Here is a 288,358-nt window from a genome sequence, read left to right on the forward strand (position 1 = left end):
CTTATATTATAAGTTTTCTATTAAGACAACACCTTTATAAGGTAGTTGCATGCACGTAGGACCCAAACAATGGATGACTTAATGAATTTTGAACAAACATGCATGGCAAAGATTGATGACATGGATTCCCTCGGGAAAACCAACAATGGACACGAGGTGACATGATGACACATGAAAATTCGAGATTAGAGGCACAAGATGGTGACACATGGTAGATCAAATAGTGGTTGCCATGTTGCCAAAGGAAAGATATAAGGAAAATAACCATGTCAAAATGGTGACTAGTGATGTCAGTAGTGATGAGGCACCTGTGGACCAACCAGAGGATGACACATGGTAGTGAGTTGGACATGTCAAAAATTGACATGTGGTAGAGGTTTTAGATGTGACATGCAAATCAAGGCACTAACATGGACTAAAGTGACACGTCACATGGTCACTATGTCGTGATGATGTCAAAAATTGCTGACTGGGATAGTGACATAGCAATTGATGATGTGGCAATGACATGGCTTCATGACATGGTAGAGTAGGTAACCGATAAGGTGGTGACACATGGTGCCAAGGTGGTAGGTGTCAGATGACTCTACATGAATTAACCAATCCACTGATGTCATGTGTCAGAAGGTTGGTCAGCCAAGTTTGACTAGGATGAAAAATGTAGGGAAATTTTCAAAAATGCAAAATTTAATATTTTATTATATTTTTCTCCAAAAATCATGTGTAGGTAAATTTTAAATAAAATTTGATTTAATTCAATAGTTCAAACTTAATAAAACATTAAATATGTGCAAGTGAAGTGCACTCTGAAGCCATAACTAATTTTCAAAAAAAGATTCTAGGAGTTTTTGATAAGAACATATAGGAGTATTATATATCACCAGAACTAGGAGAAGATGAAATTTGCATTTCTGGAGTTTTTTTTTGCACATGAGGCAACTAGTTAGAGTTATGTGAGGATTTGTCTCAGATGTCCAATTTTCATTTTCATTTAGTTGGGGCAATCTAGATTTGATTCCCAGTGAAATGGTAAACTAAGTGAATGTAAAAGGTAGTAAAATATACTTATGGGCGAGTTTTGTCACCTCCAAATAAATTTAAAAAAGGTATCATCTACATTTCATGATGCATTTCAGATATTTTAGCAGCAGAACGATTTTCATCTTTGAGGAAGAGATATTTCAGGTTGTTACAAAACAATGATGAAAACCAAATTAGATTTCATGGGTAGAAAGATGAAAGAGGTTTTACAATTGAAAAAGGATGGAGATTCAAGTGGATACATGTTGTTTCTAGATCAAATCTAGGATTCCATTCTTCTTCTATATCTTTCTCTTTCTTATCCATTGTAAGGGTTAGCAATTTTCAGTGTGAGACCACATTGTTGGTATTGTTGGATCTAGAACTATGATTCCACCAAATTATTCAACATAATTCTCTTGTATGAATAGTAGTAGGTAAGATAATATAGCTAGTTGTGATCTACTTTGTGGTTTTATGAATTGTTTTACATGCATTTGAATGTATAGTTTAAAAGAAATGAATGCAAATAAGGAGGAATCTCTTAGTTTCATTTTGATTCTCATATCTTATCTCTATAATTGGCAATCTTATGTGGTTTAGGGACAAAGAACTAAGACCCATTAGCATCCCATTAATGTTATATGTCTCATATGTTTTTTTGTTGGAACAAAGGGCCAAGTAAATGCTTGATGTATTTGATAGGGTTGCTTGTTAGTTTGAGAAGGATATTTCATAAGAATAAGTTCTTTATGAACACCAATATCTAATTCACAAAGTGATAATACATATAGGATATCGTGATGTATGGAATATGTCATTGGTATCACAGATGTATGTGTTTAATTTGTAGAATTTCCCAATACATAAGGCACTGATCAACTATAGGATTAATTTTTTCTTACTACTACATATTTGGGGTTTTTTTGAAATCAACATCATTAATCAAATATATTTCCCTTTAATGTTGAAGAACTAAAAAGGATGCCCTCACTTAGCTTATCAATTTCTTTTGTCATATTACTAGCTATTTCATGTCTGAGATCTTTGTATAAGTGTTAGAATATTAGGGTTTTTATCTACTTTACCAAGATTCAAGTGTATGTTTTAGCACTGGTACCATATAAATGAATCTGAGGTACACCTACCTAGGTTTTGTAGAGCTTGAAGTAGAAGAAGGGTTTAGCCTTATAGTTGGCCTAGTGTTTAAAAGGGTATGTTGAAGATGGGAAGTAGTTGCCCCTAGATGTATCTTGTTTTCATCGACGTAATTTGAAACCATGTTTTTTCAAAACTCCAATAGAATCAAAGGAAGTGTGAGTGCAATGAAAACATCTAGAGAAGACATTGATGAAAAAATAGTTGTAAGCAAGGTACTTAGAACTCTTTTTCCTATTTATGGTATTAGAGTGTCTACTATTCAAGATACGAGATGTGATCCTAATAATAAAATATCTTTAGATGTTCTAGTTGAAATATTGATAGCTTTTGAGTTGGATAACTATGATAACTATGTTCTTAGTTCCAAAAATATTGAGTTTGCATTTGAAGCCAAACTCTCACTCAAAGAAAAGAGAAAGAAATCAAAGGCCAATCAATTAGGAAGTGAAGAAGAAATAAAAGAAATTTTTGATAGTGATCTTGAAATTGTTGAAGCCCTACTTTCAAAGAAATACTCCAAGGTTAGAGGAACGTACAAAGGCAAGATTCCTCTAATATGCTTTTCTGTGAAGAAGATGGTCATATTGTTGCTAGGTGTCTAGATAGAGAAAAAAAGGATAAGAAGAAAAGTAATAAGTACAAAGGCAAGAAGGAATTAAAAAACTACAGGAACTGCAAGTACAAAGGTAAGAAATCTTGTTTTATGGTTAAATATTTTGATAACAGTGAAGATGAAATGGTATATATTGCTGTAAAAGATGAATTTGAAGATGAAAGAGATAAGATGGAACTTATCTCTCATGTTAGCAAAAATGATACATGGATTATTGATAGTGGTTGCTCACATCATATGACTAGAGATAAAATAAATTTTGAGCACATGGAATACTATGATGGTGGTAGTATGAGATTTGCAAATAATGGACCTTGTAACATAAAAGGAAGGGTCATATCTCATTAACAAATGAACTTATATGTGATAATACTTATTGGGTTAAAGGACTAAAGCATAATCTATTGAGTGTGGCATAGTTGAATAACATTGCATTCAAGGTAGAATTCATAAATGGAAAGGCCAAACTAATTGATGGTAAAGGAAATTTGGTTGGATCTGGATAGCAAACAAAAGGTAACCTATTTTATCTTGATCTCAGTGAAATTTCATGTTTTATTACTCAAGTAAAAGAAAGTTGGTTATGACACAAAATATTATGTCATGTAAACTTTGATAATCTGGTTAAGATAGCAAACAAACAAGAGTAAGAGGTATCCCTAGTTTGAAGAAACCTGATATGGGTCTATGAAAAAATTGCCAAATTGGTAAGATGCGAAAGACTAGTTTAAAAAGAAAAAAATATTATTTTGAAGAAATCTTAAAGCTTGTGCATGCAAAATTATGTTGACCTATTAGAATAGAAAGTTATAGTGGAATTTTTTTTTTGCATTCTTTTTGTTGATGATTATTCTAGAATTATGACTATAATTTATCTAAAAGAAAAATCAAAAGCTTTTAAAAAATTTAAGTGGTATATGGCAAGAGTAAAGAAAGAAACTAGAAAGAAGTTAAAATTTTAAAGATCAAACAAAGGTGGTGAATTCACCTCCAATGAATTCAATGAATTCTACATTGAAAAATGAATTAAAAGACAAGTATAAGCCCCTGGTACACCAGAAAAGAATCTTATAGCTGAAAGAAGAAATAGATCCATCATAGATTGTGTAAGAACATTGATGATAGAAAAGAATGTTGCAATCAATTACTTTAAAGAAGCTATCAACTCTGGAGTTCATACCTTGAATAGAGTACAACTGAAGAAAGACTAAAATCAAACTCCTTATGAACTATGGTATGGCTACAAACCTAATGTAAGTTACTTGAAAGTATTTGGTAGCAAATGTTATATCTTGAAAGAATGTAGAAAAGGAAAATTTGATGTCAAAGGTGATGAAGGCATATTTTTAGGATACTCCTACAGAAGTAAGGCATACAAATTTTTGAATTTGTCTACTCATACAATAATTAAGAGTGCACATGTGAGAATTGATGAGTTCATAGAAAAGAGTGAAGATGAAAGTAACAAAGAGCCAAAAGATTACAAAAGACTTGTTTACTATGGACCTGATACCCTGCCGAATCTATCTGGTAGATAGGAGGCTTCACCTCCCAAGTCCCCAAAATCTCCAACAGCTATCAAGTTGTAGATAATGCAAACCAAATGATAGTCTGAAGGACTCGAGTTGCAGTTAGAAGCTACCAAGCTACTTCAAGAGAAAACTGAGTCTGATGGACTCGAGTCACAAATAATGTGACCTGAGCTTAACACTAAAGTTCATAATGAAAATAGTAAATCCAAAGAAACTATGTTAGCAAGGTATGTTGGAGAAGGCATCATCCACTTGATCAGATCATTAGAGACAAATCAAATAGAATAATGACTAGAGGAAAATTAAAAAGTACATGTTTACTTGTTGAATTTGAACCTAGAAATGTTAAAGATGCATTGGATAATGAATGCTATATTAAAGCAGAGAATGAAGAAATAGAACAGATAGAGAAGAATAAAACCTGGACTCTTGTTCCTAGACCCAGGATAAAGATGTAATTGGTACAAAGTGGGTGTTCAGAAACAAGCTAAATAAAGATGGAAAAGTATCTAGAAACAAAGCAAGGTTGGTATGTAAATGATATTCTCAAGAAGAAGGTATGATTATGGTGAAACCTTTTCTCTTGTTGCAAGATTAGAAGGTGTTAGAAATTTACTAGCATATGCAACTTTTAAAGGATTTAATGTTTATCAAATGGATGTAAAATCTGCATGAACTTGAATGAAATTCTTGATCAGGAAGTCTACATTGAGCAGCCAGAAAGTTTTCTAGATCCTAGCAAAAGGGACATGGTCTAAAAATTACACAAGGCATTTTATAGTCTTAAGTAAGCTCCCAAAGATTGGTATGAAAGACTTCATAACTACTTCATACAGATTAGTTTTTAAAGAACAAATGATAATAGTAGTCTATATATCAAAGAAGGACCAGACAAGAAGATTGTGTTAGTAGAAACATTTGTTGATGACACTTTATTCACAAGAAATACTGACTTGTGCAAGGGATTTTTAGAAGAAATGAGTAAGGCATTTGAGATGTCTATGTTTGGAGAGATACAATTCTTTATTGGACTATAGATTCAGCTGAAGAAAGATGGTATCTACATTACTGAAACTAAATATATCAAAGAGATACTAAAGAAATTTGGAATGGAAGACTCAAGACTAGTTGGAACCCCTATGTCTATTGGACATAAGCTTCCCAAAAATGATGATTCCAAAGAGGTATATTAGACCACATACAGATCAATGATTGGAAAATTGTAGTATGTAGTGCATACAAGGCATGATATTGCATTAGCAGTTAGTATGGTGGCAAGATTCTCAATAAATTAAAAAGAAAATCATTTGATGGCAGTCAAAAGAATCATGAGATATTTAGAAGGTACTGAAGAATATGGTTTATGGTACAAAATAGGAGAAAATTTGGACTTAAAAGTATTTATAGATGCTAATTGGGTAGGAAGTATTAATGATAGAAAAAGTACTAGTAGATGCATTCTTTCTTGGTAAAAGACTAGTGTAATAGACAAGCAAGAAACACAATTGTATCTCTCAATCCACAACAGAGGTAGAATATGTGGTACTAGCAGTTAATTTTTCTAACATTATTTGGTTCAAACAACCAATGGTAGGTATGAACATAGAGATCAAGGATTTAGTAGTCATGTACTATGATAACACCAGTGTAATCAATATATCAAAGAATCTAGTGATGCATACCAAAAAAAAGCACATTACTATAAAATATCATTTCTTAAGAGAATTGGTGCAAGATAAAGAAATAAGATTGGAATATGTAATTACAAAAGAACAAATTGTAGACATATTCACCAAGCTATTACCTAAGGATGTATTTCTATATCAACCAGAGCATGTTGAAGATCAATTAGTTGATGTAGAATTGGTAAGAAAATATTGCAAATGAATAAGTACTTAAGGTACATTGACTTTCATTGGGGAATTTTTTTTGGCATGAGATGTCAAAGAGGGAGAAGAATACTATCATATCTCATAGAAATTTCTTTGAAAGAAGGATAAGTGTGTTTTCATAGAAAGAATTGTCAAAGAAGGAGAAATTGAAAGTAGACATAATTCATATTGACAGAGGGAGTTCTCATGGATGAGAATATGAATGAAACTAAGGATATGTTCCTTATTCTGGCTCCAAAATTTCATTCTACTATGACATGTTGTGTTGCCATCAATGCCAAAGAGGGAGATTGTTGAATTTTTTTATTAAATTATGTATTGTCTTTGATATTACATAAAATGTCATATTATTATTTGTCAGTATATGCCAAGCTTACTTGGGCACTGAAGACAGTTTTCTATAACTACCAAGAAATCTAGAGTTTTCCTAGCTTAGAAGGTAGTGTCTACCATGTTCACTTGGGTGTCAAAGGAAAGCCTACAGAAGATCAATGTTAACTGAGCTTACTTGGTTAATGAAAGAAGCATTGGATGGAACTAGTGTTAATTAAGCTCACTCAGTTACTAAAGGAACCTTGCAAGTATGCAGTGTTGACCAAGTTTCACTTGGTTAACATAGGAAAATTGTTTCTGAGTTAGCTTCTACTGAGAAGGGTAGGCTAGCGAAGGATTTTCTTATTTTGGCATATTAAGTTCAATTGATTTATCTCATGGTTCTAGCTAACTGAGAAGATGAATATTAATTATTCTAAGTTATTTTTGAGCTAACTTGACAATATGAAAGAAAGAAAGAAAAGGTCAAATTGAGAATTAGAGTGTGAGAGAGTATGCAAATACATTGAAGATTTGATGATGATTAGAGGAAGTGAATTAGAAGGATAAGAAGAATATCCTTGTGGAGCTAAAAAGATATATTCAATAAAAAAGGATCAAGTATACAAGCCAAAATTGAGATCTATAATCGACAATTTAGTTACATTAGAAATCAAGTCATCTCATTGTTACTCTCTAACCATTGGAGCAGTAATCTAAATCTGTTAACAAAATTGGCTTAATATTTATTTGTAAATCCTCTAACAAGGTGGTAGTTATATTGAATTGTCTAAAGACCTCTAACAAGGCCACTCCTAACATGGTGATTAAATCCTCTAATAGGGTCACACCTAACAGTGTGTTTTGTAACCTTTAATAGGGTTGGCTCCTAAAAGGGCTCAGTTGAAAAGAGTGAAAAAAGCAACTAGTTGCAATTGGTGTTTTTCCCAAATTAGGTTTTCACATTAATCTTGGTGTCAAATGTGTTCATGCTATTTCATTTTTATGCTTGCAACTAAGTTAAAGTAATAAGTAGTTATAGATAACATCTTAAGATTTGCATGTTAAGTAATTATCAAGCATTCTTAGTGTTTACCAGGTTACAACATCTTTGTGTGTTTTCCGAGCATTAGCAGAGTTTAGTTTTTATAGTTTATTGTTTTGTTCTAACATCTAAGGGATTTGGGATTTATTTTCGTAGTAATTGATTTACCCCTCTCCTCTCAGTTACTCCACTTATATTTCTAACAACAACATGGTCATGTTGAAGGGGGCCACAAATTTGAATGATTGGTGAATGTGGATTTCAAATTGGAGGAATATGGAGGTGTGAATATCCAAGCTAAGGATAACACTCCCATGCAAGAAGATGATAATGTGCTAGAGGACATTATTGAAGAAGATAGTATTGGCACAACTGACAAAGATGCTCATGATGATAGTACTAATGCATTTGATAATGATGATGAAGATGGTATTGATATACTTATACTTGATAAGGCACATGAGCCCCTATACCAAGGCTCCCAAATAACTCTTTTCTCTACTATAATGTTGGTGAACTTGAAGGTTATGAATGATTTATCCAATGTAGCAATGTCACATATGCCAAGGTATGCCATTTTTGTCAACTTTAGTGTTAGTATATCATTATTATTCATTATATTAAAAATTCATATTTGTTATTGTAGGTTGATAGATGAGTTTTTATTACCACCATCAAACATTTTTCCTTATTTGTACCAAGAATTATCTACCATTATGAATCAAATAGGAATGAAGTATCAGACAATACATGCATGTCCCAATGATCACATTCTATATCATAAACAACATGAATTTACAATAGAGTTCCTTCACTATCATATTAGTAGATATAAGTCAGAAAAAATAACAAAAAAGGTGCCTGACAGGGTTCTTCAGTACATTACCATTATTCCATGTCTTGAACAATTATTTAGGTGCACTAGCTTGGCACAATTTATGGATTACCATGCACAAAAGAGAAGTCAATATGACATTGTGTGAATGCATATAGATGGTTATGCATTTAAAGACATAGAAAAAACATGGCCACACTTTAAAGAAGAATGTCATAATCTCAAGCTTTCATTGGCAGCAGACAGTGTCAATTCATTTGGAGATATGAGATCTGTTAAATAAGTGTGGCCTATTTTTGTTATTAACAATAACATATCTTTTTGGATGTCCATAAAGAGGGAACACATAATGTTGTCAATGATTGTACTAGGTATTTTTTTATTTAATAGTTATCTAAATTAATTTATAAATAGTGCATGAAAATGGGCATAATAATATGTAACACTTTTATTCATTCAATTACTAGGTAAGTACCAAGTTAAAGATATGAATATGTATATTGAGCCCCTTATTGATGAATTGTTGAAGTTATGGAATGGGGTCACTATGTATGACATATCTAGACCAATACTATGTAGGCAGTATGTTATATTGTTAAGGTCATATATTTTAGGTTTGTTATAGTTCTTATACATCATTTTTGCATACTTAAGTTGCACATGATAATTGTATATGATCCAATTGTAAATGATCTTTTAGGTATTTAGACAAAGGGAAAATTTGCATGTCCAGTTTTTCGTCTAAAGATGAAATCTCGTCATTCAAGAAGTTTAGGAAAGCAAGTGTTCGATGAGTTTAGGTACTTTATCCATAATAATCATAAGTATTGAATTAATTTAAAACGTCTTATTAATGGAAAATAAGAAACAACATCAAAGCCATGGAGAATGACACCTCATCTATGGAAGTTAGAATATGATCGATGAAATCAATGATGTAACGTCTAGTTTATGGTTCAAAGTTTGAAATTTATATTTTTATATTGTCTTTTATTTAGTAATGATGTAATTGATGCTCATGAAGGTCATCAAGGCATCAATGACCAACTTCCTAGAAGAATAAAAAATTATCCTACTCAATTTAGTAGGTTACCATACTAAAAGGATCTCCTAATCATGCAATTGTTTGATGCTATGCACATTGGAAAGAAAGTAACAAAGGCACTATAGAATATATTAGATGGAAGGTGCGATAGAGAAAAAATTGTCAATATTTGTAATGACATTCATGAATCCAATCATGCACTGAAAGATTTTATTGAATCAAATAGCAATGTAGACTGCATAAAATAAGTGGTCTTCCTTGGTTATTTACAGTGTAACAAAGTGATGCATTAAAAGAAGTCATAAAAAGATAAATTTCCCACAAGATTTGCTACAAACATAAGTAGTCGTGTATTAAAGAAAGATGATTTTGGGCCACGGTTAAAAACACATGATTGGAATATCTTTGTCAATCTAAGTCATGTTCTCTATTTACAATATATTTGTAAAATTACATGTACTAGCTATTGTATTATTTTATAATATATTGAAAAGATAAATTTTTAATGATTTTAGTATGCCCAAACACTATCCCTCCCACACTAGTTTAACAATATTATTAAAAAAATTTATACATGATCTTGGAAAATACACGAGGTTAGAAGTGTTATTTCTTAGATTTTTTGTACATATATTATATTTATGACTTTCTTTATTTTATATATATCTATAGTATAATTTTATCTAAAATCTTATATATATGTTCTTGTGTGTTGAATATCTTTTAAATGGTTATCATATAAAGAAATTGATAAAAAGATATAAAATATTGGAAGAGAAAAAATCTACATCTCACGTGTGAAATAAAAATTTTTCTACCTTCAACTATTTTTAGTGCTCAAGAATACTACCTCATATATCAAGTTGAGGAGATTGAATTGTGTGAACCGATATAAACTAGGTCAATGTGGATGGTTGAGAGGAACTTGAAATTTATGAATGGCTTGGTTCAACAAAGATCATGTCTTGAGGGTTTTATGGTTGAGGGATATATGGTATACTAGACCATGGTGTACAATAGTGAATATCTTCCAAAGTTTGCAACAAATATCCATGTAGATTGTATGTGGGATCCCAACTCTATTAACAAATTCTAAGGGGACTACCTGATGGGAAAAAGTAGATTAAGGAGAGATAGAGGTAATTATAAGATGGTATTGTAGTTAATTAATTCTTATTTGTAATCAATATAAGTTGTTTCTAATTGGTTTAATTATTTTCTTTATAGTTCGTTGTGAGTGAGATGCACTACATTTGTATATTGCAAATAATCTTGATTGGATGACAATATGGATTCAATAGTCTTAAGAAAATGGCCACTCATTAACATGGGATGGTGTTTCATTTTTGGTTAAAGAACCTCATCGTAATAGAGATCCCAATGTTATGTCAATGGTACTTGATCTAGCATATGGCTCAAGAGATATAAAGGTATGTAGAGGATTACTAATCATGACCTATAAGTTTAATATTAGCTCATAGATTGATGCAAATAATCTTGACATGTTTGAATAATTGTAGATCACACATCACAAAGCTATGTACTACCATGGTCATAAATTTCACATAAAATATTTAGACAAAATGAGGAAAACTTGTGATTATGGGATAATTTTAGTCTTCGAGGTCACCAATATTTTGTCTAGAAATGACATACATCCTCAACAATCTAAAAATTAATACAATGAAATTTTGTATGATATACCTGAGTGTGAATTTAATTCATTTAAATTAGTTATATTTATCATTAGATATTATAGGCTACGACTGTATCAAAATGATCTTGATAGGACTTGTTGGAAATATATATGACAAACTAAGTTACTGAGAGGGGAGGGGTGAATAAGTAACTAAAAAAAATTAGTCCTTAATTACCAACCAATCCTTCATGTGTATTTTGATCTAATTGCATGCATGAATAACATAAAGCATTAAAACATTCACAACACTTTTGACACACAATATGGTGACATAGAAACCTTCCAAATAGAAAGTAAAACTAGGGTAGGGATGATACCCACAAGCTTTAGTACTATAGTATAAAATCTGCCTATTAAGACTTACAATGATCACTTTTGATTATCTTCTCTATTAGGAGCAATAAGGACTGCTAGGTGTACCTTGCAAAAGGATTTACAAACATACACTAAAGTATGCACTCAGTAAAGAGATTTACTAAAGACTGTTAAGTCTACCTCATGAAAAGATTTAACTAATCCACCTATTAGGATGAAATAGTGGCTGATCTCTGATCTGCAACTTGGTTTGCTAAATGAGATTCATTTGAACGTAATGATCACCTTCCTATGTGTTAGTACCCGATATGATCATAGTTTTAAAACTTTCAATTTCAGATGTTGAATCTCTTTGAACCACTTCAAATTGAAGTTTGAAGTAGTTCAGAGTAGTTCAAAATGGTTTAGTGGTTCAAATGATCCATCCTACAAGTTCAATACAAGTGAAGTTCAGACTCTGGGTTCAAAATGCAGATTTGTTAATTCAAAAAAGTTCAAAGTCCAACAACAATCCATGATTCAAGATTGAGGGACAAGATTTAGATTCAATGTCTTCAAGATTGATGATCCAGTGCAGAGGTTTAGAGAGTTTAGGTTCAGATTTCATAGGAAGCTTCGTCAAATTTGTTAAGATCAGTTTGGGCATATTGATTCAAATCTCAGTATTTGAAGATACATATATATGTCTTCAGGATATCAGTCATAAATGGTTAAGTTTGCTAGAATAGGTTCAATGATCCTATGAGCTTGTTGATTAAATAGGGCTTATTCTATGTTTAGCAAAGTTCATGTGATGTGATAGGTTCAAGATGGCTCAAAATAGTTCAAAGCAGATTGTCTTGCAGGTTCATGGTCTATTATGAGAAGTTCACATGTTCAGTACAATGGTCTAGGTTTAGTGTTTCATTCCAGTCTAGAGATGTAGTTCATCAATTCATGAATTCAAAAGCCTAGTTCAAAAAGTTCAAGGATGGGACTGCTGAGGCAAAGTTCAAAAGTTCAGTGTTCAATTTCAAAGATGGCACTCTATTTACATTTTTGAAGTCATTTTTCATCAAGTCTAGACCATGGAGATATGAATAATGTTTCCAGGTGACTGTTTGGTGGGACATCAATTCAGTTATGTACATCTATGTAACCAAGCACCATATCAATCCACCATGATGTTGAACCCCAAGGCATAAATGCATCCAAGTTCTTTGATACATCACATCTTAATATACCTATCAGGTCTTCTTCACAAAGTGCCAGCTCAAAGATACCTATAATGCAAAAAAAAAAAAGCAAAGGCTTTGGCATTCTTGAAACAAGAACATGGGCTCATGATGGTGTAGTCAGCTTGAAATTAGATATGAGTTGAGAAAATATATAAGACAACCACCCAAGGGCAAATACATAATGTGGATTTCATGGTACCATGAATTATGAGGCATATGTTTTCATTGGAAAACCTGTGGTGTATTTGCAAACATGAAAACATGTTCAAAAGAATTGATAAATGTTTGAAGGTGAATTCTATACAATGGGAATCTGCCAGCCTTCATGCCTCTATTGGAAGTTGATTCTTCATATACCTGAGCATACTCTGTGTTGTCATAAAAACAAATAAATGGTAGAAAACTATTCAATAGAATGTGCAATAGAGAATATGTCTACAAGCATTAATAAAGAAAATTTTTGGTGCTCTCAAGATAGCAAGCTTGAAACACCATGCAAGAATACAACCTGCAAACACGGATTCTATGATCAGAAAAAAAAAGTAGTTATATTTTAGAGTTCATAACTTCCAACCAAACCATTGGATCTATCTAAATTTTGGATATTTCTTGGAAAACCTAGTTCTCTTAATCTTCACCAAAGATTTTTGTCAGATTCACTATGGATCAAAATTTATGGGTTCCTGTTTACACCTCTATCGGTTCAGCAATAGCAGTTACAGAATCTAGACAACCAAATTGGGCCTTAGTGCATGGGGCACAACTTCTAATTGGACTATTGGATTTGTCTTAATTTTTGATATGTTTTTAAGAGGCAAGTTATGCATGATCTTATTGAAGTGATTCTCAAAATTATTCCTATTTAATGAGTTACAGCCGACTGAGTAGGGTTCTGTCAAAACTGTCAATGATAGTTACAAAATCATGACAGAACATCATCACCAGCAAATGCCACCTATCAACATGAGTATATCATAGGGGCCATGAATTTGAAAAGATATAAAACTAAATATTATATCCATCCTATATAAAAAGGAAATTTAATGCAAAGGTGAAAAGTGTTTAATGGTGAATTAAATATTGCATACATCACAGGTGAAAATAGCAAAGGGATAAGAGAGGACTTCTACCCGAGAGTAATTGGTTCTTAATTAAATCATACAAACTCAATAATGATAAAGATGCATATCATGGTTTCCAAAAAAATAAAATATGAAATGAAATAGAGAGGAAATAAATGAGAAGTCATGAAAATCTTTCAAGAATCAATTATGAAAATTGAACAGTCACCGACATCAGAGAAGATAAATATACAATATCAAGTGAATTAGGGGGTTCCATTCTTCCTTCTTTAAGACTACAAACTATGTGCTCCAGGAGGGGAGGGGATTTTGAAAAATTGTTTCATTTCCTTGAGAGACTGTGAGAGGCAAAGCATGGGCATATTTTCCTTTTTAGAACTGTGTGTCTAAGATGGAGATAAAATTTTGGTGATTGATGTAATATTGTAGAAAAAGTTTTTGTTTTCTTTGAATAATGGTTAGATTGTAATGTGTAAAATAATTTTTGTGGTCTTTAATAGTCAAGGAAGGGAGACTCAAGGTTAAACACATTAAACTTTGGTTATAATGTATTTTTCCTTCCACTGATTATGAACTTTGAGTCATTTTTAGTTTTCTCTGAAAATTATTGTCTGATATCATTATTTCTTTATTACATTATTATTTCAAAATATCCTTCAAAGCTCTGATTTTAACTCCCTCAAGAAGATGGAAGACATGGTTTCATTTTCATTACACAATGTAGTGTTTAGCAAATGAACTTTGTGTCATCTGTTGTTCTTTACTTTCTTTTATGCAGTAGTATAGGTTTTCACATCTACATTGTATTTATGGGTTGATGTTTGATATCCTTTCATGCTTTTAGGTTAAAAGTATCCACATTTGATTCATTGAATATCTTATACGAGGAGTTGTACCTGATAAAATTCAGAGGAAGGCTGTCAATCCCACGATAACCTATCCAATTGTTGGTGATAGTTTTTCCTTTCATTTGGGCATTCAGGGTTAGATTTGCATGTATTTCTTGAAAAGAAAATCTATTCACTAATAGATTTTTAGTGACTCTACTAGGGAACAAAGTGAAGATTTAAGTGCCTAACGATTGATTCCTCAATTTTGTGATTATTTGCATGTGCAAGAGATTGATGACTCTACATTTTAAACCCATTGAATCTTTGATTGTGGAGTTTTAGTTTGTGTTATGGTGGCAGTTGCAATGTAGCCATGGGGGGCTCAGATCAGACCATTTGCCCTAGCCCATTATTCAACCTTACCTAAAAGGTCATGGGAATACCTTTCCAAGTTTCATGGAGACAAAACACAAGATGTAGCTGATCATATTAAGGAATTTACTATTGCATGTGAGATTCTTGGCATAGAGGAAGAAGATGTGTTTGTCAGATTTTTTGTTCAAAGCCTTATGGGAAAAGCAATGAAATGGTTTCAGCATTTGCAAGATGGATGTATTACAACTTGGGATGATCTTGAGGAGAGATTCCTTGTGAGATTTCAGCCCACAATTAATTCCCATCAATTATTGGAAAATCTTTTTTAGATTCAAATGAAAGAAGAAGAATCTATAAGGGAGTTCATTGATAGATTTAATCAGACTGTTGGTAAAATTCATCTAGCCCACCAACCAAATGAAAGCAATTAGGTATGCTTCTTTATTTCTGCTATGAATGTTGAAGTTAAGTTTTTGTTACAATGCCTTGGAGTAAGAAATTTAGTAGATGTGCAAAAGGAAGCAATCAGGTTATATGACAGCTTGATTCTGAGTGGTTTGAAATCTGTGAGAGCTCCACCAACAAAAGAATACCTTTGTGAATAGCAATGAAAAATTGATGAAGAAGCTACAAAAAAGAAGCACATTCTAGAAGAAGCCAAACCTACTCCCAATGTTTCTCATTTTCAAAATTCGACAGTTTTTAATGATGGAGACTTTAAAGAACCCTTGTTGGTTGAAGATGGTGCTTTAAAGATGTTAGGATTCTGCTATGCACATATTGAAAATGACGAGGAGGAGCAAAGCAATGCTAAAGAGCTTGTAAATTCAGGTAACAAGGTTTTACCACAATCTTTCTTCAGCCCAAAGGCTAGATCTCTCAAATCCATAGGTACGGAATGTTATCTAGTTTCAAATGGTCCAGATGATCAAGATTTTCATAATGGTATTTAGAAGTTTAGTCTCACTAAAAAAATGAATATTGATGATTCTTTGCATTCTGAAAATTGTAATTAACAAGTTAAAGAATTTGTCATATGTGATAATGAAGCCATACCATATTCTCCTTTTGGAACTTGTGCTGATAGTGAGGTGACATAGGCTAATGAGGACTTATCTTACTCCAAAAGTTCTTTTTACAATGAGAATGTTGAGATGAAATAAAAAGATAACCATGAATATGAGATGTCACAGTCAGAAGATAGACTAACTATTAGAGAAGATGGCCTTGCTAGAAAAAATTCAGAATGTAGAAATGGGTCTGAACACCAAGACAATTTGATGAATGAAGAAGTGATATATTTGAAGGTTGATCCTATGTTGAAGGAGGCATCATTATGGCTGCAAGCTAGCCATGATCATGTACAAGAATCAAATCTTCATGACAACACTTCTGGGCATCATACACCATCTCTTGGTGAGCCTTCTTTATTTCATTCTTTTCAGTTTGAAGTGAGATCTAAACCTGTGCATGTTGAGGATCATTGCTTAAGTGAAGGAGAGTACTATGATGAATTGTGGCTGTTTAGAAAAGAATGTTGGATCAAGATATGCATTCATGTTGTCAGTCTGAAGTTTGGCACTGAAAGACTTGTCACCAAGTGATGGTTTGGAACTATTTTATTGAGGTACACTTTGCTGATTCGAAAAGGCTCCTATTTCTCTCAATCGGTAAATGGATTTGCATAGCTTCTTCTTTCTTCTATTTCTCTTAGTATGTTCTCTTCCTACCTTTATAAATATATTGTAAATGAGTTTTTGGTGTGCATAGTGGTAGCTAAAATAACATGCAGGCCTTGTGCTTGCTGGTAGTTTAGTTGCTGTCTGTCAGTTTTGTTTTGTTGGTTTTTCCCTACTCTCTCCACCCTCTCTACATGTAGTTCTCAATCTTATTTTATTTTTGAATCTATTTTCCCAATGGTTAAAGCACTCATCTTTGCTAGAGATTGCTGGAGTTCTCTAATTTTGCATCAAAAATCAGTCTCGTAGTTAGAGCTCCTGTTAGTACCCGATATGGTCACAGTTTTAAAACATTCAATTTTAGATGGTGAACCTCTTTGAACTTCAAACTGAAGTTTGAAGTAGTTCAAAGAAGTTTAGAATGGTTTAGTGGTTCAAATGATCCATCCTGCAGGTTCAATACAAGTGAAGTTCAGATTTTGGGTTTGAAATGAAGATTCATTAATTCAGAAAAGTTCAAAGCCCAACACCAATCCATGATTCAAGATTAAGGGACGAGATTTACATTCAATGTCTTCAAGATCAATGATCCAATGTAGAGGTATAGAGAGTTTAGGTTAAGATTTCATAGGAAGCTTTGTCAAATTTGTGAAGATCAATTTGGGCATATCAATTCAAATCTCAATATTTGAAGATGCATATATATGTCTTCGGGATATTAGTCATAAATGGTTCAGTTTGCTAGAATAGGTTCAATGATCTTATGAGCTTGTTGATTCAATAGGGCTTGTTCTATGTTCAGGTAAGTTCATGTGATGTGATAGGTTCAAGATGGCTCAAAACATTTTGAAGCAGATTGTCTTGCAGGTTCATGGTCTATTCTAAGAAGTTCACATGTTCAGTACAATGGTCTAGGTTTGGTGTTTCATTCCAGTCCAGAGATGTAGTTTGTCAATTCATGAATTCAAAATCCTATTTCAAAAAATTCAAGGATGTGACTGTTGAGGCAAAGTTCAAAAGTTCAATATTCAATTCAAAGATGGCACTCTATTTTCATTTTTGAAGTCATTTTTCATCAAATCTAGACCATGGAGATATGAATAATGTTTCCAGGTGACTATTTGGTGGCACATCAATTTAGTTATGTACATCTATGTAACCAAGCACCATATTAATCCACCATGATGTTGAACCCCAAGGCATAAATGCATCCAAGTTCTTTGATACATCACATCTTAATATACCTATCAGGTCTTCTTCACAAAGTGCCAACTCAAAGATACCTACAATGCAAAAAAATAAGAAGAAGCAAAGGATGAGGCATTCTTGAAACAAGAACATGGGCTCGTGATGGTGTAGTTAGCTTGAAATTAGATATGAGTTGAGCAGATATATAAGACAACCACCCAAGGCCAAATGCATAATGTGGATTTCATGGTACGATGAATTATGATGCATATGTTTTCATTGGCAAGCCTGTGGTGTATTTGCAAACATTAAAACATGTTCAAAAAAATTAATAAATATTTGAATTTGAATTCTATATAATGGGGATCTTCCAGCCTTCATGCCTTTATTGAAAGTTGATTCTTCATATACCCGAGCATACTCTGTATTGTCATATAAGCAAATAAATGGTAGAAAACTATTCGATAGAATGTGCAATAGAGCATATGTCTGCAAGCATTAATAAAGGCAAGTTTTGGTGCTCCCACGACAGCAAAATTGAAACACCATGCAAGAATACAACCTGTAAACATGGATTCTATGATGACAAAAAAAGCATTTTGTCAGGTTCACTGTGGATCAAAAGTTATGGGTTCCTGTTTGCACCTCTATCGGCTCAGCAACAACAGTTATAGAATCTAGACAACGAAATTGGGCCTTAGTGCATGGGGCACAACTTCTAATTGGACCATTGGATTTGGCTCAATTTTGGATATGTTGTTAAGAGCCAAGTTATGCATGATTTGACTGAAGCAATTCTCAAAATTATTCCTAGTTAATGAGTTACAACTGACTAAGTAGGGTGTTGTCAAAACTGTCAATGATAGTTACAAAATCATGACAGAACATCATCACCAAGAAATGCCACCTGTCAACATGAGTATATCATAGGGGCCATGAATTTTCAAAGATATAAAACTAAATATTATATCCATCCTATATAAAAAGGAAATGTAATGCAAAGGTGAAAAGTTTTTAATAGTGAATTAAATATTACATACATCATAGGTGGAAATATAAAAGTGATAAGAGAGGACTTCTACCTGAGAGTAATTGGTTCTTAATTAAATCATACAAAATTAATAATGATAAAGATGCATATCATTATTTCCAAAAAGAAGAAAATATGAAATGAAATAGAGAGGAAATAAATGAGAAGTCATGAAAATCTTTCAAGAATCAGTTACAAAAATTGAACAGTCACTGACATCAGAGAAGATAAATATACAGTAGTAAGTGAATTAGGGGGTTCCATTCTTCATTCTTTCAGACTACAGACTATGTGCTCTAGGAGGTGAGGGGATTTTGCAAAATTGTTTCATTTTCTTGAGAGACTGTGAGAGGTAGAGCATGGGCATATTTTATTTTTCAGAACTGTGTGTTTGAGATGGAGATAAAATTTTGGTGATTGATGTAATATTGCAAAAAAAGTTTCTATTTTTCTTTGAATAATGGTTAGATTGTAATGTGTAAAAGAGTCTTTGTGGTCTTTTATAGTCAGGTAAGGGAGACTGGAGGTTAAACATATTAAAATTTGGTTATAATGTATTTTTCCTTCCACTAATTATGATCTTTGAGTCATTGTCAGTTTTCTCTAAAAATTATAGTCTGATATCATTATTTCTTTATTATGTTATCATTTCAAAATATCCTTCAAAGCTCTAATTTTAACTCTGTCAATAAGATGGAAGACATGGTTTCATTTTCATTACACAATGCAATGTTCAACAAATGAACTTTGTGTCATCTATTATTCTTTACTTTCTTTTATGCAGTAGTATAGGTTTTTGCATCTACATTGTATTTACAAGTAGATGTTTGATATCCTTTCATGCTTTCTGGTTAAAAGCATCCACATTTGATTCATTGAATATCTTATACAGGGAGCTATACTCAATAAAATTTAGAGGAAGGTTGTCAATCCCACAATAACTTATCCAACTGTTGGTGATAGTTTGTCCTTTCACTTGGGCATTCAGGGTTAGATTTGCATGCATTTCTTCAAAGGACAATTTGTTCACTAATACATATATATATATATATACATATATATATATATATATAGATATATATACATATATATAGATATATATACAATATACTTTACATCTTTTCACATCTTCTTATCTACTATATACATTTTTCTCCCCTTTTATGTATACTACATCTTATATTATATCTTCTCTCCTTTATAATATACATCTTCTTCCCCTTTTTGACATTAATACCAAAATGTGACAAGAAATCTGAATGTGTCTTTAGAATTAGTTCCATTGTCTTGTCCCAATTTTCTTGCAACACCTTGCATGCATGCAATGCAACTTGAACTTCTATTGAAATTTTTATAATGTGATCTGTAATTGAGAAGTTGTTATCATGGATGAGCATTCTATCATGTGCAATATGTTTTTGTAATGCATCCATGTTCAAGAGAATCATGCGCTGAATGATTACTAGTGTAGCTCTTATTTTGGCCTCTTCTCTTAGCAATTTTGCCTCCATATCAGTTAAGAATTTGATATTTGTGTAGTGGGCAAAGCTATAGCCTAGGTCAAGTTGCAACTATTTTGAACTTGCCTTCACATCTTCATCAATCTTTGAAATTTTATCTTTAATTTCCTTGGTGAAAATTGAAGTATGAAAAAGTTTACTAAATAATGAAGTCACATTGTTGCAAGAGATCTCCAATGAACCTAGGATAGTAGACAAGTCTACTTGATGGATTGCAATCTTTTGAGCAATAAGTTCCAAAACCATGTTCTCAAATTTCTTCTTAGCTTTCTACAACAACTTCTCTTGTCCATTCAAATATTCATTGAATTTTTGGACTACCTCTACCAATTGAGCCAAAATTAGTTGAGAAGTGTTAAGCTCTATGTTGAGTGCTTCTGCTAGAATATTCTTTGCATCTTCAAGCACTTGAAATTCCTTATTTCTTTAATCTCTAAGCCTCTACTACTTATCTTTCTTCTGAAGTAGCTCTCCAAATATATGCATTTGATTAGGATTCAGATTGGAAATGTGCCATTTTGGAATATCAATCTCCTCATCAAGATTAATTTCTTCTTCCTTCTCTTTGCCTTTACTTAAAAAAATTGTACTCAATTGAGGCTTGGTCTCAACTATCCTTTCACTTATTATTTGCATGCTGGGAATGGAATCAATGGTAGAAATAGTAGGACTGGCTGAAAAAGTAGATAATACACTTATTAATGGAATACCTAGTGCAACCAACACTAATGAAGGAGGAAGTGTTTCCTGCTTGGTAGATGAAGTGCTCATCATTTATCTCAATGAAGTAGTGAACTGAGTAGGTGCAAAAATTGATTGAGTTCTTGTACTTACAATGTTTGTCACAATCACTTCTATAGTAGCTTTCTCTAGGCTTGATGTCTTTGATGCTTCACTTGATGAATGAGGAAGTGAGGCTATGACCACTATTGCAATCCTTTTTGGGTCTATCTCCTAAATACTCTGAACATTAGGTAAAACTTCCTCAGTAGCTTCTTGTTCCTATTCCTATTCATCATCATCTACATTTTCATAATGTGTTACTTCTTCATTATCAATTTCCTCATCTTTTTCATGTTCACCATCATCTTCATCCATATTATTGACATTAACAAAAAAATCACTTTGTCTATGAAGATCATAAATCTTCTTCCATGCATTGGTGGCATTCCTTACCACATGTTCAATGCCATTCATCAATATAAGACAAGTGTTGAATCTTAAGGTAACTTTTTCTTCATTTCTCTTTAGAGATTCTTTTATCTCCTTGTCATTCAAGCTTGGAATTAGTTTCCTCAGGGTCTATTCATATATGTCTTTAGAAATTTTAATAGCATTCACCCATCTTTGCTTAACCTTATTTATTAAATCACTCAGAATCTGCAAAGCAAGCTGGTCTAGGGAATACTTTCATTTACCCATCTTAGACATAATCATGTCTTCTATTTTCTTTTTCTCCTATACATTCCTAGTCTCATATTTTAGTTATTTGAATTTTTTTATGTCTACTCTTGACTCTATTTCTTTCAAACTAAAGGTCGATGGTGGCCTTTTAAAGATCACATCTCCTCCTTCTTCAAGTTTCTTCCCAGATGTCCTCCTTGTGAACACTGCAGTAGATGGTTTGATAGGTTTGGTTATGATAACCTTACCTTTCTTCTTTAAAGGTTCTTCTTCTTGTTTTTACTTCTCTTCATCTTTTGTTTCATCTTCCTCAATATCATTACCTTTGACTTCAGTCAACAAGAGAGTGGTGCTAGTTTTCAATTTTGCAATTCTCTTCTTCCCTTTGTTGACTGCTTAAGGGAGTTTTATTTCAAATTATTTTCTAGCCTTTGCTTCATCATAGGAGCCACAATATGCATCTTTTGGGTCAATAGGCTCATTAATCAATGCTTCAATAATGTCCTTGGTTTCATCTATGTTAAACTCATAGCCTAGAGGCTTAACCCACACAATTCTTGATATTACTGCTTGTATATATACTTTATTACTATTAACCATGAAAAAAAATCATCTTTGTAATCATCAATGAGTTTCTTTAGGATCCTAAATCTATTATTCATCTTATCCTTAAATGAATCAAAGAACTTATCCATAATGCTCACATAGTTTTCTCCCATTTTAGCTATATATTCATTAATCTGATAAAGAATAGGTACATACTTCCTCCATACAACTTTACCTTTAGATGGGAAGAACTTTTTCACATATACATATAGACAAGTTAAGAGTGAATTAAAATTACAAGGATTGTTCTTTGAAGTTCTTATACTCTCTATATTCTTGTTGAATTGATTTAGCATCAACTCATCAAGGTCAAGTGATAGGTTATTCTTGCCCACTTTGTATGCAAGATCCATTGCTTTGCATGATAAATTGTTGATTTTTCTCAAGTTGTATATTTTGTGTGTGATGACATGTATCCCAAACTTTAGTTCCATATTTGTAACATAGCTGATTTTTATTCCTCTTCCATCCCACTCAACAAGGGTTTTCTTCTCTAGTTAGACTTGACTTAGGGTTTTAGTTATTTTGGATTTTACCAGCATAGGAAGACCAATAATCCTATGGATCATCTTCTTTGTTATCAAAATAGGTTGTTCCAACCACAATTGACCATTATGCACACGATTGAGAATGAATATTATCCATTTGATCTAAAAATATTGAGGCATATGTAGAATGTGAGTTAAACCCTTCACTTCAAGATATTGATGCTCGAGTTTTGACACACCATTCACACATAATTCTTTCAACAACTCATCCATTTCCAATGTTCCAATATCTTGAATAGTACAACATAAATGTGAGTTAATATCATTAATCAACAATACCTTTGGTGGAATTTGAGATTGAGCTCCACTTGGATCTAAGGTTTCTATGACATTTGAACTCAGCTTGAAGTCTGGTGCCTTTCATTCAATGCCTTGAACCAACATATCAGATCCTTTGTTTGATTTGGTGCTATTGGATTCCATTTTGATTAGTAAGGTTTGAGAGAACATAGAAATCTTTAATAGTAATTTGCATAGATCACTCGAATGCACTAAGAATTTTCTATAGAAATAGCTCTAAAAAATTCACAATGAGAAATGACTTTGATTTTGCCCTTTTTATCGAATTTTTCCTTTTGATCACCATAAATGCCTTGAACAATTTTTCACTCAAATGAAAGACTGTCATCCACTTCACTTGTATTAAGTGCTCGATAGAGTCATCCATGACTCAATTTCCACATAACAATTTTAGTAACTCTCAACCTTGCTTGATAGGGTCTTGCAACCCAACCTCACTTGGTAAGGTCTGCATCCTAAAATTATTTGGTAATGATTGGCATCTTCTTGATTTCTTAGCAATTCCTTTGAATCTTGAATGCTGATATGGATCTTTCATTCTATTAACTAGAATTGATGTGAGATGGCTTCTTCAAAATCCTAGTTCCAATACTCCTTGTGAGAGATCAAGTAGAAATACTTGAGTCACCCAATTCTTGAGTGACATGTTCATCATTTCTCAAACTTGCATTCTCAGAAGATGTTGGAATTCATTGCTATCTCATCTACTTTCTGATGTTATCAACTTTTTCCTTCTTTCCATCTTTAATTCTTCTAGTATTCATACAATTTTTGGAAATATGACCAAGTTGTGTACAAGTAAAGAATCTTTTGGTGGTGTCTCTTGTCCTCATGTGATGTTTTACACAATTCATTCCAATCTATCCAAACTCTCCATAGTAATGACATCTGCACCAAGTGTTATAGTACCAACCAAATATAGCTTTTATGATTTGTTTTGTTGGATTCAATATCTTAGTTTTGCATTCTGAAGATTTGTGCCCATGCTTCTTGCATTTGTGACGATGCTGAACACATTTGTAACATTTTCTAGTGAATTCAGCTTTCCCATTGCTCCAACTTTTGTTTGATGTATGACCTATCTTACCACAATGATTGCAAGTAGGTATTTGATTCTTTTGAGCTCCTTTCTTAGATTATTCACCTTCTTCTATATATCTAATTCTTTCTTTTCCTTTTTTATTTGTAATGGCTTTTCTCATTTAATTGATTTATGTCTACTTGAGATTTCATCATCCTCTCAATGGTTTTCTTTTTAGTGTTTATAATAGTCTATAACCTTTTATTTTATGATCTTAGATTCATGATTTCTTTATTTTCATTGGTGAGTTGATCAATGAAGTTTTCTTGCTGAAGAGATAGATGCTAAATTTCATTGTTCTTTCCTTCTATCTCTTGTCTTATCTTATTTTTCTCTTCTATGACTTCACACAATCTTACAGACTGAATTTCTTGTTCTTTTTTCAACTTCCTTGCTTCTACTTGAAGTGTACCATTCTTTTCTAATAGTTCTTTGATTGCTTCATTAGCTTCATCTAAATTTCTTTTTGAATGAATGTCTTCAATTCTTCTTCATTTGTACTACAAGATCTTTTCTTCTTTTCAAAGATTGAGAGAGTTTCTCATTTTCTTTCTTGATTTGTCCAATAGCCAATTCCAAATTTAACTTCTCATTGTCATTAGCCTTGTCAATTTTGAATAACTCTATAGCCTTTGATCTTTGCTCAAGCTGTTAAACTTTTCTCTAAGAACCACAATGCTCTAATACCAATTTTTGAAAATATGCATGATAGGATAAGTTACTGAGAGGGGAGGGGTACTAAATTAGTAACTAAGAAAAATTAATCCTTAATTACCAATTAATCCTTCATGTGTATTCTGATCTAATGGCATGCATGAATAACAAAAAACATTAAAACATTCACACCACTTTTGACACACAATATGGTGACGCGAAAACCTTCCAAATAGAAAGTAAAACTAGGGTGTGGATGATACTCATAAGCTTTATTATTGCATTATAAAGTTGGCCTATTAAGGATTACAATGATAACTTTTGATGATCTTCCATATTAGGAGAAATAAGAACCAATAGGTCCACCTTGAAAAAGGATTTACAAACATACACTAAAGTTTACACTCAATAAACAGATTTACTAAATACTATTAAGTCTACCTTGTGAAAGGATTTAACTAATCCACCTATTAGGATGAAATAGTGGTTGTTCTCTGAGTTGCAACTTGGTTTGCTAAATGAGATTCTTTTGAACATAATGATCATCTTCCTATGATAGATAATCTTTGTTGCTCCTTATGCTAATGTAGCATTGTACATTATAGTTCTGCTCTACTCTACTTTTTACGTTACTTCCATTCTATATATTGGATGTGATACAATACATTACATATATACCAATCCAATTTACAAATCAAGAATGTCGGCTACAATACAAGTTTACACAAAATACAAAAAGTCAGCCCAACTGTAGGAACTTGAGTTCTAAAGACTAGCTCAGTGAGGTTTTGATACTCGACATCCACAATCAATGGTTAGCATCATCATGCATTTAGTAGGCATAGAAGCTTGGTCCATACTAATCACTTCCAAGTAGTCTGAACTTAGTTTGCATTGGTGACTAAGTGAATACTACAAAATTGACATATAAAAATTGAATTCCTTGATTCATACTACATAGCTTGGTAAATTCTATCACTAAGAGCTTGATATAAACTAAATCACTTGGTTAATACTGAGTGGCTTTTTCAACACTAGATTCACATGATTGTAACTGTGATCTTGATAAGCACTACATAACTCAATTTTCACTAAGGAAATCAGTAAATCTTATGAAGCTCAATTTACACTACTGATCACTATCATGGTAGAAACTGCTTGACATAGATTGAATATTGTTCGTTGAACTCGGTAGCAATTGTAGAATTTGGTAGATTCTGAAATGCTTGGTTAACTCTATTAACTATACAAAACACTTGATAGATACTTACAATTTGAATAAGTGTGTGTCACTAATAGAAAACCTGAATGTAATGTCAATAATGACTATTATTGAACATGATAGTGGATTTACAATGATTAATACAAGGTCATTTGAGCTAGTTGGAGATGAGCCCTATGTTCTTCCAAGCCAATGTGAGGAAGTGTTTTAGTTTGGAATTCCACATAAACTATGTTGGTCATTTTTTTTTAGACATGATTGAAGAGGAAGGCCGATAAAGTATAATGTGATGGAAGAAGAAGAAGCTAAATAATCAGAAGACAAAGTAAATGATGATCATAGAAGACTATCAAACAATGATGAAGAAGAAGAAGAAGCTGATTTTGGTGATGTTGATCATGATCATGTTGATAAAGATAGTGCTGATCAAAGGTGATAATGGTCATGGTAATGGTGATGAAGATGATGATGATGGAGATGAAGATTGTGGTGGTGGTGATGATGATCAAAGTGACAAGTATGATGATGGTGATGATGATGATGACATGGATGATGATAATGATCAATGACATGATTAATGAAATGTCTACCGACTTATGATCAATGTCAAGTATGATGGGGTCATGATTTATTTATTATTATTTTTTGACTTTTATGTTTTTATAATTAAGCTATTATGTGTTGAAGTCTACTATCATGGAGTATATACAATGATATTTGCATAACTACCTCACATAAAGTAGAGGTAAGGAATTAAAAAATATACAATGATCTCAATGAATGCATCATATGGTTTTTTTCTTCTATGTAATTGGTAGTATATTGATGGAAGGCCAAAAGCAAGAGGGAGTATTGTAGGATTTATAAATAGTTCTCGACCTATATCAAGTAATAAATGACTAAATTGTATATTTGAGGCATGTGAGGGAAATTGTGTTTTTGTATGTGTGATAAAATCAATAAGTGTAGGGGAAGAGCTTCTGATAGATTACAATTTGAATCATGTAGATACAAAAAAATTCCCTATCATGGGATTGGTAAGTATACTATTTAAACCAATTGCCTCTAATTGATATTGAATCCAATATACAATCTATTGTTTTATTAATAATTTTTTTTGGTAAGCCTATTACTTTCATTTTGTTAATGATTGCTACTAATATTTTTCATAAGGCAACATGGATACACCACAATGCACAGGCGGGGATGTACCAACTCACACACCTTCTTCAACAAAGGTATGCCTTAATTATTATAATTGTACAAATTATATAGAAACAAATGTCATATTATTATATTCTTTTCTTTATGGCTTTGGAGTTATTTGGATAGAATTTTACTGATATTGATGTCACAACTCGATACTTATTGATAGGGAAAAGTGAAAATGACAACAGATCAAATATGATCTGAAACATAGGCATCATTTCTAGATGACATAGCGTGTAGTGCTAACCCTATATTCATGGCCCAGAAACTCATACAAAAATATAGTGCTGAAATTTTTAACATTATCCTCAAGAGAAACATAATCAAGGAGACAGAGGCACTAAAAGAAGAATTGATACTTAGACTCAATTCTTTGAAGGTAAGCAGTAATTAATCTTAAGCAATAATAGAAGTTCAATAGATGTTTATAGTTTATAGTGTCTTATGGATCATGATCTAAAATATTATGTTTTCTTCTACAATATTTTGTGACACTTGAGAGACCATGTGGTCAATATGGTGAGGGTTGTATCACACAACCTTCATGTAAGTAATACTTTATCTTTACAACATTATTAAAAATTATAGTATTATTACACCAGTTAGTTTATTTAAGGAAGATCTAGTTATGACTGAGTGCTATTCCATACTTGGGTCTCTATTTGAACTAGTTTAGGTTGTGCTTGATAATGAAAGGTGAGAGTGTTATGACCATCGAATTAAACTAAGAAGTAATTTACTATTAACAGATCCATTTGTAAGTTGTAGATCATATCAAGTATAATATTAATAGTTTGAAATGTAGCTTCACATTCTAGGATCAAAATTTACAATTGAATGTGGCTTTTATGTGATACATGATTCTATATTAGAAATACCCCATAACACATGGGTCCCTGGATCAAAACTTGGCTATGATACTTGATTGTTATCAATAGAGGATTTCATAATTCTATTATACTTTTTAATGTTTTCTTTATCCTATTTTTCTAGAAAAACCCATATTGATGCCCAAGCTATATTTTTCCATGTGGTCCTGGTTATTTGCTTAAAATTATTTGTTGCACTTAAAGAAACTCCATTCTCAACAAAATTTTAGACAATAGCTAACATAATCAAGTTAAAAGATGTTTAATTACTTAGCAAACATATGTACCCTTTTATATCATTAAAAGATGTTTAATTACTTAGCACTTCCTTACTGCTCGTTAAAGAATTTGAAGGGGCATCTGTTGTGTTCTATATGGTTGCACCTAATTCATCCATTAATAGTTATAATCTTCCTTATGGTTTGTAATGTCCCATATTAGATTAATTATTATTTGGTAATAATTATCTTGAAAAAATCAACTTTAAGAGATTTCCTTCTATTGATTATTATATAATGATGAATGGTAACTTCTAAACATTGAAGTTTGATAAGTTAAATAATAATATTATACAAGGGGCAATGTACATGGGTTTGATTTTGTAGTTAGATATATGCCAACTTGATATATATATTTAATCTATATTGTAAGAATTTTCCTTGGGAAAAATTCACCCAAGAACTAAGAACTCAAACACAAGCACAACTAAAGACCAAAAAAGAGTATGATCAGAATAATAATGTATTCATTCAATATGCCTTAAGAGTACACTAGGAGTGCCTGTATATAAAGGCTTTTGAGAAGCATCTCAAATGCCTTGGAATCAGCTACATGATAAGTCATACAACCAGGCACATGTCAACTAGATATGGGTTATCCTCCATTAATCATGAAAGTAAGTGCGATGATGAGAGGATAAGCCTACAAGGGTGTAACATGAAAATCAATTTTGTAGACAACATGTACTAAAAGAAGAGCACGAATAACTGTGTTTTCTACATGACAACTTAGTGAATGATGCAAACTCCAGTGTTGTAGATACCATGTGCTGAAATAGAGTTGTGTACTTCTATGTTGTCAACATGACAACTCAAAAAAGGTGTGCAAACTCCTATGTGTCTCACAAAATAAAATAATAAAATAATGCATTAACCTAAGTAAACTTAAGTAAGTGTAAATAGTAAATAAGTATTTACACTAACACCCCCCCTTAAGTGCAACTTAGGGGAATGCACCTAAGCTTACAAAAACTAGGATTAAGTGTAAGATGGGTCCTGGCTACTAGGCCATGTTAGGTACCCATGTACATAATGAAATGAAAATCTCTATAAAGCATTGAAAGAGGGAAAAAAATCATGGGAAAAAACCTCCCCCCAAAAGATAGATGAATAGGGATGCATGGATGGATGGATTAATCAAGACCCTCCCATTACAACATACATCCAGTATATACAATAGTGAAGAATGAGAAGAACAAGACCTCATAAGAGGAAAAAGTCCTCCCCCCCCCCCCAATAAGAAAGAAGAGGAAGAGAGACAAGGTAGTCCCCCCCCCCCCCCCCCCCCCAAATGAAGAATGCCTATCAATGAAATCTGCTCCAAGAGTGCAGAATGATGTTCCTTTCCTTTGGAAGAAACAATGGAAAAGGTATAATCTTGAAGATCTATTGTGGCCCTAAAACCTGCTCAAGTATCCCTATGTTGATGTTGATGGTCACTCCTTCCAACTGTGCCGAAAATAATGGATGTAGATCTGGAAAGGATGTCTAGTGAACCTGTTCTAGAGAACCATTTGTCCCCTCAACTGGTAAAGAGACCTCTGACAACTATTGTTCATAAGGATCCACAATCATGCCAACCTGTAAAGATTGATCATGTAGAGAATGGACATGAGGGTAAGAGTGAGCCCTCACAACAACTATAGAAGGATCATCTTCATCAAAGAGAATATGTAAGTCCTCAAGGTTGTCTCCCAAATCTATAGTGTGTGACTCCACAAACAAACCTTGAATGTCTACCATGTAGTCATCAACTAAAGATGGAATTGGAAGACAACATGTACCTTGCTATGTTGGACCTTTCACTATGGAAATGTATGCATGTGGATTGGATTAATGATGTGACCTCTCACTACAACTATTGATAGAACCCCATGTGTTTGAATCTATTGAAGTACTATCACTGGTGTCATTATTACTTTCCATAGTATATGAAGTGCAGAGAAGATTAGAGGATAAGCTGTGTGAACTTTCCTCAAAGTGAACATCCTTGTCCACAAAAATCTCATGAGTCTTTAGATCCATAAGTCTATATGCCTTCATATTTTCTTCATATCTGATGAAAATACAAGGCATAGGTGTTGGTGGCTTGCATCTCCTGGAAGATAGGTTATCCCATGTTGGACAATTGAAGACTTTGAAGCTACTCACGACTGGTTTTCAACCACACCATGCCTAAAAAGGGCTCTTCTCATCTAAGGCATTATGAGGAGACTTGTTAAGTATGTGAGTGGCACTACTAATAGCTTCAACTTCTAATGTAGGATCAAGAGACTTGGCTCTTATCATGCAACTTGCCATGGATTTGAGAGTCCTAATCCTCAATGCTGCAACATGTGTCTTGTGTGGAGTGAATGCTGGTGGATTATGAAGATTAATTCCCTCATGTTTGCAAAAGTACCTAATTCTTCTATCCACATATATGTTCTCATTGTCCACCTATAGAACCTTGATGGCTTTCCTTAATTTTTGTTCAACATGAGTCTTAAAGGCTTGAAGCTTATGAACCACTTCATTCTTGTGATGAAGGAAGTAGACCCAAGTGAATTGTGAAAAGTTATCAACAAATGTGAGGATGTAGTAGCCTTGGCTAACTGATGCCACTACAAACGGACCTACTAAAACCATGTGAACCAAGAAGAGAACAACTAGTGCTCTTAAAGACTTTCCTTTATCACACTTCTCCTCGAGATGCATATCCAACAAATGTGATGAACACTTAGCCTTAGAAAAGTTTATTTTAGGTAGACCTTTGACCATGTGTTTTGAGTAAAGTTTCTGAAGAGAGTAGAATGCAAGATTGCCAAACCACTCATGCCATAGTTTGGTTTGTGAATGTGAGTGAGTTTACAAGTCTTGAGAAGGTGACTTAGGCACAAAGTGGGAGAAGGAATAAATCCTCTTGTCATCAATGAATTTCCCCACTATAACCAATGAATCATCTCTAAGACTACATACCATCACTGAATTTGGAAGGAACTCAATTTTATAACCATCTCCAAGGTGAGTGATTTAGTAGACTGAGAGGAGATTAGACCTAAGATTTGGAATGTAGAGAACATCATTGAATTATCCATTTTCCATTTCCACATGTCCTTTCCCTTCAACTTTCATTTTAGTATCATCTCTCATGAAGATGTGTGGTACCTATGACTACTTCAATGAAGAAAAGTCTCCCTTTGAAGAACCCATATGGTAGGAGGCACCTAAGTCAAGTATCCATTCTCAAGAAGAACTTGTATTTTCCATAAGTTCTTGCCCTTTTCCCTTTGAATAGGTTGGAGTTGAATCCTTGGAAGTACTTGGCACTTGAATTTTGTTCTTTCTGAGTAGATTTTCTAACTCATTGATTCTTTTAGTTTTGCAATGATGGTTGTCATGATTTGGATTTTTGTAGTATACACAAAAAAGTTTTTACTTCTTTTCATTACTTCCCTTCTTGTTGGGAGAAGAATTGCCTTACTGTGAGGAGGATTTTTGTGTCTCATATTGTGATTTCTGCTTCCACTGCTTCTTTTTGTTGTTGCTAGAATTTTTCCCTCCTTGACTTGATTGGTGCTCATCACTAGCCACCAAGGCTTTGGTCTTTGATTTCATAAGAAGTTCTAAATCCATCAAGTGAGTTTGTTCAACAATCAACATCTTTGTAAATGCATCAAACGTAGGCTTCTGGTAAGCAGTTCCTATGGTCAACTTGTGAGTATTAAAACTCAAAAAAAATGAAGCATACTCTGAAGGTAGCCTCTTCAGGATGTGATGAATCAACTTTTCATCCGTCATGGGATTTCTAAAATCTTTAAGTAGTGCCCTATACTCATTGGCTTTAATGATGTAATCTTGAATTGTGCCAAAGTTCTTTGGATCTAAGAGAAGTAGATCATCCTCAATCTAAAATCCCTTTTCTTCATCCACCCTACCATATAATGATTCAATTTTATCCCAAGCTGGTTTGGATTCTATATAACTGGCAATGTGAATGAAGAGATCTCTATGTACACAACTCCTGATAATTTCTAAAGCCTATTGGTCTTATTTTTCCCATTCAATGAGTTCTTTAGCATTAGTAGGTTTGGTAAATGTACCATCAACATAAAGATTGTAACCTTTTTCCATTAATCTACTCCGTGAAATATCTTTCCATGTAGAATAATTGCATGAAGTTAGAGGTGGACATTTAGATGAACCCATGATGCAGAAAATGAAAAGAGCACAAAAGAGAGACACAAGATTATAGTACACCCCCCCCCATTTCACTCAATCAAAAGACCCCCCCAAAAATATTCTTTTGGCATTTTATAAGTAGTGCATGTACAATGGGCCACTTGTCAAAGTGAACAAAGTGGACTTTTTGATTTTTCTTTTACAACTACCTTTTGAGGCCCAAATCTTTCAATAAGTACTATAGCTCAAATGTACAACAATTCTAAAAAGTAATCAAAACTTTGCACTGTAGAAAAAACCCTGGTTCTGAAAGTGAGATTTTTGTCCACACAACCCTAGAATTTGAGTAAGTAGGTATAGTCATAAAAAATGCAATTTTTAAAAAATCCTTGCACCAAAACTAGAAAAGAACATCACCACTGAAAAGTTTAGGGAATTCTACCCAATTTCAAAAAAATTGCACCTAAATTGGGGTTTGGATGATCAAGTTATGGCTTACAAAGTCAGGTTGCCAAATCAAAATTACATCTGAAGAGGGGTCTAGAAGGAAAACTGCTATCTTAAAATTGATGGTCAAACAACTATCACAGTAGTTGAAAAATGACTAGGAATGATAGTCAGACAGTCATCAGATTTAACCTAGTGAAATGCTAACATCAATGAAAACATGGTTGCTTGGATGATGTGGTAGTATAGACTTCTGACATGGCATGAGGCATGGTCGTATAGGCCATAAAAAACTTTACAGAAATCACATATGGGTTTGCTAACATTTCCACCTATAGGGTAGCTAACATGTCATTGATGTAGATAGGACCTGAGTAGTTGTCTGTCCATGTGTGCACCTACGTAGAAGTCTTAGTGTTGAAACATGTGGTAGTCATACTGAAAGCAACTTACATCACATGGCGTAGTCTGCATGGGATGGGAAAATATAAAAGTGTCATGTGGTGTAGAGCATGTGGGTGGGCCTTCATGCAAACATATCGAGCAACAACAAGAGATTGAAAATTTAGCACTAGGTTTTTGAATTTTCTATCGCTAGAACTTAGTTGAGCTAGTCACCTGACAGAATGCATGTGCCAAAGTCGAATGTATTATTCAGGTTGAGAGTTATGAATGTTGTTGTTGGATGAGCTATTTGGCAAGGCTGGGATATTTTGGAGCATTTGATTTTTCTTTATTTACTACCAAATTTTTCTTTGTATATTCACCAGAGTGTTTGTGGTCAATCCCACTTGTAATGTGGGTAAACACCTAAAAGTGTTTAAAATGAAACCCACCACAATGTTGGACAAAGCGAGTAGTGTGTTGGAAGGTTGGTCTAGTTGAATACTCACTAGAGCTTAGAGTTGATCACTGATTTCTATATGCAACTGTAGCTGGAATATATGCCCACGAAAATAGAATATTCTCCTATGCAGAGCCAGGATCTAACAACCCAGTTCAAAAAAAATTTCTCTACTATTGCAACTGGGCAATTTTTTTTTGAAAAAAGGTATCTGAAAATACAGAGAAATTAAAAGATCAAAATTAGAAAAATATAGATCTAAAATATCATATCCACATTTCAAATCGGGGCCTCTAAGTGTTGATTTGAAATTTTTTTTTGCCTCATGGTCAACTTTGGGCTAAGGTAGCTGAATTTATAGTCGATCTTCACTAAATCAACATTTTGAATGCAATGGTGAGGTCAGATCTGGCTCTAGACACTCCCAATTTCTACAATACTCTAGGTTCAGGTTGAGGTGTTGAAGCAAAAATGAACTTGAATGACTATGTGATGAGAAAATTTCCCTACTCTAATACCATGTAACAATTTTCCTTAGTGAAAAATTCACCCAAGAACTAAGAACTCAAACACAAGCACAATTGTAGACCAGAAAGGAGTATGATCAGAATAACAATGTATTCATTCAATATGCTTTAAGAGTACACTACGAGTGCCTATATATAAAGCCCTTTGAGATGCATCTAGAATGCCTCAGAATCAACTACATGATAAGTCATACAACCAGACACATGTCCACAAGATATGTGTTATCCTCCATTAAGCATGAAAGTAAGTGTGATGATGAGAGGATAAGCCAACAATAGTGTAACACACAAATCAGTGTTATAGACAACATGTGCTAAAATAGAGTTGTGTACTTCTATGTTCTCAACGTGAAAACTCAAAAAAGGTGTGAAAAATCCTAAGTGTCTCACAAAATAAAATAATAAAATAATGCATTAACCTAAGTAAACTTAAGTGTAAATAGTAAATATGTATTTACACTAACACATATATTCAACATTACTAAAAATTACAATATTATTAAACTGTCTCTTTAATTAATACTTTCTCATATTCCTATGAGAAAAAAGAATGTAGCATTTGTACACATTGTGAAACAAGATGAGCAATAATAGAAGATTGTGGCCCTACTAGTGCAACATTCTTTTCATCAACATTATAACACTTAACTTTTATTTTTAGATGCTTCTAGTTAGTATCCCATTTGATCCTTATGCAATGCAAATGTCTTTGCTAACAATGTATTCCTTAGCTCATGATGAAGTGCAGACGTTTCCTTTAGTCATTGCTTCACTATTGTTGAGTGTATTATTGGCAATAAGGAGCTTGCAAACATCTTCGATTATGCCAAGTACAACTGGTTAAACCTTGTTTTGCTATATTTTGTAATGTGCTAATCATGCATTATTTTTCTGTTAGGTGGTGTTGGTTCCCAAATTGACAAACTAGGTTTCCTATGGAATGATGATCCAATTATGGGAATTCCTAGTAGTAATTTGCCAACTAACAAGTCCCACCCAAATAGGATGTGAACCTTTGCAATTCTGGCTTTCCAAGATTGAGGTTGGTAGGCCTATAACTCACACCCTTGGGGATTTGAGAAGATAACTTGTGGGATCATGGGTGTTGATAAAAGATAAATGAAAAATGGAAAAGGTTTAAGTAAAATTTTTGTAAATGTATAAGAATACATGTATGTGTTTTGTCTATCTTTGTCACTTAAATGTATGTCCTTTTTGTAATCAACATGAAGATTCAAATGAATACATATGACCAGTTTCTTAATCAATTGATTCTTTATCAAATTTATATCAATCCTTCATAATGCTTATGTAACCCTCCAAGAAAAAATAATAAATTGCTTTAAGATAAATTTCTATCACTTTAATGAAGTATGAATTTCTTAAAATGCTTAAGAAAACTTCAATGTCAAATCTTATTGATTTCAACTCTCCTTAAGAGGCAAATATGACAATGATGTAGATTAACCAATTAACACAACACTACTATTCTTCAAATATTGAAATTATTTATTGCATACATTCAATTTGACTATTAATTAAAGAAAACTTTTAAGTTTTGATCAGAGGAAACAAAATGAAAGATATAGAATCAATATCACCAAAAGATAAAACAAGCATTTAAGCCTTTATATTAGATTCAAAATGCTTCATCACATTGTTACATATGTTGTTGCTACATACACTTGAAAAAATATAGAGTGAACAAAAAGAATCAACTTCCTTTGATATAAAATGTAAAATTTTCTCTCATATGATATCCTATTCTAAATCCAACCCTTGTAATTATAGGCATTAAATTGGTTACACTATGAAAGGGCATGTTCCTTTGTTTACAAATATATAACTCCATGCTCTGTCACTAATTCCTCCATCAATCTGAAAGAAATGTTGAATTCTTGAAAATACACAGTATGATCTCTGATTAGTTTCTTAGCCTCATTTATATCTTCATCCTCTTAGAGGGTATCACTTTCTTTAACCAATTTCTTATATATCTCATTATTTCAAGGCTAGAGGTTTAGACACATTATAAGCATCCTAGACCTGACCTAATTCATAAAACAATTTCTTGAAATGATTTATAATGATTGTATAAGAGACGTTCCTTTTGATCATTTAGATATCTTTCAAATTAACATTTTCCTCTCACAATCTCTTCGATTCAAACTTTAGGGCATCATCAGATGATTGTAGCCTTGGTTGGATCTGAGGCTTTCCTATTTTCAACAAATCTTTGTACATAGCTTTCCAATTATCTCTTTCAAAAGTAGCCTTCTTAAAACTTACTTGATTGAATAATGCAAGATCCACTTGCATGCCTGCAACTTTGTTTGGGTCGTTGACACCAACTTTTAATGTCATTAAATGACCAAATTCATAATCAACATTGATTATTTTTGGCGTCTTATATGGTGGATATAAATCCTAAAACAACATATATTTTTCATCCCCAACAAATCATGATCCAATAATAACATCTTTAACTCCTTGCACATCCAACTTCATATCCTGCTTGCTTGAATTGATCAAACTATCAAAAATATATGATGCACTTAAGTCCCAATGAGGTGGAACCATTACCCCTACCTCATTCAAAAATTTTCTCCCTCTTTTCGAATTCATATTTTCAACCTCTCTCTTAATATCTAATTTTAGATTTGACATTAATTCCTACTCATTCTCAGGAGAGATATTAGGGATACTCTGCCTCAATAGTCTACCTTAGTACAACTATAAATTCTTTGGATTTGATGAAAGCGTCATCATTCAAAAAAAAATCTAGACTCTAAAATTCTCTTATCCTTCTTGGCATATATCGTCTCTAGGATTTGCACATTATTTTCTATAGGCTAAAGTACCAGCATTTCTATAGTTCTAGAAACCTGAACAAGGGAATCTAGAACTCTTTGAATTTCTTCTCTAAATTCCTCCTTGGCTTTATTACCTTGTTCTTCCATTTCCCTTTCTTGTTCCTCAATCTTTTGTTGTACTTCAATGAATTCCATGTTTTTGAAACTTTCTTCATACTCATTTCCATGGTCAATGTAATCACCCAACTTTTTAAATTTTCTATAGATATGAATGTATCCTTCTAGATCATAGGGACTCTAGGAATCCATAATATACATATGATACTCATTTTTTAGTTTTTCTTCTATGTTATCATATGACTTGGTTGAAAAAATAGTAAAATATCCAAATGATAAGGTCTCAGGAAGGAAAGACTTTTTTCTCTGCTTACCTCTAAAATGCTACTTGCTAGACTCTAACATCTACTTAACAATATCCAAATAAGAAATTTCATCAAGAACTGATGTAGGTAATCTATATGGTCTCCCTTCAAATCCAAGCACTCTTACAGAAGTGAAATAGACATAAGCATACCAATCTCCCCAATTATTCTCAATCTTCTCACCTAGCCCATTGTCCTTAGTTCTTAAGAATCTTTTGATGTTAGGGTTGATTGAAGGGAAAGAGTGGGGTCCAAACAATGCATACAAAGGTTGCAAAAAATGATATTCAAATGCTAAATAACAAGAGGAACTAAACCTATAATCCCATACTAACATCCATATTTGAACTGGTTTCATATCCCCATTGGACTATCTTAAATTCAATATTAAACCCTCACCCCATAATCCTTTCATTTGTCCAAAATACAAAATCATATGCATAAATAATAAATAGTGCTTAAAGGTAGGGTATTATACATTATTAAAATTAACAAAGGTAGTATGAATATTATCAATAACATACTCTACATAATCATAGGGTATTGGCTCTAGCATCTACACATTTGATACTAACACCATAGGACCAACCTATTAGAAACAATAGTCCACTAAGATAACTGAGAGGGGGGGTGGGGGGTGGGGTGAGTTAGTTATCTAATAATTAAAACATTTATATTCTTTAAAAAAACTTAACCATTCAACAAAAGTAAAAAACAACCATAATAAGATAAACATAGACAATTACATCAGATATGTTAACTAGGGAAATCCCCGATGGGAATGATGCCCACAAGATGATATACTAATATAAATATTCCTTATTAGAGGATGGAAATTGTTAGTAGTATATTACTACATTTAGTACATAGATTCTTTGTTAGGTTACTTTCAATCCCTGTTAGCAGATTCCATCCATGTTAGGAGTTGTGCCATCACTATTAGGAGTTGTAGTGTAATGTATGCAACAAGAGCCCATTTCCCAAACATGCAATTTCAACTACATTATGTTCTTCTTTCCTTCATTCTTTCAACCTAACCAAACATTTTCAAACCTTGTAGACCAGGTCATGAACCTTAGATCTAGATATCAAACCTCAGATCACTCAATGAAAGCTCAATAATGAAGTTTCCTTCACTTCCACTCTACTATTCTCAACTTTTCATTTTTCTCTTGTGCTGCTTACAAATATCATCCTCATCCACACACATTCATATCATGATAATGAAAAATGTCCCTCATTTATACTAAGCCAATAAAAAAATTTCCTGAGTCAGCTGTTAGACCTTCTCAATTAATCATTATAGGACCACATCTAGAACACGTTACACTTAGCGATGACATTAATCTTCCACCTTGCAACTTGAACATCTTTTTGCACACACAATATTATGACAAGTGACTTAGCCACAACATCACCAACATGTCTTCTACACATCGTCAACCTCAATTTTTAGAATAACAATTATGCTAAGAGATATAACTAGTTTACCAGAACATGCCTTTGTAAACTCTATCTTAGAGCAAGCATCACCGACACTTTCATAACTTCTTCCAAACTTATCATTTCTTCTTCTGATATTAATTGAATTTACCACTTATTCAAACTTATCTCCCATAACCTTAGATAGTTAAAATACTCAACTAGCTATTTGTACCAACTTTATCTTTCTACTATTCTTCTGTCAGATACCATAGAAAAATGCTACGTTGACATCAATGATAAACTCAGTCATGAATGTAACATATCTACTATACTCCCCCATAGGAATATCATTACCATTCATCTCTCAACAATCTTCTTGTTTGGCATTGATGGCAACATAGATGAAAAACATCTAGTTCCAAGAATACTAACAAAAAGACTGTTCATCTTTCTTTTCAAATCCTTTTCATCAATCATTCTCCCCCATTGATATACCTCAATGCACTTTCCACCAAACTATCATTCCATGCTATACTTCTTCCAAATGTCATGCCAAAATTCTCCCAACTGTCATGCTGTAGATTTGTAAACATGTTTTTCATGTCGAACTTCTCCTCTATTGACATGAATGTCAAAGGTTTCAGCAACCAATTTTACTACATCAAACTCTGTAACAATTGATTCTTACTTAGGTCAAGTGTCAAAGGACACTGTTCAAAAGAAACATCCAAAAAGATTCTTAGATGACTTTGTCTATCACAGATACTCCCCCATATAGGAAGCATCAATATTCAGTCCAAACAACAATGGTGCTCTATTACACTGGACTGATGCATTCTTGCATCTTCTACTTTCATGTAGGAAGGGGCATAACCCCTAGCATACCTCACAAATACTCAACAGTCTCTTTGAGAAGAGGCTTAGTGAATATATCTGCAATCTGCTCTTTTATGCTCACATACTCCAATCTAATTTCCTTATCTACAACTTTCTCTCTCAACATGTGATACTTAATTGAAATGTGCTTAGTTTTCAAATGTAACATTGGATTCTTAGATATATTTACCATGCTTGAGCATCTCCTTTATTCAAAAAACTTGATTACAATTGTTTGATGTTGCAACATATTTTTCTCCCACTATACTATGTGATGTACAATATTGCTTCTTTCTTAACCAAGAAACCAATCTTCCTCCAAGAAAGAAGGCTCCACCACTGGTGCTCTTTTTTTCATCCATACTACCTTCCCAATCAACATTAGTAAAAGCACTTAGAGTAAAGTCATTAGATCTATCATACCACAATCTAAACTTAGATGCTCCCTTCAAATATCTAAATATTCTTTTAACTATTTCATAATGTGCTTCTTTAGGATTACCTTCAAATCTTGCAAAAATTTCAATTGCATTTTCTATATTCGGCCTTATGTGAGTCAGATATTGCAATCCTCCAATTATAGATCTATACTTCTACTTAATAGTAGGTGTCTCATCCTTTGTAGATAACTTGTGTCTAGTTACCATAGGTGTTCCAATGGGTTTACATGCTACCAAACCAAACCTTTTCATTAAATCCTTCAAGTATTTAGTCTAAGAAATAAAGATTCCTTCTTTATTCTGTATAATCTATAATCCTAGAAAATATTTCATTTCTCCTGTCTTGCTCATTTCACATTCTTTCTTTGTCTCTTCTAAAAACTTCTAAATTTCCTCATCATTTCCTCCAAATGTGATATCATCAACAAATATTACTAAAATCGTCAAACCATCATCAATTTCTTTCCAATATAGATTATTATTTGCCATACCTTTGCCATGTCCAAGGTTTGCCAAATGCTTGTTTGACCTTGCATACGGGGTTCAGGGTGCTTGCTTCAAGTCATACAACTCTCTCTTCAATCTACATACTATTCCCTTGTCATCTATTAAAGGACATCCTTTAGGCTATTGAATGTATACCTTTTCTTCAAGTTCTCCATTCAGAAATGCTGACTTGACATCCATCTGATATACTTTGAATTTCTTTTGTGTTGTATATGCTAAGAATAATCTTACTACTTCTATTCTAGGCACTGGAGCATAGGTCTCATCATAGTCTATTCCTTCTTGCTATGAGTAACCTTTACATACCAATGTTGCCTTGTTCCTTACAACTTCACCTTGCTCATTCATCTTGTTTCTGAATGCCCATTTAGTTCCTATCACATTCTTGTTTGCTAGACTGGGGACCAATTCCCATGTCTCATTCTTTACTATGTGATCCAATCCCTCTTTCATTGTTTGTTTCCAATAATCATCTTTACATGCTTCATCTACATTCTTAGGTTCAACTTGAGATATCAAGCATAGTTCTTCATTGACTCTACTTCTTTTCATCACACCTTTATCTTTACTTTCGATGATCTACTTAGATGGGTGATTCTTTATTATATTCTTTCTCGAAGTAGGAGTTTCTATCTCAACTCTTAGCTCTACTGAAGGTTTTCATCTTTGTTGCTACCTTGTCTCTCCTTCATTCTACAAACCATGGTTAGTCTCAAGAAATACTTCATCATTCCTTGGCTTAGTAACAATATCATCATCTAAATTGTAATCAACTATTCTCTTTTGTATCCTAAATTTCTCATCAATTCTCACATTTGTACTTTCCATAATAGTCTTAGTTCTTAGATTATAGCATCTATAAGTCTTTCTTTTCAATGAATAACCAAGAAACATACATTCATCACTTGTAGCATCAAACTTACCAATACCATCATGTAATTTGATATAGCACTTACTCCCAAAAATTATGAAATACTTAACTGTAGGTGAGTGGCCAAATCATAGTTCATAAGGGGTCTTGTTTGTGTCTTTCCTAACTTGTACTCTATTCATGGTGTAGACTGTTGTATTCCAAGCTTCTCTCCAAAATATTTTGGATGCATCATTCTCAGCTAACATAGCTCTTGTAGCTTCTATAACTAACTCATTCTTTCTCTTTGCAATGCCATTTTGTTTAGGGGTTCTCAGAGATGATAACTATTTTTTGATTCCATTTTCTTCACAAAATATGTTAAACTCATTTGAAGTAAATTATCCTCCTCTATCTAATCTCAAACATTTAATCTTCATACCTGATTCATTCTCAAGTCTATTCTTGAATACCTTAAACTTATCAAATGCCTTAGATTTCTCTTTAAGAAATGCAACCCACATCACTCTAGAAAAGTGATCAACTAGAATCATAAAATATCTTTCACCATAGAATCCTTTGGTTTTTGTAGGACTATTGAGATTTATGTGTACAATCTCCAACTTTGATGTAGTAAACTTCTTGAAGGGAAAAGAAGTTCTATTATGCTTTGCCAACACACACTCCTTGCAAATTATGTTAGTAGACTTTACAATCTTAGGAAAATCTTTAACAACAAACATACTACTAGTCTTCACAATAGTGTCAAAGTTTATATGACAAAATCTCTTATGCCACAACCAACTGTCATCTACCTTAGCAATGAAAATGTCATTTCTATATTATTCAACTAATATACATTACCTCTAAATTTGGTTCCTATTATAATTATCTTTCTATTGTTGTCTCTAATCATGCATGTCTTTTCTATGAACTAAAATTGATAACCTTTATCTACTAGTTATCCAACACTCAAAAGATTGTGTTTTAAACCATCAACAAAATATACATCCTCAGTGCTAGTTTTAGCATCAAGAGTTATAGATCGAATACCTTTAACTTGGCATGCTACATTATTTCCAACTTTGATAATACCTCCATCATGAATTTTGAAATCAACAAACTTGTTCATGTCACCAGTCATATGATGTGAACAACCACTATGAATTATCGAATTAGATTTCTTTTCAACCTATGACACCAAATTTGTTTTCTCTAGACTTTCTTCTTTAATTGCCGCAAATCAAATTTCATCACCACTAGCACTTATTGCTTGTTCATCATAATCATTTTCTTCGTACGCATATAAACACTCTCTATTTCTTCTAGGTTTGTATTTTCCTTTATACCTTTTCTCTCTTTTAGGACATTTAGAAGCATAATGACAATATTCATCACAAGTCCAACATTTAAAGATTTTCTTACCATCTTTTTCTCCTCTTACCAAAAGTGCTACTCCTTTAATCTTTGTGTCCTCCTCAGATCTGCCACTACTAGTAAAATCTCCTCTATCACTTGTGCTCCTTCATAAACTAGGTCATATGTCAAAGGCACTAAAAGCTATCTTTGTTCTGGTCAATTCTCCAAACTATCTAAGTTCATTCTCTACTACTTCAAGTCTTTTAAGCAATGTCTCCTTTGTGAAATATTTGGTGCAAGATATCAACAATTGTATCATTTGAACTTCTAACTTAAATGGTGATGTTAAGGTTTTCAATATCTTCCATATAACCTCATCCTCTTCTTTGGTTGCTCCTTGAGATCTAATACCTGTAATAATTTTTGATATTCTATCTACCTATGTTCTTATAGAATCATCTTACATAATCTTAGCTTCTTGAAATGCACAAATTGAATTTTGTAACCTTAACTTTTTAGAATGTTCATCACCTTCAAAATTAGTGTCCAAAGCTTTCCAAATCAAATGTGAAGTAGCATGTGATTTTACCTAATTGTATTCAATTTCAAAAAGTGCAGTTAATAATGCTTCTCTAGCTCTCATGTCACACATAAAAAGATCTCTTTCATCCTTGGTACAATTTTCCAAATCCTTTTTAGAAATCATTGTCTTCCATGATTTTGTCAAGATCCAATATCCCATACCCATACACAATAAATGCGTCTTAATCTTTTCCTTCCAACTGTCATAATTTGTTGCATCAAACTTCAAACTATCTTTCTTGAACATTTATCTTATTTAAAAAAACTTAACCCTTCAACCAAAGTAAACATAGACCATAATATGATGCACATAGACAATTACACCAAATATTTTAACTAGGGAAACTCTTGATCAGAGGGAAAACTTCAGTGAGAATGATGCCCACAAGATGATGTACTAATATAAATAATTGTTGTTAGAAGATGGACCCTGTTATGAGTCTATTACAACATTTCATACATAGAGTCTCTATTAGGAGACTTTGAATCCCTATTAGGAGATTGCAACCCTATTAGGAGACTTTGAATCCCTATTAGGACATTGCAACCCTATTAGGAGATGTAGAATAATGTATGTAAGAAGAGCCCACTACCAAACATGCAATTTCAACAACAAGAAAAGCTCACTGCTCAAACATGTTATTTACTATTATGTTATTCTTTTCTTTGTTTTATCAACCAAAAAAAAAACTATTAGACCTTGTAGACCAAGTCATGAACCTTAGATCCAAATATCAAACTTCAGATCACTCAGTAAAACCTTGATAATGAAGTTTCCTTCACTTCCACTCTACTCTGCTTAACTTCGCATTCCACTCTTGTGCTACTTACAAATATCATCCTCATCCATACACTTCAATATCATGATAAAGGAAAATTTCCCTCCTTTATACCAAGTCCATAGAAAAATTTCTTAAGTAAACTATTAAACCTTCTCAATTAATCATTATAGGACCACATGTAGAACACATTATACTTAGCGATAACATTAATCTTCTACCTTACAACATGAACATCTCTATGTAAATGCAATATTATGATGAGTGAACTTAGCCATGCCATCACCAACATGTCTTCTACACATTCTTAACCTCGATTCTCAGAATAAAAATTATGCTAAGGGATATAACAAGTTTACTAGAACATGCCTCTATAAACTCTATCTTAGAATAGACATCAAAAAAACTTATATAACTTCTTCTAGACTTATTATTTGTTCTTTTGATGTTAGCTACATATACAAGACACCTAGATGTATCTCCCATAACCTTGGATAGTTAGAATAATCAACTAGCTATCTGTATCTGTTGGATACAATTGTTCAATTGTGTGTTATCTTTGATGTTACACAAATGTCATATCAGTCATTAGATAGAGTCTATCAAGCTCAGTTGGTTAGAAAGGCAAAAGATAGAGTTTACCAAGCTTAGATGGTTAGCAAGGAAAAAGATAGAGTCTACTGAGCTCAAATAGTTAGCAAGGCAAAAGACAGAGTCTATCAAGCTCAGAAAATTAGCAAGGCAAAGAAGATTTATAGTGTCTACCGAGCCGATAGTTGTTACTGAGATTTCAAGATTAAACAAAGAAATTCAGTTGTTACTGAGCTCACTCGGTTATCAAATAGAAATATGGCAGAAATAGTTCTTACCAAGCTCTCATGGAGAGCGAAGGAATTTAGTTCTTATCCTGTAAACTCAGCAACCAAATGATTTTGCAGATGTTGCAATGTTAACCGAGTCAAGACAGTTAACTTAGGAAATTATTTCTAGAAGTATTATTTACTGAGTAGGGTTGGCCAATGAAGGATTTCATTAATTTATGAAATATCATTTATTTGTTCAAAGTAATATTTGTAGCCGACTGATGTATGGTTTATTGGTAAATGTAACATATGAATGAGCTAGCTTGATAATTTGAATGGTATAAATAAAAGGTCAAGTTGTGAATTCTAAGTGTGAGAGGTGGATTTAATGTGATATGAAGACTGATTATTGTGAAGGCAAATTTTGAAGAATGATCAGAGATCATTGAGGAGCAGCAAAGCTATATTTGATCAAGGAGGATCTAATGATGCAAAACAGAGACCTATAATCAGAAAATTTAGTTGTATCTTATTTAGGTCAATTCATTGTTTCTTTCTAACCATTCTAGTAGTGATTTCAAATCTCTTAATAGAGTTGGTTTAACAGCCATTTTGTAAAACCTCTAACAAGGTCACAGTTCAGTTGAATTATTCTAAAGACCTCTAGCAAGGCCACTCCTAACAGGGTGATTAAATCCTCTAATAGGGTCACACCTAATAGTGTATATTTTAACCTTTAATAGGGTTGGCTCCTAATAGGGCTCACTTTAGAAGAGTGAAAAATTGGTAACTAGTTACTTGGTGGTTTTTCCCCTATTGGGTTTTCACGTTAAATCTGGTGCCTCTTGTGTTCATTTTATTTAACCTTTGCATGCATATTAATAATTATGAATGCTAGATGATTAGTAACTAGTTAATCTATCAAGTTACAAAAATATTACAGTGTTTACTGAGTATCAACAATAGATAGGTATTTAAGACATCTAAGGGATCTATGGATTTATTTTTGTGGTAATTGATTCACACCCCCTCTCAATTACTCCATCTATAATTACAACAATTGGTATCAGAGCTTTTGGTTCTTTTAGGAAAATATTTCAAGGATCTAAGCCAAAGATCAAGATGTCTTACAAGAGGAAAATTCCAAGACTTAACAGGGACAACTTCTCAGCATGGCAAAGATTGATGAAACTTCATCTGGATTCTATTGGTGATTCAGGATTGAAGTATCTTGATGAAACATATGAAGAACCTGTTGGCACACTATCTATCAATGATATTGCTGAAAAGAAGACACACAACAACATGATGATAGATATAGCATCTGCTCTAAGTTATGAAGAATTTGATGATATCAAAGATTGCAAAACTCTCTTTGAAATGTGGAACAAGCTGAAAGAGATCTATGGAGGAGATGATAATGTAAGAAGAGCCAAAGAAAAAAGTTTGAGAGGACAATTTGATCAAATGAAGATGAGGATGAAAACATTGCAAAATATGTTGAAAGAGTTAAAGCATCTGGAGGAGATATCAGGGAGGAGATAGTTATAAGTAATGTTCTTAGAACTCTACTTCCTATCTATGCAATCAGAGTCTCTACAATTCAAGAAAGAAGGTGTGAAGCAAATCATAAGATAAATTTGGAGGCCATAGTTGAAATATTGACTACATTTGAGCTAGACAACTATGATAATTATGTTCCAGCTGCCAAGAACATTGAATCAGCATTTGAAGCCAAGCTTTCACTCAAAGAAAAAGGGAAGAAGACAAAGGATCCACAATTAGATAGTGATGAAGAATCAAAACAAAGTTCAAACAGTGATCTTGAGGTAGTTGAAGCTTTACTAGCAAGGAAATATTCAAGAGGGAAAGGGAAATACAAAGGTAAGGTTCCTCTAATCTATTTTTCTTGTGAAGAAATTGGACATATTGCTGCTAGGTGCCCAAATAAGAAAAACAAAGATGAGAAGAAAGGTCACAAGAGCAATGGCAAGAGAGACTTCAAATCATTCAAGGATAAAGGTAAGAAAACATGTTTCATGGCTAAAGATTCTAATGATTCTGATGATGAAAAAGAAGATGAAATTGTCTACATTGCTATGAAAGATGAATCTAATAATGATGAAGAAATGGAACTTATTTCTCATTTGAGTAGAAATGATACATGGATTATAGATAGTGGTTTTTCTCATCACATGACTAGTGATAAAACTAAGTTTGAGCATTTTGAAGACTATGATGGTGGAAATGTAAGATTTCATAACAATGAACCTTGTTCTATAAAAGGAAAAGGAAGAATCTCTCTGACCAAGGGACTTGTATGTGATAATGCATATTGGGTAGAAGGACTAAAGTACAATCTGTTGAGTGTGGTACAACTGATTAATAATGGATTCAAAGTGGAATTTATGCATGGAATAGAAAGACTATTGGATGGAAAAGGTAAGCTCATTGGATAAGGCACTCAAACAAAAGGTATCTTATTTTATCTTGAACTTGGTGAATGTTCATTTTTTATTGCTCAAGCTATAGAAAGTTGGTTATGGCATAGGAGATTATGTCATGTAAACTTTGACAACTTAATAAAAATTAGTAAATTCAGGAAAGTAAGAGGCATTCCTAACATAAAGAAACCTAAGGTTGGTCTATGCAAGAATTGTCAAATTGGTAAAATGGGAAAGACTAGCTTTAAAAGCAAGAACATCATACTAAAGAAATTTTAGAAATTGTGCATACTAATTTGTGTGGACCTATTGGCATTGAAAGTCATACTAGTGGAAAAAAATTCATTCTTTTTGTTGATGATTATTCAAGAATGATGATTGTCATGTACCTAAGAGAGAAATTAGAAGCATTTGAAAAGTTCAAATGGTATTTGGCCAAAGTAGAAAAGGAAATAGAAAAAAGATTGAAATGCTTAAGGTCTGACAGAGGTGGTGAATTCATTTCACATGAGTTCAATATCTTTTTCATTGAAAGGGGAATCAAAAGATAAGTTTTAGCACCTAGAACTCCTGAACAAAGTGGAATAGCAGAAAGAAGGAATATATCTATTATGGATTGTGCAAGAACCTTAATGATTGAGGAAAAAATTTCTATTGAATACTAGAAGTAAGTTGTCAGCACTGCAGTTCATACCTTGAACTGAGTACAATTGAAAAAAGATTCATTCAAAACCCCCTATGAGTTATGGTATGGCTACAAACGCAATGTAAGTTACCTAAAAGTATTTGGAAGCAAATGTTACATTCTGAAAGAATCTAGAAAAGGTAAATTTGATGTAAAAGGTGATGAAGGAATATTTTTGGGATACTCTTGAAAAAGTAAAGCATACATATGTTTGAATTTATCTACTCACAAAGTCATAGAAAATGCACATGTGAAAGTTGATGAGTTTTTAGAAAGAACTAAAGAAGAAAGCAAAAGGGAACCTGAAGACTACATGAGATTTGTTTACATTGAACCTGATACAATGCCAAATACATCTATCAATCAAAAATCTTCAACTCCCAAATCTTCATTAACTGAGTCACAAGAAGTCCAAACTGAGTCAGTACCTACTGAGTTTCAAGAACCGAGTTGCAAATAGAAGCTATCGAGTTAGCATCTACTGAGCCTAAGCAACTAGAATCAGAACCAAAAGTTGAAGCACAAAAGGTTAACAAAGCAAGTCACCTAAAAGGCAAGGAGCTTATGTTAGCCAAGTATGTCAAGAAACATCATGCACCAGATCAAATCATTGGAGGTAAATCAGAAGGAATAATGACAAGAAGTAAGTTGAAAAGCACTTGTTTACTTATTAATTTTTAACCTAGAAATGTCAAAGATGCACTAGACAATGAAAGCTGGATTGAAGCTATGAATGAAGAGATAGAATAGATAGAGAAAAAAAAAACATGGACTCTTGTACCTAGACCCAAAGATAAGAATGTGATTGGAACTAAGTGGGTATTCAAAAACAACCTAAAGAGAGATGGTAAGGTATTAAGGAATAAAGCTAGACTAGTATGCAAAGGATACTCTCAAGAAGAAGGTGTAGATTATGGATAAATTTTTGCTCTTGTTGCAAGATTGGAAGGTGTCAAAATGTTGCTTTCATATGCTGCATACAAAGGATTCAAAGTTTATCAAATGGATGTCAAATTAACATTTCTCAATGGCATATTGGATGAAGAGGTTTACATTGGACAACCTAAAGGTTTTGTTGATCTAGACAAGAAGGACATGGTCTAAAAATTGCATAAAGCATTGTATGGACTTAAGCAAGCACCTAGAGAATGCTATGAAAGACTACATAACTATATTATTCAGATTGGTTTTCAAAGAACTAATGACAATAGTAGTTTGTACATAAAGGAAGGACTAAATAATATGATTGTTTTGGCAGAAATATTTGTAGATGATACTTTGTTCATAGGAAATGATGATCTTTGCAAAGAATTTTTTGAACAAATGAACAACGCATTTGAAATGTCAATGTTTGGAAAAATCAAATTCTTTGTTGATCTTCAAATTCATTAGAGTAAGAATGGTATCTACATTACTCAATCTAAATACATCAAGGAGATACTGAAAAAGTTTGGTATGGAAGACTGCAAACTAGTTGGAACTCCTATGTGTACTGGATTGAAACTTACTAAGGATGATGAATCAAAGGAAGTGGATCAGACATTGTATAGATCTATGATTGAAAAGTTGTAATATGTAGTGCACACAAAACTAGATATTGCTCTTGTAGTAGGAATTGTAGCAAGATTCTCAAAAAAACCAAAAGAAAATCATATGATGGAAATCAAAAGGATCATGAGATACTTAAAAGGAATTGAAGATTATGGATTATGGTATAAACTTGGAGGAAATATAGATTTAAAAGTGTTCACTGATGCAGATTGGGCAGGGAATGTTGATGATAGAAAGAGCACAAGTGGAGGAGCTTTATTTCTTGGAAAAAGGTTGGTTTTTTGGACAAGTAAAAAGCATAATTTTACATCCCAATCCATAGTAGAGGCTGAATATGTTGCAGCAGTAGTAAACTACTCAAACATTGTGTGGTTCAAACAATTATTGGAAGGTATGAAGCAAGAAATCAAAGAACCTGTTGTTATGTTTTGTGACAACACAAGTGCAATTAACATATCCAAGAATCCAATGATGCATTCAAAGACTAAGCATATTGCCATAAAGTATCACTTTGTTAGAGAATTGGTACAAGAAAAGGAAATTAGATTGGAATATGTCCATACAAAGGAACAAATTGCTGACATATTCACAAAGCCTTTACCTAAGGATGCATTCTTGTATTTTAATGGTAAGTTAAGGGTCACTCCCTTATCTGAAGCTCACTAAAATACAATTTTAGTGATGCATCAACACAAACAAAATTGAAGATCTATCAGTTGATGCAAGAAACCAATAAAGACATTGCATATGAATTAGTACATTAGGTACAATGCTATTCAGTTGATTTGTGTTGTCTTTGGCATGTGTTGTCAAAGAGGGAGAGTATACTATCATATCTTTCTAAAATTCACAAAATAATAAGAGTTTGTGAAAGAGGGAGAGATTATTATGAAAGAAGGAGTTTGTTGTATTTAAGGAAGATAGTGAAGTACAAACCTACTTTCAAATTTCACTTTGCTATGACATGTGCTCCCATCAATGCCAAAGAGGGAGATTTTTGGATACAATTGTTCAATTGTGTGTTGTCTTTGATTTTACACAAATGTCATATTAGTCATCAAATAGAGTCTACCAAGCTCAGTTGGTTAGCAAGGTAAAAGATAGAGTCTACTGAGCTTAGATGGTCAGCAAGGCAAAAGACAGAGTCTACCAAGCTCAGATGGTCAACAAGGAAAAAGATAGAGTCTACTGAGCTCAGAAGGTTAGCAAAGAAGATTTAAAGTGCCTCCCAAGAAGACAGTTGTTACCGAGCTTTCAAAGGTTAAACAAAAAAATTCAATTGTTACTGAGCTCACTCGGTCATCAAAGGGAAATATGGCAAAAATAGTTCTTACTGAGATCTCATGGACAATAAAGGAATTTAGTTCTTACCGAGTAAACTCAGGAACCAAAGGATTTTGTAGATGTTGCAATGTTAACCGATTCCAGACGGTTAACTTAGGAAATTATTTTTGGAAGTTGTATTTAGCAAGTAGGGTCGGCCAATGAAGGATTTCATTGATTTATGAAATATCATTTATTTGTTCAAAGTAATATTTGTAGCCGACTGATGTATGGTTTATTGGTAAATGTAACATGTGAATGAGCCAACTTGATAATCTAAATGGTATAAATAAAAGGTCAAGTTGAAAATTCTAAGTGTGAGAGGTGGATTTATTGTGATATGAAGACTGATTATTGTGAAGGAAAATTTTGAAGAATGATCAAAGATCATTAAGGAGCAGCAAAGCTATATTTGATCAAGGAGGATCTAATGATGTAGAACAGAGACCTATAATCAAAAAATTTGGTTGTATCTTATTCAAGTCAATTCATTATTTCTTTCTAACCATTGTAGCAGTGATTTCAAATCTCTTAATAGAGTTAGTTTAACAACCATTTTGTAAATCCTCTAACAAGGTGACAATTTAGTTGAATTGTTCTAAAGACCTCTAGCAAGGCCACTCCTAATAGGGTGATTAAATCATTGAACAGGGACACACCTAATAGTGTGTATTGTAACCTTTAACAGGGTTGGCTCCTAACAGGGCTCACTTCAGAAGAGAGAAAAATTGGTAACTAGTTACTTGGTAGTTTTTCCCATATTGGGTTTCCACGTTAAATCTGGTGTCTCTTGTGTTCATTTTATTTAACCTTTGCATGCATATTAATAATTATGAATGCTAGATGACCAGTAACTAGTTAATCTACTGAGTTACAAAAATCTTACAATGTTTACCAAGTATCAATAGTAAATAGGTATTTAAGACATCTAAGGGATCTATGGATTTATTTTTGTGGTAACTGATTCACCCCCCCTCTCAGTTATTCCATTTATAATTCCAATAGTATCAACTTGATCTTACCACTATTCTTTTTTAAATACCACAAAAAACTATTATTATGACATCAATCATGAAAAACTCAATCATGAATGTAACATATCATCATAGTAACATATCTACAATACTCCCTCATAGGAATATCATCAACATTCATCTTTCAACACCACCTCGATCAAATCAAGTGCTTCCATTCCCCCTACTTGCTCACATCATTGATAAGTCATATCTAAGTATGTCTTAAAAAATTTGACATTGAAATGAGGCCCATCTTTTGATGTCAAAGGCTCCTTTTCTATCTTATGCAACATCAACTTCCACTACATGTATCATCTATCTGATTGTCCATATTCATTTTTCAATTTAGTTCAAGACAATTTCTTTGTCAGGCCATCAGTGAGACAAAATACTTCATTCAAGGATTCAATAGATACTTCCATAAAAAATTTCCCCATCCTTATTGTATATACATCTATCCTTAGCATTATATTTTCTCATAATGACCTTAAGGAGCTCCACATTCAAGAATACATTTTCCACTGTCAATTTTCCCAAATTTTATCTGCCAAGGATGATAAATGGGTGCCTTATGGTTTCTTCTCACATAATTATATAGAAATAGCTCATAGACTCTAGTCCAAGTCCAAAAATTTCCAACCTCATTGTACTTGTCTTTCACCTTGTCTAGAGATGTAAATTTACTTCTTTTGGTTTTGGGGTCTGCAAATTCCATTTTTTTAATGAGATCCTCATTCAATTTTCATGGCAGCATCTAATCATTGGCTTTCTACTTTTTTTCATCCTTAACCTTTTTAACATTTTGTACTTTCCTTTTTCGAATAGAACTAGAGCTCTCCATGACTATTCCTAATACTTTTATGAATACAAATCTTCTGCAAAGATTGAACACAAATTTAAAATTTAATGGCTTGCTTATGAGAATTTTTGACCATAACATTGTAATGATTACCCTTTTATTACAAAATAGGTTGCATTTGTGTATTTACTTTCCACACAAATCAAAACATAAATCTATTTTTGATCATTATAGTAGATTAACTAGTTGTCAAAGGTCATCTTGTGCACTCATTTCTACATCTAATAAAATATATTCAAATAGTCATCATTATAGCCATTAGTGATATGAACATATGAGTCTCTTGATCACCATAATCAAATTCCTCCAATAGAGAACTATTGTAAACTCTGTGCCCATCGCTATAATAACAATGATAAAACCATCACTCATCGTTACAATGTAAAACCCTCGATTGTGATCCTAGATACAATTTTTCTCTATTAAGTATGGTGATTGTAAATCTCTATTTTGGATTTTGGCAAAAGGAATCACTATAACATATGTTTATATTTTGTAGCTCATTTTTTATCATTATATCTCCATTACACCAAGTGTGATTAGTGATCATACTTACTTTATCAACACAACATACAACGATAACTACTTAATAATATAGTCTTTCATCACCATACCCTTTAGTGATCACAAAAACCCTTATTGCTGATCGCCAAAGCCTTTTTTCAATTTCTCAATTAGTGATGATTTCTATAAAATATAGTGATAACTTTACTTTATCACTAGTTTCTATGTCTAAAAGCTTATTTTCTCAATTAGTAATGATCACCACAAGCTATAATGATAACTTCATCTCATCACTAATCACCCGAGGATTTAGCAATATCCAAACCTTTATTGCTGATTGCCAAAATATTTTTTACTCTCACAACTTAGTGATTGATTATAATCGCTATAATATATGGCAACTTCCAAAGACTTATCACTCATTGACGTATCAAACTAGCATCTTCTCTACTCAGTGATCAAATGCATCACTATAAAGTATAGTGATAACTCTATCAATCATCGCCATGTCTTCTTTGAACCTTCTCCACTCTATGATGAACCAATCACTATTTCCTATAGTGATACCATGCTAGACTTTAAATCATTGAAACTCAATTGCTAAAATGTATCCCAAAATCTAATTTATTATCACTGTAGCTATAGAGATAAGCTTAAAAATAATAATATCTCCAAGAATTAAAATGGAATCACAAGCTTGATTTATCAATGCATAATGCCACATGATGAGAGAACCCTAGAAGCAACAAGTTCCTTAGTTTTGAGCAATAAATAGCTAGTTTTTGTCAAAACACAAATAGATGCATTAAGTTATTCTTTATTTTATTCATAAAACCTTTTAGAACATACAATATATAATTAATGAAAGCAAGAAAGAAGGTGAAAAAATATTTGCAAAATATTGGATTCCACCAAGTGGATTTTATTATCATGGACATATTTTGTGCACTAATAGATAGGCCTTCAATTGGTAGAATAGTAGAGAACAATACTATTGAAGTTGAACCATTTGTTGGAGTAGTCCCTGTGACTAGTACTGGTTCATTTGTAGTGACATTGTTTTTGAACAAGAAAACTATGTTTTCATTAAAATTACAAAAGCTTCCAGGTGCTTTAAAATTGTTATTATTTACAATTTAATTTTAGTTTACTTACATATAAATCATTTTGGACTAATAATCCCATGATTTTTTGTAGTAAATGATGTATTCTTTGATCATCTTTTTGATATAACATTGAATCTATTTGGACCCACCATATGTAAAAGGTATGTAGTTTCATATCATTGCTACAATATTTTTCTTTTCTTCCATTTATTGTACTATATTAAAGTTATTGATCTAACAATTTTGTTTTTGAAAAAAGGTGGAATGAATAGGGGCCTAAATTAAAAAATTAGCTCATTACATCTTTTGAGGACCTTTTTAGGAAAAAAACATTTTTGACACTACCCTACTTCTCAAAAGAGCATCCAAACATATAAAGACTATGAGAGATCAATATAGAAGGGGTCTAAAGGATAACCAAAATTATGACTATCCTCCTATGATTCCACTAATGGAGTGGAATCAAATAATAGAAGATTCAAAAGAGATAAGGATATGTGATAAAGGAAATGAACTAGAAAAGGGCAAAAAAATGTATGTCATGATAGTATTAAGTAGAATGTAATCATGCACTAATTAGTGATATTTGTAAATATATAATCTAACATGTTTCAAACTTTTCATAGACTAGAAGACACATCAAAGGCTACAAAAATGAGACTACAAAAGGTTGGCTAACACAAACTTGGCTCTAGTGGCTATATGAATCTTTAGTCTCAACTTGTAAGTAGCAACAATGGAGTTTCATATACTTTTTTTTTAATATGATGTAAAAAAATTTGTTTAACAAATCATACATGAAAAACTTACAATATTAAGCAAAAAGTATAGGGCATAGAATTCAATGTAGAGCCCACAGATGAAGGTAAAAAATTTGCCTTGAAGGAAAGCTATAAATTTGTAGTTGCACACCTACACCAAGAATTTGAAAGCCATACCCAAGAATCTGGTGCACCAAATGAAACATAGGTAAATTGGTCAAATGAAAAGTAAATGAAATTGAATAGTTTATAAAAAAAAATAAAAAAAATGGTGTTAGTTTCCAACATAAATTGATTGCATAACAATGTGCATAACATTTCAATGTAGCCTTCATATCCTATCACAGAACCTACATGTGATGAAGGCGATGATTTGAATCATAGTGGTGGATGTATTAATTTTCTATTGGAAATTAATTACACAATTATGAATACAATTTAACATCTTCAATTTCCATTTGACTTGTTTTTTGAATATTTTTGAGCATGTTGAACATCATGGTGGAGTGGAGCATGTTCCAAGTGTTTAGCATGTTGACGGGGTGGCAGATCAAAATGTTATTGTACATGATGTGGCATTTTTAGGTAAGAAAAAATGCATAGCATATTCTACTAGTTAAGTGAATACTTGTAACAATTAGAAAAAGAAAAAGAGTATGCAAATTTAACTCATTTACTTATTATTACAATAGAGCCCCCTTTAGTGCAACAGCCTCCTACTCCTCAAAATAGGAAGAGGGATCATAATTTGACATTACACGTGCCACAAGAGGAGGATAATGAGGAAGATATTTATGCTCCTATGAGCCCTTGCCTTAAGAAAGCCAAGAAAACAAAAAGAAAAAATGATTTTTAAAAAATGCTATTTGATAAACCTTGTTTAATAAATTTTGTTAGATAGTGAAAGAATGTTGTTTTAAGTAATTATCTATGAATGTTGCATATTAATGTTGATTTTTATGTCATGTTAATGAATATTGTTTTGTGTTAATGAATTCTTGATTAGTATTGCATACTAATGAATTTTATATCATATTAATCAATGTTATATGATTGTATTTATTGAATGTTATAGTTCATAAATGGATGAATGAATGAATGAAGTATGTAATTAGATGATAATGGGGATTTTAGATTGATGGGTGGGGGGTGGTTGGGGTGAGGCTAGATGAGATTCCACCTTCACATGGTTGGCCTAGTTAAGTAGAGAATATTAAAGTATTCTTGAAACCAAGTAAAGCTCAAACTAATATACCAAGGATATCTTCATAACCAACTAATAGTTTCTTTTCTTTGAGATAGAGTTACTTGTCCATTCCTTTATCAATCACTACTCTTTTAGGATCCTCAATTTCCTAATATATCCTTTATTTTGCTTCAAAAATATTACCCAAGTGATTCTTGTTCCAAAGTAGCAATTTATTCTTCATCATGTTTAGGTCAGTTACCAAGAAATATAATCTTGATCCTAATACCTCTACTTCCTTCAATTATTTTTCTATTGTATTCATTATATTTTCATCCCTCAATAAAGATTGGATGGTGTTCTATTGTATACATTAGGTTTTATTCAATAGGAAAGTCTACATGGTGCATATTTTTAAGCCCAACAACATGACTCTCTAAGCCACTATTGCCCCATCTAGCTATTTTTATCTTTGGCTCAAGTATATTATACTCATTAAGACATGTGGAACACTAATACCTTATTGAAAAAGTTTATATATTTCATGTTCGTAGCTTATCTATTTCTTTTAAATAGTCACATTAATTATATTATTTATCTTTGAAGGTTCCAAGGCATCATAAGAACAAGCTTATGGTGTTGCATATTTATGTCTTGAATTAGCATCATCAAGTTTCTTAGTGCAATATCCAAATTTGTTGAAAGAAATAGCACCTATGATTTTTCCTTATATTCAAATTCTTCTGAAGGTTTTTAAGATTAATTTTTCCTAAATGCATAGCTATATGCTATCATCACATTGCCTACATTATGATATTTTTCTTGTTGTCTCTAAACATGGTATTATATTAGTATGTTCATTTTATCATTTTTTATCTTATGAAGATCTCTTTACCACTACTTTTAATAGATTAAATATTATAGACATGAAAATTAAACTTAAAGGCTCTACAAATTGTTACGAGAATATCATGGCCATTTTTTAATCATATTTCCAATACCTTGGATCTAACCAGAGGTGCTCATAGTAAGGTGTGCATTAGATGTTAGGTGTACATCAAAATTTCCTTAATGTTTTGAGACTTGAATTTGTACAAAAAATTATAACATGTAATTCCATATCTATTTTGGTGTTATTACTGCCAATTATCTTAGTATCTACTTATAATTGGAAGTCTATACATTAATAAAGATATGCAAACGAATGCATATTTCTTATTAGACTTAATTAGAATGAATACCAAAACTCATATCTTTTGGGCCAATGTAACATAGAAAATTTCCCAAAAATGTCCTTTGACTTTGATATCTTCATGAATTGATGGCTCATTAAGGGATTCCCTATCACCACCATTGTGAAGGAATAGAAAGTAATTTCATCCCTATCTTTGAAGATGCTTACAATAATGCATGGGCATTGAAATTATAAAAAATAGCATCCTCACACTTAAGGATGAGTGAAGATGATGATTTTGACCCTAATGACAATAGTCAACCAAGGTAGATACAAGATTTAACTAAAGTAAGCCATATAATCTTTTTCACCTTTTGAATTTCTCCTAATATTATGGCTAAATATCCTTATCTTTCAAAACATTGAAGTTAGGAACACATTTTCACTTTGCAACATGTAAGGCATCAAGGAAGGGTGGTATGATGGTGGAAGTATAACTTTTGTTGTTATTCTTGTAACTTTTATTAAAAGTAAGATTTCATTCTATATATTGTAGCTTTTTCTTTTGTTGGAAGTATTTGGAATGTTCTCTATTCATCTGTATGCTTGCTACTTTTCATATGTAAAAAATCTTTCTCAGAAAATCAAGATCTTGTGAATTGATTTAGAAGTCAAAATTGAGATCTTGAATTTTATATAGGGTGAAGAAAATTTTTTGTTACCTAAAGTTATATTTATGCTTTAATAGAGTTTTCTTTTCTAACATTATCTCCAATTACTTTATGTTATGTGGAAAACCATTTTCAAGAACTAGTATTCACATGAGAATTTCTTTTTTTGAGCATTGTGCTATATTTTGCAAACTATTATATGCCTTGTCTTTTTTGTTTGCAGAAATTGGTGACTACCGACAATCTCTATAGTTCCAAGACCTAAATGAAGAAAAAAGGAACATTCACCTATAGGTATATATTATGTTGCTATTTTCAACAATCTTGTATTTCACCAATAGACAAGTTTTTTTTTCTATCTTTTTCTTCTATTGTCAATTGCTTTGATTTGATAGTGTTTTGCATTACATGTTCAGGTTATCCAAGGGGGGAGAAGTTTTAAAGTTTACATTTTTTATCTTCTTGTTGGTAATGTTCTACCTTCAAATATGGTGATCAAGTATATATGTAAATTGCCTAACATTATAATCCTATACATTCTTTTATTAGTCTATTTCAAAAATGAATTATTGCTTTCTTAAACATTTATCATTTCTTTTCGGGTCCCTACAAATGGCATTCTAATTGAAGGGCATTCCTTGTCAATTGATGAGTCCAACATGACTAGGGGGGAAAAAATTGTATGCAAATCTTTCTTATGTTGTGTCAATGACATTTTTTTGAGGTGATAGATATCTTGTAAGTTTTTGATCGAAATTGTTGGGATATTGTCACCTGCTTAACTCCCTATTTTGGTAGCAGGTTCACAAAGATTTAAAAAAATTGATTTTTGATGTCTGGACGTAACATGGAAAATGGCTATGGAGTAATACTGGTAAGTATTTATCTTAAAGAAATAGTGTTTTGCTTTCTGATTGTGTTTAATATAATAAAATACTTTACTATCTTATCATAGGTTACTGGAGTAGGATTAAATATTGAGTGAGGTATTTTAATGGTGAGTATATTAGAGGATAATGAGGAAGAAACTCTACTACAATTTTTGTCCTAAACCCTTCCTAACTTATCAAATTATCCATTATGTCTATGTTTTATTTCTTTAGGTACTTTACCGGACATACATAAGATACTATAGGAACTAGCAAGTTTAAGGTAAGCAAGACCAAGTTTGCAGATGTAATGAATGTGGTTGTTGAAATATTTTTAATTGTGGTGAGGTAACATTTTGTAATTTCAAAATAACTTTGTCATTTTATATTTGAATGGATAAATCTTTATATAACAAAAAAAAATGATACTTTACAAAATTGTGAAAAACTTAATTACTTCTTTTCCCCTAATCTGGTGGAATTACAATAGGAAAGGTAAACTTTTGAGAGTGGGGGTGGGGGTGGTGGGCGGGGGCGGGGGGGGGGGGGGGGTTGGTGGGGTGGTGGTGGTGGGTGAATTTTCAGTTTAAACTTGGACCCATAAAACTTTCACCATACATCCATCTTATGTATTCAATGTGTAAACTAAAATGACATACGAAGCACGTACATATAAAGTATGCAAGCATGTAAACATTCACACACACATACAACACCAGATATGATTACCTAGAAGCCCTCCAATAGGGTATTTTTTAGTGGGTAATATTCGATAATTGGCTAATAATTTAGTTCTTAAAAATATTTAAAATTGCCACATTTTTATTAAATTTAGTTATAAAAATATTTAAATAGTTAAAGATTTGCCAATTAATAATATAAATTATTTTTATTTTTCAAAATAATGTAAGATTCGTCAATATTTTTATATATCTTTTTCAAGGGGGTTTCTTAAAGTTTGCCTTGCCCTCAAAGTGAGAAGGTAAAAGTGGGGTGGGGATGACACCCACAAATATTCACTGCTGCAGTAATAAAGTGTATCCAATGAAGGTTACAATGTTTTGATCATGAGACATGATCTACCTTATGAAAGGTCTGCCTAGTTAAAGGATTACAAAGACTGTTAGGTCTCACCTTGTTAGAGGATTTCAACACCCTGTTAGAAGTGTGCCTTGCTAAAGGACTTTAGCTTACAACTAAGTAAGCACCCTATTAAAGGACATCAATACAACCCATTAGGACTACTCTATTAAAATATTTTTACTAAAATCACTTGTTAAAATGTCTTAGCTTTGATCTTGTGGTTAGCACTTGATTGCTTGATAATAGATCACCTCTGAACACTTGTCTTCTTGATCTTTCTTGATCAGATGTCTCTTTGTTGTATCCTTTTCCTTTCCTCTATTCTGCTATAACTAATTTTGCAATGTTGTCTCACTTCATAACTCCTTAGCCACCATGAATGCTTTGTTTGCACATGTAAACTACTATCTTCTCTCCTTCAACATTCATAGGAACTTTAGGGTTTGTCCTCCTCAAGAAGACTTAGGTGAGTGAGGGTTAGGTACGAATCTATGGCTGAGATCCATCCATTTTTCTGCTTAATCCTTCCCATTTTTTGATTGGCTACATGCAATTGCATAGGGAACCCAACTTAAGATGTTTCCTTATCTCCAAAATATCATAATTCATCCTTAAGTCAAGTCAAAAATGGTTTACATAGTTGTTTGTGCCATTACAAACAAATATGTAAAATCTATCTTACTCGACATCTAAAATCTTTGATGCTTGGCATGCAATAGTATTTCTACTAGGATTCGACATCTATATCACTTGGCATCCACTATTCACTTGGCTCTTGAATCACTTGGCATAAACTATTTTCTTGACACTTGAGTAACTTAGCACATGAGTGGCTCGACACTCACTGTGAACTTGGCATGGTCTAATATACTTGTTCGACATGAACTAAGTAAATAGCTTAAGTGTGTTGAAACTCATTTGTCAAAGCCAATCTAAGATAAAAAAATCTCCCCCTTTGACATGAGTGTCAAAAACACTTGAGTATTCATTAATACCCTTAATCTCATGAGCATAACATATCTCTAACTCGGCTTATATAAAAACCTTCAAAATTTCAAAATTTTGCAATAACTTGAATACCTCAAAATCTAATAACTCCCCCCGAATTGATATGTCTATTCTATATCAAAAAAATTGTACTCCTACTGACTACATATGCCTCAACTGATACTATTTGACTTCATACTCTATTTTGTGCTTGCTTTGCCTTAGCTTGATCTAACTTTATCTGTCTTTTTCTTACTCACCTTATATCTCCCCAAAATTCTTATTCTCCCCCAAAATATTTCTTCTCCCCCTTTTGTTTGATTCTAATTTCTTATTCTCCCTCCTTTTGACACTTATGAGAATGGGCTATACACTCATAGTGTGTTTATCCAGAAAAGACTTATGGACATCTAAGATTATCTTGAGAGTTGCATCCTCATTCTCACATGCTACGTACAGTGACTTTATTTGGAGAGCTAGCTTAGCACCAAGGTGGACTAGACCATCTAAGGTAGAAAGATTTGGGTCTTTCTTCATTAGGTTTTCAACATAGCCTAGTTCCTTGTGCAACATTTTCATATGGGGGGTGAGGGTGGCCTGGATGTTAATAAGTTTGGCCCTGATGTTGGCCTCATTTGTTGAAAATGCAGCTAAATGACTCTAGGTTTGAAGCAATGACCTGAAATGCTTCTCACTTCGAGCTAGATTCATATGAAACTTTGTACCTGATGTTTGATGTGGCTCTCCAGGTTCAAAATGTGACTTCTAGTTTCTTGGATGAAGAGTGATGGATTGCACAATTTAGTATTCAATGAGAATATTGTTGGAATTACAAGTGGGAAAGGAGTAAACTTCTATGGGGGGGTGGGGGGGGGGGGGGGTCCGTGAATCAGGAGTTTAAATTTGGACCCATAAAAATTTCACCATTTATTAGCTACATTCAATATATAAACTAAAATAACATGTAAAGTAAATGCATCTAAAACATATAATTAATCAAACATACACACTTGACACAAGATATGATTACCCAGAAACCCTCCAAATGAGAAGGTAAAACTAGGGTGGGGATGACACTCACAAATCTTCACTACTATAGTTGTAAAGTGTAGCTAATTAAGGTTACAATGGTTTGACCATGAATCATGATCTACCCTGTTAAAGGCTTACAAAGACTATTAAGTCCCACCTTGTTAGAGGATTTCAATACCCTGTTAGAAGTGTGCCTTGTTAAAGTACTTTAGACCATTCACTTGGAATGCCACCCTATTAAAGGATTTGGTAGAGCCTATTAGGACAACTCTGCCTAGGAGATTTAACTAAAATCACCTATCAAAATGTCTTAGCATATATCTTGTTGTTGACAGTTGCTTACCTGATAAAAAATCACCTCTTTCCAATCTTTGATTAATCCTTGATGATCTAAAGTATCCATGTTGTAGCCTCTATCCTCTATTCTTCACTTAACTAATTCTGCAATTTATTCTTACTGCTAAGTCTCATTGAATGCTCTACAAACTATCTTGTGTACTTCTTCAATTCAATTATTCACCCTTTGTAATGCTCTCAACTCTCTTAAAATTTTTAGGGCTTCATCCTCCTTAAGAATAATGGGGTGGCTTAGGGTTAGCTATTAATCTATGACTAAGATTCATCCATTTTGGCACTTAAACCTTCCCATTTTTGAATGGCTACATGTAATTTGCATAGGGAATATGTGTATAGATTTTTCCTTATCTCTGAAAGATCGTAATCTATTCTTAGGTTGGCTAAAAAATGGTTTACGTAGTTGTTTGTGACATAACAAAAAAAATGTCCAATCTGTGTTACTTGGCATATGTAGTCTCCGATGCTCAGCATACATTGTTCTGACTCTGAACCTGAACTACTTGGCATCTACTATTTACTTGACACTTGAATCAATCGACATGGTCTATCTACTCAGCACTTGAGTGACTTGGCACTTATTACAACTCGACATGGTCTTATATTTACATTTTGTACTCAACATGCATTACTAGTTTGACATGAACTAAGTAAATGACATAAGGGTGTTGACACTTACTTGTCAAAACCAATCTGAGATCAATAATTTTCCCCTTTGACATGAGTTTCAAAAACACTTGAATATACATAATAAATCTAATCTTCTCAAGTATAACATATCCATGACTCAGCTTATATACAAAACTTCAAAATTCAAAAATTTAACAATAACCTATCTACCTCAAAATGTATAACTCCCCCTAAGTTAATATATCTATTTTGTATCCAAAATCTTTTCTCCATTCTGAGTACATTTGTCTTTGCTAACTTATACTCTTTGACATTAATGCATTTATACTCTTTATGCTCTTTATGCTACTCTATTTTTATCTCTGCATTTTTTTGCTCTCTCTTTTTTTTGTCTCCCCCTTTGTCCATAATTTTCTATTTGTATCTATCCCCCTTGCTTGCTTACTCCCCATTTCTTCTTGCTTACTTACTCCCCCTTTTTGACACTTATGTCAAATGGGCTAAAAACTTATAGTGCATTTGTTCAAAAAAGATATATTGAATTCAATTATTATTTTAAGAGTTGCATCCCAATTATCACATATAACATCCAATGACTTGACTTGGATATCAAGCTTAGCTAAAAAGTGTATTAGGTTGTCTAGTGTAGAAATATTGGGATCTTTCTTTAGTAGATTTTCTACATAACCTAGTTCTTTACGGATTATTTTCATGTGTGGGGTGAGGGAGGCCTGAATATTTGTCAATTTGGCTCGTATGTTACCCTCTTTTGTTATTAACATAGCTAATTGACTTGGTGATTGAAGCAATGTATGGAAATGATTCTAACTCTTAGTTGGTTTCTTAGGTAGCTGTGTATTTGATTCTTTGTTTGGTCTCTTGGGTGAAGAGTTTGGGATCACATGATTTGATGTACAATGAGAATATATTCTCAAGTACCTTCTTCACATCCTCAACCTTGGTTGCCGATGCAATTTGAGTTAGTGCTATGTCACCAGATATCTTTTCATTTACTTTCCCTTGAAACTTTCTTTTAGACCATTCTAAGCGTTTAGCATTTGTATCTAGGTCTTCATTATTAACCCTTTCCACAATTTTTGATAGTTGTTCTAGTAGTTGTTTGGTTTCTTTAGGAGGTGGCAAGCTGAATCTATCCAAAAAGATGTCTTTAATTTCTTGGAGAGATTGCTTCTTCCTATTTGAATGTATGTAAAAAGATGTCTTTAAGAGATTGCTTGTTGCAAAATGCCTATTTGTTCTAGTGTCATTGTTGCATAGTCAAATTTAGGAATCACTATTCTTCATCTAGAGTTACATCTCCATAGTGAATTACTTTTTCAAACTTAGAAGAGCTTGAGCCTGGCACTGAGATTTGTAGGGGTATAGCTTTTGTGCTCAGCTTTTGAAGAGATTTAGTAGGTGAAGAGCCAAATGTTCATAAAGTTACCAATGCTTTGATGGCCTCTTGTTCCTTTACCTTTGGTAATTACTCTTGCTCTTTTGGGTTATCTTGATCTATGGAAATGACTTGTCTTGGACCTTGTGTTTGTGCTTCAGGTACAAATGAATCTATCTTTCCTATTTTCTCTATTTTTGTCTCTTTTTCTTCTTTGGTAGTCTACCTCTGCTCAACTATGTCTACTGTAACACTTATGTCAACCTTGATAGATGTGTCTATTTGATGGGGACACAACCCAAACACAGAATGGACACAACAAGAAAAGGGGAATTGTATTAACTATGAAAATAAGCTAGTACATTTAGTACAGAGAAAATAGACTTCAAAACATGCCCTAAGGGCTTACAATAGCACAAAATTGGAGATAATTTCTCCTTTTGGTACCTCCTCTCAATTTCCACTCCGAACTGCTTTTTACAATGCCAAAAATGTCCTTAAATAGACCCCGGAGGGTTAAGGACTAGGAGTACATTCTAGAAAGTGCTAGTAGGCATCCACCAACCAAGTAGAAGGCTCCAAAAGCCATGTTAAAATTTGGTGCAAATCTAGAAAAATCCAAAAGTGGTAACCGAACTTCTGAGAGGCATAACTTTTGAACCGTAGCTCCGATTGACAAACCGTTTACATTTTTGAAAAGATCTTGAAGTGCTCTATAGCCCTATGGACCAGCTTCACTTGTCCCCCATTTTTTGGCCCTTTTTGAGGTCATTTAATGCCGCTAACCTGACTTTGAAGCATTCTTAGGAGGTCTCCAAACATTGAAAAACTACGATAACTTTCAAACCGTAGGGCCTTTTGACCTGATTCTTTTTTTGGAATGCTCTAAATTGCAATTACATTCATCTGGCTAATTTACACCTCCTAGTTCACCCAAATGATGGCTCAATTACATACTCCTATTTTTTTGGCATTTACACGTATCCCAAGGTGTTCAAATACTCTATCCTAGAACACTGATAGTGGAACTGTCAGAGTTGGAACCTTTATTTGACCCAAATGGGTATCCAGAAATGAAAACACATGAAATAAAAACTAAGTCCAAGTACATTTTTTTTTTGGGTGACACAGGATTGCCCTTATACCTATGGATGCTCCTGCATCACTATTATTGTTTGAATCAAAGTTTGATCACTAGTAATTTAAGGGATGACATAAGGTGGTTCTTGTGGATTCACCTTATCCCTTGTGACTTCAGTTACTACCTTTTGAAGTTCTTCTACATTGATCAAAATAGGATTTGCACATAGTTGTGCTTGCAGTGTAGATTGATCTAGAATCTTTTTCAAATCTTCTACAGTCAGTGGATTGATTTTCTGAGATGATGCATTAGGAACACCCTTGACAATGATAGTTTCTATAGTTTTCCTAATGTCATGAGGAGGACTAGCACTTGGCATTTGTGTGTCTTGCATACTTTGTTCTTCTTTCTATTGTTCAACTATTGGCATGTCAGTATCCATCTTCTCAGTGTCCTCCTCAACTATATTTATTTCTTCCTTTATATTTTCTTTATCATCATTTTTACCCTAGAAGGGGTCCTTCTCTCCTTTTTTTATAGTAGTTAATCAATAGATTAATTTCCACATTTCAGTGGATTTCTTGACAACATCTTCAATGTTATTTTGGAGAATGTTGAAGGCTCTATACTTTGGTGTGAACCTTCCTCCATATTTCTTGTTTGCCTTAGCAATTTTCCCTTTTTTCATTTCTGGCATTACTTGGGCCAAAGTAGTTTCCCTTATTTTCTTTTCCAAATTTAAACAATAATGCCATTTTTTCTCAACCAAATCATATAATTTCTTGGGTATTGAGTTAGAAAATTATAATGGCATAGTCTTAATTTAGACATCATTGCATATAGGGCTTCTACTACTAACTTTTTCTACTCTTTTCCCAAATCATCAAAATTTACATGTTTAAAGGCTAGATAGATATGCATTGTTTCTGACATTTTCACCTATATTTTCAAGATCAGATTGTGGTTTGTGACTTACCACTTTAAATTTACTTGTATCTTCTAATTTAGTTCTCTCTTCATCTTAGTCAGGTTATGCAATATATTTTCATCCTTATTTCTTTTGCTATTGGCCTCCTCATTTTTTATACTTGGTTTCTCCTTGGCCTTTTGTGTGGTAGCTCATGTGCTTACTCTAATGATAGGTGTTGTTGGCTTCATTGGGCTTGGTTTAGAAACTTTCTTTTCTTTAGCCACAAGTTGTGCCTTGGCCTTTCTCTTCTTTGGTTTGGCATGTGTTGGTGCTTCCTTGGCTTCTTCTTCCTCAACACTCTTTGTTTCCTCTTCTTATTTATCCTCACCCATGCCATGGGTTAATGCAAGAGGTTCTTGGGTTTGTTCTTGTTCTTCCTCTTCATCCTCTTCATCTCCTTCCTCTTCTTCCTCTTCGACATCTTTACCAAATTTAGCCTTAAGTTTCTTCACTAGTTTGTCCTTCTTCTTCAATGTAGAGGCTATCTTCAATTCCATTTCTACCTTTGACTTCATTACATCATGGTTTCCAAAGATTTTTTCCTTTTTATCAACTTCCTCTGCTAGAATTGCAATGATGGCTATTGAGGCTTCATCAACATCAATCTCATAACCTAAGGGTTTTAGCCATCTTACCCTAGGTGTGGTAGCCTGCACATATGTGTAATCAATGTCTACAAGAAAACATATATCATTGTAATATTGTTCAACCAAAGAAACATGTATCCTCATCTTTTGCTTCATAGACTTCTTAAAGTCTTCAAAGTAACTTGTCATGATAGATTCAAAATTTTCTCCCATCTACTCAATGTTCTCATTTATCTGAATAGCAATTGACCTATTTGTCTTCCATTGTACAGTGCCAAAAGATGGGAATGTATTTTGTACATAGAAAAATATGAAAACTGGAATTGATCCAAATTTACACTATGCACTCTTAGTCTTCCTTACTACTCCAAGGTTTTCCATCAATTGTCGTAGTTGAAGCTCATCTATATTGTAAGTATGATCTTTCTTCACAATTTTTTATTCAACATCTACTACAATACAAGGTACACTATTCAATCTGCTAGATCGATAGAATTTATGAGATTACCCTAACATCAAAGTTTAGTAGTAGATTATTGATAGTGTCAATTATCATTCCTCATATGTTCCACTTTGCTCATGTATTCTTTTATATTTCTTCTTTGGAGTCGCACCTCGTAGTCTTGGGCTGATCTAGGGTTTGGTAGCTAGTCACCCTATTAATTATTCTTTTTTATATCTTAATCAATCTTACTTCTAGCCATAGGGATCCATCATGTATTTGGCTCAATACTATTCTTATCCATTCTATCTTGAATATGCTAGGAAATTCTAGTGCATGTGTCAAACACTTCCTTTCAACAATTTTAAATTCTTCTTTCAAGATGAAGTATTCACATAATCTATCATAGGCTTCCCTTATTTTCATGTTACCTATTCCTCCTATCTTATAGTTGTAATGTTTTCTGACATCTTGAATCATAATGACATTTGGGGGAATCATGGACAACACACCTAAGGATATTGTTTGTAAGCTACATCTTGAATTGCTTTGAAATTAGGTTGTTTCACCTTGTTACTAACTAATTGTACATTCAAGACCTCTTTCCCTTCTACATTTCTTGAGCTAGACACCATTGTGACAAACTAGGGTTTTTATAAATGCAAACTATGTAGCTCAGCTTATGATAAGTAACTTTAAAAATCCAAAGAACTGCAGTGAAATCATCACTGAGATTTTTTTAGTCACTTTGAACAAATTTCTAAATTGCTTAATGTTTTATTTGCTCTTGCTCGAATTTCAAATGATGAGAAATGAGTGCAAAATGACCATATACCCTTCCAAAACCCTTGCAATTAATTCTTAGTGCTTGTACAGTTGTTAACTCAGCATTAACTTGATTTCAAAATCATTCAATATCCATTGATATTACTATCATTTGGTAGCTACTACAAACTTGGTATCAACTAGCTAATTTGGTAGCTTGGCATTAACTAACATTCCACTTGACATCTATTGAAAACTTTTCATGCTTAGTAACAACATAAAAAATTAAAATTTAATCTTGAATTTTCAACAACATCTTGCATCTTCATTCATGCTAATGTAGTCCTTTCAAAACTAAAGCTCCTTTGGAACTAATGTATGATATAATACTTTAAATATCAATCCCACATACCACTTGTTTTCTTAGTTTGACAAGGTGTGACTATCTAACCCATTGGGTGAAGTGATCCCTTCTCCATTTGATGTAATACAACCATCTTTCTTCTTCCATGTCTTATTCATCTCATTCTTGATGTGTTCATCATCTATCTTGCCTTGCCTTTATCAAATTCACAACCTAGTGCCTTTGACCTAGTTGGACAATGCTTACTAATATGACCAGTCTTCAAATAACTACAGCATGTGGTTTGACTCAACCACCTTTTGTAGTTACCATTGAAGTGAGTCCTAATACAATTCTTAGGAATATGTCCATATTCTTGACAATAGTGGCAACTATATCTTGTATTGTAATCCCAATCATAAGAGTTTCCATAGCTTCTTACATTTTTTGGCTTGTTTGATGACTACATGGAATTGGATCTCCATTCAAAAGCTCTATGTCCATACTTCTAATATTTGTAGCCATGTCCTTTACATTTTGGTGTATGCATGGTTCTGGTTTTGCATTCATGTGCCTGATGACCTTTTTTATTGCACTTATGATAGTGAACCATGTTCTTAGGCTTGACATTATGATCTATATTGTTGCTCCTACACACATTAGTAGTATTTCCTTTATTTCCAAAAAAGCCACAAGTAGGTTAAGAGTTCTTACAAGTAGGTTAAGAGTTCTTACCTTTGATGTTCCTTTCTTCAATAACCTTTGATGATTATCCTTCTTCAGTGCTTATGTAGCCCAGTCTTGATCTATCTTTGTTAGATCTAGGGGATCTTAGTAATTACTCAAAGTATTTGATGGTTTCATTTGGCTTTTTGAAACTTTCAAAAATTTCCTTTTCTCTTTTTAGGTCATTCTATAGTTGTTCATTTTATAACTTCAATGTAGTTATCTCAATGTCCTTGACATTCAAGTCATGATGAGCATTCATCATTTGGCTCAAGGTATCCAATTACATCTTTGAGATCCTAGTTAGCTCTATTGACTTCTCTTCTAGTCTATTTGTCATAATTCTTTTGTCTTCTTCAATCATGGCTTTGTCTTCCATGGCTTTCTTCTTTTGTTTAGTCACCTCACATAGCATTATAGCTTGTGATTCTTGCTCCAACTTGAGATTTATGATTTCTTCATCTTGTCCTCTATTCTTTTCCATTAGCTCTGCAACTGTTACAAATAATTCAATTGAGTTACCATCTACAAATAGGTTTGTGGTGTCAATCTCTTTATATTGTGTGTCACTTTCTACTATAGCAATCTCTTTCCTTCTCTTCAAGGAAGTCTTTAAAGAATCTCTAGCTTCATTCAGTTGATGTAGTATAAGATGTATTTCAATCTCATGGTTCTTAATAGTCTTTTCCAATTTGTCGACTTCCATTTCAAGATTTTTCCTCTAAGCTACAAAGCTTCTCCTTTTGAGAACTTGGCTCTGATACCAATTTTTGGAATTACAAGTGAGAAAGGAGTAAACTTCTGAGAAGGGGGGTGGGGGGTGGGGTGAATCAGGAGTTTAAACTTGGACCCATAAAAATTTCACCATTCATTAGCTGCATTCAATATATAAGCTGAAATAAAATGTAAAGTAAATGCATCTAAAACATTTAAGTAATCAAACACACACACTTGACACTAGATATGATTACCCAGAAACCCTCCAGATGAGAAGGTAAAACTAGGGTGGGGATGAAAACCACAAATATTCATTACTGTAGTTGTAAAGTGTAGCCAATTAAGGTTACAATGGTTTGACCATGAATCATGATTTGCCCTATAAAAGGGCTGCCCTGTTAAAGGCTTACAAAGATTGTTAAGTCCCACCTTGTTAGAGGATTTCAACACCCTATTAGAAGTTTACCTTGTTAAAGGACTTTAGGTCATTCACTTGGAATGCCACACTGTTAAAGTATTTGGTAGAGTCTATTAGGACTACTCTACTTAGGAGATTTAACTAAAATCACGTGTCAAAATGTCTTAGCATAGATCTTGTGGTTGGCACTTCCTTGCTTGATAATAGACCACCTCTATCTAATCTTTGATTAATCTTTCATGATCTAATGTATCAATGATGTATCCTCTATCCTCTATTCTTCACTTGAATGATTCTACAATTTACTCTTACTGCCAAGTCACCTTGAATGCTCTACAAATTGTCTTGTTTTCTTTTTCAATTTGATCATTCACCCCTTTGCAATGCTCTCAACTCTCATAAAAATTTTAGGGCTTCATCCTCCTTAAGAAGACTAAGGTGTTTTAGGGTTATGTATGAATCTACAACTGAGATTCATCCATTTTTCTGCTTAAACCTTTCCATTTTTTGATTGCCTACATGTAATTTTCATAGGGAATCTACATATAGATTTGTCCTTATCTTTAAAAGATCATAATCTATTCTTAAGTTGGTTGAAAAATGGCTTACATAGTTTTTTGTGCCATAACAAACAAATATGTCCAATATGTGTTACTTGGCATATGTACTCTTTCATGCTTGGCATACACTATTCTAACTCAGCACTTGAACTACTCAACATCTACTATTTACTCAGCACTTGAATCACTTAGCATGGTCTATTTTCTTGGCACTTGAGTGACTCATCACATGAGTGAGTTGACACTTATTGCAACTTGACAAGGTCTTATATTTACATGTTGTACTCAACATGCATTACTAGTTCAGCATGAACTAAGTAAATGACTTAAGTATGTTGACACTCACTTGTCAAAACCAATCTAAGATCAACAAATATGTTCTCAAGTACCTTCTTCACATCCTCAACCTTAGTTTTCAATGCAAATTTTGTCAGTGCTATATCATATGATATCTTTTCATTGACTTTGGTTTGAAACTTCTTTTTTGACCATTCTAACAATTTAGCATTAGTATCTAAATCTTCATTACTGACCTTCTCCATTATGTCTATCAGCAATTCCATTAGTGGCTTGGTCTCATCAAGAGTTGGTAGAATAAATTCATCTAAAAAGATGTCTATAATATCTTGTAGTGCCTTCTTCTACCTATACTCCCTTTTAAGAATTTCTCGATGCTTTTCCTTGCTAGGGCTTATTGGAGTATGCTCCTCTATTCTATAGTCATGGTGTCATAGTCAAACTTGGGAAAAATGATTTCTTCATCAAGGCTCACATCTCCATACTAAATTACTTCCTCTACCTTTGATGAACTCAGGCTTGACACTAAGATCTAAAGTGATGTAGCATTTATGCTCGGCTTTTGAAGAGTTGTAGTGGAAGGAGTGCTAGATGTTGGTAAGCTTACTAGGGCTTAGATTAAAACTTTCTCCTTCACCTTAGGTGTTAGCTTTTTCTCTTCAAGCTTTCCCTATTCTTCCATAATGACCTAACTTGCACCTTGATCTTGTGTTGTAGGTGCAGATGACTCTATCTGACTTGTTTCTTGTTGTTCTATAGTAGTAACTTGTGTTTTCGCTATGCTCTTCTCTACTATATCAATTTGTCAATTGTATCAACTTTGACAGATGTATCATTTGTTATTTGGACCAAAGGTTGCACATTAGTGACTAGAGGGATGACAGAAGGTGGTTCTTATCGATTCACCTTTTCCTTTTCAGTATTAGTCATTATCTTCTGTAATTCATCCACACTGACCAATATAGGGTTATCAAAAAAAATTTCCTGTAATATGGACTGGTCTAGGATCTTGTTGAGATCTTCCTTAGTAAGGGGATTGATGTTCTATGTTGTGACATTAGAAACATCCTTCATAGTGATTGTTTTAGTATCCATACTTGTGACATGTGGAGGATTGGCACTCGACAATTTTGTGTCTTGCACACTCTATTCCTCATGCTTCTTTGGATCAATTGTTTGCTTATCATCTTTTTGCATTTCGATTTCTCCCTCAACAATGTCATCATTTTTATCATATTCTTCATCATCCTTCACTTTAATGGGTTCTTACTCACCTTCCTTTGTTGTCATTAACCCATAAGTAAGCTTCAACATCTGAGTGGTCTTCTTAACTACATCTTCAATATTATTTTGTAAAATGTTGAAGGCTCTATATTTAGGTGAAAATATAACTACATATTTATTTATAGCCTTACCAATCCATGCCTTTATTAGTTTAGGCATCACTTGTGCAAGTGAGGTTTCTCTAATTAGTCTCTCCAAGTTCAGACAATAGTGCCATTTCATCTCAACTTTGTCATATAAATTCTTTGGCATAGAGTTGGAAAGTTCTAGTGGAGTAGTCATATATTTTTTGATGATGGCATATATGGCTTCCTCTACTTTATATTTCTCCACTTTACCTAGATTATCAATTTCTATATGTGTAAATCCTAATAAGTCTGCACTATTCTTAACATTTTCACATAAATTTGACTCACCACCTTAAATTGGCTATTGTCATCTAACTTTGTTTTCTCTTCATTAGACTTGGCTTGTACCACATACTTCCTTCTTGGCTTTTTTTGTAATTGACCTCCTTGTTATACTAGTTTAGTCTTTTCTTTGGCATTTTGAGCTATTGTACACATACTAGCTCTTGTAGTAGGTGTAATTTTCTTAGCCCTTGCCACAGGTTGTGCCTTGGCTTTCCTCTTCTTTGTATCAGTGGGTGTAGGTGCTTCCTCAACTTCTTCTTCCTTGATAACTTTAGCTACTTCAGTCTCCTCCTCTTTTGGATAATCTTCACCCATACCTTGAGTTAATGCAAGTGGTGCTTGTGCTTGAATATCTTCTTCCTCTTCTTCCTCCTACTCAACACCCTCTCCAAACTTAGCTTTTAGTTTCTTCACTAGCCTGTCCTTCTTGATAACTAAAGAAATCTTTAGTTCCATTATAATTTTGGACTTTTCCAATTCCTAATTCCCAAATGTCTTAGAATTTTTATCCACCTCTTCTAAAAGTAAAATTGTTATAGCTACAGAGGCTTCATCCACATTTATTCCATAGCCTAAGGGTCTCAACTATCTCATCCTTAGTGTAGCAGCTTGTACAAAAGTATAGTTAGCATCCATAGAAATAAAATATCATCACAGTGTTTCTCAACTAGTAATACTAGTATTCTCAACATCATCTTCATTGACTACTTGAAGTCTTCAAAATAGCTTGTCATTAAAGAATCAAAATTCTCACATAATTGCTCAATAAATTCACCAATCTATACTACTACTGATCAATTGGTTTTCCATCCCATAGTGCTAAATGAAGGGAATGTGTTTTGAACATAAAATAATATGCATATCAAAATAGAAGAAAATTTACATTGTGCACTCTTTCTCTTTTTGATTGCTTGAAGGTTCTCCATCAGTTGTTGAAGTTGTAGCTTTGCTAGATCATATGTGTGATCTTTCTTAACAATTTTATATCCCACATCCACAGTTATACAAGGAACACTATTTAATCTACTAGATTGGTAGAACTTGTGTGATATAACCCTTACAACAAAGTCTATCAAAGGATTAGTGATTGTGTCAATTGTCATGCCTCTCTTGTTCCATACAACTCTAGTATTTTTCTTAATCACGTCCTTTGAATCACTTCTTAGTGTCTTAGGCCAATCTAGGGTTGGGTAACTAGTAACCCTATTTATTATTCTCTTAGTAATTTTGATAGGTCCATTGTCCATCCATAATGAACCATCATGAATTAGGGTAAGCACTATCCTTATCCATTATATTTCAAACACATTTGTAAAATCTAGGGCTCATGTCAACCATTTCCTCTCTAAAAATTTGAATTCTTCCTTCAAAATTCCATTATCATAGAGTCTTCCATATGCCTCCCTAATCTCCATATCCCCAATGCTACCAATTTTATAGTTGTAAAATTTTCTTACATCTTGCACCATTAAAACATTCGGTGGTATCATGGACAATGAACCATAAGGGTCTTCCCTCTAAGAAATGTCAAGAATAACATTGAAAATGGGTTCCTTGACCTCATTACTCACCAATTAAACATTCAAAAATTCCTTTCCTGCTACATTCTTTGAACTAGAAGCCATTCTGTGAAACTAGGGTTTACAATTTTTTTTAACTATGTAGCTCAAATCTTGATAAATTCCTTATGAAATCTGATGAACTAGGTTGAAGTTGCTACTAGAATCTTCTGCAACTACTTTGAATGGATTTCTAGATCACCTTCTACTCTACTTTCTCTTTCTCAAATTTGAAATGATGTGAAATGAGCTAAAATTGATCAAATACCCTTTGAATATCTTGCAATAAATGTTGAGTGCTTACATAGTTGTAAGCTTAGCATCAATCAATTTTAGGCTCACTCAACATCCATTTCTATTCAACTTACTTTGCAACCACTATGAGGTCAGCATCAACTAGCTAGTCTATTTGCTCAACATGTTCTAGCATTTCACTCAGCACACATCGGAAATATCTCATGCTCGGTTGTAACATGAAAAATTTAAACATTTCTCTTGAATTCCTAACAACATATTACATCTTTTTTCATTCTAATATAATATTTTCAGTATTAAATTCTTTTGGAACTGATATATGATATAGCCTTTAATTATCAGTCCCACATACCTCTTGATTGCCTAGTTTGATGAGCTATGATCACTTGACCCATTGGGTGAAGTGATCCCTTCTCCATTTGATGTGTTGCAATCATCTTTCTTCTTCCATATCTTGTTCATTTCATTTTTGACATTTTCAACATCTACCTTGACTTTGCCTTTATCAAATTCACAACTTGGTGCCTTTGACATTGTTGGAAAATACCTACTGATGTGAGGAGTCTTCAAATAGCTAAAACATGTGGCTTAACTCAACCACCTCTTGTAGTCACCTTTGAAGTGTGTCCTAATACAATTCTTAGGAACATGTCCATATTCTTGACAATAATGATAGTTATACCTTTTATTATAATCCCAATTATAAGAGATTTCATTGTTCCTTACCCTTTTTTTCCCATTTGATGACCACATGGATATGGATCTACATTCAAAAGATCTATGTCCATAATTTTGACAATTGTAGCAATATCCTTCATATCCTTATGTATGCATGGTCTTGGTTCTGCATTCATGTGCCTAATGATCTTTCTTATTGCACTTATGGTAGTGAACCATGCTGTTGTGCTTAACATTCTAATTTACATTCTTACTACTACACACATTGGCAGTATGTCCTTTCTTACCACAATTATGACAAGTAGGTTTGGAGTTCTTACCTTTGTTGTTCCTTTCTTTAGCACTTTTGGATGACTTTCCTTTAGTGCTTGTGTATCCCAGTCCTGATGTGTCATTATTAGATCTAGGGGATCTTAATAATTGCTCAAAGTATTTGATGGCTTCACTTGGTTTATTGAAACTTTCAGCAAATTCCTTTTCTCTCCTTAGGTTATTTTTTAGCTTTCTATTTTGTGATTTCAATGTAGTTATCTCAATGTCCTTCACATTCAATTCATAATTGGCATTCATCATTGGCTTAGAGTATCCAGTTGCATGTTAGAAACCTTGGTTAGTTCTATTGAATTCTCTTCTTGTCTATTGGCCTAAATTCTTCTATCTTCTTCAACCATTGCTTTATCTTCCATGTCTTTGTTCTTCTATTCAGTCACCTCACATAGTAGTATAGCTTGTGATTCTTGCTCTAACTTGAGATTTCTGATTTCCTTAGCTTGGGCTCTATTCTTTTCCATTAGATCTACAAATACTGCATTAAATTCATTTGAGTCTCCAGCTACAAATACCTTAGTAGTGTTTATGTCTCTATATTTTGTCTCATTCTCTACAATACCCATTTCCTTCCTTCTCTTCAATTAATTTAGAATGAGATATATTTCAACCTCCTAGTTCTCAATAGTCTTTCCCAACTTGTAGACTTCCATTTCCAAGATCATTCCTCAAATATACAAGGCTTCTTTTTTAGAGAACAAAGCTCTGATACCAATTATTAGAATTAAAATAGGAAAGGTAAACTTCTAAGAGGGTGGGTGAATTAGTAGTTTAAACTTGGACCCATAAAAATTTCACCATACATCCATCTCATGTATTCAATATGTAAATTGAAATAACATGTAAAGCATGTACATATAAAGTATGTAAGAAATTAAACATTCACACACACATATGACACTAGATATGATTACCCATAAATCCTCCGAGTAAGAAGGTAAAACTGGGGTGGAGATGACACTCATAAATCTTCACTACTATAGTAATCAAGTGTATCCAATGATGGTTACAATGTTTTGATCATGAGACAAAGACTTTTAGGTCTCACCTTGTTAGAGGATTTCAACACCCTATTAGAAGTGTGCCTTGCTAAAGGACTTTAACTTACAACTAAGTAAGCACCCTATTAAAATATTTCAATAAAACATATTAGGACAACTCTATTAAGATATTTTGATTGAAATCACCTATTAAAATGTCTCATATTTGATCTTACAGTGAGCACTTGATTTCTTGATAATAGATCACCTCTAAACACTTATCTTCTTGATCCTTCTTGATCAGATGTCTCTTTGTTGTATCCTTTTCCTTTCCTCTATTCTACTCTAACTGATTCTACAATGTTTTCTTACTTCATAATTTCCTAGCAACAATGAATTCTCTATTTGCGCATGCAAGCTACTCTCTTCACTCCCTCAACATTCATAGAAAGTTTAGTGTTTTTCCTCCTTAAGAAGACTTAGGTGACTAAGGGTTAGATTAAGATTCATCCATTTTTCCCCTTAATCCTTCCCATTTTTTGATTGGCTACATGTAATTGCATAGGGAATCCAACTTAGGATTTGTCATTATCTCCAAAATATCATAATTCATCCTTAAGTCAGCTAAAAAATGGTTTACATAGTTGTTTGTGCCATTACAAAAAAAAATGTCAAATTTGTCTTACTCAGCATCTGAAGTCTCTAATACTCAACATGCACTAATCTTTCTGCTATGACTTGACATCTATGTCACTCAATATCCACTATTCACTTGGATCCTGAATCACTCAGCATACACTTTCTATTCAACACTTGAGTGACTCAGCACATGAGTGGCTTGGCACTCACTATGAACTTGGCATGATCTAATATACATGTTATGCTTGGCATGTACTACTTGTTCGACATGAACTAAGTAAATAAATTAAGTGTGTTGATGTCAAAACCAATCTAAGATCAACATAATCATATTTTTTTGATGTATTCTTTTCCCCTAAACATTTAAAACTCATATTCTAATCCTTTTTCAAGACTACTTTGGGTTGTAGAGTCCTAGAGATTAGTGGATGATAGAATTGCTTCTTTGGGCAAGGGCTAATTAGGCCTAGTTAAAGGGTTAGGAGGTGAAGGAAGTACTCACCTATTAGGTCATGAAAGCCTAAGAATGATATCAACTTAGTAACTTTGAAAAGGGTATTTGAAAGGGTAAAAACCTTGATAGGTTGTTTGGGGGATTTGGGAGAGAATTGTTGATATCACAGATGGACCACATACCTTTGAATCATCATTCCTAATGACTACTTGCTCCAAATTAGCACCATCACTTCTCCTCAAACAAGTGTATCCTTTCTCATTGTCTTCATGTTCCTTACACCTTATGAAATATCTTCTTCTCATCAACCATGTCATTGACATTCCCCATGCCATCTTATCATCCTATAGTGAACTCATAAAAATGTATTTCCCATTCTTCTTAGTAACATAAGTATTTTCTCTACCATCATAGAAGACCTTAACATCAACTTGCCATACTCTACTCAAGATTACATTATATTCAATCAAGGACATAACATAACATGGAACAATATCACAATATGAACCAATACTGAAAGAAATATATGCTTGTTCTTTGACATCAATCCACTAATCATTCTTTATTCCATATACTTTATCAGGTGTACTAGTTGTTATGTTTTCTTTATTCAACTTACCAAGCATTTCATCTAAAAAAATATTAGTAATAGAACCACTAGAAATAACAACCTTGCATACCTTACCCCTACATTTGCATTGTGTCTTGAATATGGATGACATTTGAATGCACCTTGCATCCATATTTTCTTCCATGATGACCACTATACCAGTTATCAAATCTCCTTGCAATTAGCAACCTCTAAACTCACCTTCAATTTAATCTATACATATACATATATAGAAAATAATTTTCAGATGACTAGATAAACTTTGTATCTAAATAATGTAGGGAGCCATGACTGGGTTTGTTGGATTCACAAACAATGATCTTGTAAGCCTTGTAAAGAAAGTTGCAATGTTGAGTCCTATTTCTTATCTAGATCATGTTACCTCTCCCCTATCAAGAACTACAACAACAATCAACCTTGATTAGGTACTTATTTCTAATTTTTTGTTAACTACATTTCTAAATTTTAATTCATATGTATACTAACTTTCTTTAATGCTCACCATTTTTGTTGATAGGTATACTTGGCTCTAGGCATCTACAAATAGAATACATCAAAATAAGTTGTGGAATCATCTATTGCATATCAATACAAATTTATGAATACAATACAATACAAATTTATGAATATTATTATTGCATTTTAAATTCTTTCTTTTACGCTGATTTAGTCATTCTTTATATCACACTTTGGATTTTCCATTTATTTTAGGGGATGTAGTGGCTAGGGATTTGAGGCTATGGATCTATATATTCTTCCAAGATTTCAAAAGAGGTTGGTCTTTAATAACTAGTGAACATATAATAAGTTTTGATATATATTTCTAAATATTAAATATATGAATTAATAGTATCCATTTGAAGAACACATACACTAGGAAGGTGTTGGAGAGATAGTATTGAATTTATACATCACATGGATGGACAATAGTAGTGTAGTACAAGAAATATTCTTTCAAGATTTTGTGTTGCTAATTATATTGTAGTTCTCATAGACATAATGCTTGTTAAATTAGGATTTGTCCCTCCTATTTAGGTATCACAAACATATAGGCTATGTATCCTTAATTTAGATATCATGAACATCTAGGATGCACATTTACAATTCAATAACTCATGAATAAGGTTATTATGTCAGCAGGATACACAAATTTGAATGATAAGAGAGAAAAAAACACTTCTTCCAATGCTTGTTAATCATTTCCATTAATTAGGAATTTTTATTTCTTTTGTCTTGTAGACTACATATGTGTAAGCTTATGATTGTTGTCAACATCTTTTGGTTAGAAGTTAAGCTTATGTGCACTACTTCATAGGTTGGGGAGCTAATACATCAGAGATAAAGGGAGGAGTGATTGGAAGTTATTGAGAAAAGGTATCTGGTGTAATGGGTTGTCTTTTTTTGTTCTTTGTAAAAGAAATCATTTGGAAAATACTTTTTTTCTACATAACTTGTTTTTGATGTATGGTTGTAGTACTACTGAAGAGCCACCTTAAGTTAGCAATCATTGATAGTATCTTAATCTGAGATAGCTACATTTACTTGGTTATTAGAAAAGGTTTTAATATTTAGTAAAACCAATGGAAGATGAGAGATGGACTTATTTTTTAGTCTATATGATACTTTTATAAAGATAATTACATAGAATTGATTATGGACTACGTCATTACAAGAATAAATATTTCATTATTATCTATAACCGTGTCTTGGTCTGAAACTTTCCACTTTATATAAGGATTAATATCATGTCATAGTATATTGTGTAAGAAAAGTTGTACAATGTGAGAATCTTGACTGCCAGAGATACAGAGGATGATAGATAAATTAAATTCAAAATATAATTCTTTTTCAATTATCTTCCAATACTAAAGATGCTTAGATGTCTAAAAATTCCCAAGGTAGAATTTGTATTGGTGTGATTATAAAAGTGTTGTAACCCAATGTACTTTTAGTAGCATTCACAAAACAAATTATAGGTTTAAGATGGAGCTAACAATGACATGGCCTCTTATTGTGGTAGGAGTTACTACAATTGTGGAAGTCAAAGGAGATTATTTCCAAGGTGATTGAGGAGTATTTTGTGTATCATGGGTGTGTTAATATTGGGGATTATATTCCATGGTTGAAGTGGCTTGATTTGCAAGGGTATGAGAGGGAAATGATCAAGGTAAAATCACATTTGGACTTGTTTATGCAGATAATATTGTAAAAGCACATGAATATTCTTATTAGTAGACCTCTATGGTGGGTAGATCATTTTATGAATATGATATCAAGTATGTTGGGTAAAACTCTCTATTTTGTGTGTGGATTCAATCATGTTTGTTCTAGTTTATCTTTTACATATTCTACTCATTCATTGTCCAATCTTAATTCTAAATATGTATCAATGGTATTCATAGAAAGTTCATTTTTGAGTATGTTGATTTTTTTTTGAATTCTCTATTTTCCATAGCCACCTTCACACTTGCTTCCATACAAAGAATAGTAGAGGGCTTCAAGGGATTATTTATCTATATTCAACTACTCACTACACATAGTCAAAGCTTCCATAGAAAAGTAAGTACAAGTTGCTTGTGGCATCTGGTAAAAATGTTTTTGATAGTTGTGGCCTTTTTTATGCTCTTTCACATTAATAGTTGTTGGTGTTGTGGAGACCATGAAAGAGATTCCCTTTTTCATTTCAAGGCATCTATTCCTGATGCTTCCCATGAAATATTGAAATCATGGCATGGCTTCAACAGTTGTGAGTGGAATGGATTCCAATGCCATCCTCACACACACGGTGTTAATCACCTCAATCTCTATAGTTTGAAGGATGCTCTTCACGATGGTATGCCTCCATCTAATAAAACTGGGGATGTTCCTTCACCATTGTTCAATCTGGAGCACTCGAAGCACCTCAGTTTCATCTTCAATGACTTCTCTAGAGTTCTCATCCCTATTAGATTGCCCAAGCTTAGGAGATTGTGGTACTTGGACTCAACACAAGCTAGGTTTAGTGGGGATGTTCTTGCAAACATGGGGAACATCTCTACTTTGTAGTACTTGCACCTCTCTAGGCTTGGGTTGAGATTGGTGGACATGCAAACCTAGAGGGTAAACATGAGAGATTTAAGGGATGTTATCTTGATAGAAGTGGACATGTCAATAGTGGAAAGAAAAAAGTTGGATGAAAATGTTATTTTTTTCATTGAAATGTTGATCAAATCTATTGAGCATTAAAATATCGATGCACATATTGGTAAAAAAATGTGCTACTTATCACTAGAACATTAGTGAATGGGTCAAATTTTTGACCAAACTTAGTGTAATTTTAGACAAACCCATTCACTAATGTTCTAGTGATAAGTAGCATATTTTTTTACCAACATGCCTATCAATATTTTGATTCGCAATAGAGTTGGTTGACATTTCAATTTTAAAAAAATAGCAACAAAACTATTGGTTGGAAATTTGACCAATATGAGTAAAAAACTTGACCATTTTTTGTCATAAAAGAGTCAAAATGTACTAGCGGATCTATGATGTTTGATTTGGATGGGGTTGGATTTCTAAAGCATGACCTAAAGATGATGGATCTATAAAATTCCTAAGTAGGATAATGATCTATATGAGACCTAAATCTATGATATATGCCTAATATATGATATGATAAGTGCAAAGTGTGTGTGGAAGAAGATCCTTATCAAAATGGGTATAGTTAGTATAAGTTGATAAGGCTTTGATTAAATCCACATTGTAGGGTTGAGTTCTAAATTTTGTGATCCCACTTAGTTTGTAAGAAATTTCAACACCTTCTTTCTCAATTTGACCTAGCTTGGTGAGTCTCAGATTAGGTGTATGCTTTTTGTATTCTACTTCTATCTCTCTATAAGTTGCAGTTTGTAGAAGCTTGACCTTTTTGAGCTTGACCTTTTTGAACTTGGTTTTGGGTTGGTCTAACATAAGGTATTCTTAATATGTTTATTATAGCCACGGGTTAAGGTAGTAACTATGGTAAGTATACCTTTTAATTTAGGTTGGACAACATGGATCTTTTGGATAGCAAAAATGGGTCTAAGTAGGTAAGGAATAGTATTTTCCAAAGGATTCATTTGAGGATATGGGATGGGATAAACTAGGGCTTAGGGTTGTTGCAAATACACTTGCTAACAACTATTTTGAGATGGTAAAGACAAGTTTCTTTTGATAATAAATAGTGACTTTTTATTTAATGGTGGTGTAACAACTTTCACTTTTTTGGGAGAGGTGAAGTAAAACCAACTAGATTTTGGGGTTGTTGTGAATAGACTTGCTAACAACTCCTTTTGAAATAAAAAGGATAAGAATTTTCCGATAACTGGATATGATGGATTTAGAGAAAAAAATCTCTCAAAGGACAAAGAAAATTTGAGAGAGATAGACACATGATCTCTTTAGAAAAAGTATTTTATAGTAACCATAAATGTGCATGTTCTACAAATGTTTTTCACTAGGTCACTTGCACAAACAAGATAATTCAAGAACACTTTTTATCTATAAGGTTAATTTGGTTTCAATGTATAACTCATTAGACCTACCAGGTGAATCTCATTTTGGTGTTTTTTGGATCGAGTGTGATATTTCCCTCTAATTGAAGAGGTGAGTCGATACAAGATTTGATTAAGAAACTTACACATCAATGAACCTTGAAGGTATGACAAATAGAAGCTCCCCTTCTATAGGGACAATGACTCTTGGAGATGAAACCCAAGTAGCCTTATGCCTTTACTAGGGAAAGCACATATGTCAGGTAACTTTAAAGAATCCTTCTACTCTTGCACCATGAGTCATACACCAAGGATAAAAGAGTAGCTACTAAATTGGTTCATAATTAAGTTTGTGGAGTTAGCTACTGAGTTGTTAAATATGTGATCCACTTAAGAATATATTCCAAACATGCTAAAATTATGGGAAAGTTTTCCCACCTTAGGCTACCACCAGAAACACACTAGCTAAACTTTCCTAATGGAGAAAGAAGGTTTATCCTTCCTCTCATTTATATACTAGCAAAATTATTTACTAGTTTGAGCCTCTATCCAAAGGGGACACACTTACTAGAGGATGATGGACTTGCTAGAAGCATTCCTAGGTTGTTGTAGATGATCTTGCTAACAAATTTTGGTACATGTGTCACATATTTAAATGGTCTTAGTTTGCAGGAAATAGAGAAGTTGAAGATGTGCTAAAAGGCACAATCTCAAAACACACAAAGCACTTAGTTCATTCTATTTTGAAGCCTTAGATGTATTCTATCTATTGATCACTTGAAGACACTCATGATTAACATAAAAGGTTCATTTCCAATGTACAATGATGGTCAATATATTGAATCGAGTCAATACAATAAATTGATTGAGGAAACCTTTGACAAAGATGAGAATAAGAGAGATTTTTCTTTAAGGCATTCGAGATTGTGTGAATTTCATTTAAGCCCAAAAATTTGAAGTATTTTATCCACAATATTTATTAATACCTAAAATGAAAATTTTATCACATTTATTCATTTTAATACTTGGCATTTAAGAGTTTGTTTTCAACTACTTAACCATGGATTCCATGAAAAGAATGTTAATTTTTTCTTAAGGCATTCAAAATCTTGGCTACTAATTTAATAGTTTTTAAAATAACCAAGAAACCAGACCAATAAATCTAAGGTTAGCAAAGTCCTATCATGGATGCACTTGACTATAATCTTGGGCCAACTATAAGGTTAATTCCTTCTTCTTGTTTAGGCTTTATTAGACCTAGCTGGGTAGACCTCAAATTCTTTATATGGTACCAGTGTAAAGGCATATAACTAAATCTAGAAAATAGATAAAATACCCTAATCTTCTATGTTTATGCAAGCATTCATGGGTGAAATAGCTAATAACCAAGCACATGAATCTTATAAACCAAGTTAGGGAAAACTCTTTTAATTCTTAAACATAAATGGAAAGATATTTAATTGATAATTTGAATCTCAACATAACCCAAGTATGCAACATTAGAGAACATGCAATCTCTAAGTTGACTAGTCCCTTATCCATTGGGCATCAACTGAACCTTAACGTACAGATGGATATCCTAATATACTCATATATTTAGACATTTGATTGATCTATCTAGCTTGCAAATATATATCAATCTTCATAAAAAATCTTATACTTATTGTGAAATCCTCCTAGTTTAACCTGCAACACTATCAATATAAACAAGCACTTACTTGGATCTTTGTTCCAATAGAAAACTTACCTTGGCATACAATCTTAAGGGATTGCAATTGAGTTTAAGTTCTTAGTTCTTAAACACAAAACATTGCAAATAATAGGAGAAGGAGATGAGAATCAGAATGAAACTAAGGAAAATGAAACTCTTGCATTAATCTCATTGAAACCAATACATCATCTACATGTTAACTCTCAAGAAATACACAATGAATGATTATATAACATGGAATGCTTCAAAATAAATACCATATATTGTTCATAATAGAAGAACACTGAGAAAAAGGGTATCACAACTCTCAGAAAATTCTCCAACTTTGGAACCTATCTGGTCTCACAATCCTTAGAAAATCTCCAAAAATTTGAAAACCTTACAAAGAGAAGAAAAGGAAGATATATAAAAGAGAAGATATTTTAGGGACTGGAGGCTAAATTTGACATGTGTCCCACTGAAAATGTTTGTGATCTGAAGCTGTTGAAACTAAACTTCCTTCAATTGCCTACAATTATAACCATAAATGATGCAAAAAAAATTGATATATCTCATTAAAACAATTAGAAAAATATCCTATGGAGAAAATATCAAGTACATCATAGAAACTGCTAGAGCTTCAAAATCTAATTTAGCTGGTCACATCTGCTTTTACTGTGAAGTTCATATGTTCTACTAGAAAAAAACATAATTGCTTCTAACTACCCTCAAAACATTCAATTCATCCCTCAAGTTGCTGATAATGTCATGCATGATGAAATTCTGGCTACATCTGATCTCAACTATATCTGAAAACATCAATTCAACTCTTTTCACTAAGAAGTCCCCAAAATTACAAATTTTCCTATAGCCACTTCTAGCAAACACTTGCACAAAATCTGATCTTGGAAATGAAAAGTGCATTTATTTTCGATTCCATCAGTATATTATACTACCTATTTTTGATTAAAATCATGCCCCTGAGACCAATTGAAAATTTGGCTCCCAGACTGTGAATAGTCATTAAAATGAAAAAATTAAAATGTTTATATAATTGAACTATATGAAACATTTAAATAATATAAAACCTTAAAATTCATGCATTGATATTCTTGGACTTTATTTTTAAATCATTTTTCTTTTCCCTCCAATCTAGCATTGCCACATGTCCACCCTCTATTTGAAACATTTTATTGTTTTAGACTCTGAATCATAATATCATAGCTCTTGAAATTATCTTCCTCGACCATATGACAATTAAAATTTTCTATCTCTGATCATCTGGATTTCATGGCATCGTATATCAAAGTTTTTACGCCCATGACCTTATGAATTATGTAAGATCGTCAACTTCTTAAATCTAGCTCTCAATATTATGATCCATTGTAACATTGGGTCTCTTTTAAAGATGTCTCATGATACTATGCTAGGCCCATTTTGTAGCATCGCCATTCTCCAAATTAACTCCTTTGATTTCCCGACTAGGCTCGTAATCTACCACATGGAACTCATTTTGGCGTTTCACTTGGTCAAAACCTCTTGACTTCAACATGTTATGGTGCCCATCCACATGAGCCTATGTTGGTCATAAAGCGTGTGTCCTAAGACACTACAACTTGACTTAGTTGAGCCTTTAAAATAGTCTAATAGCTAAATCCAAATCAATGTGGAATAATCATCCTTGTAGGTTCTTAACACTTGTTGCCATGGGATTCCTTATTTGCTATGACTTTCCTCCTTTGATGTCATCCTCTGCACGTTTTACTCCGAGTAGTGGGCCTATATCGTCCATGCTCCTTGCTAGCGATGAGAGCTCCAACATGTTGAATGCATGGAGATGGGAGCCTCTACTAAGCCATGATCTTCTTCTAATGCATGTGGAGTGTTCAATTTATTCCTTCTTTCCTTTGACACCATGGAGATTTCTAATGGATACCAATGGATTGATCATTTGTGTATTGCTTGGATGCTCTACTTCACTGAGTGTTATGGTGATCTTCCCCTTGTAACATGAGGCTCCAATATGAAAGAATCAAAGCCATTCCTTATAGGTTACACATTTTCAGAATGGAAATTGATGCCTTTCAAAAGTATGCAACATCTTGCATGATGGTATCATATAACCTTGTCTTCTTTTGCACTGATTGTTGTATGTTCCCTCTTAATATTGTTCTTCTTAGGCATCAAAACACTCTTTATGACTATATTTTCAATTTTAGTGATTGACCTTGATTATTTGGTAAGGAAGAACAAAACCTCATGTAGCATGAACATGTGCATCATGGCTGAACCAATTAGAGAAGAGTGTTGAGCTAGAAGTGTAGATGGGAAATGGAAAAACTTCATCTTTTCCTCTTGTTGATGTTCTAAAAGTCTCTTTTAAGGCATCTAAAGACACTAATTTATTTTCATAAGGAGTTAAGAAACATTAGTTCAAACACCACATTTTGCATTATAAGTTTCCCCTTTCAAAACTTTCAATTTGCACATATTTTCCTCAATCTGACACAATCAGTCGGCCCCAAAGTGGGCCCAGCTAAAAAAAATTCATTTTTGAACAACTGATTCTATAAATTGATCCATCGATCATCTCAAACTATTTGAGATACAAATTTGATCACAAATTCAGCACTGAAAACTTATTTTAATCATTTCCACACCATTGTGAAAACTGTGTTAGGAGGCCTATTGCCTAGCTTTAAAAATTGATTTAAACATCTGACCAAGCTCCAAAACATTGGATATCTTATCTCTCTAACATATTCAACAAGCCTACCAAATCTCATCCCATAACGACATCAAGGTCAAAAGATATCAACCTCCAAAGTTGCTTACTTAAATTCACCTACAAATAAACATGTCAGAATACTAGAAAATGCATTTGGAATTGACTTTGAAAATTGGGCAAATGGGCACTTGAAGGCTCGAGAACTGGGGAATTAGTTCATTGTCATGAGGAGAATGTAATTCTATAATTTGGGCTCATGAAAAATCATGGGATGCATTTGGCAAGTGCACAAAGTGGGCTACTGGGATTTGCAGGACTAGAAACATCAGCAAAAAAGTACTTTTTGCAAATGGAATGACCTTGGGAAAGTGTGCAGACAGATTTGTCAAGGCTTACAAATTGGTACACTTGAAGCATTTTCAAATTAGAACATAGGGGTACAATCCATTTGATCTAGGCAATCATAGATTCATAGTTATAACATCCTAAACTTGGAACATAGGTTCTTTGATATGCATACTAAACATCCTCAAAGTTTTGAGTCATGAATCTTAACTAGGTAAAAGATATTCAAAGGCAAATTGGGCCCTCTGTCATTGTTTGACACTTGGGCATAATTGTAAAATATGACACTAGCTCAAAATGAGACTTTCCTGAATGGCTCAAAATGTTAGTTTATCACCATAGAATGCATGTGCAGGCTAAATGCAAGTTATTAGAAACATAAAACACCTCTTAGACCATAATACAATAGTCAGGTACATATGCATAAAAAGCATTCATAGGGGCTCAGAAAAATTCAAAATTTAGAATAAGCACTCAAAATGAGAATGCAATTTTGAGTGCCATCAATGTCTCTTTCTAGGGATGCATGCACCTTATGAGCATGGAAAGAAATCAAATCTCTAGCTGAAGAAGACCACTACAAAAATTTCTCCAAAAAAATACTAAAAACAAGGAAACTATTCAAACTATACAAGATGGTGACCCCAGTCCATCAGAAAGTTTTCAAAGCTTCCTACCTCTCTCATATACCTAAATTTCATTAACATCTTCTTGAGGTAAATTGAAACTTTGATTATCCATTGTTTTACCCAACACATCAACACTTTTATTCACTTTGTTAGGCAAAACAAAACTATCACCATCACTTTCATAGTGCATATAAAAACTTAATTACTTTCTTCATCTTGCTCACTATGAAATTGCATATCATCATGATCATAACTACTAATATTAAACTAAAACTGATCATCACTAACTAACTCATGGATACCTTCAACCGAAAACAAAAAAGTTTTGTATTCTACTTCATTCAATGAGTTACATGAATCAATTTGCAACTCACCTTGTGTATCTGGGTATGAAGGGTGTGTAAAATCTAATTCCTATCTATTTGTAATTATTTTACTCAGAAAATCAGATTCACAACTTGCTAAAAACTCTTCACAATGAAACAAATGATCAATCACCAAATCTGAAAAACTATTCAGAAAATGTTGATCCAAAATATGTTGATTACAATATTTGTCTTCATCTAACATACTGTTAGAGGGAATCTTAGACTTTGTAAACTTACCATCAATCTGATCAATACAACACTTGTCATTATAAAACAGAAACTCATAATCAACAATATTATTTTTACTATTTGTTTCATCTAAAGTATCAAAACATATTGTGGTACAATCACTAGCATGAGAAAACATTGAGATAGTAGTAGACTTCCCTTGCATGTATCAAGTCATCATGTGCACATACATCTGAGGTATTATTATATGAACCTCCAAAATTTGATAAAGATCTTTTAAATTTTGTATCCTTTTCCACATCAAACATTGGGGAACTGACTTGACTAAATGAAGAAAAACCATTAGGGAAAATATGGACATCCTTAGAAGTACTTACATATTTCTCAAACTCACAAGACAACAAATCTGAAATCTCATCATGGCTCAAGAAGACTTCCTCATAAATCTTCTCCTGGCTGTGATTATTATCCGAATGACATGAAGAACTTACAACAGTAGCAACATTAGTAAACCAATCTAAAATATCATAATCATTATAATACTCATTTTCATCATAACAATCAACATCTCTATTGCTGTTACAAACTTCCTCAATCCCATATTCATTGTCACAAGACTCATTTTCAATTTCATATCCATCTTCTTTATGTTGGTTGCAATCTCCTAATTCATTAAAACTTGAATCCATCTCTTCACATTCAGAGGACAGATTATCATTATTTACATTTTCATTACATTCATGATCACCATGACTTTTGGCACATGTATTATCATCATTAGGAGACATAATATGAACAATATCATTATCAGTTTCCATCTCCCTGATGAATCTCTCAGCGTGTAAAAGCTCTTGTAACTTTATAGGTGTTGGCCAATTAATTGAATTAGGTGTTATAATATCTAGGAAAGCACTAGGTAGGGAAGATTCCTCTAGTCTAGAATGCAAAGGCATCATACTAATTATTGATTTAAACTTCATATAAACTTGTTGAAAATTTAGACCTTAAGGACTTCCCATTTTCCCCTTGACAATATTGACAATCATATTATGGATTTTCTTATTCAACATAACAATATTACTAGCCACAGTTTTCAAACTATCAAAAAATTACAAACTAACCTCAGACCTGATGTCTGAATCCATCTTAAAATTTCACCACTTTCTCTAGTACTAAAAATCACTAAATAGAGATACTACTTTTCAAGCATTCGACTTTCATGAAAATGAAACTCATGAAAAGTAAAATACCTTCAGTGCTGATGTAAACTTTCCTCTGCTAATTTTGGCACTAGTGCTGACATGAACTTCCTCACACCATATATGAAACTATTATAGAGCCACCACCTTCTATAAAATAACAAAATAAATCATATCTATGATTCACTTTCAAACATTCAAATTTTTATAACAATAGAAACAACAACACTTAACCTTAATAAAGGAAAACACCTTTTCAAAGAAACTATCAAGAGCTTCAAATCTGCCCATACAACTTAAAGTCCTCCAACTTTTAAACATGAAATCAACTAGGATATACTAGTACAGAGATATAGTCACCACTCATAAATGAGAAATATAAAACAAGATTTATTACTTGAAAAAATCTAAACTAGACTTTCAATGGTAGGAGAAATACAGATCATCAAACCACTCTTATAGATTTACAATCTTGAAAACAAAGAACAAACTATGCTTGTTCATTCTTGACTCTGACAATACAACACTTTGAAAACACTTCCAAGCTGAATTGACTGATGATGGAATCACTACTGACAATACAATCTTTCTTCAACCTTCAAAGCTACTACTATCCTGGATAAAACATCAATGTGAGGCATGAAACTTTAGCATGAACTTGCTACTAATAAAAAACTTTACACATGCCTTTCTTGTAATTGTATTGAAATACCTTCAGATTGCAATACTCCCCAATAGAGTCACCATTTTGTTGGAGACTCAAATGGGAAAAACAAGGCCAAAATACAGTACTAAAATATATAAATTTACACTAGAGATTCTTGTCCTCTTAACAGTGAATCACTTCATAGATTCCCCAGTAGAGTACCCATTTTGTTGGCTCCTAATTTAATAGTTTTGAAAATAACCAAGAAACCAGACCAATACATCTAAGATTAGCAAATTCCTATCATGGACACTTGATTGTAGTCTTGGGCCAACTATAAGTTTAATTCCTTCTTCTTCTTCGGGCTTTGATACACCTAGGCCGGGTAAACCTCAAATTCTTTATATGGTACCAATGTAAAGGCATATAACTAAATATGGAAAACAGATAAAATCTCTTAATCTTCTATGTTTATGAAAGCATTCATGGGTGAAATAGCTAATAATAGAGAACATGAATCTAATAAACCAAGTGAGGGAAAAATCTTTTAATTCTTAAACATCAAGGGAAAGATATTCAATTGATAATTTGGAACTCAGCATAACCCACGTATGCAACATCAGAGGACATACAATCTCTAGGCTGACTAGTCCATTATCCATTAGGCATCAACTAAACCTTAACATACAGATGAATATCATAATATACTCATATATTCAAACATCTGATCCATCTATCTAGCTTGCAAATAGATATCAATCTTCATAAAAAGACTCATACTTATTGTGAAGTCCTCCTGGTGTAACCTACAACCCTATCAATGTAAACAAGCACTTACTTGGATCTTTATTCCAACAAAAAATTTATCATGACATACAATCTTAAGGGATTGCAATTGAGTTTAAGCTCTTAGTTCTTAAACACAAAACATTACAAATAACAGGAGAAGGAGATGAGAAATAGAATAAAACTAAGGAAAATGAAACTCTTGCATTAATCTCATTGAAACCAATACATCATCTACATATTAACACTCAAGAAATACACAATGAATGACTTTATAACATGAAATGCTTCAAAATAAATACAATATGTTGTTCATAATAGAAGAATACTAAGAAAAAGGGTATCACAACTCTCAAGAAGTTCTCCAACTCTGGAACCTATCTGGTCTCACAATCCTTAGAAAATCTCCAATAAATTGGAACCCTTACAAAGAGCATAAAAGGAAGATATATAGAAGAGAAGATATTTTAGGGTTTGGAGGCTGAATTTGACATGTGTCCCACTAAAAATTTCTTCAATATTAAGTTGCTGAAACTAAACTTCCTTCTACTACCTAAAATTATAACAAAAAATGATGCAAAAAAATCTGATATTTCTTGTTAAAACAATTAGCAAAATATCCTACGAAGAAAATATTAGGTACATCATAGAAAGTGTTGAAGCTTCAAAATCTAATTTAGCTGGTCACATCTGCTTTTGCCATGAGTTCATCTGTTCTGCTAGCAAAAAACGTAATTGCTTTCAACTAACCTCAAAACATTCAATTCATCCCTCAAGTTGTTGATAAATTCATACATGATGAAATTCTAGCTACATCTGAAATCATCAATTCAACACTTTTCACTGAGAAGTCCCAAAAATTACAAATCCACCTATAACTGCTTCTAGCAAACACCTGCACAAAATTTGATCCTGGAAATGAAAAGTTTGTTTCTTGTCAATTCTATCGGTATATTATACTACCTATTTCTGATAAAAAATCATGCCCCTAAGACCAATTGAAAATCTGGCTCTCGGACTATGAATAGTCATTAAAATGATAAAATTAAAAGTTTTATATAGTTGAACTATATGATACATTTAAATCATTTAAAACCTTAAAATTTATGTGTTGATAATCTTGGACTTTATTTTTAAATCATTTCCCTTTTCCCTCCAATCCCACATCACCACATGTCCACCCTCTATTTGAAACATTTTAATTTTTTAGCCTCCAAATCATAATATCATAGCTCTTGAAATTTTCCATCTCTAGTCATTCAGATTTTGTGAACTTACAAATTTTGTAAGATTGTGGGCTTCCTAAATTTGGCTCTCGATCTTATGATCCATTGTAACATTGGGTCTCTTTTAAAGATGCCTCATGACCCTATGCTAGGCCCATTTCATAGCATCAGCATTCTCCAAATTAACTCCAATTTCCTAACTGGGCTCACAATCTGCCACTTAGCACTCATTTTGGCATTTCACTTCGTCAAAACCTCTTCACTTCAACATGTTACGATGCCCATCCACATGAGCCTATGCTAGTCATCAAGTGTGTGTCCTAAGACACTATAGCTTTTCTCATTTGGGCCTTTAAAATATTCTAATAGGTAAATCCCAATCAATGTGGGATAATCATCCTTGTAGGTTCCTAACACCTTCTACCATGGGATTCCTTATTTTCTATGACCTTCCTCCTTTGATGTCATCCTTTGCATGTTTTACTCCCTGTCATGGGCCTCTATCGTCCATGCTCCTTACTAGCCATGAGAGCTTGAACATGCCAAATGCTTGGAGATGGGAGCCTCTACTAAGCCATGATCTTCTTCTAATTCATGTGGGGTGTTCAATTTCTTCCTTCTTTCCTTTGACACCATGGAGACTTCTAATGGATGCCAATAGATTGATCATTTGTGTATTGCTTGGATGCTCTGCTTCACTGGGTGTTATGGTGATCTTCCCCCATAACATGAGGCTCTAGTATGAAAGAATCAAAGCCATCCCTTATAGGTTACACATTTTCAAAATGGAAACCGATGCCTTTCAAAAGTATGCAGCATCTTGCACAATGGAATCATATAATCTTGTCTTCTTTTGCATGGATTGTTGTATATTTCCTCTTAATATTGTTCTTCTTAGGCATCAAAACACACTTTATGATTGTATCTACAATTTCAATGATTGACCTTGATTATTTGGTAAGGAAGAACAAAACCTCCTGTAGCATGAACATGTGCATCATGGTTGAACCAATGAGAGAAGAGCGCTTAGCTAGAAGTGTAGATGGAAAATGAAAAAACTTCATCTTATCCTCTTGCTAATGTTCTAAATGTCTCTCATAAGGCATTTAAAGACACTAATTTTTTTTGATAAGGAGTTAAGAAATATTAGTTCAAGCACCACATTTTGCACTATAACTTCCCCCTTTCAAAACTTTCAATTTGCACATATTTTCCTCAATCTAATGGAATTAGTCGGGCTCCAAAGTGGGTTCGGCTAAAAACATTTTCATTTTCAAACAACTAATTCTTTAAACTAATCCATCAATCATCTCAAACTATCTAAGATACAAATTTGATCACAAATTCACCACTCAAAACATATTTTAATTATTTTTGCACCACTGTGAAAACTATGTCAAGAGGCCTATTGCGTAGCTTTAAAAATTGATTTAAACATTTAACCAAGCTTCAAAACTCTACATATCTTGTCTCTCTAACATATTCAATTGGCCTACCAAATATCATCACATAAAGACATCAAGGTCAAAAGATATCGATCTCCAAATTCGCTTACTTAAATTCACTTGCGAATAAACATGTCAGAAAATTGGAAAATGTGTTTTGGAATTGGCTTTGAAAATTGAGCAAATGGGCATTTGAGGGCTTGAGAACTGGGGAATTAGTTCATTTTCATGAGGATAATTTAATTATATGATTTAGGCTCATGATGAATAATGGATCGCATTTGGCAAGTCCACAAAGTGGGCTACTAGGATTTGTAGGACTGGGAACATCAGTAGAAAAGTGGATTTTGCAAATGGAATGTCTCTAGGTAAGTGTATAGATAGATTCATCAAGGTTTACAAACTGGCACACTTGAAGTATTTTTAGAGTAGAACATAGGGGTACAATCCATTTGATCTAGGCAATCATGGATTCATAGTTATAACATCCTAAATAGGGCTATGGATCAATATGCATTTCTAATTACTAGTGACACTATAAATTGTAAATGGAATCACATTTGAAAACTGATCAAACAAGTTCATCAGAAGCTCAAATCTAGAGCATAGAAATTCTCTGACCCCTAGAATATGATGCAAAAGGAAATTTATTATTTGGTTCAACTAGTTGAAAGTTCTAACTTGTCAAATATTGCTACATGGAATTATGAACAATATACAGATTTATAATAGAGGTAACTGACCAACTTTGAGACATTCAAAACCTAGTCAAAATATGTCAATATGACTTGAAGCTTGGAACATAGGTTCTTTGTTATGCATAGTAAATATCGTCAAAGTGGTGAGTCATGAATCTTAACCAAGTAAAAGATATTCAAAGGCAAACTGGACCCTCTTTCACTATTTAACACTTGGGCAGAATTGTAAAATATGACACAAGCTCAAAACAAGACTTTGTAGAATGGCTTGGAATGTCAATTTATCATCATAGAATGCATATGTAGGCTAAATGCAAGGTGTTAGAAACATAAAACACCTCTTATACCATAATATGATAGATAGGTACATATACATAAAAAGCATTCACAGGGGCTCAAAATTATTCAAAATTCAAAATAAGCACTTAAAACAAGAATGCAACTTTGAGTGCCATTACAAGATTTTATGTTTTAATTATTTAACAATTCATTCAAAAAAACATCTTAAATTATCCTTAAGGCATTCAAGATTTTATTTTTGCAACTAAGACTAAGTAAACCTACAAAAATAATTAAAAAGTTAGAGTTCCAAAAATGCACCTGTAAGCTATCCCCTTCTTAGAGTCAAAACATAAATTTCTTAATGAAAACTAGAAAACTTGTGGGAGTTGACTTACAATCCCACATTGTGGGAATGCAGTCAAACAATGCAAGATAGTGGTAAAGAAATTGGTGAAGAAAAAAGAAAAAGTGGGTTGCAGTAAAAATAATTATAATGCAAACCTATGATAGAGTGATCCCACAGGGATGGAAGGTGTTCTCACTAACAATTTTATCTATGGGTTTGAAAGTGAACTTTAGAAACTGCCTTTCTAGGTTGGCTATTTTTGGCCAAGTGATCTCGCAGGTTCTTCCAGTGAACCCATTAGCAATATCAAGTATTCTCACCAGAAGATTGAAGAGCAGGAATGAAGGGAAAGGTTTTTACTACCATGTGGTAGATAGGAGTTAGGATAAACAAAATCCTAGCATTTGCAGTCCCACAAGGTTTTTCCCACAAACTTGTAGCCATGACTTTTACACAAATTATGTGTTTTGAAGTTGAGCTAATGGAAAATTGGTGATATGGTTGGGAGTACATTTCCTAGATTGAGACTTATGCACTTATAAAAAAGCATTAAAGAACCTAACACACACATGAAAAAGAAAAACATGTTAGTTTGGGTAATTCGATAAATAAGTGCAAATATGATCGATAGTGACTTGAATGTGAGCTCCCACTAAAAGTATAATAAAAAGATCAAATACAATCTAACATTCACAACTAAATAACAAGTAGTATGTATGATAAGACAAAATGAGATACTACAGAGGAAGGTATACCAAGAATGGTAAGCTACTTGAGTGTAACCTATGATAACTTTATGTGTCTAGTGATGAGGGATGTAGGCTCAGATCTGCTCAAGCTTCAAGTGGTATATTGGTGATCAAGTGTGGATATGGATGAAAGATTCAAAAATGATGGTGTGTGGATTTTGACATGCTAAGGATGTAAATGACTATATTGTGGTGGTTAATGGGGCATTATAATTTTGCATTAAAAGTTGATGATTTGTGAGAGGGGAAGGGCCTAATTTATAAGTTAAGGGGTAGTGAGATGGAGGGTCAAGATGCAAGCATGAGATATTGGTTAGGAAGGGTTAGCATGCAAGGAGGGAGAAGCACATGGATTGTGCTTCTTCAAAGCTCTAGCCTTGTGGCAAGTGTCACAAGGGGATTGGATGGTTAAAGTGGAGGGTCAAAGGGACTTATGAGGGAGGAGTGTGGAAGAAGGATATGAGAGTCATTTAAGGCTCATTATGGCATGTAAGAGCCATTAATACTCTTGGATATGAATGTAAGAGTGTAAGGGAAGAATTTTGACTTTGGCTTGGGTTAGAAATCCTTAACTCTTACTTAAAATTGTGCACATGTTTAGGAGGGGGATTAGGGTTGGCTTAGGAGGGAATAAGAGGTAAGTGGCTTAACATTGATGTGATGGAATAGTTAGTTGGCTAAGTGAGGTTGGTATGGGTGAATGGGTTGGTTTGGGGTTTTTTGATTGGTTTATTAAATGTTTTATTTGATAAATGTGGATGTGGGACTAGATTAAATAGATTTTTGCATTTATTTAGTTTACTAGAGGAATGGGGATTTAATTGATAAATTCATTTTGGGTTATCATTTGATTTTATAAATTGGACTATAGTCAATTAAATTAATTAATTAACTAGGGGATGACAATAAATTAATTAAATATAAATAATTTAATCAATAATGCCCTAGAAGATGAATAAATAAGATTACTTAGTGGTGTAATCAAATTTAGGTGTCTACACATGCATCAACCTTTAACATCATTCTCAAGTCTAAAGTCCAACCCTAATTTGCATTTTGCATACCTTAGAATCATCTTCATACCCCTTAGACAAAATCCAAAATGTCATTCACATTTTCTTTTGTGCATCATCCCCTTAGGTCATTTACATCTTGCATATCATAACCCTAGGTCATTTATCACTTCATTAGGTTGCACAATATGCCTAAACCCTTAAAATCAAAAAAAACATTCATGTCTTGCATACCCACTTCCAAATTATCGAGTTTTGGACTATTTGATCAACTGCATACCTTCTAGTTACCAAGTGCACACCTAGGGTGCACTTGGTACTTGTAGGACTAGAAAATGGGTTAGAACCTAGCATACTATGAGAAACCACAACAACTCAATAAACATACACTAAAACCTTCTAATCTACCATGAAAACGAATTGAAATAAAGAAGCAAACATAATCAAAACTCCCTCTTCAATTGTAGTTCTCGTGTCCTTCTTTCTTCTCCATTTGATGTAGGTCCAATTTCCTATAATGTCTATATAATTGAAATAAAATGAGTTTGATATGATAATTCTATTGGGAATACTAAAGTGTGGCTTGAGCATAATGGGTTCTAAGAGATGTTCTAAAGATATGGCTCTTAAGGATCAAAAATGGGTGCAAGATGGCTCAATTTATAGCCAAATTGTAAGAGGATAGAATTGAATGAGAGGATGGCCACTCATGACTTTGAATGTGCAACTTGGTATGATATTCCTTAGAGTATCTATGAAAACCATGACACATGATGCCAAATGTAGGATTCTATGATGCATGAAAGTCAATATGGCTAAAGTTAGAGGAGAATCTATGATGTGCATATGACACCTCAAACCACTTGTACCCAAGAATCTATGACAATGAAGACTTATTATAGACATATGCAATGAATAAAATATATCAAATATGACATATTTTAGCCAAGTGTAGGGGGAATATCTATGATGCATCATGTCCATATGTCAAGAATAGGTGGAATATTTGAATTAAAAATTCATATATCCACATAAATAGGAATTAGTGAAATGGAAATTAGGAGTGGAAAATAGGACTTGGAAAATTTGATAATTCCCATAGTTTGCAAAGATGAATCAATCAATTAATAAATATCAATTAATTGAGAATGTTGGTTAGTAGGAACAATAATTAGTAAAGTAGGATAAATATGATTGGAATGCCATAGGATTAGATTTTATGGGTTATCTAATCCTATATGATAAATTAGTAAATGATTGGCTAATTTGATGAAATAAATGATGATGATAGCCTTGGATGAAATGTAATGATTATGCAAATCAACTAGGAATATGGTGGGTAGATGAAATCCATGATCAAATTGAATGACTGATTAGGACTAATAACATGGCAAGGATACATGACATGGGTTAAGAACTTGTGACATTTAACAAACATCATAAATGTTGTAGGATTGAATGTTGATGGATAGGGTTGATCATAATAACATCAGTAGACACTATCAATGTTATTAAATTGATTAGATAATGCCATGATCCGACAGTGAGGGACTCAATAATGTAAATGATAAGATGATAAAAATGATAGATTTGTCATAGAATTGAGGGACACAACAATACTAAGGTCAGATTTGATGAGTTTGATAATATTTGATAGGTTTCCAATGTAGTGAGGGACACAAAAATGCCTACGGTTTGATAGATGATCATTGCTTTGACATATTTGATATGTTTCAGGTTGATTATGGTTGATTTAGGATGGTTTTGGGTTGAGCTGGGAAATTGGGATAATTCTAAGCTAGTTTAGGATTATTCCAATGATGTTGAAATGGTTTTCGATTGATTCTGGAAATTTTGGATAAAAAGGGAACCAATTTCGAAGTGATTTGCAATTAATTTGAAAGGGGATATGAATAATGAAGGATATTGTTGAAATATGTTCAAATTATAATCAAGTTGGCCAAAAGATTAGAATTAGTGAAATGATAAAATGGGACAAGTTAGTATGAAAATGTGATTAAACCATAGAGACAAACCATTTTTGAGCATCTACATTTTTTTCCTCTTTGATACAATGTGATTTAGAGCATTGTATTAAAGGCTAGTAATGAAAAAGTCGTAAAAGCATGCACCACTAGGGGTGATATCTATGGGTTCCCACTCAAGAAATTGACAAAATAATGAAAATGATAGGTCAATTTTTTGAGAATGAAGAGATGGATCCATAGCAACTAACAAATAAAAAATTAAACCTAAAATGCAAAAGTTATGGGGTCTAGAGTGCAAAATAGGGGTCAATCGAGGCCTTAGGAGCAGTTTTCGGCTTCCAACTACACCAAGTTCACCCAAAAAGAACCTAAGTGTTCATATGGAGCACTTTGTCATGAAAAGTGCACCCTAAGATGATCAAGTGTGCCTTAGGATGACCAAGTGCACCCTATGGACAATTTGGAAGCCCAAGTTCACCCTAGGATGCTCCAATGGCCAAAATTAGTCCGAGTAGACTTGGAATGGACCAAAAAATTGTGTGCATTCCAAAAAGTATATAAAGAGGTTAAAAAAATGGGTAAATCTATGAAAATTAGTCAAATTTTGCAAACTTTGGTCAAATCTAGGCCAAACTTTGTAGATAGTAAATAGGTAGTTAGGTGGAGGGTTAAAAACAATACAAATGAACTTGGAATGACCAAAAATTTGGTGTGTATGTTCAACACCCTAGAAAGATGTCAAACATTAGTAAACCTAGTAAAAAATGGCCAAATTTTGTCAAAAATGGTCAAACCTAGGACAAATTTAGGCCAAACTTGGTAGAAAGGTACAAAAGGTTGACATATAGTGTATGATTATGCAAAAATGTAGGAATGGAGGTTGAAGATGATTTTGGTGTATCAAAGTACATGACTATGGTGGTGGTGAATGAGATGGATGTTATAAGATAGAGGAGATAAGACAAGGACCAATTAGTATGAGGTGAGGAAATTTTTCTTTCATAAAGTGCACTATATGTGAAAGGAGCTTTATTTTGACATGACAATGGAATACAACACATCATGGCATAAATGACTAGAGAAAAAATTAAAAAAAATTGTGCAAACAAGCATGACACAGATAGAAATGAGCTCGTCCTTGATGAGGCATATATACATGCCCCAAACTCATAAAGGTACATTGAGCAGATAGAAAAAAAAGATGACCATCAACCATCCTCACCACTCTCATAGATCAATTGATATCATTGAGTGGCATAGGAACATGATCGAAGAAAGATAGAGAAAGAATAAATCACTCACTAATCAGTGTGAGCCAACAACTATTCTCATCCATTATTACATGCTTTTTCTTTTTTAGCATTTTTGGTTTTGTGTTAAACTTGTGATGTAATATGTTTGATTGTCAGTTTGGGTGATATGATCATAGTGACAAGTTGGATTTATTGTTGGTTCACATTGCTTAGATGGTAGATCAAAGTGTGATTGTCATTGTAGTGCAATGTTTTGAGTTTCAGTCTATGAAGGTGCAAGTGTTTAAGCAAAATGGGTGATTATCCATAGTGAGTATTTAAAAGTTTTATTGCAAATTTTTAGTGGGTTTTGTGATTTTTAAGGAGTTTGAGGATATTTTATGTCTTTGCATTGCTCATTTATTTAGGACATTTTATTATTTTTAGGGTTTATTGCAAGACATTTTATGATTTTTATGGATTTTTTAAAGAAATTTTATAATTTTTATGGATTTTTTTAGGACATTTTATGATTTTTTATTAGTTTGTTTAGAACATTTTATGATTTTTAAGGATTTGCTTAGGATGTTTTATGATTTTGAGGTTCTTTCCAGGATCATATTTGAATTTTTTGATGACATTTTTAGGATCATATATGAATTTTTTGGATTTTTTTCAAAACCATAAAGGGTTCACAAGTGTTAGGTCCAATCCAATGTGTGATAAGTCCAATGGATAACATGTGCTTAGGGACATGCCCCTAGTTGAATTTCAAACTTCCCCACTGTGTAGGTAATATGCTCCAAGAAAAGACACAACCTATGTACAAAGGCCAAAGATAGAGTATGCATAGACTGATGATGCTTGGGTAGGATAACAATATATATTAACTAGTTTATGGGACATGATCAAGGACTAGGCATGTCTTACAATATGAAGGATGGGATTAATGAATGAAAAAAGGGGGAGAGACTAGATGGAATCTTGATAGATGGAGGAGTGGCAACTAATTACAGATGGCACCTTTTTGCTAGGTTTTTACCATGGTACTTTCCCTAAGTGCCTATTTGCTAGGTTTTCACTATTAGATGAAATTTTTGTCTTGAATTAAATTTTTGTTCCAATATGCTTGTTTGCTGGGTTTTCATCAAGGCATCCATTTTTTTCATGTCTTCTAATTTATTTTTGTTTCTTTTTCTAGGACTTTTTGCCATCTTTTTCTTTTTTTTTCAAGAATTTTAGATGGAATCATGAATGTTACTGTTGAATGCTAGACATGAATCTATTGTCAATGTTGCTAGCTAATAACCTCTAGATCCATGAGTGACCATAACTATGTAAGATTTGTTCCAAGTTTGTAGCTAAACTCAAACCATTAGAATAGCCTCAGGACATACTATCATGTACTGTATGCAAGATAATATCTACCTCTTTTTAATGAAGGCAGCTGAGGATAAATGGGTCAATAGATTCTTTGTATAGGATGTCATTGATGATTACATATTCAAAGGATTGTTGGATAGAGGTTTGATTTTGGGTGTTGGATAGGTTAGGTAGCATGATTTGATTATAAGTAGCTAGATATAAGGAAGGACTAGGAGGATTGAGACCAACAAATTCCCACATGAAGGTTGATCAAGAGAGGTCAAAAAGACTTTGTGGCATGTTGAAAATTAGAAAACCTCTATTCATGGCATCAACTTGTTCATTTTTTATCCTTGGGAGATGCTTAGCTTTCTCTTTTTCACAGTCTAATGGCACATTTCAATTTTCACCAAGAGACCTATGCTTGTTATTTTTTCCTTTGTTTCTTGTTTTGTAACTGGAAGATGGAGTTGACTCCCCAAAACATGCCAATGTCTTCAATTTAGGAGGATCCATCAATTGTAATTCCTTCATAGAGTTGTAAGATATTTATAAGAGCATCATCTTTATCAAATTGATCAAAGATCAGTGGTCCATGCTGGTCCCAATCCAACAATTTAGGATAACTTGAAGGGATGTCATCATTAGTATTGAATGTGCTCTAGTTGAAGATATGTGTGTGTGTGTGTGTGTGTGTGTGTGTGTATCAAATTCAATGGTATTATTTAGATCATGATTAGAATTTGAAGGACTTGGCTCCCATAATGTATCAATCTAAGGTGTATGATTGGTTTGAGCAATGGGTGGAGTTATAGTAAGATATTTAGTCTCCATAGGTAGGCTATTAGGGTCAACAAAGATATGGTAAAGTACAAAAGGACTATCAAGATTATTGGTTTTAGGTTGAGAATCATCAATTTTCATTGTTCAAAACATTCATAGTCTTACACAAGGGGGCCTTAGTACTAGGAGGACCTAATCATAATGGTTTGAATTTGAGCCACAAACTAGCAGGTCATCCTTTTGTAGTGATAGGTTAAATTATTCCTTTTTTTTGAGATCCAAGATTACTACATCCATCATAGCCTTGTTTCTACATGATAGTAAACCTAGGTCAATACTTGTTATGAGATATCAAAGTGGGTTCTTGTTCTACCTTTTCTTTCTCAATATAGACATATGTATTCTCATAGACATGTTCTTCATGTTGGCCACCTCTACTAATGAAATTCATAGAAGTGGAATTTTTTGTACTGATCTTAGGCTATTGTTCTTGCAATAGTTGTGATTTACCATAAGATTCGAGAGAAAATGGTAAATCCCTAGTCTAGAATACTTGAGACATAAAGTATTCTCCAGACCCTTTATCTTCAATCCTCATCTTTTCCTTGGTCCTACTAAGGAGTATATTAGGATCCACATATTTAGAGGAAATTATTAGTTGTGCTTCATTATTTTTTGGGACTTTGTATGCAGTAGCATCTCTCAAATTATCCCAAAACTAGAAAGGATCTAGATCACCAAGGATGATAACCTCCACATTGTTATAGGTGAACTTCAAACACTGATAATATGTAGAAGACACTTCTTTCATGGCATGGATCCAAGGATGTTCTAGTATCATGTTGCAATTCAATTCAATATCTAGGACCTAGAATAATGTATTCTTAGTAGTCATCCAAAATCTTATAGGTAATATGATAACACCTTTGGAGAAGCATTTACCATCATCATAGACATTTATTGTAATTTTGAGAGATGGATCCACATATTCTTCATAGTAACCTAGACCCTTGACAAATTTAAGGGTATTGATTTTCAGTCCTACTCCTCCATCTATCAGGACATATCTAACCTTGACATTATGGATAAAGACTTTGGGTTTAAGGGGGTCATTGTGGCTAGGTATGACTTTAGGAACATCCCAAGGTGAAAAGGTGATATGACGTGATGTGAATAGGTTCTCAACCATGTCTTGGAACTCTACAACATCAATATTATCTAGTACAATGGACTCTTTAAAAGCTTGGTCAAGGATCTTATAATGCTAGGGTGATGCACAGAACAAATCTAGGATGGATATTTGTGCAAGGGTTTTTCCAAGATGGTATACAAGGTTGTAATCTAAATAAGTTGGATCAATAGGTCTACCAACAACCATGGGTCTAGTAGAGGTTATAGGTTTAACTAGAGCCATAGGTCTATTTGGGGCTCCAAGTAAGGTAATCTGAGCATGGCATGTGGTGACAACACAATGAGGTTCTTCATATTTTAAGGTGAATGTGGATATGCTAGAGTCAAAATCATTAAAATAATTGATGATGTAGTCATATCCAATGCGTGTGTAATTCATATTAGCTTGTGAGCTTGAGTTTTAACTAGAGGCTTTCCCTTTGTCACAATTACCCAAAGGATCTCAGATAATAGTATGATAAAAATTGGATGCTAGTACTAATGGATTGACATTAATTACACCATCATTTATAAGGTCTTGGATTTCATGTTTAACTTGGAAACATGAAGTGGTCTTGTGTCCTTTGGTGTGATCGTAATCATAGAATTTTTTGTTGTCCCACCAAAGGGGTTTAGCTAATGGTTCATCTTTGACCGAAGGCAATGGCAGGAAGGTATTTCTCATTAATTATTGAAGTGTAGTCTTGAGTGGTATCATTAGGGGTTTAAATTTTCTATCTTTATTTCTTGAGCATCTTCATCGCCTTTATTGTGTCAAGGCCTCAATTTTCTATTGTTGAGATGGTATTTGGTTAAGAGTTCGTGAGTTGCAGCATTTTCACCTTTAAGATTCTTTTGAGGTTGTGCCATGTTGATCATTCATGCATCTACAATACCATCATTGGTTACATTCTTATTCTTGGAGAAAAACTTTTCCTTATGATTAAATGAGTTTGCATTGGTGTTTTCCTTGTTTGTTTTGTGGATGCCCTTATAGATGAGGGCATCTTCAATGCTATCCCCCTTTTTCATTAATTTAGAAATGGTAGTCATAAGTTTGATCTCAAGTTCATCCATTAGATCAAGTACTAGGGTTCAATGCATAGATTAACTTGTTTTTCTTCAAGAATATTCAACAAGCATTGACTAACAAGGTTTCTCCAACATAAAAGTAATGTTATGAATGGTTCTCCCATCTTTTGTTTCATTGAGCATAGATCAAACAATGTCACCTCATTTGTTATGTTGAAGGAAAAGTGGGATATGAATTTGTTTACTAGTTCTGACCAAGCTTTCATATTACTAGGTTTTTTAGAGTACCATTCAAGTGTGGGAGTACCGAGAGAATGAGGGAATAGTCTCATAAGATATGTGGGCTCATCATTGAGTTTAGTACAAGAGGAACATAATTTTCTAATGTGGTAAATTGGGTTTCCTTTTCCTCAATATTTTTCAAATCTTGGTGCCTCAAAATGTTTTGGGAATGGAGGAATATACAAACTTTTGTAAAAGGGATTAGGACGTAAATCCCTTTTTGTGTATAAGACTTATTTCTTTTGGAATCCCAATGCAAAAAATTGTTTGGCTAATTTTTTGAATTTTTGTAGTAAATCCTCATTAGGGTGTTGAGTGTTAAGCCTTTCTTTGATTTTTTTATGGCTATGAGTAGATTGTTTTCTATAGCAAGAACTACAACTACTCGGTTCTAAAATTTTTGTATCTAAAGACATGAATGATGTGTCACTAGGAGGTGGAGGTATGTTGACACCTTGAAGATAGAAAGGTCCTTGTGGTACTTGTTTTAGTACTTGTTGTGGTAAATTGGGTATTGATTATGATTGTTGTACCATAGGTTTTTGTCATGTCATTTTTTGTGCATGTTGTTGTGCCATTTGTTGTAGTTGTTGTTGAGATACCTCTATTGGTTGAATGTGAGGTAATGTATGTGACTATTGTTGTGGAGGTATCTATTGAGTTTTTTGTGGCACATGTTGTTATTACAAAAAATATTATTGATAGACATTTTATTTCTCCAGGCATCTTTGATATTCCAACTATTATTGTAGTTTCTCTTGTTGTTTAGCAAACATGTCTTGTTGTTTTTAGAATTGTTTCTAGTACATTGCATATCAATCTAGAGGATTTAGACTAGGTTATGTGCTAGGGATGTTAGATCCCTACACCACTTGAGGTTGTTGTTGTTATTGTGGATGTTAATATGTTGTATACATGTTAAGTGGATCTTTTTGTGCATTAGCAATGTTGGGTCCTTGCCCAACTTGATGTTCTTTTTGTCTTAGAAGTTTATTATGTCCTTTAGAGGTGAATATCATGTTAGGGTCTTTGTTTTGATACTTTTGGGTGTTTGATGTTTCACCTTGAGACATCATATTGATATGGAAATTGTCTAGATTCCTTTGGAGAATGGGTGAAATGTCAATAAGACTCTTCCTTTGTGTATCAATAGGGGTTTTAATAATAAGTGTTGATGTTTTAGGTAGTGTACTCATAGGGGGATCCATTGTATTTGATGTCATAATAGTTGGTAGAGTTAGAAGGAAGGGTAAACTTTGTTGATTTCCTTCCAAAGGAGGTACATTTGGCATCCCTATGGTGAAATTCCCCTTAGGAATTTCTTGTTGTTGCATTATTTGGTTGAGGTCAATTCTTAACACCCTTATCAAGTATTTCAAAAGAGTCTTGTTGCCATTGATTGATGGAGGTTTGTCAAAAAAGGGGTTGATATTAATGTATTCAAAAGTTCTTTAGAGAATCTTTATGGTTGATTCTTGGTGAGATCTCATAGGTGTTATCTTTTTGTTTGAAAATTCCAAAGGTTGTTTCCCCTTGTGCAAGTCTAAATTAATCATAGGTTGTATGTTTTCAAATGTTGGGTTGTCTTGATATTTAGACTTAGGTCCTACCAAATTTGGATTAAATTTGATAATTTTTTGGGTTGCCAAGGGTTTAAATTTCTTTCAAAAAGTCTTGTCTTGACAATCCCTAGCCATTTATTTGTTAGTGATGCCATAGCCTATGTCAAAATTGTTACTTAGGTGTAAAGTACCTTGTTGTGTCTTTGAAGGGTTGAAGGTACTTGTGCTAGATTTTTTGAATTCAAATGAGTGGGTTTCTTCATCCTCTGGTGTTGTAGGTACACTTCCACATCTACGTGGTATAGGTACAAATATGGGTTCAAAATTAGGGCTCTATTAAACCATTCCATGTGTAGGAGAAGTGTTAAGAGGAAAATTCAATGTAGACATGTTGTTGGTTAGTTGTCTTATGTCTTGAGAGTAGTTGTTTGGTGGATACATGCTTAGTGGGTCTATGAGTGAGGGTTGTGAAGCTTCAGTTTGGTTTGTGTCAAATGTTTATGGTGGATTATTGGTTTTCCTTTTTCTTGGATGCACTCTAGGTTATGTTTGTACTTTGGAAAACAAGGGTTGATACAACTCTTCTAGTTAGTGAAATGCTGGGGTCCTTGAAAGTGCTGGCATGATATCTAAAGATGTTGATAAAATAGGGAAACCCTAAATGGACTCTCTGCCTCCCATGTGCACACCTAAAATACTAAATGTGCTCTGACTATAGCAAGTGCACCCTTGGTGCACTTGGGGCACAAAAAGTATGTAGTTGGTAACTAGAAGGTATGCAGTTGGTAACTCTAAAGTATGTAGTTAGTAACTAGAAGATATGCACTTGGTAACCAAAATGTATGTAGTTGGTAACTAGAAGGTATGTAGTTGGTAACCAAAAGGTATTTTGTTGGTAAGATAGCCAAAACTTGATAATTTGGAAGTGGACATGCAAGATTTTTTTTTTTGTATTTTTAAGGGGTTAGGTGTGTTATGCAACCTATCGAAGTAAAAAATGTCCTAGATTTATGATATGAAAGGTTTAAATGGCCTAAATTAATGATACACAAATGAAAATGTGAATGACAATTTGGATTTTGAATAAGGGGTATGAAGATGATTCTAAGGTATGCAAAATGCAGATTAGGGTTGGACTTTAGACTTGGGAATTATGTTAAAGTATGATGTATGCAATGTGGATAATGCAAAGGGGGTATATTAAGGTTGATAATGACATTTAGAATATGCAAGATGGGATATGGGATCAAGAAAAATTGGTGGCTTTGACAAATGATTTGGAAAAATTGATTGTTGGAAAAGTTGATTGGATTTGATATTGGAAGAGATGTTAGGGTTTTGGATAACACAAGATGGAGTGATTATGCAACTAAGGTTAATCATAATGACATTTTGGGAGACTCAAGATATGATAATGCTATGACAAGGGATTTTATTCAAGGTTTTGAACTTAGGAGAAATATTTGGAAAGTATTAATCTAAGAGTTTAACCTCTTGAAGATGGACTTTGGATCTTGACCAAAAGAGATAAAAATTGAAAAGACCAAGTTGATAAAATGACAAGGTCAAATCCATCAAGACATAGGTAGAGTTTGACCCTATAAAATGCCAAAAAAAATGATAAAAAGACTATGGTTAAGATCCATCATCCATCAACATTAGGAGATGCTCTAGGAATCATACTTTGTTCTAATTTTTCACTAAGCTCAAAGGAAGTTTTGGGTTCAAAATGACATTCATGGGGGGATCAAAATGAGGGTTGTGTGGATTAGATATTCAAGATGCAAGGATCCTAGGATGTAAAATAATGTTTAGAGTTCAAAATGATGTTATGGGTTATGATCAGAATGAGGACCTATATAGGTATTGAGAGGTGATTCTAGGGTCCCAAAATGTAGGCTAGAGGTCCAAAATATTTATTCTAGCCACCAAGTGTGATATGAAAACACCAAGTGTGCTATGAGAGTACCAATTGTAATTAGGGTGTAGTTGGGGCTGGTTTGAGCACAATTGGTAGTTTCATAGCACAGTTGGGAAGCTAGGTTCAAAGTTTATTGATCCTAAACTAGGTGATTGTCAAACTTTTATACCAGAGAGGTACATTTAGAATCCCTATGGTGAAAGTCCCCTTATGCACTTCTTGTTGCATTATTTTGTTGAGGTCAATTCTTAATGTCCTTTTGGGGTACTTTGGAAGAGTCTTGTTTCCATTGATTGATGGAGGTTCGTCAAACAAGGGGTTGATATTAATGTGTTTGAAAGTACTTTAGAGAATCTTAATGGTTGATTCTTGGTGAGATCTCATAGGTGTTATCTTTGTATTTGAAATTTCTAATGGGTGTTTCCCCTTATCCAAGTCTAAATTAATCATAGGTTGCATGTTTTCAAATGTTAGATTTTCATGATATTTAGACTTGGGTCCTTCTAAATTTGGATTAAATTTGACGATTTCTTGGGCTGCCAAGATTTTAAAGTTCTTTTGAAAAGTCTTTTCTTGGCAAGCCCTAGCCATTTATTTATTAGTGATGTCATAGTTTGTGTTAGAATCATCACTTAGGTGTAAAGTACCTTATTGTATGTTCAAAGGGTTGAATGTACTGGTTAGGTTTGCTAAATTTGAATGAGTGGGTTTCTTTATCCTCTGGTGTTGTAGGTACACTTCCACATCTAGGTGGTATAGGTATGAATATGGGTTCAAAATCAAGGCTACATTGAACCATTTTGTGTGTAGGGGAAATTTTTTGAGAGAACTTCATTATAGATGTGTTGTTGAGGGTTGGTTAAATCATTTCTTGATGGTTAGGGTTTGGTGGATACATGCTAAATGGGTACATAAGAAAAGGTTGTGAGGCTTCAGCTTGATCTGTGTCAAGTGTTTGCTAAGGTTTTTTAGTCTTCTTTATCCTTGGATGAGCTTTAGGTTGTGTTTATACTTTGAAAAACAAGGGTTGATATAATTCTTTTGGTCTATGAAATACTTGTGTCCTTTTGAGTGTTGGCATGATACCTAAAGATTAAAATGCAATGGGAAAATATTGAACAAATTATGTGTCTCCCTAATGCACACATAAACTAACAACTATGATCTAACAGTACCAAGTGTAGACTAGGAGTGTGCGCTTGGTATCCAGAAGGGTACAATCGGTAAAAAGGTGTTTGGGTGACAAATATGCAAAGAATGGATGATCAAAATTTTTTTGAGTGTTTTCTAAGGTTAGGGATGTAGTGCAAGCTATGAGAATGCAATTTAGGGTCCTAGAACCTAAGATGAACTTCTTAATTAACAAGTACACTCTAAAACTACCAACTACACTTTAAAACTTCCAACTATGCACCTGAGGTGTACATTTGGTAAAATAGGGGTGCAGTTGGTAAAATAGGTCAAATCTTGATAATTTGGAAGTGTGTATGTAAGATATGGATTTATTATTTTTTTTAAGGGGTTAGGCATGTTATGCAACTTAAAGAAGTGCAAAATACCCTAGCACTATGATATGCAAGATGTAAATGATCTAAGGGAATGATGCACAAATGCAAATGTGAATGACATTTTAGATTTTGACTAAGGGGTATGAGGATGATTCTAAGATATACAAAATGTAGATTAGGGTTGGACTTTAGACTTGGGAATGATGTTAAAGGTTGATGTATGCAATGTGGATAATGCAAAGGAAGGTATGTTAATGTTGATAATGGCATTTAGGATATGCAAGATGGGGATATGGGATCAAGAAAAATAGCTAGTTTTGACAAATGATTTGGGCAAATTGATCGTTGGAAAAGTTGATTGGATTTTGATATTGGAAGAGATGCTAGGGTTTTGGACAATTCAAGAGGGAGTGATTATGCAACTAGGGTGAAGTGAAATGATATTCAGGGAGACTTAGGATATGGTAATGCCATGAAAAGGGTGTATGCAAGGTTTTGAACTTAGGAGATTAATCTAAGAGTTTAACCTTCTAAAGATGGACTTTGGATCTTGACCAAAAGAGATAAAAATTGAAAAGATAAATTTGATAAAAATAAAAAGGTCAAAACTACCAATACATAGGTAGATATTGACCCAAGAAAATGATAAAAAGACTATGGTCAAGATCCATCATCCATCAACATTAGGAGCTACTCTAGGAATCATACTTTGTTTTGATTTTTGACTAAGTTCAATAGAGGTTTTAGGTTCAAAATTTGGTTTAGGGAGGATCAAAATAAGGGTCATGTAGATTAGATATGCAAGATGCAATGACGGTAGGATGAAATATGATGTTTAGGGTGTGAAATGTGTTAGAATATATAATCCACCAATATAAATGAGAGGGGAGGGGGGTGAATACATTATCTAACTAATATTAGAAATTTCAACCTTATTAAAATTTAACCATAAGGGAAATATAATCATAAATGTCAACAATATACTCATGCACGATAACACTAGATATGTAGGGAAAACCTCAGTGGATATGGTACCCACAAAATGATGTACTAATATAGATATTTTTTATTAGAGGATGGACCCTATTAGGATTCTATAACAACATTCAATACATAATAGTCCCTGTTAAGAGACTTTGAATCCTTGTTACGAGATTCCAACCATCTTAGGAGTTGTGCCAACCTTATTAGGAGTTGTGGAAGACAACTAGACCTAGTGCCCAAATAGCTTCAAGGGAAAGATCAATGAACCCACTATGCAAATGATCCATGTATTAAACCTTGTGAAATAATAGAAATGAATTGAACTTCCTTCCTCTTTCTCTGTCCTATCAACCAAACTTTTGCTCCTTCTAATCTTGTAACTAGATCACAAAAATCACATCCAATAATCCCTTGGATTGCATACTCACATTTAGTGAACACTTTTCTCCTTTGGCACTTCACACTCAATACAATACTTGATACACTTTTAAAAACAAGGAAAACATCTTTCCTTTATACCATATCTTCAAAATAATTCCTTGAGGCTTTTCAAATTAATTATAATAAGATAATTAATTAATTTATAATTATAATAGAATTTTTAGCTCATAGTCTATACAACTTGTCATAGGTATGACACTAGGGTTTGTGCATCTATTGACATCACCATCTAACTATCCTATATCACTAGATGACTATGCATCTTCTTATTACATCTCAAATGCAAGATATAATACAAACATCAAGAATTGCTTTCCAAGAACTCTATCTCTATACTACTCTTAGTAAATAAAGTATATCTTCCATACGTCTTTGAGTTAGACTTTGTGCATTGAACCTTATTATTATGACAAAGTATAGAATATGTTCTTACCTACACATCACTAGAAAATCAAAACATTGCTTGTACAACTAAGATCTCATTCTATAACTCTATAAATCTTCATAGACTTGCTGCTATGTTGAAATTACTGACAAACACAATGATGAATGCAACATATCAATACTCTCCAATGCTTAGGATACTCCCCCAAATTATTATCATCAACATTCATGCTAACAATACCCCCCTTTGGAATTGATAGAAACATAGATGAAAAATATCTAAGTTCCATGAATACCAAATTAGTACTCTACTACTACTATTGTTGTTCTCATCTTCTTAAATCCTCTTCATCAATCAAATCTGAAATCCTCTAGAATACTATTTTCTTCTTCTTCTTATTCACAATTAGAAATAGTTGTTCACAGTAAAAAAAACTTTCCATACATCATTATTCCTCATGCTACATATCTACCCCCTAGAGATATTCTTCCTTCTCTTACATGAATCTTTCTAAATCTCCCCAATCTTCTCGCCATACATACTTAGGAGATGTTTTCTTCTCCTCTATTTCTTAGGAGTTCTTCTCCCCCATTTCTTAGGAAATGTTTTTCATGCATATTATCCCCCATTGACATCAATGTCAAAGGCTTCAATATGTTAAATTCCTCGTCTAACACCTCAACTAGCTTAATTGTCCAAAGACACTATTTAAGACTAAATACCAAGAGTCCTCAATGATTCATCTCATCACAAATACTCCCCTATATAGGAAGCATCAACAATTAGTCTAGTTTAATAATAATTCTCTAAACCACTAGACTGATGCACTTACTGCATCATCTACTCTATAGTAGGTAGGGGCATAACCCCAAGCATAGCTCTCAAGTACTCAAATGTATCTTTAGGTAAAAGCTTTGTAAATATTTTTGCAATATAATCATTAATACTCACATATTCCAATCTAATCTCCTAATCTACTACAGTCTCTCCCAACACATGATACTTAATAGATATATGCTTAGTTTTAGAATGCAATATAGGATTCTTAAACATACTTACTATACTTGTGTTATCATAATATGTGACAATAGGTTCTACAAACTCAATTCTAATATCCTTCAACATCTATTTCATCCACATAACTTGATTACAATTTTTTTTTGTTGCAACATAATTTACCTCGAGTGTACTATGGGAAATACAATCTTGTTTCTTGCTCAGCCAAGAAACCAATCTTCCTCCAAGAAAAATGCTCCATCACTAGAGCTTTTTATATCATTCATACCACCTGCCCAATTCACATTAGTTTATGCACATAGAGTGAAATCACTCAATCTATCATACCAAATTCAATAGCTAGATGTTCATTTCAAATATCTAAATATCCTCTTTACTACTACATAATGATACTCATTAGGAATAGATTGAAATCTAGCTACAATCCCAACTATATTATCTATATCTAGTTTGGTGTGAGTTAGATACTCCAAACCTCCAATCATGGATTTGTACTTCTTCTGCTCAACTGTAGGTGTCTCATCCTTGCTAGATAACTTTTGACCAATTAGCATAGGTGTATCAATAGGTTTACAACTTTTAAATCTAAATCTCTTCAACAAGTTTTTCAAGTACTTAGCTTGTGAAAGGAAAATACCATCACTATTCTACACAATCTGCAATCCTAGAAAAACTTCATTTCTCCTATCATGGTCATCTCAAATTTAGTCTTGGTTTTTTCAACAAACTTATCACTTGCTTCATCATTTCCTCCAAATATGATGTCATCAAAAAATATTACTATTATTATTAAACCATTCTCAATTTCTTATGAATACAAGTTACTACATGTCATACCTTTAGCAAATCCAAGTTTTGTCAAATAATTGCCCAACCTTGCATACCGGGTTCTAGGTGCTTGCTTCAAACCATATAGAGTTTTCATAATAGTTAATAGAGCTAGCTCTTGTTGAGCTATCATTTTGTATGATGCTTAATTACAAAAATCCTTTCAAACTCCTCTCTTGAAAAGATGATCTAGGAAAAACTCCAAGGTTCCAAGTGATCTTGCGACCTACTAGAATTTTCTCAGTTGAAGATAAATGTTTTTGTTCATAAAGAGGTCTTTTCTGATTAGAACCAATTTTGGATAAGATGATCAATCTTCTTGCTATTTCAAAATTAACCACAAAAAGCAATATTTTTTGGTATTTTCTATTTTTAAATGAATGCAATCTAATGATGCAACTATATGAATTCATAATTTAACTAAGGGTTATCAAAGAAAATAACAAAGATAAGTTAATGAGAGCTGAAATTAAATAGCATACAAGGGAAATTCCTAATGGACATAAACCATGATAACAACATGTCTATGAGTTAAATCATTAAAAAGATTAGGTAGGAAACCAATAAAAGTAGGAGCAACACTTCCTCAAATGCATTGATGTAATCTTCAATGGAAACTTAATAAAACTCAAAGATTTTTCACTTCTTATCAAATTGCAAGGTGACAGAAAGTGTGCTTATGTGAAATGAGAAGCTATGTAGCAACAATAGGGTTATATTCTCTCTAACTTAGTATGTCAGTGGAATTTGTCAACATGTGGCAAACACCATAACTAAAATATCACACAATCAAATCAACACAACAAAACTATTGCCTCCATTATTATCATGAACATAAATCTACAAAAATAACACACTCTAACAAGAATAACTATAGTCAATGAAAGAACCAAAAGCATATATTATTGCATCAAAATAATAGCCTGGAATACATATTACATTCCTAAATTTATAAGAAATCATCTCCTCAATTTTTCTTGAGAGTGAGAGATCTCTGTATGCAAACATATGCTTCTAAACTAATAAAAAAATCTATTTATGTACAAACTGACTCTTTAAATGGTGCTAAGTAAGACTACACCCTTGTTTATATCAATTAATGGGTGCATGAGACTTTACATGTCTTAAAACAAAACAGAAGTAGTAGATAAGAAGAAGGAAGTTGTAAGAGGATCTAGGAGTCACTAGAAGCTCTAAAAATGGAAGTTTGGCCTTCTTTGAATGTTTCTAGGAGTTAAACTAACATCAAAATTTGTTTTTAGTGCATGGAAAGCTCTAAATTTGGAACTAGTAGTTAGCTGTCAGTGCAGCTATGAATTCTTCAAAATTTCTAGCCCACCTTTGGAATAGCGCACCTGTAAAGTAGTGTACCTAAGAAGTAGGTTAAAAAAACTCCAAAATTTTCCCCCAAGTGTCAAAACTAAGTTTCTAGCTTATGGTTTTCCTTCCCCTTTATACTAGAGCAATGTTTGGGTGTTTTCTCTTGAATTTATCTATAATCTTCATCACTTGAGAAGCTTCCCATAAATCTAATGCCTCATATCTATGCCTAACCATTTATTGATAATTATTGATATACATTCAAGTTTCCACAAAATTTTCAAGTCTACCATTAAGTCTCAATAATACCTCTTCATTCTTGAATGCTTGGCTAATATCTTCATCAAATGAAGCATCCTTGAAAGTTCTTTAGAATTTTTCAACTACTTCTTGTACTAACTTGATCTTTGTCTTGGACTCATCTTCAAAAATCTTGAGGAAATAACATCATAATACATTCCTTCATCCAAAATTTTCTCTTGAGGCTAGCCTTTTAATTTTTGAATATCTTCATGAAGTTCTTCCATGACCTTATTATCTGGCATCTATCTTCTTGATCCAATCCTTAAGCTTATCAATCTAATCTATTAAATACACTTCCCTGAGTTTATGATGCCTTTGAACTTTTATTGTTTAGAGTACTCAAAGGTCTTTTCCCTAGGAATGTACCTCATCCATATGCTCAAAATCTTGGTCTACTATAGATATTAGTTTCTCTGCACTAGAATGAACATTATGCAACAAGTTCAAATTAGCCTGTATTATATCTACACCCTTTTTCTCAAAATTGTCATGCCATTACTAACATGCTCCAAAAAATGAATCAACTTGAGCACTCCTCTTATCTTTGCTTTCTAGTTCCACAATGAGAGTAGCCTCTAGGAGGTTTTAATCCAATGGACCTACAATTCCATGTAGATATCATCTTAGTAGCCTATTTTCTTTGTGCAACTTTATTAATTGATACTCATTATCATTAAAATGTATGAACAGATCCTTGATGCCTGTAGTGATCATTACTTTGTTTGTATCTACTATTGGCTTTTCTAATAGGACTTCTTTAATCTAATAATACTTAGGAGTCAATATTTAGTCTCACCATATGGAGGAAGAATGACTATATGAGAAAGTAGATCTTGATCTCTATTCTTCATTAAGAATGTCAATTTTTGCACATCACCCATAGGTGTCTCAAGCCTCTTGATGGATTCTACTAGTGTATCCATACTCTCCTCTTTATTTAGGTTCAACTATCACTTTTATCAAACCATAACTTTCATCTTCAACTAGGCTGGTGTAGTGCTCATAGGAGACAAGTATTTGGTTGAAGAAGAAGTTTTCCTATAGGCCCTTTTCCCTTATCACTCCTTTATGGAGTCTTCTCCTTCTATGAGAGATCTAAATTTGGTGTCCTTACATTTTCTCTATCCAAAGTCCTAGCCTTTGTATCCTAAGAATTTTTTTGAAGTTCTTTAGGTATCTACCCTTCCCCAAATACTTCATCACTTGGTCTTTGCTTAGGCTCTTGTTCACATATCTCTTCTTGAGTGACAAGAGGAAGAGGAGTGGCTAATCCTTTGTCCAAATATGAGAAATCCTAAAAAGGTGGTGGTGAGGTACCCAGAGATTCTTGTGGTAGAGAAGAATTTGATTCCAATCCTCTCCTAAAGGTTAGTTCATGTGTGTATCTCATATTTTATCACCCACCATTTCAGTCCCTACTAGCATGAAGTTGAAATCAAATATTTTGAAGATATTTGTTCCTTGCCCCTCTTGCTCATCTATCCATTATTGTAGCTCATCCTCTAAAGTTGTAACATCAATAGGTTGCTTGGGAATAGATGGTAGCATGATGGTAGAGGTCCTCCTTCTCTCTCCCAAGAAAGTCATTGCCAAGTGTGTCCTTTGACTCAATGGGATATTGTCTTCTTCATCTCTTCATTGTCTTCCTCTTCTTCAAGGATTGTTTTCAAGACTAGAGGGATAGGTATGACCTATCTTTGTATCTTCTACATCCTAGTCCTTCTTATAGTAGGTCCAACTCTAGCTTTCTTAGTAGGTAAAGGAGAGGCTTGGTCCTTTTTTGTAGGTGGGGATACCTCATATACTTCTTGTTCTGGGGCTTGTTCCTATTCTAGTGGAGGCACTTGTGGAATATCTTAAGTTTGAGCTACCTCTTCATTTTGAGGCTCTTGGATTTTAGGTGGTCGAGCTACCTCTTAGGCTTGAGTCTCCTCTTTTTGTTGAGGTTCTTCCACTTTAGGTTCAACTTTCTTTGGAGAAGCTCTTTTCCTCTTATTCTTCCCTTTTTTTCCCCTAAAGTAAGCAACTTCCCTATCATGCACATATACCATTTCTAGCATGACTAGAGATTATGTAGCAAAAGTTGGTACTATTATTTTTGCACCTTTACCCTTAGCTGGGCATGTTGTGGCCTAGAAGATTATAAACTGAGGAACCAGATATAGCTTAAAGGGCTTCTTGATCTAGTCCTTTATCAATTGGATTATATGTCTTTCCCTATGATTGATATCTACATTCTCTTCCCTATCAATCTTTTCTTTCATGATTGGCCTATCAAATATCTTGTCACAATTGTATAAGGGATCCAAGACCTCTTGAGTATCTTGTTGGATAGCCCTAAGTGGGACCTTTATCTTTAAAGTGCTACCCACTAGATATAGAGTCATCCCACAATAATCCCTAATTTGGATATAATAGTCATCTATCACATTCATCCAATGATCTTCAATTGCATCCTCGTGAATGAATTATTTTCTTTCCAAAAGTTGAACTCTACAAATATTATCAAAAAATAGATGAGGAGAGTTGTAATCTACCAAGGGATATTGATCCTATTCCACACCATAGGTCATGATATCCTATTTGCACTCCACTTCAAATGGACCTATAGTGATGTGCCATACCGAAATCTTCTTACATTGTTTCCTCACTCTGTCATATGTAGATGTAAAGAGTTGTCTTTTAATCTCTAGTAAAATGAGGCTATCTAATGGATATATTAGGAGTTTCTTTGGATTCATCATCATGCTCATTGCCCTTAGGTAGGTGAATGTCTTGAACTAGATGCAATAGGCACTAATCTCCATAATTCTTACTACTACCTCTACATATATCCTCTTAGTATAATCACCCTCAATGAACTAGATGATTGCAAAAATGAAAGAATTTAATTGAATATTCTATATTCTTTGCTCTAATCTGAGAGATTCTTCTTTACTAGTTGGGGATATACCATACAAGGCCAAGCATTAGCATCTTGCATGTTTCCCTTCTTATACAATCTTGGATAGTTAGTTTTCCTTGTCGCTAGTAAATAGACCAAGTATGATGTCATGTAAACTTAGGGTCAACTTTGACTCCTACCAGTTGTTCATCTAAGTTCTCACTTAGTATTGTGGGCCAATCAATGGGCATTTTAGCTATTCTAATTCTCTCAATGAAATGAAACATCTAAATATTCAGGTGCCCAGTTGTTGGTAAACCTATAACCCTACTCAAAAGCATAATGAAGTATCTGATGTCATCCTTCATGTATCCTCTAGTCATATGTACCTTTCTTTCTCTTCTTCCCACTAGTGTTATCTCAATCAAAAATGATGATTGAATGATCTCTTTTCCTTCCTTTTCATGTTCTCTATACCATCTTTTGGCTTGATAATAAATAATACTCACATATTGAAGAGCCCTTGGAAGATGGAAGACTTTCTTAATGTCCTTCAATCTTAAGTCCAAGACAATCTCCACTATTATACTCTTCACAACTCTTTCTTCTAACACATAATTCTCTACCAAGGCCATGAAAAGCTCTAAAGATTGTATTGATGTAGGATTCAAGACCACATTAACCAATCCTAATTTGATAAGTATTGAGATCATTAGGGACCTCTCCTTAGGTTTATTAAAAAGTACTAGGAATGCATTCCAATCTATATGTCCCAACCTAGTATCTCTAATCTCTGAATGTGCATCCTAGAAGCATGATTTCTTATGTTCCCCTTGAAACATGAAAACAACTAGTTTTGGAGCCATCTTCTCTACAAGTGAGGATGAAAAGGAAGCCATTTTATTTGCACAAAAGATACACACATTATTCTAGAGGGGTGAAAATTAAACCCTAACAAAACCCTAATTTCTAAACAAAATTGGACCCAGAACCCCAAAATACTCGCAAACTAGTCAAATCCCTCTTTTGACTTAGTTTACATAGTTTATCACACCTACACACCTGAATAGGTGCACTAGGTGTGCTAAATGACTCAAAATAGTCATTTGCATGCAATTGCACACCTATGTAGGTGTGCAACCAAATAGTGTACACACCTAGATAGGGTGCGCACATGCCCATGTGCACTACTATATACATTATATTTGTGATGGGGATCGCTGAAAGCTTTGTGTTGTTAAGGGTGCACACTTGCACACCTTAATGGGGTGCTCATTTGTGCACCCTTATGTTTAGGCTGAAGGGTAAGAAATGGTGCATATATGTACACCATTATAGGCTCTTTAGTTAGGTTTTAATAAAATGTATGCACCTACGCACCTTGGATAGGTATGTAGGTGCACACCTTTCTCTTAGGAGTTAGGCATTTTAAAGTTTTTTTAAAATGGAAAATAAAGGTGCAGACCGACACACCTAGGATAGGTGTACAACTGTGCACCTTTCTTATGTTTTAACCATGCTTTGTGTATAGGTGAATTAATTTTAGTTCACCTCTATAGGTGTGGAGGTGTGCTTGTGAATGGTCTGTGGAGAAAAGTGAAGAAGGGGATGTTACAAGCTAGAGTTGCTGTTGCAACAAAAGATAAACCTATTAATGCTTGATACAACCACTAGACTTATAGAACCAGGAGGAAATTAAGCCATGTCATGAATCCAAAAGGGGAAGGCTAGTGGTTAGTACAATAAGGGAGGCATGGTCCTAGGTATTTACAGACTCGAGACTATGTACACCTTTATGGATGTGTGCATCTATGCAGGTGTGCTAGTGGACACCTCCAAAGGGTGCGCATGGGCACTTGCACATCTAGCACACTTGCATACCCACTATAGGTGCATATGTGTGCTAGGTGCTCTAGAGCACATCTTAACCTTTTAACTATCTTTCTAGTCCAAATCACTCAAATTTGACAACCAGGTTTTTTAGGCAAGGTACCAAGTAAGACCTAGACTCTAAGTAGAGTCCCAAAAATAACTCAAACCCTAGACTATGGGTCTAGGAAAGTAAAAGGTTTACTAGGGGTTCCCTATTTCTAGGAGAAATAGGCAATGCATTGTGAAACCACAACAAATCTTCTTTTACTTCCTCTTCCTTAACCATTTCAAGCTTATTATCTTCATCAGAAAGTGAATTCTTACTAGACTTTCTTTCTCTCATAGGACATCTTGAAAAAAAGTGACCAAGCTCTTTACATGTCCAACAGATGAAATTTTTCATACCTATTGGCTCTCCTTTCATGAGTAGATAAATTCCTTCTTGGATCTTGATGTTTTCTTTAGATAGGGATTTTCTTGAGCTTCTATTCTTGTGCATGCAACAAAAGCATTCTGGATCAAGAAACTTAATGTTCATATCATTACTCATATTTGATAACTTGCCATGAATCTCCATCTTTTGGGTGATGAAATTTTTGCTATCTAAATTTGGACTATCTCTTCTTGCCATGATCTCCCAAAGTTGATAAGCTTATTCTTTGAGGAACTGAGGCTCTGATACCAATTGTTAGAATGTATAGTCCACCAATATAACTAAGCATAGTGGGGAGGGGTGTGAATCAGTTATCCAACTAGTATTAAAATTATCAACCTTATTAAACTTTAACCATAAGAGAAATATAATAAAAAACTACAAAAAGATACTCATGCACAATAACATTAGATATTTTAACTAGGGAAACCCTTGATTAGAGGGGAAATCCCAATGGGGATGGTACCCACAAGATGATGTACTAATATAGAGATTCCTTGTTAGAGGATGGACCCTGTTAGGAGTCTATAACAACATTCAGTACATAATAGTCCCTATTAAGAGACTTTGAATCCCTACTAAGAGGTTCTAACCCTATTAGGAGTTGTCGAAGATAGTTGGACCCACTACCCAAACAACTTCAAGGGAAAGATCAATGAACCCACTATCCAAATTATCTCTATATTATTCCTTGCAAAATAATAGAAATAAATTGCACTTCCTTCCTCTTTCTCTATCTAGTCAACTATACTTTCACTTCTAATCTTGTAACCAAAGTACAAAACTCACATCCAATAATCCCTTGGATCACTTACTCACATTTAGTAGACACTCTGCTTCTTTTCAAAATTTTAACTCAATATAAAACTTGATAAAATTTTAGAAACTACGAAAACATCTTTCCTTTATACCATATCTTCAAAATAACTCCTTGAGTCAGCCTTGAGGCTTTACCAATTAATTATAATTAAGATAATTAATTAATTTACAATTACAATTTCACTGTCAGCTTATAGTCTATAGAACTTCTCACATGTGTGACACTAGAGCTTGTGCATCCACTGCCATTACCATCTAATTGTCCTATGTCACTAGCTGACTATGCATCTTCTTATTACATCTTAGATGAAAGATATAATACAAACATTAGAAATTTCTTTCCAAGCACTCTATGTCTATACTACTCTTAGTAAATCAAGCATATCTTTTGTACATCTTCAAATTAGACTCTGTACATTGAACCTTAACATTAAGATATAGTATACAACATGTCCTTAGTAACACATCAACATAAAATCAAAATATTGTTCATACAACTGAGATCTTAGTCTATTACTCTAGCAATCTTCACATACTTACTACTATGGTGACATCAATGACAAACACAGTCATGAATGCAATATGTCAACTCTCTAATTCTTAGGATACTCCCCCAAATTAGTATCAGTAGCATTCATGCAAACAAAATGATGTTCTAGGTTATGTTTAGAATGAGGACCTATACAAGCTTTTGGAGGCAGTTCTAGGGTCCCAAAATGTGGTTTGGGAGTTCAAAATGATTATTCTAGACACCAAGTGCACTATGACAAAAAAAAGTACACTATGATAGTACCAACTACACTAGGGTGGAGTTAGGGCCAGTTTGAGAACAATTATGAAGCTAGGTTAAAATTTTGTTGATCCTAGACTAGGTGATGGTTAGATTGTTAAACTAGAGAGCTAGTTGGTTGGAGATGATGTTATGATCAGATTGGAGATTTAAAATGAAAGTTATGACTTGAGGAATGAAGCCTAATATGTGCAAACTAGGGTTAGGATATGCAGAATGATGTTCAAGACAAGATCAACATGGGGGACCTATCCAAGCACCTAGACAAAATCCTAGATTCCCAAAATGATATCTAGAAGTCCAAATATGCCATTCTACCAACCAAGTGCACACAGAAAGAGCCAACTACACTCATGGCATAGTTGGGTCAAAATTGAGTGCAATTTTTAGGTTCAAAGCATAATTGGTAAAGTTGGCTGAAACTAGAGTAATTTTGGGCTTGGTGACTTCCAGATTATTATTCCAGAGAGCTAGATGATAAGGGAAAATGTTATGATCATAATGAAGATAAAACATGAAATTTAGAACATGAGAAATCATGGATAAGATGTGAAAAATGAAAGACAGGGCATGCAAAAATACAAGTTGGGGGATTCAAGATGAAGATTAAGGGCTAAAACATAAAGACTAGGCGATGCAAAATAAAGCCTATAGATGAAAGTATCAAGCTCAAAGAATGATAAATGCAATGGTGTGCTAAGAAAGGATGAAGCCTAAATCATGCCAAAGACTCCTAAGGTTAATAGTGTCCAGGGTTTCAAAGTTTCAAGTGTTCGACAAAAGGTTTCCAAATATTTTGGCAATGCCATAATGTTTTGACAATTTTTGATAGTATCCAAGGTTCAAGGTGTTTTTGTTATGAGTTTTTAGATTTGATATTATCTTGATTAATGTTATTCACACACACAATACACAATAAACAAGAATAGTTGTCATTAAACTTAAAATACACATCACAATCTATGCTTTAACATTGTATCCACTGAATTTCCACTTGAACTAAAGTTCATCCATGCTTATCCAAAGCAAAGTATTGGAATATTTATAATAACTAAGATGGGAGGGGGTAAATAAGTTATTCAAGGTCCAAATGTATAAATAAAACCTTTTAGTACATCAACTTATACTTATGAATGCATTGATCATTCAAGATCTTAAACATTTTCATATTACTATCTTAGGTAAAAATAACTTTGTAGAAATGTAAACATGCAATACTAGAAAATCAATCACACATTTTGACACAAGGATTTTATGTGGAAACCCAATTTGGGAAAAAATTCCAATAATATGCTATCAAGTTTTACTCTTTTAAAGTGAGCCATATGAGGAGCCAAATGTGTTAAAGGTTACAATGGACCCTATTAAATGTGACTTAGTTAAAGGATTTCAATCACCTTGTTAGGATTGAGCCTTGTTAGAGGAATTTAGAATATTCCATTAGAATGTCACCTTGTTAAAGGATTTTCTAGTGACTTCTAGGTCAACCTTAGTCCAAAGGATTTTTTGAGAATGATACAATTGTTAGCGAGTAACAATAGGACTTGATCTGATAATAAAACAACTCACTTGTAGATTATAGATCACACATTTAGTCTTCCATTCTACTTGGCATTCATCCTCTTCATCTGTAACAAATCATTCACCCTTCAAAAATTCATCTTCTTAAGATGCCAATTGCAAACTCTTTCATTCAAGAACCATATGAAGAAACACCCTAGACTTCTTTTCTTTCTTAGGTTCTCACACACGACTTTAATTTCTTCTGGCCTATTATCTCCTTATATAGAGAATTTAGATCTTTTGCTACTTAACCACAATCATCCATTTTACGATTAGGTTAGATTCATTGAATCTTCCTATCTTTCCATTTTATTCCCTCTAGAAACTTCCTTTACATTCCTCTTTGAATTCTTCTCAAAATGGTTTATCTTGAATTTTGTGCCACCAACTTATCATAGTTATGTTCCATACACCTCACACAATTCAAGAAATCAACTTCATCAATTTAGATTCATCAAATCTTTGATCTAACTCATTTTACCATCACTCATCAATAACAAGTTGTTTTCTCATAAAACACTATTTGTTGAAGTTGATGAAAGATCAACACCACAGCTCCCAAGAATCATCTGCATGAAAACATGTGTCACAAAAGAGAGAAACAAAAATTTATCGAGGTTGGAATTGCCAAATCCATAGATGAGACATTCTTGACGGGAAAAAAGAGAAATTTCTATTATCAATAGTGAATTAATAAATTACAAAGGGATCAATCCTTTAAAAAAGGAGATCAAAACCCTAACAAGTAAAACCTAGGTTACATGATAATAATTAATAAAATAATTAATTATTAAATGCCCAAAGTTTAGCTTTAGTAAACCATATCTAAAAAATGACTTAGTAATTAAATCAATATGATTTAATTAATAATAAAATTGTTTATTACTCTAACACCCCCATTAAGATAAACTTAGGGAGTAGCTAAAAACCTAGAAACTACTACAGAAAGTAAATGTGGGTCTCAGTAACAAAACTTGATGAGGTATCCAAGCACAACCAAATCTCTGAAAAGAGGAGAAATAGAGAAAACCACATGGGAAAAACCCTACCCCAAAAAGAGATGGAAAGAATGTCCTAGAAGATAGGACCAAAAGGATTATCATGTAGAACACCATTGAAGCATGAAGTTGCAAACACTGCCAAACTACTAATCTGAAGAACCTCCATAGTATAGAACATGATCAGGTAAAGAAAACCAAGTCTAAAGAGCTAAAAAATAAAAAATGGAAGGTATCTTCATGGCTACTGAAAATAGGAATGAAAGAATATCTATATGGTAACTGATCCATCTCACCAAAATGTATAGGTATAAATCTCTAACACATAGGATCAAATACTAAATACATAGCTCACTCCATCACACCAAGAAAGAAATACAAACAACATAACCCCCCAATAATACTAATAGGTTATACATGAACATTGAAAATGAATGGAATATCTCCTCCAGAAAGAAGAACCAGGAATATCGAGAGTGTAAAAGAAGTACAAACACCTATAATGGCATGTGTCATTGACACATCATGAGGCTAATTTCATGGAAGGAACACTCACTTCACAAAGGAAGATGGTGAATATGGCCAACATGAAATCCTCCAAGTCACTTTATAATGTAGTGATACAAAAAACACAAAGATGTACAAGATTCCAAAATGCAATGGAGTGGCACTTTATCTTAGTGCGTTTGCAAATATACTACAAAAGGATGTCAATAAAGATCAAGATAGACATAAGGGTGATAAAAGAGATAATAAAACCCATGAAAAATCATCTGAAACAACAAATTTGACCTCCAAACTTGAAACAACCAAGATATCCATCAGAATGCAAAAAAGAAAAAACCTGAATGGGATGTGCCTAGAGCAGAATCTGGGAAATAGAATGTCTCAAGATATGTCTCCTAGAGTACAAAATAGAACTTCTAAGTTTGATTGCATAAACTAAAAACCAAACAACATCAAAAATCTAAAAAAACTACACCATTGGAACGGGCTCAGAACTAGCTTTTTGGTAATAATTTGTTTGCAAAAAATGGAATCTAGATGAGAAAGTTATAGCCAAAAAAACATAAGTAGGTACAAAAAATGCTAGAAAGGAAAAGAAAACATAATTACTACCTCAGGATATGTGCCAAATGTCTCAAAAAATGTGCATACCAGTACCATAACTTACCTGTGGAAGTGTGCCAATTTGTACTAAAATTGTCATGACTTGCATGCCAAAAGTTTCATTCCATGTACCAAAAATCTCAATTTGTGTGCCAAAAACATCAATTTGTGCACTAAAAAATCTCTGTGTGCAAAAAAACTCAATTTTTGTGCCAAAAAATATTGATGTGTGTGCCATAAATTAGAAAATTACTGACTTAGGATACATGCCAAATTTGTGGTCAATATTATTTTGACTTAGATTCCAGTTGTGTCCGAATTGGACAAATTTTATATGAAAATGGGGGTTTTTGGATGCTCTAAGCTCAATGATGATGTCCATTTGGGGTCAAAGTGCACCAAAAATAATCAATCCCCTAGACTCAATACAAAATCCTTTGAAAAGCCATAGATCTCAAAACCAATGCCAAATCTCTCAAGAACAAAATAGGGGCATGAAGATCTAGAGCTCTGATACCATGTTGAAGTTGATGAAAGATCAACCCTATAGTTCCCAAGAATCACTTGCATGCAAACATCTAATATAGAAGAGAGAAGCAAAAGATTATGGAGGTTGGAATTACAAAATCCATATATGAGACATTCTTGATGAGAAAAAAGAGAAATTTTTATTATAAAAAGTGAATAAATGAACTACAAAGAGATCAATGCTTATAAAAGGAGATAAAAACCCTAACAAGTAAAACCTAGGTTGCATGATAATAATTGATAAAAGAATTAATTATTATATGCCCAAAATTTAGCTTAAGTAAACTAGATCTAAAAAGTGACTTGGTAATTAAATCAATATGATTTAATCAATACGATAATACTTTATTACTCAAAAACTATATTTTGATGCTTAGTGAACACTAGGTTGCTTGGCATACACTAAGTCTTTACTAGTGCTCATCACATACTAAACTTTCTTCACTTGACACCAACTAGATTTCTCTTTGCTCAGCACATACTAAAGTTATTGCTTGACTTCAACTAATTTTTTGCTCAGCCTGTATTGACTTTCTTGGCTTGCACTATTTGCTTGGTTTCTAGTGCTCCTTATATACACCAGATAACTCAAATTTTCTCTAGGTTATCTTCTTATCCTTTCTTTTCAAATAATCTTCATCAATCAAACAAATGATAACATTCAAACCAAAATGAGCAATTGTCTCACCAATGAGTAGTAGGTTGATGTCAATGAAAAAACAATGATCATTCCATGATAGGTTTCATCAATCTTCTTGACTTCACCAATCTCCTTTCAACAATATCCCTCTTTGTCATTGATGGAAAACTAATACCAACAATAATTAAAAAAAAAAAATAAATACCTTTCATTGAAATCTCTCTCTCTCTCTCTCTCTATCAATATGTGTGCCTTCTTTTGTATATTTTGATCTCAGATTTCTCCCTCATCTGGTCTTGTCCCTCTTTGACAATCTTTCTCCTTCCTTCTCTAATTTGATCTCCCTCATTCTAAATATCTCCCTCTTTGACAACAATGCCAAAGACTTGTCAACTTTACATGAAAAGATAATCAATTTAGATTTTCCCTCTGTTACCTTACATGTTACTATAAATCCATTTTAGCTCTTTCTTTACTTTAAGCAGATCCTAAAGTAAGATCCACTGCATCAATTTTTAAAATATGCTATTCAACTTAATTGATGTACAGTAGTTTTCTTACTTATTAAGTAGCTTTGGATATGGGTATCACCTCTAGTTTACCTCTAAGATATTCATGTGCATCCTTAGGTAAAGCCCCTATGAATATATTAGCTATTTGTTCTTTTGAATTCACATATTCCATTCTCACTTCTTTATCTTGGACCAACTCTCTCAAGTAATGATACTTGATTGCAATGTGATTTATCTTTGTATGCATTATAGGGTTCTTAGGTATGTTTATAACACTTGTATTATCATAGTAGAGTACCATAGTTTAGTGATTTCTTCCTTCATTCCTTTGAGTAACTATTTAATCCATCCCTCATATGTGCAATTCACTACAATAACTATATATTCAACTTCAATAGTAGATTGTGAAATACAATTTTGTTTCTTACTAGTCCAAGTAACCAATCTTTTTCCTAAGAAAAATGCGCCACTACTTGTAATTTTTTTGTCATCAATGTTTCTAGCCCAATCATAATCTATATAGGCTCTTAATTCAAACTTGCCATTTTTCATATAGTATAGACCATAGTCTTCTATTCCTTTCAAGTATCTTATATTCCTTTTGACAACCATTAAATGATTCTCCTTAGGATTTATATAAAATCTTGCAACAATCTCAACAACTAGTGCAATGTTAGGTCTACTATGAACTACATATTACAATTTTCCAATCATAGACCTATACAATGTCTAATTTACTTCAATAAAATCATCAGTTTTGGATAGTTTGTGTCCTATCACAATAGGAGTACTAAGTGGTTTTGAATCTTCCATGTCAAAAAAATTCATGATTTCCTTCACATGCTTGGATTGAGTGATATAAATAACATAATTCATCTGATATTCTTGCAATCCAACAAAGAACATTATTTCTCCAAACATAGACATCTCAAAATCTTTCATCATTTCATTTATAAATGTCTTACAAAATTCATTTTGTCCCCCAAATATGATATCATTAAAAAATACTTCAGCTAGTAAGATTGCTTTACCTCCTTTTGTCTTCAAGTACAAATTATTATTGTCACCAATCTTCATGAGATAATTATGTAATCTCTCATACCATGCTTTAGGAGCTTGCTTCAAACCATATAAAGCTTTGTGTAATCTACACACCATGTTCTTATTGTTTGGATCAATAAATCCTTCAAGTTGTTCTATGCAAACCTCCTCTTTTAGTATATCATTCAGAAATGTTGACTTAAGATTCATTTGATAGACTTTAAAACCTTGGTAAGTAGAGTAAGAAAGTAGAGTTCTTACTCCTTCCAATCTTAAAACTGGGGAAAATGTCTCTCCATAGTCAATTCCCTCTTCTTGTGTATAACCTTTGCAAACTAATCTTGCCTTATTCCTTGTAACTTCACCATTCTCATCGAGTTTGATTCTATACACCCATTTGGTTACAATAACATTCTTGTTCTTAGATCTAGATGCTAGTCTCCATATTTGTTTCGTTACAATCTAATCAATTTCTTCTTTCATAGCTTGATTCTATTCTTTATTCTCTAATGCATCCTTTACTTACTTAGGCTCATCCATGATTAACAAACACATGTCATTTCTCAACCTATTCCTTGTCATTGGTCTATCTTCTTTTGTTAGAAATAGATAAATGTGAGGAGACGGTGGGAGTTGAATTAGTATTTGGATAAATTTTGCCCACAACTAAATATTGTTAGTTACTTTATAACTTGCATATGAAAGTAAACCAATAATGCTAAATAGTAAATATAACCATGTACAAAGAGAACTCATGACACCATTTTTTGTTAACTAGGGAAACCTTGACTAAGGTAAAACCCTGATGGGGATGGTACCTAAAAGATGATTCGCTAAACAAAATAATATTGTTAAAGATATTGACCCTATTACAAGTCTATGAAATACATAGAGTATCTTGAGTCCTTGTTAGAGGACTAGGCCCTATTAAAAGCCTCAACCCTATTAGGAGTTGCTTCAACCCTCTCAGGAGTTGGTAGATTAAATACAATCTATGTAAGAAGAGTCCACTACCATAACATGCAATTATACAATTAAGTTCTTCATAAGAATAGGTATATATACAATATTGTCTTACTACTATATCTCACACTTTCTCTAATCATACATCAAATTTAGCATCACAAAAGGCTCACATATCATATAAGCTTTCTTCACAATAGTTCACATCACTCGTGCACTATGCCCATTATCTACACAACATAAGATATTTACTTATATCTCACAAATTCATAAAAATCTTCTTAGTCAGCGTTCATATCTTCATATTCTTGAATTAATATAAAACTAACTTAGGGAAAACATCTAGGATGTTAGCCCATTATGACTTAGTAATTATTTTGTCACAAAAATAATTCCTTAAGTCATACAATCCAATTCTTTGATATGCTTTGTTCTATTCTATTAAATACTAGAACTTGTAAATCAACTATAACTTGCACCTTACTATTTGTATAGGTCTATGCATTGACATACATCATCACCACATTTTTATCTATTGATCCTCAACTATGCATGAGCTAACTCAAAGTGTGCCACGCGTACACATCACATCTATCTCTCTACTACTACAAATTGTCTAACTCTTAGACAATTTTCTAACTCTAAATGCATAAATGAAATATTGAATATATGTTTCCATAAATGACAACACTCTAGACATCTAACTGACCATATTTCCAATAATCTCTAGCTTTGGAACTGATGGAAACATTTGGGAAAATATGCTAAGTCCAAAAATGATGTCATATAAAAATGAATAAAAAAATTAACTACACAAAAATTGCCTTTAAAACAGAAAGTATTTTATTCATGTTTTGATAGATCATTACATTCCTTATTAGTCCTTACAATGGTATATAGGTGTACTTCCCCTTACATATACATATACAGTTTTCCTTACATATAATTCTCCCCCATTGACATCAATGGTAAAGTTGTCAAAAAATGTATAGAAAACCTGTGTAGCCTTACACTAACCAGCTTGTAATCCTATAAAAAAACTCTGCAAAACCATGTTTGAGTCATTCCAAATCTTTCTTTTGATTCTCCTTGATTGTGTCAGATATATCGATGAGTGCACAAAGTGCATAGGATGCCACTTCAATCACACTCAAGTTAGTATAGGAAAATTTATCATAGGAGGCCTTAGTTGGAAGACACTCCTCCAATTGTCTTTACAAAATGTTGAGTTTGGGTGACAAAATTTCTCTAAGAGTAGAGAGCTTTATGATTACCTATCCCTTTTTAGCTTCAATGCCTCTGATAACATTGTGAATAATCTCCATTTTTGTTCCAATATCTACAATTTTCACCTTAGATTGTTGTAATCTAGTAGTGAGTGTATGAAGCTCGCTTATTCAATCCTTGATCTTATTCTCAAAATTTGATAGGTAATTATATAATAGTGCACACTATCCATACAAATTCTTACTTCATCAATGTTCTTCATCAATTCATTCTTGCATACATTTTATATCATTTCTCACATTAGTGCATATTGTATCAAACAACAATGCATCATGTTTGGCTTGTGCTCATACTAAAGTAATTTTAGACAAGGTTGTGAATTCTTCATCAAAAGATTTCATGAACTCTTTTTCCTTAGCTTGCAAGGCTGGATTTATAACAGTTGTGTGAACTATCCTTTGCATCCTATCCAAGGCTTTTTTTAGAGTTCTCTCTAAAACCCTAACCAACTTGTTAATCTCAGAAAGTTTTCTCAAGGAGCTCATCAATCCTTTCTGATCATCATCATCATCATCAGATAATATTTTCAATAGCTTGACTATTGATGATGGGCTAGCTATATGTTGCAATAGTTGTGACTGCCATGCTAAAACTCTACCTTCCAAGATTTTTTTCCATATGTTTTAGATTAGACAACAATTTTTGATTCTTTCATTACAAATTTCCTTCTCTGCTTTAACTCAGAATTTTCTTCTTCTTTCTTCCTTTCCTCTTCCTCTTGCTTCTTATTTCTTTCCTCTTTTTCCTTCTTTATTTCTTCTTCTTGCTTCTTCCCTTCTTTTTCTTTCAACTTCTCTTCTTCTCTTTATTTCTTCCTTTTCTCTTCTTCTAACCTTTTCTTTTCCTCATTCCTTTTTCTTTCTTCTTCTTCATCCTCTTCATTAGAACTGGTATATGTAGTAATATTTTTGACAATGGGTGTTCCTTATGTTGCAAAAGGGTTCTCTTTAGTATCCACTATTATGTGTGTACTATCCACTTGCATGGATTTAGTAGCCATAACTATGTGAGGAGGTGAGTGTTGTTGTGTCTCCTCAACATCTTGTTCATCATCAGATGGTGTACTAGCTTCTACATACCAATACAATAAATATTCTACAAATGTCATAGTATATAATAACTATTGGTATTTGACCTTCTAACATTTTGTTACCAACTTCATAGCACATTCATTACTTTCCCAACTTGTCATGCCTTGGAACTACTTGTTTGCACTCAACTCTAAAGACTACATTCTTAGTCTTCTTCAACTTTGCAATGTTTTCTAACAATTGAGTTCTAATTATCTCACATAGGTTTACCTTCCTTCTCTCTACAACCATAACATATGTTGTGTAATAATTTGGTATAGCTCTAATACCATGTAAGAATATGCTTAAGGAAAGAATGAAATTCCAAGATCTAGAAGCTCAAGAGATAGCACAAGAGAAACAAGCTATGAACAAATTAGAATAGATTAATTAGATAATTGGATGAATACTTCATAGAAGTACCTTGTATATAAAAGCAACGGATATGACTAAGAATTAGCAAAGAGATAAGCATACCAACTAAGCACATGTCCACCAAGAGTGGATTATCCTCTATTGTGCAACAATGAGAGGATAAGAATGTAAATGTGTATCTCATAAAGAGATGTAGTAGACAACATGTGCTCAATTGGAGTGCAAACTACTATGTTGTCAACATGACAACTCATATGAATATGAAAACTCCTCGGTGTCTACATGAAAACTAATATGAAAATGCATTATCCTAACTAAACTTAAGTCAAGTGTAAATAGTAAATACTAATTTACATCAACACCCCCCCTTAAGTGCAACTTAGGAGAATGTACTTAAGCTCACAGAAATTAGATAATAATGCAAGATGGGTCTTAGCTACTAGGCCATGTTAGGTACCCATGCAAAATATGCAAGTGCAAAAGATATGCAATGTAATCTCTCATAAAGTGGAGAAAGGGGGAAAACCACATGGGGAGAACCACCCTCCAAAAAGAGAGATAAGTAAAATAAAAGAAAATGAGAGAGAAGAAGACCTCATGTGAGGAAAAAATCACCCCCATAAGAGAGAAGATGAGGAGGATAGACCAAGTAACCCCCCTTTAATGTAGAATGTAAACCAATGGTAGATACTCTAGGCTCAATGTAGAAACACCTCCATGAGTGTAGAACAACATTCCTACCCTTAGGAAGAAATAGAACCAAATGTGTATCAATGAAGCCTCTCCCATCTATAGGAAGAAACCTCAAAATGTATGAAATCTCTAAAACCTACACAAGTGTCCCCATGTCAATAATGAAAGGTGCCTCCTCCAAATCATGTGTGTAGACACCTAAATCTGATTACACCACTTCGGTAATCCTATTTAGCTATCTCTAAAGGCATCATTAATTAAATTCTTATTTAATTAATCCTTTGCCATCCCCTAGCTGATTAATTTAATTAAATCATCTATAGTCCTAATTGATAAATCAAATAACCCACTATTTATCAATTAATCCTATTCTCCTATCTAATTTCAAAACCCTCATTTATTAAATAAATCTATTTGATAAATAAAGCCCTCAAATCTAACAGCCCTTAAAGTATCCTAAATCCTCCATCTAGCCTAATCCACCCCATTCACCCATACTAACTAAGCTTAGCCACTAACTCACCCACCCTCATGAATGCCATCCACTTGCACATCTCTAACATCCCTAATCTAATCCTAACCCAAGCCTAACCCATCCCCTAATCATTTTCACAATCCTAAATGAGATTAAGACTTTCCTAAACCAAACCAAAGTCTCCCCTCAAAATATCCCAACCACCAAGCCATAAGTGCTCTTACAAAGCCATGAATGACTCTTACAAGCTCATTCATTGCTCTTACAAGCACTTATGAGGGCCATTTAAAGCCTTGAGCCTCCTTTGTTGACTCATCCATGCCCTTTCCTCCACCCACTCTCCTTATGACATGTGGCACTCTCTGATTGGTGCTAAACAAGCACAATCCATGTGATCCCCTTTGAGTGCATCCTAGCCCTCCCTCACCATCTTTCCATCCTTGCATCCTACCCATCCATCCCTCAAGCCCTTAGCCTATAAATTGGATCCCCTCCCAAGCCATTTTATCACAATCCTTAAGCTAAAGTTACCATGTCAATTTGAGAAGCCAAGTTCATACCATTTTCACATAATCATACCAAAAATCCCAAATCCATCTCTATTGAAGCATTTTGAAGCTCTAGCATACATCCCAAATCCATATCAAAGGACACATCTACTAATCAAGTGGTCATCCTCATTGAGAGAGCCTATCCATGGCTCATATTCTCATTTGAGGACCTCACTTTGTCTCATCTAAAGTTTATACTAGCTTTGTTAGTTAATTATTTTGTTTTTAAATAGATTAGTGTTTCTTGCTAACTAATTAGTGTACACATTCTGGCATGCCCAGTGGGACGCCACAAGGGTCATTTTTAATCTTCATTTATGCTAGTTTTACATGCTTATTTCTCATTTTCATGTTTTGATTAACCATGCAAAGCTAAAATTAATGGCAATATCTTTTGTTTGTGTTACCTTTTGATTTTACTTGCAGGACCTCAGTTTTCACCCAGCAAACGATCAAAAACACAAATTTTTTTGCATCCCCATGACCACAGAAATGTGATCCTATGACGTGGGAACATTGCTATTCTTCGATGAGAATGCGAACCCGCGATTGCAAATTCACACTTCATCAACACACAGCCTCTTCATCCCTGTCGGCAAATCCTCTAGCGGGAACACACCTTAGAAATAGTGGGATCTTCATTCCCTCCTTACCATTTCCTATCTTAAACTTCTCGGGACTGTAATAATTTTTTTTGTCAGCGGGATCGTCATTCCTGCTTGCAAGAATGTTGTAAGGGCATAAACTTGTGGGATTTCTCTATCAAACAAAGATCTCAGGTTTTTGGCTCGCAACTTTAATTCTTTTTAACAATCTTTCCTGTCATTCCCATGATCCAGATTCATGGCGAGATTCTTTGCAAATTGGAAAAATGAACTTGTATGTCTAAAAACCCCACAAACCAAACATTCATTTTGGTGCATTAAAAAGAAAAAAAAAATCTCTCTTTTGCATGCAACTTAGGCAAGTTTGATTTTTGAACACTTACTAAATTGGTTATGTTAAAAAAATCAACAAGAGTCAAATTGAGTAGTTTTTCATTGGACTCACCCTCTTTAATCACCCATCATTCTAACCATTGGTTTCAATATCAGTGCCATATAGGGGGATGGGTCTCCCTAAGAGAGTGTTAAGTGTTCCACGATCAAATTCTACTTAATTAGTTGTTGAGGGTTTGTCTTAACTTATAAGATTCCTTGAATGTCCAAAAATTTAGATTAAATTGATCACACTTCAAGTTTGGGCTTTAAAACTGAACAAGAATCAATTGACGTGGAGGGCCTTCGGGCACGCGCTTGAAATCGAACTTTACCCACATATTTATTTTGGGCTTAAAACAAAATCATACTCAATCTTGAATGCCTTAAAGAAAAATCAATTTATACTTGATGTGGACGACCTCTGGGCATGTGAGTTTACTTTTTGATTGACCCTAAATCTTCTTGGTGTATTCATTCTTTGATCACTTCTCTTTTATTGGCACATTTCAAGTTCGAATTGAACCTTTGCATATTAAACCACAAGTGTTTTCAAAATTTTAGATCAAAAAACTTAAGCGTTAGTTGGAAAAGAACTCTATCTTTTAGCCCAAGATCATCCAAGTCTTCTCTCCCCTTGTTGTCTTTCGAGGCCATCTTGGGTGCATAAGATTAGGATCCAAAATATTTTTTAATTTTTAGGAGGCCTACTTGGGTATTTTATCACCCCTTTGGATGACCTCAACTCCAACATTCTGATGGAGTATAAAAATCGGGAGGTGAATCCAAAGAAACCTCTCTTGGGATCAAGATTTTGTCACTCGGGCTAAGTCTCAAGGAACTTTATACCCTGGAGAAGTGAAAGAGGAGAAGTGGGTTACCGCTCCTCTTGGCTATGTGACATCTTTTTGGTTTCATCTATGGATTTGGGCCTTACATACCTTGCGTATATCAAGGACTACCCAGATAAACCAACTGTCAGCTTTGTAGCCAACCATCTAGGATGTTCATGTGCTTGAAGTGATTGCTCGAAACATTTGTAAAAACATACACACTCCTTGGAACAAGTATCACATTATGGGAATCAAAACTTCTATCTGGTTGTTCTTATATATTGTTTGATCATTTACTTGTTGAATGAATGTTTGCCAAACTTAATCAATCCTAGCATAGGGCATACTTAGCATAGTCACTTCCTCCAAAGAACCCCACGGTTGTGATTCTTAATCCTTGGAAATATCTCATGTCAAGCCATCCTAAGACTAAGTTTAAGAAGGCTAAGCTTCCTCAAATACCAGCCTATAAGGAAATTGAAGCAGAACATAAGAAGCATAGCCCCAACCCTAGGATTGCTAAATTGGATCAAAGTAGCATTGCAAACTGAATGAGACTACAAAATTCAAAACCTAACCCTTCGACATGGTGTTAATACAAGCCTTATCAACAACTCTACTATTACTCATTCTGATTAGGTCCTTCCTTTTTTTTGCACACACTTACACACTCATAAGTTTAATCTCTCATCTAGGAATTGCACTATCCCATTCAAGCATTTGAAGTTAGACCATCTCCTTTCATCTTAGGTTGTTGAAAAAGAATCCTCCACCTACATTTGTTAAAACCTTAGCATTATTTCCTCACTCACATAGAAAAATCTTTACATCATATCTCTCATTATCTTGAGTATCCTTGAAACACAACACTTTGCTAGGAATAGGTTGCTTTTGGTGTTCCACATCACCTTGAGCCAAAGGTTAGGGTCACACCTTTTGCATCACCATCACATTTCCCACATTCATATTTTAGGAACACACAAGCTTCTTGCACTTAGCACCATATCCTTTAAGCACCCTTAGTATCATCCCTCACTGCATTTAGGAGAAGCATCCTTTCATGCCACCCACCACGCATTTTGGTAGGCACACACAAAAAAAAGACATGGATCCTAGTCATAGTGGCAACACATCTCGAGGTTATCCATACTCTGTGGTATCCATGACACCATCAGACCCACCACCACAAATCCCAGAAGAACTAGGATCATCCATAGATATTGAGGCTTTCATGAACCAACTTGGTCATGCTACTATTGTAAATGCCATCATAGATCGCAACAAGGAAACCATCATGGCAAATTTCTTATGGGACAATGTTTGTGTCTTTGAGTTTGGACTTCCACCACCTATCAACATAGCAGATCCTACTCACCCATTGTTTGGATGGCAACCACCTCAAGTAGAACCAGCGGACCCAAATATCCCCTCGACCAAGGTGACAGTTCCCATTCCACAGAACACTCATTCCACTCTCACTCAACCATTAGTGCATACTACATCTCAACCAACCTCAAGTATACCATTTACATCTGCTTCCACCACCCATTTTTCCACTCCACCAAATCCTCCATTTGCATCTAACATCACTACCTTTTTTTTTCCACCCCATATTGCATCTAGTCCATTTGCTACTCAAATACCACCATTAGGGTCCAATACCTCATCCTCCATCCCACCAAACATCACTATCAACCCCTTTGTAACTAGCCAAAGCTCTTCAATCACTTTTCCTTTGGGACCTTGGAATTTTGCTATGACATAGGCACCTATCATTAGTCTTCCCCCTAGCACTGCAGTTACATTCACACCTTTGACACTATCATCCACCACTTCACATAGCTATTGACTCCCACCCCTCACCAACTGTTTCTCCATGCCACCTCTAGGAAATAGCCCAAATCCACCACCACTATACTTCTCTACAGTAAACACTTTGCCGCAAATTAACTACCTTGCACCTACTCTAAATCAGTCCTACTTTCAAGTAGGTGTGCAACCCACATATATTGTGCATGGTATATATTCCTAGAGCATAGCATAGGAATCATCTACATTACCACCATTCCTGCCACAATCTTCAAATCAATAGTATGCCCAAGCACCCACATAGAACCACCTCATAGGGTAGCGACCTCATAGTTATCTACCACACCTACCTCAGCAGATGCAACATTATGCACAACCCACATCCCAAAAAACCATAGCATCCACTTCACCGGCTATGCAAACCATTTTTCCACAGACCCCATATGGTCATCAGAGTTCTCCATATCACACGTCAGGCTTTGGCATGTATCCTACACTAGGGGCAACTAGATTAGGGGCACCTGCTCTTCCACTTGTAAAATTTGAATGGGAAGAGATGAAAGATGCTCTCAAAGCCCTCAAGGATGGGACAGACACCAAAACTTTCAAATTTGAAAATGATTGCCCATACACTTTTGATAGGACTATCACATTGACTCCATTTTCTAAACATTTTGAGACCCCCGAGTTTGAAAAATTTAGGGGGAAGAGTGATCTAGTCACTCATGTTAAGGAATTATATATGCATTTTTAGGAGGTGGCTTATAATGATGTGTTCCTCATGCGGCTCTTTCCCAAGAGCCTACCAGGACCAACCTTGGAATGGTTTTGTCGCATCCCTCAAGGTACTATTAAAACTTTTGCAAAACTTTCTAAGGCCTTTGTTGCTCAATATACCCATCTCGTTGAGATTGAATTATCTATAGTGGACCTTGACCACACTAAAAAAAAGGGAGGATAAAGTCTCACAGAGTACTTACAACACTGGCAGATCCTCACAACAAGGATCTCTTGCACCATCCCTGAGTGCCATCTTGTCAAGATGTTCATAAACAACGCACACCCTAGCCTTGCTCATCATATGGTTATGAACTTTTTCCAAGCATACAAGGACATGAAAGAAAAAGGAATGGGCCTCAATCAAGGCCTCATTAAGGATGGTGTCATTAGATTGTATAAAGAAAATACCTAGGACCGTGGGTCAAGCAATGACAAAACTTGATATTGGAACACAAACAAGAATACAGTAACAGATGGTGCCACTGAAACTTGATACGTCCATATTGTTGGGGTGGCTACCAATGTTCCCACCACATTTTACCAAAAACAAACTTATCAACAAAAACCTCCTGCGTATCACCAGCCACCCGTGCAAACTCATCAACAAATAGAAGTTCCTCATAATCAAACTAATGCTATGACATTGTCGGTAGGTCGCAAGCCCCATGTTTAGAGGCAACCACAAACATACACCCCATTGGGGGAACCTCTTGATACAATTTTTGAAAAATTGGATCCCCTCCCAAGCCATTTGATCACAATCCTTAAGCTAAAGTTACCACGTCAGTTTGAGAAGCCAAGTTCATACCATTTTCACATATCCACACCAAAAATCCCAAATCCACCTCCATTGAAGCATTTTGAAGCTTGAGCATACATCCCAAATCCATATCAAATGACACATCTACTAATCAAGTGGTCATCCTCATTGAGAGAGCCTATCCATGGCTCATATTCTCATTTGAGGACCTCACTTCGTCTCATCTAAATTTTATACTAGCTTTGTTAGTTAATGCTTTTGTTTTTAAATAGATTAGTGTTTCTTGCTAACATATTAGTGTATACAATGTGTACTATGCCACTTTGCTGAAAAAGACAAATCAGGCTCAACTAAGGATGAATGTAGAACATGTATCAAAGATTCAAGTGTCTCCTTTAAAGAGAAAGTGATCTCCTCCAAATATTGTATCAAAGGATCTACCATCATGTCAACCTTGAAAGACCAATGAAGTAGAGAATGAAGGTAAGGGTTAGAGTGTTCCCTTGCAACAACTGAAGAACAATCATCTTCACTAAAGAGAATATGAATGTCATCAATAGTGTCTCCCAAATCTACAATGTAGGACTCCACAAACAAATTGGAAATGTCTATCAAGTAGTTGCCCCATTAAACTAAGTCTGGAACACAATGAATATCTTGCTACATTGAATCACTTGAATCCATGGCTATCTGAATACAACTATCATCAGGAACAATAGTAGATGGAATATCAATAGGAGGAGAAGAAATGGATGGCTCAAGAACTTGATCACATGTGAGAACACCCAAGTTCAAGTAGCCAAAGTTCTCCTCAAAATCTGAACCAACACTAGAAGTGTGATCAAAATTTGTTGAAGAATCTATTGAGAAATCGCTATCATCATCATGAGAAAAATTTGAGAAGTAGTATAGCATAGATTCATGATCAACCACCCCTATAGCAATGATCTTTATAGTCTCCAAGTCTTTGATGAAAATTTAATCAGGTGTTAATTCTACAGTCCTTCCTCTATCTCCATCAGTGAGCTGATAGATGGAAAGAACATTATGACTTAGGTGAGGTACACACAAAACATCTTTGAAGTATCCCTCCCCCTTATCAATAGTTCATTTCCCAGTTAAATTCATGTAAGTATGATTTCCTATGAAAATAGGTGGAGTATGACAAGGATCAAATGATGAAAACACAGAATATGAAGATGACATATGATGAGAAGCCCCTGAATCTTGACTTGAAGTAGCTACTAAGGTTAGACATTTTCTCATGTGATCCTTTTATTTATCAAAATCTAAATGTGAAGAAGAGGGTGAAGTAGTCATTCTTGAAGGTAGACTAATTTGATTCACCTTAAGAAGATTCTTGAGTTCATCAATTTCCTTCTTGTAGGAATGAGGTTCTTCATGTCCATTCTTCTTGCAATATGCACAAGTAAAAACTCCTTCTTTGATGATTTACCCTTATTGTTGGATTTTTCTTGTGGTGAGGAGGTTGAGTGTTCTTTCTCTTGTTATGAATTATTTTGCCATGATTTTTTCCTCTTGTTACACCCTTTTCCTTGATTCCCTTTATTACCCACCAATGCTTTGGACTTTGAAGACTTGAGAATCCCCATGCTCATCAAATTTGATTGTTCTATCATGAACATCTCTATGAAGGAATCAAATGAAGGCATGGTTTAGGAAGAACCTAAGGTTAACTTATGAGTGTTGAAACTCAAAACAAATGATGCATACTATGGAGGAAGTTTTCTCATCAAATTATAAATCAATTTTTCATCCTCTATGGTAATTCCACAATCCTTAAACATTTACCTTAGCTCATGTACCTTGGATATATAGTCTTGAATTCTATCAAACTCCTTTGGATCTAATGAAATGAGATTTTTATCAAGTTAAAAACCCCTAGCTTTGTCCACTTTTGCATACAAGCTAGAAAACTTATCCCATGCTTCCTTTACTATTTTACAATTATCAATATGGAAGATAAGATCTTCATGTACATACTTTCTCAAAGTACCAATAGAAACCTTATTATTATGATTCCATTCATTTAGTTTATCAGGATTAGATGGTGCAATTATGGTTCCATCAACATAATCAATTAAACCTTTTTCCATCATTTTACTCCATGTTCTAATTTTTCATGTAGCATAATTATGTGAAGTTAAAAGTGAAAACCTAAGAGAACCCATGATGCAAAATGAAAGAAGACAAGAGAAAGAGAAGTGAAAACACTCAAGACACACCCTCAAAAACACTCAATCAAGAAACCACCCCCCCCACCCCCCCCCCCCCCCCCCCCCGCTACAAAAAAGAAGAAGATGATTTTGGAACTTTATATTTAGTGTGTGTACAATTTCCACTTGTCAAAATGAACCAAAGTGTACTTCTAATTTTGATGGTTACAACAAAAAATATTAAGCTATATTGGACTCAACAAGATAAGACACAATACCTCTCAAGGATCTAATTAATTACAAGTTCCAATAGGCTAGAAATGACAAAATGTTGAAAATACTATGTCTACTCAGAATTACTCCAAACTGATACCAAATATGGAAAGTAGAAAAAAAATCATGCACTTCCAAAAAAAATGGCACTTAAATATGTGTCGAAATTAGTCTGAACTAATCCTTTGAAGTTGCAAAAATTGGGATTTTTGATTTTCAAAAACAATTAGAAATAGAGATTGCAAAAAACTTGTAGCAATGTGTAGATCATGAAATTCTACCCCAAAAAAAAAAAAATTATTCAAAGAAAGGAGTCTGTATGAGGGAGATATGGTTGTTTGAAAGTCAACTCTATAATTATTTTTCTTAAATCGTCATCGTCACACCTCCAAAAATCAAATGACTCTAGATTTCATTCTAGATGTCCAATTTTGATGAAACAAAAGTCAATTTAGGGGTTTTTTGACCTCCTGAATGTGATGCCAAGATCTGATTTGTATGGGAAAACTTCAATCTTGACCTACAAAAAATATCTCTCTAATGGCTATGTAATGAAACTCCTATGGCTCTAATACCATGTAAGAATTTGGTATAACTCTCATACCATATAATAATATGCCTAAGGCAAGAATGAAATGTCAAGATCTAGAAGCTCAAGAGATAGCACAAGAGAGATAAGTTGTGATCAAATGAGAATGGATTAATTAGATAATTGGATGAATACATCATAGAAGTGCCTTGTATACAAAGGCAATTGATATCATTAGGAGTCAGCAAAGAGATAAGCTTACCAACTAAGCACATGTCCACCAATAGTAGATTATCCTTCATTATGAATGAATGTACATGCAATAATGAGAGGATAAAAATGTAAAAGTATATCTCATAAAGAGATGCAGTAGACAACATGTGCTCAATTGGAATGCAAACTACTATGTTGTCAACATGGCAGCTAATATGAATATGCAAACTCCTAGGTCTCTATATGACAACTAATATGAATATGCAGTATCCTAAGTAAACTTAAGTAAAGTGTAAATAGTAAATACTTATTTACACCAATAGGTTATGTGCAGGATCATGGTGTCCCAAAAAGTGGTGATCTAAAAAATTTGTAGTTTTGAAATATATCAAACCATTTCAAAAACTATTCCAACTTTTTTCCCACCCACCCTAATTCTAAATGAAAATAATTAATATCTTTATAAGGTCTACTATATCTTTTGATGCCAAACCTATATGGTCAACTTTAAAAGCATCCTAAAAATGTGCTTTTGGCCTATTTTTATGTGGTTTTTATTTCAAACATGTAGCTAGCGACTTTTTTTTCACCAAAATTTGATGAAATGAAAAGGGTTTCTTAAGAATGTTCTTATCTTTCCATAAATGTAAGATTTGTCAAATTATGAGTTTAGTAATTAATTATTACTTATTTTATAATGGAGTTACATATAAAGTGTTGATTGACACACTACTTGAAAAACAACTATAACTTTCAAATGGTACAACATTTTTAAAATCCAAAAATGCATCACATTCTATGTTTCTTCTACTGTAAGGAAAAAAAATTGAAAATTTTAATTTTGTAGAGTTGTGAATTAGTTAAGGTGGTTAGAAACGAGAAATTTTTTATTCCAAAAATAGTAAAGTCAAAAATTAATTATTTATTATTTATTTATAATAAAAATACCCAAAAATATATGTCACATCTAGGCATGAGTCTACTACTTATATCTAGAATATTATTAAAAAATATTATCATTTGATTTTGATTCAGGTGGTCAGACATACATCTACTTCTTATTTTTGTTTTGAAATATTTGTAATATTGCATTAAAATTCAAAATTTTGACCAATCAATTTTTATTTTTTTGAGATAAGTCCTAGTAGTTTAGAAACTAGATTTAATTTGCTAGAGATTCTTTTCTCTCAACTTTTTGATATAACGCTAATAACAAGTATTAAATTGCATTTAAAGTTGACATAACCCTAATTTTCTAATTTTTTATTACCACTTAAGAGCATAGTTTGGTTGACCATGATCCTACACATACCCAACATGTTGCATGCATAAATTGTGCTTCCACTGAGTTCACTCTAGAACTATGGAAAAACTTCTTTCCTAAAATTTTACTTAACACCTTGACTCTTTTGTCCTAAATCATGTCCACCTTCATGTTCCTTCCATCAAACCTAGTATATAGGTTTGTCTCACTTGTCTTTCTTATATTTCTGTCATTCACTAGACTTCATCCCTAATTACTTAGACATGTGACCTTGTGAATAAGGTAATTATCAATTGCAACTTGTACATCACCTATCCAAAACATCTCATCATGAACTCTACTCAAGATAATCCTAGATCAGTCATGATTATCAAACTCCATGTTGAACATATATTTAATCAACTTCAACTTATTTACATGTGCATACTCAGATTTTAGGGTTAGGTCAGTATTACACATGACTGCTAAATCCTTGTGTATGTCCTCATCTCCAATGATTTCAAGCTTACAATGAATATAACATCAAACATCTTCCACATGAATCACATTCAACAAGATTTGCAAAAATCCTTCTAACTGATCATCCATAAGAGAAACAAATGGGTGTTTCTTGAGCTTATACCTTTGTCTTTCACTGACATCATATACTACCTGAATTTCCATAATTCTTTACTATGCATACTAAAAATTCAAATTTGAGCTTTGTCAAATACCTTAAATATACATTTTAGTGCTTCTACAATTTTTAAGTCAAATGCTTATTTTCACATTGAGCTTTGTAAAATACCTTAAATATCACATTTTAGAGCTTCTGCAATTTGTATTTCAAATGCTTATTTTCACACTTCAATTCAATGTCAAATCACTTATGAATCACTCTAAACTCTTCACACAATCAAATGGGGATCAAAATCTTGTTCACACTCCTTAAACCATTTCAAATCTTTCTCTACACTAATTGCATACCTACCACAAGTGTTGTTGAGTTGTCATTTTGTACAATGCTTAACAATAGGAACCCTTTCGAACTTGTCTCTTGAAAAGTTAATCTAGGATCAACTTCAAGGTTCCACATAATCTTGTGACCTACCACAATTTTTTCAATTGAAGATAAATGTATTTGTTCATAGGGAGGCCTTTTCTAGTTCTAAACAATTTGAATAAGGTTTTGAATCTGCTTGCTATCTCAAAGAATAACCACACAAAAAGAGAAATATATTTTTGTGTTTTTCTATTTTTATGATCAATATAATCTAGCAATGCAACTATATGAACTCCTAATTTAACCAAGGTTTTAGTAAAGAAAATAATGAAGATAGGGTAACAAGAAATTTAAGAAAATAACATGAAAAGTAAAAGCCTAAACATAAGCCATGGAAGCAACACATCTACGAGTTAAGCCTTTGAAAAGATCGGTAGGTAACTAATGAAAATAGGAGCAACACTTCCTTAATTCCACTAATGCAATCATCAATGAGAATTTAGTAACCGTATGATGTTTCACTTTTCATCAAATCACAAGGCCATAGAAAGTGTACTCATGTGAGATGAAAAGCTATGTAGGGACAATATGAGAGTCCCTTCATGAACTAAGTATAGCAGTGGAATTTGTAGACCCATAGCAAACACCATAATTAAAATATTGCACAACTAGAACAATGCAATAAAACACACTTAGGCAAGTATCACTACACTCCAAATGCGAGCACCAATACTATATATTGTTGCATTAAAATAATGGTAACCTGGAATACATATTACATTCCTGAATTTATAAGAAATCTTCTCCTCAATTTGCGTTGAGAGTGAGAGGTATCTTTATGCAATCATATGCTTCTAAATGAATAAAATAAATCTATTTATGTACAAACTAACTCTATAATTGGTACTTAGTAGGACTCCATCTGTATTCATATCATTAATTGGATGCATGAGCTTTCACATTATTTAAAACAAATAAAGCATGAAAGGATAAGAAGAAAAAATCTTTCAGATGATGTAGAAGTGTTTATTAGTGCCAAGAATAGAAGCTCCATTTTCGCTAGGCATCTATAGGTGTTAAACTACTATTAGAATGTGTTTTTGATGCATGGAAAACTTTAAATTTAGAATTGGAAATTAATTGGCAATACACCTTTGACTTGCTCAAAAACTTCTAACACACCTTTGAAAAGTGCACCTATGCACATGTGCACCTTGGGAGAAATTTGTGCAACATGCTTAATTCACCAAAAAAATTGAAGTTCTCAATTTTTTGAAAATGGTTTCTAGGTTTTTCTCAAATGGGGTTTTAGATCACTTTTTTGTACTTACTTTGATCCTTTTGATTATTTATACCCTCTTTATAGCCAAAAATTTTCATAGCCTTGAACTCCTTCTTCTTCTAAAATCCCAAGGCACCTGTATTGAATCTTGTCATTAATAGTTGCATTAGATGAAGAAACTATTTTGGTTTATATATCCAACCTTTGTATCTTTGATCTTTTCTTCTCTCTAGCTACTTGATCCTTTTGGGTCAAAGACCAAGTGATCCAGATTATCTAGAATGATCAAATGTTTGAAACCTTTTTGTATTTTTCTACAAGTTTTTCTAGGTCCTTTTAACTAGCTTTTTTGGAGGTCTTCTACTCAAAATTTCAAGTTGAAAATTTCATTGGTCCTTAAAATTGGGCAGCCAAAGACTTGCTATTTTAGGGACTAAAATTATATTTTTAGTTCTTCTTTTCAATGGTGTAAATGGTTTTGAATTCTGAGCTCTAGGTCAAAAGTTATGACCTTGACAAGTTAAGGATTCATTTTTATCGGCACCAAGAATCAAATATTAGTCCAAAAAGTTAAAATAATCAATTAACATAAACCCTAATTATGACAAAAAACAAATCCAAAAGCCCTAACTGTTAAAAAAAATGAAAAACCCTATTAAACACCTCTAGAAAACAAAAATGGCACACCTTACGCATGTTAGAGATGAGGTAGGTGCACCTGCCTATACCTAGAGCCTTAATACAAAGGGTGCACACCTAGGACACCTCATGGGGTGGGCTAGGTGTGCACCCTTATGATACAAAGGGGATGTTTAGCCTTAGTATAAGGTGTGTTGCTACGCACCTTAGATGGGTATGCAACTGTGCACCTTATACTAGGTGAAAGCTTAGCTTAGGTTTGTTATGAGTTTTTTGTAATGTTAATAAAAAAGGTGTACATCTTTTGGGGGTGTGCAGGTGCATAGCTACATAGGTTCATAGTTGCACAAGTGCATAGCTATGCAGGTGCACTAGTGTGCACTTTCCAAAGGGAATGTGCTATTTTTCCTAAATGACCAATGCACCTAATGAGGTGCACTAGGTGCACCTCTCAACATGAAAACTTGTTTTTCTCCCTTAGAAATAAGGTTTTTGGCATCTAGGTTTTCAGACAGAGACCTAGATGAGGTAAAACACCATAAAAACCCTAAAAAAGACTAAGACCCTAGACTAGGGACCCAAAAAGCTAAAAAATTAAAGTAGGGGGTCCCCATTTATTAGCAAAATGGGGTGTGCATTGTGAAACCACAACAAGTTCAAAGACTATCACTGATTACCAGTAAACTTGTTTTCTTACTTACAACTTCCTATGATCATATCTATTCTTGTGCACTTGACCATATCTTCCTCTCTATTTCCTCTACCTTCTATTAATTGTGCAACTTTTTATTCTCTTTTGAACATCAGTTCTAACCAACTAGCACTCTACCTCTATTGTTAATGCTTAATTCAAATAAGATGAGTCATAGATAATTATTGAATTCAATCTTCCATTAGGCACTTCAAATATTGTTCTTCCAAATATTGTGTAAGAACTTTCTAGATCCTTAGCTTTCACAAATTCTTCTTTGAATTCATTAACATGATAATTTACTGCTTCTTTATGACTATTATCATTTATGTTATCATTCCTTCTATCATTCCTATTGAAGTTTTGTCTATCAATTCTATTGAATCTTATTGTGTGTCCAATGTTATTACATAACTAATATATAGGTGCATTCCTTCTTTGATTGGTTCCATTCCGACTTTTAGGTGCTCTCCAATTCCTCACAATATGTGGGTAAAAGCACAGATCTGTGTCACCGTTTGTGTTACAAAAACCTATTTTAGTCAAATCTCATTTCTCTATCAAAACTCAATTTTTTTCAAAAACTAAAAATACCCTTTTATAGATCTCAGATTCAATATCATCATTATATAAATTTTTGAGTGTTTTGATTAGTTATAATATGTTATAATCTCAAAATATTATAAGTCAATATTTCAACATTTCAGAAGATGCTCTCTCAAAAAATGAAAAAAATAGTAAATCATATAAAAATAAAAAAAAATTATATTTATCACTAGAGGAGAGAATCCTCTTCACGAATATGTAATTTTTTTTCAAGAAGGTATAGATTTGATAGGGAAGTTTTGACGGGAGGAAAAAATTGTTGCATTCTAACAAGGTCGAACTTGAGAACTTATAACAAAGAAAATATACATCAAAAATAATTATTTCTTTTTTTGTCCACTAGCTATACATGTCATCTATAAAATATTTTCAAATTAGAACAAAAAAAGATGATTTGCACATACTTGTTTGACAGGAAATACATCCTATATTTTTTATAGTTAAAAAAGGGACTTCAAAATAAAATAAAATGAATAAATTCTTAGTCAAAAAAATTATAAAAAATTATAGGCATAAAATTCATACAATTCTACACATTTCATCAGTTTACATCATCTTCATATTTTAAACACAAATACCATTTTTTTTGTCATTAATGTTGAACTGTCACATTCTGATATCACGTTTCTTTATAAAAGGTGACACAGGCTTGTGCTTTTACCCATGTCTAGGATTGTTACATTTGTAACATACAAACTATTTCCTTTCTCCATTAGGTTTTTCTCCATCATAGATCTACTTTGTGATCTTCCTCTTTCATTACCGATAGGGTTATTATTCCTAAACATTCTTCTCTTTGAATTATTACTATCAAACTTAGGTTTCTTACAATCTACTGCTTCATGTTAATAACGATGAAAATTATAACGATAAAAATTAGTAATAGGTTTAAAAGTCTTATCTATGCAATCTCTTTCAATATGACCAAATTCATTTCATATGGAACATCTACCTTTGAATTCATGTCTCACTTCCTTGGGTGGTTCATTTTGCCTAGGTTTATCAATTTTCTATGTTTCCTTTGGTTCATCATGTCTCATAGACAAATCAACTAGTTCAATCTCTTTTGATACTTTAGTGGTTGTGCTTGATTCAATCTTACTCAGATTGGATTCTTTAGGGGACTCAACAAATGGATCTAGTTCTTTTCTAATGTCAACTTTCTTGGTAGATTTATCTCCAATAAAGTAACCAAGACCTATCTTATCATAAGAGGGTCTCTAGTGAAACATTTGTTCATCAATTTTCTCACTACTGGAATAAATTTTCTATAACTACTATTTGGATTGAGTCAACTATCCTTTCAAAATGATGTTATACTTTTCTAATTCTATATGCTCAATCTTGATAGAATCTAATTCAAATGTTACTTGACTTAACTAGGATTTAAGGTCTACATTCTTAGATTTTAGATCAAGTTCATTCTTTCTATCATCATTCTTAAGACTTAACTTACAATTCAAAAATTTTCAATTCATGCTTCAAGATCTCATTTTATTTCTTCAAAGTTTCTACTTCATTATTACTACTCATTTTCTCACTGGGTTCTTTCTTAGACTTCAAATCATCTATCTTATCTTTCAGTTTACCAATATAGACTTTTGCATCTTCATACCTATGTTTCAGTTTGTCTTTTTCTTCAGTGAGGAGATCAATTTGTTTGAGAGATTCTTCAAGGTTTCTAGGGTCCACTTGGTTGTGGGAATATAAAAACAAGAATAGGAATACCTATTCTAGAATACTTATTCTCAAATAGAGAATGGGGTTACGTATTCCTGTTCTTGTTTGGTTCATCTAGAATCCGATACGAAATACACAGACTCAAAAATTTACATTTTCTAAAATTAAAAAAATAGGAATAGGAATACGTATTCCTATTCCATCTATTTTGGTGGATTAACAAATCCTCATTTTTGGGCCAAAATTGGAATACGTATTCCAATTTTTTTCCTATTCCTATTCCGATTTGGTGCATCCAAACAGAGAATTAAAATTTTTGGAATATGTATTCCTATTCCGCTCACCAAATGGACCCCTATTTACTTGATCCATATCCATAGGGATCTTACTAAAATTGTTAAGCTTCTTTTGAATAACAGTACTTTGATACCAATTGTTAAAAATAAATAATACTGGGGGGGGGGGGGGGGGTGGTGAATCTATATTCTTCAAACTCTTTCCCACAATTTAATATTGTTAATTACTTTATAACTTTCATATGAAAGTAAACCAACAATGTTGAATAGTAAATATAACCATGCACAAAGACAACTCATAACACCATTATTTTTTAACTGGGGAAACCTTGGCTGAGGGAAAACCCCGATGGGGATGGTACCCACAAGATGATCCACTAAACAAAAGAATCATGTTAAGGATATTTTCTTACTATTATATCTCACACTTTCTCTGATTATACATCAGATTTTGCATCACATAAGGCTCGCATATCATATAAGATTTCTTCATAATATTTTGCATCACTTATACACTATGTCTATTATCTTCACAAGATAAAATCTTTACTTATATCTCACAAATTGATAAAACTCTTCTTAGTCAACCTTTATTTCTTCACGCTTAACTTAATGTAAAATTGACTTAGGGTAAACTTCTAGGATGTTAGCTCATTATGAATTAGTAATTATTTTTTCACCAAAATAATTCCTTAAGTCATACAATCCAATTCTTTGATATGCTCTTTTCTATTATGTTAAATACCAAAACTTGTAAATCAACTGTAACTTGCATCATACAATTTGTATAGGTCTATGCACTAACATATATCATCATCATATTGTAATATGTCAATCCTCAACAAGAAAAGAGATAAATCAAAGTGTTTCATTTGTACACATTACATCTATCTTTGTATCCCTACAAATTGTTCAACAATTAGACAATTTTCTAACTCTAAATGTTAGAGTGGGGTTGTCATTGCACCAAAAGACTGATTTGTAAATTTCCAATACAACTACTCAACTTATAGCACATAGGACATGGTTAAGCCCTTGTCACAAATCCTAAGGGGAGTGCTAATTTTTTTTCTAATAATCTCCCCCTCAGCGTTACCCAAGGGTTTAAGGATTCAAACCTATGACCAAGCTCTAATAACACTTGTTAGAGTGGGGTTATCATTGCACCAAAAGACTAATTTTTCAATGCCTAATACAACTACTCAAATTATAGTACACAAGAGGAGGTTAAGCCCTTGTCATAAATCGTAAGGGGAGTTTTGAACAAATTTCAAACACAAAATATATAATGAAATACTTAATATATGTTGCCATAAATGCAACACTCTAGACATCTAAATAACCATATTTCCAATGTATTTATCTCTAATAATTTTTTCTGTAGGGTCATGTCTTATGACATACATTGATAACCTTGGATTAGTTCTTCTTTCTTCAATGGCTATTTCATGAAGTTTGACTTGAGATGCATTGTGCACTTTTCTATTGGTAACTTGTCATTCCTTTTATGTAAATTGATCTTAGTATCATAATGTACCTCAACATCTTGATTGTAACTTGGGTCCTTACTGCAACATGGCTCCTAAATGTAACTCAACATGCATTGTATGTGACTTGACAATCACTGATTCTTGTTTATTTGCAACTTGTTTGTAGTGTTACGATCATCAATAGACACATCTTCATAGTAGTACATAATGGTTCTATAGTTTTTAGGTTCCTTCTTTGGCTCATCTTCATGCACTTTTTTATATTCATCAAACTCTACGTTTGCATTTTCCACAACTTTGTTAGTGTTAGTATTTAAAGACTTATAAGCTTTACTTCTTATGGAATAACCTAGGAATAAATATTATTCACTTTTAGCATCAATTTTACCATTTCTATTATCTTTATGAATGTAACACTTGCTTCCATATACCTTAAAATATTTGACATTTGGCGAGTATCCATACCATAATTCAAAAGGTGTGAAATTTGTACCTTTCTTGAATTGTACTCAGTTCAAGGTATAGATAGTTGTATTGATAGCTTCTCTCTAGTATTTCAAAGAAAAATTCTTCTCCATCATCAATGTTCTAGCAAAATCCATTATAGATTTCTTCCTCCTTTTAGCAATCTCATTTTGTGGAGGGGTCCTAGGTACATGAGTTTATCTCTTGAATCCTCTATCATTACAGAATTTTTCAAACTCATTTGATGTAAACTCTCCACCTCTATTAGATCTCAGACATTTCAAACTTTTGCCAATTTCCTTTTCAACTCTTGCTAGATACCACTTAAACATTTGAAAAGAATCATATTTTTCTTTTGAAAATATTACTATTGTCATTCTTGGATAATCATCAACAACTAGGATCATGTACTTATCACCTTTGTAGCTTTTTACATCAATTTGTCCACATAAATTAGTATGAAATAATTCCAAAATTTATTTTGAAGTATGAGTCTTACTTTTAAAACTCCAAATTTTCACCTTTCCTAACTGGCATTTTTTGTAAATCATATTATCAGGTTTCTTTAGTTTTGGAAAACCTCTAACTCTTTTCATCTTACTAATACTGACCAAATTGTCAAAATTTACATGACATAACCTTTTGTACCACCACCTTCAAATTGTACAACAAGACAAGTAGAATCATTCATATGAAGATAAAATAGATTACCTCTAGTCTTATCTCCACTTCCAATTAGTTTTCCATCAATGTCATAGATCTTAGCCTTCCTATTATCAAATTCAACTTTGCAACCTAAACTATTCAATTGTGACACACTCAAAAGATTATAGTTAATTCGTTCTACATAGTAAGCATTATCACAAATGATCTTATTTGTCAATCATATTGATCCTTTTAATTTTATCAAATAGGGTGCATAATTACCAAATCTAACACTATTTCCATTGTAATACTCAAGGGTAATGAGCTTACTTTTATCTCTAGTCATGTGATGTGAACATCCACTACCAACGATCCATCTATCACTTTTTTTCACATAAGATATCAATGCAGTTGCCTCATCTCCATCAAACTCATCTTTCATAGAAACATAGACAACTTCATCATCATGATTTTCATAGTCATCATTGGATTCTTTTTCAATATTGTAACAAGCCTTCTTTCCCTTGTCCTTGTAGCCTTTGTTACTGTGATTTTTTCTACATCTGTATTTGTCTTCATTCTTGATGTTTGATTTTTTAGAACATCTTGTTGCAATATAACCAACTTCATTATAGTTAAAACATATGATGGGTAACTTACCTTTGTATTTTCCTTTGCCTCTATGAAATTTCCTAGCCAACAATGCTTCTAGTTCTTCTAAATGTTCATCATCTATATCACTATCGCTAGCAATAGGTATGGCCTTCTTCTTTTTCTTATCTTTTGGATTCTTTACTGTCAAATTATCTTTTAAAGTAGATTCAACATTCTCAAATTTGAAATTATCAAAATTTGAAAGTTCAAAAGCAGTGAGTCTACCAACCAATCCTTTAAGTGTTACATTAGTACCAAGAGTACACCTTAGTTCTTGTATATCAAAGACTCTAATAACCTATATAAGTAGCAAGGCTATAAATACTATTCTATTCATAGTCTCATCTTCAATTTGTCCATAAGATCCTCAAATAGAATTAACAACATCTTTGATCCTTGCACAATACTAGACTATAGTCTCACCTTCTTGCATTCTCATTTCATCAAATTTTCCTCTAAGACTTTTAGTTTTGGCTCTCAACACATTCTTGTCTCCTCCATAGGTATTTTGTAGGGCATCCCACATCTTCTTTGTATAATCACATCCTTTGATGTCATCAAACTCTGAATAGATTAGGTAAGATGCAATCTACAACATTTCCTAATTGTGTTCCATCTTTTATTTCAATTGTTCAATAGTTAGGGCTCCAATTGGATCAACAGGCTCAATGGTGATACTTGACTGTGCATAATCTCCAAGACCTCCTAGATGAAATTTCATCAAACTTTTCCATGCAGGAAAGATTTCCTTGTTTAACTATGTCACCTCCTTCCTCTACATCTTGATCTTAAGATTTAAGTACCTGCAAATTTTTTTCTTCACAAGAACTTGGTGCTCTGATACTAATTGTTAGAATGTTTATAATAACTAAAAGAGGGCAGGGGGGGTGGGGGTGAATCAATTATTCAAGGTCCAAATGTACAAATAAAAAATTTTAGTACTTCAACTTATACTTATGAATGTATTGATAATTCAATATCTTAAACATTTGCATATTGCTGTCTTAGATCAAAATAACTTTTTAGAAATGTAAACATGCAATACCAAAAATTCAATCACATATTTTGACACAAGGATTTTTCATGGAAACCTAATTTGGGAAAAACCTCTAGTAACATGCTACCAATTTTCACTCTTTTGAAGTGATCCCTGTGAGGATCCAACTCTCTTAAGGGTTACAATGCACATTGTTAAATGTGACCTAGTTAAAAGACCTCATCATCCTATTAGGAGTGAGCCTTGTTAAAGGACTCTAGAACATTCTATTAGAATGTCACCCTATTAGAGGATTTACTAAAGACTATTATGTAAACCTTAGCCCAAAGGATTTATCTAGAATGATACATTGTTAGAGAGTAACATCATGGCTTGATCTAATAATAAAACAACTCACTTGCAAATTATATATCTCACATTCATTCCTCTATTCTTCTTGGCATTCATCCTCTTTGTATCTGACAACTTGTTCATCCTTTAAGCATTCATCTTCTTAAGTCTTCTTTCTTAGTATGTTAATTGCAGACTCTTTCATTAAGCCACCATATGAAGCAACACCCTAGAAATCTTGTCTTTATCAAGTTCTTTCTCATGATCTTAATTTCTTTTGGCCTATTATCTCCTTATATAGAGAATTTAGATCTTTTTTTTCTAAACCACAATCATCCATTTTAGGGTTAAGCTAGATTCATTGAATCTTCTAATCTTTCCATTTTATTCCCTCTAGAAACTTTCTTTACAATCCTCTGTGAATTCTTCTCAAATTGGTTTATCTATCTTATCATGCTTCATACAATTCTAGAAATCAACTTTTTTGACTCAAATTCATCAAATCTTTGATGTAACTCATTTTACTATCACTCAAAAATAACAATCTTTTTGCTTAGCAAGCACAATCTTCTGATGCTTTGCCAAGATTGGGTTGCTCGACATACTAAAATTTCTTTACTCAGAACCAACTAGATTCCTCTTTTACCAACACATACTAAACTTACTACTTGGGTTCAAATGATTTTCTACTCATCTTGCACTGACGTGCTCGACTTGCACTATTTTTTCGGTTAGGCTTGGTAGACACATTTCTTTACTTATCCTTCTTTTAGTCTTTTCTTAAGTGCTTTGTCAGTATAGCCTTAAGTAGATAAACAATACACTATATCATCAATGTCTTTCTTGGTCTTGGTGCTCCTTTTATACATCATATAACTCAACTTTTCTCTAAGTTCTCTTGTTATCCTTTCTTTTCAAATCCTCTTCATCAATAAAAAAAATGATAGAATTCATACCAAAGTAAGAAATTGTCTCAACAACAAGTAGGAGGTTTGACATCAGTGATAAAATAATGATTGTTTCATGATAGGTTTCATCAATCTTCTTCACTTCAATGATCTCCTTTCAACATGGACAACATAGAATCTTGGCAGCATAGGCTCCCCCTTATAAGTCACTCACTTCTTGGGACTATTAAGATCCAGTTTGAAAGGATCATAACTTCCCAAGGGATTGTTGCCTCTACTAAGGACTATGAGAATGTGGGATGTCTTCACAAGAATGGGTGACCCACTAAGCTAGTGGATAGAAAGGATTTTGGCCACTAAGACAAGGTGTTTAGTTTAGGCACTCCATTTGGAAAGTGAATGATGAACTTCCATAGAAGGTTTCCTAGCCTTGAGAGCTGGGGTTTGACACACCGCAAGGGTACTAAAGGAGAGCTATTACACAATAATACCATCAACATGGTATTAACCATAGTGATTCTATTATAATGATTAGAGAGTAGAATTGGATTTTGGTCCATTATTGCTTTGATGTTGACCCCTGGGACTCACCAAGTGGTGAGTCTTGGGTCTAAGGCACACCTCTCTAAAGAAGTTACATAGGTTTCTCTTGCACCCAAGATCCATGAATGGTGAGGGGAGAGGATATGTTTTTGCAATTCATAAGGTTCTAAACAATAAAAAGATGCCAAATAAAAGAGAAAATTCATTTTAGAGCACCAAATGAAGTGTTATCTAGTCTAAGAAAGCCACACACAAAGTTTGAACAAGTACATAGGTCTTTGCCAATGTCCTGAAACAAAGAATTAGTAGTTTTCAATGGATATGTTGCCTCCCAATTATCACCACATGTTGCAAATAGATCATTAGTAGCATAAAAAAATCTACCCTAGGTCCTCGAATAAAATTGAAACCCTAGGTGTAGATTCTTATTGAAATATGACCTTTTAGTGAACCAGCCTCTCTTTAATAGTGTAGACTAGACCGTGGAAGGCCAAAAAAACTCAAGAGGTCCCCAAGTGCACTTAGACCATGCAAACTATGCTCCTATTGTAGTTGGGACCAATTAGAGTGTAGTTGGTAGTTTTATAGCATAGTTGGGAGACGAGGTGCAAACTGGGGGATATGATGTCAAAATGATACCTAGAAAATGCAAAACAAAAACCTATACTACCAAGTGCACTACTATAGTGCGGAGTGTGCCCCTAGTGCACTTGGTGCCTAGAAGGGAATAGTTGGTCAAGTGTGAATAGAATATAGAGGATATATTAACTCTTAGGCCCCTAAAACAACTTCCTAAGGACCCCAACTATACCCTTACAGAGAAGAGTGCACACTTGAAACAAAAGTAAAAAAAAATGCATAAATAAAAGATATAAACTTGTTATTGGGTCTCCTAATTAGACTATGTGTGAGAATAAAGAGGAGGCAAACATTGCACTCCTTTGAATGAGTTCCTTCGTTGCACCTAGAAGCACAAAACAAAGAAACCCAAGTTAATAATCATGATCTTCATGTCAAGTTCACCAATTGTAAGACTAGAAAATAAGTTAGAACCTAGCATACTATGTGAAACCACAAAACTAAATCAAAATAGACTAAACCCTTCTAATCTACTATGAAAACCAATTTAATTAAAGAAAGTGAACATAATCAAAATTCCCTCTTCAATTGTAGTTCCCATGTCCTTCTTTCTTCTCCATTTGATGTAGCTCCAATTGCCTCTATACAATTGAAAGAAAAACAATATGATGGGATGATGCTATTGAGAATAGTAGAAGTGTGATTTGGGTATGATTTTAGAATAGAGACTCTAGGAATTTTGAGGATTGAAAATGAGAGCAAGATGGCTCAATTTATGGCCAGAGTGTAAAAGGAGAGAATTGAATGAGAGGATGGACATTTGTCACTTGGAATGTGCAAATTGGCATGATATTCCTTAGAATAACTTTGACAACCATGAAAAAATATGCCAAATGTAATATTTTATGACACACGAAAGTCAACATATCTAAAATTGGAGGAGAATCTATGACGTACATATGACATCTCAAAGCCACATATAGCCAAGAATATATGATCATGGAGACTTATTATAGACATATATAAGAAATAAAATATATAATATATGACATATTTTAACCAAGTGTATATCTATAATGTTTCATGTCCATGTGTCATGAATAGGTGGAATATTTGAATTAAAATTCATATATCCATACAAATGGAATTTAATAAAATGGAATTTAGAAGTGAAAAATAGGACTTAGGAAATATGAAAATTCTCATAGTTTGTGAAGATGAATCAACTAATTAATAAATGTTAATTAATTAAGAACATGAGTTAGCAAGAATAATTAGTAATGCGGGATGAAAATGATTGAAATGACACAGTATCAAGTTATGGGTTATTTAATCCTATAGGATAAATTAGTAAATGATTGACCAATTTATGAAATAAATGTGATAATTTCCATTAATGAAATGTGACAGTTATGCAAATTGACTAGGATGATGATGGGTAGATCAAAGCCATGATCAAAATGAAGACTGATTAGGATTGATAACATTTCAAGGACACATTACATGGATTAGGAACATGTTACATTTAATGGACCTTGTAAATGCGAGAGGATTGAAAGTTGATTGATAGCGTTGATCATAATAACATTGACAAACATTGTCAATGTTATTAAATTGATTGGATAATGCCATGATCTGACACTGAGGAACTCAAAAATATCAATTATTGCATGATCAAAATGATAAGTTTGACCTAGCACTAAGGGACATGATAGTACTAAGGTTAGAATTGATGGGTTTGGTAAGAGTTGATAAGTTACCAAGGCATTGAGGGACATAGTGATGCCTAGGGTTTGACAGATGATGACTGATTTGAGATACTTGACAAATTTCAAGTTGATTAGTCTGATTTTGGATGATTTTGGGTTGATTTAGAATGATTCTAAGTTGATTGGATGTGATTTTGGGTTGATTAGGAAGGATTTTGATGCTGTTAAAATGGTTTTAGGTTGATTCTAATTTTTTTGGATAAAACGGGAATTGATTCTAAAATGATTTGTGCAATGGATTTGAAAGGGGATACAAATGATGAAGGATTTTATCAAAATATAATAAAATGATAATAAAGTTGGCCAAAATATCAGAATTAGTGAAATGAGATAATGGGTCAAATTAGTATGAGAATGTGATTAAATAGTAGATGAAAACCATTTTTGAGTGTCTACACCTTACAATTAAATGCAGGTCATAAAATTCCCACTTCTTAGGGTACCTTAGAAGATACTATATTCTAAGGAAAAGGTCCCCATGACTCAAAAGAAAAAGAGTGGGGTCCCCATTTTTGAATTTAAAAATGGGGCATGTGTTGTGAAACCACAATACAAGAAAAAATAATTTCAAAAAGAAAATATCCACCAAACATAGTAGCTTTTAGTTGCGTCCTTTAGGGTTTCCTAATATGGAATTATAATTCATATGAAACCAAGTGTAGGTTCCTCCCTATAGATCTAAATCTAAGAGCTTCCATTCAAAAATAAAATTAAGGAGATTGAGCATAGAATTTGAGAAATCAGTATTACCTCATTTTTTCTGAGGAGGGTAAAGAGGAGTATTAAAGTCCCACATCACTATCCATTGATATATTTAATTAGTCTTATTATGCTATAAAATTTGGTTTTATAAATTCGTTCTATCCCTCAAATTATTAGGAGCAAAGCCAACATCCACCTTAGGAGTAGAAAGATTGGGAAGGGAAAACTTCATACACTCTTAAAAAGGTATCTTGTAGAGGAGTGTGACTATCATAAAGAAGTAGAATTATTATATTCTATGGGTTGAGAGATACAACCCAATCTAGATTTAAAACCATTGAGATAGGGAGAACCATCCTAGGAACCACAGAGATGCAAAACCTAGCATAAAAAAAGTTGGAAAGGTGTCACAACATCAACATCTAGGAATTCACCCAAATAGGTAGTAATCCCTTCGAAAACCTCTTTGTCCCATAATTCTAGAGGCATTTCAAGAAGATGGACCCTTGTAGAGACCATTTTGATGAGATGCATCACTAGATCAAAACCTGACTTTTATGTATATATATGAAGGGGAATCTTTCCTAAGAATGAAGGAATAACAACCAAGATTCTCAAGAAATCCTCCTTAAATAAAAAATAAAAATAGAAGCAACCCTTTGAAATAGATGAAATAGTCATAAAACCTTTCAATGCCTAGGCAGAGAGAGCCCACTTCCATAAAAATATTATATTAGTTTTTCTACCTCTGAACTTAGAAACCAAGGAGGTAATCATCCTATCCAAATTCTTATAAAAAAAAAATACAAGATCTGAATACACATAACTTCATTGAACTTCACCATGGAAACCCTATCTTTCTTTATCTTAGGGACATCTCCAAGTAGGGCCTTCCTATTACCTTGGGGTTTCAATTTTCCCTCAATATTAGGGATGGGGGCTTTAGAGATCAGCCCCACCAAATATTATATCCACACAATCTTAGAAAATTGTAGAGGATAAATCAAATCACACAGGGAAATTGAAACTCACCTAAAAAAGTCTTCTTGCCACCCTAATGTAAAAAATCTTCTTCTGGCCCTTCATCTCCAACACCAAATTCATTGAAGCCATTTTGTAGATGCCTTCATTTTCTTGCTCACTTTTTACAAATGACATTTTCAAAATATGACTATTAGTTAATAAGTTTTTAATATGTGATAAAAATAAAATAAGTATAAATTTACTTTTATCTAATTTTATCAATAATTGATTTTAGTTTGTTTAGTATCAAGAAAGAACATGGTTATTGAGTTAATTCCTTGTGTATTATGTTATATATGTTAATTATTCTAGGGCTTACAAGTCATTACTATGTTAGGTTATTATACTTATTAACTTAATATAATCATTATCTTAAAATTCATTTCTTCATTTATATGGAATATTATCTTTAAGTTTTTAGATTTATTCCAAATGATATATTGAGAAAAGTATATATTTTCAAATCAATATTATCTATCCTAGTTAACTAGAGATAGAAATACTAAATGGAGTAGAGAATCAAAAAATAAATGTAACACAAAGAAATGTGATTTTTTATCCCAAGGACCTATGGACAAAGCAAATGTAATAAAGATTTTTTTGTAAGGTCATTAACTTGAGCGGGACACGAAAGGCCCTTAAAGTCAATTTGGTCAAAGAATCCAAATTAGAGTAACACAACTCAAGAAAAATAAGTCTGTTTAATTCCTATAGTATTTACTCATATTAGTCACATTAAATCTATTGATTAATATTTTATTTAATTATTAAGTATTTATACTTTAATTAAATTAAATTATATCCTAAGGCTAATGTACTATGGAATTAAATTTATTTAATTAAATGGAGAACTTACTTGTAATTAATTAAAACAAAGTTATTTAATTAAATGGGAAGTCATTCCTAATTAATTAAATGAAGTTATTTAATTAAATAAGAAAAGTGCCTCTAATTAATTAAATAGAATTATTTAATTAAATAAAAAAGGTAATTATGAGAGCATATCTCATTTTATTAAATTAAATATCTCTCCAAAATCTCTCTTTAGTTCAAAAAGGAAATTCCCAGTTCACTGCTAATCAAATTAGAAGTGACCTAGATCACCTGCTTTTACAGTGAAGTCTATCTGAGTTGACTAACTCTTACACTCAGATCTGAGCTAGTTAACTCCCTTTGATTTGGGAATCTTCCTTTATGACTGAACTTCATCTTCAATCCTAACCATTGATTGGAATCGATCTCAACTATTGATGGATTCTAGGAAAGTCTATTTAAGAGACTCCTAATTCCTTATCAAAAGGGGTTGAATTTTCATGCTATCGAATTGCTATCAAATTTTGCACTCACCTTTCTTTAGCATATTCTTACATCTTTTCATTGTTAGCTTAATTATCATTTAGATTTAATCTTGCATACATTTAGATTAATTTACTTTACATGTTCTTAGATTAGAATGCATCTTTCATTCTAGAATACTTTGCACGATCATATAGACTAATTGCATTTCATTTAAATCCTTCATTCTTAGAAGGTCTGGTTGTGTACACCTCAAATGTAAGGACATTAATTAGGCAAATCCTTCTAGATAAAAGGTGATAGGTCACTCTGTCGGGTCTCTTGGATAAACAACTCAATGTTTATTCCAGGATGATTCTATAGGTAATGACTATGTTGAAGTGTCTGTGAGGTTCAAAGGCCCACAATTCATAGTTACATTTCTAGCACCCACCGTGGGGCCTGAGAAAATTAATTTCTCAGGGCTTCTCTGCATTTTTTTAATCAAATTTTAAATTCTCCATTCGTATGATTTCGTATAGATTTGGGAATCTTCACAAGAGACTATTTATTTTTGTACGAGGATCCAAAATCTTCACGCGAAGATTCTCTCTAGGTCACACGAGAAAGTGCTTGAGCGCATGAAATTTTGCGTGGCACCTGTTTCTTCGTGCGGGCCATAAAATAATCTCATGTGGGCTACAAACAATTTTGCATAGCTTGAATAGAGATTTCACGTGAAATCCTATCATAGCAGTTTCATTTTTTAGCATTATTTTTTGATCTTCAGCTTATCTGATTTTGTTAATGTACTCATCTTAATCTATTCTTTGATTTCTTACAGCTTAACCATTGTTTTCAGGATGTATTGCCAAAGATTCCTTTTTAAAACCCACTCAAAAATAGACTGACGGTTTGCTTGCAGGATGCTGTCAAAGATACACTTGTCAAAGACAATATTTTAAAACCCACAAAAACAATGTGTGTCTTCCTTTTCCATATTCAAAATTATTCTAATTAGGAGCTTATGAACTTCCTAGGGTGCAAGATGAAAGAATAGGGGAATATGCTTTTCACTTCTTGGAGGTCATGACCAAGAGTTAATCAAAAACCTAGATGCTTCTGAAAGACGAAATTTCGAAGAAGGCAAGTAGCTTGGTGGTTCTCCAACACTTATTCTCTTCTATGATAAGACAATGATTTCCTTTTAGGCAATCAAAATCTTTAAGGAAGAATGAGTTTGGATTGATTAATCCAAGTTGGTAATTAACTTGTTTGGCATGTTTAGGCAAGGAAATAAGGTAGAGGATTATGCTCTTTCCTCTTGAGGGAAATCAGAAACTCAGACCCTTAGATCTAAACCACTAGTCTATGTTAATCCTTTAGAGGGCCTGCCAGAGTGATCCAACCTCTAAGAATGACCCAAGTAAGCACACTCCTTTCGTCGAAGATTCTAACTCACTATAATCAAGATTCTTTGTACAACAAAAGACTCCAAAGCTGGATTAATTTCTTCCCCTTAATTCTTGATATCACATATCAAGGGGAAGCTCTATCTGTGCACTGGTCGGCATTGGCCCCTAGCTTGTTAAGAAAGTAGTGTGCACTTTTAGATGATAGTGTGGGTTGCTGGCCTCAACCTCACTTGCGGAGCCACCAGGGATTAATTCAAATAGAAGCCAAGTAAAAACCTCCTAGTTAGAAGCTACCCGGTTCACTTTGAAAAGGAGGCATAATCTTTGTGCAAGGAGGGGGAAGAATCTCTCCTATAGAACTCACCATAGGCATGCTACTAGATATTTGAAGGTGGTATATGTGCTTGTCCCCTGCCACAAGGGCGCTCATTCAACGTATACTATTGAGTCCTTTGTATATACCAAAAACACAGGTGCCCTCTAGGGGGTGACACAACTATGTGAGGTACATGCATGTGCATAAGATGTGGAACAAAGGTTTTGCCTTCTCTACCAATTTTTCTTTCTAGGGATAAAGCATGTCTATTATCGAGTCATCAAAAAAGTCCAAACCATTTTACAACAAACAAAAGTCAAAATTCCCCTATCTTGTCGAGTTGCCTTGTCCTCAGCAGGACTATTTTGGACTACTGCTTGCTTCCCATTGTCTTCTTTGAACACTTTTCCTAAATTGTAAACTTGAAACTTTGTCCAAACGTCTTACGAGGTCAATCTTGCTATCTATCCAATTGAACTTGTCTCAAAAATCTGCCCAAATCTATCCAAAAAGTCCAAAAACCTTGTCAAAATTAGTTGTTATTGTAAAATTGGTCTGCCTTCTCACGCAAAATCATTTGGGTCTCGCATGAAATCATATGGTCCTCACATGAAATCATTTTGTTCTCACATGAAATTAAACTTTTTTCATGAGTCTTTGCACAACCCTGTAAACTTTCTCCTGTGAAATTAAAACACTATCATTGACCCTCATGCAAACCAAGAAACTTCTTCGTGCGGCCTATAAAACTTCTTCGCTTGGCTTGCAAAAGAATCTCACGAGAGACTTTGTGTCAACATTACCAATTTGGGTCTATTTTAGCTATCTGTAGCCTACATGCTATATTTTTTTGCATCCTTTTATCACTCTCTATCTGCAAACAGTCCTAAAATAGTGACACTTCACTTAGTTGAAGACTTGTGTCTTGTACTTTGACTGGTCTTGTCTCTTAAGTTACCTTTTGTCTTTGTTTCTTAATGCTTGTCACACTTTGTGTTGCATTGGTCATAATATCTAGCTATTCTAGCCTTTAAATTAGACCATTTGTGCCTTAGTGTACAATATTCTTGCTATTATCTTCTCCTTTTTGAAACTCAATCTTAGTTTAGTCCTTGTCTAGGTTCTAGCTTCTTGTCTTTGTCTATGATTGTAGCAACCAGAAGCGGTAACGTGTTTTATGCTCTTAGACTTAGATGTGGTCATGCCAGGGGTCATAATCATGGTAGAGGTCTCTTACCTTTCATTACACAATCTGTATCTGGTTTAGCTAGTGAGGCATCTTCATGATCCCCCTCACCTACCAAGTCACCACGAACTCAAAATTTTTTTTCCATACACCTGCAACAAGTTAGGAATCCTTTGTACAAAGAGGATACTGAGATAGGAAGAGGTTGTGCATTACCAAACATGATGTTTGATCCTTTTTTCAGAGGACCTTTTGAAACATGACACACTGAAACTGAACACGTTCCTATAATGACTGATCGTGAACCTGTTCATAGTAGTCATAGTCAACATCAAGAACCACCTAGGAATGACAAAGAGAAAGAGAAAGATTATAACACTAATGAGGAACATGAAGAGGTGGAAATACACCCTGAACACCTAGAAAAATGTCAAAGACACAAAAACTTTCAAAAGGTCATGGGAATCCTACTCAATGAAGAGAAAGAAAAGTACTTTCTCAAACTTGCCCAAGAGGGAGCAAAGTTACCCTCTCATTTCAATGTGGAAACCATCATCACACCTGAAGAAGAAACTAAGACTTCTAAACTCCAAAAACAACTAGAAATTATGCAAGACCAATTGGCTCAGATGATGCATGAGAAAGAGAAACCCACAAAGATATACACATTGGACACTCTTTTTCCATTTCTATTTGACAAAAGCATAAACATGTCACCTTTCCCACGAGTTGTAGAATTACCCAAATATGACAAGTACTTTGGTACTACTAATCCCCAAGATAACTTGTGGGAATTTGGTGCTTTGTCTATGGAGTTTATGCACAATCAAACCTACATCATGCGTTTATTCCCTAGAAACCTAGGTGGTCATGCTTTGGAGTGGTTCTCACATTTACCTCCTGGCATCAAGACGTTCGACAAAATTGCCAATCTCTTTGTTCAACAATATTCTCATAACATACAACACCCTATCAATATTCAAGATCTATGCAACCTTAAACAAAAGGTTGGTGAACCTTTTCTCACTTTCCTCCAAAGGTGGAGACAACTATACACTAAGTATTCCCGTAAAATCCTAGAAATGGAGAAGTTTGACATTTTCACTGATAACCTCTTACCTAGTTTTGAGTATAGAGTCCAACTACAAGGTCCATGTACTTTTTAAGACATGATTACACAGGCTATCTGTATTGAAGAATTTATGGTCAAGAAGGGTGAACTCACTATTTAGAGAGACACAAAACAAGGTTCCACTTCCAACAGGGATAAAACCAAACATGTCAACAAGAACTAAGGCATTGTACATGATGGAGTTGTTAACAATGTCACACCCAAACCTCCTAAAGTGGCATTTAATCTCATAGATGGCCTCAAAGTGACCAAAAATGCTAAGAAACCTCCTCCTAACAATAAGACGTCTGTGAAAAAATTGAGAAACTCTTGGACAACATGCCCCAAGTAGGAATAAACACCTTTGGGAGAACCCGTAGATGTGGTTTACAAAATATTGCTACAACACAAGCTTATTTCACCAATGGATAACCCTCATCCCTATGATCCACAACCATGTCCACCATGGTGGAATGAGACCTCATTCTATGAGTATCACCAAAACAAGGGACACAAAAATAGCAACTATATAAACTTGCAGCATAAAGTCCAAGACATGATTGATGTTGGCGATCTTGTGATAGATGGACATAACAAAAATTCAGATCACAAGGCGTTCAAAGAACCTTTCCCAGCTTATGAAAAAGGGAGAGACTTCGAAACCACAACCCTACAACAAGGTCAACTATACATATTCCAATGATGACAATGTCATTCACATGGTTGAACCTATGGATTCTAAATATTGTGACATTATTACCATTAAGGGCAAGCAAGATAATGACAAACTTAAGACAACATTTGTCTTGAGAGGCCCTACTTCTGATAAAATGGATAATATGCCTTCACAACACTGTGCTAATGCTATTACTCACTCTCACACCAAGTTGGTGCTCAAAGGCCCTATGCCTCCTACTTCAAAACCTAAACAACACAAAGACAAAGCCCTTTCTGGTCCATCCAATAAAGGTGCAAAACCCACAACGAACTCGACTGCAACCAGTTATAGTGTTCTTGATTAGCTAAAATGAACTAATGCTCAGATTTCCATCTTTGATCTACTTAAAATCTTGCCTTCTCATAGGCAGATTCTGGACAAAGCCCTCACTGAGGCAAAGGTTCCTCAAGATCTTGATCTTGAGAAATTGCAATCCATGGTAGGTCACCTGACCTCACCTTATCTTATGACCTTCTCTGAGGAGGATGAAAACTCACTAAATCACCCACACAATTAGCCTATACACATTGAGGTTATGATCCACCAGACATGTGTTCATCGGGTACTCATTAATAATGGTGTTGGCCTAAATATTGTCTCTGCTACTCTGCTTAGACAATTGAATTATTCTAAGGACTCTATCGATCCTCAACGAAAGATCACTATCAAAGCGTATGACAAAGTGGAACTAAAGTCTCTAGGCCTTGTGGTTTTACCCATTTGTGTCAGTCCTGTATAGAGGGATGTCATCTATCAGGTGCTTGACATTCCCTTGGCTTACAACATTTTGTTAGGACATCCATGGATACATGAGATGCACGTTGTGCCATCCACATATCACCAATGTATCAAATTCCCATTTAATGGCTCCAAAGTTACTATTCTTGCCACTACTAGCTACACCTACAATATTCTCAAAGCTACTAAAACTTTCATCCCTACTAACTGTGAGTCCATTGATTATCATGACAATAAGTTGAAACAAATTGAGCAATCATTCAAACTGAAAGAAACTAGCATGGGGGAGTATCACATTGAGCCAGTGATGTCATTGACATCTCTCCCAAAGTCTCCTCAACATTATGGGAGACCCTCAGAGGCAAAGAAGTCATTTGTACTGACACCTTAGACCAAGTATAATGGCACTTTTGTCAAGGCTACAGTTCCCTTAGAAGATGAAAGTGAAAACAGAGCCATTGCTGCATGGCTTTACAAAGAAGAGGCTCTAGTGGACCTAATAGAACAAGCTCGAGAAATTACTCCTAAGAAATATGGACTTGGACTTAGGCTTATGAAGTGTTTTGGTTACAAGGGAACCGATCCTATTGGGTGCAATAACAATGGCCTAATTGATCCTATTAAAGAAAAAGCTCAAAGCAATAGTGATACAATTGGCCTAGGGTTTAAGAAGGTCCCTTTCCATTTGGGATCAAATAAATTCATCACCAAACTTGAGAGTTCATCTAAAAATGAGTCACAAGCTAAGTCAGATACTCAAGAAGAAGAATCTGATGATGAGGATTCCTATCCTCATCTTATCCCTTATGATCTTGCTAAATTTTTTGCTAAACCAGATGACTTTGTATCACATGTTAGCACTGTGGATGATACTAGTGATTCTTCTGAGGACAATACTAAGCAACTCAAATATCATTCAGAAAAGGGAGAATCTAATCAGTCATGTTGTGTTGAGTATTTGTGTAAGAACCTAGAGGATGAAGGCAAGTATGTCCCTATCATTGTTGGGGAGTTCTATAATCTCTCACCATGTAGCACTGATTCTCATGAATATGAATTTGACTCTCTTTTAGAAGCTACTACTAATAAAGACATTGATCAAGTGCATGTCCATGAAAACCATATCAAAGTGGGAAAAACATCTAGGGTTAGGTCACATGGGTCTGATCCAACTAGTGTCCTAGAGTCATCAATTCTTGACATTAGTATTCTAAGGCATTTGAACACACCTATGGACGAGGTCACCGTAGGTCTCAAATTTCTAGTCCACACACTTAATGACTATACTATGAACGCAATTAAACTAGCCACTACTCTCTCACTCCCACATCTCGAGCTTATAGACTGGAACCCCAATGCATCTAACGAAGTCCCCACATTCTAGAATGACTATGCTCTCACCTATTACCTAAATGCTATCGAACTTGTAACATCTTTGACCAATGAGAAGAGTATCAACATGACTAAGGCCGACATCAAATATCTCAGTCACACAATTAAAAACAAAAATTGCAAGAGTTTTGATGGTGAAAACCACATTGTGGCAGTGTCAGATCCCAAAAAAGTAAAAATAAAAGACATATCCAAGGGTGAAAACCTCTTTCAGGTGCCCATGGATGAGATATTTGATGTCCTTCCCAGTCACTTCCAGGAGAGATCATCAGTGTTAATAGAGCCGACCTAGCCAATCAACCTGGGCACAGAAGAACATCCTCATATGATACATATGGCACAGTCACTGTCACCTGAAGAAAAGCAACAATTCTTTGCCTTTCTCAAAGAAAAGAAAATAAATTTTTCTTGGACATATTTTGACATGCCAGGATATGATCCTGATCTTATCATGCATCACTTGCTTATAGCACCAAGCATCAGATCAGTTAAATAAAAGTTTCAGAAAATGCATCCTCATGTTCCATTGCTCATCAAAGTAGAATTGGAGAAACTTCTAAACATTGGTTTTATTCATGCAATTGATTATGCTGAATGGATATCCAATATTGTTCCAATTTCCAAGCATGATAAATCTATAAGGGTTTGTACAGACTTTCATGATCTTAACTTGGCATGTCCTAAAGATGACTTTCTGCTCCCTAATATTGATATGATCATGGACATGATGGCTAGCTATGAGATGTATTCACTTATGGATGGTTTTTCTGGATACAATTAGATAAAAATTGTGCCAAAAGATCAGGAGAAAATAGCTTTCACATGTGCATGGGGAACCTTTTGTTGGAATGTGATGCCATTTGGTTTGAAGAATGCTGGTGCTACATATTAGTGGGTTGTTATTACAATTTTCCATGATATGATGCATAGAACCATGGAGGACTATGTCGATGATACCTTGGTCAAAAGTGCTAAACGCAATACTCATTTGCAATATTTAGGACCCATCCTAGATCGTATGGAAAAATTCAGTCTTTGGCTCAATCCTAAGAAATGCACATTTGGTGTCACATCAGGGAAATTGCTGGGATACATTGTTTCTACAAAAGGAATTGAAGTATATCCAGAGAAAGTACAAGCAATAATGGACATGCCACCACCTCAGAACATCAGTCAGATGAGAGGACTACAGGGAAGGCTTCAATCTATTCGTAGGTTTATTTCCCAATTGGCAGATAGATCACAGCCTTTCACAAAGACCTTACATAAGGGTGTGAAATTCAATTGGAGCTAGGATTGTGAGCAAAGCTTAACACAAATCAAACAATATCTTGTCAATCCTCCAATTCTTATGCCTCCTATTCATGGAAAACCCTTGCTTTTATACATTTCAACCACTGAAACATCTTTGAGAATCGTGCTGGCTTAAGAAGATAAAGAAAACAAAGAAAGAGCTATTTACTACTTGAGCCGAACACTAGTTTCTTATGAGAAGAACTATAGCATTATTGAGAAAGCTTGCTTGGTAGTTGTTTTTGTTTCCTAGAAGTTGAGACACTACATGCTTGCCCACACTACATGGCTTGTGGCTAAAATAGATCCACTAAAGTACTTGCTCAATAAGGTAGCTCTCACAGGAAGATTGACTAAATCGGTCATGATACTCAGTGAGTGTTTGCATCCAATATGTTGAATGCAAGGCTATAAAGGGATAGGTAATTGCAGACCAGCTAGATGAGGCACCCATACAGAGTCTTCTACTAATGAACATTGATTTCCCAGATGAGTCAATTCTGACACTCATGCACCATACATAGGTTATGTTCTTTGACGGGTCCTTCATGCAATAGGGACCAGGTAATGGATTACTCTTTATTGCACCATAGAGATACTCATTACCCAAAGCATACAAGATTCTATTTCCTTGTACACATAACATTGCTAAATATGAGGCTTTGATCAATGGCATGAAAATTGTAGCTAAATGGAGAGTGGATCAATTACACATCTTTGGTGACTCTCACCTTGTTATCAACTAAGTAAATGATGTGTATCAAACAAAGGATGAGAAACTAATTCCTTACAAGCACATGGTTGATGACTTGAGTAAGTATTTTGCACACATCACCTTCTAGCAGGTTCCACGAGTAGATAATAAAGCAGATGATGCCATGGCCACTCTGGCCTCCCTACTACAAATACCAAAAAATGATCTCCGACATGAGTTCTTGGTGGAAGCATTACAATACCTAGCCTATGACACCCTTGCTTCCAGGATGATCTGTTCTATTATAAGATAAGAATCATCTCGCTACCATCACATCTATTCCTACCTTTGTAATCAAATCATTTTGAAAGGTTTGACCTAAAATTTAAAACGTTACCTAATCCATAATACTTCACATTATGTCATTATTGCTGACGATTTGTATAGGAGAGGTCTTGACGGAACACTCCTTAGGTGTTTAGAACCCGAAAAGTCCAAACATGCACTAATTGACATTCATGAGGGCATTTTCAAATCTCATTCCAATGGCCTGACCCTAGCTCGCAAACTCCTTTGTGCTGGTTACTACTGGCCCAAAATGGAGCAAGAAGCTATCAAGTATGCTAGGTCCTACAAGTAGTATCAGCTACACAGGAATCTCATTCATGCTCCAGCTAGAGAGTTGATTCCTTCTACTACAACATGGCCATTTCAACAATGGGCTTTCGACTTGGTGGGGCAGATTCACCCAACCTCTTCTAATGGACATAAGTTCATCATTATAGCTATAGATCATTTCATGAAATGGGTAGAGGCAGTCCCTCTCACAATTTCTTATGGCAAAATTGTAGCACCTTTTATCACAAACTACATCATCTATAGATATGGTGTACCATCCTCGATCATTACTGACAATGGAGGACAATTCAAGAATAAAGACCTCAAGGAACTATGCAAGAAATTCAGAATCACACAACATTGGTCTTCCATTTATTACCCCTAGGGTAATGGCCAAGCTGAGGCATCCAATAAGGAGATCCTCAAAATTCTTCATTGCACAATCAGCAAATCAGGGAGAGATTGGAATCTCCAAATCAATCCAGCTCTGTGGGCATATAGGAAAAGCATCAGAACTCTAATAGGCACGACTCCCTTTGCATTGGTGTATGGGGCAGATGTTGTGCTTCCAATAGAGGTCGAGATTTATACCTTGAGAATCTCTATGAAAGGCCTTATCAATGATGATGACTATAGGATAGCTCAGCTATAAGAGCTTGTGCTACTAGATGAACGATGACAAGTGGCATGTGATCATTTGTGAGCATATCAACAAAGAATGGCCAAAAGCTACAATCGAAGGGTTAGGCCACATGACTTCTAGCTGGGTGATCTCATCCTAGGAGAGAACCCCAAGAATTAATAATAGCAAGTACAAAAAGGAAAGTTTGAACCAAAATAGTTCGGTCCATACATCATTACTGCAATCTATGGATTTGGCACCTATCAGCTTTCCACAACTGAAGGAGAAGTGCTTAAAGAGCCTGTCAACACTCTCCACCTAAAGTGATTTTATAGTTGATTTAATCTTAGCAAGCTCTCTGTACATATCTATATGTCCTAAAAAAAATCATAAAAATTAGAAAAAGTCCTAAAAAAATTGTTACCCTAGTGAAAACCTAGCAATAGACACCTTGGTAACACCAAAAAAAGTGAAAAATCTCACAAAATCAAAAAAAAAATTAAAAAGAGAAAAATACAAAAAAATTGCAAAAAAAAAAAAGTGCCATTGGTGAAAACCTGGAAACAAGCATCATGGTAGAAAAAAAGGAAAATCATGCCAAGAAGGTGAAAACCTGGAAATAGGCACCTCTTGTTCCCTAATGCCCCATCTTGCAGCGCACCTTCAGGCTTTCTATATAGTCACTTTCATGCTTTCACTTTCCTGCTTTTCCTACTTTTTCGCTCATGTATCTATGGATTGAGTCTTGTCACAGCTCAAGGGTATTCCCCCTTAGTGTCACTCTTTTCAAGATTCTCTTCATAGAATCTCCTTTGCGATAGTCACCAGTGGTCCTCACTGTGTTTGCCTACTGTCACTAGTGTCACTCTTTTCAAGATTCTCCTCATAGAATGTCCTTCACGATAGTCACCAGTTATTTCAGCTATGTCTGCCTACTATCACTAGTGTCACTCTCTTCAAGATTCTCCTCATAAAATCTCTTTTGCAATAGTCACCAGTTGTTTCAGCTATGTCTACCTACTATTTCTAAGGTCGTGTCTCTAGATTCTTTTTTTTTGGAAAATCTCTCTTGTGTCAATCAACAGTCGTCTTGGCTATGTCTGTCTACTGTTGCTCAGTCCTTCTTAAGTTCTTGATTGTGAAGATTCCTCTTTGACCTCAGTCACCAATTATTTCATCTATGTCTACCTACTATTGCTAAGGTCATATCTCTAGATTCTTTTTTTGGAAAATCTCTCTTGTGTTGGTCACCAGTCATCCTAGCTATGTCTGTCTATAGTCGCTCAGTCCTTCTTAGGTTCTTCATCATGAAGATTCCTCTTTGACCTTAGTTACCAGTTGTTCTGACAATGTCTGCCTACTGTCATCACCCTATGGAAGAGATTTCTTTCAAACATGTTTTGGACACTAACACTTGACATCAATCCCAAAACATTGAACTCAACAATGACATACTTTATTGGATATGCTGAGCATTTTCTTTATTTTCTTTGTTTTTCTTTATCATATCTCCTCGAGCAACTCGATGATGTCATCTTTGACTAGAAAAGTAATGACTGGGGGCATGATCTTTTCTTTTCTTTCTGTTTGCGATTTAGTTCTAACTAGTTGACATATTCCTATAAGAGGGGCGTCCACTATCAGAGCCTCCATCTAGTATTGGATGGTTGTGTGTACCTCGACTCCTTTAATATGAATACACCAATAACATTGGTTCTTCTCCTTGCTTGTTGGAGTGAACTCTTCATGCTACAATAAATACTGATACTCATCCTACTAAGTGAATGTCCGGGTCACAGCAAGTATATCTAGCACACTTCTATCTCAGGTTATGAACGTAAGGGTCATTGCAGATAGAATGAATACTAAATACTTAGCATAAGAGGGATCTCCTGTGTCTTTGGTGTGCCTATCATGCAAGCAACATTCAGGTCATCCTAACGTTTATGCTTTGATGCTTATGTTAACTTGCTATATTAAAAGGGACAAATTTTCTGGTCATTCTGGCTTCTTGTGCCTCAAATGCTTACATTCAATCTCGAAAAACCAATAATGTACGTTATATTCATATTTCCATGATTGTAATGTCAGTGGGAATTTTATGACCTACGAGCTTTGTTCTATATCTAGTGATGATTAAATATTGAGGCTTGGTAACCAAACCTAGGGTTGCATTTAACATAATCTTGCATTACATTCTTCACTTGCATAAGCACACCATTCGATGGTCATTATGTTCTTACCCTTTGTGATGAAGGATTGGGGGCATCTCCACATATATCAGGTTCCTTCATGGTTGCACAAGCATTTGGTCTGTTGATTCGTGCTCCTCAATAGAATACCTATCACTATCAAGCCAAAAAACACACAACCCTACATGAGATGTCAGTCCATTCATATGCATTTTATCCAAGTATAGCATACATGTCATGTACTTCAAAGTAAAGCAAAAATAGACAATAACATGTACACAAGAATACTCAGCTCAAGATCTCATATATATATATAAAGAATGAATCAGTACAAAAAATGGGTGCTACTCAAGCACAATCAATCAAAAATGATACATGTGGTGCTAGCACAATAGTCGATACATAGCCAGAGATCAAAATCATAGTCAGGCATAGAGTGTCTAACTCTGTCCCGTAACCTCACCTCCAGGAGGAGCAATAGCAGCAGGTGGCAAAGGTGGCGGTGGCATATTTGGTCTGACAGGAGGTTGTGTGCCTTTAGACTCTCGAGCATACTAAGAAAAGTGTTGAACCTGAAGTGTCTCATCAAGTACTACACTCGTATATGCAGCATAATAGTATGCTGCCCAAACTGACTGGAAGTGGACCTTATCCTGTGCCAACTCTAATCTTTGCTTCGCAGTCTCTGTGCGCTCTCTCTATCGGTCTGTCTCTTGCTATCTCTCCACTAGCTGTGCATCCTAGACTGCCACTAAAATCTATAGATCCCCCAACTGTCAGGAGGCCTGGTCGATCCGCTCTCGGTACCTTCGTACTATGTCCACCCTAGTTGCCGACTGATCCAGCATATCCTCATCTAGCATCTCTGGTGCCTATCACTGTGGAGGTGCCTACGGCTATGGTGGCACCTGCTACTATGGAGCCTCCTACTGTGGGGCTTCCTCCTTTGTCCTCTATCTATGGCATCGACTCTATCCAGTCCCACTACCCCTGGCACCTAGATCTGATCCGATTTGACGTGGGGGAATTGACATCTACTATACCCACTTCTAGACCCATGGCTGCTACTGTGGCTAACCTGTCGGCTATGGCTATGCCTGCTACTACTAGGGCACCTACCTCTGTCCCTGCCCTACCATCCCTAATGGATCTGTAAAACATGGGAATGGATGGCTGATCAAAAATGCTTGATATGCAAGCATCATCCTGGCATCTACTACCTCTGGCAGGTAGTCCCTCTAAACTATAGCTAGGCTACAAATATCTATCATGGACCACCCTGGATCCATCCGTGGTGGCCATCCTTGCTCAACATCCTTTTGTAACCTGGCATAGCCATAGTACTCATCAAAAATATCCTAGGGTCAGCCATACTACTACCATACTTGTGATATCACAAATCTCTCAATAATTGACGTAGTCCTACTCGCTAGAGGTCAAAAACTGAACAATAATGGTAGCTCTCCGGTGGCATCATCCTAGTCCTCTATCTCTCTCTAGGGTCACCATACAATGGAGACCGGGTTATCAAGATGTGTTTGCCAATGTTCAGTCTTACCCAGGTGAACCTGGGTAATGTGCCCTCTATATCTGCATATATACGGCTCCATGGGCTCTCTGGCATCCTCAAAATTGGCCTGCATATGGGAAGATTCTCCCAAGCCCAGATCTACAACACATATACTCCTGCTACCATGGTCTTCTTCTCATGGAAGATGACCTCGTGCATCTCATGGAAAAGGTGAGCCAACATGCACTGACCCCACCCAAAGATCTTAGTTGCCTCCAACATCTTGTGAAGCATGACACCCCACCCACACTCCAAACAATGTTGTCCTCTGTCAGGACATAAGAAGAAACTCAAAAATATAGCCAGCACGAATGCCAGCCTATGTGTTGATCCATAGGTGTGCATCACCTCATTCTAGTTGATAGCCCTGCCTATCAGTAGCTCTCTCCCAAAAATGATAGATAGTGCCTCTATCCCTACTTGGGGCACTATATCATAGATGACCTGGGTGCCATGAAAGGGAATTCACAAGATCGTCCAAATGTCCTCCATAGTGATAGTCATCTCACCCATTGGCAAATGAAATGTGTTCATCTCTGAATGGAAATGCTCTAACAATGTAGTCAATATGTTGTGATTCACCATCACAACTAGAATCCAACACAAAGAAGACAAACCCAATTAGGCAATGTGTGCCCGATCAGCATTATCAAGACTCCACAATAGCTCTCCATATGGTGGGTAATGAGATCTGAATGCAATATCACCAAAACCCTCTTACACGTACAACAATAAAAATGACAAATGAAACAATCAGTATCAAGTCAAAATGATGCATTAAAACAAATTAAAATGCAGTTTTTTAGCACAAAAAAAAACTTTTTAACATGACTATCACGAGATTTCATGTGAAATTCATGAAATCTCGCACGAAGTTCTCCAGTTTCATGTGAAAATATTCTTTCTTCACATGAAGAATCACATCATCACATGAAAAAAGATCTGTCTGCATGAGAAAAGAGTTTTTCGCATGAGAAAAAATCACCTTGCAAAAAGAATGAGATTCTTTGCACGAAACCTAATGCTTCTTGTGCGAAGATCCTCCCCGCCGTGCGTGAATAAAAAATACATCCTATTTTTTTGTGCAAAGAAAGAAGATCTTCACACAAAAAGAGAAAGGTCTCACGTGAACACTGATTGAACAATCCTAAAACATGCTAAAAAGTGCAATAAATGACAATGAAATACATGAAAGCGAAAGTATGAAGGAAGGGAATCGATGACTCACCAGTGGTCCGTAGTCTACTGGCTAGTTGTGTCGTCTAGAGCACTCAAATTGATGATATCTCATGTTCACTACCATGTCTTTCTCATAGTTCAAATCAATAGAAGATAAAAAGGAAAAATGAATTGAAAATGACCTCTCAGGCCCTTATATAGTGTTGACCCAATTTTTCAAAGTGCTTGGATTTGCGCAAAAATCACACCCTTGGCTAATTTGACCATTTTGAATCCATTTTCTGGATTGAGTTCAAAATTTGACACACCTAAGAGCCTCAAAAATGTATTTTAAAATTTTAGGGACTGGCACGATCGAACGCTTGTGCAATCCAAATTCTTTAGATACTTTGTGATTCTTGGAATCTTTTCAACTCAAACTTGGACTTTTGGACCTCGAAATCACTTCGGATCAACTTCCAAATTTCTTCAAATCATTCTAATCTCTTTATATTTCCTTAGATCATTTTGATCTCTTTAATTTCTTTTGATCATTCTGATCTCTTCATCTTTTCTTTAGATAATTTTGATCTCTTCTAAATTCTATTGAATCTCAAATTTGATATACTACTTCACATCATATTTTTGGTGTGTCATCTTTCAATTTTGCTCCCAAGGGGGCAGGATGATTACATCATTGAATACTTATTGCTCATGGAATCTCATTTCCATCTTATGTCCTCATCACTTGGGGCATCTCATCACTCGAGGCATCTTGTTCCCTTCAATCTGACATCTTTGCCATCTATCTTATCTTTTCATCAAATGATCAACCTTATAACAACTCTTCTGAGAGTTCGATGGACAGGTATTGGGACAGTGTAAACCTTGACTCCTAAGGATCAAGCCTTATTCTGGGGATGATTCTATGACTCATTGTTGGATCTTGTTATCTTTTGTCAATCTCAGGTATCTAGGTGTTCTATCTGGATCCTTGAAGGTTAAGCTCTATTTTGGAGATAGTCTTATAAATGCTTTCAATCTTAGGTATTTAGGTGTTCTACCTAGATCCTTGAAGGTTATGCTCTATTTTGGAGATAGTCTTCTAAATGCTTTCAATCTCTTGGGTATCTAGGTGTTCTGCCTAGATCGTTGAAGGTTATGCTCCATTCTGGAGATAGTCTTCTAAATGCTTTCAATCTCTTGGGTATCTAGGTGTTCTACTTGGATCCTTGGAGGTTATGCTCCGTTTTGGAGATAGTCTTCTAAATGTTTTCAATCTCTTGGGTATCTATGTGTTCTATCTAGATCTTTAAAGGTCAAACTTTGTTCTAAAGAAACCTTTTAAATGCTTATCAATTTTAGGTATCTAGATGTTCTATTTGGATCCTTAAAGATTACACTTCATTCTAGAGATAGTCTTTTTAATGCTATCAATCTTAGGTATCTAAGTGCTCTACTTGGATTCCTTAGGATTAAGCTCTATTCTAGAGGTGGTCCTTAAAAGCTTATCAATTGGTCTCCATGTCATCAACTTCAGAACCAATCTCATCTTCACATCATGCTTTCTAATTTTTCTTTGAATTGAACATGTTGCTTACACATTCATTCAAAGAGGGGCAAAATGTAATACCCCAAAATTGGCTCATTGCCATGATACCAACTCTGGTCTATTTTTGATCAATCTTAAGTCCTATGTCACTAGAAAAATTCTTATTCTGCTACTCACTACTTGACTTAATTGCCAGATGCAGAAAACCCTAATCTACATTCATCATGCTTATTATTTAATTCCTATAGTATTTACTCATATTAGTCACATTAAACCTATTGATTAATATTTTATTTAATTATTAAGTATTTATACTGTAATTAAATTAAATTATATCCTAAGGCTAATGTACTATGGAATTAAATTTATTTGATTTAATAAATATACATATTTTAATTAATTAAACAAAATTATTTAATTAAATGGAGAACTTACTTCTAATTAATTAAAACAAAGTTATTTAATTAAATGGGAAGTCATTCCTAATTAATTAAATGAAGTTATTTAATTAAATAAGAAAAGTGCCTCTAATTAATTAAATAGAATTATTTAATTAAACAAAAAAGGTAATTATGAGAGCATATCTCATGTTATTAAATTAAATATCTCTCCAAAATCTCTCTTCAGTTCAAAAATGAAATTCCCAGTTCACTGTTGATCAAATTAGAAGTGACCCAAATCACTTGGTTTTACACTAAGGTCTATTTGAGTTGACTGACTCTTACACTCAGATCTGAGCCAGTTAACTCCCTTTGATTTGGGAATCTTCCTTTATGACTAAACTTCATCTTCAATCCTGACCGTTGATTGGAATCGATCTCAACCGTTGATGGATTCTAGGAAAGTCTATTTAAGAGACTCCTAGTTCCTTATCAAAGGGGTTGAATTCTCATGCTATTGAATTGCTATCACATTTTGCACTCACCTTTCTTTAGCATATTCTTACATCTTTTCATTGTTAGCTTAAATGTCATTTAGATTTAATCTTGCGTACATTTAGATTAATTTACTTTACATGTTCTTAGATTAGAATGCATCTTTCATTCTAGAATAATTTGCACGCTCATATAGACTAATTGCATTTCATTTAAATCCTTCATTCTTAGAAGGTCTAGTTGCCTACACCTCAAATTTGAGGACATTAATTAGGCAAATCCTTCTAGATAGAAGGCGATAGGTCGCTCTGTCGGGTCTCTTGGATAAACAACTCAATGTTTATTTCAGGATGATTTCGCAGGTAATGACTATGTCAAAGTGTCTATGAGGTTCAAAGGCCCAAAATTCATAGGTACACTGATCACAAAAAAAAAAAAAAAAATCATCCCATCATCAACAAGGTTAGGAACCTCTTCAACAACATCCACAAGTTTCTTTGCAGGTTTCAAATCAAACTCCAAAAACTAATCAACAAAACCAATTTTTACCTTGATCTTGCCAAGCCCTCTTCCTCTCCAACAATTCTTCTAACCAACTAGACAACTCAGTTTCAGATTAGTAGGTTCCAACTCCATAACATCTATCAACCATCCCTTCCTTAACTAGATTGGTCAAACTAGATTCCAATCAAGTAGACATATTTGAAATCTTCATATCCACCAAATCATAGAGATCTACAATCATCCTAGGGTCTAATATTCTCAGAGGAATCTTCCAAGGTCTTCCTAAGCCCTCTACAACAAATCTTATCTGAATACCTTGTAATAAACCAAGTTGTGTACAAGTTACATTGCAACCTCCTACCTCACACAAATAGCCAAGAACAAATCACAAGTCTAGCAACATGAATCTACAATACAAATTAGATAAAATCTATGTGATCATGCTCCAACAAGATGAACCTTCCATCTTCATAACCATTAATCCATCTACATGTGCTCTATAATTATATGTCATAACCACGATCTTCAACCTCACAACCAATATATCTAGGAATATAGAAAGAATAGTTCACCACAAGACCAACTAGTTCCACTCTCAATCAAATAAAATTCACCCTAGGTCATGGGGGAAATTATCTCATGTTCAACAATATATCCACACACTCAAAAAAATTTGGTCTCACACCATTTCATTTAGTACAAGGTAGGAGAATCTCCAAAGGAGATGTCCTCATCCTCATCAATTAACCACACAATGTAAACATAACATAAGATACACAATTTGGTACTAAACTCATCTCTTTATTCATAAAACAAATGATTACATGCAATGTGTTAGGCTATAAGGCATTCTTGATTATGACCAGTTACAAAGAGAGTAATATTTCTTCAAGATCCCTCAAGATCCAACCAAACCCTAACCTGGTAGAAACCTCTAGCGAGATCTAAACTTGTGCTCACAAGCCACCAAGTAATTTCCTTATTTCCCAAGCCATAACTACTAGACTTTCTCGCAAACTTTTCTCCTATCAGCTGCTCCATGCTAAACTTCATAATGACTCAAGACTCCTTAAAATCTCGTACTTATACCCAACTATGCAAAAATGTGGCTTGGAAAGTTACAAATTAAATAAAACCTTAAATTAAATGCATGCTTAAGATACAAGTTGGCTTGAAACAAACATTAAATAAAAAATGTTAACCCTTGTGTTTACCCACAATAACTATACAACTGAGTGTTAGAAAGTATGATAAATATAGGCTCTATCAAGAAAACATTCTTACTGAGCTCCACAAGAATTACCAAGCACCATAAGCTTTACTGAGTTTCTTTAGCAACTGAGTGCCTTCCACAACTGAGATCCTTTAGTGACTGAGCTCCTCATCCAACACTACAACTACGAACTACCCCAATAAGGAGTGAGAAAAAATTCCTCAACTAAGTAACACACTTCAACTAAGCATTGAGCCTCATCATAGAGCCCATTTTGTCAAGCCTCCAATGGAGAAATACAACAAAGATGATCGTGCAGCTCCAGTCTTCCACCAACATTGCTAGAAGCTTTAGATGCCCCTACATCAATTAAGACCTAGTTTCACCTACCCCTCCTTTACTCTGCACCATAGTGGTATCATAGAAGGTTAGATAGGCTACTTTAAGTTACATTTTAAGAGGGTCTAGATTTGAGGAAGTTGAGTTTGAGGCTTCAAATATGCCTCCCTAGGAGATGAATACTAAAAGGGTAACGAAGTTCCAAGAAATTAACGAGCTTAATAAGAAACAGAAAAAAAAAGTCAGTAGATTAAGAGGATTAGAGGAGATACTATGAAATTCTAAAGAAGATATAATTTTCTCTAGTCTATTGGGGGAAGATGAGGGAGAAGCCCCTAAGAAGGAAGAAAGTTTATCTATAGGATAGAGACACCTAGTAGAAGCCCTAAAGTTTGTTGGAAGGAAACAATCAAATAATTGAGTAGATATTCCCACCTATGATGGAAAGTAGAATCCTTATGTAATCATAGACTCTATTAAGACCCTCATAGCCATTTTGAGTGTGAGGAGGTTCTTGAAAACACAAAAGTGAAAGTAGCCAAGTCTAAAAATGAGTGGCTTCATCCTGAATTGGTTGAATATTGTTCAAGATGAAATATTAAGGAGAGGAGATGAGTTAATCTCCACATGGAACTTGATGATCTATATGTTCAAATAAGTCTTCATCCTTGAAGATTATAAAGTGAAACTTCATAGAAAAAGACAAAATATCAAGAAAAAGGATATGGATGTCAATACTCAACCATAGTAATTTTTAAAATTAAGTTTGAGGACAAGACCCAATGAAGGGGAGAAGAAGAAAGTTCCCAAATACTTGAATGGACTCAAGTATATTATTTAGCATGAAATAGTGTGACTAGCCCCTAATATTGTGCATAATTTATTTCAAATGGTGTTTAGGGTATCAGAAAAACTAAGGAAGAAATAAGATGAGGATAAGAGAGTTAAAAAAGGAAACCAAAATTTTAGAATTAGATAAGGACAATGTGGAAGGAAGCAATCCTAAAGAACCCAAGTAGAACAAGGCAAATTTGAGAAAGGAGAATGACACTCTTGACAAAAATTTAATGGAAGAGGGAGATTTGGAGGCAAAAATAGAGGAAAACTAAAATTCTTCAATTATAACTAATTTGGTCACCATGAAATAAGATTTCATGAAAGGACTAGATGAAGAAATCAAGGGTACTAGAGAACTTAATTTTTAGAAGATAATCAAAGTGTCACTTTACCATGTGACAAAAATCTTGATCTTGAAGGAGCATGCCTAATGATGAGAAGATAACAATTGAAAGAACTTGCTACACCAAAGTCACTACATAGAAAAAACCTATTCAAAATAAACTACAAATGACATGGGAAGGTATTTAAGCTCCTTATTGATTATGGTTCAACATAAAACTTAGTGTCTCTTGAAATTTTGGAAAAGTTAACTTTATCTAGGATTCATCACCCCTACCCCTACCATATGTCATGGTTGACCAAAGGACAACAAACATTAGTAAGTGAGAAAGCATGGGTAGAATTATCTTGGGGATAATATAAGAACAAATTATTATGTGACAATGTAGAGATGGATGCACGTAATTTATTGTTTTGTAGGTCCTCATACTATAAGCTAGATGCCACATATAGTGGAAGAAAGAATACATAAACTTTTTTAGAGAATGGGATCACATGCACAATAAAGCCTCTTCATAATTAGAAACTAGAAAATGAAAATACTATCATATTGGTAGGAGAGAGAAAAATGTTTAAACCATGAAAGAAGTAGGAGATGTGGGTTATGCAACTCAAGGAAAAGAAAGAGGTACCAAAATAAATTTCTAAGGAAGTAGAGGACTTATTAATTAAATAATTAGAGTAGGGTAATATTAGAGGACTTACCTAATTTCATCCCTCCATTAAGAAATATTTTTCATCATATTGACATTTTTCCTTATGCATCTCTTCCGAAAAAGTAACACACAAGAAAAAACATAATCAAGATGCATAAATCACTAAAAAAATCCAAGAACTCCTAGAAAATGGACTAATTCAAAAGAGTCTAAGACTCTTTGAAATCCTAATAGTCTTAGATCCCAAAAAAGATGACAAATAGAGACTTTATACTAGTTGTACAGATATAAATAAAATGACAATTACATATAGATTTCTCATGTCTAGGATTGAGGACCTATTGGATTGATTAGGAGGAGAATTTTAATGCTAAAAGATGGATCTCAAGTCTATTTATCCTAAAATAAGGATAAAGCTAGGAGAAGAATTGAAAACTTCATTCAAAACTAATCAAGGACTATTTAAGTGATTTGTAATGCATTTTCAGATTACTAAACCTCCTAGAACATTCATGAGACAAGTGAATGAAGTGTTTCATGGTATGGGAATTTTTTTTTTATATATTTGGATGACATAATTATTTTTAGTAGGACACGAGAAGTGTGGTGCCTCCTGTGTTTTCTTTCTATACCTTGTTATGTTTTGGTTTTGAGAAATACTTTGATACTAATGTTTGAGGACATTCAAGATTACCTAATGGTCAGATACTATATTTTGATTTACTTGTATCATAGATGTTAGATGCTATGCTTTTGAGTTTGATCCTATCTACATGATGATGCTTATTGATGCGACATGATGCTTTATGATGATATCTGTTTATTCTATATTCAGACATATACTCTATGATTATATGATAGAGTAATTGGATTATGGATGCTTTGATTTGATGTTATGGCTATTTAATTCATTCTTTATTTGAGATGTTTTATATGATGTAGTGAGTGATTTAAATATATTATTTTAATATGATGAAATAAATGGTTAGTAATGCCCCCATAGGTTAGGTGAGTTGGTCTGAGGTTTGTGGGTGATCCCCATGGTCTTGGGTTTGACTCTCTTGCCCGTCATTACCCTGCCATGGACACTTGGGGGAAGTGTTGGTTATCCTGTGGCCAAAAGGATTAGTCTCACTCCAAGCTTGCCTCGTAAAGGGAACCTACTGGGCTTGGATCGTGGGGATACCCTCCGAGAACAAAAAATAAAAATAAATGGTTAGTAATGAGATTTAATGAAGTTATCACTTCGACTATGTTATTATTTACAATTGCACTTGATCATGTTGTTTAGTGTGTAGGATTAATATGCTTGATACTAGCACATGGAGTTAGTGATTTAGTTGTTCATAGCTAGCCAATGTCATCCCTATATGGTTGATGTATCCAATTTAATTTATTAATTAAACCTTTTAGTGATTTAATAGATCTGGACTCATTTGTATTACGCAATTAGACTAGTGAGTGTGTTTGTGCATTTAGAGATTCACACTATTGTGAAAGTTATTAAGGAATATTGTGATTTTATAGTTTTGGGGAATTTTATTTTTGATTTAATTATTTTAATTCCTAGTATCTTTGTTGTATTTGAATTCCATTTAATTGGAATTACCTAACTTTGTCTAGATTGAGAAAGGGTTGTTTAGTGGGCCAATTAATTTCCTAATATTATATTCCACTTTTAAAAGTGAAAATATATCTCAAGAGGGAATTATTTCCTCACTTCTCACTTGCAAAATAGGAATTTGGAGAGAAAATTCCAAAATCCTCTTTGAAGGATTCATCGTTATGTTCATTGTAGGAGCTACGAGTGTGGGATCATCGCGAGGTTGAGCTTGTTGGATTTGGCTCAAGGAGACCTTCATTTGTTGAGATTTTTGGTGGTTACCATGGGGGAATTATTTTATTGTGCATATTACTATTTAGCCCTTTTGGCTATGAGGTAGGACTCTCCTATTTTATTGTTTTTGCTCCATATTGGAGTACTTTTCTAGTAGAAAATTGTTTGAAGGCTAAGAACTAGTATTCCCTTCTATTTTTGCATGCTAGCTCTACCCACTTGGGTGGGTATGAGCATTTGTATCCTTTTGAACTTGAGGGTTTGGGGTTTTAGGACATTATGCTGGCCATTTTTTCCTATGGACTCTAAACCTAGATTCTATTTATTATTTGTGGCTTTTGTAACCAATGACATAATGGGTTTTAATTTTGAGATTTTGGGCTTTTTTTGTTTTCACCTCAATTTATGTGCCATCATAATTTCTCACATTTTCTTACCACTATAGTTTGTGTGGATCCAAATTATCTGTAGGGATATCTTTTTGACCCTTCTTGTATTTTTATTATATCGAGATTCATGTCAAATTTGTGCTCTCAGATATAGGCCAATTAAGACAATTGTTATACTTGTATTCTATATGTTTCTCATCGAACCCTTGTTATTTATGATCATCATGTAGTTGGTGTGGCCAGACACAACCACATGAGCTTGAACTTGTTAGGTTCTTACAAGACTTGATCTCCTAGTTGCTTGTCACTTGAGTTATGCTCATTGGGGTTGGGTTTGGAAATTACATTTCCTATGGACACTCATCGTGTGATGAGCATGGGTATGTAGGGTAGGTTGGTGAAGGGTCTTCTCTCATTCTTGGATACAATTGATTAATTTTGTATTATCTTTGATGTTACACAAAATTCCGTATCATTGCCAGTCAGTGTATGCCAAGCTCACTCAAGCATTGAAGATAGTTTCTTGTGTTTGCCTAGCATTCTAGAGTTTGCCTAGTTCAGAAGATAGTGTCTATTGAGTTCACTCAGGTGAGAAAGTAAATTTTGTAAAAGTTGAGTGTTAATTGAGCTCACTCAATTAATGAAAGAAATGTTGGATGAAACTAGTGTTAATTGAGCTCACTTGGTTACTATTAGTTAACAATTTTTCCCAAGATATTAACACTTTTGAATAGGAAAATGTTTGTAAACTAAGAGATTAAATTCTTGATTACAAATAAGGAATTATTTGATTGAAATTTTCTTTATGTTATATAAGGTGTAATTAACCTTTTATGAAAGGATAATCATTAAGTCCTCTATTGAGGGAAAATCTTCCCAATGAGCATTTTACTAAACATACTGAAAAGCTTAAGTTATCTCATGAATATAAGATGAAAGTGAACACTAAAAAACACTTAATATTAATAATAAGCATCATCCGCATGATTGAATGTTAAAAATGGATAAGTAGGTGAATATTATGAATTTCACCTACCACAACCTTCAAACTTCAAAGCAAATAATTTCATAATACACAACAAATATAACTTAACTTTTATACATAACTGACATTCTCAAGAACAAAAATTACTGTAAAGTAGATAATAGCATCTACTTTAGAAAGCTTCAACACATAAAACTATAAAAATTTATTTATGTTTTTTGATAATTCAAAAAAGACTGTCTTCAAAATTCATAATACAGAATCTTAAAACAAAAGTATTTATGTCCTCACATCTATAGAGAGATGAACCCTATCAGATTAGCTATTACATATTCATATGAGATAGGGTTGGATAGCTATCCAAAATTACCCCACCAGGAGTAAATTGTCTTTTAGGTAAGACAACTATGTTAACTGAAATGCATAAAAGGAAATAAATAGGAGAAAACAAAATGCAACTATCCATGATCACGTGCCATATCAGGAAGAACTATCCACACCAATTGTTATTCTTGTAGCCTTCCATGTCTCACAAGCAGTGGTAAATGTAGAAATAACTAGCTAATGGGGTAAAATGATGTAGGAAATTCTCTACTTCTAGACTTCTTTTTCCCTCTCCATCTCTATTACTTTCTATTCATGCATTTCCAAATGCTTTTCGTTTATTATCAACATGGTATCAGTATGAGTGACATTTAAAAAATCCTACATGGATGACATTTTCTTCTCCTAAATTTCTTGAAGCTTCTTTTGTACTTCACCTATTATTTCCTCCACCTGGGCTATAGAGTCATTTTCCTTACCTTCACAATGCTTGCTGAACCACTTAGATCTCCTTGATTTATCTCATCCATAAATTTGATACCATCCAAAATTTCCTTGATCTAAGTTACCTCTTGAACAAGTGCCTCATTCCACCATTCAATATAGTCTTTAATCTCATACATAGTCTTATCATCAAGGCTAGCCACAGGCCATTCAACATGGAACCTTTGTAACCCAAATCCTTGAATTTCTTCTATCCAAAGCACTACTCTTAACCAATTATTCTTTTCTTTCTCATATCCTTCATTATTTGGTTCCACTTTTTTGATGATGGTAGTAATTTCTTTTGAAGCTTTGTCCAAAAGATCTATCTATTTCATAGTTTCATTCAGGACATACTATAACCACTCTTCACAGGTCTTCACAACAACTTTACATTTTGTAAATTATCAAGGAATTGGTAATTAGTTGAAGATATTACATCCACAATTGCAGACATCTCACTCAAAGGCTTAGGTTCTGGGTGTAGGATAGCGTTGATGTATTGTGCCATGCTCCTCATTGCTTCCTTCATATCTTGTTTATCTTGAGCATCTTTCTAGACTCTTTTTACAATCTTTTTGTTTGAAGCTTCAAGGATCTTCATATCAACTACATAACTTCCCTTGCCAAGGTCAACCCTTGACACTTGATACTCTTGAGGAGTGAGATCCTCATGTAGTATACCTTGTAGTGGCTTGGCAATCTTGGCTGACCAATGCCCTAAAATTTTATCAAAACTTATTTCGGAGTCAATTCTAGCCTTTTTGGTCTTTGAAGATTTTCCCAGACATTTTCAAACCAAATCATCAATAGGCATAGATAGGGGCACCATACTTATTTTCTTTTCAATGGAAGTCTCTAGCCACTTAGTTGTGATAACATCTTTTCCAATCATGGGAGAAATATTAGTCAAAGCAAGGGTACTTTATTGAGTATCAATGCTCTCAGGCAAATTTTGAGGATATGATACACTATCTACCATTAGAGAACTGGGTAGTTGATCTAAATTTGAATTTACCTCTATGAGAACTAGATCAATAGTCACTCTATCTTTTCCATTTCCTGGTGTTGCTTTCCTAGTACTTGAGCAAGTTATCCTTTTGACCTTAGGCACCTCTTTAGGAAGTTGAAGTTGAAGTGGCTACAAAGTTATTTCAGCTTCAACTTCAAGTGAACCTAAAATAGGATCATTAATACTAGCGTAAGTGATGACCTTTGGTTTTGGGTGTGTCCTTTTGTGTTTGGCTCTTGAGTATTTCTCTAGGGCACTAGGGGTAGATGACTTAACAATCTTTGATTTCAACCATTTTTTAGTTCTTTTCAAAACTTCTGAGGTATGAGAAAGAAAATTGTCGTCTTCCCTTCTACTCTAATCAATTTTAGGAATTGGCATACATTCAATCTAATTGAAATAAATTGGGCCAATCACTTCTTTAGCTTCATCTTCTTTTATCCCATTGGTGTTGAGGTTAAATTCAAACATATTAATTTGGCTTACTGTCAACCTTAACCACAATGTTTTGTTAACTTCAAATTCACCTAAACAATTAGCCCAATAATCCTCTAGATGTGAAACATGCACTAGTGAAATTGCATGTTTGAAATTATCTCTAGAAAAACTAGTGTAATCAAAATCTTCCCTAGGAGAGTAGGGTTTGAGTCATAGATGTGAGAATGTTATTTTTGTTAATATAGCTTGCTTAGAATTTGAGCATCTGTAATGGTCAATTTCTATGGGAAATATGAAAGAGAATGAATTTTTGGTGTTTCTAGGAGATTCTATTAGAGAAACAAACTATCTACATAGCTCCAATAAGATAATGTTGCCTAAACAATAATGTGATAACCTGAGAGATTCACCAAAGAAACCTCCAACTCTAAGACACATGAATTTGGGAAATTGAATTTAGAAACAAACATAAATCTTAATGGCTTGCATTGATTCTTTAGACAACCTATTATTTTCATGCCCTTGGAGTTTGAACACCAACCTAAGGAATACATCATTCACCCTCTTGAATTCTTTGCAAAATTCACTTTCCTGGAGATCCTTGTAGTACTAATGAATAGTCATTTCCTTGGTCCAAGCAAAGTATGGAAGACCTTCCCACTCCTTAGATGTTGCTAAAATGTAGATTAAGAAAGGGGACAAAAAGAATGAGCCAAAACTACTCATAGCTATCAGACCATTATGTAAATTTTCAGCAATCAAATTAGCCCAATCAATGAATTTTTCACCCTCCATAATCTTTCGGATAAAGAACTACATCTAGCTCTCCTAGTGAAAGGCATGGTCATTACCCTTAACTCTCTTTAGGAGTAGCATAGTGTCTATGATTTCTCTAATGAAATGCTCAATAGTCAATGGTTTGGGAAATCTAGAGCCAAACTTGAAGTTGAAGTATGTTAAGAGTTCAAGTTCAAGTTCAAGTTTTAAAAAAGGACTCTTGGCCAACAACACTACATATTGCACAAAAAAGTGGGGTAACATCTGGCTCTGACTAGGGAATGAGACTGAAAAGGATCATATATGAATTTCAAATCTTTGGTTCTACAGACCAACTTTGAATAGACCTAAACTAAAGAGACACAAAATAGGAAAGATGAAACAACATGACCAAAAAAGAAACTAAGCAAGGGAAAATGAGTATTTACAATGAAGGTGGTAAGAAAACTTAAAACTTAAAAACTTTGAGATCCTATCTATTATAAGATAGGGGTAAATCATCACCATTAAGATACTTCAATTTGAATGCATTGGAGCCCAACTCTTCTGATATGATAAATGGTCCCTTCCACAAACTTTCAAATTTGGTGTGCACTCCCTTAGGCTCTCATCTCTTATCCCATAGTAGCACTTGATCTCCTTCCATACATTTTTAAAGCCTTGTTCTCTAATCAAAAATATTTTTCACCCTCCCTTGATGATTTGTGAGGTGATCTACCAATTCTCTTCTCTCCTCTTGAATCTTTTGAAGGTACAATAGCCATTTTTCAATAGAAGTATAAAACACCTCATCTTCAATTACTTTTTGTAGGTTTAAAGTAGCTAGCTCTGAAAGTAAATACAACTATGCTTCAACTCTATATACCAACTCAAAAGGAGTCATGCCAACAACCCTCTTGAGAGAGTTTCTATCAACCCAAAGTGCTTCAATCTTTCATTTTTCACTAAAAACAAATTCTTGACCTATTTTACTATCAATTCTACATCTCCTTTTTCTTTTAGCAACCTCATATTTTTATTTGTCACCTTTTCTAGTCCAAAAAGAAAAACTTTATATTCCATTGTATTATTCATATTTTCAAAAGCTAACTTGAAAGAAGAGGGAAAAGTTTTCCCTTTAGGGGATACCAATACAACACTAGGCCTAGACCCACTTGAGCAACAACTTCCATCAAACTCCAACATCCAGGGTGAATCCGCATCTTCTGACTGCATACCTACTTCTTCAAGTAATTAGCAAACTTAGTTTCTTGATAGAAGATTTGAGATTTTGAATCATTAGATGGGAGAACTGTATATTTAGACTTGGCTTCAAGTAGTAGTGTTACTTTCTCTTTCCCTATGGGTATGGTAGATTGGGACCAATCCATTTTGACTTCACCTCCCAAATCCTAATAGAAATTTTAGCTAAGGAGCATGCCATAGCTGGTAGGAACTTCTACTACTAAAATAGTAAGCTTTATTCTTTTTTGTGGGAAGGATACTAAAGAAACTTGGGCATCCTTGATTTGACCTATTAATGGTATTTTCTTGGAATCCATTGAATAACACTTGCCAAAAGTCTTGGTCAGAGGGAGATCAAGAGCTTTTACTACTGTGGCTAGCATTATATTATTAGATGCACTGGAGTCTATGATACAATTGCTTGATTTAAAGCCATAAAAGAAAAGGGATACATAAAAGGGGTCTAGTTTTTCATGGTAAGATAGCTCTATGCTGACTTTATTTAGATTTGAAATTCTTTACTTGAGCAAGACTTGCAATATTTTTGAATTGAGAATTAGCTTTGGTCACCTTCTGCCTTCTGGTTAGTACTGAACATGAAGCTTCTTCCAAAGTTAAAAGCATGTCACCACCTTTATTAGAGTCAAATTTGTACTCATGGTAGTAACTTATAGATTCGCCAAGCCCTTTGGAAGGCTCTTCATCTATTATTATGTTTATTGTGGTTGCTTTCTCAGCTTCAAGCTAGTCATGTCTCATACACATGTTGGTTTTTTTTGGGGGAGGCTCAATTTGCAATCTCTATTGGCTAGGAGGTAGGGTAAATTGTTTCCCTTAGGGAGGAGTATTCTGATTAGGATATTTCCTTGGAACATCTTGATAGGATTGAAAATTTGGTATTTTTGTATCTTTCTTCCACTTTTTAGATATAATAAGATCATCTTCCAACTCTATGGAAAGAGTTTGAGATACTACAAGTGTTTGAGGATTAGTTCTTTTCATTGGAAAAGCAATGTTTGGCAAGATTGTATTTAAAAAGAAACCTTTCTAGTTCTCACCATTTAGCATGCTAGCCATAGGTATTTGATGCAAAGCTTGATTTAATTGGGCTACAAACTCACACATGGGTACATGTATTTCCTTTTTCATCTAGCTTAATGGCACAAGCAAAAAATTTACATCTTTAGCCGCTTTAAATCTAGCCTCAAAAGATTTTTTCATAGTATTCCAAGAGGTGATAGATGCATTGGGTAAATGATGAAACCAATTGACTACTGAGTCTGTCAAGGTCTGAATGAACAACCTTATGGAAACATCCTTTATCACTATAACTAAAACTCCACATGCTATATTAAAAGAATTCAAATGTTCTTCAAGTGATTTTTTCTCCATCTCCACTAAATCTAGGGAGGATTTCTTGTGCCCCTTTAGGTAATCTTCCAAGATTTCTTGCAAGTTGCAGAGGTCCTATCACATCACCTTAGGGTTGATTTTGAGCCATTCCTAGTAATCTAAAACTAATAGGGAGGATTTTAATAGTAGAAGGGATCAAGGTTCCAGGGATGATTAGGGATTGCACAAAAAGAAAAGGACTACCACCTTTAGTTGGGGATGACAATTTGTTGATAGTTTTAGCTTTGTTCCTTTTCAAAGAAAGATCAAGCTTGAAGTCAATTCTAGCTAAGTCTTCAAAATCTTCATCCACTAAGCTTGAAAATCTATCACTTTGTGTATACATTTTCACAGCCAAGGTGAAAGTTCAATTTAATCTAATCAAATTTTTAGATGGGAAACCCTTTCCACCACAGCTCTTTCTTGCACTACTAGAATCCCTTTAATCCTCTTAGCTATTTCTTCTTCTCTTTCTAGTACCAATTATACTTGGAGATACTATTGATTAATAACTTGATTAATCCAAGCATAAGCATTGAGGTCAAAAATAATATCTTCTTGTGTATCTTGAAATCCTAGGTTTGGTTGTAGAACAGGAAACTGATTGTGGTTAGGAAGTACCATTTCTCAAAACCATGTAATCTATTATAAACATTAATGAATAGAAACTTTGTGTTTTAAGTTCCCTAGTGGAGTCACTAAAAAATATTAGTTAATAGTTTTTCCCAAGATTTTAACACTTTTGAATAGGAAAATGTTTGTAAACTAACAGATTGAATTCCTTATAGATAAGGAATTTTTTTCTTGAAATTTTATTTATGTTATATAAGGTTCAACTAACCTTTTATGAAAAGATAATCATTAAGCCCTTTATTGAGGGAAAACCTTTCCAATGAGCATTTTACAAAAAATATTGAAAAGCTTAAGTTATCTCATGAATATAAGATGAATGTGAATACTGAAAAACCACTTAATTTTAACAATCAATATCATCCACATGATTGAATGTTAAAAATGGATAAGTAGGTGAATATTATGAATTTCACCTCCCACAACCTTCAAACTTCAAAGAAAATAATTTTAGAGTACATAGCTTCAACTTTCACACATAACTGACATTCTCAAGAATGCAAATTACTGTATTTCTCTATTAGCATCTACGGAGAGATGAACCCTATTAGATATTAGCTATCACATATTTATATGGTATAGGGTTGGATAACTATCCAAAATTACCCTACCAAGAGTGAATTGTCTTTTAGTTAACACAACTATGTTAACTAAAATGCATCAGAGGAAATAAACAGGAGAAAACAAAATGCAACTATCCAATGATCACATTCCATATTAGGAAGAACTGTCCACATTAGTTGTGATTCTTGTAGCCTTCCATGTCTTGTAAGTGGTGGTAAATGAAAAAATAACTAACTGATGGGGTAAACCAATGTAGGCAATTCTCTACTTCCATACTTCTTTTTTTCTCTCTAGATCTATTACTTTCTCTTCATCCATTTCCAAATGCTTCTAGTTTATTATCAAAATAGCCTTAGTATGAGAGATGTTTGAAAAATATTGCTTGGAAAACATTTTCTTCTCCTAAATTTCTTGAAACTTCTTTTGTACTTCACTTATTATTTCCTCTACCTGGGCTACAGAATCATTTTCCTTACCTATGCAATGCTTGCTAAACCACTTTAGATCTCCTTGAATTATCTTATCCACAAGTTTGAGAGCACCCAAAATTTCATTGATCTCTATTATGCCTTGAATGAGTACCTCATTCCACCATTCAATACAGTCTTTAATCACATACATAGTCTTATCATCAAGGCTAGCCATCGAGCATTTGACTTGGAACCTTTGTAACCTAAGTCCTTAAATTTCTTGTATCTAGAGCACTAATTTTACCCAATTGTTCTTTTCTTTCTTGTAGCCTTCATTATTTTATTCCACTTTTTTGATGATGGCAGTTGTTTCTTTCACAGCTTTGTCGAAAAGATTTATTTGTTTCACAATTTCATTTAGGGCATACTGTAACCACTCTTCTGAGGTCTTCACAAAACTTTACATTTTTTGTAAATTATAAAGGAATTGTTGATTGGCTAAAGATGTTACATCCATAATTGTAGTCATCTCACTCAAAGGCTTAGGCTTTGGGTGCAGGATAGCATTGACATATTGTGCCATGCTCCTCATTGCTTCCTTTATATCTTTTTTATCCTGAGCATCTTTATAGACTGTATCTGTAATCCTTTTGTTTAAAGCTTCAAAGATCTTCATATCTACTACATGACTTCCCTTCCCAAGGTTGATCCTTGACACTTGATAATCTTGACGAGTGAGATCCTCATATAGGATACCTTCTAGTGGCTTGGCAATATTAGCTAATCAATGTCCTAAACTTTTAGAAAACTTTAATCTTGATTCATCTCTGGCCTTTTTGGCCTTTGAAGATTTTCCTAGATGTCTGCTAAAAAAATCATCAATAGGCATAGATAGGGGCACCATACTTCTTTTCTTTTCAATGAAAATATCTAGCCACTTAGACATGACAGGGTCTTTTCCAATCATGGAAGAAAAATTAGTTAAAGAAAGGGTACCTGATTGAGTATCAATGCTCTTAGGAAACTTTTGAGGATCTAATACACTATCTTCCATTGGAGAACTAGGGAGTTAATCTGGATTTAAGTTTACCTCCATAGGATCTAGATCAACAGTCACTCTATCTTTTCCTTTTCCTAGTGTTTCTTTACTAGTACTTGATCAAGTTATCCTTATGACCTTAGGCACCTCTTTAGGAACTCAAACTTGAAGTAGTTGCAAAGTTACTTAAGCTTCAACTTTAGGTGAGCCTACAATAGGATCATTAATACTAGGGTTAGTGATGACCTTTGGCTTTGGGTGTGTCTTTTTGTGTTTGGCTCTTGAGTATTTCTCTGGGGCACTAGGGGTAGCTAACTTAACAGTCTTTGATTTGAACCAATTTTTAGTTCTTTTCAAAAATTCTAAGGTACAGGAAAGGACACAGTCTTCTTCCCTTCTACTCCAATCATTTTCAGGAATTAGCATACATTCAATCTGATTGACATAAAATGGGTCAAAAACTTCTTCAGCTTCATCTTCTTTTATCCCATTGGTGCAGAGGTTAACTTCAAAAATATTAATTTGGCCTACTATTAACCTTGACCACAACCTTTTTCTAACTTCAAATTCATCTAAAAAATTAGCCCAATAATCTTCTAGATGTGGGACATGGACTAGTGAAACTACATGTTTGAAATTATCTCTGGCAAAACCTGTGTAATAAAAATCTACTCAAGGAGAGTATGGTTTGAGACATAGGTGCGACAATGATGTTTTTGTTAATATAGCTTGCTCGAAATTTGAGCATTTGTAATGGCTAATTTCTATGGGAAATATGAAAGAGGATGAATTTTTGGGTTTTTTAGGAGATTCTATCATAGAAACAAACTATCTGCATATCTCAGGTAAGATAATGTTGTCTAAAAAATAATGTGGTAACCTAAGAGGTTCACCGAAAAAACCTCCAACTATGAGATATGTGAATTTGGGAAACTGAATGTAGAAACAACCATCAATCTTAATGTCTTGTATTGATTATTTGGACAACCTATTATTTTCATGCCTTCATAGTTTGAAGACCAACCTCCCAAGGAATACATCATTCACCCTCCTAAATTCTTTGCAAGATTCACTTGCTTGGAGATCCCTATAGTACTGATAAATAGTCATTTGCTCAGACCAAGGAAAGTGTGGAAGACCTTCCCACTCCTTTGATGCTACTAAAATGTAGAGTAAGAAAGAGGACAAAAAGAATAAGCTAAAAATATTCACAAGTATCAGACCATTATATAAAATTTCAGCAATGAAATCAGCCCACTCAATGAATTTTTCACCCTTGACAATCTTTTGGATAAAGAAGTGCATCCAACTTTCCTAGTGAAAGGCGTGGTCACTACCCTTAACTCTATTTAAGAGTAGCACAATGTATGCAATTCCTCTAATGAAATGCTTAATAGTCAAGGGTTTTGGAAAATCTAGAGCCTCCTTTAGTTGGTTTTAAAAGCTAGGTTTGAGCTAGAATAGAATCATACTCTTTCTTTCTATTACCATATAGATGTTCTTCTTCCTCAAACATCCAGGGCTCATAATGTTCTTTATTAGGAATTCTTAGAGCCAAAGTGATACTAGCCCTGTTTATCTTGACCAACGCTTCTCTAGAAACTTTCATAATGCATCTAGTGCTAGGGTCATAATGGTTTGCACATTCAATAGTTGATCTCAAACACCCAATGGCTGATGGAAAGGTGGCGACTTCAAGCAACCCACTACTAGCTAATTTCTGGTATATGGGTCCAAACTGAGCAATTTTTGTCTGCTCTAATATATTTGTTAGATTTTTGTTTACTAGAAAAGTATCTTAGATTTCTAGGAGGGAGCTTAATAGGCATGGCTTTTCTAGTTTAGGCATATTAGGATATAAAAGCACTATGGTTTGGTTTGAAAAAAGAGGATTTAAAGAGATAAACCAAAATACTTTAAACCAAAGCTAGGTACAATAAAAATTATAGAGGAAAATAGTATAATGCACTTATAGTTCTTAACAGAGCTTAATCCTCTACCTCTTATTCTTACCAGTTGATGCTGAGAGCTCAAAATGACCAAATGAGCAATTATACTAGCCAAAAAGTTAATTTTAAGAAATGATTTCTTAGAAATCTTAGGATGAAGAATATGAGAGGGCTAAAGAATTTATAACAAGTCTGTCACCTATACCTGACAAGAATCTCCAGGTTGTTTGCAGTTAATACCCATCAAATTTGCATGTAGATCTACATCTCATGATATCATAAAATCTCAACTCCACCTTTTTCCATAAAACTAACTGTACTTTGGCATGAATTTTCTTAGTTGTCACACTTATTGCCTTTCATGTCTTTAAGATTGCCACTGAGTGGGACCTATTTTTTTCTTTGGGAATTGCATTCATCATTTCTAGTACATTGCCTATGAGAAAGCAAGAAAATATTAGAAAAACACAAAGTTGAGGTTGAAGGTAAAGTTACTTTGAATCAACTCCAACTTCAACTTCAACTTCACAAGACTAGACTTGGTTTGACATGTAAATAATTTTATGGGTAATGGAGAGTGTGTAGGCCTGAACTCGAAGTTAAAGTATGTTAAGATTTCAAGTTCAACTTCAAGTTTTGGAAAAGGACTCTTGGCTAACAACACTGCATATTATATGAAAGAGTGGGGTAAAAGTTACCAAAGGAACTTTGTGAATATGCAGTGTTAACTGAGCTCACTTTGTTAACATAGAAAAGTCACTTTGAGTTAGTATCTACTGAGCAGATTTGGCTAATGAAGGATTTTCTTGTTTTGGCATATTGAATTCAATTGAATTGTTTGTTGGTTCTAGCCAACTAAGGAGATGAATAATAGTTATTATAAGTTATATTTAAGCTGACTTGATAATGTGTAAGATATAAATACAAGATCAAGTTGAGGATTTAATGTGTGGAACATAATTGAAGATTTGATGATGCTTAGAGGAATTGAATTAGAAGGATAAGAGAGTATCCTTGTTGATATGCAAAGATACATTTAATCAGGAAGGATCAAGTATAAAAACCAGAATTGAAATCTGTAATTAGCAATTCAATTGCATCAAAAATTAGGTCATCTCATTGATACTCTCTAAGCATTTTAGTAGTGATCTAAATCTCTTAACAGAGTTGGCTTAACAACTATTTGTAAATCCTCTATTAAGGTGGTATTTCTATTGAATTTTCCAGAAACCTCTAACAAGGCCACTCCTAACAAGGTGATTAAATCCTCTAATAGGGTCACACCTAATAGTGTGTTTTGTAACCTTTAACAAGGTTGGCTCATATCAATACTCACTTTAGAAGAGTGAGAATCACTAACTAGTTGCAATTGGTGGTTTTTCCTAAATTGGGTTTCCTCATTAAATCTAGGTGTCAATTATGTTCATGCTATTTCTTTTATGTGTTTGAAACTAATTTAAAGTAACATCAATAAAAAATAATATCTTAATATTTTTATGATAATAATTTGTTGAGTTATTTCAATATTTACTAAGTTTCAACATTTGTTAGCGTAAATCGAGTGCCTATGTATTTGCTGAGTTACAACAGAGTTCTATTTATACCAAGTTTTGATTTGTATTAACATCTACGGGATCTGGGTTATACTTTTTTGGTAATTGATTCACCCCTCTCCTCTCAATTATTCCTCTTGTATTTACAATAATTGGTATCAAAGCTTTTGGTGCTTACAGGGAAGGTTTCAAGGACCAAAGCTAAAAATTAGGATGTCTTATAGAAGAGAGATTCCCAAGTTGAACCAAGACAACTTTGCAGCATGGCAAGGACTTATGAGGTTACATTTGGAAACTATTAGTGATTCAAGTTCTAAATATCTTGATAGTGAATACAAGACTCCTACTAGAACATTATTAGTTGAAGAAATTGCTGAAAAAAAAAATCATAACATCGTGATGATTGACATTGCTTCTGCTCTTAATTATGTTAAATTTGATGAAGTCAAAAGTTACACTACAACTTATATGATATGCGGATCAAGTTGAAAGCCATCTATGGAAGAGATGATAATGTAAGAAGAGCTAAATCAAAAAGTCTTAGAGGACAATTTGATGATATGAAGATGAGAGAAGATGAAAACATTGCAAAATATGTTGAGCGAATTAAAGCAAGTGTGAACGCAATCAAGGCATCTAGAGTAGACATTGTTAAAAACATCGTTGTAAGCAAGGTATTTAGAACCCTTCTTCATATCTATGTAGTTAGAGTGTCTATTATTCAAGAAATTAGATGTGATCTAAATAAAAATATAAATTTGGATGCTCTAGTTGGAAGATTGATAGCTTTTGAAATGGATAACTATGATAACTATGTCCCTAGCTCCAAAGGCATTAAGTCTTCATTTGAAGCCAAGTTTTCACTGAAGAAAAAAGGGTAAGAAATCAAAGGCCAATCAATTATAAAGTAAAGAAGAGGAAGAAAGTTTAGATAGTGATTTTGAAGTTGTTGAAGCCCTACTTGGAATGAAAAAAATGAAAGTAAAAAGGTAAGATTCCTCCAATCTATCTTTCTTGTGAAGAAGTTGGTCATATTGCTGCAACATGGCCAAACATAGAAGACAAAGATGAAAAGAAAAGCAATAAGTTAAAAGGCAAGAAGGAATTCAAAAACTACAAGGACTACAAGGACAAAGGTAAGAAATATTATTTTATGGCTAAACATTATGATAATAATGAAGATGAAATGGTATATATCTCCATAAAAGATGAATCTAATGATGAAGGCAATAAAATGACATTTATCTCTCATGTTAGAAAAAATGATACATGGATTATTAATAGTAGTTTCTCACATCATATTTCAAGAGAAAAAATAAAGTTTGAACACATGGAACATTATGATGGTGGTAGTGTGAGATTTGGAAATAATGAACCTTGTTGTATAAAGGGAAAATGTTGTATCTCATTAACCAATGAACTTAGATGTGACAATGCTTATTGGGTTGAAGGACCAAAGCATAATCAATTGGCTGTGGTACAATTGAATAACATTGGATTCAAGGTAGATCATGAATGGGAAGGCCAAACTGCTAGATGGAAAAGGAAATCTAGTTGGATCTAGCAAACAAGAAAAAGGTAATCTTTTCTATCTAAGATCTTAGTGAAGTTCATATTTTATTGCTCAAGTTGAAGAAAGTTGGCTATGAAACAAAATATTATGTCATGTAAACTTTGATAATTTGGTCAAGATAAGCAAAAATAGAAGATTAAGATCTATTTCTACCTTAAGAAAACCTAATGTAGGTCTATGCAAAAATTGTCAAATTGGTAAGATGGAAAAAACTAGTTTCAAAAGAAAGAAATATCATTCTAAAGAAGTCTTAGAGTATGTAGGTACAAACTAATGTGGATATATTGGAATAGAGTGTTATAGTAGAGATACATTTTTTATTCTTTTTGCTAATGAATTTTCTAGAGTGATGACTATAATGCATCCAAAAGAAAAATATGAAGCTTTTCAAAACTTTAAGTGGTATCTAGAAAGAGGAGAGAAAGAAGATGGAAAGAAGTTGAAATGTTTGAGAGCAAAAAAAGGTGGTGAATTCATTTCCAATGAGTTCAATGAATTATGCATTGAAAAAATAATTAAGAGATAGGTATCAACCCCTAGTACACCTTAGCATAATGGTATAGCTAAAAGAAGGAATAGATCCATCATGGATTATGAAATAACATTAATGATAGAAAAGAATGTTGCAATAAAATACTAGAAGGAAGTAATTGGTACTACAATGCATACCTTGAACATAGTACAACTGAAGAAAGACTCAAATCAAACTCTTTATGAGCTATGGTATTGATACAAACCTAATGTAAGTTACTTCAAATTATTTATTAGAAAATGTTATATCTTGAAAGAGTCCAAGAAAGGTAAATTTGATGTTAAAGGTGATGAAAACATATTCCTAGGATACTCTTGCAAAAGTAAAGCATACAAATGTTTCAATTTTTCTACTCATAAAATCATAGAAAGTGCACATGTGAGAATTGATAAGTTTGTAGAAAAGAATGAAGAAGAGAGCAACAAAAAACTTAAGGATTATAGAAGACTTGTTTGATATGAACCTAATACATTGCCAAATCTATCTAGAATTCAAAAAGCCTCACCTCCCAAGTCCCCAAAATCTACAAAAGCTACCGAGTTGCAACTAGTGTAACATGAGTCATAGTTGGAAGCTACCAAGCTATTGCTTGAGCAAACCAAGTCTAATAGACCCGAGTCATGGATAGTGGGACCCAAGCTTAATATAGAAGATCATGAAGAGATAAATGAAACAAATTCCAAATCCAAAGTACCTATGTTAGCAAGATATGTTAGAAGGCATCATGCACCTGATTAGATCATTAGAGACAAGTTAGATGGAAGAATGAAAACAAAAAAATTGAAAGGCACATGCTTGCTTGCTGAATCTGAACTTAGAAATGCTAAAGATGCTTTGGATAATGAAACTTGGATTGAAAAAATGAATGAGGAAATAAAATAGATAGAAGAAGAATAAACCTTGGACTCTTGTTCCTAGACCCAAGGATAAATATGTAATTGTCACAAAGTGGGTATTCATAAATATGCTAAATGAAGATGGAGAAGTTTCTAGAAATAAAGTATGTAAAGGTTATTCTCAAGAAGAAGGTATTGATTAATGAAAATTTTTCTCTTGTTGCAAAATTAGAAGGTGTTAGAACTTTACTAGCATATGCAACTCATAGATGATTTAAAGTTTATCAAATGCATGTAAAATCTGCATTCTTGAATGAAATTATTGATGAGGAAGTCTACATAGAACAACCTAAAGGTTTTGTAGATTCCAAAAAAAGAGATATGGTCTATAAATTACATGAAACATTATATGGTCTCAAGCAATTTCCTAGAGCTTGGTATAAAAGACTTCATAACTACTTGATAAAGATTGGTTTTCAATGAACAAATGATAACAATAATTTGCATATAAGAGAAGGACCAAACAAGAAGATTGTGATGGTAGAAATATTCGTGGATGACACTTAATTTATAGGTAATGACAACTTATGCAAAGAATTTTTGGAAGAAATGAGTAAATGATTTGAGATTGTAACTACATTACTCAATTTAAATATATCAAAGAGATACTAAAAAAATTTTGAATGAAAGATTCAAGACTAGTTGGAACTCCTATGTCTATTGGACATAATATTTCCAAAAATGATGATTCCAAGGAGGTAGATTAGACCACATATAGATTAATGATTGGAAAATTGTAGTATGTAGTGCATACAAGGCCTGATATTGCATTAGTAGTTGGTATGGTAGCGAGATTCTCAATAAATCCAAAAGAAAATCACATGATGGCAATCAAAAGAATCATGAGATATCTGAAAGGTACTAAAGACTATGTTTTATGGTACAAAAAGGAGGTAATTTAGATTCGAAAGCATTCATAGATGCTGATTGGGTAGAAAGTGTTGATGACAGAAAGAGCTCTAGTGGTGGAGCATTCTTTCTTGGTAAAAGACTTGTTTAGTTCAAGAAAATTGTTGGTAGGTATGAAGATAGAAATCAAGGATCCAGTGGTTATATACTGTGATAATACTAGTGTAATCAATATATCAAAGAATCTTGTATGCATACCAAAATAAAACACATTGCTATAAAATATCATTTTTTGAGAGAATTGGTACAAGATAAAGAGGTAAGATTGGAATATGTGAATACTAAAGGAAAAATTGTACATATATTTACTAAGCCATTAGCTAAGGATGCATTTCTATATCTAAGAGGTAAGTTAGGGGTTATTCCTATTGTAGTAAATAATTAATTTACTAATTATTTATTCTATTTACTTAAGCTTACTTAGGTAAATGCATTTATTTAATATTTTTTATTTAATGCATGTAGTGGTTAGTTGATGACAACACGGGAGTTTGTTCCCTTCTAGCATGTTCCACCTTTTTTGGATATGTGTTGAGTTGTCATCCTTGTCTTCTACCACCTTCTAGCTTGTTCTAGAAGCTTCCTTGAGGTCTTTATAAGTGACCTCTCTCTCATTGTATTTTCATAACATATTGTATATTTTAAATACATTTTCATTGTGTTTTCATACTTGTGGTCTCTCATGTCTATTTAGGGTTTTTCCCTTTCTCCATGCTCTTCCTCTCCTTGGCTTCTCTTTGATAGGTTCTCGCATGCAAGTGATCTTGGGCATCTTTGAAGTTGGCTTTCCTCAACTCCAACATGGTATCAAAGCCTTCCTGTTGCTGCTTGGTTGAAGAATTTTGAAGCCATGATTTGGAGTCACAAACCCTAGTTTGTTTGTGCAACTTTTCTTCAAATCAGGAGATCAAAAATTTTTCGGAGCACATTAGGACCAAACGGACATCACCATTGGATCCAAAAGGCCATTTGCAGTCAGGATTCATATAGAACTTTTTGATTTTGGAGACAGAGCTCTGGGAGGCAAAATTGTTTTAGTCCAAAGAGGGTTCGTGCAGTAGTACGGATGCACAACAGTCAAAAAAATAAATTTCTCAACGCTGCCAGGCGGCCACTGCCACAGAGCCGTTGCAGCCCAGCGCCACCCATAGGCCACTACGGCATTGCCTTCCTGCCCCCTCCACCGGCATTTATACCCGGACCACTCCGCCTTTGCCTATTCTACTCCGCCTCCACCGGTTCTGCAACTCGCTTCGCTCCGTCAACCTAGTTAGCATCTCCGCGACAGTTGGCTTTTTTTGCACAATCAGTGGGTGTACAATAAGCTACACAGTGGGTCCTCTATGTGGATTTTGAGCCACTCACTACGTGACATGTGGCAAGTCTGCCACGTGGCACTTTGCCACGTGGCCCTTGCCACATCATCCTTTCTGCCATGTGGACCTACCATGTGGCATGCCACATGGCATTTTTTTTGCCACGATGGCCATTTAGCCATCAATTTTAATGCTACAAAATGCTGACATCAGCATGATGTCATCACTGCATCATCCTTCCATGCACCTCTCCTAATTTTTTTTGGACCTACTTGTGGGTTTTTGGCCATAACTTTTGCATATGGAGATATTTTTTCGATCCGAAAGAAGCACTAGAAAGCTGGTTCCAAGATGGAGACTTTGGTGTAGGTATTTTCTAGTTTTGGTTTATTTTTATTGCCATTTTTTTAGTTGATGTCTGAAGTCCTTTTTTTTTACTCTAGCAAGCATATATTTTGTGTCCCGTGCCCTTTTTTGAAAACTTTATATTTTTGGAAAGCTGGTTTTGTCACCTTTTCAGAAATGTGGTCTTTTTTCTTAGTTTTTGGCCCATGCTCTTTCTATTATAGTTTTGGCATTTTTGCTATATGGTAGATATCTTGAGTGTTTTAGGCCTGAGGATCGTTTTCCTGGCATGGATTCTCTTGTTTTTAGCTGCACTTTGTTTTGTTGCAGCCTTTTTTTAGTTTTGATCATTGTAGCTATCATTTTGAAGCACTTTTTGTATCACACTAAGATAAAGTGCCACTTTTGCATTCTGGGAATCATGAACGTTGTTTTGAGTCAGTTGTATTTGCACTATTTTCATAAAGCACCATGGGGGGATAGTTGTTTTCTATTTTAGGCCTTCTCCCTTTGTCAAGTGAGTGTCCCTTCCATGACATTAACCCTATGCAGAGTCAGTTTGACTGTGTCTTTATAGGTGTCTGTACCTCTTTTCCTCTTTCATCGTTCTTGGTTCGTCTACAGGAGACTTTGGCCCACTTTCTTAGTTGCCTATCATCACACCCCATCTGCATTAAGGGGGGGTTATGTTGTTGTTCTAATGAATTCAGGGTTCAATGGTTCGATAGTGTGAACTATGTATTTAGTGGTTGATCCTATATAAAAGGCAATTGCAGTGGCTGGCTACCTACGCATTTCGGTGAGATGGATCATCTACCATACAGACATGCTCGGTTCATGCCTTCTTCTTCCATGGAGGTTCTTCTAATGAGTAGTTTGGCAGATTTGCAGCTTCTTTATGTTTCAGTGATGCTTCTTCATGATCACTCTCTGTTCCTGTTTTAGGGGAATTTTCCCTAGTTGGAGACTTCTTCAGTTCTTCACTAGGTTCTTACCTCTTTTTGGGGGAGGGTTTTTCCCATGTGGTTTTCTCTCTTTCCCCACTTACAGAGGTTGCATCTTTTCTTGCATTGTACTTGGGTACCTAAAATGGCCTTGTTGCCGGGACCCATTCTACATTTCATCTTAGTTTTGTGAGCTTAAGGCATTTCCCTAAGTTGCACTTAAGGGGGGGTGTTAGAGTAAATAATTAATTTACTAATTATTTATTTTATTTACTTAAGCTTACTTAGGTAAATGCATTTATTTAATATTTTGTATTTAATGCATGTAGTGGTTAGTTGATGACAACACGAGATTTTGTTCCCTTCTTGCATGTTCCACCTTTTGTGGATATGTGTTGAGTTGTCATCCTTATCTTCTACCACCTTCTAGCTTGTTCTACAAGCTTCCTTGAGGTCTTTATAAGTGACCTCTCTCTCATTGTATTTTCATAACATATTTTATATTGTAAATACATTTTCATTTTGTTTGCATACTTGTGGTCTCTCATGTTCGTTTAGGGTTTTTCCCTTGATCCATGCTCTTCCTCTCCTTGGCTTCTCTTTGACAGGTTCTCGCATGCAGGTGATCTTGGGCATCTTCAGAGTTAATTTTCCTCAACTCCAACAATTCCCCTATCTAAAGCTCACTAAATGAAATTTAGTGATGCATCAACTAGAGCATGTTCAAGATCAATTAATTGATGTAGTATTGACAAATGCACATTGCAAATGAATTAGTATATGAGGTACATTGATAGTCATTGAATATTGCATTTGGCATGAGATGTCAATGAAGGATATTTTGGCTATCATATCAAAAATAATTTTTTTTCGGTGATTTCAATGAGAAAGGACTTGGTCTGATATCAAAGAGGGAGAGTTTGCTATTAGAAGAAGATGTTGAAGGTAGAGGTTTGCTAACAGAGGAAGGAACAAAAGGAAAATGAAGTTCACATTAATAGAGGGAGTTGAGTTCTCATGGATGAGAATTAGAATGAAACTAAGGACATGTTCCTTATTTTATTCTTTCTCTAAAATTTCATTGTATTATGACATGTTGTGTTGCCATCAATGCCAAAGAGGGAGATTGTTGGAAACAATGGATTAATTGTGTATTATCTGTGATGTTATACAAAGTGTTGTATCATTGCTAGTCAATGTATGTTTGGTGAAATATCCCTTTTTTTTATTTTTAATGATATTTCAAGCCTCTAATCAGATTTTCAAAATCAAACGACCAATATTACAAAGATCCACCAATTTTTCAATAAACCCCAAATCGGGTATGTCCAAAATAGTGCCAAAAATTTCACAATTTCACATATTATTAATACATCTGAAAATGAACATTTAAAAAAAAAAATTCAGTAGCATAACGGCCTACAAAATCACATTTTTAGATTTGTATAGCATTTACACAACAGCTCACAAACGTAGGACAAAAACTATGCTCATTGAGCTCTCGAAATTAACACAAAATGCTCGGAAACAACACAAAAACACTAATAATCTATCTTAGAAGTTTAACCAAATCCCAATACATATATTCAGATCTATTTTAAAATTTTAAAGTCTAAAATATAGTAGAAACCCAAACTGATATGAAATACTCAACCGAAAACACCAAACTCTTTCAAAAAATACACCCGAAAACTCACAAATTTGCACTGTTCAGCACAAGGGAAAACTCTGCATGAGCTTGCACATGGAATGGCTTAAAATTCCCATATTTATCCTTCTTGAAAACCTAAAAAATCCCATCCTTGGGTCTCCTTCTCCATAGGTTTGGCAGCCTCTGAAGAACAACAAAGCAATAAGCGAAAATCAAGTTCTGGAATGAGCCCAAAATGCCTCCAAATCTCTTAAAAGAGGGCATAACCCTAACTCACGTCTAAGAGGGTTTAATAAAAAATATTTTAATAATAATTTTTATTTATTAGTCCATTGGTTTCCAAGGATTAGCTCCTTTTTTCAAAACTTCACCTTTTTTGACCTGCCTGCGTTAGCAAAAATTATTATTTTTAAATATTTGAAAAGGGGACATGACAAGTCCTCCCCTCTCAAATATTGCTTGTCCTCAAGCAATGAAGATTGGAATGTTCAAGAATATGTTCTCCTTCCCAAGTTGCATCCTCCAGTGGTAATCCTTTCCATTTGACCAAATGCTCTATAATGCTCCTGTTTCTCAATCTTTTCTCTCTTGTATCCAAAATATCTTTTGGTATCAAAAATAATTTTCCTTCATCATCAAGAGGTGGTAATTCTATAGATACTATGGTTTGCTGGCCTAGAACCTTCTTCAAGCAAGATACATGGAAAACATTATGTATTTTTCTATTTGGTGGGAGCTCCAATTCATAAGCTACCTCTCCTACCTTCTTGGTGATCTTATAAGGCCCATAGAACCTTGGCTTGAGTTTCTCTGCCCAACTCCTCTTCAAGGTGCTTTGCTTATATGGTTGCAACCTAAAAAATATCAAATCTCCCACCTCAAAAGATCTTTCAATCCTTTTGCTATCAGCATACAACTTTTTTTAGTTATGTGCATGTTGTAGATTATCCTTGAGGGACCTTATTATGTCTTGGCTTTGCTTGATGAAATCACTTGCTGTAGGTACTCTACTATCTGAAAGTACTAAATCAACAAAGGAAAGGGCATCATAACCATAAAGATCATGAAAAGGAGGCATACCAATAGACATGTGATGAGATTTATTGTAACAATACTCCGCTAGGTGCAACCATTTCACCCAAGCATGTTGTTGATTTGAAACATAGTTTCTCAAATATCCCTCTATCCATTTATTAACTATCTCTGCTTGTCCATTTGTTTGAGGGTGATAGCTAGTACTGGGAGTGAGTTCAGTTCCTACCAAATGAAAGAGCTCCTTCCAAAAAGAGCTGAGGAATCTACTGTCTCGGTCACTGACAATGTTTCTAGGCAAGCCATGTAATCTAAAAATCTAGTTGAAGAACAATTCGGCCACTTGTGATCCCTCAAAATTAGATGTGATAGGAACAAAATGTGCATACTTAGTTATTCTATCTACCACCACATATATGCAATCCTTACCTTGAACCTTGGGCAACCCGGTGATGAAGTCCATGGAAATACTTTCCCATTTTTTGTTCAGGAATAGGTAGTGGCTGCAACAACCTTGCAGAAAAATTTTGCTCACTCTTGCTTTGTTGGCATACCATACATTCCTTAATGTGTTTAAGGACATCCTCCTTCATACCCTTCCATGAAAACTGCTCTCCAAATTGCCTATATGTCTTGAAGTATCCCTGATGACCAGCCAAAGGTGTGTCATGAAAGGCCCTCAATATCTTCTCAGTTTTTAATCATGGCACTAAGAAGATCCTGTTCTTGTAATAAATCAATTCATCAACAACCTTGTACCTGTTATCATCCACTAACTTATCCAAAATCTTGGTGGCAAAGGAATCTTTAGCATACTCTAAAATTATGGAGACTTTCCAATCAGTAGAGATAGATGTTAAGGAATACAGAGTGGGCTTTCTTGAGAGAGCATCAACAACCACATTATTCTTTCCTTTCATGTATTCAATATCAAAATCATAAGCTTGAAATTTTCTTACCCATTTTTGTTGATGATCATTCAAATATCTTTGGTTCAAGAAGAACTTGAGGCTATCATGGTTTGTCTTTACAATGATTCTCCCACATACCAAATATTGTCTAAACTTATGAAGTGCATACATGATTGCCAACATTTTCTTATCATAGATGGAGTAACCTTTCTCTAATTGATTTAGTTTCCTACTCTCAAATGCTATTGGATGTCCCCTTTGAGTTAGGACAGCCCCTATACCTTCTCCAGAAGCATCACATTCAACAACAAAAGGTAAAGAGAAATCTGGAATTCTAAGCACAGGGCATGAACTCATTACCTTCTTAAGCTTATGAAATGTTTTTTGTGCCTTTTCTATCCAAAAAAAAGCTCTTTTCTTTGTCAAATTAGTCAAGGGGGCAGCAAGCTGAGAAAATCCCTTGAAAAATCTCCTATAGTAGCTACACAACCCAAAGAAACCTCTCAACTGTGTAAGATTAGTGGGTGGAGGCCAATCCAAAATTGCTTGAATTTTTTGTTGATCAACCTGTACTTCTTTAGAACTTATAATATGTCCCAAATATAGGATCTCTGTCAAACCAAACTCACATTTAGATAGCTTAGCATAGAAATATTGCTGCTCCAAGATTCCCAAAACAGTTTCTATGTGCTTTATATGCTCTTCCCATGTTTTACTATAAATCAAGATATCATCAAAAAATACCAAAACAAATTTTTGAAGATGCTCGCTGAATACCTTATTCATACAAGATTGGAATGTTGCAGGTGCATTAGTGAGGCCAAATGGCATAACAAGAAATTCAAAGTGCCCATAGTGACATCTGAAAGTAGTCTTTTCCACATCTTCACCCCTCATTTGGATTTAATGGTACCCTGATCTTAAGTCAATTTTTGAGAAGTATATAGAACCATTTAACTCATCATTGAGTTCATCTATGTGTGGTATGGGATACCTATTTTTTACGGTCTTCTTCTTTAGAGCCCTGTAGTCTATACACATTCTCATTGTACGATCTTTTTTCTTGAAAAGTACCATAGATGATGCAAATGGACTGGAGTTAGGCCTTATGAATACCATGTCCAAGAGTTCCTTAATAGTTTTTTCAATTTCTTCCTTATAACCTCTTGAATGGTGGTATGGGGTTGTTATAACTGGTTTGGCACCCTGTTCTAACTTTATAACATGCTCAAAACCTCTATCTGGTGGTAATCTTGGAGGTAAGTCATTGAAAACTATACTATGCTTATCAAGAATATTTTGAATTTTAAAATAGAAATTACCTTGATTCTTTAGAGAGCTTGTTGGATGGATTAGGACTCCTCCTGCCTATGCTACTTTTCCTCTTTGAAAAGTCCTCTCCATCCTCTTTGCAAAGACCGCCTTAGGTGCTCCATTTGATAAGCCTCTCAATAAGACTTCTTTCTCATTAGAATGAAATTTAAACTCCATATTTTGATGGTTCATGTAATAGCCTCTAATAGAGTGCAACCATTGAACACCTAATACAAGATCTGTCTCCCCAATGCCAACAACATAGAAGTCATCACATAACTCATAATCTCCTAAGGTCATCTTGAGTTATTTCACCACTCGTGTGCAAGGCATAGTGAATCCATCAACTACAGTAACATTGAATCCTTCAAAATCTTCTGCGTTAAGCCCTCTTTTCATGACAAATCCCTCATCAATAAAATCATGACTTTCCCTACTATCAAGAAGAATTGTCAACTTTGCCCTGCTAGCACCCCTTGAATTCGAAAGCGATGGTATCTTGGGACTCCTAATAATGCTGCTAAAGTGCCATCCTTGCTGATTTCTTTTTCTTTCTCTTCTTCTACCTCCTCCTTAATGTCATGAAATTCCTCATGCTCATCTGAATCAGATTTTGAAGCAACTTCAATATAGTGCACTTGACCTTTCCCCAAACATCTGTGTCCTAGAACCCATCGTTCTCTACAAGTAAAAAAAAAGCTTTTTCCTTTGTAATTCACTCCTAGTCTCTTCATCTACCTTCTTTTTTGCCACATTTATCACATCTTTTGGTGGTAGTGTTGGGAAAGTTTTTTTCATAAAATTCCCCTTATGTTGCCAAAAATTTGAGGGTTTTTGATTAGTGACTGGTTTCATAGGCATGCAAGTTTCAAGTTGCAAGATTCTTTTGATAGCTTCCTGTAAGGTTGAGGGTGAGAAAGCCTTAACCAAACCCTTAACAGAATCTTCTAAACCATCAAGAAAAAGATAAACAATCCTCTTTTCACTCATATCAGGTACCATAACAGCCACTTTTTGAAACTCTTCTATATACTCATTAACTAATTTGGTTTGCTTCAACTTTGACAATTCTTTAAAGTACTCTTCATCATCCTTGAGGTCAAATCTATCTATCACTCTTTGACTGAAATCATCAAATGTAGTTACCTGATCATGACTTTGAGTAGTCATTCCATAATACCACCAATCATAGGCTACATCTATCAAATGTAGACTTGCATCCTTCATAGGGTTAAGTGTGAAGAAAGTCTGTAATTTTTGTAGCCATGCTCTAGCTGAAATTTTATTTGTTCCATCAAAAGTAGGTGTTGTAAACTTGCTTATTTTATTTTTGAACTCTCTTCCACTTATGTCATGCTCCCTCCTATTCTCTTTCTTGGGCATCAAAGTGTTCATCATATCCACATATTCTCTAAAAGGAACCAAACTGTGAAAGTCATCATCTAAGCCATTGTAAGTAGCTCTTAATGCAGTCAAGTTACCTATAACCTCTTCCACAGGATTAAGGGCTAGATTTGGTACTCGTGGCTCATTTGTAGGTAGGAAAATAGTTTTTGTCGATTTAAAGTGTGTGGGTTTCAAATTTCTTGGCTCCTCTAAAGTGCTCCCTTTCTCATTAATAGATGCAACTCCTTGCAGTTTTTCTGTCAATATCTGCAAAGCCTCTCTAGTTTCTGCCAAACTATCCACTGTTTCCTTCTGAGTATTTTGGATGTCTTGAAAAACTTTCTTTTCCATCTCATCTTGATCAGCCATGATTTTTCCTTCCTTGGATTTTTTACTTTTACTTTTAAGTGGAGGTTTGATCAAAATTTCTTTATTCTTTTCTTGCTGCAAATATCTCTTTTCTCTTTCACTTGGTTGCATGCAAACTTTTACAAACCCTCAGGCTGGCAAGATCATAGCTCTGATACCACTGAAATGTCCCTTTTTCTAATTTTTTATTATATTTCAAGCCTCTAATCAGATTTTAAAAATCAAACAACCAATATTACAAAGATCCACCAATTTTTCAATAAACTCCAAATCGGGTATGTTCGAAATAGTGCCAAAAACTTCAGAACTTCACATATTATTAATAAATCGGAAAATGAACATTTTTACAGAAATTTCAGCAGCATAATGGCCTAGAAAATGATATTTCCATATTTTTATAGCATTTACACAATAGATCACAAACATAGGACAAAAACTATGCTCATCGGGCTCCCGAAATTAACACAAAAATGCTCAAAAATACCACAAAAACACTAATAATCTATCTCAAAAGTTTAACCACATCCCAATACATAAATTCAGCTCTATTTTAACATCTTAAACTCTGAAATACAGTAGCAACCCAAACTGATATGAAATACTCAACCGAAAACACCAAACTCTTATAAAAAACACACCCCAAAACTCACAAATTTGCACTGTTCAGCACAAGGGAAAACTTTGCATGAGCTTGCACATGGAATGGATTCAAACTCTCATCCTTAGCCTTAATAAAAACCTAAAATACTCCCATCCTTGGGTCTCCTTCTCCACAGGTTTGGCAGCCTCTGAAGAACAACAAAGCAATAAGCAAAAATTGAGTTTTGGAATGAGCCCAAAATGCCTCCAAATCCCTTAAAAGAGGAAATAACCCTAACTCACGTCTAAGAGGGGTTAATAAAACATATTTTAATAATAATTTTTATTTATTAGTCCATTGGTTTCCAAAGATTAGCCCCTTTTGCCGAAACTTCACCTTTTTTGGGCCTGCCTGCATTAGCAAAGATTATTATTTTTAAATATTTGAAAAGGGGACATGACATTTAGCTCACTCAAGCATTGAAGACAATTTTCTATTTCTAATAAGCATTCCAAATTTTTCCTAGTTTAGAAGATAGTGTCTACCAAGTTCACTTGGGTGGCAAAGTAAATTTTGTAGAAGTTGAGTGTTAACCAAGCTCACTTGGCTAATGAAAGAAATGTTGGATGGAACTAGTGTTAACCAAGCTCACTTGGTGATCGAAGAAACTTTGTGGATATGTAGTGTTAACTAAGTTCACTTGGTTAGCATAGGAAAATTGCTTTGAGTTAGTATCTACCGAATAGAGTTAACTAACAAAAGATTTTCTTATTTTGGCATGTTGAGTTCAATTGAATTGATTGTTGGTTCTAGCTGACTAAGGAGATGAATATTATTTATTCTAAGTTATATCCAATCTAACTTGATAATGTGTAAGATATAAATACAAAGTCAAGTTGAGGATTGAATGTGTGGAACATAATTGAAAATTTGATGTACATAGAGGAAGCGAATTAGAAAAATAAGAAGCATATCCTTGTTGAGATGCAAAGATACATTTGATCATAGAGGATCAAGTATACAAGCTAGAATTGAGATTTTTAATTATCAATTCACTTGCATTAGAAATCAGGTCATCTCATTATTACTCTCTAACCATTGTAGCAGTGATTTAAATCTATTAATAGAGTTGGCTTAAAAACTATTTGTAAATCCTTTATTAAGGTGGCATTTCTATTGAATTGTCTAAAGACCTCTAATAAGGCCACTAATAATAAGGTGATTAAATCCACTAAATAGGATCACACTTAATAGCGTGTTTTGTAACCTTCAACAAGGTTGGCTCCTAATAGGGCTCACTTCAAAAGAGTGAAAATTAGTAGCTAGTTGCAATTGGTGGTTTTTCGTAAATTGGGTCTCCACAATAAATCTTGGTGTTAATTGTGTTCATGCTATTTCTTTTATGTGTTTGCAACTAAGTTAAAGTAACATCAATCATAGATAATATCTTAAAAAATTTATGATAAGCATTTGTTGATTTATTTCAGTATTTACCAAGTTTCAGCATTTGTTAGTGCAAACTGAGTGCTTGTGTATTTTCCAAGTTACAATAGAGTTCTATTTACACTAAGTTTTATGTTTTGATTAATGCTGATAGGCATTCTATAATTTTAGAATGGGGGAGTGAGATGGTGTGAGTGTGATAATGTTAACTTTTATTCTTCTAGGTTAAATTTGACAACCATCTACATGTCAAAAGTTTAAATCTTATTATAAAGAGAATATACTTTTAGAAATAATTTAATAAATACTACTTAAATTATAATATTTGGAGATATAAATCGTCCATTTTTTAGAAATTAAAATAAAAAGCTTAAGTTAGTAAAAAACTAAATAAATGGAGATAAAGGAAATATAAATAATTTTAGATGTAGTAAATTAAATTTTAATTATTTTGTAGTGGATATCTATCCACATTTCTTTATATAGATTTATTTAAGATATCTATACTAATCTTAAATTTAGATTCAAGATAGATTTCTAGTTAATGCTGATAGGCATTCTACAATGGCAAATGGGGGAGTGGAATGGTGTGAGTGTGTTACTGTTAACTTTTACTCTTCTAGGTTAAATTTGATAGCCACCTACATTTCAAAAGTTTAAATCTTATTATAAATAAAATATACTTTTAAAAATAATTTAATAAATACCACATAAAATAACCGTTTAAATTATAATATTTGGAGATATAAATCATCCAATTTTTAAGAAATTAAAATAAAAAGCTTAGTAAGAAACTAAATAAATGGAGATAAAGGAATTACAAATATTTTTAGATGTAGTAAATTAAATTATAATTATTTTGCAGTGGATATCTCTTGACATTTCTTTAGATAGATTTATTTAAGATGTCTATCCTAGTTTGTATTGACATCTAAGGGATCTGGATTATATTTTTGTGGTAACTAATTTACCCCTTCCCTCTCAGTTACTCTTCTTATGTTTCTAACATAACCTAAAGTTGTGTTCCCAACACATTATAGGTGAAGAATTTTCTAATAAGTGATAACTAAATAAATTCATGGGTAATTAACTAAGATAAGAAAATACTACATACCTATATATCTCCTTTAATGTTATGTGTTTGTTAGATTATTCAAGAGACAATTTTTCCACACAGCTCATCCAAGGATACAACATGTTGGCCTCCTAAGGGAGTCCAGAGGGGAAGGGTGCATATGATGTTGAGCTTGGGAGTCCCAAGAAACCTACTCTCCACTAGAGTCCTGACATAGTAGACCCAAAGAGTGTCTGACCAAGACCTGTTGTACTGCATTGTCTCATGATCTTGGTTTCAATCCTTTGTACTATTTGGCATTAGTTTTAGCCATGGATGATTTTCTTATTATGTTTTTGAGTTTAGGTACTATCTTTCTCAACACACCATGAGTGGGCCCATGGGTTTCATGTGGTTAGGAGTCATAGCTACATTTACCATTGTTGGGGATTGACGTACAAAGTTTTCCTTCCTCTATGTTTAGTGCCAAAGTTGGATGCTTATATGGTTCTTTGTATCTTTTTGAGTATGTTTCCATGTGATTTATTTTATTTCTATTTATAGAGATAGTTGATTTATGCTCATGTATGTTCATTGTGATGTTACTTTTCTCCATGATGACTAGATGTTATGATTTATAGGATTAGATTGATGATTCATCCTTTCTAGCATACTAAGCTATTTTGCATTTGTCCGTGTTAAGGCCTCAATATTTTTGGATCTAAAACTCCCCAATGTGGAGGAATTATTCCATTTTTCACCACTTATTTTTCTTTTCCTTCTATTATCAGTGAACCTTGCATTAGGTTGGGGAGTCCTCATGCAATAATGCATTCTCTTGTGAGAGAAATGCATTCTCTTGCATGAGAAAATCCTTCTCTCACATAGATTGTGGAAAATTCTTACATGAGATTGTAATATCTTGTACAAAGCTAGGTATTCTCTCGCATGAGCCCTTGGCTGAACTATTGGAGAAAATGATGGCTAGTTTAGTATTCCCTAATGTAGGAAATGCATTCTCTCATGCAAACCTGCATGACCATGTTTTCGCATGCAAAATAAAGAAAGTATTTATGATTTCTTTCAAGAAATGTCTTTTGGTGTTTTGAGTACCCTTTAGGGATGCACATCTTCCCATGATTTGAAAGATTGGAGATTCTAGGTTTCATAACTATTAAAATTTCATAATTGGTTTTGGACATGTTGGTAAGTTGTGACCCTTGGAGATTCATTAGAGGTACAAATTTCTTGGTTAAGTTTTCCATTATGATCTATTGATTGATTCCATGTTAATTTTGTTTACATCTATGATTATTACTTTAAAAAAATGTATTAGCATTTATCTACCCTTTTTCCAAGGATCTCTAGGTGGGACATTACATTTGGTATCAAAGCCCATGTTGCAACATTGAGACCTATCTGTTATACTCCTACTATAATATTATTTAAACTTTTTATTAATTGTATCATATTTTAGTTGATGCTTATGACACTTATGATTGTTAAGTATGGCTCTGACTCTTATCTTGTTTCTCCTTTAGTGATTTCTCCTAATGTAGACCTAGTGGTCGAGGTAACAATTGAGAGAATAACAATGAAGAAGAACACCATGATGAAAAATGTCAAGAAGTTGGGGGAGGACAAGGTGGTAGAAATCAAGGTGATGTCAAGGCACTGTTTACCTTGTTACAAGAGATTATAGCTTGGTTGGGACCTTGAGTTGAGGAAAATTGGTAGGACTATGGCTAGGAAGTGGGATCTCCCCATGGAGACTCCCACATGTTAGAGAATGAAGGTGAAGAAGAGTGTGGGCATGAATGTGAGTATTCTCACACATCACATAGTGGTAGAGGTAACTAAGGGAGAGGCCATGGTTGGGATGATTGAGATTCCATCTAAATGGATATGATGAGAGACCTTCAAAGGTCTAAACAACCACTATTTGATGGTCTAGAAGGAGGTCTCAAGGCCAAGACATGGTTATTGGATATGGGGCATTGCTTCTCCTAAAATTTGTATGAAAGAAATGTAAATACCCATTGTACCATCATATAATTGAGAGAACATGGGTCAATGTGGTGGGATATGGATTATTAGAAGCTCCAGATTAGTATAATGGATTTCACTTGGGAGATCTTTGAGGAGAGGTTTAGCGATAAATTCCTATCTCCATAGTACCAAGAGGCTCATGCTGATGAGTTCCATGAGATCAAACAAGGGAACACGATAGTGGATCAGTATGTGAGGAAATTCTTTTGGTTGAGATAGTACTCCATTTATTGTTATGATGAGGTACTTCTCACACAATATTTTGTTAGCAGTCTTAAAGACTCTATCATTGAGGATGTCTATCTTCATCATCCTAGGACACTTGCACTCGCCACTAAGAAGGAAAGGATTTTTGAGAGCAATGTGGCTAGGCATCTTAGTGTTAGATCAAGATCTCAAAGCCATAGGATAGAGTATGCCACCCCCTTAGACATAGGTAATAGGGTAGGGTCAAGCTCAGTCAACACCCTCACAAAATGGTCACAGTTGCCAAGATCAATGATGCCAACATTTTCATAGAAAGGTGGAAAAAGTTTAGGTACCACAGGAAGAAAGGGACATGACTAGAGTCAAGGTTAGTAATCTCAATGGAGCCATCCATCTTAGAGTAATCAGCAAAACTCTAGCAAAGGGAGTAAACTATATTGTAGTGCTTCCCATAGTGGACGTGGATTTGGTTCTAGTTTTGGAAGAGCATATTTTTCATGTGGTCAACTTAGCTATAGATTAGTAGAGTGTCCCATAAGGACATCTTAAGGACCTACTAGAGGTGTGACCATGTCTGAACCTATGGTGGGTGATGTAGGTAGATCCCATAGATCTTTTGTGGTGGTTGAGAACTATCAAGCTGATATAGGAGAATCCTAGGCTTTCTTGCAATCCTACATGTTGGAGCTGAGTGCCAGTGGTTTCCAATTTTCTATTTCTGCCAAGCTGGTTAGTGGATGTTGAGTTACTGTAGCTCTAGTGGATGTTGAGTTACTATAGCTCTAATGGATTCCAAGTTACTATAGCTCTAGTGGATGTTGAGTTACTATAGCTCTAATAGATGCCAAGTTACTATAGCTCTAGTGGATGTCAAGTTACTATAATTGTAGTGGATGTTGAGTTATTGTAGCTCCAGTGGATGCCAAGTTACTATAGCTCTAATGTATGCCAAGTTACTGTAGCATCTAGTTAATGCCAAGTTACTATAGCTCTTAGTGGATGATGAGTGAACCTGTTGGTGCTAAGTTTTCCTATGGATATCAAGTATTCCTATATGTGCCAAGTGCTAGTATTGGTCTTGGTTATGTTCATGCCAAGTTATCTATGAGCCAACTTTTGGCATTTAATTTATGTATAGGTATTTAATTTTTGTTGTAGCCAACTTGTGTCTCAACATATATTAAATGTAAGGGGTTTAATGTAGTTTTTAATGAGTTGGGCCAACTTGTGGCTTAGTTGGGTATAAGTAAGGGGTTTTGTGGATTCTTTAGAGAGTGGTTATCATTTCTAGCTTGGAGAAGGGGATATGTGTAGATGTGAATTTTGACGAGCTAGGCTAAAAATTGAGAACCAGAGGATTGCTTGGTGGACATGAGGGTACAAGTGTCAATTTTATTAGTGTTCTTATCTAGTTGTGTATCTAGACTAGCTTGGAATCAAGTTTGTAAGGGGATCTTGTTGGATCTTGCAAGAACTAATTTTGTAATTGTTGTTTATATTTGTCTCTAACCTAGAAGGCCTTATAGTGGGGTATATTTCATGTAATCAATTATATCTATGAATAAAGCATTGTGATTTGGTATTAGATCTTGCATTGATGTTGCTTTATTATTGTGTTTTTGATGTGTGGTTATTTTTTGGGGGTTTAGACATCTCCTTTTGGGATTCTCCTACCTTGTATTGCATCAGATGGTATCAAAGTGAGGGTTTTCTTGAGTGTTTGGATAGATCACCAAAGTTCTAGCAGTTTACACTTGGACTTGCAGAGAAGGTTGATCTTGTGGCTGATTGATCTTTTGGATTGGTGGATTTGTTGCTTAGGGTTTGGTAAATTTTTTGAAAATGCCTCCAAGAAGACTAGACCCTAGGTAAATTGATGATCTTAGTGATGCTATGGAAGAAATAATCTTAGAGAAGATAAGAGTAGATTTCAGATCTGAGATTGCATTGATGAAGAGTGATATGATTGCTGAAATTGTAAGTGCTTTAGGTGGCATGCCTAGGCATGTGGGTACTGAAGGTAGTTATGAAGAAGTTTCTGAAGACTTTGAAGCTACTAGATCTAGTGGTGAGGACAAGACTAATTATGTGGAGAGACCTATTGGAACTAGGGTTGGTTAGTTTGCTAGACTTGGATCTCAGTTGAAGCTGAAGCATAAGATGGAGGTTTCTAATTTATCAAGTACTTTGAATCCTAAAGACCTCATTGATTGGATTCATGAATTGGAAGACTACTTTGAGCTTGAGGATATTGAGGATCCACTAAAAGTGAGGTTGGCATAAACTAAGTTGAAAGGACATGCTACACTTTGATGGAAAGAATTGCAAAGAGACAAAAAAGAGGAAGGTGAAATGAAGATCTCTAGATGGAGATTAATGGTAACTAAGTTGAAGGCTAAGTTCATTCCTACCAATTATTAACTTGAGTTGTTTAAGAGGTTGTAGAATCTAAAATAGAAAGATATGTCTATGAAGGATTATACTAAGGAGCTCTACAAGTTGACTATTCTGTTTGGTCATAGAGAATTGTCAAAGGAAAAGGTAACTTAGTACATTAATGGTTTGAGATTCAATGTTCAAGATGAGGTTGGTATCCTAAATATTTTTTTAGTTGAAGATGCTTATTAGTATGCCCTGAAGACATAAGATAAGTTGAAAAGGAAAAGTCAAGGTAATGCTAGAGGGAAAGAGAAGCAAGATAGCTTGGCACAAGCTAAACTGAGTGTTGAAAGTGAACCAAAACCTATTGATCAAAAAATGAGAATAGGTGGAGGTGAGTTTAGAGGTAATTGTTTTAGATATGGTAAAGGACATAGATATTTTGAATGTCCAATTGGTAGGACAACTACTATTGTGAATGATTTTTTAGTTCAAGATAGTCAGCCTAAGTAAGGAGAAAGTTTGTTGGCTCAATGAGTATTGGTTGGTGAGAGGAAATTTAATACTTTTTTAGAGGACTAGTTTGTTCAAGACTCATTGTAATTCTAGTGGCAAAGTCTACAAGTGATTGTAGATGGTGGTAGCATAGATAGCCTTGTTGCTGAGGAGATGGTTCAGAAACTTGGTTTGAAGAGAGTAAGACATCCTTATCCTTATAGGATTGGTTGGTTGCAAGGTGAACATGCTTTGGAGTTCAGGGCGCAATGCCTTCTTGATTTCTAGATTGGGTAGTATAAGGATCAAGTGTTGAGTGATATTATGGACATGAGCAATTGTCATGTATTGCTTGGTAGACCTTAGCAATATGACTGTAGGGATGTACATGATTGTATCAAGAATGTGTTTATTGTTGAGAAAGATGGTAGGAAGTTTTCCCTTATTCCTTTGGAGAATGAAGAGCTCAGTAGAAGGAACCTGAGTATTGGTAGCCGAGTTGATTTGGTAGATATTGAGAAGGTTGGAGATTGGTATGAAAAGAAGACCTGTAGCACATCTTAGATGGGTGTGAAGAAGAAAAAGAAGAACAAGGGAAAGAGTGTACAAGTTAATGATTTGGTGGATATGTATGTGAAGAACTAGTTTGGGATTTATGTGTTGAATCCTAGAAGATGTTCTTCCAATTAATAGAACATCTTTTTGAACTTGGGATGTCTAATGAAAGAGCATCCTAGGCATGCTAGTGGTTCCCAATTTTTTTTTTTTGTTGCCAAGCTAGTTAGTGGATGTCAAGTTACTATAACTCTAGTGGAAATTGAGTTACTATAGCTCTAATATATGTCAACTTACTATAGCTCTAGTGGATGTCAAGTTATTGTAGCTCTAATGGATGCCAAGTTACTATAGCTCTAGTGGATGTCAAGTTAATATAGCTTTATTTGATGTCAAGTTATTGTAGCTCCAATGGATACTGAGTTACCATAGCTCTAATGGATGCCCAGTTACTATAGCATCTAGTGGATGTCAAGTTACTATAGATCTTAGTCGATGCCGAGTGAACCTATTGGTGTCAAGTTTTCCTATGGATGTTGAGTGTTCTTATATGTGCCAAGTGCCAATATTAATGGTCTTGGTTCTATTTGTGTCAAGTTTTTTGTGAGTCAACTTTTGGCATTTAATTTATGTATGGGTATTTAATTTGAGTTGTGGCCAACTTGTGGCTTGACATATTTTTAATGTAAGGGATTTAATTTTGTTTGTAATGTGTTAGGCCAACTTGTGTCTTAGTTGGGTATAAGTAAGAGGTTTTATGGAGTCTTTAGAGAGTGCTCATCATTTCTAGCTTGGATAAGGGGATGAAGTGTAGATGTAGATTTTAAAGAGCTAGGGCTATGGCTTAAGAACCAGAGGATCACTTTATGGACCTTAGGGTACAAGTGTGGATTTTCTTGGTGTTCTTATCTAGTTGTGTACCTAGACTAGCTTGGAATCAAGTTTGTAAGTGGATCTTGTTGGATCTTGCAAGAACTAATTTTGTAATTGTTGTTTGTATTTGGCATTAACCCAAAAGGCCTTACAACTGGGCATATTGCATGTAATTAGTTATATCTATGAATAACGTGTTGTGATATGGTATCAGATCTTGCATTATTGTTGCTTTATTTTTGTGTTTCCACTATGTGGTTATTTGTTGGGTGTTTGGACATGTCCTTTTGGGATTCTTTTGCCTTGCACTATGTCAAATTGATCTAAAGTTAGGATACCATCAGCTTTGGATTCATGAGGGTGACATTCATCAGGCAAATTTTCATACATGCTATGAATATTATGAGTTTATGGTTGTACCCTTTGGGTTAACCAATGTCTCATTGATGTTTATGAGTTTGATGAATGTAGTATTTCACATGTACCTCAATCAGTGTGTCCCTATTTTCTTGGATGACATATTGATCTTGTTAGAATATATAGTCCACCAATATAACTAAGAGGGGGTGTGAATCAATTATCCTACTAATATCACAATTATCAACCTTATTAAACTTTAGCCATATGAGAAAAAAAATCAAAAACCACAACAAAATACTCATACATAATAACACTAGATATGTTAAATAGGGAAACCCTTGATCAGAGGTAAAAATCTAGCAGGGATGGTACCCAAAAATGATGTACTAATATAAATATTCCTTGTTAGAGAATGGACCCTGTTAAGAGTCTATGACTACATTTAGTACATATGAGTCCCTATTAGGAAACATTGAATCCTTGTTAGGATATTCCAGCCCTATTAGGAGTTGTGGAAGATAGATGGATCCACTACCCCTTGAGGTTCAAGAATAAGACTGTTAGAGTCATTATTCTTTTACGCTTATTAATTAGATCATCTTGATTTAATTAATCAAGTTGTTAATTACTCTAGTTACTTAAGCTATCTCTTAGGTGCATTTAATTAATATTTTATATTAATTATATTGTGCAACCTAAATTTATTTCCTATTAGGGTTTTGTTCACCTTTAAGGTTGAACTCTTCTAATTTCTTTTTCATTATCTTGGAATAAATTTTTTCTCTCACACCATTGAGATTTCCAAGCTACATTTTTTTCCTTCTCTAGTTTCTCTTTAGCAAAAAATTATTTTCATGCAAGTGTTCTTGGCAATCTATGAAGTTGGTTTTCACAACTTCTACATGGTATCAAAGCATCCTTCCTACTGCCTAGTTTGGAGATTGTGAAGCCACAATTTGAATGTAGAAACCCCAACTTTTTAAAGATTTTTTTCTTAAATTTGGAGGAAGCACCTTTTTTTGGTGCACTTTGGGCAAAAATAGATGTTTCCATTATGCTTAGAAGGCTTTCTGTAGTCAAAATTCATGTAAAATTTGTGAATCTTGGCCATTGTAGCCTTTGGAAAAAAAATTTTGGCCTCCTGGGGGCCATACAAACATGAAAATTGAGAATTAAAAAAAAAAAACTAAAAACGTCATTTTCTGGCCACTCTACCTGATGGCCACCAGGTGCTACCCCACCACCACTCAAGCAGCATCCATTCTTGGCCTATACTCCACCATAACTAGTGCATCACCAACAACCCAACCCACACTCAGTCATTGTTGGTGGGCCACCCTCCCACCACTACCATTTGTGCAACACTACCTGATGACCATTGCCACTGGTATAAAATTACCTAATGACCACCACTAATGACATCCAACCACCCATCTAGGTGATGTCAGTTCTCAGCCCACTGACATCATATTTTTGATTGCTGACATCATTTTTCCATCAAGTGATTCCACTTCCCAATAGGCTGACATCAACATTTTGGTAGATGATTTTCAAGTTGCTAACATCATTTTTTGGTAGGATGACATCATTTTTTGGCATCTTAACATCATTTTTTGGTGGATGGCAACAAATTTTTCCCATGCCTATAATTTTCTAGAGAGCTTATTTTTGGAGGAGCAGTTCAATTTTTGGCCATAACTTGAGCATAGAGAAGTGTTTTTTTGAATCAAAAGAAGTGTTGGAAATATAGTTTTTAGCCAAAGACAATAATGTAGGTTTCATTTAGTTATGAGACCATTTGAGTGCCTATTTTTTCTTTTGAAGTAGAGGCTTTAGTTTCCTCCCTCTTTGCATCTGGCGTCCAATTTTTTTTCTTAGTTTTTGTGCTTTTAGTAGTTGTTTCTTTGGTTTACAAGAGATATATTTATACATTATGGGAGGGTGCATTTTCCTTTCTATAATTTACTTTAGAATCAACCTTTCTACTTATGTCTTCTTCTCTCAATGTCAGACCCCTTTGTGGCCTGACTGATACTACACAACTACCATAATTGGAAAGCGCACATGACTCAACTTCTTATGTCATGTGGCTTATGGTCATGTCTAGATGAGAATAAACCTATCATGTAGTGCCCTTTTGATGTTCTTTAGCATATAAATAAAATGGATGAAGTTATGGGATTGATTACACTAAACATCTCTGATAGTCTTTTGTTTCACCTGGATGGCATGACCACTCCTCGAGCTATTTGGACCAAGTTTCACAACTTGTTTGGCATAGTGAATGAGTTTTGGACACTACAACTTGATGGAAAATTGACTTCTTTGACACCTACCAGCTTTCCCACCATTAAGGACTACTTGATGAAGTTCAAATCTCTACATATAGTTTTGTAGAGATGTAGAAAAAACAAAATAGATGATGAGTGTATTTTTTTGATACTCTCAAATTTGGGAGGAAAGTATCAGATCTTTTCTTTCACTTTCTACTCCACTATGGATGCCTTGGGTAATAGACATCAAATACCTTCTTTTGGTATATTCTATGATCGATTGACGTGGGAATAGGAAAAGATCCAATAGGTGGATTCTTTTGTCTCTTCTAGTCAAGCATTGGTTGCTTTGTCTTCTAAAGGGAAACCAAAATAGAAAGCCAAACCAAAGAAAGATACACTAAAAATTGATTCCAAACCTCTAGCTAACCCTTTCAAGGGTATATCAAGTCTAACAAGTCTACCTCCAAGACTAAGAAGAAAATAGTTGAGACCTGCATTTGTTTTGGAAAGGTTGGACATCCCATTTCTAGGTGTTGAAAACATTTGGAGGCTTTAGAGGAAGCCATGTAGGAGCATCACATTTTAGCTCCTAAGTCTTCATCCCCCCTACAAGGAAAGGTCACACTCTTACTATATGAGCTATTACTTCTGGGCCTACCTTGATTCTTGATTGTACCTCTCACCATATGACAAACACTCAATAGTTGGTCACCTCACTTGCTCCTTGTGCTAGTTGGGGACTCATAACATCTTTTAGCCTTGGGTTCTAGTTCTATTGCATTAGCTGAGGGTTCTCTTTAGGATGTTCTTTTTATCCCTATCATATCGATGATCCTATTGTCTATTTATCAGATTTTCCACTCTAGCTCTAGTAAGATAGTTAAGTTCTCACCACATGATGTGGTTATTTAGGACTTACTTGATTCTAAGTTGATGGTGGCTCCTAGGAGTGTTGACTCTACATCTCACCTCTATAGATTTGATGGATTTGAGTATTCTAATGACATAGGTTCTTGTCTTGTAGCACATGCAGATTCAGTAAGTAGACTTTGGTATGAGCATTTGGGCCATGTCAATTATAGATATCTTTAATAGATGAGCACATAGGCACTTGTTCTTAGGCTTCCCTAGATTTTTTGCATAGATGGTGTTTTTTAGGGTTGTGCTCTTAGCAAACAATATAGGGATCTTTTTCCACATGGATGAGCTACTCGTTCTTTGGCACTATTGGAGTTGATTCATAGTGACCTCATGTCATTTCCCACTCCTTTTTCTAGTGCCAGATATGTGCTTACTTTCATTGATGACTTCTCCAAACACACATGCGTGTACTTTTTGAAGTACAAGTCTAATTTATTTGATTCATTTTGAGTCTTCAAGATATTTGTAGAGAAGCATTCTAGTCTTTCTATTTGGTGGATACACATAGATAATGGGGGAGAGTATGTGAACCAAGATTTCAGGGATTTTTGCTCTGAACATGGTCTTGAACATTAGTTTTTAGTTCCCTAACTCCCTCAATAGAATGGTGTGGAAGAGAGAAAGAATAGAACACTTTGTGAGATGGTTAATTGTATGATTCAGTCTAGGTCCATGGATTCATATTTTTGGGTAGAGGTGGTCAATTGTGCCAACTATATTTAGAATCAGATGCCTCACAAGGAAATTTGACATATGACTCTTGAGGAGGCTTGGTGTCATGTCAAGCCTAATGTATCTCCATTCTAAATTTTTTGTAGTGAAGCATGGGCATTTGTACCTGATTCTTAGAGGAGAGCAATGGAGTGGAAGAGATGACACCTCATTTTTATTTGCTACTATGAGGATGTTAAGGCTTATTGGTTGTTTGAACCTTATTCTAGAGAGGTCCTATTTTGTTGGGATGTCTAGTTTGATGAGTGCCTTCCTACAGTAGATATCCTATCTCTAGAGTCTACTTTACTTACCACTACTCCCTCATCCTTTCTAATCTCCTTTCTAGATGATGATGATGATCTTGGTGATCCCCATTTCCCTCTACCATAGGATCCTCCCCAGATGCCTAAACAGGCTTGAGCTATAGTTGAGGTTGCAAGATCTCTAGTTGGTGACCCTTCCACTTCTTGTCACACCTAATCTCATACTATAGGTTCTAGTCTTCTCAATCATTCTATTTATGATGATCTTTAGACATTTGCAATAGTGATGGGACATTTTGTGTGGGACAATGCAATGGAGAATTATTCATCTTTGATGAAGAATCATACTTGGGATCTTTGTTCTCTTCCTAAGGGAAGAAAGTTAGTGCAATGCAAATGGTTGTATACTACTAAGTTTGTTGCTGATGGTTTTATTGATAAGCACAAGGCACATCTTATTACAAAGGGTTTTTCATAGGTTGAGGGTATTGATGAACTCTATTTGCCTTGTCTTATCCCTCATAGTTTCTCAGGGATGGCCCATTTTTTAGATTGATGTGAAGAGTACATTCTTGTACAGTGATCTTACTAAGGAGATTTAAATGGATTAGCCTTAGGGATTTGTGCGAGATTCCTCCTTGGTTTGTAGACTTCGACACTCATTATATGGTCTCAAACAAGCCCCTTAGGCTTGGTATGAGAAGATGAACTCCTTTCTACTTTCTATAGGCTTCACACACTACCATTTCAATCCTATAGTCTACATTCAGTGTCTTAAGTTTGAGGTTTTGATCCTTGTGCTATATGATGATGATCTCCTTCTCATAGGTAGCTCATCCTCTATGCTTTAGGATGTTCAATAAGCCTTGATGGAATAGTTTGAGATGATTGGTCTTTGTCTATTACACTATTTTCTTGGTCTATAGATTATTCAGCCCTCTGTTGGAATCTTTGTTTATCAAAAAAGGTATGCTCTTGACATGCTTTGACACCTTGAAATGTTTGATTTCAAGCATACTCCCACACCTTTTTAGTCAAGTGTTACTTTTTCTACCTCTTGGACTTCATCTTTAGTGGATTCCACATTGTATCAGTAGTTGGTTGGTAGCTTGTTTTACCTAACATGTACTCATCATGATCTCTCCTTTGTAGTTGGTATTGTCTCTCAATTTTCACATGAGCCTCATGAGATTCATTGGCATGCTTCCAAGCATATTTTGAGATACATTTAGGGCACACTTATGTATGCCATTTATTAGACATTAGAGACTTCTCACATTGTTGGCTACATTGACTTAGATTGGGCCAGTGATGTTGATGATCGAAAGTCTATTTCTAGCTTTGTTTTTTCTCTTGGCTATGGTCCTATCACATGGTCATGCAAGAAGCACCATGCTCACACACTTTCATCTATAGAGGCTAAGTATAGAGCAGCAATGATTGTTATTCAAAATATTTTATGGCTTCAACAATTGATGTCTGAGTTTGGTTTTCCTCCTAATCATCCCACTATTCTATGGTGCAATAATCAAAGTAGTATTCATATTTCCTACAACTCAGTGGAGCATCAGCACACTAAAAAAATTGAGCTTCATATGAATTTCATCCATTAACTAATCTAGGATGGTGTTCTCTCTTTGGATTACATTCCCATTGACGCACAAGTTGCCAACATCTTAACCAAATCTTTTGCATCGCCTTGCTATCTTCAGTTGTAGACTATACTTGGGGTTATGAAAGTTGTCCTTTGAGGCTCTTGTTAAGGGATTCCTTCATTTTTTTTCATCATTTTTTTTCTATCTCTTTTTGGAGAGGGGTTTTTCCTACTAGGTTTTCTCCTTTGTCTCTAGTTTACAAAGATTTCCTTGTTTTGGGTACCTGATCAGGCCTTGTTGCTGGGACCCATTTTCCTAGTTTCATAGCTTTGATAGGTTAGCTTACCTCTTGAGCTTCACTTAAGGGGGTGTTAGAGTAATTATTCTTTTATCCTTATTAATTAGATCATCTTGATTTAATTAATCAAGTTGTTTATTACTCTAGTTCTTTAAGCTATCTCTTAGGTGTATATAATTAATATTTTATATTAATTATATTGCACAACCTAGTTTTATTTCCCTTTAGGGTTTCATTCACCTTTAAGGTTGAGATCTTGTATTTTCTTTTTCATTATTTTGGAATACATTTTTGCTCTCACATCGTTGAGATTTCCAAGCTGCATTTTTTTCCTTCTCTAGTTTCTCTTTAGCAACAGGTTATTTGCATGCAGGTGTTCTTGGTCATCTATGAAGTTAGTTTTCACAACTTCTACAAAGACCAATGAACCCATTGTCCAAATGATTTCTATAATATTCCTTTCTGAATAATAGAAATGAAATGTACTTCCTTCCTCTACCTCTATCTTGTCAACCATACTTTGGCTCCTTTAGATCTCTTAACTAGATCACAAAACTTGCATCCAATAATCCCTTGGATTTCTTACACACATTTACCAAACACTCTACTCCTTTTCACACTTCACACCATATAATGATCATGACACTTTACAAACAAGGATAACATCTTTCCTTTACACCATAGCTTCAAAATAATTTGTTAAGTTAGACTTGAGGATTTTCCAATTAGTTATAATAAGATAATTAATTAATTACAATTACAATAGCACTATCGGCTCATTGTCTATACAAAAATTCACACATGAAATTCTAGGGTATGCACACTTGTTGACATCACCAAAAGACTACCCTCGATCACTACTTGATAGTGCATCTTTTCATTACATCTCAGATGAAAGATATCAAAAAACCATCAGGAATTGCTTTCGTAATGCTCTGTCTCTGAACTTCTCTCTGTAACTGAAGTACAACTTTTGTATGTCTTCAAATTAGACTCTGTGTACTACACCACATTATCAAGACATATTATAGAACATTTCCATCACCACATATCACCAAACAATCAAAACATTATCCATACGACTAAGATATTTTTCTTCTACTCAGCCAATATTTACAAAAAAAAGACTATGTTGACATCAATAGTTCAAACACAATCATGAATGAAACATGCCAATACTTTCTAATGCTTAGAATACTCCCACAAAGTAGTATCATCAACATTCATGCTAGCCATCTTCCCCTTTGACATTGATGGCAACATAGATGAAAAAAAATCTAAGTTCCAAGAATACCAACTAGTACTCTATTGCTGCTATCATCTTGTCAAATCCTCTTCATTAACCAAGTATGAAATCCTCTAAATTCTAGGATTAGCATTAGTTGTTCACATGCTAAACAATTCTCAACACATTAGGTGCATATCTCCTGGAGATATTCTTGCTTCCTTTCATGAATCTTTCTAAATATTTGTAAAGAGATATCTCTCCCCTATTGACATCAATGTCAAAGGCTTGAATATTAAAAAATGCCAATTGTTAATACAATATTCAAATTCTTCAACTAGATTGAGTTTCCAAAGAAACTTTTCAAAACCAATTACCAAGAGTCCTTAATGAATTAGTTCATCATAGATATTCCCCCATATAGGAAGCATCAACATTTAGTCCATTCTAATAATAGCACTCTTTACCACTAGACTGATGCACTTACCACATCATCTACTTAGAAGTAGGCAAGAGCATATCCCCAAGCATACGCCTCAAGTACTCAAATTTATCTTTAGGCAAAGGCTTCATAAAGATATTTGCAATCTTATCTTTATTACTTGCATACTCCAATCTAATTTCCTTTTCTACTACTTTCTCTCTTAGCACATGATACTTAAAAGATATATACTTAGTCTTAGAATGCAATATTAGATTCTTAGACATACTCATTGTACTTGTGTTATTAGATTAAATGATAATAGCTTTTGCAAACCCAATTATGATATCTTTTCAACATTTTCTTTATCCACATAACTTGGCTATAGTTATTTGTTGTTGCAACATACTCTACCTCACTTGTACTCTATGAAACACAATCTTGCTTCTTTCTTAGCCAAGAAACCAATCTTCCTCTAAGAAAAAATGCTTCACCACTAGTGCTCTTTTTTTCATCCATACTCCTTGTCCAATCCACATCAATATATCCATATAAAGTAAAATCACTTGATCTATCATACCAAATTACATAGTTAGATATTCCTTTCAAATATCTAAATATCCTCTTTACTCCTACATAATGATACTTCTTAGGATCATCTTGAAATATAGCTACAATCCAAATAACATTTTCTATATCTGGTTTGATGTGAGTCAAATATTCCAAACCTCCAATCATGGATCTGTACTTCTTTTTCTTTATTGCACATGTCTCATCTTTGGTAGATAAATTATGACCAGTTATCATAGGTGTACAAATAGGTTTAAAATTTTATAATCCAAAACTTTTCAACAAGTTTTTTAGGTACTTAGCTTGTGAAATGAAAATACCATCACTATTCTATACAATCTACAATCCTAGGAAAAACTTCATTTCTCCTATCATGCTCATTTCAAACTCATTCCTCATTTCTTCAAAAAAATTATCACTTGTTACATCATTACCTCCAAATATGATGTCATCAAAAAATATTATTATTATCAAAAACCCATTTTCAATTTATTTCAAAGACAAGCTACTATCTAACATACCTTTAGCAAATCCAAGCTTTGCCAAATAACTATCCAAACTTGCATACCAGGTTCTAGGTGCTTGCTTCAGACCATATAGAGCTTTCTTTATTTTTCATACCATGTCTTTTTATTTTGTCAAAGGAAAACCTTGAGGCTGCTCAATATATACCTCTTCTTTAAGTTCTTCATTCAGGAAGGCTAATTTAACATCCATCTGATAAACCTTGAACTTCTTATGTGCTACATAAGCCAAGAACATCCTTACTATTTCCATTCTAGCTATAGGTGCATATATATCCTCATAGTCTATGCCTTCTCACTATGAATATTCCTTACATACAAGTCTATCTTTGTTTCTCACAACTTCCCCTTGCTCATTCATCTTGTTTCTCAATACCCATTTGGTTCCTATCACATTCTTATCTTAAGGTCAAGGAACTAACTCCCATATTTCATTCTTCACAATATGATCTAATTCTTCCTTATTTTCAATCCAATGATCATCTTTACATGCCTTATTTGCACTCTTAGGTTCAACTTGTGAAATCAAACATATCTCTTCATTTACTCTCTTTTTTTTCATCACACATTTGTCTTTGCTTCCAATTATCTACTCAAGAGGGTGATTCTTTGTTAGATTCTTGTTAGGGGTAGGAGTTGACATCTCAACTCTTATCTCACTTCTAGGTTTAGATATCTACTCTCCTATTTGATCAATAGTTAACACATCATTTTGTAGTTCATTGTTAGTCTCAAAAAAAACTTCTATGTTTTTTCTAACAACTCCAAAATTATCTTCTTCTTCATCTAAATTATAATCTAAATCTTTTCCTTAGTTCCAAACTTTCCATAAATTATTACATTTGGCCATTTAACTATTATTTTAGTTCTATAGTTAAAACATCTATATGCCTTGCTTTTCAATGAATAACCAAGAAACATACCTTCATCACTTCTTGGATCAAACTTAACAATGTCATCATCTCTCTTAATATAACATTGCTCCCAAATATCCTGAAATACTCAACTAATGGTAAATGACCAAACCATAATTCATAAGGTGTCTTTCTCATACCTTTTTTGATTTTTACTCTATTCAGAGAGTACAATATTATATTAACCACTTCTATCCAAAAATTCTTAGAAACATCATTCTCAAACAACATCATTCTTGCTACATCTGCTACTAATTTATTTATTCTTTTAACAATCCCATTCTTCTTAGGTGTTCTAAGTGAGGATATCTATCTTTTGATTCCATTCTCTTCAAAAAATATGTTAAACTCTTTAGACATGAAATCTCCTCCTCTATCTAATCTTAAACACTTTATCTTAACACAAGATTTATTTTGAACTCTATTCTTAAATATCTTAAACTACTCAAAAGATTTAGACTTCTCTTTGAGAAATGCTACCCACATTATTCTAGTGAAATCATAAAATACATTTCACTATAGAATCCTCTTTTTCTTGAAGTACTACTCAGATCTATGTTAATGATCTCCAGCTTCTTTGTGGTAGTGAATTTCTTGCTAGAAAATGATACTTTCTTCTATTTATCCAAAATACATTCTTTGCAAATAGCATTATTAGGCTTTGTTATCTTAGGAAAGTCTCTTACTATAATTGTGCTACTAACTTTCACAATATTATCAAAATTTATTTGACATAATCTTTGATGCCACAACAAACTATTGTCCACTTTAGCTACCAAACATGTCATTTAAGTAGGATTCAACTAAAATACATTACCTCTAGATCTTGTGCTTTTTCCAATCAGCTTACCATCTCTATCTTTGATAATGCAAGTCTTCTCAGTGTATTGCAATTGATAACCCTTGTCCACCAACTATCCTACCCTAAACAAATTATGCTTCAATTAATCAACAAAACAAAAATCATCAGTGTTAGTTTTAACACCAAGAGTAATGGATCCAATTCCTATTATATGAGAGGCAACATTGTTACCAACTCTAACAATAGCTCCATCATGATTCTTGATCTTAAGAAACTAGATGTGAACAACCACTATTAATTATCCAATCAGATTTCTTTTCAACTTGGGAAACTAGGGCTCTTTCTTCTCTTGGGAAACTAGAGCATACAGACAATTTCTATTTCTTCTACATATGAACTTTTCCTTATACTTTTTCTCTCTTTTAGGAAATTTAGATGCATAATGACCAAATTCATCACATGTCCAACATTAAAAGATTTTCTTACCATCTTTTTCTCTTTTCATAAGAAGGGCTATACCTTCCTTAATCTTCTTTTCTTCATCAAATACAATGTTACTAGAAAAATCTTGACATGTGTTTGTACTCCTTGTCAGATTAGGTCAAATGTTGAGGGCACTAAAAACTATTTTCTCTCTTTCTAGATCTCTAGGCTGTCTCGGATCTACTTCTGTAGCTTCTAATCTTCCAAGCAACATTTTCTTGGTAAAATCCTTAGTATAGGGTATCAATAGCTAAATCATCTAAGCTACTTGCTTGAATGGTGGCATAAATTTTTTCAAGATCTTCCATACTACCTCATCTTCTTCGTTGGTTTCACCACAAGACCAAGTTACTGCAACAACTTCTGATATTCTACGAATATAGTTTCTTACACATTCATCTTACATCATTTTAGCATCTTGGAATGCACATATCTAATTCTGCAATCTAATTCTCTTTGCATGTGTATCACCTTCAAAATTAGATTCTAATGCTTTCCAAATTTCATGAGATGTTTGAAGTGACTTAGCCTAATTCTATTAATTATTTGGAAGATCTTATAGTAGAGCTTCTCTAGCTCTCATGTTACACATGAATAGATCTCTCTCTACTTCACTGCATTCTTCAAGCTTTCCTTCTTCCAAAATTGTCTCCTCACTCTTTATCAAGATCCAATAACCTAGACCCATGCACAATAGATGAGTCTTCATATTCTCCTTCCAACTATCATAGGTGGCCCCATCAAATCTAGGACTATCCTTTCTAAAAATATTAACCATAAATTTCCCAAAGTTGTTAAGCTTATTCTTCAAGGACCTAAGGCTCTGATACAAATTGTTAGAATATATAGTTCACCAATATAACTGAGGGGGGGGGTGTGGGTGAATCAGTTATCCAACTATTATCACAATTATCAACCTTATTAAACTTTAACCATATGAGAAATATAATCAAAAACCACAACAAGACACTCATACACAATAACACCAAATGTGTTAACTAGGGAGACCCTTGATTAAAGGAAAAACCTCAGTGTGGATGGTACCCACAAGATGATCTACTAATATAAATATTCCTTGTTAGAGGATGGACCATATCAGGATTCCATGAATACATTTAGTACATATGAGTCCATATTAGGAAACTTTGAATCCCTATTAGGAGATTCCAACCCCATTAGGAGTTGCGAAAGATAGCTAGACCCACTACGCAAAGAGGTTCACCAATGAACCTATTGTCCAAATGATCTCTATATTATTCCTGTTGAATGATAGAAATGAAATGTACTTCCTCTATCTATGTCTTGTCAATTAGACTTCTACTCCTTCAAATCTTATAATCAGATCACAAAACTTGCATCCAATAATCCCTTGGATTTCTTACATGCATTTACCAAACACTCTTCTCCTTCTCACACTTTATACAATGATCATGACACTTTACAATCAAGGAAAACATCTTTCCTTTATACCATATCTTCAAAATAATTCCTCTAGTCAGCCTTGAGGTTTTCTCAATTAGTTATAATTAGATAAATAATTAATTACAATTAAAATAACATTGTTGGCTCACAGTCTATATGAAAATTCACATGTGTGATACTAGGGCTTGCACACTTGCTGACATCACCAATTGGTTGTCCTCTATTATTGCCTAACTATGCATATTCTCATTACATCTTAGATAAAAGATATCAAACAACCATTAAGAACTACTTTCTTAATGCTATGTCTTTGAGTTGCCCTTTCTAACTCAAGTACAACTTCCATATGTCTTTGACTTAGACTATGTGCATTAAACCAAATCATCAAGACATATTATAGAATATGTCCATTACCACTCATCTCCAGAAAATCAAACCATTATTCATACAACTAAGATCTATGTCTACTAATCAACCAATATTTACATAAACCATACTATGTTGACATCAATAACAAACACAATCATAAATGCAACATATCAGTACTTTATAATGCTTAGGATACTCCCCCAAAGTATTATCATTAGAATTCATGCTAACATATCTATTCTATGATTATTGAGGAGTGTAGGGTCCATTTACACGAGGTGTTGTAGTGCCTATGAGACCATCAATTGTATGGAAACCTAGGTAAATGCAGATTCTTCCAGTCTGAGGTGAAGTATTTGGGGCATATCATCACAAGTGATGGTATTATCATTGACCCGAATAAAAAATGAGCTATCATGGATTGGTCAACACCCACTAATATTTCTATGATTTGTAGTTTCATGGTATTGGTAGGGTACTAGTGTTGATTCATGAAGGACCTCTCACAAGTGGCTCATCCTATTACTTCTCTCCACTAGAAAGGGAAGAAATTTGTTTGGTCAAATCAGTGTGACTAAACATTTGAGGCTTTGAAGGAGCGATTGACCACTGCACCAATTCTTGTTGTGCCTAGTGTTGTAGGTGATTTTATGGTTTGCACAAATGCTTTGAGGGAGGGTGTGGGGGAAATTTTCATCTAGGATGGTCATGTGATTGCATATGAGTCTATAAAAATCAAAGACCATAACCTTAACTACTTCACTCACCATTTAAAACTTGCAATAGTTGTGCATGCACTTGTGTATTGGAGACATTTCCTTTTGGGACACAGGTTTGAGTTACATAGCAATCATCATAGCTTGCAATATATCTTTACTTAGTTAAACCAAAATGCACGATAGCATCACTAGATGGATTGCCTATGTGAAAATAATTTTGATGTTCACTACATTAGATGGAAATAAAATGTCATCGTGGATTCCTTGAGTAGAAGGCAACATGAGATATCTTTTTTTCCATTGAGAGTGGATTTTTGAGGTTGTATCTTGAAGGCTTTTCCTAGTGACAAATAGTAGGAGGTGAGGGTGGAGATTGAGTCTAGACATACCCTTGAGGGGAGGCTTTTAGGGTATTTTCTAGAGTCCAATGAACTACTGTGACACTTTGGGCACAATTGTGTGTAGTGTCTAGCAATTTTTGTACCTTTATTTTGTTGAAAGCACATTGTGCACCATATTCCACACATCCTGGTGTCAAGAAGATGTGTGTCAACCTTGACAATTTTACTTTTGGGTAGGGATGAGGCACGATGTTTTTTATTTTGTTTCTTGATGTCTTGAGTGCTAGAGGCTGAAGGTAGAGCATTAACATTTGACATGTCTTTCGTATTCGCATACCATTCCAAACTAGAAGTGGGATACAATGTTAATTGATTAAATTATCAAGAGGTTTCCTATGTCATCACAATGAAATGATTGTATCATGGTGATAGTGGACAAGTTGTCCAAGGTAGCACATTTTTCACCCATAAGAGCATCCTACATAACTTATTCTATAACACATGTTTTCTTGGAAGACACTGTTTGTTTGCATGCAATCTATCAATAGATTATATAAAATAGAGATCCAATTTTTACTTCATCATTGTCGACATATCTCCAGCATGCTTTGGGTGTGCAACTTAATTTTAGTTCATCTTATTGTATACATGAGTTGTTAGCATGTTAGGAGAAACCAAATTTAAATAGAGCTTCTACAAACTAAGAACAAACATAAACTTCAAGATAGACAAAAGAGGGTTCCTAATTGGGAATATGAGCCATTGAAAGACTCTCCCAATAGGAATGGCTCTTTTTTGATTCGCTATGTCTAATTAAGGTTTGTGCTTTAGGGATGTATGCTCAAGATTGGTGCTCAAATTTGCTTGAATGGAGATTCTTGGATTTTAGATGTGGATAATGGATGTAGATGTAAAACTTGTTCTCAAAATGGCATTATAACTTTACTTGATGGATTGTGTTTTTTTTGGCTTGGGAGGGGATTCCTTAAATAGGCAAAGGGCTTGAGGGATTGATTGCTAGGATGGAATGAAAAGAGAAAGCTTATGGAGGGCTTAGATTGAATGAGAGGAGAGCACATATATTATGCTTTTTTATAGCCAATCGGGGAGTGACACATGTCATAGGGTCATTGGTTATAGCAAGACAAGTTGAGGGGTAAACAAAGGAGGCTCAAAGCTTATAAAGACCCTCATAATGGCTTGTAAGAGCAATAAATGGGCTTGTAAGAGTCATTTATGGATTTGTGGGAGCATTTATGGCTTGGTGGTTGGGATATTTTGAGGGGATAGACTTTGGCTTGGCTTAGGAAAGTCTTAAGCTCATTTAGGATTGTGCAAATGATTAGGGGATGGGTTAGGCTTGGGTTAGGATTATATTAGGGATGTTAGAGATGTGCAAGTGGATGGTATTGATGAGGGTGGGTGAGTTAGTGGCTAAGCTTTGTTAGTATGGGTGAATGGGGTGGATTAACCTAACGGGGGGATTTAGGATAGTTTTAGGATTATTAGAATTTGAGGGCTTTATTTGTTTAAAGTGATTTTAATAAATTTGGGATTTTTGGAAATTGATGGAGGAATAGGATTAATTGATAAATAATGGATTATTTGATTTATCAATTAGGACTATAGATGATTAATTAAATTAATTAGCTAGGGGATGGAAAGGGATTAATTAAATAAGAATTTAATTAATGATGCCTTTTGAGATAGCTAAATAGGATTACCAAAGTGGTGTAATCAGATTTAGGTGTCTACATTTTTTCCTGCTTTGACACAGTGTTGAGACAACACTATTTCACAGAAGTTTGAATATAAACAACATGAGGAAGATGTTTTAGCAAAAAAGTTGCCACAATCTCGAATAAGAAGAGAAGAGACTAGACTACGAGATGCCCCCTCAAGAAGGCAACAGAGAGAGAAGACAAGGCTCGATGACTTCTTGAAAATCATAAGAATTCGAGATAAGAAGAGACATAGATTGGAAAAGAGAAGGGGCTGAATTAGCTCAAACTCTCACTATGGGAGGATGATAAAGGGAGGTCAAATTCATAAAAGGAAGCAAGCTTAAGATATTCTAGGATTGGGGGGAGTATGAAGGAGAGGAGCGCTATAAAAGGAAACCAAGAGGAGGGGATGGATGATGGGAAGATAAAGTTGATGCAACAAGATTTCAAAGAGTCAGATTGATGGAAGATGGGTTTCAAAGATCCCTAGGATGAGGATTGTGGATCTTGAAAGATAAGGCTAGGTGGATTGATTTGATGGGTGGATCCCTAAGACTAAGATTGTGGATCCCTAAAGCTAAGAGTGATGATTAAGTCTGAGAGATAACTGATGCACAAGTGGGGGTGGGAGAGATGGATGTTCGATATGGATGGGGGATAATGGGGATGTAGGGAATCCATTGTAGCAGTTTGAACAGGGGGATACTGCAAAGAGAAGTACCACCAAGTAGTTGAGCACTAGATTTAATATAGGAATGTTGGTTAATTGCCAAGGTTACTAAGAACATCAAGGCTTGTTCACCAACTTTCAAGAGGACTAACGAACTAACTCAAAATAAACACACAAGGATTGCCCAAGCATCACACATGAATCCCAGAGGAAGCAGTGTGGAACCAACACTGAGTAATCCACAAGTAGAAAAGAAAAAAAAAAAAAAAAGACTTGATGAAGACCTTGCACTCGAATTGCTCCATTCATAGCACACCATGATATAAAAGATCATGGTGACTTTGAGGAGGGAACAACCCAAATCATCGAAAAGAGATACTTTAAGAATCATGCTTGAAATCCCAAAAAGAAAATAAATCGAAAGAAAATGTAAATCCATAAAAAAGTTAACTTTTTGCCAAAGAGATCGGTAGGACTAGATATTGATGAACCAATATCAGAAGAGAGGAAGGATGCATCCTGCAAGGATCTATCGGTAATATCAAGGACTAGGGTGAGCTAGGCAAAAAAAAAAAATTAGGACAACATTTTGATGACAAGGGATCTCGTTCAAGGATTCACTAAAGCACCTAACCAAGAGAACTGCAAGTTGTGATCAAGCAAGAACTGATGCGAAGAAATGAGATGTAAACAATGTGACCAAGATAAGGACTAATGGGTAAGGAATAGATAGCTGATAGATCCAAGGATGTAGAAGGGATTACTAGAAAAAAGTGCAGCATGATAGGATAGCAATAGGAAAGATAAAGATGAAGAGATAGTGGATGAAAAGTTTGGGATGAGAAGATAGTGGATAAAAAGCTTGAGAGGAGAATATAGAAGAAAAGTGTGGGATAAGGAGATGGGGGGATGAAAAGCTCAAAAGGAGAAGATGGTTTGTGAAAAGCTTAAGATAGTGGGTGTAAGAAGGCTCAAGATGAGAAGAGAGTTGATGAAAAGCTCAGGATGGGAGGATAGCAAATGGAAGCTTAGGATGAGCGATAGTTGAGGGCTAGATACCTATGAAAAGGGATGTACTAGGTGATGGAAAGATGGAGGTAATGCTGGGAGATGCAAGGATAGATGAAAAAGGGAACAATGGATAGAGGGATTTGGGTAGAGGAATACAAAAAGATAAGGATGGAAAGATGGACATGACACGGTCTCCAGTTATAATATGCTATTCAAGAGGATTTTTTATGGGGGATGCAATAGGATTGAATATTGGTCAACAAGATGATGAGGGAGATAGATGGAAGCTAGGATGTGAAAGGTTAATAAGGTAGAGGATAAGGAGGATGGGTGGATGAGGGCAATGGAGGGATTGGATAGATGAAAGAATGGGTAGATAAAGGATAGATGGATACAAAATTTGATGGAAAATTGATGTCAAAGGAATGAGCAAAAGCATGTATCTAGTGGTGGACTTTATTTCTATAAAGAGCCAAAGGAGGATGGTGTGTGAAATGGATAGGATGTGGTCGGTATGGTGGGATGAGATGGGGATGATGGGTCATGGAACATGCCCCCAAGTGTACAGAGCATTTGGATGGAGGGATTTACGCATGATGCTTGTTTGCCAAGTTTTCACCATGGTACTTGTCCAAGGTGCCTAAATTGCCAAGTTTTCACCATTGGATGATTTTATTTATTTATTTATTTTTTAATAAAAATTTTTGACTCTTTTTTTTTTGATGCATTTTTACTCATAGATATTGGTAGGATGGATGGAAAAGGATTGGATTGAACAAGTGGAATGGTGGGTGGGAGTTTGGCCAATAATGGATGGGAAGACATAAGATAGGTGGGCAAATGGATGATGAATTTGGAAAGATCATCACTAGCACACACCTTGAAAGGTGAAGTAGTGAGAAAGACGGTATTGAGCGAGGTTAAGGAGAAAATGGAGTAAGAGAAGGATAAAGACTAAAGGTAGAGTTGGAAGATGGAGGATGGGAAATTTAGGATAAGAAGCGTATGGACTAAGAGTGGGTTGGGGGAATGAAGGATGCATATATGGGGATTTGGATAAAGGATGAATGAGTAGCATGAATGGATGCCAATTGAGATTTTTTGTTGAGATGTATTTCTTTTATGAGCATCTTGGGTATCCACATGACTTTTGACTTTTTCAGCTTGGGCCTTTGTGGCCTCTTGACTTTTTCTTTGATTTGGATCAAATGTTTCTCTTCTTGAACATGTATTTTAGAAGGGACATGTCGAGACTTGGATTTATGCTTTTGGATTTTGGCATCCAATATGCTTTTATTAGCCATGGGATGAGAACAAGAGCATGGATGAGATGGAGGGACAATGGATGGAGTGATAGGGTTTAAAGGTTGGAAGGGATTCAAGAGTGAGTGCCTTTGATGATCTAGCTAGTGGATTTGAGGGGATGGAAGGATAGATTGGAACATAGGATATGGATGGATATAATTGCTCAAAATGGATGGAGTTAATGAAGGATATGGGCCCAAAATAGATGGAAACGGGGAAGGTATAGGTCCCAAAATGGATGGAGGGGATAAAGGTTTCATATTAGGTATGTAAGGACCCAAAATGGATGGAAAGGGTGGGGGATTTGGATAAGAGGTATATGGACACAAAATGGAGGGTTGGAGATAAGGAGTAGGATAACAGCCCAAAATAGATGCAGAATAAGATGGATGGGAACTTTGGGGTGGAGATGGAAGGACTTGCAACCATGTAGGAATAGAGGGGATACCAACATCTAGAGATACACTTTTATTTCTTTCTTCAATATGATGTTCGTTATTTGGAACACAAGATGTGAGTCCATTATTAGCTAAAGGAGTTGAAGCTTCATATATGATAGTTAGTTCTTCTTTTATGGATCTATCATCATGGATTACAAGAGATGTATGATCATGGAGTAGAGGGGATGGAAGGATATGATCTTGATTTGGATGGGTTGATGGAAATGGATCTTGAGATGGAGTAGGTGTCATGGTGTGATTTAGATATGGAGGGGATGGGAAAAGTGGATCATGTAGGGGAATAAGTGGGATGGTAAGATTTTCTATTGTGTCAGGGGATATTTCAACATGCTTTTGGACAAGATTTTGACATGAATGGATGGGAGTAGATGGTATTATAGGAGAAGTATGGATGGTCTTTTTAAGTGAGGTAGATAGATGGGCAAAAGTTTCTTCAATGGGGATGAGCTAATGGGGGAGGGACTCATTAGGTTCATTTTATGGGATTTGGGTAATGCTAGGAGGAGGAGATGTGGATGGGATTTGGAGGGATTCGATGGATGGGAGGTAGGAGATGGAAGGGGTTTGATAAGTGGGGTGGATGCGATAAGGATGGTAGCGATAGGACGAGGTAAGAGGAGTGATAGGGGTGGGAGAGGGAGTTGCTTTGGGCTTCCTTGTAAAATTCCTTGGAGACAAGTGTGTTGGACTAGGAGGAGCAAGGGGATTGAGGTGATGTGTTGTATTACTAGGATTGGTTGGAGGATTTGGATAGGGGTTTGGACTAGGGATGTAGCTACTAGAATTGTTCTGGAATGATGGAGGCTAGGAGATGAAGGTAGAGGAAGATGGAGATATGATTGATGTATAAGAGGAATATGTGGGCACAATATAAGGAGGAGGTAAGGATGAGGATAATAATGAATTTTCCTTGTCAAAGGCATGGTAAGGAGTACTAGTGGGTACTTTTGGAGGAGGGATGGAGTAGTTGGGAGGAATGTTTGGATTTTGGAGGATGTTGGGGGTAATATCTCCAAGGCTTTCAATATATCCTTCATAGTCGACAAGATCATCATCATCATTGGAATAGGATGAGGTGGGAGAAAAGGTGGGATGAAAAAACTTGTCATAATAGGATTTTGACATGCTTTTTAATGATGAGTTGGATGGGGATGAAGGATGAATATGAAAATGCAGATTAGGATAAGTTGGGAAGCTCAGATTTGGATTTGGATGATGAATTGGGGAGGGATGTGATGCTGCATAGTTAAGACATGGAGAGACAAAGGAAGATTCTATGGAAGACCTTAGGAATGATGATACTAGAGGAAATCTTGAAAGCTTGGATGAATCTTGGATGAGACAGTGACTACATTAAGTATGCCCTTCATTTAGGTTGAATGATTGACCAATGGTTGGGTTGTTGCGAATGGACTTGCTAACAACCATTTCAAAGGATAGACAAGTGATCTCTTTAGCAAAAAGATTTGATTTCTTTTTGAAACATGGGGAGGATTTTGAACATGCAAGTAGGTCAAACACACCAATAGCCCTATAAGGTTTGCTAGGATATACAAGATTAGCTAGGGGTGTCCTTGATATACGTAAGGTACATGAGGCCCAAATTCATAGATAAAACCAAAATGATGTCATACAGCCAAGAGGAGTGGTAACCCATTTCTCCTCTTTCACTTCTCAAGGGTATAAATTTCCTTGAGGCTTAGCCTGAGTGACAAAATCTTGATCCCAAGAGAGGTGTCTTTGGATTCACCTCCCGATCTTTATACTCTATCGGAACGCTGGAGGTGAGGTCATCCCAAGGGGTGATGAAATCCCCAAGTAGGCTCCCTAAAAATAAAAATAAGGTTTTGGATCCTAGTCTTATGCACCCAAGATGGGTTGCAAAGGTGACAAGGGGAGAGAAGATTTAGATGACCTTGGGCTAAAAAGCAGAGCTCTTTCACCAACTAATTCTTAGATTGTTTGATCTATTGAAAACACAAGTGATTAAGATATAGATGTTCAATTCCAACTTGACAGCGTTGTCAACATAATGGAAATTGAGAGATCATCAACATATGTAAATCATGTGCATGAAAGCTTTTAAAAAGGAGGGAATAAGAACATTTTCACTTTAGACCATTCAAGATTGAATGAAGTTCAGTTTAAGCACCAAAGTTAAAGTGTGTTGATTTGCAATGTTCTTTAATACCCAAAATCAAATGTTCATCGCATTCATTCTTTTTAACTTTTAGCATCCAAGACTGTGTTGATAATGCATTCCAATAAATTTTTTATGTTTTTAATCCATGGCATTCAAGATTTGATTTGAGAAACATGCATTCAAAGACAAGTGTTTAAACATTCAAGTTCATTTTAGCAACATGCATTAAACCATGTAAGGAGAACCTGCAAGAAACATGGTTAGTGGTTTCATAAATGCTCCAATCTGCAAAGCTACAAAAGCCAATTTGATTAGTCACCAAAAATCTCAAAAATCAAAGATTAACTATGGGAAAAACAAAATCAACTTTTTTTGTTCTTTTTTATAGGCATAAAAATGCTTAGAAAAATCTCTACTCTATGGAACCACCAAAAGTTAAAATATGATTATGATAAAGATATGACAATAAAACCTATAGAAAACTAGTTAGAATAAAAACATGCACCAAAAAATGTAAGAAATTTGAACCAAGTAGTTAAAACAGCAAACCTGCAAGTTTAAACAATGATCTCGTAGGTTTAAGCAGAGATCTCGTAGGTGCAAGAATGCAGTAAAAGGTTGTGGGAACATGACACAAGATTGTTAAAAAGGATAGGAAATGAGGCTGCGAGTTAAAAGGTTGCAGAGCGGTCCCGTAGGAAAATTTTTGAGCGCTCCCACAAGCAAATTCCTTAGTGAGTTTGAGAGGTCAACAAAAAGAATTAGTTTGTAGGTTGATGATGGAATTCCCATAGGTGAATATTATGATCTCGCCGACTGTTCTAGCATTCCCATGAAAGAAACACTAGTGGGAATGCATAGATATTCTAGGATATGTTAAAGCAACTTCTTGGGATGAACTGCGAACTCACAATCGAGGGTTCACATTCCCACTGGCTAATAGCCTTGTTCCCGCGGTCACGAGATCGTGTTCCTATGATCGCAAGGATGCAAAAAACCAAGTTTTTTGAGAGTTGACTGTGTAAAAACTACTTAGAGGGTTATGTGCGCGTTCCTAAGGCGTTCAATGTGGCCCTGCAAGAAAAATCAAAAAGAAACACAAACAAAAGATATTGCCATTAATGTTAGTTTTGCATGGTTAGCCAAAACATAAAAAAGCATGTAAAACTAGCATTAATGAAGATTAAAATGACCCTTGTGGGGTCCCACCGGGTGTGCCAAAATGTATACGTGAGTTGTTAGCATGTTAGGAGAAACCAAATTTAAATAAAGCTTTTACAAACTAAGAACAAACATAAACTTCAAGATAGACAAAAGAGGGTTCCTAATTGGGAATATGAGCCATTGAAAGACTCTCCCAATAGGAAATGGCTCTTTTTTGATTCGCTATGTCTAATTAAATTTTGTGCTTTAGGGATGTATGCTCAAGATTGGTGCTCAAATTTTCTTGAATGGAGATTCTTGGATTTTGGATGTGGATAATGGATGTAGATGTAAAACTTGTTCTCAAAATGGCATTATAACTTTACTTGATGGATTGTGTTTTTCTTGGCTTGGGAGGGGATTCCTTAAATAGGTAAAGGGCTTGAGGGATCGATGGCTAGGATGGAAGGAAAGGAGAAAGCTTATGGAGGGCTCAGATTCAATGAGAGGAGAGCACATAGATTGTGCTTCCTTATAGCCAATTAGGGAGTGACACATGTCATAGGGTCATTGGTTAGAGCAAGAGGGGTTGAGGGGTCAACAAAGGAGGCTCAAAGCTCATAAAGACCCTCATAATGGCTTGTAAGAGAAATAAATGGGCTTGTAAGACTCATTTATGGCTTTGTGGGAGCATTTATGACCTGGTGGTTGGGATATTTTGAGGGGATAGGCTTTGGCTTGGCTTAGGAAAGTCTTAAGCTCATTTAGGATTGTGCAAACGATTAGGGGATGGGTTAGGCTTGGGTTAGGATTATATTAGGGATGTTAGAGATGTGCAAGTGGATGGTATTGATGAGGGTGGGTGAGTTAGTGGCTAAGCTTAGTTAGTATGGGTGAATGGGTTGGATTAAGCTAATGGGTGGATTTAGGATAGTTTTAGGATTATTAGGATTTGAGGGCTTTATTTATTTAAAGCGATTTTAATAAATTTGGGATTTTTGGAAATAGATGGAGGAATAGGATTAATTGATAAATAATGAGTTATTTGATTTATAAATTAGGACTATAGATGATTAATTAAATTAATCAGCTAGGGGATGGAAAATGATTAATTAAATAAGAATTTAATTAATGATGCTTTTAGAGATAGCTAAATAGGATTACCGAAGCGGTGTAATCAGATTTAGGTGTCTACACTTACCACCCAAAGATCGATGATCAAAAAGAGAGAGTGAACCAAGTTCTAGAAGACATGATTCACATGTATGTGATGGACAAGAAGGTAATGTGAGAGGACTATTTTCACCTTGTTGATTTTTCTTATAACAATGGGTACCATAGTTCTCTTGGAATGTCACCTTTTCAAGCCTTATATGATAGACCATGTCATTCCCCTTTGAGTTGGGATTGTTTAGAGGACAGAGTGATTTTAAGTGTAGAGATGCTTCAAAATAAGGAGCGAAAGGTTGTTCATATTAGAGAGCATTTGGTTACTATGAAGGATAGGAAAAAGAAGTATGCAAATGCCCATAGGTTGGATTGTCAATTTTCATTTGGTGACAGAGTGTTTTTGAGAGTGCGTCCAAGGAAGAGGCCAATCTATTATGATAAAGGCTCTAAGTTGGTGCCATAATTTTTCAGACTATTTGAGATCCTTGAGAGGATCAGTCCACTTGCTTATTGACTAGAATGGTCACCTATTCTATCGTGCATCCATGATGTTTTCCATGTTTATGTTTTGAGATAGTATATTCCTAATGTGACTCATGTACTTGATTGGGATTCTTTGAGGGTGGAGGACAAGCTACTTTCCCTGGATCCCATCATTATCCTTTAGCATTAGAGGATGACCCTCAAATGTTAGGAGATAGAGTAGGTAAGGGTCCATTGAGACTTAAGTGATGAGACTTTTTCTACTTGGGAAGATGCTACATGGTTGAGAGATTTGTAGCCTTATCTTTTTGCAAGCTTCTAGGAGTAAACCTATGCCTAGTAGGGGAGGATGTAATGCTTTATGTGTTTATATTATGTACCTTGTTATGTTTTTGTTTCAAGAGAAACTTTGGTACTCATGTTTGAGGGAATCCAATATGACCTAATGGTTAGATACTATATTTTTATTTACCAATATCATAGATGTTAGATGCTATGCTTTTCAGTTTGATCTTATCTAGATGATAATGGTTATTGATCTGACATGATTCTTTATGATGATATTTGGTTATTTTGTATTCGTACATATGCTCTATTTATGATTATATGATGGAATTATTGGATTCTGGATCCTTTGATTTGATGTTATGATTATTTACTTCCTTCTTGCTTTGAGATGTTTTATGATGCAATGACTAATTTAAATAGATTATTTTAATCTAATTAAATAAATGGTTATTAATGTGATTTAATGCATTTATCACTTAGGCTATATTATTATATGCAATTATAGTTGATCATGTTGTTCAATGTGCAGGATTTATATCCCCGATAGTGACACATGGAGTTAGTGATTTGACTATTCATACCTATCCAATGTCATCCATGTATGGTCAACATACCCAATTTTATTGATTAATTAAACCCTCCAATGATTTAATAAATCCAAATTTATTTCCATTATGTGATTAGACTAGTGAGCATGTCTGTTCATTTAGATGTTCACATTGTCACAGAAGTTATTGAGGAATATTGTGATTTTATAATTTTTAGGAATTTTATATTTGATTTAATTCCATTTAATTGTGATTACCTGATTTTTTCTTGGTTGAGAAAGGGTTGTTTTAGTGGGCTAGTTAATTTTCTAATATTATATTCCACTTTTAAAAGTGAATATATATCCCAAAAGGGAATTATTTCCTCACTTCTCTTTTGTGAAATAGGAATTTGGAGAGAAAATTCCAAAATCATCTCTGAAGGATTCACCCTTCTATTTGTTGTAGGAGCTACAAGCATGGGATCATTGTGAGGTTGAGCTCATTGGATCCAGCTTTGGGAGACCTTAATTTTCTAAGATTTTTGGTGGTGACCACATGGAAATCATTTTGTTGTACGCATTCTTGTATAGCCCTCTTTGCTATGAGATAAGGCTCTCTCATTTTATTGTGTCCACTCTATTTTGGATTTCTTTTCTGGTAGTAAATTGTTTAGAGGCTGAGAACTAGTGTTCCCCTTTGTTTCTACATGCAAGCTCTACCTAGTTGGGTGAGTATGAGCATTTGTATCCTTTTGGAATTGAGGGTTTGGGGTTTTAGGATATTATGTTGGTTGTTTTAGCCTATGAACTTCAATCCCAGATTTTAATTTTTATTTGTGGCTTTTGTACCCAATGACATAATGGGTTTTAATTTTGAGATTTTTGGGCATTATTGGTTTTCACCTCAATTTGTGTGTCACCTTGCTTTCTTAGTTTTTCTTGGTAGTACAATTGTTCATGGATCCAGATTATCCATAGGGATATCTTTTTGACCCTTGTTGTGTTTTTATTGCATTGGAATTTGTACCAAATTCATACTCTTGATATAGGTCAGTTGTGTGAATTGTTATACTTCACTAGTACATTATGGGTCAAATTTCAACCTAAACTTTTTACCAACCTTTTTTTTGGTTTTATGCCTGAGTTGGTCAAAATTTTGACCAACTTGGGTTCAAATAACAAAATGCAAATATTTGTTTGTTAATTGTTACTTTCATTTTTTTTCATGCACTATTGGAGCATCTGGTGTGTGGCATTCATTGAAGGAAATTCCCTTTTTATCACCCAAAAAGTTGGGCCTTCCTTCCTCTCCCACCAATGGTCATGGATGCTCATTAGTGTGCACTTATAGAATTTACATTTTGAGGTATGAGTTCCATTCAAACCCTTCATGTTGCTATTTCCATTTTTTGTTGACTTTAGCCTTGATTAAAGCTAAGTTTATGATTTCAAACTTTTTTTTCCTTATATACTCAACCACTTTTTATCTAGGGAGTTTGGGGACAATAATCCTAACCACACCTAATTAGGGGTTAATTCATATCTTTCAATGTGGAACACAACTCTTTTGGAAGAGAGAGAGAGAGAGAGAGAGAGAGAGCAATACAACTTTACATAGGTAGTTAGTGATGTCCCTTCAGAACTTTGTACATGTTAATAATTAAATGTTAATACTTAAATGTAAGTTCTTTGAGAAATTCTATCAGCTATCTACCTTAACACAAAACCCCCCAAATAATTGCAGCCCAACCAAATAACTATAAAGTAATCAGTGTCTTCACCAACTCTCCTATTCTTAAATTTTTTTTTGGATTGATTAAAACCTTAAGAGAAGGGCACTCTAAGCCTAAGGGCTCAACTTCGGGAGTCTTGTGTAATTGCAAGAAAATCATAGTCCACATTCTCTACATTCCCAAGGTATGACTGCCTTGACAAGCAATTAATTATACTACCCCCCTCCTTTATATGCTTTACACCATGACTACAAATTTGACAGAGAATTAGATGCCATATTAACTAAATCTTTTCTCATATGAATATAATATAACTTGATTGGAGACCTCTATAATTCAGCCTGGAAAAAAAAAAATTATGTGGGTTTCTTAATGTCCACCAATTATTTTAATAGAGAGTTAGAGAAATAGATTGTCGAGGTGGTACATAAGGCTGATTTCATCTGCATAGATCTTAGTACACACTACATGGAGTCTCTAAATGATTAGAGCTATGAAGAATCTTGTGACATTAGACTATTAAAGATATCTATTAAAAATTACAAATTATCTAGTGTGTTTTGCAAACTATCTGCTATCCTAGAAGAATTTATGACTTTACAATTAAAGCTAATCTAATTTCTCCAAACTAGGGAGCTAAATATTTACTATCAATTTTCAAGGAAAGCCACAAAATCATAGATGAAATATTTTATCATGCTAAGTAAAGCCACATTTATACTATTAATGATCATATAACTAATATTCATTCACATTATACCCATATATTCAGAGCTTAAAAATTATGTATACCAAACAAAATGGGCTCCCATCCATCAAATTACCATCTACCAATGTTTCTTATGCTATATCACTACTACATGCCCCTACTACTTTCTCAAATAGTTGATAGAACTATCTAATTCCTCTTCCTCATCAAGATGATAACCCACTTACTTATGTGGTTCCCTAATGTCCAAATTGATTGTTGTCTTCAAACTACTAATCCAAATGGTATACTTCACTTATCTCCTTGTTACTAGTGCCTGGATGCTACAAAAAAATCTCCAATAATCATGTCTACAAGCTTCATTCATAATGAAGTGGTGGCTATCCAAAAATTGCACATGACCAACTTTTATGCAAGATGTGAGATAATAATCCTCATTATCCCAACAACATATGCTACAAGTTTTAAATAAGATGACACATAGTCTTAAGGGGAATGAGATCATTATTAATTTATAGATCTCTCAATATGGTTCAATGTGAGAAATTATCAACCACATTCATGAAATCATAGGAAACAATTGCATAAATTCTATCAATTGAAAATTTTCTCAAGCACACAGATTACCACAAGGATTCAACATAAACACCATAAGCTAATGATGGAAGATCATTTTTATTATATTTATAATCATTTCACATATCATTATGGATAATTATGCATTCCAGTTTACTTTCATATTCACTACATCTGCCTAGCACATGCAAAGAATAGAAAATACAAAAAATGGTGTCATTTGTGCCATGTTATAAAAAATGATCAACAAAATACATGACCTAATACTAATTTAAATATCTTGGCACACTATAGCTACCAATAAGAAGACTAAAGACCACCAGCTAAGAAGAATATAAGTACAATGCAACTTGATAATGAAACCAACAAGGTGTCTGCAACTACTACTCCAAGTAAGCTAACTAACTAAAGTGAACTACCAATCTATAAACAACATAGAGTAATGAATCAATATCTACAATGAAATGATTAGATCATTCAGTAAGCAACAAGTGTTTTTTTACTAGAAACAAAAGCTTAAGAAATGTAGTAGTGAGCTTGTTGATGAAACCAACAAGATCACTTCTTGCTATCAAGAACCTACATATTATTTGAATGCCAAGTTTGTATAAGTCAAATTTGCTTCTTCTAGTAGATTCATTAATTAGGGTACAATTCAAACCCATGCAATCCAATCAACCAAATTCTTTTTTAAGACCAACTGAATTAGTATTGATCTCCAATTTAAATCAAAGCATAGATATAAATCCAAATTAAAGAACAAAAAAAGTCTTTCCAACTTTCTAGAGCCTTATGAAATAAGCATCCATTCAATTGAAAAGAGTTAAAAGTTTGGTAGACTTCAAAACATATATTACTACCTTGCAAAATAAGCAATAGCTAGAAACAATAAACATCAAAATGCATACATACTCTAAAATGACTTGACTATGAGTAGGATGTTTTTGAGGTACCCACAAAGAAAATTTTATAGTCCATCTAAATATGACAGCTAACAAGTCAATTTTACTTGATGAAATGAATGGTCATGATTATTCAAGAGAGAATTTACCTCTTTCTTTTCTGTCAACACTCTTGATATGAACCACTATGTTTGTATCTTGAGAAGTAGTTTCACAGAGCTCCTCTCAAGTGTTCTATAATTGGGCATGACACTCCTCAAACAAAAAAGGCTCAAATACATGTACATAATCCTCTGCAAACTCAAATGTGTTAGGAATTCATTATAGTTCAATTTCATCTATACACTAGAATTATTTTTAGAGTAATTTCATTACCATCTAAGAGGCTACTTTTAAATTGATAACTTATTATAATAATTAAAACAACAAAAAAACCAAAGGCAAAGAATAACTTGAGTATTGTGCCTAAAGCATTTCCATTTCATCTATAAAAGAAAAGTGTTTTCAAAATAATTTCATCACCATCTAAGGTGGATACTTGGTAATTCGTAACTCAAAACTAACTATACATCAAAAAAAAACTAAGAATTACTTTGGAGTACAATAACTAATTCTTTTTTAGTAGTTATAACATTTTGTGTGACACCACAGAAACCTAACTATTTGAACATTATACATGGAAAATAGATATTTTGGATGTAGCAATCCCCAAAATATACCTAAACTAGAGACGGTAGCATGTAACAAAAATAAAGATGGAAAATGAAACAAATGAATCAATGCAAAATACTAGACAATCTGCATTTCAACCATCACAATGCAAAGGTTAACAAATGCTTGATTTTTCAACAATAAAGCTCCAAACTTGCTTAAACTCATATTAGTTTAACCATTGTGCATCCAAAACTCCAATATCTACAACTTAATGCAAAGAAAACTTGAAAACCAATGCAAATAAGATTAGCCACATGTATAAATAGTAGTATTTAGTCTAGGTAAAACAAGCACTTCAATGAAAGATACATATTAAAAATATAAAAAAATTCTCTGAACACCTAAAAGCACCTCCATTATACAAATTTCCCACCAATGCAATATTTTTCTTATAAACCATATCATACAGGAACAAATCGGATGATAGAAATTAAAGATTAATCCAAACCAGAAAAAGCTAGGACCAAAAGATAAAGTCCCTTGTCCTAAATTTATTCAGTCTTAGAAAGGTGGAAAAATCCTCCTTGAATTCTAAAATTCTCAAACAATCATCTTCCTTGATGTAACATATGCATGTTAAAATCACACATAGTTAACTACACTACTTTTCTAAGTGTTGAGAACAATATCCAATTTGACATTAGAAGCCATGGAGGAAAGTCATATACAAGTCTAATTTACATGTCATCTTGAAACTTCTTTTGGCTAATCATTTCTATTGAGATCTTTTTATTGTGCTCTAAGATTTTTTGTGGTTCCTTGATGATAGGTAAAGTATTTAGACAAAATATGTTAGTAGGTTCTATCAAGCCAAATAGACCTAGAACAAAAATTGAATTGGAAGATCACGTGCTACGAGATAGTCAATGAAAAATATTGTATTTAAAGCCTCATTTGTAAGCTTACCAAAGATTCCATGCTAAGTGAATAAGACTAGATCGTTGACCAAAAGACTGACCAAAGATCTCTCAATTTGAAATTTTCAAACACAATTTCTATGGGTTGCTACTAAAAAATTTCTAGAGAAAATCTCTAGACTTTGGTAATGTTGTTTATGAAAGAAATTAGGATAAGATATAAGTGAATGTGAATTAATAATTATTAAATTACATTCAGCAAGGTATCACTGAATTTGATTATGTATATTTTTAAAAGGTCATAATTGACTATATTTTGTATAATTTGTTTTGAAACTTTAAAAAAATAGATCAGCATGTATATTACATTATGTAATCAACATGTATATTACATTATGTAGGTCTGGTATTATGCAGTGATTTTGGGATTAATTTTGAATAGCTCCACTATTTTGGAGCTTTGATGTGGCATGTACTCACTTTATAGAAGAGTTTCCCATTTTTGGCAAGGTTATCATATTAGCTATATTTTGATTGCTTATTAGATATCTTTACTCAATATTTTAGGGGCAATGTTATTGTAAAATAAGTGATTTTTTATTCAATTTTCATTTAACTAGTAAAAAAAGTTATTACATTTTATCTTTTGTGTTTGTACTGCACTTTGATGATGTAGGTTGAGGTCAATGGTAGTAATGCAACCCCTATTTACAAGTTTTTGAAATCAATAAAAGGTAGATTTTTTAGTGATAGAATAAAATGGAACTTCACTAAGTTTTTGGTTTTCAATGATGGAAATGTTGTTGATAGATATGCACCCACAACATCTCTATTGAATATTGAGGTACTTGAAAATCATATTTTGTTATTTTGTCAATTTGTTCTATGAAAATTGCACTTAAAATCTTTTCAAACTAGTTTTATTTGTTTGATGACACATCTTTTAGGAATAATGACTAATCTATTTAACCTTATGTTTGGAGGAAGATTTCAAGAAATTGTTGGGTGTTTTCTAATGCATTGAGAAAATATGTTATAGTTATTCTTCCTATTTACACTAAATTTAAGAAGCAATAATTTAACTAAGACATGGTTTTATTATGCCCATACAAGACAAAATGGATTAGTAGTTACCATTCATAGTATATAATAATATTTTGCAATAATCAGAGAGTGCTCATGGATCACTTTTTGAGTGTCATTGTTTTATACAAGTGTTTGGTTTAGGCTTGTCATGGTTTAGGTTTAGGAATCACATAATGAAAATTAAGCTATTCATGGATATAGATAAGCTAGTCATGGCTATATTTTTCTTACTTAAATACCTAATGAATCTTGTTTATAATAATTTTGAATCCACTATAGTCTATTGTTATATTTTATTTTGTATATTCTACATAAAAAGTCTTATACCATTAGTTCTTTCGTCCAACTTACCATGAATGATCACTTCATAATTATTTCAATTTCCTCAATAATATGCTTAACTTTCTTTCTATAGCTATGCTAAATAGTGCATGATTATTTAATCTATGGTCTTGTTACTTGTAGGTATGGCTTCCCATTTTATGTATAAAGTTTAGAGGAAGTTGGACAAGATGGGGTGTACTAACTCTAGACTTATTTGTTTATCACTTCTTCATCAGCATGTAGTCACTGTATTCTAGGTTCTTGATTCATTTCCTTGTTCTAAAAATGAAATATTTTATTTAACATTCCTTATAAGTTTAAGATAGAGCAACATATTCTAGAAGTCAACTTCCCCCTATTTCAATTGCCTTTGAAAACTAGTCTTCAAGTCCCTATATCATTTTTGGTTGGGTAGTATGTAGTAGTGAGTAGATATTTGACATGTATATGAACAAGAATAAAATAATACTAAATAAGTTTTTTTTTGTACAATTTATGTCTCCCAAAATTTATGCATTTTTTTTAACAAATCAAATAGGGGATGACACAACTAGATTAGGGAAAATGTGTTTTATGATGGATTTTGAATTGGATAAGGAAGTTATATCCATAGGATAACTTGTGAATTTGTTTTAGATATAAAAATCCATGAACCTGCAAGCTACTATTGTTTGAATATATTCAATTTCAAACATCTAAAATTGGAGTAGTTAATCTATGAAACAACTAAAACTCAATCTCCATTTTCTCCTTGAAGTGAGAAACACCATTAGATTGATAAAAATTAAGGTGTCTTCTAGTAACAATTCTAACAAGGAAATTTTCAAAAATGAAGAAATCACAAAAGTTTTAACAAAATTGATTACAAAATGTGATCTATGACATTATGCTAAAATAGTAAAAGAATCTTTCCATTATAAGATTTTTAAAAAAGAGAGAGAGATATCTAGCAAACAAGTAGGTGTCAAGAATCTTGCTAAACTAATGAGAACTATTATGTGTAATTGTTTAAGGATTCAAGAGATGTTAAAGATAAGACTCACAATCATTATCAACTATTACCTAGTTAGAAAATGTAATTTTTCTTGGTCATACAATAATGACTAGAATTTCTACAAAGACATTGGTCTATGCACCTAACTTAAAAAATGGAAAGAAATAATTGAGCCTTTGGAGAATATATCCATCAAAAAGTGCTTTGTAAAATTATTATAGACATATATTTAATGTTTCTTTTGTGAGCAATTTTTTTTTGAAGATTTTAGAAATCTTCATAGTTATGCCTAGTATAGCTAGGAACAATCCCTTGGGTAAAATATACCTCTATTGTATGATAAGTAGTTTGAGGTCCCAAATCCAATTTGTAAAATATTATAGACATCTACAGAAGCCATGTAAAAATGATTAATGCATTTTGAGTTTGTGTGTGATTCATGACTAATTTCATGTTAATATCTCTTATCATTAATCCTCTAGAGGGCACAATCCTATTGCACAACATATTTATAGCCTTGGACATTAACGATGTTCCTTTTATTGTTTTGAAGGTCACATCATCCATGTGCACTATAGAATTCATTTGTGACAAGGCTTTCCTTAAGAGCTCTAATCTTTACTCCTATGGCTTTGATTTCTAAGGAGTAAGTTAATGCAAGGTGGAGTTTTTTATCATCCCAAAATACCACCACAATATTTATGCATTTCATGATAGACATTACCTAAAACATGTAGAAAAACACCTAATTTGTCCATATTTTATGTAAAAATTGATACCGCAACATTTGATCAATAGAATGGAAATATGTTTGGGTTAATATCTAAATACAGGTGCTTGAACACAAAGCTATACATGTACACAAGAAAATCCAAATAACTGCCAGAATGAATCATACTGAACTATTGAAATAAATAGCCACAACTCTAATATGTGCATACTATATACTAAATACAAACTTTCTCTATTAAATGACCCCAACTCAACAAAAGTTGTAGATATTATAAGATGGATGAATCTGAGTGAGGTGACCAAATCATTCTTCCAAAACCATATGTGCAGATATAAACATTAAGTACAATAGGTCAAATATTTTTGTAGATATACATATTAACTAGACCAACTTTTTCTTTCAAAACCATACGTGTTGATATAAACATTAAGTACAACATGTCTAATATTTGTGTAGATATACACATTAATTAGACCAATTATTTCTTTCAAAACCATATCTGTAGATATAAACATTAAGTAAAACATGTCCAATATTTTTGCAGATATATAAGTCAATTACACCATATTTTTCTTTCAAAACCATATGTGTAGATATAAAAATTAAGTAGAACATGTCCAATAATTTTGCAAATATATTTTCCTATGAAGAAAGACCACGCCTAATAATATGAACCCAAAACAAAACAACGAGAGAATTGCTAGATTGTGGTCTAAGTTTCAAATAAAAGTTGATAAATGTAAATGTCCTTGAGAAAAGTGTAAGGGCTTAAAGAATCGAATAATTCTAATAACAATAGCCTAGAGTCATTGTAGCCAACATGGTCAAGTTGAAGGGGCCACAATTTCATCGATTGGTGAATGTGAATTTCCAACTAAAGGAATATGGAGGTGTGAATATCTAAGCTAAGGATAACACTCCCATGAAAGAAGATGATAATATGCCAGAGGACATGATTGAAGAAGATGGTATTGGCACAACTGACAAAAATGCTCACAATGATGGTACTAGTGCATTTGATAATGATGATGAAGATGGTATTGATATACTTATAATTGAGAAGGCATACAAGCTCCTATATCAAGGCTCCCAAACAACTCTTCTCTCTACTATAATGTTGTTGGTGAACTTAAAAGTTATGAATGGTTTATCAAATGTAGCAATGTCATGTATGTTAAGGTATGCCCATTTTGTCATCTTCAATGTTAGCATACCATTACTATTTATTATATCAACGATTCATATTTTTTATTGAAGGTTGATAGGTGAGTTTTTGTTACCACTAGCAAATATTCTACCTCATTTGTACCAAGAATTATATACCATTATGAATTAAATTGGAATGAGGTATCAGACAATACATGCATGTCTCAATAATCACATTCTATATCTTAAACAACATGAATTTGCAACAGAATGCCCTAATTGTCATATTAGTACATATCAGTTAGATAAAATAACAAAAAAGGTGCCTCACATAGTTGTTCAGTACATTACCATTATTCCATGTCTTCAACGATTATTCAGGTGCACTAGGTTGGCACAATTTATGGATTACCATTCACACAATAGAAGTAAATATGACATTATGTGAATTCCTATGGATGGTTATGCATTTAAAGAGATAGAAAAAATATGGCCACACTTTAAAGAAGAATGTTGTAATCTCAAACTTTCATTGGTAGCAAATAGTGTCAATCCATTTGGAGATATGAAATTTTTTTGCTCAATGTGGTCTATTTTTTTATTAACAATAACATATCTCCTTGGATGTCCATAAAGAGGGAACACATAATGTTGTCAATGATTGTACTAGGTATTTTTTTCATTTAATAGTTATCTAAATTAATTTATAAATAATGCATGAAAATGGTCATAATAATTTTGTAATGTTTTTATTTATTCAATTACTAGGTAAGTACCAAGTTAAAGATATGAACGTGTATATTCAAACTCTTATTAACGAGTTGTCAAAATTATAGAATGGGGTCACTATGTATGGCATATCTAGACCAATAGGTCAAAAACAATTTCAATTTCATGCAATGCTTGTATGGACAATACATGATGCCCTTAGGCTAACTCATTTTTGCAGTGTATTATATTGTTACGGTCACATATTTTTGGTTTGTTATAGTGCTTACACAATATTATTTTATGCTTAAGTTGCACATGATAATTGTACATGATCTTTTAGGTCTTCAAACAAAGGGAATATTTGCATGTCCAATTTGTGGTACAAAGATGAAATCTTGCCATTTAAGGAGTTTAGGAAAGTGGGTGTTCAATGAGTTTAGGCATTTTCTCCACAATAATAATAAGTATCAAATTACTGAAAAACATATTTTTAATGGAAAAAAAGAGACAAAAACAAGGCTATGAAGAATGACAACTCATCTAGAGAAGTTGGAATATGATTGACTAAATTACCAAGGTAATGTCTAGTTTGTGGTCCAAAGTTTGAAATTTATATTTTTTTATTGTATTTTATTTAGTAATGAAGGTTGTCAAGGCATCATTGACTAACTTGCTAGAGGAATAAAAAGTTATCCTACTCAATTTAGTAATTTACCGTACTACAAGGATCTCCCAATCATGCATTTGTTTGATACTATGCATATTAGAAAGAATGTAATGGAGACACTATGGAAAATATTGGATGGAAGGCATGATAGAGAAAAAATTGCCAAAATTTGTATTGACATTCATGAATCTACACTAAAAGATTAAATTGAATCAAATAATAATGGAGACCAGATAAATACGAGAGCCCTTCCTTGGTTATTAATGGAGCAACAAATTGATGCAGTAAAACAAGTCATAAAAAATAATATTTTCCACAGGATTTGTAGTAAATATAAGCACTCTTGTATCAAAGAAAGGTGATTGTGTGTTAGGGTTGAAAAAACATGATTGGCATACCTTCTTCAAGGTAAATCATGTTCTCTATTTATAATATATTTGTAAAATTGCATGTACTACATATTGTATTATTTCATAATATATTAAAATGATCATTTTTAATGATTGTAGTACGTCCTACCTCTATCCATCCTACACCATTTTTTCAATTTTATTAAACAAGTTATATATGATCTTGAAAAATACATGAGGTTAGAAGTGTTATTTCATAGATTTGTTTCACATATATTATATTTATGACTTGCTTTACTTTTTATGTAATCTATTGTATAATTTTATCTAAAATTTCATTTATATGTTCTTGCATGTTGAATCTCTTTTAGCTGGTTATTATCTAAGAAAATTGATTAAAAAGATATTAAATATTGCAAGAGAAAAATTTCATAGCTTATGTGTGAAACAGAAATGTGTCTGCCTTCAAGTTTTTTCAATGCTCAAGAACACTAGCTCATACATCAAGTTGAGAAGATTGAAATATGTGAACCTGTACAAACTAGGTCAATGTGGATGGTTGATATGCACTTGAAATTTATGAAGGGCTTGGTTCAATAAAGAGCACATCCTAAGGGTTCTATGATAGAGGGATACATAGTATACTAGACCATGGTGTACATTAGTGAATATCTTCCAAAGTTTGTAGCAAATATCCATGTAGATTGTATTTGGGATCCCAACTCTATTAACAAATTCAAAGAGGAGTACTTGACAAGGAATGGTAGATTAAAGAGAGTGAGAGGTAATTATAAGTTATTTTTTGTAGTTAATTAAATCTTATCCATCATCAATATAAGTTGTTTCTAATTGGTCTAGTTATTTTTTTTATAGTTGGTCATCAGTGGGATGCACTACAATTGTATATTATAAAAAATCTTGATTGGATGATGGTATGGATTCAATAGTCTCAAGAAAATGGTCACCTATTAACATGGGAGGGTGTTGTATCATTGGTTAAAGAAGGTCATTGTAATGGAGATCCCAATGTTAAGCCAATGGTTCTTGATATATTTGATGACCCATAAGTTTAATATTAACTTATAGATCGATGCAAATAATCTTGATATATTTGAATAATTGAAAATTAAACACCACAAAGCTATGTACTACCATGACCATAAATTTTTCATAAAAAAGTCAGACAAAATGAAGAAAACTTCTGACACTAGGATAAGTGCAGTCTTCATGGTTACCAATATTTCATCTAGAAATGACATACAACCTCAACAATCTGAAAATCAATACTATGGCATGTTGGATGATATACTTTAGTGAAACTTTAATTCATTCAAATTATTTTTATTTTTCATCAAATGGTATAGGCTACGGCTGAATCAAAATGATCTTGATAGGACTATTATTGTACATTATAGTAGATTTATAATAATTAATACAAGGTCATTTGTGCCAGTTGGAGATGAGCCCTATGTTCTTCCAAGCTAATGTGAGAAAGTGTTTTACTTTGGCATTCCACACAAATTGGGTTGGTCATTTTTTGTTAGACATGATCTAAGAGAAAGGCTGGTAAAGTATAATTTGATAGAAGAAGAAGATTCTAAAGAATTAGAAGACAAAGTAAATGATGATCACAAATGACTCTTACACAATGATGAAGAAGAAGAAGATGATTTGATGATTTTGGTGATGCTGAAGATGATGGTGGTAATGATGATGATCATGATCATGATGATGAAGATTTTTTGATGATCAAGGTGATAATTATCATGATTATGATGATCAAGATAATGGTGATGAAGATGATGATGATGGCAATGAAGATGGTGGTGGCGATGACAATGATCAAAGTCACAAGTATGATGATGGTTATAATGATGACACAGATGAAGATGATGATAAATGACATGATCAATGAAATGTCTATTGAGGTATGATCAATGTCAAGTATGATGGGGTCATGATTTATTTATAGAAATTTGTTTGACTTGTATATTTTTAGAATTAAGTTATTATGTGTTGAACTCTACTATCATAGAGTATATGCAATGTTATTGCATAGCTACCACAAATAAAGTAGAGGTAAGAAATTATAAACTATACAAATATTTTGATGAATGCATTATGTAATTATTGTCTTCTATGTAATTTTTAGTATATAGATAATTGTAAGTGGACAACTTTTCATTCATTATAATATGAGTGAATTTGATGAGCGAGGTGACCAACTTTTTCTTTCAAAACTATATGTGCACATATAAACATTAAGTACAACATGACCAATATTTTTGTAGATACAAACATTAATTAGACCAATTTTTTTGGCTAACTTAAGATAAATGATTTACACATGCATGATATTCAATGCCCTTGACTAGGATCTTGCACAGTCACGTGGATTGACAAGTATAAGTCAATAGACCGTATAGATACAATTTTTTATTTAGATATATTCTCTTTACTATCAACATCAACCTTAGTCCTAGTATGTCTCTCATTTTATGGATTTTAGGTATCACCAAATAGGTATTTGTCTGATCTATCTTCCTTGAGTGAGGAAAATATAGGAATAGATGACAAAAGTGAGACATCGAGTAGGTCTAAAACAGGGAGATCAACTAGGGGTCAAAAGACTAGAAGAAACTTCAATAAATGAATATAATTATTTCTTGTTGAGGGGGCATCATTTTATTATGATAATGAGAGTGAAGGCGATAGGACAGTTCCCTTAAGGTACACACATCTTCAGAAAGAATGGGTACCCAAGGAACTACCTCTAGTTAACACTAATTTTTCTATTAATGAAAAGATATATCACATAGGTCCATCTTGATTACATGGTTTGGGCCTATTTTCCATGGATGGCATAAAGGATAGTTACAATAATTTTTTTGAATTGATAGAGTATGTAGGACCTTGTTAGAATTATAATAATTGGATGCAGATTATGTAATATAAAAAAAGTATGTGCAGGTATGCATTGTCACCAAAATATATACAATGAAAAGAAAATGATCAAAGTAAAAGTTTTTCTATGTATATTGATGGAAGGCCAAAATAAATAGGGAATATTGCAAGATTTATAAATATTTCTCGACCTGTGTTAACTAATAAGTGGCTAAATTGTATGTTTGAGGCACAAGAGGAAAATCATGTTTTTGTATGTGCAATAAAATCAATAAGTGCAGGGGAAGAGCTTCTGATAGATTACAATTTGAATCATGTAGATACAAAATTTTTTCCCTATCATGGGACTAGTAAGTATAATATTTAAACCAATTTCCTCCAATTAATATTGACTCCAATATACAATCTACTATTTTATTCATCTTTTTTTTTTTTGTAAGTATATTACTTTAATTTCTCAGCTGATTGCTAAGAATTAATATTTTTTTTCATAAAGCAATGTGGATAAACCACCACCCATAGGAAGGGATGCACCATCTAGTACACCTTCTTCAGGGAAGGTAAACCTTATTTATTGTAATTGTTTAAATTGTATAAAAAAAATGTCATATTATTATGTTCTTTTTTATATATCTTTGGAGTTATTTTGATGGAATTTTACCTATATTAATGTCACAACTTGATGCTTATTGATAGGGAAAATCTAAAATGACAACAGATCAAATGCAACCTAAAACATGGACATCATTTCTAGATGACTTCACCCTTAGTGTTGACCTCATGTTCATGGCTCAACAACTCATACAAAGAGATAGCGATGAAATTCTTAACATTATCATTGAGTATGACATAAGTGAGGAGGCAGAGGCACTGAAAGAAGAATTGGTCCATAGAGTCAAATCTTTGAAGGTAAGTAATAATTAATCTCAAGCAATAATAGAAGTTCAATAGATGTTTATATTTTATAGTATCTTATGGATCATGATCTAAAATATTATGTGTTCTTCCACAAAAATTTGTGACACTTGTAAGACTACATGGTGAATATGGTGAGGGTTGTAGTGCACAACCTTCATGTAAGTAACAATTTCTCTTTATAAAATTACTAGAAATTATAGTATTATTACACCATTGAGTTTATTTAACACAGATTTAGTTATGATTGAGTGTTATGACTGTTGAGTTCACCTAAGAACTTATTTACTATTAATAGATCCATGTAATAGAAAGATTACACTAGTTAAATCAATGATAATCTACTAAATTAGACATAAGGTTTCCAGACATTGTAATATGTCTTTCACATTATAGTTCCTCAACGAAGTCTTGTATTTAGTTAGACATTAAGATACTAATTCTAGCTAATCAAATAGTATCCCATTTTATCTTTATCCAATTTCATTTGAAGACAATTTTTTAATACATTTAAAATAGTGTCTTGGATATCTGGCAAGAAATGCATTGTCATTGGGTAAGTCAAATCTAAGCCATTTGAAACATTTGTTGATGTTATGGATATCATTTTTGCTTCTATAGGACTGTTATAAGTTATAACAACCTTACAATCAATGCCACAACCAATTATATTTTGGAAAAAATAAATCTTTCATTCACCAAAACATTGCCGAGATTCATAACATAAAAGCGCATAATCAAAGACCCAATCATTACCTCAACATGTGAGAAGTCATTATCAGCCCCTTGGATCGGCCTAATGAATTGAAAATAAAGTAGATGTGGGATAATAAATCAGCAACATTAATTGCATGTCATTCTAGGAAGCCCAAGAATAATTTTTTTTTTTGTAGGAATGTGATGAACTCCATAGCATCATCCTTCGATATATGCTCATCGTTGTTCACATTTCCATTTAAAATATTGGTGGCAATAGAAACATCAACAAATAAGTACATGTTGGAAATACCATATCTACTACAAAATGTAAGAAGAAACCAAGAAGAAAAAATTCTAAAATAGTCATCTATTAACTTCACTTGTAATGTCCATCAATATGATTGATCTCTCCAAAACTACCAAACCCAAAACTAGCTCATTTAATGTAACCAATAACCCAGAGATATCTAACATGAACCATGGGATATTTGAATTGTTTCAAAGTACAACTAATATTTAAGTCCTCAACATAACTTGTGAATCCATCTTTTGACATTTGAAATTAATATACTCGAACTCCTTGGATTCCAATATTTGCACTAAAATCTAAACCATTCATTTTCTTGAACCTCCATGCTATAAAAAGTACCAGGAAAATATGGAGAATTTTGCAAAAAACATGAGAGTATTATCTTAACAATACCCTTCAACACTTAACTTTCATTTTTCGATGCTTCTAGCTAGTATCCCATTTGATCTTTATCCATTACAAATGCTTTTGCTAATAATATTGTATTCTTCATCTCATGATGAAGTGCAAACACCTCCTTTGGTCATCGCTTCGATATTACTGAGTGCATTGTCGGCAACAAGGTACATGTAAACATCCTCAACTATCCCAAGTACAACTAGTAAAACCTTATTTTTATATAGTTTGTAATGTGATAATCATGCTTTTTTTTTTTGGTTGGGTGGATTTTACACTCATGTGCCTATTTTGTGCACTAATTAATAGACCTTTAGTTAATAGAGCAATAGAGACCAGTACTACTGAAGTTGATCCATTTCCTGGAGTAGTTTGTGTGACTAGTATTGGTTCATTTGCGAGGACATTATTACTGAACAAGGAAACTATGTTTTTGTTAAAATTATTAAAGCTTCCAGGTGCTTTAAAATTGTTATTATTTATAGTGTAATTTTAGTTTACTTATACATAACTAATTTTGGATCGATGGCTATATGAATCTTCAATCTCGACTTGTAAGTAGAAGCAATGGAATTTCATATAATTTTTTATATATAATGTTGCAAACAATTTTGTTTAATCAAATCATACATGCAAAACTGATGATATTAAGAAAAAAATATACAACACAAAATTCAATGTAGAGCTCATGAATGAAGATAAAAAAATTCCTTAAAAGAAGGCTATAATGTTGTGGTTGCATGCCTATGTCAAGAATCTGAAAGCCATACCCAAGAATCTAGTGCACCAAATGAGACATAGGTAAATTGGTCAAATGAAAAGTAGATCAAATTGATTAGTTGAGAAATTTCTTTTTGGTGTTATTTTTAAACATTTTACTACAGCCTTCATATCTTATCATAGAACCAATGTGTGATGAAGGCCATGATGTACATCATAGTGGTGGAGGTATTAATTTTGTATTGAAAATTAATTATGTAATTATGAATACAATTTAACATCTTCAATTACAATTTGATGTCTAACTTTTTTTTGAATATTTTAGATGATGTTGAACATCATGGTGAAGGAGTGGAGTATGTTCCAAGTGTTCAGCATGTTGACATGGAAGGGGATCAAAATGTTAATGTACATGATGTAGCATTGTCAGGTAAGAAAAATGCATGTTATGTTGTACCAGTTAATTCAATACTTGTAACAGTTAAACAAAGAAAAAAGAGTATGCCAATTTAACCCATTTACTTGTTCTTGCAACATAGCCCCCTTTAGTGCAACAACCTTCTACTCCTCAAAATAGGAGGAAGCATCATAATTTGAGATTAAATGTGCCACAAGAGAAGGAGAATGAGGAAAATATTAATGCTCCTACTAATCTTTTTCTTAAGAGAGCTAAGAAAAACAAAAAGAAGAAATGATTTTTTTTTAAAAATGCTCTTTGATAAACCTTGTTTGATAAACTTTGTTGAATAATGAAAGAACATTATTTTAAGTAATTATCTATGAATGTTGCATATTAATATTTATTTTTATTTCATGCTAATGAATATTATTATGTGTTAATGAAGTCTTGATTAGTATTGCGTATTAATGAATTCTATATCATATAAATGAATGTTAGGTGATTGTATTGATTGAATGTTATAGTTCATAAATGAATGAATGAATGAATTAAGTATGTAATTAGATTATAATGAGGAATTTAGATTTTTGTTTGGGGGAGGGGGGGTAGGGTGAGGCCAGATGGGCTTCCACCTTCATGTGGTTGGCCTTGTTAAGTAGAGAATATTAAAGTACTCTTGAAACCAAGTGATGCTCAAACAAACATACCAAGGATTTCTTCCTAACCAGCTAATAGTTTCTTTTCTTTGAGATAGAGTTTTGTGTCCATTCTTGTATCAATCACTACCCTTTCAGGCTCCTTAATTTCCTACTCTATTCTTTCTTTTGCTTCAAACTTCAACACATATACAATGAGAAAGGAGTCTAAAATTCATTCAAACTTTAAAATGTTGGTTGCATATTATTCAGCTTGGGTTTTATAGATAAAAAATACAGATCGAGAGATACATTAAATCAACATTTCATTGAAATTTAATTTTCACATTAGCAAAAATCATGTAGTTTTGGTGAAAAAATATTACCCTGATCTGTGTCTTGATTCTAGAGGAGTTTGTTTTGAGAATATAAGTGGGAGAAAATAATAATATAAAAAAATATAGGTCCATTTCCGGTTCTCGATATTTCATGGTAATGGAACTATGAAATTCACAATGCATTTTAATTTATGTCATCTTAATTTAGTAACTTGCATTCATAGAGGTAAAATTTGTTTTCCATTTCAATGTCCTGACTTAACAATAGTATTATTTTGTAGATTCACTACATTGTAAGATTTTTGGATGGTATAGTTTTTTACAGTAGCTACAAGAGAAATAGCACACTCATCTTATGAATAGGTGTAGGGAAGGTATATAATTTGTTACAACTTTTCTCACAATAATGTTATGTTATACTATGATTTGTTATAATTGTAGTAAACAAAGTATGTCCTTCCATTTCTTCCAATCTTAAATAGGCATAGCATGTTTCTAGTTGTCTTCAAAGAATAGGTTTTTTTAAGGTACATGTTTAAGTTTTTTGTCTAGTAACTCTTTACTATTTGTGATATCTCACAGAATGATAAACATACCTGTGATCAGTCCTTTCTGGTAAGGATCTCTTTTCTACCCACCAATAATGCCATTTCTTACTTTCCAACATTCAATAAATTCTATGTGAACATACAATGAAGAAAGTACAAGGGTATTTTCCAAGGAATTTAATCACGACGCTTTAGTCATGGATTTTTAAGATACTATAACAGTTGACATCTGATCCATAAACAACACATATTTACTTGTGAACTGGACCTACTATTAAACAATCATGTCTCTTATACTTCTAAAATAATATTTTTTGAGAAGATGAGAAACATAATATGGTGTTGTTTGATTTGCATGAATGTGCAAACAAATATCTCATGCATCTGGGCAGTTCTATAATATAGAATCCTACATTAGCATCCACATATCTATTTGAATTCTCAATTGAATTGTGTTGTAAGATATAAATCTATTACCTACTACTTTCATAGTTGAGAGGGACACAAGTTTTACACATTAGCACTCTTACATGTAGGCATGTGAATGATAAATGCTAAGACACAAATCACTATGTGTTAATTTGAGTTTATAATCTTGTAATAGATTTGGGTATAATTTGGCCTCCCTTGGTTTTTCATAATAGGTAATCCCTAGATGGGAACAAGGCATCTTAGGTGGTGATGGAGCTTCACCTATGCTAGCTGGTAGGTACTTGGTTTCATCTCATTCTGTTTTCTTCTTTGTATGGACACTGTTGCACTTAAAGATAATACATTTTTAAGAGTAAAGATATTCCATCAACCTTTTATCATTATGCTAATGTGTAGGAGAAAAAATAAAACTTAGAGTTCCTCCCAAGCTTTCTTATTGTCAATATTCAGTTGGATGCTATGCAGGTAAATATATCAAGAGAATTCTTATTGCTTATTATCAAACTAATGAACTTGGGGATAAGATATTTTTTGCATGTTCCATTTCTCAGAATGCCTAGTAGTTCAAAAATGTTATTCCTATTTTAATTTTAGTATATGCCTAATTGATAATAGAAGCCAGAATATTGCAAAGTGAGTATGCATTATAAATTACAAAGTCATATCATATGGTATGGACCAGTAGCGCTTTTCAATGCATGATCCTTCTTTATATAAGTCTAAGTTGAATGCATTTTAGTATCCATTTCAAATTTGTACTTAGCAAATATATTCTTATGTTTGGCTTTTCCTTTTAATGGATTGATCATGAGCCACAAATTTAGAAGTATTACATGTATATAAACATCTAGGACAAATTTACTAATAGGTGTAAGAACCCCTATTGGTTCTAACTTCAACAACTATGTAGACTTTGATTTTTAGGCTTATCCTATAGAAAATTGATCTCAATAAATATTTTCAACCACTTTTCATGTTTAATTAAGAACACTAACTCATCACATTGTCATAGGAAATATATTGGCAACATATAGAAAGTTTGAAATTAATAACCAAGAGATAATGATAAACGCTTGCCCAACAACCATATAAAATCAAAGTTCTATTTTTTTCTATGAAAGACCATGACTAATAATGATAGTAAAGATATAAACCAAATACAAAACATCATGAAAATTCATAGTGAAATTCATAGTATTGGTGTTCCTTCTAGTTCTGATCTAATTGAAGTAGATTGCTTAGTTTAAAATAAATTCCATTACCATGAAAACTTGAGAAGCAGAAATGGACATGTAGCTTTTTATGTTATTTTTGGATCCCACTTATATTCTTGAAACAAACTCCTCTAGAATCAAGACACAACTCAAGGTCATATTTTTTCACCAAAAGTACATATTTTTGCTAACATGAAAATTAATTTTCAATGAAATGTTGATTTAATGTATCTCTCAGTCTATAATTTTAATCTATAAAACCCAATTTGAATAATATGCAACCAATATTTTAAGTTTTGAATGAATTTTAGCCTCCTTTCTCTTTGTATATGTGTTGATTCCTTTATCAATCACTACCCTTTAGGCTCCTCAATTTCCTACTCTATTCATTCTTTAGGCACAATAGAGTTCTTAAGTAGGAACTTGCATTTTTTGTTCTATGTGCAAGAAAAACATGGTTGAAAGATTCCTTATGGGCTAGATGATATAAAGGGAGCTCAAGACATCATATTGTACTAATCTAGTTTTAATTTGATTCTCTGGAATTCATGTTGATGATCTTTTTGATAAATAAGTTTGATGTTGTGTAGGTTTAAGGGGAAATAGATAAAATTTACATGGAAGAAGCTAGGTATAAAAATTGCATTAGTGTACCTGATGGTGCTTGATCCAAGGTTTCATTAAAAGATTTACCACCCCTAGGATAGGTTTTTCCTACCATGTAATCCCCTTAATTATTGAATATTGATAACAACTAATAGGTCACCATAGGAAGTATTATCATGATTAGTTCTCGCTAAGATTGTTAAGATAATGACTTTTCTTAAATAAATTTAATTACAATTAGGTGTTATATACAATTTATTTAGTATTTAATTTCTTATTAGCTAATCAGTGTTTATAGTTCTTTATATTCATCTCTCAACATGGTCTTTAATGTTGTCCTGCCATATCATATTCATTATCTTATTAGAACATTTAGAAGAAATTTTCAAGGAAACAAATAAGGATGCAAAAATTGGGATATGTAGGACCCTGATTGGCCTGCAACCTATAAAAAAAAATGATTCCATTTCTTTTAATTAGGCTTTGAATATCTTTTGACATTATTTTCTTGTTCATTGGACTAATTTCTTCCTTTTGAAGCTACCTTTAGACTAATTTCATGTAACCATATCCTTTTGATCTTCTACTACCATTGTTATGCATCACCTCAAAAATTTGTTAACAATCATAGGATTATCTCTTTATTCTTCACTTATCCACTATGATTGTTTCACACATAGGTACTAACTAATTAAGTTTTTCATGCTTTATGAATTTCATGTTGGTATGCTCTATGTTTTCTTGAAATGCTTCTAGATTCAATTGCATTACTATTTTTTGAATCAACTTTTTGGATCACACTCTATGATCCACTATCAGGATGAAGAGCAAAGAAAAACATGAATGATGGAATGTAGTAGAACAAGAAAATAAAAGCAAGGGGAGAGGGGGGGCATTAAGAGAGACAAATTCAACATCATAAATAATATAATAAAATAATAAAAACCCAAACCACAAGGGAAACAAATCTGAAGTGAAGAAACATAACTATAAAACCTAAACCAAGGAAAGAAGGGAAGAACACAAATATATATATATATATATATATATATATATATATATATATATATACCTACAAAAACATAAAAAAGTAAAGAAATAAAAGTGCAATCTAAAACTAACATATATATAAGTATGTATGTTAGCATATTCATATATGTGTGTGTAGGTGTATATGAATGAAAGCCTGTATGTGTGTATCAACACACATGAATATATACATATACAGACACACAAACACACACATATATACATCTATTGGTCTACATAAATGTATATCTACATGAAAATATGTTTACACACAAACACACACACACACACACACACACACACACACACACACACACACACACACACACACACACACACACACACACACATAATCTTTTTATTTTATTTTTAAAAAAACCAAAAAAAATGCACCTATTTATAAAAAGTAAAATGTGTGTGTGTGTGTGTGTGTGTGTGTGTGTGTGTGTGTGTGTGTGTGTGTGTGTGCAAAAGATGCACAAACATATATCTAGGTATATATAAATATATGAAAATATATGGGAATCAAATAAAGAGGCAAAAGACAAAATAAGAGGTAAAAGCCATGAAGTCCATAAGGAAGGTAAAACAAAGGAGAGGGCTAAGAGAAAGACAAGGTTGGGAGGAAGGGGAGAGCTAGAAAGAGAGGAAAAGGAAGCAATGACCAAAATACAAGATAAATGGGAGAATGATAGGGGGAAAGGAAGAAGGATGCACCAAGAACTGCAAACAACACAAACCAAAGGGACAATCACAATGAAGAGAGCTAGTTATTGCTTTTGATGCTGGCAAGAAAAGGTTGCCAAGAAATGCTTAAACTCCACCCTTCATCATGATTGAGGTTGGATGGGTGGTTATTGATGCCAATGGCTTCCTTCATTTTTCTCCTAAAGAAATTATCCTCTTTAGAGAGAATTTGCACCTCCTCAAGAAAAATGTGGTGTTTGGAGGTTAGGGAGTGTACTACTAGGGCCGATTTTAGGACTTACTAATGATTCATGTTAACACTATGTTCTTTGAATATAGTTTTGAAAGAATGACTAGTTTTACCTATGTAAGGTGTACCACACTTCTAACTCAAAAAGCCTATCTCTAGGGTCCTTGAGAGATGGAATGTGGTTCCTAACTAAACATAGAGGTTTGAAGGAACAACAAATACCTTTCTTAGAAAGGATTATAGAAATCTTGTGGGAGATACCTTGAACATAAGGAAGGGTGACACCAGGGGGGTCTCGAGAGGGGAGAGCAGCAGAGTGGGAAAGAAACCTAGATTTGGCCTAGGTGAGAGCTCTAGAGCTATGTTTACTAGAGTATCCACTTAACCTAAAGATGTGGAAAAGATGGTCTAGCTCTTGATTAATGTGGTCTTCATCACATATTATATAGGCCCTTGAGGAAATATTTTTTAAGACTCCAAATCTATGACTAGGATGGTGATGTGAAAGTGTGTGGATGTAAAGATCAATTTAGGTGGCTTTTCAAAAAATATGACAACCAATGTGGCCATCAAATTTTTTAATAAGAAGCACATCCAAGAAAGGGAGTTTCCCATTAGATTCAATATCCATGGTAAAGGAGATGGATGGAGAAACTCTATTGAGGTGACTCAAGAATTCATCAAGTTTGTCCCTTCCATGAGTCCAACAAACATTAGTGTCATCAATGTACCATTTCCACCATTTTGGTTTGAGTGGGCCAGAGAAGAGAGAATTTTCTTCAAAAGCTTCCAAAAAGAGGTTAGCCATAATGGGAGATAAAGGGGAGCCCATGGATACTCCATCTACTTTCTCATAAATGAAACCTTGAAAAGTGAAAAAGGTTGAAGTCAAGCATAAATCCACTAAAGAAGCAACCTCTAAATTCATCTTGCATCTCAAAATCTCAATCATATTGTGAATGGGGACTTTGGTGAAAAGAGAGACCACACTGAAGCTCACTAACATGTCACTAATATTGAGATGAGCCTCACTAATAAACTAAACAAAGTGAGAAGAGTATTTAACAAAAGTTGAGGATCAACCCACTAGAGGGGATACAAGCTTGGCAAGGAAAGTGACAAACTTGTAGGCAGGGGAGCCTATGGTATCAATAATAGGCCTCAAAAGTACCCAATTTATGGATTTTAGGGACACCATAAATTTGAGGGGTCACTTATTTGGAAGGAATCAACCGCTTTTTGGTGGAGTCATCAAAGGATGAAGAAGTAATCATTGATTTGACAAGCTTTAGGATTTTTTACCAAGGATTGCAATTAAGAATCCTATAGCTACTAGAGTTAGAAAGGAGAGAAGACATTTTTTCAACATAATCATGCTTGTCCATGATGAATGTGGCATTTCCCTTATCTTCTTTAGAAATAATTAATTCATTATTTATAATTAACATATTCAAGGCTATAGTTTCATCTCTAGGAATGTTGCAATGAGAAGGCTTGGCACGCTTGAGGGCTACCAAACAATCTTGTTAGACCTCCTCAGCAATATGTGGGGGAAAGGAGAAAATGACATTCTCAACCTTGACGAGAAAGTCATGCTAAGGGATAACACAAGGAGCTAAGGCAAAGCCCAAACCCCTTTTAGGGAATCTCAGGGTGGGAGGGTCTAACTTAATATTTTCTAAGTGGACCACGAATTTTTTCTCCCAATCACTAACTGAAAGAGGGATCGGGGAAGCCTAAAAAAGTGAGGAACCACTACACAAAAGAGGAGGAGAAGGGAAGGGACTCATAGATGGGTTGGAACCTAAGGCAAAAATAAGCCTCAAAGGGTTTGAGGGGGGTAAGTCCAAGAAAATAGGAGTATAGACTAAATTAAGAGAGCCAACCCTAATGTGAGCCTGGATAAGAGAAGGGGACTGAGATAAGATAGGTGAGGAATTAAGTGGACTCTGATAGCTAGAACGAGTAGTCAAAGAAGCCAATGGATGAAGAGGTGTGCAAAGATGGTTAACAACAAAGTCATGAAATAATTGGGTAGGTACTTTATGACTTCTTTTGGTTAGGTTTAGTAGTAATAGATTAAGATACAAATGCTCATGATATTAAATTTTATAGTTAATAGGTCATTTCACTAATTGTGCTCCCTTGCTGCTACTTAAGATTTGCTAAGAAGTTCCAATGATACTTAACTAGTAGTCTTCTTGTTCATTGGAATAGGTAATATTTTTTTGAGTTCCCTTGTTGCTTAAGATGTTCTAAGAAGCTCCATGGATATAGAAAATCAAGATAAAAATTAAAATACCAACCCTATTCACATAACTATAATGAGGAATGATCAATTTGTTTCTATCCTGGGACTTCTACACTTATTATAATCTAAACCTAGAGCATGTCATAGTGTTTTGCAGAGAATGAGACAAGACATATACCAACTTCTCTTGTAGGAAAATAATGAAGCACTTCTAGAAGGATTAACAATCCCAAAATTGTTCCCCAACCTCATTATTGATATGAAGGTGAATCCATATGATGCCAAGACATTCACTTTAAAGATGAAAGCAGTGGTATGTATTAAATTATTTTGCATTTTTTTGGGGAGATTTTCACATGCACTTTATTTGCCTAGTTTTTGTTCTCTAATACATTGTAATATTAACATTAATGACTAGGATAAATTCTATCTTCCCTCTATTTTTAAATTATACTTGAGCAATTGATAGTTAATTTATTTAATTTGCTGGGCCTTAATACTAGACATGGATTGCCAATTTTTTTCTTTGCATATGTGATTGCAAACTTGGAAAAGTTGATGATTTGTCCTCTCTAAATCTATGTTCTCCCCTTTTTCTATTTGTAGGATCCATCTTTTTGAAGGACTCATCTCCATCATGTATTATTGTTACTTATTTTTTACAAAAGCATTAAAGCTTTGTATTATCTTACCTAGGTATCATATTCACTAATATGAAATGCTTCTCTTTTAAAAACCCTTTCAATTCCTTGGGAGCCATAGGCTTAACATGTTTTCTCCCTTTGTATTTTACAAAGTAACTTTTGAGATTTTTACTAGACTTTTGAGGGTTTTACTAGACATGAATTTTCCCTCAAAAATTTATGAATTTTTTTTTTCCCTGTAGCCTATAAGTTCAACCTCTAGATTTAAAATAGAAATGTGGAGTTCTCCTACAACATATCATTGTAGCTTCATTGAAAGGGGGAGTTATTGGCAAGCCCCACTATCCAAAAGTACCTCCATTACTCACACTCCAACTTTGGAATCCTCATTCATATGATTATTGTGTTGGATTATTGCTATATTTTTTGCATCAAAAAGACTATAAGGTATCTCTACCTTGAGTGCAAAATACTAGCTATAAACACATCAAGCAACTTAAAGACTACAATATTGGGTTTAAATTCCTTTTAGTAATACCAAAATACTCACAGAAATTTTTTTATAATGTTTTCACATAACTACTTGTTTCGACACAAATTAAAAGTAACTTGCCTCTTTTTTTATTGCAATCTTCTTTATATCTAAAATCAAATTTTTAGAGTGCTCCCCAAATTGGTAGAGTTTTATTGTATTGCCAAAAGATCCATTTTTCCAACAAGCTTTGTCATGCATATAGGTGAGGGGCTATGAGAAAAAGGTGAAAAAGTTCTAACAAAATTTTCACTGTCAAACTTTACAATCCTAAACTATTTTGGCTTGCAATGTGATCACATGCAATACATCTTACAAATTTGCATGTAACGTGTCAAAACTAAATTACACAATGCATGGCAAACACTAAACTAAGTTTCCAAAGACATGATTTCAATAATATTATCCAATGTCTAGAAGGTTTCATGTTGTTTCATGATGGCCCATGCTTAGAGACTTGAAGTGTGAATACATAAATAAGAGGACTTGGAAAGGAGTTACAACGATGGATATAAGGGTTTTGAAAGTTGGATGACAACTTGGAAAAAAAACATGAGATGGTGATAACCTTGCAAAAGATTAAAAAATGGATAAAAAGTGGTACCCTGACTTGATTGCAAGTGTAGAAGAGATACAATATGTAATTGGGTCCTAGAGATACATTACAAGTTGTAAACAATACCTATTAATATTTAGTCAAGTCTCAAATACTTAACGATGATTTTGTTAAGAGATTGATTTGCAATTATGTCTTTAAGACTAGATTTTAGGGATGCAAGACTTAACCTAATGACATATGAAGATGCTTAAAGAGCTTTCTTAAAGATGACTTAACTTCTACTAGATGCAAAATCCTTTCTAGTCTCCCAATATTTTTGGTATCATAAAAGGTGTTAAAAGAATGAAATTGCATGAATTATTCTTCATAACTACTTTATGTACTTGTTTGAGTAGACTCATTTAACCATAGTTGATAATATCACACAAAAATCACAAAAACCATGATGTATCTTTAGTCACCCCTATAAATGATTTAATCATTGAAATACTTGGCACCAATTATTTGCATAAATCATACTGATTTTGCTGTAAAAAAAATTGCAAAAATGCACATTTATAATCTATAAAACTAGTCAAAAATAATCCAATGCAATATAAGGCTTCTTTTGGATAGTGTTGTATTATTGTTATATTTTTTTTCAAACAAATAAGATTGGTCAAAATTTTGACCAATCTAGGTTGACATTTCCACAAAGTATTGGTCAAAATTTTGACCAATTATTTGGTCATGAGTATGGCTTCCTAGTTGTTGAAAGACCAAAATTGGTCAAACTTTTGTCCACAACTGTGTGTACATTTTGACTAATATTGATCAAAATTTCAACCAATTCTTTGGTCATGAGTATGGCTTCCTAATCATTGAAAGACTAGAATTGGTTGAATGTTAGACCACAACTTGGTGTCCATTTTGACTGATATTGGTCAAAATTTTGATCAATTTTTTGGTCATGAGTAAGGCTTTATAGTTGTTAAATGATTTAATCACTAAAATACATAACACTGATTATTTTCATAAATCACACTAATTTTTCTATAAAAAGACTACAAAAATGTGCATTTATAATTTGTAAAACTAGTCAAAAAAAATCCAACACAATATAAGGCTTCTTTTGGATAGCATTGGATTATTGCTATAATTTTTTTTCAAACAAATTAGATTGGTAAAATTTTTGACCAATCTTGGTTGACATTTCCACCAAGTATTGGTCAAAATTTTGACCAATTATTTGGTCATGAGTATGGCTTCCTAGTTTTTGAAAGACTAGAATTGGTCAAACTTTTGACCATAGCTTGGTGTACATTTCAAATAATATTTATCAAATTTTTGACCAATTCTTTGGTCATGAGTATGGCTTCCTAGTCATTGAAAGACCAAAATTGATCAAATGTTAGACGATATCTTGGTATCTATTTTGACTAGTATTGGTCAAAGTTTTGACTAATACTTTGGTTGTGAGTATGGCTTCCTAGTCGTTGATAGATCAGAATTGGTCAAACTTTCGACCACACTTTGTGGCCATTTACACATAGTTTGGTCAAAATTTTGACCAATGGTCACCAACAATGATCATACAAAATGTAGCCTACTTTGACCAAGTATTTGGTCAAAATCTAACCAATTGGGGGGTTCATCAAAAAATTTAAGAAAAAAATTGTGGTGCACCATTTGGTTGCTAATTTGACCAAGTTGAGTCAAAATTTTGACCACTTTTTGTCAAAAAATAGGTCAAAATTTACTAGTGCTTATGTTTTATATGTTTCTCATCCAACCCTTGTTATTTATGATTATCATGTTGTTGGTGTGCCCATACATGAGCATGTGAGCATGCACTTGTTGGGTTCTTGGGATTTTTTGTATCTAAGTGATAACTCAAATCAGATCCCTCCAAATTTAATTCCATAATCAATTCATCTACACCAAGGGCACAAGGTGATTTAAAAGCTTTTCATAGTCTTGCAACATTTTATAGAAATTTTATTGAAAACTGTAGCTACATTAGTGCACCTATCCTAGACACTATCAATGGAGGTAAAAAGGTGAATCCTAAATGGACAATGCAAGAAAAATAATAGTTTTAATATTTGAAGAATATCATACCACAATTCCCTATATTAGTTATCCTATATTTTGATAGTCTTTTTACAATAGAAAAATCTATTAGCAAACTAGAAATTTGTGTAGTCCTTAGCCAATAAGGAAAGCCTATGAATTTCTTCTCTAAAAAATTGAATGAGACCAAAAATAAATACTCAACCTAGGATCTTGAATTATATTCCATGGTTCAATCCCTATAGAAATTGAGGCACTACCTCTTGAAAAGATAATTTATTGTATTTACTGATAGTCATGCACTAATTTATCTCATTGGGAAGGATAAATTGAGTTGCAGCCATATGAAGTGGGTAGAACAACTCCAAGAATACACTTTGCAAATAAAGCACAAGAAAGGAAAAACAAACAAGGTTAGTAATTCCCTTAGCATAAGGAAAAAACTATTTTAATAGTTCCTACACCAAATAAATGACACATATGCTCTCAAAGATCTCTACAAAGATGATTTAGATTTTGGGGAAGCTTATAAGGTTTGCTTTTAATTTTTAGAAATATGTCATTCAAACTTCTTCAATTATTTTTTGTAGGATAGATTTATCTTCAAAAGTGGACAATTTTTGATAGGGATTTCCTTGGTCAAGCCCTAGATTGAGGAATCAATTTTTAAATTGAGTTATAAAATGTGAAGGAAAGAAATTAAAATGTAAACATTCACCATGCTTGATGAAACCCTTATTAATAAGGATGTTGCAATGTTGTGTGTTGTCCAGGTTGAATTTGCAATAAAGGATGTTGGAAATCTCTACAAATTTAATGGATCTACCAAAAGCACATCATGGATCCATGGATGCAAATTCACATCAATAAAGAATATGTTGACTACCACAAAGGAAATCTCTTCCCTTTATGGCCAACCAAATGCTAAATCTTGAAGAGGAAATCCTTATGAAGGATCCTTGAATATTGAATGCCTTGAATGCCTTAGGAATATATTCTTGTCTGAGTTCTTGAATTCATTGTAATACCTTGATATGCTTGAATTTCTGGTGGATATAAAAATTAGGTGTCTAGGATACCTTTTATACTAGTTTTTGGGCATTTAAATAAACAAAGCCCATAATGTTACCACTTTTCCAAATTTACAACCTACAGATTGAATTGTTCCCAAAACATAAAGTTCTTGGGGAATAGGCTGATCTTAGTTTTCCTATTTTAGAAAAGGGAAGCCTAGGTTGACCTATTTTAGAGTTGGCCCAAGAGAAGCTAACTTCGAGGTCTCAAAAATTATGCAGATAAAAATTCAAGAAGCATTATAAAATAGGATAAAGAGTTGATTGAGCATGAGTCCATCCATTTTCAATATGGTCATTAAATGATGGGATCTATAAGGTCTTAAATGATGGGTTCTTTCATTTTAAGATAGTATAACTAGTGAAAAACTATATTATGATGGGGAGTGTTGGCTTTTAAATTAACAACTTTTGAATAGCCTAGTGATAAGAAAACATACACCTAGGGGTAGCTAATTCCCATACTCAATGCACCTATTTAGATACTAGGTGCAACTATAAGGTTGTATTCTCCTTCTTCTTCCTTAGGCTCTCCAAAACCTAAGCATATAATTGAATCTATATAACAGATAAAACCCTTGAACCTTATATGTTTATGTAAACATTCATGGGCATGAACTAGCTAATAATAGGACACATGAATCTAATAAATCAAGTGAGAGAACCCTCTTTTCATTTCTTAAATATAAAGGGAAAATATATTCAATTAAAGATTAATATCAACACAATATGAATATGCAACAAGAAGAACGTGTTGATCTTACAATTGATCAATGCCTTATCTATAAGGCAATCCCACAACTTACAAACACGCATCCTTGGAAATTATTGACACATATCATGTATCAGGACCCTAGATCTATCCTATCACCTTGTGAATTAGACATCAATGTTCATGAAAACTCTCATACTTATGCAATATTCTTCTGATGAAACCCTCAACCCTATCAAAGTAAGTAAGCATTTACTTGGCTCTATTTTCCAATAGAAAAACCTAACAAGAAATACAACTTTAAGGGGCTACAAGTGGGTTTACTCTCTTTTTTCCTAAACCACAAAACATTATAGATACTAGAGGAAGGAGATGAGAATCAAAATGCAATTAAGAAATTAGTTGTTCATTGTATTCATCTCTTTGAAACAATACATTTAAGATGCATGTAAATGACCCAAGAAACAACTCAATATACTAGGACTATACATAAAATTTGTTACTTCTATTCATATATAGAGAGAAAATAAAAATATGGTATCACAACCATAAAACCATAACTAACTATGGTCTCACAATCATGAGAAAATTCTTCCAAAACTGGAACCCTTACAAATGAGAGATAAAGAGAAAGATATAGGAAAGGAAGAAGAACTCAGATCTAACTTGGAAGTGACATATGTCCACCTAAATACCCATTCCCTACTATTACAAAATATCTCTCTTCTCTCTTCAACCAAAATTAGAGAGGAATCTCATCATTTTGTCACAACAAACTCAAAATATCTCTTCGTAAGGATGAAAAACCTTTGTTCTGATAAAATATTAGGTAGGCATCTAAAATGATGATAAATCATTCATTAAACTAATTTGGAGGTGAGGAAATCCATCCCTAACTATATCCCTATTGCCTTTGGAGTTCACCCAGTTCACCACTTTGCCAAAAATTAGATCTAAATTGCCTTAACTAAATGAGGTTGAAGAATGAGCACCTAAGACAAAAGCCTGAATAAATTGAACAAACTACATCCTATGCAAAAAAAAAAAACCTCAAATATGGAAAGGTCACTCTCTCTTGATTCCAATAGTATACATAATGCCCCACCTAGAGATCCTTGGAAATAAGGATGAAATACAAGCCAAGAATTATTTTTTACAAGTATGAATGCACATGACAACATCATATAGAGATCACAATGATCGCAACGAAAGACTTCACCACAATCTCAGCAACCAATGAATCTCCAAATGTCACTACCAAACTGACACACACAAACAAGCCAACAACAACAACACACATGTGAGGGCTCAAGAAATGACCACTCATCAACAAAACACCAAGTCGGGGGAGAATGCAGAAACCTAAAATTTGTTTAAGCCTGAAATCCTAAAGCCCTTGAAAATTGACTAAGTTTGGATTTTTGAAACCCTGAAATTTCCTAGAATCTTTATCTTATCTCCGAGAGGTTTTGAAACCTATCTCAAAAGATTTGTCACATATATTAAAATATATTTTAAGTATAATGAATTAAATATACATCAACTTATACTTAAATGATATATTTTAAACCCCAAGAGATTGACTACAGAAACACACACAATGGAAAACAAAAAGAAACACCAAGGGATCGAAGAACACCTAAGAGAGGACCCTAAACTATCCTTGAAAAGTTTGGATTGGATCGAAAAGTGCCTGCTGCCCACACATGCAAGTTTCATAAAAATTGTGCTACACTTTATTAGCACTGTGCAATACTTTACTAGTGTTGTGTGACATTTTTCTAGAAGGAGGGCAATATAATCAGGGGTTGGGAAATACTTCTCCAAAGGGCGTGTGATACTGGAAGTGTATCGTACAACATTTCTTTTGAGGGTGTGTGATACTTTAAAGTATCATATGAAATTCCTCAAATGGGCGTGCGACACTATATTGTATCACACCATGCTGACACATGGTCACCCAAGGAAAATGCAATAAAACTCTAAGGACAAACAACAAGCTAAAACATAGATAAAAACCTCCACACTGGGAAGTACTGAATCCACATCTCAAGGCAAAAACACTTGACAAACTGAAAGACAAAAAGCCAAAATCTAACCATTTGAATCATACATTGAAGGGAAGGAACAGAAGGAACATAATAGAGAACTGAACAAACAAACTAAGTATGTGGTTCCTCCCAACCATCAATAGCATCATCAGACCATTGTGGGTCCTAGCCATCCCCCACACGTAACATCCCAAGCCACCGACCAAATCATAAGTATTGTCGTAATAGGGACGTCATTACTAAAAAATGCAATAATATATGCATAAGAAATCTAACATGCTAGTAGAAAAGCATAAGATAATCCTACAATAGATAAAATCACCTATCACATGCTAAACATCAATAAGCAATAGATATGCTACTACAACAATTCAAATCATCTAATTATATGCTAAACATCATAATATGGGAATGAATCAAGTAAATTAACATCATCTAAAAATGATATCCAAGAATTCCAATGAAAGCATAAATCACAAGAAAGCATACTCAGGAACCCAAAGTACCAAGTGAAAACATCCAACAATGGCTGCACTAGGACAAAAGATCGTCTCTATACACGAGTCCCTAGTAGTGGTGTAGGTAGCTATGCCTCCCAACCATGTGACACCCATAGGTCCACACTTGCCATGCTAATGAAGATAATGATCCAACCACAAACATACAAAACAACATCCATGGCTAACACTCACGTCAGGCAGTATGATGGCTGAACCAAGAACCTAAGACAATGTAAGGAGTAAAGGTCCTACTCAGGCACTCAAAAGGCTACTAAGTAGGGATTAACATCATGGAGAGTCACTTGGCATCAAAAAATCCAAGCTAGGACTTGTGTAGATTCAACATCCCTTAATGGAAAGGCTCTAGCACCCCAAACCTTTTAATTATCTTAAGTTTTATTACCAATCACACATTTTATTTAGTTATAACTTATATAAAACTTCCTCTGCCAACCCATGATACCATGATTGTCGAGCTATGAGATAGAAGCCCCCTCCATATGCTACCCTATCCTACCCATACTCATCCTATGACAAGTGCCCATGGGCATGCATACTCCCATCCCAACCCCAATGATCATAACTTTTGAAAGTACCATGGAAGATCGAGCCTTGCAAGTCACCCGACAAATGTATGCACACATACTCGTGTGTGGCACACCACCATCACAAAGATCGAAACACAAGGATAGGAATGAGAACACAATGCAAAGAAAACACCCAATTGAAATCAACATAGGAAGGATGGATTCTACACGAATCCCAAAGCTAATAAAACCATACATCATGAAATCACTCAACTGGCCTCAATCTGAGAGTATGGATTCTACACCAATCCCAATGACGTAACAAGACCAAACATCATGAACTCACTCAACTGGCCTCAATCTGAGAGTATGGATTCTACATGAATCCTAGTGCTCATGAAATGAAAGAAAAGGTCTAAAAGAAACAATAACACTAGGAATAAAATCACTCAACCGAACACAACATCGAGAGTACGAATGCAACATGCATCCCAATGCAACATAAAAGTGCAATAGTGGTCTAACTAATATCCAAATAGATCATCAAGGTCCAGGACCCACAGTGTGCCAAGAAAATGTGAGAAAATAGGGCAGCACACAAAACGAGATAAAAATCCCAAATTTTGAGAAAAATTCAAAATTAAAACCCATTTGGCCTTTGGGTATGAAAACTCCAAAAATCTAAAAATAAATGGAATCGAACACCATATGCAAAAATAACCAGCATAACAGTGCAAAATCCAAAACCCTCATTTTGAAAAACAAGGAAATGTTCATACTCGCCCAACTGGGTAGAACTAGCATACAGAAATGGAAGGGAACACTAGTTCTCAACCTCCAAACAAATGGCTACCAAAAATAGAAGCAGAAATGAACTAGAAACAATAAAACAGGAAAGCCTTACCTCACAACCAAAAGGGAAAAAATAGGAATCTGAACCATAAAATAAATATCCCATAGAAGTAGCTGAAAATCACAGCAATCCAAGGTTTCCCCGAGTTGGATCCAATGAGCCCAACCTCGCAATGATTCCATGCCCATAGCTCCCACAACAAACAAAACAATAAATCCTCATGAAGAGGATTTTGGGTTTTACTCTCAAACTTTCTAATTCAAAAGTGAGAAGTGAGGAATTAAATTTATTTTTGGATATTTATTCACTTTTCAAGTAAATAATCGATTAGGGCATTTAACCATCCAACAAAGTTAGACTTTGAATCAACCCAAATGAAAATAGGCTATTCCTATGAATAGGAATTCATCTACAGAAAAGCTGCCAAAAATTAAAATAAATCAATTAAAAAGCCTGAAAACCCAAAACACAAAAAATCTCCTTAACAACTTTCACAACAATGCAAACCTCTAAATGCACAGACATGCTTACTGGTCTAATCACATAATTCAAATGAGTTCAGATTTAATAATCACCAAAAGGTTTAAATTAAACATTTAATTAAGGATACGTCGACCATACTAGGATGGCATTGGTAAAATATGAAAGGCTGAATCACTAACTCCATGTGCCACTGCCAGAGATATAAATCTTGCACACTAAACAACACGATCAAGTGCAATTGAATATAATAACATAGCCAAAGCAATAAATGCATTAAATCACCTAATTTAACCATTTATTAATTTATATTAAAATAATCTATTTACATCACTCATGTTCGCATAATGCATACAACGTAGGAATGAAGTAAATAACCATAGCATTAAATCCATCACATAACATAATCAGAGGTATGTCCAAATACCAAATAACTAGATATCATCATAAAACACATTGTCATCTCAAAATGGCATCGTCATGCAATATGATCAACTAAACAAAATAGTAGTCTAAAATCTATGATATTGAAATCAAAGTATAACATCTGACCCTTAGGTCATCTCAAATGTAAACATACCATGAGTAACAAATATCTCTCTAATCAGAAATATAATAAGGTAAATGTCTGCAACACATAACCAGATAATCCATCATGAACAATCCATTTTAATTACTTAATCATTTAATAATGATTGATTAAAGAATCAACAAAAAGGCACTTAAAACACATAGGAAAACATAGTCATAAACATGACTATTCACTGCTATATGAACCTAGTCCAATGTAGCATGGTAAAAAGTACACAATGCAATCTCTACACACATATCAAGGTAATCACAGAACAACCTCATGATACCACATCAATCCTAGTAACCACCGACACAAACCTCAGTGAACCATAAATCACATCATAATCTCATAGATCAGACAAAAGCATAATCAAAGCAACTGATACAGAAACATAAATCCAAACACCTCGATGGTGTAGACCACTCAGGGTCACAATCATGATCCAACACAACAAAAGATCAGCAAGGTTTCATCCATCAGGATGACTTATAGAAGTCAAATGGGAGAGGCACTACATATGATGGTCCCATATCATCTTACCGAAAATGCCTAGAATCTTCATTTGAAAATCAGGCCCTTGCATTGACTTGCAAGTCTACACTTCTTTGCAAAAAAAAAAATCTTTTCTAAAGTTCACATTTTAGGTTATAATATTAAAATATTTAAAACTTTGACACATTTAAACCAATGAAGGAATAAAAAGTATTAATTTTTGAACCTTGTCTTTTCTCTCCAAAATTTCATTTGGGCCAAACTAGTTTGACTAGCGTTGACACATGTCAACTCACCATTGGTTAGATTATGAACTATTACTACCACCTAGGCACCACGTGGAGCCCTTTAACTAGACCTCCATGTATGATCATTACAAAGTCATCATCTATTGGGTGTCCTACCATGTCATCGCTATGTGGCACTTCCTAATTGGTTGACTGCACTGCTCATTAGGTTCTGACAATCCACCATGTGTCATCATTTCATTGGTCATCATGTTCTCACATTTATTAACCAGTGAGAAACATCATTTTGAAATGAAATTATGTCTATCCAATGTGCCATGTGTTTCCATCCTGTGAAGTTGATCTTGCACCCATCACATAACACCTCCTCAATATCACACCACTTGTCGCATTGTGATTCACCGAGTTGGTTGCAAATTGCCACTTTTTGATTCATTCAGGTCTCCACATGTATGCCATGTCATCATTCCATGTCAACCTTGATCTACATGTTAGGTCCAAAATTTATTTACCTCATCCAACTAATAAAGAGAGCCTTGTGTGATCTTGCTCGTGTCTTAAAAAGTTGTGTCCATCAAGACACTTAAAGAAGTATGCATTGGAGTATTTAAAGTGAAAAAGAAACTCCCACCACATGAATGTGGGATTAAGCTTATGTATAGCTTATTCACTACCTACACATTTCCCTCTTCTTTATCACTAGCTTTATCTTGCAAGCTTGGCACCTTTGGTTTGATAGAATTTCTGACATAGGATCCAATTATTTCTTTTGATGGGTATGGCATTTTTGCAAAATATCATTTTTCATCTGAAAAAAGAATCATTGCTTTTAGAATTCAAAGGATGACTCTTCAACATTTTTTGTCAAGGATGGAGATGTTCCTACAAGAAATTTTCCACAAACCTTGTAGGAATGGCATTCCATTGGGGGTAGACTCTTTTGGCATTGAATTAGTCTATATTATGTTGCTGTCACAATTGGTCATCGCTCCCTATTTTATTTTCTCATTCCTTTATTCACTAATCTTCTTAATGCATATACATTTATGAGGCTTCTCCTCATCCACAGTTGCAAATTGGATCTTAGCACTGTGGCTTGGCTTGCAAACTATATATTCTAGATTGTTAAAAGAGCATTGTCAATGATTCATTTGTGACTTGGTTCATATGGTGCTTTCATGGGGAAGACTCTAATAATGTTTGAATCACCTCCACCATAGCCACCAATGCATCTATCTGACTCATGCTTCTTCCTTCAATATTGTCTAGTTTCTATGCACTTTCGCTTCATCAATCAACAACTTCCCACACCTCTACACCCAATAGTCAACATTTGATGCTATCTATTACATCAAAGGCATCTCCCTCACAATTCCAATAATCAGCTCTATGGAAGATGTGTCTCTGCACAGTATTGGGGTCATGTCAACAACATAAAATTGACTTCAAGGAATGACACCTACATCATTTTAACTCTTCTCTGATTCTTCATGGCGTGTAAAGGCAACAAAATCCTCAACTCATTAGGAATTTAAGCATGTCATCCACTATTGTGGATTAATATTTTTAATATTTTGTTGCTTCTCCTAGCTATCAAAAGAACTTCTCTCATGTGAGAGAAAATCCACAATATCATCATTACCAATCAACACAAATGAAAATGTATGTTTTATGGGGAGAGAGACTATTCCATGCTTGATAGACTCCACTCAATAATTTTGTATTGGTTTTGTCTTAGTGGATATTGGTACTTTCTTGAATGGGATAAAAAAAATGCATATAGAGATGAATGGATGCAACAAGGTTTCTAATTTGCTAGATTATAACCGACAAGATGCATCTTGTCCATTTTTTGGAAATCTCCTAATTCAGTCTACTAGACTATATGAATGGGACAGGTGACACCCCATGTCAAGTATTTCTTTTGGCTCTTGCATCTACTCCTTTTTAATTCATTTTCCATGCATTACTTAGATCTGTGCACTTTTATTTATGACAGAATTCTTTGTGTATATGCATGTGGAAATACCAATGCTATTTTTTTGTGTGTGAGTCTTTCCATGGTCACTACTTTGTATTGGGATATCTTTGATTACTTCAAGCCCAATTTAGAAAGAATCACACTATCCTGAAAGGACAACACTTTGATCAGATAAGTCAGGTCATATGGTGGCCCAGCTAATTTTTTATTTATTTCAAACAATTGACACCCCAAACTAATCTAACAAAAACCTATTACTGACTAGATTTGATCTTGATTAGAAAAAAACATTAACTGATTGTTTAAAACTTGTTTTACCCCTTTCTTTCAAACTACAAATTTCTACCCAGGAGCCTCTAAATCTGGCTTTAAAAATTGACTAAAACCAACAACTAGGCCCTAAGATCTGACATATTGATTCTTTGTTCAAAAATATCTTACCCTATCAAATCTTGTCGAATTACAACTTTAGGGTCAAAAGATATTGATTTTCAAAGTTGTCTTCTAAGAATTGCTTGCAAGAAAACATGTTAAAAAACCATAAATCACATTCAGTTTTGGCTTTGAGAATAGGTCAAACCGACACTTGGGGGTAGAAAAATTGGGGAATTAGTTCACTATCATGAGGAGAGTATAAATATATAATTAAGTCTCATGAAAAATAGTAGGATGTATTTGGCAAGTGATCAAATTGAGATACTTGAATTTGCAAAACTGGGAACACTGGCAGAAAAAATAAATTTGCAAACAGAATGGACCTAGAAAAGTATGCAAACGGATTCATCAAGACTTGCAAAATAGGCATACTTAAAGATTTTTTAGAGTAGAATTCAATGGTACAATCCATTTTTCTTATTAAATCATGCATTTAGAGTTATGACATCCTGAACAGGGGTACTAATCAATCTGCATTTCTTGACACAAGTAAAACATCATAGATTGTATTTGGAATCCTATTCAAAAACTAATCAAATTGATTCATCATAAGCTCAAATCTAAAACATAATAAGTCTCTAACCTATAGAATGCAATTCAAAAGTAATTTTCTCATTTCATCCAACTGGGTCAAAGTTATAATAGGTGAAATACGGCTTCCCAGAATTCTGAACAATTTACATCAGCATGACAATAATAAACAACCAACTTTGAGGGATTCAAAACCTAGGAAAAACATGTCAAAGTGACTTGAAATCTGAAACATAGGTTCTCTTATATGCATACTAAATAGTCCCAAGGTGTGATTCATGAAACATACTTGGGTCCAATATATTCCAATGCAAATTAGGCTTCCTATCATTGTCTAACACTTAGCCAAAAATGCAGATTTGAACATTACTAAAAATGAAACTTCACAGAGTGACTCAAAATGGAAATTTATATTCACAGGACATATGGAAAAGCTGAATTCAAGGTATTATAAATATTAAACAATTCATAGCCCTCAATAGGACATTCAGGTACACATGCATTAAAAGTGCTCATAGGGCTTAATTTTTGGGACAATACTCAAAATCAAGGCTTAAATTTTGAGTCCCAACAATGGTTTTGTTAGGGGATGCATGTCCCTTGCAGGAATGGCAAGGATTCAGAATCAATAGAAGAAGGAGACCACACATTTGACATCAAAAACTTCTCTTGAACAACTTATTGAAAGCAAGAAAATCTACTCTTAAACTATACAAATGATGGCCCTAGGCCATCGAACATCAAAAAACTTCTTACCTCTATCATATGACTGATTCTCATTTATAAGTTCATGAGGTAAGTGTTAGAAGCAATAGTCCACCAAGATAACTGGTGGGGGTGGGGGTGAATCAATTATCCAATAATTAAAACATTTATCAACCTTAAATAATCTTAATAATTCAATCAAAGTAATCAACAACCATAACAAGATGCACACATATAATTACACCAAATATGTTAACTAGGGAAACCTTGATTAGAGAGAAAACCATGGTGGGAATGATTCCCACAAGATGATGTACTAATATAAATATTCCTTGTTAGAGGTTGGACCCTATTAGGAGTCTATTACAATATTTAGTATATACGAGTCCCTATTAAGAGACTTTGAATCCCTATTAGGAGTTGTGGAAGATAGAAGGACCCATTGTCCAAATAGCTTCTAGAGCAAGACCACTAAACTCAATATTCAACTAATCTCTAAACTATTCCTTGCATAATAATTGTTTGTATTGAACTTCAACTTCTTTCCTTAGTCCTCTCAACTAGACCAATCACTGTCAAACCTTGTAGACTAGGTTACAAACCTTGAATCCAAGTATCAAACTTTAGATCACACAATAAAACCCTAACACCAAAGTTTCCTTCATTTTCACTCTGCTCTTCTTAGCTTTGCATTCTATTATTTGTGATTCTTATGATTATTTACATTTTATGCATACATGATAAAGGAAAATTTCCTTCCTTTATACTAAATACATAAAACACTTCCTTGAGTCAACTGTTACAACTTCTCAATTAATTATTATAGGACCACATTAAGAACACATTACACTTGGTGATAACATTAATCTTTCACCTTGTAACTCAAATAACTTTTTCTATGTGTAATATTATGAGGAGCGAGCTAAGCCATATCATCTCCAATATGTCATTTTCACATCTTTATCTTTGACTTCTTAGAATAACAACTCTAATATGAGATATAACAAGTTTACTAGAACATTCCTCTATAAACTCTATCTCAGAATAATCTTCATCAAAACTTGCATAACTTCTTCTAGACTTAATATCTTATGCTTCCAAGGTTAGCTGCATATACTAGACACATAGTATAATCTCCCTTTCTCCTTGCTAATGAAAGTACTCAACAATCTGCCTATACCAACTTGATCTATACCATTGTTCTTTTGTCAGGTACCACATAAAATTGCTATGTTGACATCAATGACAAACATAGTCATGAATGTAACATATCATCATGTTTCTACAATACTCCCCCATAGAAATATCATCAACATTCATGCTTTCAACAATCTCCCTCTTTGGCATTGATGGCAACATAGATTAAAAACAACTAGTTCCAAAAATACCAA

This window comes from Cupressus sempervirens, chromosome 11 (assembly GCF_028749045.1).
Source record: "Cupressus sempervirens isolate cs-2001-9-10 chromosome 11, ASM2874904v1, whole genome shotgun sequence".
NCBI classification, from domain to species: Eukaryota; Viridiplantae; Streptophyta; class Pinopsida; order Cupressales; family Cupressaceae; genus Cupressus; species Cupressus sempervirens.